The sequence below is a fragment of the Falco cherrug genome, chromosome 3 (genome assembly GCF_023634085.1).
Source record: "Falco cherrug isolate bFalChe1 chromosome 3, bFalChe1.pri, whole genome shotgun sequence".
NCBI lineage: Eukaryota > Metazoa > Chordata > Aves > Falconiformes > Falconidae > Falco > Falco cherrug.
Window position 1 is genome coordinate 12,062,567 of NC_073699.1, and position 288,358 is coordinate 12,350,924.

At 40.8% G+C, this 288,358-nt stretch overlaps 1 protein-coding gene across 1 annotated transcript; it reads right to left on the bottom strand.

The window, feature by feature from the left end:
• Window positions 1-5,097: 5,097 nt before the first annotated feature.
• FBXL7 (F-box and leucine rich repeat protein 7) lies at window positions 5,098-201,580 on the bottom strand. Its single transcript, XM_055705667.1, has 4 exons — window positions 200,964-201,580; window positions 155,323-155,412; window positions 13,028-13,639; window positions 5,098-8,179 (listed from the first exon to the last, which is right to left on the bottom strand). Exons 1-4 carry the CDS (start codon window positions 200,998-201,000, stop codon window positions 7,443-7,445), a joined length of 1,476 nt encoding a protein of 491 aa, XP_055561642.1. The 5' UTR covers window positions 201,001-201,580; the 3' UTR covers window positions 5,098-7,442.
• Window positions 201,581-288,358: the final 86,778 nt, after the last annotated feature.

The following is a 288,358-nucleotide window of genomic DNA, read 5'->3' on the forward strand; positions in this document are numbered from 1 at the left end:
GAGCTCCTTGCTTTAAGACTTCAGGTGTCCTATGCACACACAACCATGCAAATGCTGTGATGCCACAGCAGCAAGAACATACTCTTGCAAAACCCTTCGCAGGTTTTCTATTGCATCCCAGGCTGTTTCAGGCAGCTGCATTTCCAGGACATCCCTTTCTGTCCTGACAGATGAAGTGCCTCCTCGCTCCTTCCCTTCCCCAGCTGCACAGCTCTGCCGTTACAGTCATATGCCAGGCATTTCCTTGCTTGCTTGAGCTTTCCCTTCCTTCTGTGCTCTGGAAAACGCAGTGGGTCCCACCACAGTGGCACCACTGCTCCCCTGCCATTGCAAAAGGGAATTTTTTGTGGTGAGCAAGGAAAGGGAAAGGGAGACACAATCATATTTCAGAGGGAACATCAGCAAGTATTCAGGTTTCGGCAGTGAGAGTGGGGAGGTGGCAGGAGCGGAGGTGATACCTCCTGGCCAGATCCCGCTGTGAGAAGGCCCTTGGGATGGCTTCGGCTCCCCAGTGAGATGGGAGCATGCTGAGGAGTTCATGGGAGATTAAAAAGCAAACCCAAAACTTACCTGTCACCTGGGGACAGATACAGAGAGAGAAAGTTTGGGTCGTTTCTCTGCTGTGCAGGTACAGGAATACAATGCCAGGGAGAGAAAAAACCCAAGCCAGTGAGCTGGTCCTGTCCCAGCAGTGTCACTGTGATGACCTGCTATGTTATGAAAACTCACCAGCAGCTCAGCCTTATGCTGGCAATCAGTAAAAGCCATTGAGGGTCATGATAGACATATGCCTGATTTTCCACTACACTACTTTAACAATGAGGATCTTAAGTTTGATTATGTGGAAACTCCCCACCCCCCACCCCCTGCTGCCAGCTGATTCATCTCGTAGTTCTACATATCACTGTAAGAACAAGCATCAGAAAACATATTTACTGACGTTCACGCATGGACTTCCACCTCCACTGAGAAACGTGAGCAAGATTTGGCCAATGAATGGTCACTGACTTGCAACCTCCTCAGTCGATCACCTGGACTGCCTGCCAAGCAAATGGCCTTACTCATCCTATCAATACTGAGCCATTCATCGTTTGTATTATCCGCGACTACGTAGGCAGAATACCTCAGACTCTCACAGGAGCTTGGGTAACTCCAAGAAGAGTTACCCAAGAGGAGAAAAGGCTGCAGCTCTCCTACCTTCTCCAAAGCAGGTGCTGAAGTTAGTTTGCTCCTGTAATTGATGCCAAATAAAACAGAAGATGCTTCATTCAGTTAAGGAATGAATCACTACAAAAGTACTGACACTGCTGTGGAGGGCTTTTTTCAGACCCCCAGCAGCCAGTCACACATGAGATCTGAGCTCTGACAACTGTTATGTGTCACATGTGTCACGTGTTAGGCAATTCTATTTCCAGGCTGAAATGCAGGTAGCCACTCTGCAGTGCCATGTCACAAAAGACACATTGACAACCGTAATACCACATGAGGTACGTAACCATAAAGTAATCAAATACAGTGTAATTCAAATCCAGAAATAAGCTCTATTCTTCAAAGTATTTTCACAGCATACAATAGACCAGGAACAGACTAGAACAAAATTTGGGTGTCAAAAATATAACTTGCTATGAATAAACATAGAAATATTTTTTCAGTTGTCCTGATAAAGGTTTAGGATATATCCTTTATATGACAAGTGATAAAGATGTGAAAACACTTGATAAGGCAAATTATAAACAATAAATTAGCTAGACTTAAGATTACTAGCTAGAAAAAATACTTTTTTCTGAAGTTCTGATGCCTATCTGCTGAGACAATTGTGTGGATGGAGGGTATTCAAGAAGTAATGGAAACTTCTCAAGAATGGCCATTTACATGATTGAAAAAATATTTTAGGAGCCATCAAAGACATGCAACATGAAACTGTTAAAAATATTCAATTTTTTTGGCACAAATCCCTCTTTGCATTCTCTCTCATCTTTTTAAGATTACTTTTTCCATCTCTACCATTTATGTGAGCTTGAGTCTACGGCATGTAATGTTTCTTTAAAAAATAAAGGAAGACTATTCTAAACCAAAGAGCCCAAAGTATCTTTAGTGCTAGAAGGAACAGTTAAGATTTCTGTTCTGCATTAAAAGTATCAGGGTCGTTTATAAAAGCGTCAGGGTTTTTTTATTTTTTTAAAAGATCCCTCTTTCTGGTCCCTCTGGTTCCCTCTCTGGTGCCCATTTAGTAACTTTTATATTTATAATGGCTTAATTTGATATATCTATGGCCAATTGGATTGCTGCACTCATATTTTTAAAATTTGTATTAGTAGAGCCTACTTGGAAAAGATTTCCATTAACTAGTTTAAATCGCAGACACGCCTCTGTGATCATCCAGAAGACAAGGGAAAAATGACCTGACATTTCTGTCCAGATTTCACAGAAGACAAAACAGAGGAAAAACCTGCTCTGAAGCATGCAGCTGTACAGCAGGGGTGCATGAAAATAAACATCCCTTAAGCTATTTTATGGAGAAAACTGATTTAATCTGTTTAATAGCATGCAGTAATGCTGTTCAGTTACATGTATTTTTGTTAGGCTAAGTTTGGAATCTGATGTATTTGGCTCCACAGTGATGCCTGCACCTTAGCAAAGCCAAAGAGCTGGTGCTGCTGAAATACAATACCAAAGGAAGAGTAGATGTTACAAACCTGCCTCAGCCTGATCTTCTCAGTAGAACACCTCCCACAGTGGTGTACAGGCAGGACCAAGGCGCAGAGGTTGACAAATGTCTCAGGTGTCCGTATACATTTGCCGGTAAATGCAGAAGTTTTGCCTGTAAAGATTTTCTGGCTTCACAAAACATAAAAAAAGGGTAGATCGTGGACTCAATAAATGCATTTTTGCAAAACAAATACTATAGAATTTTTGAAAGGCTGCTTCAAATTTGAGGCATCCTCACCGAAAGAGTTTGTCAGCCTTTCTCAGAGCCTTCGCCGAAGGAGTGTACTGTATTTAAGTGATGTTCAGTTAATTTTCTTCATTTCTGCTGCTGCCCCAGACTTCATTCTTCAGTATTACAGTTCCTCTGGCCCAACTGTCCCTGCTTGCCTCTCTTAAGCCCAGCCCATTTCTTTGCTGAAAATCATTCGCTGTCTTTTCATCTCAGTCCCAGACCCCCTTACCCAGGAAGTTTCCTTCATCCTTCTTGTCCCAGTTCTCAGAACCCTATCTTTCAACCCTGCCCTGCCTTTCCAGGCAGCTTCCATATAATTCAGGTCATTTTGTTCTTCACACTACCAGAATAAATGCCTGGCCAGATCTCAGCCTTGCCAGACTACAAGCTCCGAAAGATCTGAATGTGCCCCTTTTCTTCTGGCGATGGAGTTGGAGAGGTTCAAAGACATGTAATGTAGCTAAATTTGATTGAATTTTAATTGGGAGATCAGTAAGACACATCCTTGTCCCAAAGCTGAACTCCTGGCAAGGCTCACACTTTCACCCTGAAGGCCTTAGAGGAGATGGAGAGCAATGGACCATTTTCAAAGGAAAGGTCAGCAGGAGTTTAACATGAACAAAATGACATTTCCTGCTAGCTTTATTTACAGAACCAGATGAACCATTTCAACTAACATTTTCAAAGCCCAGCATGGGAATTTTCATCACAAACAGCTAAATTGACAAAATTATAAAAAAACGAGGGCAGGTTACTTTCCTGGGGAACGCTGTGGGAAGAGGAGCCATGCATCGACTCTATCGGAGAACTTTTCCCCTTTAAACTAACACTGGCAGCTGTGGGGCAGCCAGCCTGCAGCACAAATGGTCACTGTAATTCTTTTTAATGAGAATTTGGACCTCCTTCAAGCCTAATGCTAAAATTAGGTCTTTCACTAGCTTTTTAATTTTCCAGTTCAAAGGCTAGAAGTTTTCAGAAACCACGTAAGCCACTACTGAAGGTTACAGTCTGGACCATGGTTCTGAGTCCAAGACATCCAACAGAAGCTGTTTTCCATTTTGTAGGAAGCCAGATAAACATAGCTCAAAAAGGCAAAAGCAACACTTCGCATCAATCTCGTGTTGCTAACGGGGAAAAAACAGATCCACTTTTTTACAAAAAGCCACGGGAATGGGAAGGATGAAGGCCTAGGTACACAGCTTTGGCTGTAATCACAGTGCATGGTAATTCAGATGTGTCTTTGCTAACAGACCTCTTTATAGGACACAGTTATTCCAAAGACATAAACAACATGCCAGCTTGACTGATGTGATTCATCACTGCTTGCTTTGATGAGATCAGCACATGCTATTGCAGAGCAGAAGAAGCCTCAGTGCCTGAGCCTGAATTTTATGGTTCAAGAATCAACAATGTTTTTGCTCAGGAAATTTATAGTCTTTGCCAGCCCCAAACTGGAACGAAGACACATCAGTCACAAGTTGCAACCTTTCCAGCAAACTCAGCTCCACATGCACTATTTCAGTTTCTTTTCTGGTTGTGTCATTTTGCTAGTAGACATAGGGAAAAGGGTAAAAGTCAAAACAGGCAAGTTGCATCAATACGTTGAAGTCAATGTTTCTTGTGGCAGTCTCAGAGTGCCAGCTCAGATCATGTAAGTCTATATACTTAAAAATGTTCGACTTAGAAAAATTACCTTTATTAATTTTCCACGAGTGCCCCCCAGAGTGGGTTCTTTAGAGCATTCAAAAGGCAACACTGCTGTAGTAAGTGCTCTACCATATCAGTCGTTCCATTTTGCTTTTCACATCCGATATGTTAACTTGCCTTTAAATCAGTACAGAGGCTCTCCTGAAGTTTTTATGCATGGGCTTTTTATATACTGTTTTATCTTTTCCTTAAACTCCCAGTTACTGATTTTGTTTCAGGGTGAAGAAGAACCACATGAGGCAAAATCAAATTTTAAAGAGACAAATAATCAAGGTCATAATCCGTGACGATTTTTCCCCCCCTTTTTTAATAGAGTCACCCACCTACCTGATAGGCTGATGTGCTCGTTTACCTACCTACCTTTCAAGAAAAGTTTTACACATAATTAATATTTTCCTTTTTTGCCAGAAGTTAATCAATTAGTGCAAATGATGATGCACGCTCGTCAGTTACCAATATATTGCTTTATTTCTTGGTAGCAAATTAAGGCTTTATAGTGAGATTTGTACAGTACAGGCCAATTTAAACATTAGAAACCTTAAAAACCACGTAGCACTATTCACTCAATTTAGCATAGCCAGAAAAGTAGCTTTTTTTTTTTTTTTAATAAACAGTTAAATGTTACTAATGAGGCCTTATATTTCATGAGTGCAAATGGCTCAAAATCCCACCATCCTCAGGAATGGGCTTAACATTTAATTATCCTTGGGGCCATTTTGAGATAAAAGATAAACAGAGAGTATAGCTGGCTCGGATAAAATATACTGTACTACTTTCTGGAGGAAAATCTCTAATTTTAAAAATACGGAAAGGAAAATCAAAGTGATATTAACTGGCCAAGGGTGGTATCACCCCCTATTAGTCACTGACCAGTAATAGTAGCAATGACAAATTCATTTTCTAAGGTCCTCTGCTTTAGTACAATCTGATTTATAATTCAGAGCTGATGACATCCTGTATGTTAAGAAACTGAAAATTGGAGGCACATACATAAGTTACAAAAATTTTTGCAGCAGCAGGACAAGTTCCCTCTGCAGGGACATGTCCAAACCATTACTTTTTTGTAATTTGAGAGAGCATTGCTACAAGTATTTCCTCAGCAGTTATGTATTTTTCTCGAGCATATGGATTTTCACTTCATATCAATGTTTTATTGGTGTTGTCTGGAGATGATGGAACTACTGCTTATGAAAACCAGACATGGTGCTTCCCTTCTCATGTTCTCTACTGAGACGTTTATAGTGTTTGAGCTGAACGTATGAATTCACCTGTCAGTCAGGCGCAGGGGGCCTGCCTGAAAATATCATCACCCCTAACGTGTCTGGCTTTCAGATCTGAGCATTACATGAGAAAATGCAGAGAAATGGCTGCCAGAAAATTGTGAAGAAAGTAACCATGAAATGACCAAATGCTCAGGGGAAGGAGGCAATGAGATGGGGAAACCTCCAAACCACTCTTGCTCTTGCACGAGCAAGAGTGACCACGAAAGTACCAGGGGCTCCCAGTGTCACAGGGCAATGCTGGGGTTTCAATTCCTTCTTGAACAGCAGCTGTTCCTCCAGCCTAAGGGAACACACACAGACATGGTTTCACAAAATCTAAATCTAATGTGAATAACACTCTAAGCCCCTCTGTCCTCAGGGGTGTTATCTAACATCAGGCTAATGTCTTTGAAGTCATGAGATCAGCCGTCTGTCCTTTGAACTGGAAGGCCACAGAGAAGGGTTGGGTTTCTACGTGTATTAAGGCACACACTGAATTTCCCTCAACACACACGCCTGGTTTGCTCAGGGAATGTCAGCTGCAGTGGTGCCGTGGCTGCTGAAGAGGTACAGTGGAGGGACAGAGACAGACTTGCTGGTGACAGCTGCACAGCACCGCAATCGGGACTGCCCTGTGCAAGCTGCTCCACAATGCCTCAGAGAGTACCTGGCGTACCACGGTGCTACCTCAGCTTGTTGCGGAACTACAGCAGCTTCTCAGGCCCATTTGCTGGGTTTTCCCTTTGCCAGACCACCGACATCTCATCTGGTTCCCTTCACTCAGGTGAATATGTCACTGCTTATCAGACCCAGGAGTCCCTATCTGCTACCGGAGGGTGGTACGACACATGCAGGAGAGGGTGGATTTAGAAATGAAGGCAAGTAGTGATAATGCTTGAGTGACCCAGAGGTGGGCTTTCCAAGAGAATCCATGCATGGGCACAGTCTCCAGAGCCACTCAGCGGAGGGCTCAGCAATGGCCAGCAGGTTTTATTCTGCCTCAATCAAGTACGTTTAAGAACATTACCCAGTATTTCCTGAGGGATTACAATGGATGACTACCAAGATACTACTTGGAAACAAGATGCTTTATCAGCCATGTTGGAAGAAGTTGGGGAACACAGACACATATTGCATAGTCAGCTTCATGAGCACAGCTGGAATTCAGATGTATTTGACACAGCTTAGTAGCATTTCCAAAGGAGGGATTATGTGCTATTTCCTTTGGAGGTAGCTACTGCAGCCTGGGACAAGATCACGGCTGTTATGGAAATGGCACCCCACTGGGGACGCTGAGTGCTCATTGCTTTTGCATTAAGGCAGCTTCTCCATGGAGACCCACTGCACCTTAACAAGTGATCATACAAAAAGCAAACAAAATAGTCCTCTAGAACCCCCCCCCCCACCCACAACATACAAGAAAAGCCGACTCCCATGAGCTATAGAAAAGACAGCATTACTGAATATGGGAGTGTGTGTTTATACATCAGTGTTTTTAATACTGCATTGTAATGACAGGTGTGGGTGTCCTTTCAGAAGAAGGCGGGGTTGGTGTGCTCTATAATACAGCGCTTGCAATGTCGTTTAACAAATCGCAGAGCATCCACAGACACATCGCAGTCCTGCACATTCAACATCTGCAGGTCAAAACAGTTGGCAGCTACAATCTGCAAGCCCTGCCCAGTGATGCTCTCACATGATTTCAGGCTCAGGCGCTTCAGGTTGAAGCAGTTGAGGGCTAGAAACTCCAGGCCGGTGTCTGAGACCAGAGGGCACTTGCCGATATCTAGTGATTTGAGTTTTGTGCAATTTTTGGCGAGGTACTCCACACCGTGGTCCGTGATGCCCTCGCAGCCCCGCGCATTGAGGTAGCGCAGCTTGCTGCAGTATTTGGCTATGTAACGGATGCCCACGTCTGTGATCCGACCACAGTGAGCGATGCTAAGGTATCGGAGGCGCGACTCCAGCTTGGCAATCTCCCGCATGCCGAAGTCACTGACAAAGCGACAGTCACTCACGCTCAGTTCCTTAATGGACGTGCAGTAAATCATCAGGTAGCGGAGACCCTCGTCGGTGATGCGGACACAGCGGCGCAGGTACAGGTGGGTCAGTTGAGTGCAGTGAGCGGCGATGGTGTGCAGTCCTTCGTCCTCTAGGACGAAGCAGTCTGTCATGTCCAAGTAGCGAATGGAGATTTGTTTCCCATGTAAGGGAGACAGCTTGATGGAGGCTTCGCGAGTCAAACTGATGCACGTTACTTTGGAGCATCCTAAGTGGAAAAACAGTGAATTTAAGCAAGCAGTAAAATCAAATCACACAGCAAGACCACAAAGATGAGCATGAAATTGCACGATGAAGATATCTTCCTGTTGTAAAAGCAGAACCATCCTGATTGACTAGTCTGGATTTGCTGTCCTGTGTCTGTACCCCAGAGGAAATAACAAACTCCACTGGAGTCAGTGAGGTTGCTTTGGGATTTCGAGCATCAGCCAAGTGACAGACCAGTTTTGTCTGTATCCTAAATGTAAAATGATGGTCCTAGGTTTATCTAGGGACAGTCTGTGATCTGTTACTGCAATATAAACCCAGTGACAATCTGAGAAAATGGCAGCTTTTTGATCAGAGGCAGTCTCATTGCTGACTGGCTGAGCTTGCAAACCAACATCAGAGGCTCTTTCCGCATCCAACTCATTACAAAAAAGACAAAACCCACCCACCCTCCAGAAAGCATTTGGAGAGCAGATGTGAATCCAGCCCCAAGCCTGCAATGTGGGAAGGATGCAATACTATGGCAAGACTATGTGCTTGCAGAGGGTGGAGATTCGGATAACCTAAGGAGAATGGGGAGAATCAGCAGGAGCCAAGAACTGGAAGGGCATGGGAGGACATGGGCAGATGCAGAAAAGGACTGTTTCAAGTGCAGATGTCTGGCATGAATGAGGTAACTAGACTAGAGAAGAAACACCAGATCTTGCACGGAAAGGTAAAAGAGCTAAGTTAAAGGGAAAAACATGCTCACAGACTTCCACCATTTTTAACCTCCACTCTGTGCACGGTGGTGAAGGAAAGGGTTTTTTCGGAAATTGCTATTTCTGCTGCACTGCAAACTGGCAGTCTCAGGTTCCTGAAGGGAAATTCTTATCTGTGCCAGGTTCAGCTGGGCACATTGCATTAGCATAGCTACAAACAGCTGCAAGGCAGAAGGGAAGGTCTACCTGTTAGTGATCAAGACCCAACAGTTTCAGCTGTAAATGCCACTCAGACAAATTCTGCAGCTTATGCCTGAAGACATGGCCTCAGGTAGGGATAAAAAGAGCTTTCTGTTTTGCTGAAACACTGGCCAACAGGGATGAAGTGACCCATGAAAAGCCAGAAAAGTTAGGATAATGACCTTAGAGCTCCATGTATCAGAAATGCTGCAGAAATCCTGTAGTCTGGAAGTAAGGAGCATGACAACATATGGAGACCACCTCAAAAGCTTGAATGACCCAAACCCGTACCACTTGGTATAACAGGTTCTCATTCAGAGTTGTAATGGAAGGTATGATTATGCTTCCATTCTTAAGAACAAGGAAAAAAAACCCTTGACATAATCCAGTGAGCTCACACAAATGCTGTAAGAAGCATGGGATATGGACTTGAACCATTTTGCCACTTGCAATTTGATTTCTACATTTATCATTCGAATTTCCAGCTGGATCTTTAATTTAGGCTTCACATTTATTTGAAGAGTTGTACTTTTTACCTTAGGCCTCACACAGTGGAATAGACAAATCGTCCACAGGTCATGCAGAAGCTCTGGGACCTTCAAGCAAAGCACTTTGTTCAACGAACAACATCTGCTTAAAACTGAATGCTACTATTTCCTCTTCAGACTGTGCTGTAGATCTGTCTATGTGACGGTACAATCTTTGGAAATATGTTTGCCTTTGAATAAGTACTACATACACGCTTAATAAGTGATTTTTTTTCTAAAGAGAAGCAGTACAATACTAATGGTGTCAAAATTTCACTTCCCATATATTCTTTGGAGTAGGCAATACAAAATGCACCGTAGGACTCCCCATTCCTCGAGCTGGGTTTGCACAGAAGAATCTGGCACCTAGGCAGAGGTCTGCTGGACCTGACATAGCTGTCGCTATTGCATTTGCCTGAGGAGGTTGCTGGGTTAAGGAGTCGGTTTGGATATTTTACATGCTGACCAGAATTCAATTTCAAAATCTGGCTAAGTGAGAAGGAAGGGTTCATGAGGCCAAGGAGAATGTTCTGTCTGCTGAGGATCCAAGAAGGGAGAACACTTTAATGATCACAGTTGTAAAATGAGTGGGTCAGAAGGCTCACAGCAGGGTTGGAGTCACGTAGATCAGCGTGTGATCCCTGTTTTGACAAGCTCAGCATCGCCTTTTCTAGTTACTTTGGCTACACTGTAAAATATTTAATGGGAAGGATATTCAAAATGGTTTCACCAGACAAAAAAGTCCATGTTGATATAGCGCTGCCTGATTTTTAGGCAAAATGACAGGTTCCTGGGTCTGCAACAATTTTTTTTTGTCCTAAATAATAAAAAAATGTAAAAACAACTATCTTGTAAAAGGATTTTCCATAAGTAAGTATAACTGATATTTAAAAGGGAGGAGAAACTTCCAAACAAATTGAAAAAAATGTTGGCTAACGTGTTAGATAACAACTTGCAGTCAACCTCAACCAAATTCTAGAGATATCTCAGACCTGCCCACAAAGCGGATGCTCGCAGTGACAGAACTTACATTGTGGAAAACGCTTAAAGTTAATATCAACATCTGGTTTTGACATTAAAGATTTTGGTACGTTATTGCTGCCAAGTAACCATCCAAGAGGGAGAGGGATTCAAATAAATATACAACTGTGAAGTGGGTTTTAATTAACTAGCTACAAGCATAGTGTCATCCCCCAGCACTTCTACCCAACTTCTCTTGCTCGGTATGAAACCAAACCAGTGAACCACTTCATTCCTGAGAACTGCTTGAGTGTGTACGTGCAAGCCTTGTCCTTCTTACTCCAGAAGGAAGAAGAGGAAAATGGAACCCTACTTCCAAAACATCCTCCAAAATTAACCACACCAGAATGAAAAAATTGGATTAAAAGCAAGACCTCGGAGATTAATTATCCTTATTTCATATGCAGGCACATGCAGCAAAAACCATGTTTGAACGCAAAAACCCCAACTTCTGAGCATGTTCAAAACCAGGATTTTCCCCTTGCCAGCTCCAAATGAAAGGACAACTTAGAAAAATGTGAGATTAATATTACTTTCCTGTCCTGCTGCTAGGACAAATTCAAGGACGATGGCTATTTTCCTTGCCCTCTACACACTTTGGACCAAACTGATGAGCTCTTAGGGACAGACACCATCTTCTAGGTCTGAAAGTAACAGGCTTGGGGAAACCACAAATGAAGAACCTATTTCCAGACTTGGTATCATCTATTCATTTTCCCTGTTTTTGAAAACGTCACCTTTGGTCTATAGCATATCTGTCAGTAGGAGCTGTGGACCAAAGTATTTTCAACCACCTACAAGCCCCCAGGTGCACTCAGGGTGTCAGCTAACAGACTGGCATGCCAAGGCAGTTCACCCTCTGCTCAGCAATTCTGTTTGTCCTGTGTCTCCAGGACCAGGATACTTGAGCCACTTAACTCTCCCTACAGTCCTAGAGGGTGTAATAAGAAAAGCATAAATATGCCAGGGATACAGCCAGCCTTCAAAGTGGTACGTAGCTCTAGGTCTGAACCACACAGGCATATACATTTTCTCCTGGTGTTGCAGATGCTTCAACCTGAATGTGTGGTTAGCAATCTCAAACTAACGTCAGTGTGTACTGACAATAAGTAATTCATATGCAAGGTCATTGCGAATAAGACTCCATGGGATAGGACTCCCATGGAGTCCTGCAGAGACTCCTTATCACCTGGCGGTTTCAGAGAGCAATCACAAAAAGTGAGTAATTCCGATTTGTGGCTATTTGCTTTGATGCCTTTCATGACGTTCTGCCATGCTAGGAATATTAGGTAAAAGAGTTGGATAAATCAGTAAAAAAAAAAAAAAAAAAAAAAAAAAAAAATGCGTAGAAAAATGAAAGCAAATCAGTGTGCACCAGATAGGCAGACTTGGAAAAATTGCTTTATGTGGGTACCAGTGACTTGAAAGTATTGCTTCCTATCCCCTCTTCATCTTGCTTGTTGCCATTAGTACCTCTGCAATGGCAAATCTGGTCCAGCTGATTAATAACAACATTAGACTGATAACAAATGAGATCACAAACTAAGTATCGAACATCAAATTTACTTCAGTGCTTTGCTTGGCTATATCCTTTCCATTAAGTGCCAACTTATTTGCAGTGAGGAAATTCTTCGTGGCTGACCTTGGGGAAAAAATACCTTGTTTCCCCAGTGCAACGGAGGAAAATTGTCTAAAACATTTCTGCTGATCTAAACAGCTGCAGTGATACATTGTAACTGGGTGAAAGGAAAAGCAGAAAGCCACTAAGCAAATATATACACTATTAAAAAAAAATAAAAAAAGTCCAAGCTAGCTAAGTCTCATTAAAATAGCAATGGAAACAAGGGGACCTTGAAGTTTAGCTAGGGATGAAAATTGATCTTTATAACCCAGCCTGAAGCCTAGCACTGACTCTGAGCTCCTCCTCAAGTCAGTTATCATATTACAGTTATGTAAATTATATACATAATGTCCATATAACTTACATACTTATATACATGAAAAAGATAAAAAAAAATTTGCTGAAGTAACTAGCCTTCACCACAGCATTGATTGCAACATGGGCCCTTATAAGGGTGCTTTGTGCAAAAATCTATGAAAAGTACTGGTGCTATCTGAACGGGCCACCCCTGGTAGCTCGTCTCCATTGGAAGAGGACTGGCCACTCCAGACGTGCTGCTGGCATTTGGGGCGTTGAGATTCTAGCAGTGCCTGTCTCACCAGCACTGCGTTATAGGATACTGGCATTCCCACTTGGAAAGACAACACAGAAAGGGAAAGCGTGCAGTTGTGGGGTGAGGGGGTTGACAGGCATGAGGCTTTTAGGATCAGAGGCATCCGTATTGAAATATTTCCTGTTACCTGACACATCCAGGTGTTCCAGGTTTGGGCACAGTGACACAACATCAAAGACCGCCTCATTGGAGATGTTGTAACAGCCAGACACCTCCAGCCTCCTCAGTTCTGGACAGCACTGGGCAATGGTGTAGAGTCCTCTGTCTGTGAGCCGCCTGCAGCCACTAACAATTACCGTCTCCAACATGAGACATACGTTGGGTGTATCCTGACAAAGCCTCCGGGTCAGCACTTTAAGAGCCCTGTCTACGTTGATTGTCTCGCCGGTCAGGCGAATAGTCCTCCAAAGTCGGGGGTCCCAGGCAAGATTATACCAGCGGCGGCACACACGGGCACAGCGGCACAGCTGGTTGGTGGGCAGGAAGGAGAATATCTGGATCATGGAGTGGTCGGGCAACCGGTCGATGTTGGCTTGTTCCTTCTGGTGCTTGGACGCCAGCCGGATGAGAGGATGAGTGAGACGGGTTGGAGGCGGCGAGTGGACCATGGCAACAGTCTCCCCAGTGACTGAGGACGAAGATGTTGATGACCCTCTGCCATTCTGGAAGCCAGGGGAATTTGGTGGAAATATTAATGCTGGACTGGGTGTGCTGAGCGTCCGCATGCTCAGGTCGGAGTCTGGAAGACAAAACACATGATTTCAGTAAGCGGTGCGCAGATGCAGAGCCCTCTGCACAGCACAGCACCCTGCTAGCCCATTTGTTAATGGAGCATGATGGGCTTCAGGGTTTGTTGGGGCTTAAGCGGTCATTTTTTACCAGTTGAGTGAGGAAACACATATTTCAAAATCCATCGTAGCGCATACTTTGAAAACACTGTTCACCTTAGCATTGGGTACATGACAGAGATGTGCCCCTAGCCGCACTGTCAAAGCCAAACTAGCAAAGGAGGGGCTGCAGCTCTGAGCCCTGTAATGAAAAGGAGACAGCAGTGGAAGTCAAGGGATTTTAATTCTTTACACTCTCAACTAAACACTGCAAAAAACCAAGTACATTTGAATCACAGGCTTTTTTTTTGACAGAGTAACTGCCCATAACCTTGGCACCACCTAGGGAGCTGTGAGCTGTTAGGGGAGGAATACCGTGGTCTTTTGCATCTCAGCTCCTTCAGCCATTCAGCAGGAGGCCAAAGAAGAGCTCACAAGGCAAATGCTGCCTCCTTCACCAGACCTGGGCAGATGGGAAAAGCGCAACCCTGTACACTTACTTTCATTGTGCTACTAAAGAAGTTCATTTTTCATTCATGCAAATGGGGGCTCAGCACTTCAACCGAGAGCCCAGTGACTAGCTCTCAAAGGGGGGTTGGCTGTGCCTCTTCACGTGCATGCAGAAAGCACTTCGTTCCAACAGACCAAAGTGAACTCCAGTTTTGAAAAAACAAGCCCAGGAAAGTAAGTGGCAAAGAAAGAGCATGCCTGGAAACTTGTTACAGAGCTATTGCACAGCACTTACTGCTCTTTTTGCTAGGGCTAACGGTCACACTGGAAGCAGTCAACCCAAAAATACCTCTCCCCTACAATTTGCTACTTCTGTACCTTCCTTATTTCACTTCACTGGCAAAAAGCAGGCACAAAAATAAAGGGCCTCTGCTACTAAGAGAGGTTGCCTTTGCTGTAAGATTATTTCAACTCTTTTCCCTCTGTGCTGACATCATTGCCTACAAGTAATTTCTACTGTTCCCATCTCTTCAAGCAAAGCAAGCAGAAGACTGGAAGAAAACTAGAATATAATTCTGATAGTCAAGCAGTTGCCATGGGCTATAAACTTAGAGACTCTGAGATATTTCAGCAGTATGCTACACAAGATGCAACCAGTGTATGAGAGATGAATGCTGCTGCTGAGCTCACTCCTTCCACCTCTGACAGCTCAGTACTGATCTCAACAGAAATTCTTTATGGAGGAAAGCACCATCCACAGATGAATACAGGAACCACAATTTAGTTCCCTGTGGAATAACAAATATCATGAATGGAGTAAGAAAAATAGTTTTAGAGCACCAAACTTTCCTCCACATCACATTATCTGCTATCACTTCAGTGTTCAGACATTTCAGGAAAGTGTGCAAAGCTGCCTCCTTAAGTAACACTGACTCCGCAACTGTGTGACTGTGAGAATATAGACATGCGCTAAGCAGGGTAGAGCCAGAAATGCGTTAAACAAACCAGCCCAAATCTGCATTTAGGCAGAGTTTTTATATTAAGTACATTTTAGATGAATTTGATCAGTGTATTACACATTAATCTCCCCATCAAACTTTTACTTGGCCCAACACAGGCATGCTCTGATCTCACTACCTACAACAGTAGCAGCCATGAGCCTGCATTTTCACCATGTGAAATGTCATGAGCCTGCATTTTCACCTGCAAGGGAGAGACGCACAACTATTCAGCTGAAGAACCCAAAACACAAAGTCCAGCAGCTTGCCCAAGATCCCCTAGTTCAGTTGCAGAGAGATCAAAATCATCACCTCACACTGTGAAGGAAAAACGTACACTGCCCAGCTCCTTCCCCCTTCTTCTTCTGTATCTTGTTTTACTTAGGCAGAAACTCAGTATTTCAGCAAGTGACAGCAAAACACTTTCTTCAAGGCTTCTGAGTCTATGCTATGGCTATGTGGACCTAACCCAGGGATTTGTGTATTTTTGAGCAAGAACTGTATCTTAATGCAGAGTGGGTTTTGCAGACACTCTGCTCTCCTTTGAGACCTCCTAATACCTGCGCTGGCAGCTATTGCAAATAATTGCATCGAGCAGTGTTATTTGGAAAGAGTCTGGTATACTCTGGTATCTTAAAAATGAGATTTACAGCTGAGGAGAAAAAAGCCAAAACACCACCAGCAACCAGGCTTCTGCAGACCAGCACTGTCTCCACAGACCACTTAGGCAACAGTCCTCTAGATTAATTTCTGTAAAGACTTACTGTGTGTTTGACCTCCCTCGCATTGCTGCCAAAAGCAATGACAGTGCCCGAAGCTATGTGCAGAAGATGTGCCAGACTTGAAGCCTTTACTTTTCGCTCTTTTCTTGAGATTTTAGGACAAGGATGCTTCTAATAGGAGAGAATACACATTTTTTTCAAATGCTGGATACACCTTCCACTACCACATGTATTTGGTATTGTGAGTTTCTCTCCTTCTACATTTTAATTTGCTTTGGGCTTTTTGTTTGGTTGGGTTTTGTTTGGTTTTTTACATGAACCAGCACAAAAAGTGAAAACAAAATTATATAAATAAACCCCACAGAACAAACACTTGTTTCTACACTGCAAAATAGATGGAACTAAAAAGCAAAAAAGTTTGATTTTTTAACATCTGCTACAAACAATTTTTAGTACTGTGGGAATGATTACCTCCTGTAAGACAATGTCCCAGCATAGTTTGAAAATGTACATTTTTAGTCAGCTATTGTTGAAAACACCTAAAAATCTCTGCAGGGTTACATTCTTCCCTACTTTTCATTCCTGCTTAAGTATAAAAAAGCATGTAGTACTCCATGATTCTCCTCCCTTTCCCTGGTGATCAAAACACCCAGCTAATATGGCTGATCTCCAATCCTTTTGGTTCAAAAGTGGCATTCCTTCTTCACTCCTGGGCACTGTGTGAATGATCAATTCATTAGACATTCTGGGTGCATAATGAATTACCAAAATGTGGTTTTTAACTTCGAACCAAAGCTAAAAAAGCTTTGACCTTCTGTTTTATGGGTATGTTCCGTGCTTGTTTCTTGCTGTCTTAATTCTGTCATTACTATAGCAGTTCCAGATGTGCATCCTGTATTTCCTTTACCTTCAGTCCTGAAGGTGCATCATGTGAAGCTTGTTCCCTCCACCTTCGGGGCATAGACTTCCAGACAGACACATACATACACACATGCAGGCACCCTGTCTCCCCACCCCAAAGTATTTTGGAAAAAGACTGTAGTGTTGTCATTATGTTTAAACAAGAGAGTCGAGAGAGCATTACTGGTCTGCTGAGCCTGTAATGCAATATGCTCTCAGTCAGGAATTCTGCTGGTAGCTCAGCTGAACTCTGTACAGAGGTATTCCTGCTTACTGTTCGTTGTACACCCCTAAGGGGAAAGGAAAAAAAAAAAAAAAAAAAAAGCAGGTGAGTCCAGGAGCTTTTTGCCAGTAAAAACTTGGAAAGCTTTTTGCTAGCATTTAAAGCTTCAGCAAAACGCTTGGTCTACTGTACATTTTCCAGGCTTTTCAAGCATTGTTGGGAGGGGTTTCCTATAGCACTATCTGAAGCTCTAAGGGTTCTCTTCAAATTTTGTTCTTCACCATTCACTGAGCACTAGCTAACAGGCTGTCAGTCTGAGACAGGGCAACTTAATGACAGCATGACATTAATAAACGCAACCCTGCAAGTGCAAACTAAGTTACTGCTCACAGTTCTCAATACACCTCTTTACACGCACATGCCCTATACAAGCATTTCTTTTCCTGAAAAAAACTCCAATTGTTTACGAGCTTGAAATGCAGCTTTGCATTTTGGTGATCTCAGAAAGCAAAAACCAAATTACAAAGTAGCCCTGTGCTTCCCTCCCTACAACCTTTTTTTGCCCCTTTGCCTCCCTGGTTACTAATCTTCTGTGCAAGATGCTTTTTGTTAAAGCTTTGCTTAGGCTCTGAAAATTGTTTGTTGATGTAAGAGAAAATTTCTTAACAATCTTTAAAGAAATCTCAAAAGATGCGTGCCAGAAACAGAACTATAAAAGCTGACACAGAGGGAGAAAATGCACTGCAAGGAGTTTTATTCCATTAGGAATCTGGTTTATTTCAACGGATTCCCTCCACCTCCCCAGTTTGTTTCCCAATACGTACATACATACATCTAGGGGAAAAGAGCCTCTAAATATATATGACTTAAACCAAGACCTAGTCTCTGCTCCTTCTAACATTGAAAACAAAATGCAGTCTCTGATTTCAGAACTAGAGAGAGAAAACAATGCTGTATTTTTGTTAGTCCAGTGACGCACGCTGACATGGGACACTTGATGTCTGGACCCCAGCGTGTACTTTTTAAGACTGAACCATTTTTCATGCTTAAAGCATAACTCCACTCAACTGCACCTTTCACTATGGTATTGCAGGTGTGCCTTTTTTAAAGTGATTCCTATACCGAGCTCCTCAAGTTAACAAAATTAAAATTAAAATTTTGGTAAATATCAATCAAACTTCAGATTCTTATCTGACAACTAAAAAGGATTCTTTGTGTTCATCTGCTGTCATCACTAAGCTTTTTAGCAAAACTAAGACAAGAATTAAACCAAACTATGTCCAGGATCTGAAAAGTCAGTATAGCTGAGAAAAATAAAAAGCTATTGTTATTTTTGTCAAAAAGTTAGATGCAAAATGATGTGTGCAAAAGCATTTATGCATAGTAGAGAAACGACATGTACTTAGCATCTCTTCAGTAAGTGTTGTGTAGATATTACATATTTTACTGAGTGCAATGTGGGTATAGACTTCACATTTTTACTAAGATAACATCAGCTTTGCGTATGCCAAGGAAGTACTTCTTTTACAGAGACCAGGGAAAGCGGGAGCTTTATGGTTGTAGCAGCTACAGTCTGTGGTGCAAAGGGGAATAGAAACAGCTGACCGGCTCCTGCAAGGGGCACGTTGCAGGCCGATTCAAGGAGAGACCTGTGAATTTGACAGACGTGTCAAATATGGCTGTGTGCCTTTAGAGGAGATTGGGAAAAAGAGTTAGCTAGGACAGCAGGCTACAACAGGGCCATTTGCTTTCTAAGCCCCTGGGCACAGACCAAGTCCCAGAAAAAGTAACACCTACAAAAGAGTGTGTCTTCCACATTGCAAACATCCTCAGTCACTTCTCTCAGGCTAAGTTACACTATGGACCTTGGTTCCTTCCAGCTCCAGGAGGTTGGGAGGAATCAGAAAGCCTGTGACAGTGAAGAGGCAGCTGAAACGAAGCTCACTGTGCAAATGTCCGCGGGGTTGCAGCAGTCAAGTATACCATAGGGAAAGGGTTGCTCAGTGGAGATACCTACGTGATTTTGCATCCTATTACAGTCAAGAACCTACAGAATGAGAAACAGAGTTAGAGGAGCTCTCTTGTCTCTCTCCAAGTACACCAAGTACACTTAAACCATCTCCGATGTGCACGTCTGCCCTGTTCTTAATTTCCAGGGACAGCTATTACTCAGCTCACTGAGGTGCCTGTTCCAGTGCTGTCACCATATCGAGTTTCCAAGTTTTTCCTCCTGCCCATCTCATACAAGAAGCCGTTTCTTACCCTTCTCCTAGTGGTTGCAAAGAACAAGAGGTTTCCACCTTTCCTCCAAGGATTTCTCACATGCAGTTGCTCAAACCTCAGCCCTATCTTCCTAGTCACAGTATTAATATTCACAGTTGCTCCTAGTTTTTCCTTTAAATTTTCTCCAGTCTCTGTGTGTTTCTCTTAAAACACAATGCTCTGGACTGAGCACCACACACAACTGCACCTCACCCGCAGCAGCTGAGGTGGAGCTCTTCCCACCTGTATTTCACGAAAACCACTTGTCAACCTTCCAGATTTCAACAGTCTCAGAAGGATGATGCGCTCAGTATGTGATTCAACGTATTGCCCAGTTTCCCATATGCCATGCAGCTGCCTGACAATTTAGTTTCTCCATCCATGTTTATATAATCTATTCATCTTCCCCACACCTGTCTCCTTAGAGAGTAGTAGGTTTTCTCTCTCCTTAATCTTCTGTTTTTTCGAGAGCATTTTGAGTACTGAGCAACCTTCTCAAATTGTGCTCATTTTCGGTTTTCCAAATACACTGCAGGTTCAGTGTCATACATTTTAACCCATTCCCCTGTATATTGGTAGCTTTGTGTCTCAATTCAGTTCAAACAGATGGCTTCTGGAGAGGGATGGGAAGCCCAACATCCTATTAATGAATACGGTAAGGTATAGCAGGGCAGGTCGCTCAAGGGTCCTTCCTGAAACAGCAGCCCAGCTGGCAAATACTCAGTGATAACTACACAATATACTATTGCCCTTCAGCGGCCATCTTATGATGATCTCTTTTAGTCCATATTTCACTAGCTTGTTTTCAAAATAGACATGCAAAATTCTAAATAAACCTGAGACAGATTACAGCTGTATTTCCCTCTCCCAGACAATTAATTCTTACCAGCACAGAAGATTGGATTGAAAAGTAAGGCCAAAGGCACAAAAAAAATCTGTCAGACATGAAAACTTATTTCTTATCCTGTGAGATCTTGCAGGTTGTGCAATTCTCTTTTTGAGAGCAAAGACCTGCAACAAAGCTCTATTTTTCAGTATAAGAATGAGCGGCCTTGGAGCTCATGAAGTAATCGCATCCACATGCTCCTGAAAGGAACAGTTCCACAGAACTTAAAATAAACTTTTATAGTTTTTAAAAAACCTCCCATAGAATGTAATAAAAGATTGCACCTATTGTACAAGACTAGAGGCACTGTTACAAGGCCATGTGGAAGAGGGATATGTTAACTTAAATTTGAAGCCATTTCATACTAGTTTCTGTGTGACATTTTACACCTTAGATTATACTGGTGTAACTTCCCTGTGATGCTGAGCTCCAGTTTTCTCGAGTCTATAAACTCCTCCACGTACATTTGGAGACCTGATCTTGCATTCTTGGCATATTCACACTAGATGCTTAAAGTCAAACAGCACTGCAAGGGAAGTAATTGTTACATTTTTATTAAGCAAATAATTCTTCCTTACGATGTATTTGTCAAAAGCTGGAACTAATTTCCCCCCTACTGTCTTCGTCCCCTGCCACTTTGCAAGAATTTTATCCCCGTATTTTTGAACGGAGCTAAAAATATGAAGACTTAGCGGAAAAGAAGAAAAAACTAATCCACCTATTAGTTTATGAAGTCAAAGCATCTTAATTTTGGCTTCGGTACTGCTGATGATACTAGCACATCAGTTCTGAGAAAATGGTTTGTCAGTGCATCATTGCTGGGAAATTACATAGAGATAGATGGGATGGTGCGTTCTTTCCACATTCAGTAAATATCTAACCCCAAAATTAATTCCATACATGCTTAAGTACAAGCCTTTCTTAAACTCCTTCAGGTCAGATACTCTCCCAACTCCTTGGCTTACACCAGGGAGCTCCTCCATCTGAGCTAGTTTATCTCTGCGTTAGCAAGGACCGCAGCCCAGACAGAGGAGCTCTGTGGAGCAAAGCTGTTACTGCTGAGAACCCAACATCCTCAGGCCTGGGAACAGGGTGTTAGTTTTTGGACAATGTCTAATTTTAATCCCCAAACCTGAATGCTCAGTAGGGATTGCCTTTGGTGCTTTGAGTTTCCCGCAGAACATATTTTCTTCCTTAGTTTCACCTGAAAGTGACTGGGTTCATATACGTTGTGGTGGTAGCTAAAACACAGTAAGCAGGGACTAGGGAGAGTAATTTCAAAAGTGAGCTTTGATTTGAACAAAAATGCTAGTGTAGATGAATCCACTGGTCAGTGAAGAACCCCCTGTCCCCCTCCTCCAGATTCTGAGTTACCACCTGCCAACCTCACCTGTACCACCTAGAGGAGAGGCATCCTGTGCCTTGCTGGGTTCTCAGGACTGGATTACCAGTGGACTGGATGAGTTGCACTTCATTTTTATTGCATTTCCATTTTCAGATTTACCACACCTATGGGGATCCAGTTCTTTGCTGTTCAATGCATTGCTTTGAAATGTGCAAACCGATTGTGGTTAAAATGATAATAAGCATTTACAAAATGTTTATATATAAGCATCTTCTACATACTTCTGTATAAAAGTTTAAGATAACAAACAGATAGCAAGTTTACTTAATTTCGAAGTCATACTAAAAAGCCTGCCATCCTCTCTGTAGCTGACAAGCTGTTAGAAAGTCTTAATTAACCCAGGAACCCTATTCTGGTGAATACAAAAAACCTTCCCAACTCATCCAGAGAACCACTTGGTTCAGGCTTACAGCCATAGTCTGCCTTTTCATTTGAGTTACTCTGACATATCCCAAGGTCAAAATTTTGTCAGGGAAAACACTTTCCTGCCCGACTAGGCAACATTTACATTTACATTTCCATGTTCTACTTTTTTATGTATTGATCTTCATTTTCCATTTGAAACCCACTGTACATAAATACAGGTAAAATCAATGCACATTGCTCAATGCTGGCTCTCAAGCTATACATATGTGGCCAGAACAAGTCACTTAGAGTGACACTGAGCTGGGGCAAACAGATCCTACTCTGTCTTTGAATGATATGCTGACATGGAGTTCATGTTGATGCAAATGTATGTTTGCAATTTATACGGAAAATTGGAACATACGCTTAATGGCTCCCAACTTCAAAATGCAGAAATCCAATCAGCTGCTCCAGTCAGGTGTAGCTGTTCCACTATTTCACCTTTCAAAAATGAAATAATTTGGAATAAAAGATGTATCATTTCAAATTATTCTAGAACTTCAAGATAAGTTGATGGACATAAATTTATGGGAGGGAAACATTTTCAAAATCCCCAGTTGTTCACGTGGATCAAAACCAAAAGGACCTGCAGAACCCTGAAATGTAGGTCTGGTAGATGTGCATTACTCTAAACGGAAAATAATTTACAAAGCAGAGGAATGCTTGCCTCTGGGAAAAGCTGACAATATAATCATTTTGTTGTGTAATTAAGATGACTTGCATCCAGTTGGCAGCAAACTTCATCAGACAAGTAATTCCCCCAAGAATGGCTGTTTCCAGCACATTCACCAAAAGTGAATTATTCATGTAAAAGAACATTGGTTTTCGTATTCAAATACTGGCATTTTAACAGCGCACAACTCTCAGAAATGCTTGACTTTCCGATTAACAGGGGATCGAGGATTTGACCTCCAAAACTGGAGAAATAAATGGTAAGCAGTAGGCTAAACAGAAGAAGGAACAGTAGCAAGAGGTTTAAAGCCACAAAGCTGTGCTCCTCTCTTAACAGTCAAGTTTAGATGCTAAATATTCATTAAATCAATGTAATTTAGAATAGTCCAAATATCCTTCCTCAAATAAATTCAGGCTTTGTAAACATAGCCTTTGCTGATAATCTGGGAAGAGGCAACCCTCCAAATTATGGGACAGAGTTGTACAAAGCACAAGAACCGGCCTCTAGACTTGAAAAAAGCAAACCCCACCCCAAAACAAACCAGAAGGTAAAACAATCCTAACTCAGCTTGTTTCGGCCCAGCTCCTTCTGGATTGTCTGTGAGATACCTGCAAGTGCCCACCCGGTGTCCCAGCTGAGGAGTCGTACATCAAAGCAGATGATGCATCCCTCTACCAGCTAAGTGATGGGTAACAGGGTGGTAGTAACAACAAAAAATGCTGCCAACAGAAAAGAGAGACAACTGTCTTTGCAAAAAACTGCTCAATTAGGCACCATGCCATCGCTTACTCCAGGGTGAGCAAGGTGAGTTCTTTACAATCCTGTAGGAAAATTACACCAAGGTGGTAAGAGCTTCCCAGGCTTTACAAATCACTTTACAAAGTGTTTACTCTCAGACTAATGCTTTTGCAGACTAGGGGGCACTTCATCAAGAGCTCTGCCTGGATCTGTAGGATGGCCACAGATAACAGAAAATCAGCAGAGCTGTGCAAAGCATAACTGAAGGCCAACCTGCAACACCTGCTCCCTGTCAGCTCAGAACCATTTACACTTTCCTCAATTTATTTTCTTTCCCAGGGATGAGATTCCTTCAAAAGCACCTGCTAGCATCCCGGCAAGCATTCTCTTGTTTTGCAGGCAAATACCTCATTTCTACAGTTGCATGCCTCCTCCCTTTTGACATGTGGCCAAACCGAGAAAGCAAAGCTGGTCTCCAGGGCTTACTGAAGGAGTGGTAGAAAAACACTTAATCCACAGTTTTACATTTCTTACAAATCCACAATGCTGCCACTATGCTTACAGACAAAGGAACAAATTCAGAAAGAGCTGGCAAAAGCCAGTTCCCCAACAAACCGTCTTTGGGACCCGGGTGAGAGGAATGCTTTGGAGGGATGAAAGAAAAGAAACGTAGGTCTCCAAAGCAGAAACCAAGGACACCAGTGCAATCTAACTTACCAACACCTCGCTAATAAAGACACATAAGCAGATGATTTTTCATAATAAACACTCCATGTTATAAAAGCCCTGCAGTGACAGTCAGCAGTCCCCTCTTCTGTTACAAACGAGCACAATATTCATACAATGATGCACTGAGCAAGCACATAGTGCTTTTTCGGAGCCACAAGGATTAAAGTTTTGATTACGGGAAATTTGGGAGTTAAGCTGGGAAAGAGACATAGCCACTGGCAGCTTTCCTCCGCTACAAAATGAATCTGGCTCAAGCCCATGTGCACTACATTACGTGGATTCCTGACCACCAGCGTGAAGCAGTCCCGGACTGTGTCAAAACAGATGGTACTTACAACTGCAAAAGCAGTGCGTTATCCATCCTCCAGAACCCAGCCCTGCCGTCCGAGGTCCCACTTGCTGTGTCTCTGACTTGTGAGGTATAAATTGCAGATTGCTATTTATATGCAATAGCATATGGCACTCTGACATTTGAGGAGTATCAGATGTACATCCATGCAAGTAAATCAAGAATTCAGCACTCTGTATTTATGGCAACTTAAATAACTTCCCAGTCTACTGAAAGCCATGATAAATAATTGTCTCATTGTGCATAAGATATTAACTGACTGTAATTATTCCTTTTCAATTTATTGTGATTTCAGTTTACTGAAATGAGATACACAAAATTATTCACTGATCGTTTTCATGTCATTTTGATTTCACTAAATCGAAATAAATATGTCAAAAAATAAAACGTGATGTTTATGTCTACACAATCTCTGAAAGAGTTATTACTCAAAGCAAGACTCTGGCATTGTCTAGATCCTTCAGCCTCTTCCATATTAACTTAATCTAATTATATTAAACACCACCGCTGATTTCTAGCTCTATAAGGAATTTCACATTTATCCTCAGGGTTTAGTATCACCAGTTTATGCGATATATTAGGGAACAGACTTAAAGGCAGAACAGCAGCAACAGCAGCATTTGGAATCAAGAAATATTTGGCATCTTGACATAAGAAAAAGGCCCTTTTCTTTACAAAGCCCAAGAAAAAAGTGAACCTGCCAGGGCAATCTCATCAAGATGTATAAATACCTGATGGGAGGGTGTACAGGAGGTGGAGCCAGGCTCTTTTCAGTGGTGCCCAGTGACAGGACCAGAAGCAATAGGCACAAACTGAGACACAGGAGGTTCCCTCTGAACATCATCAAGACACACTTCTTACTGTGAGGGTGACTTTCCACTGGCACAGGTGTCCCAGAGAGGTTGTGGAGTCTCCGCGCTTGGAGATATTCAAAAGCTGTCTGGACATGGCCCCAGACAACTGGCTTTAAGTGGCCTTGCTTGAGCAGGAGGTTTGGATCAGATGACTTCCAGATGTCCCTGCCAACCTCAAGCATTCTGTGATTCTGTGAACTAATTCTAATACACCTCTGACAAAGAGCACATGACGTTTAAGACACACTTCCAAACACGCATTGTATGAATCTTTGCATTATGGTTTCCAGGCATCTTCAAATCTGATCTCCCATCATGGGGCTCTCGCAAGGTTTGTTTTTTCATTACACCAACTCAAGCTCCATCTCAACTGGTTCCTGATCCTTCTGTCCAAAACACCTTTTGTGACGGAGATGATAAATGATCACCATCACTATTAAATGTTACAGCTCAAGCAGGCAAATATTATCAGCTGGTAACAGCCATTAGTGAGAACCGGCTTAAGGGATACTTGTTCTGTGGTGTTTGCCCCCAGTCCAGATAATTCCCTGAAGCTCAGCACTGACTTTTAGTCTGGAGAGAAGGAGACTCAGGGGGCACCTTATTGCTCTTTACAACTACCTGAAAGGAGGTTGTAGGCAGGTGGGTGTCAGTCTCTTCTCCCAAGTAACAAGTGACAGGACAAGAGGAAACAGCCTCAAGTTGCACCAGGGGAGGTTTAGATTGGATATTAGGAAAAATTCCTTCATGGAAAGGGTTGTCAAACACTGGAAGAGGCTGCCCAGGGAAGTGGTGGAATCACCATCCCTGGAGTTATTTAAAAGACATGTAGATGTGGTACTTAGGGACATGGTTTAATGGTGGACTTGGCAGTCCTGGGTTAATGGTTGGACTTGATGATCTTAAAGGTCTTTTCCAACCTAAATGACTCTATGACTCTTGGTATCTGTAGAAAGGATGGGCACTTTTTGCCAGAATTCACTGAGAAACTAGTCTGACTCTAAACTCCCAATTGTACCTTCATGTCATGTGACAGATAATAAATATCACATTCGCCTGAACATAAAGTTAGTGATCTATGGGTAGAAAAATCCTCTCAAGGTATTATATAGGCACTGTCTTCCATAACTTCCTTATCAACAAACTGGTGAAGTACAGACTAGGTAAGTGGACAGTGAGGTAGATCAAAAACTGACTGAACTGCTGGGCTCACAGTGTTGTCATCAATGACACAAAGTCCAGCTGGAAGCCAGTCACCACTGATGTGCTGGGGCTAATACCAGTTAACCTCCTCATTAATGACCTGGATAATGGGACAGAGTGTAGCCTAAGCAGGCTTGCAGATGGCACAGAACTGGAAGGAGTGGCTGATACATCAGGGGGTCCTGCTGCCATCCAGAGGGACCTTGACAAGCTGGGGAAAAATGGGCTGACAGGAACACCACAAAGTTCAACAAAGCAAAATGGAAAGTCCTGTACGTGGAGAGGAATAACCCTATGTTCCAGCAGGGCCTGGGGGCCAATGAGCTGGAATGGAGCTTGGCAGAAAAGGTCCTTGTAGACACCAAGTTGAACATGAGCCAGTGATGCGCCCTCAGAAGGCCAAGAGCATCCTAGTGTGCATTAGGAGGAATGTTGTCAGCAAGTCAAAGGAGGTGATGCTTCCCCTCTGCTCAAAACTGGTGAGGCCACACCTGAAGTGCTGTGTCCAGTTCTGGGCTCACCGGTACGAGAAAGACATGGACATACTAGAGAGAAACGCCACAGAGATGATCAAGGGATTGGAGCGTATGACACGTGGTAAGAGGCTGAGAGAGCTGGGACTGGTTACCCTGGAGAAGACTCGAGGGGGATCTTATCAGTATGTGTAAATACCTGAAGGGCAGGTGTAAAGAAGGTGGAGCCAGGCTCTCCTCAGTGGTACCTACTGAATGGACAAGAGACGGTAGGTACAAACTGAATACAGGGAACTCCTATTTAAACAAAGCCTTTCATGGTGAGAGCGGTTAGGCATGGGATCAGGTTGCCCAGAGAGGTATGGAGTCTCCATCCTTGAAGATAGTGTCCTGGGCAGCATACTGTATTCAGCCCTGCTTTGAGCTGAAGGTTCAACAGTCGCCAGAGGTCCCTTCTAAACTCATCTATGCTGCAATTACCAATTCAATACAGCTCATCAAGTCTCTTCTCCTTGAAGCCTCACACAGAAGAACAAACTATGCCTAATCAAAGCAACCCAAACCCTTATGAAAACGTCATAATAAATGTGTTAATTCACAGACTTTGAGTGAAGAAGTTACATAATTTTGACCTGCGTAGCTGAAGATCAAGAACGATGCTAGTATGTACGATTACCTCCAATGTAAGTTGGTAGAAGACAGAGGTGATGGAGAGGTTACTGTACTTGAGAAAGTATGTAAGACGAAGCAATAGCAAAGTTTGAGAGTAAGAGAAAACATTAGTTGAAGGTTAAAAATTATCACGCAGGACACAATTAGGTCAAGGCATAGGCTGCTGAGAGTGTGAGTTGGGATTGACATCTAGAGCTTTCTAGGAAGCAGTGAGATAAAAAAACCAAACACCGAAACACAGCAATAGAGGAATTAACCTATGAAGAATATTCTGTATTAAGCTGCTGCTTAGACAAGATGACCCAAGAACTTTCCCACCCTTTATCATCAGCCAGCCCTCATCTGTCAGCAATCCTTGCCTTTTTAAAACATAGAAGTAAGACTCTTACTGAAGGAATTTGTCAGGGTGCATGAAAAATGAAGGACAGAGTAACAGTGAGTAATCAATGCTTATTTTCATCAGTGAAGCTGTGCCACTCTTTTTCATCAGGTTGGCACAGATACACACTTTGTGCTGAGAAGCAATGCTCTTGCTGCAACTTTTTCAAGGTTGTTCCAGTACACACTTTTACAGATTATGTACTCCTGATTTGTAACAGCAGACCATTCTCCATTTTGGGAGAAAAGAGGATGAAGTTGCCTGCAATGTACATGATGACCCACAGGACCATATTCATTAATCCTGTGGGTTGATAAGGCTTCTGTACTTCAGTGAAAATTCCCCAAGGTGCTCTCTTTTTTTTTTTTTTTTCCCCAGTAATACAATGAATATACTGAAGATCTTCGTAACTTATGAGTTTGAAAGAAAGCATTTGCTGGCCTGAGTTCTGGGACCCCTGAGCAGCATACTCCATTGCTAGTCTTCCTCTTTGGTGCAGAAAAATTAGCATGTGTTCTCCTCTGCAGAGCTGAGGCTACAGATTTCCTGGTGAGATGCACTATGTTAAGCTTGCGGACAAGGACTACCTGAACTACTAAACTGGCACTGAAGTCCTAGTGAATGCAGTTCAGCTGACACTTTTCCTTAGAAGACCAACTTCAGGAGTTAGACTGATTGACACAAAGCACAGGTGAAAGTTATGCTCTCTTAAGCTGCAGAGAGAGCAAAGCAGTGTCCAACTGCTGTACTACTGTTATATTTAAGCAGCAAAGTTGACAACAAGGTTGTGTTTACAGAATGTGTGTTGCAAATTAAGGTACATGTAATGAGCTTTGGGTTCTGAATAAGGCATTTAACACTGCTACAGTTCTGCTAGGTACTGAAGTTTCGGGTTAAATTATACTGATGACTGCATCTTCTTAAATTGCACAAGACCTCAAGCAAAAGATTAACACAAAAAAGACATTTATAAAAATGTATTTTTAGCATTTTTCAGTATAATTTGGAAACATGGAGCACAGCCAATAGAGATCACAAAGTCACATTTTAAAACTTCTAATGTGGAGGTAAAAAAGAATTTATATTAGGAAATGTTTTAGAAATGTGCAGTGACTTCACATTTTCCAGCTCACTCGGATTACAAGTGAAGAGGCTGATGCTGCAATATCTGGATGCCGTGTGCTTCCTGGGATATGTGGAGTACCAGTGGCTACTGTAAGTTCAGAGCAGCCAGCATCTCACAGGATCACAACTCCCCTTGACCCACGCTAAAACTGAAACACTGCCCAGTTGGTTCATTCTTTCGGTTCTACTTGTGGCAAAGAGACTTTTCTAACATCAATTAATTGTCTGGAAAGTATTCCCCACATTTCATTACACTGAGCTACACTCCACTTGTTGCAGCACAAACAAACTAGTAGGCTGCAACAATGGGTGCCCCGTGTGAGGCTGAGTTGGACTCTGACTACAACTGGCGCCCAACGTAGCTGAGACAAGCAGGAGAACCTGCGACCCATGTCAGACACCATGAGAGGTGAGCCGTTGGCAACTAATCGATATGGGTGTATTGCAATATTTGTTGTCCATCTTAACTCAAATTGCAACTTCCACTCATGCTGGATTCGTGACTCTTTATAGCATGTGCCACATATAGTAACATGACACTGTGGAAGAGTCAGTGTGAGACGTGCTGAATTAAGACGCGAGATGCAATTGCAAACATTGGGACACTAAGGTACCATAAAGCAGCTATAGTGACATTTACATGCTGCTTCATCTTAATTCTATTTACAGAACACCTAAAGGCATATGCAAGGCAGTGATAATACTGGATTACAGACAATTTGGGAAAATACTTTTGTAGCTCTGAGCGTGATTTAGGAACTAGTACAAAATGCTGAAGCTTTCACTAATATCTTACCCAGTTTGGAAGGCAGTGAATTATGTGGCCAATTCCGGATCACCCTTTAGTTTGTGGGAATAGGTGGAATAGGTGTCTGCACGACAAGGCATCCCTCTTGTTCAGTTTGGACTGACTGTTTAGACATAGGACAAGAAAGGAAGCAGAGAGACAAAAGCGTTGCTCCTTCTGAAGCACGACATTTTTAATAACAGGAGTGCACATGGCAGCTTGTGTCTTACAGAGGTGTCTCTAGTACTAGAGCACTGAAATTCTTCCATTTAAACCTCAGGAGTTAAATTCTCCCTAGGAGCATCCCTATACCACATGAAATGGGCCTTTTGTTCACTACCTGCTGAAATGGCATGTCTGCACATCAAGCTGGAGGTGGAAAACAAGCTATCAATGATCTGGCTCTCCACCAAGCTTCTCTGCCTGTGGCTTTTGCAGTATTTGATTTCTGCCACTACAGCATCAGGCTGTGATTTAACTGCATAAACCCCTAGCATAAAAGCAGCTCATACCTTCCAGAAAGGTGTCTGTTCCTAGGATGTGCGTTAACAGAGTGTGAGGTTGATGGACAGGCTGCAGAGTTCACATGGAGCGTTACCCCTTACTGAATGAATCTTGGTCTTGCCCACCCTGCCTTTTTAAGGAAAACACTTTATAAGGCTTTGAGTTTACTGAAATGAAGTAACAAACACATACATTGCTGAAGTGATATTTGACTCACAAGGCTTTTATGTTGAATGGCACCTGTTGATTTAGAAATCTCTGTTTCACAGACTCTGGAAGGAGAGAAGCCTATATGCCCAAGTGATCGGCTGTGTTATAAAACAGCCAGAAGCCATGTGTAAACCACACAATAAGAAAAAGCTTCAGAGAGGTGTGCAGTGCCTCCACCCACGAGGACTGATCATCAGGCATAGACATCAGCTTTTCCTTCTTCTGAAACAACGGTGGGATGCCTGCCTTGGGACTGAGCCGTGGTTCCTGCACACCCCAGCTGATCGGTCACTTCTCTTCATTACTTTTTACATTTACAGCACTCGCCAGTGATGCTACTGTGTCTTCTTTACTGAGTGTAATGAGTTTCATGCAAATGCAGCCATATCTGGGGAACAATTCAGGCAGAGTAAGATATTTTAGCTAAGACTACAGCTGACAGAGCCCACTCTTTGGCAAATTGCTTAAGTCCTTGTAATACAACAAAACCTCATCTGCCTGCAGTACATTGCAGCAAGTTCACCAGCCTTTCCATGAACAGAAAGGAATTTAGATTTTTGTTTACAGGAAAACTCCAAAATGTCAAGAACACTAATCAACCTCATCACACTTGAATTGCATTTAGCAGCCTTGCAGTACGCGAAGATATGGATGGAGGCTGTGCTTCTACACCCTGCCCGTGCAGCATAAGACTACTGCTGATATCAAAATGAGATCTAGGAACACATGATGATGGCATGTCGCAACCTTGGCAAATGGTCTAGGTGACACCACCTTTTAAGATAGGAATGTGAGTGAACCATAGGTAGTGTGCATGTGTAAACACTGCATAAAACCAGAGGGTGCTTCCCCAAACTGATCATGTCAAAAGGGAAGAAGATCACTGACATCTAACCAGTCACCTTAAAGAAGAAAAAAAACCATCAGCCAGATAGAGCAGCCTCCCAGTCAGGGTCCATGCACTGCCTGCTATCACACCTCACAGGGTGCACGTGAGCTCGGGGGTGCTCCTCACCAGCTGCAAGGAGCAGCACAGGGCCCCCCACAAGGTGAGAGCCCCCACGTCTCCTCTAGAACATGGGTGCACCCCAGATGGGCAGCGGGGGATTGCAGCCTACTTGTGCTGGTAGAGTGTGTGCATATGTGTGTGTACTTGTGAAAAAGAGACTAGAATTTTGGAGAATTAAAGCTGTTTACCTGTAGGTGTTTATTAACATTTAATCAGTTTTCAGTTTTGTGATTTATCTGTGAAATTACTGGTACTGATCCCAAATGTGCAGTTCATTGATTACTGATTAATTTCAAGTCATTATTAACTGCTTTGATCCTACTTATGGTTTAAACTACATGAACTGAATAGTGCTGCACTGCAGCACATGGATGTGATTCATCACTCACTGCTGTTTGTTTCTGTTATATTCTTAAGGATGAGAAAAGTGATTTATAGCAGGTGTCGATGAGAGTTTGAAAATAAAGCTAGGGATTAAAGAGTGCTGTTTAACCAGCTGCAACAAGCCATTGCTTAGAAAAGATGTGGGTAAACTCCAAAAGCAACCTAGATCTCACTGCGGATTTGTGGGGCGCTTGTAGCGGTGCTTAGTGGAGCAACAGGGTGATGCAGAACACCTGCACTGAGTGATCATGTTCTGCCTTGGCAAGGATTGCAGCTAATTCAGGCTCTGGTTCTCCAGCAGGGAATCACAACTTTGGCATAATCTAATTATCTCTCCATACATACATAAAATATATGTAGAACAACGACAAATATAGAGCTGTATTTGTCTATATCTACAGGCAGATTACTATAATTACAAATGGCCAGACCAGAATGCAACAGTGGCTCTGAATTTTCTTACTAAGTATGAAGAGTACTGGAAACCACAGAAGCGCCATGACAGAATGAAAACCTTACCTTTCATTTACAAAAGTGTCTGTCAGGGAAAACTTAATACATACCTAACATCATTAGGAAACCAATCAGGAAAACAATTAGATTATTTAAAACATTTTTCTAGGGAAAGGTGTCAAAATCCTTATGAAAATATTCCAATCGCACAATTAAAACAGAAGGGTTTTACCCTATTAACTTTCGCTCTTCTCTCATTTTTTTGTCTTATAATACTTAAGATCAGGAATTGGCACACTACGACAGATGATTTTCTTTGCAGAATTAAGTCTGTGTGCAAAAAAATCCACAATGAAGCTGAGGCTATGGTTAGGTAATAACTATTTTTTAAGCTGAGTTAAATTTAGCTTATTATGCTAAAATTAATTAAAAATTAATTAGTTAAGCCACAGAATATTTTTCTGACAAGTATTTGATATACCTTTACAATGACTGTCACATACACAGGTTCCATCTGCTGTGCTTAAAACAGACACTTTGTGATAGCCCTGCCCAGAAAGCAGGTATGAGCTGTAAAACTTGAAGAGATTCCAAACTAAGGGAACATTGGAACTGTAAACTTACACGACAAGGAAAACAGCTTCCAGTGTGTGTCCAGTGCATCCTTGCAACTCAGCCAGCCAACGGCCCTTCTCACTTTCCTGGGAGTAATGCTACTTGGAGTTGTAATAACCTATGAGAGGCAGGACTACTGTATGAGAGGCAGCTGTAGTCTTTTCCAGGCTCCTACCCATGTTTATAACTGAATTCTCCCTTACTAAACATGTCTCCTCTTGCAGCAAAGTGGCACAACCACAGACACAATAAACCCTGAGAACGATTACCTGGTCCTCAAGTAAGCTGCAGTGCAGCCAGCAGGGCAATGCAGCCTGGGGACACACTAATGCAGGACCAGAACTCCCAGCTGTGGGAAATATGGAGCATGGCCCAGAGCCAGGGGCAGCCGCAGATGTGGGGCACATGCTGCAGAAACGTGACATGTTCCCAAATCATGGGAAGCACAGTGTTTTCAGAGGATACCATGTGCACTGAGTTGGCTTCAGTATGACGGTGTAAAAGAGCTGCCATTTCCCTTTTGCATGCCCTCTGCTAAAACCCACAACTCCACTACTACACAATACGATGTCAAAAATGTCATACAGATAATGACAAGTGGAGCCAGAGGATGAAGCCAGACATTTACTCTTATGTTTTAATCAATATAAACTGGATTAGGAAATTCAGTTTATACTCCATTGTGTATTTTAAAATAAGTCATTAGAACTACCGCACCAACCTAAAGGGAATTCAGATGTTGTTGGACATCTTGGCAACCTTGATGTAAATTCATATTCTGCTTCTTTCAAAAGGCTGTATCCAAACGAGACACTGCATCAAATGTATTGTTAAGACCTTCCCCAGCATGTGCTTTGACATCTAGGCAAATTTTAAGAGTCAGAGTGGTTGAGAAACTTAAGCAACAGACCTGACGCCGCTGCATCTGACACATTCACCATTTGGAGAAAATAAGTTGCCTGTCTTCTTTTGACAGCTGAAGAGGACATCTCAGCCGCTTGGCTTCATGCTCTCTATTGTACACTCACATCAGCGTTCTCCAGCTTCAGCAGGCAGCCAGCCATGGCACGCAGCAGGGCTGAGTGGCCTCCTCTGCAGCTGGCACTTACGTGTTGTTGGCAACACGGAAGGAACGAAGGAGACCCAGGGCACTTGGAGACACCCCTGCTGTCAAAGCAGCTAGCAGGCACCTGAATTTCATTGGTCATCTGCAAGCATGCCGCAGTATTAACTGCCCCCTGCATGCCCCACCACAGCATTGGCAGCTTACTTCTACCCCATCTAATTAGTCACCAATAATCATTTAGCAGCCTGAGAAGCAGCTCTCAAATTGCAAGCCCAGCCTGGTTGCAGAATAGGTCTGTTTCCTTGCAATTGCATGTTCTGGTACTGGAGTATTAAATGTAAATGAAGTCCTGAGAGCCTCAGAAAGATTTCTTTCCTCACAGGAATATTACAGGTTGGCATGAACACATGGTGTCACCAACCTGCCTGTGTTAAATACCCCATGAAGATGATGCAGGATATGACATACTGAAAACCACAGTAAGCAACACATCCAAGAATTGTGCTCACCCTGCCGTGCATCTTTGTCCTGAGGTCCCTCTACTACTCTGAGCATTCAGATACGGCTGCTGAAATGCAATTGTTGTTTCCCAGCACTAACAGTAAAAACCATGCATCCAGAGCCAGGCACAACTTGTCCACCATGACAGGCAGTTGTTGCAGCAGACAGAATCTGAATATGCAAATACAAAGTGTTCTAGATTAAAGAAAATAAAAAAAGGGAAAAAGAAAAAACAAACAGGTTGCAGGTGTTTGGGAAAGAAGCTAATGCCTAATACAACACAAACTTCTCGACCACCTCAACTTACAGATGCTAGCAGACTTAAAATACAGCTCTCTGGACAAACCACTGTACTACACAGTTTGGAATCACCAGCATCTTGCAAGCAAAGCTGGAAAACCTGGCAGCCCTAAGGTTCATTACTTGAAATAGTTTCAGTTTTCAGTCCAAGTTTTGTTTACCTGTATGACAGAACATATCCAGGCTGAGACACGCTATCAGGATTCTGCTAGTAAATCAATAATCACAACCAAGTCTGTTCAAGAGGAAGACTGTTTAACATTCACTCATTAACTGTTTTGAAAACTTATGAAGAAAGACTTGATATATTAATAATAATAATAATGATAATAAAAAAGATATATAAATCAAAACAGGTAAATTAACCAGCGTCCCTTAAAACATGGGGTTGCCTACTGTCAGAGACCTGTGGTGAGGGCGAAGTCAAAGCTTTTACCACTGCTTTCTGCAACCCCCCAAATATCATGTTGCATCCACAGGATGCTTGGTTTGTCCTTCTAACTTCTCTCAGCCACAGCACCCTCCAGCTCCTGTGACTCTGCAGAGAAACTCCCAGAGCTTGCTCCTTTGTGGCTCTGTCAGCACACACAGAACAGCACCGCTAGCAAGTAAACTTGGCAGAGGCTCACAAAATACACAACTTAACAATCAAGGACCTTGTTGAGTTGGACCTCTTTATTGAACACAACTCTGGCCCTTGTCTCCCCTCTCTGTTTATAAGGCTTACCAAGTATATAAACTATTGCTCTTCAATTATGAGGACCCACATTTATGAGAGCAATTATCCTTTGTTTGTTTAGAAAGGCTATTTGTCTTTCTCCTGTCTCCTAAATGCCTCCCCGCCTCCTTTGCCCAAAACAAAGAAAAATGTTTGGATTTTTATTTGAGGGTGGGCTCCGTCTGAAGTTCACTTAATGAGAGGAAATCTCTGCTATAACCATTGGATGGGGGGAGGAGCAGAAGGAAGAGATCAAGCCTTGCTCCAGTTCAAATGAAAGCTGGGCATGGGAATTGTTTGGAGGAACAGATACAGCTTTTGCTTTTATACCTCTATAAAAATAATTATAAAGTTGGGCTGGTCTTGCTTTAAAAGAAATCTAAAAAATCATAGTACACATCAGATAATAAGTACCTCACTGTCACTGTGCACTAGGGCAGGGCAGGGTTTGAACATTTGACTGGCCTTCTGCAATCTGTTCAGGGGAGATGGAAAGTTAAAACTCACTGCTAGAGGTGTAAAAAGACCATGCTATCCCTAGAGAACAGATTAAACTATAACTTCCAAAAGAATAAAATATATCTTTGCAACACTGCTCTATTCAGAATTAATACCCCCAACACAAAACACAGCTGAGGTCTGCAAGCAAGTGTACGTGGCTGTCTGACTGTGCTTCCCCATGACTTGTCAAGTACCAAGCATAGATGTATTTCCTTAAATGGTTTCAGAAAAATGATCCTACCTGTCAGCTCTGTCATTCCTGCAACTCCAACAAGACTTTAAGACCTGAACAGCCCTGTGGCCTGCAGCCAACCGGCTATTTACCCTGAGGACCGCTATGCTTCCTTCCTTCCTTTCCAGAATTTGCATCATGCGCCATCATCTGCTACACAAGGCAACACCCAGATGAGCCTTTGAAATCATCTACTTAATGAAAAGGAAAGCTTAGTTGCCTGGAAAACCAAAGGAGCGGTAGGGAAAGGAAACAGAAAGGTGATGTAGCTCCATCTTTTCTCAGCCACACACCTCCTCACCATCAGTAACAATTGAAGCTGCTTTAATATGAGATGCCCTGGGTAGGGGAAACCCACCATCATACTTTCAAGCACAAAACTCCATAGAGGTCCCTCTGAGAGAGGGGGATGGGACAGACCTAGAGCAGCTAAGCTTCATCTTGGGGGGAAAAAAATAGATTTTTAAAAAAAAAGTGCTGCAGAACTGTGTCAACAGAAGGGAACACAGGGCTGGTGGGTGCAAAGATAGCCGCTCAGTGCGCAGTCATTGCACAACCACCAGCCACTGGAGCACAGAACAGAGAATAGAAATGCAGCATGGAAAAAGCCTTCCAGGAAAGTGGCAGTTGTTTTGCTCAACAAAGCCTGATGAGAAGATACTTCAGAAGTGAAATGCATTTTCTGAATTAGAGGATTTTTCATTATGTGACAGGGGAAACTTATGCCTTTGAGTAAAGGCCAGTGATTGCTTTGCTCTCCATGTAGCAGTCACCCACCACCCAGGCAATTTTTATTCACTAAAATTCAGTGTTTCGATGGAGAAAGATGAAAGCACCAGTCACCTGCAGTCTGAAAGTACATATTGCTCTTTATAAACCAAAGTCACTGAAAACCCCTCACACAGTTTCCATGTCCAATTATGATTAGCAGAAATCTCATAATGGGTCTTCATGACACTTGTTAAGTTATAATAAAGGAACTTATCTTTCATGATGCAGGATGCATTACACTCTCAACAAGGCCACCTCTAAAATAAAGTTTCCCTTCCTGTAGAACCTGCTTTCAAAATAAAATGAATAGTCTATAATACGTATTTATATCAGAAAATGAATCATAGAATCATTTAGCTTGGAAAGGACCTTTAAGATCACCAAGTCCAACCGTTAACCCAGCACTGCCAAGTCCACCATTAAACCATGTCCCTAAGCACCACATCTACATGGTTTTCAAATACCTCCAGGGATGGTGATTCCACCACTTCCCTGGGCAGCCTGTTCCAATACTTGACAACCCTTTTGGTGATGGAATTTTTCCTAATATCCAATCTAAACCTCCCCTGGTGCAACTTGAGGCTGTTTCCTTTTGTCCTGTCACGTGTTACTTGGGAGAAAAGACTGACACTCACCTGCCTAAAACCTCCTTTCAGGTAGTTGTAGAGAACAATAGTCTCCCCTCAGCCTCCTTTTATACAGGCTAAAAAGCACCAGTTCCCTCAGCTGCTCCTCATAAGACTTGTTCTCTTAATTAATCATGAAAAGCATAAAGATGAGATCATACAAGAGCTAAATGCTGTTCTACCTTCCAGAAGCAGTCCTTTTACACCCCAATCCTCTTTTTTTTTAAAAAAAACCCCAACATCAACAACTGTTTTTACGGAGTGACTTTATGCCATGTCCTAAATACAAATTTTATAGAAGACTTTTGCTGTAAAAGAGTTGTCTGGTTTGATTAATAGTCATCTTGAACAGGAAATACTTGCATAATGTGAATACATCTTGGACACAGATCTGGCTCACAGTAGGTCTTTTGTGCTGCAGAGACTAACCTGGAACTGTTCCACTGATACTGCTTTAAACAATCCTGCTGGACTGCAGTGTGTGGATATTAGCATCTGCTTCTGCAGGTTTACAGCTATCCAGCTGGAGAGGGGAACTTACCCAGGTTCCACCAGCTATGGACAAAGAAGGGAAACTGCCAGGTTACTAAGCTGTACAAACTGGCCTTTCAGTCAGAAAGCCTCTCACCCCTATCGCACAGCTCAGCATCGAGTGCTTAGAGAGCTCTGAATACAGAGGGCCAAAATACAGAGAATCTAGGGTTACTCGTAAGCTGTCAAACAAAACCTCTGTAGGCAGCAGCCTCAATGAAATAAAAGTACCAAAGGACAGAGAAAGATCTGGTGAATATAGTCCACTTGAGTTTTCAGAAGATGCTCAGTTAATGTCTCTCTGGAAGATCCTGAAAGAAACGGGGCAGCCAAAAGGAGAAGTATGAAGCTCTCAAAGATGAAGTCTTCACTTATTTATGAGAACACGAAACAAAGTAAGAGTTATCAGTCACTTCTTGCCATTAAAGGAAGGATCTGGATAGTTCGGTATGCTCATAAGTAATCTAAAAAATGTGGTTAATAGGAAAAAATTAATTTGATTGTTGATACATTAAACTGTTCAAGGCTATAAAGATGAGGGCTTACCCTGAAAAACTGCAGAAGTCTTATTCACACTCTGTTATTGGACATTACATTGTCAAATAATGTAATGTAGATATGAATGAAACTAATTTGGATAAACTTTCAGGCATGCACACACAAATGTACAATTTTCCATACAAAGTGAAGGAGTTTGAGCTGACCGTTACTATTGAGGAGTAAGATCTTGGGACTGCAACAGACAGTTTCACACCATATTTCCAAATAAACAATCTCTAGCCAACAACAACAAGAAAAGGAAAAGCAAAACTCTCACAAAGAAATAAAGAACAGGAAAAAGCAATCATCACCACAGAGCAAAAATACAACTCAAGGACTGTATGTGCAGTTCTGATCCTCTCATTTCAAAGCATTTCAATATGAGCAGAAAAGGTCCAGAGGAGGACACTGAGGACTAGCAAAAATAAGGAACGGCTTCTGCATGAAAAAGAATTAAACATTCTTCAGTTGGAAAAAAAAAAATATGATGAAGACCTGTACGGCCACAAGTAGCACTAAAAAGCTATACCTCACTGATTCTCTTGCATGAGGGAACAGAGGAGACAAATCAAACTAACCATTGATCGGCTCAAAACCAATGGATGCAGGCTGCTAACGATCTCTCGCTGGAGGACGGCACCATTTGCAGAACAAGACCTCTCCTCCTAGCCCATTTGTAATGCTTATACTTCTCACTCAGCTTCACCCTGTTTTAAATCTCACTCCTTCCCTTCCCACGTGGTTTTTAAAATCCTGTAAGCGTGTCATATAAGCATTTCCAATAAATACAGGACTGAAAACACATTACACTGCAAAGTGTTAAGAGCTGCTCTTTCTTCTATATAGAGTATTGCAAACACGATTAAAACTGATGAGTGTTCTCAAGCTCTAAGGCTGACTGAAAGGTGGAGTTAAGTGTCTCTTTTTATACGAACAGCTGGAGCCAAATGGTGGTGAAAAACTGGTGGAGGCCATAAGTCAAGAAAGTAAGCTGTGAGCCGGGTCGAGAAAAGGTTAGGTTGTAAACAGGCAATCTGGCATTTAGGACTAAAAAAAAGTATTAATGTGCAGTCAATTGCTTAAGCGGGTAAATATTAGGAATGTTAGGCTTCCTGATAAACATGTCTGAAGGTAAGGGAAAGAAAAAACACAGCAGGAGATGAACACTTTCTGACATCAGCACAGAAGTCAGGTAGAGCTAGGTAACAGACATAGGAACCAGTGATTTAACTTGGAGGACTGGTGTGCGTAGTGTGTAAGCAAGCTCCTTAGCTTGCTAGCACCATAACTGCATGAGGGCCTTCCTGATGTTCAGAGAACTGGGAGAATAATTCTTAGACTGATTTTTGGAAACAACCTTCCCAGTACCTATATACTGGCCAGTGGCTCAAGCTAGCGTTACTTCACATAAATTTTCAGTTCCCCAAAGCTGACGGAGTTTTCTCATCAGATTTTTTAATTTTCAGCCAAAGACCATCTGTAAAAATGATGTGGGAGATTTGTGATCCATGTCTGACCACCTGCAGTGTTATACAAGAACTCTGGTGGAAACAAGGGAAATTTTATTTCCCCAGAAGGTCCTGCAAGACAAAAACATCCAGAAAATGGTTGGTATTTGACACTACTTTTATTAAAATCTAATCAAGGAAGAAAGGAGAATATTTTCCCATCTACCCAAATCTCAAGATGAGTAAACAGAACTGTAGTAGGTATACGGCAAGGAAAGGCAAGATTTAATACTAGCAGGACCTAAAATTTATTGCTGGTTATTGTCTGAGAAAAGAAATGTAATATAGAAGAAACAGCTCTCCTTTTCAGGGCATGAGAGGCGACAGAAGCGGAGTAACAGGCTCATACAAGCAGCTCACATACAGAAACCCCAACCTGGGAACGCCTGGTGTGGAAAAAGCAATTCGTTCCCAGTGAACGAAGAAGCGAAAAGTGCTGTTGTCACTTGAGAAAAGGGAAAAGGGCACTGGGGTGGGCAGAATGATGCTTTAGTTAAGTGTGTTGGGTCTGGCCAAGCCCCGCAGCAGCCCTCAGAGTGCTGTGCTTTGCGTGGGTACTAGAAAGGGGCTGGTAACACAGCAGTGCTTTGGCTGCTGCTGAGCGGTGCACCAGGGACACCAGGGCTGTCCCTCCAACATCCCTCACCTCACCAGCAGGCTGGGGGTGGGCAAGATCGTGGTAGGGCACAGAGCCAGGACAGTTGATCCAAACTGACCTAAGGGATATTCCATACCATAGGATGTCTGCTTAGATATAAATACTAAAAGAAAGGAGGCGGGGCGGGGGGGGCATTCATTATTTATGATGTTTGTCTTTGGGAGCAACCCCTACCCATACTGAAGCCCTGCCTCCTGGGAAGTGCCTGAAGATCACCTGCTGATGGGAAGCAGAGAATAACATCTTTTATCTTCCATTGCATCCCTGTGTGTGCGACATTTGCTATTGCTTTGTTAAACTGCCTTTATCTTACCCACAAGATTTTTTCCATCCTATTTTCTCCCCACCCTGTTCTGCTGAGGAGAGGAGTGATAGGGTGGCTTGTTGGGCAGCTGGTGTCCAGCCAAGGTCAACCCACCACATTAAGTTACCACAACTGCTCCAGGACTGCAGACAATTATCAGGCAGCATAAGCCACAGTTACTGTGTTTCTGCACAATTTACACTATGCAGTGGCATTTTCCCAGAATATATTTTTCCCCTCTCAGCATCTCTCCACTCATGCACATGCCTGAGCTTCTGCAATAATTAGGGACACGCCACCAGGACCAGAATACCACAGAAAGGCTCCCAGGTAGCATTGTGGCTCGCAGTTATCCATCCTGCACACACCGAATACTGCCCAATCAAAGGGTGACTAATCTTCCCTGAGTGTGCTTAAGTTACGGCGTCCTTTTATTCACATGTAGTTACAACATCAAGCAGCCCTAAGCGGTGTCCAAGTGCAGTAGCAAGCAGGCTTTGCTGCCTTACAGCTGTGAGTACTGCTTTGGAGCGATGCTGGATTGCTGCTGAAGGAGCGTAGGAGGCAGAGGGTGTGCCAAGAGCCAGGGGAATGCACGCCTGTCCAGCAGTTTAATCCCAGGAAGGAAGAAGTCAACTTGAAGTGAAGCTGCTTCAGTGAATTGTTCACGCTGACCTTCGAGACTGCCCTAATTTTACCAGTGCAGAAAGGTCACTTTTGCAATAATGAGCAACTCTATCAAAAACATTATTTTAACAGTGGTGCTGAGAACACAGCGGGTCTGTAATTGATAAAACAAGGAAACTCCACCAAGGTGTTTTTAAAGGGTTTGGTTAGAGGAAGAAGGTAAGAAAGCAACTTAATGAAAAAGCAGCAAAACAAAACACAAGACACATAGAGTTCACTGGAGTTCAGTTTTCATGTACTTTAGACATCTTTTTCAACACTAATTGCTGTTTCTGAAGTGGTTTGCTGTGCTCCAGGAACAATGAAGAGCCACCTAAATAAATAAATAAATGAGCTAAGAGCTAAGTCTCCTCTGGGCTACCTGAAAAGGAACAGGTATCGTCCAACAACTTTATTACAGATTTTTAAGTATACTAAACGCCTGTAGGGAACAGTAAGAACACTAAGAAAAAAGGAAGTGAGCAAAGCAGGAGCAAATAAATTAATGACTTCGCATCAGAAAAGGAATTAGAAGTATGTTTGACGCTCAGTCTGAATCACTAGAAATATCGTACCTGTGGTAAGGAGGCACATTGCTGTAACATGAAAATAACCACCCCCTTCAATGATTCACATGATACATTATCAGTGAGGTAAATCATCATGGTTGGGCCGACAACTGCAGCATTACCAACACACAAAAAACAGGTGTAAATTGAGAGAAAACCAATACTGCTGTGAGGAAAGGTGCATGGCACATCAAAATACTATTAACTGACTTTTCTGCAGAAAAAATAAAGGTAGCTTTCCTGTATCCTCACTTGTTCTCATTTAAGCCTTCAGGAGAAAAGCCTTACCACCATGTTTTCAGGAGCTGTGGTGGCCAGCCACCAAAGGCATTCAGCTGCCTAGTAAAGCAGGCAGAACCTGGCCAGCTCCATCCTAGGGGTTAATCCTGCTCACTTTACAAGGGTAGCTATAACCCATGCAGTCCCACACATGATATAGCTGAGATCACTGCCAACACACCAAAAGTACAAGCACAAAGGCATTACAGCATACCTCAGAGAAGAACTTCACCAGTTAATCTGTCATTACTTAACTACAGAAAAAATTTAAAAATCAATACTCATAAGTTCCCTCTCACCGCTTGCTTTGAGCCTCACCCCTGCAGTTTAAGACAATGGTCATCTTCATTCTGCGGTTATTTAAAAATAGTTTCCTGTCTAGTGTGTTTATGTCAGCCTGCTTCTGAGCATCATGGTTCTTCTTCCAGCATTTCTTTCTGAAAGACTGCTGTCATACTGTCCATTGTCCACTTGACCACCCAGCTTGCACGTTCATACAAGAGACTGCTCTAACGGTATGCTCACTAATAAAATTCTGCTCAGTGCCATCATTTGATTCCCATCCCCTCTTCTCTATGACCAGTACACGTTTTGAAAGATCTCACCTTAAGAAATTCTTGCCTATTGCCATAATCTTCTGCAGGTTTTTGCACGATATTCCTCATTTTTCATAGCACCACCTAAGACCTCTGCTTCAGAATATGTACGTGCATATGTTTATCATACCTTTAGTTCCCTGTTGTCAGTGGATTGTGGAATAGAACACAGCACTGTCAAATCTCTTAAGAGATGCAGATGCTAAATACCATTGCTACTGTGCTAGTCCTATCACTGATGCATCCCTGATTCTTTCCAAGTGCACCTCTTCCATCATGAATGTGCCTTTTCCTGGGACAGGATCCTGCCATTTGACTTTCTAGCCCAAGGCTTAGTTTACACAATGCAGGACAGCCTCCATGATCCTCAGCAGACCCAAATGGCTTTGGAGTAGAGTCAACAGCCAGTGACCTCCTCAAAAAAACCCACCCAAATGCATGTCTTCAAATAGTATGTCACCCAGAATGAGGGATAAAAAGCTGTATGTGTGTTACCTACTGCTCTGTGGTCCCTAAAGCCCACAGCCCTTTTGCAGTTGCTCTCCACCCCAGCTGACCTTCTAGCATGAAAAAGCAGCCATGTCTCACCCAGGGACTCTATCTCCTTGTTTGCAGGTTATCAAGTTTCTCTCATGCACTCCCTCAGTAGTTTCTCCTAACTCATGCAAAGATTCTGCCCCGTTTTCAGCATTTTTAATTTTATTTCCTCTCTGAACCCAGGTCTAGTTCATGGAGACTAACCAATTCACAGCTTAAGGGGAACTTGTTACTCGCCATCTCGGAAACCTCTCAGGTAACAAAGCTCCAGAGGAGATCTGTATTGCTGTTTTATATTCCCACTTCTTTACACTCTAACAGTCTTTTTATAGCCTCCATCACCTCTGCGTGTTCAGGAAGGAAACAGTACAGAACTGACTGCAGAAACAAAATTACTAAAGAAAGAAGCAGGTGCTATCCCAGCTTATGCAGTAAACATTGTTAAAAGCTCTACAAACCTTGGAACAGGTTGAGTCAAATTATAAATGAGTTTCTAAAGAAAAGGAAAATAAAAAACAAACGAAAAACAAAAGGTGAAAACATCCCCCCTGAAACTCTCTCAGCCTGGAAAACCTTTTCCTCGTCAGAAACAAAGAGAAAGAAAACAAAGCCAAAAGGTGTGTGGTCTAAAGTGCTGGATTCAAACAGCTGTATCTAACCGAAACGCTCCACCCAACGCCATGCAAGCTCTTGGCATTTGATTCTCTCATGTGCCCCTTAGAATGAAGAGATGGTGTTGCACAGCAGTTTTAGCCAGCACACTTTTTACTAAGATATGTCTTTAAAGAGACAGGCTTAGAGTTTTAGTTTTCAGCATCAAAAAGTTTCACTTTGCCTGCTGAAGTTAAGCATTTGTTGCATGCATGTCTATTCTGTGTAGCTGGAGCGAAAGCGCAATACAATGTCAAACAAACTGCATTTGATCCTGTCTAGTAGAAAAAAAAAAAATGTTTTATTTAACAAGTCATACTATACTAAAAACTGTAAATATAAAAGAATCAAGAGTTTAAGGCTGAGGAGAGCAAAGAATTTAAAATTTAATTTGTTCTTCTTTTTAAATACAAAAATCAGGGACTTAGAAGGTGAAGCTCACAAACCTATCAACAGCTAGAAATATTTAATAAGTGGATTTTTTATTTTTTATATTTGCACAAGACCCAGTCAATGCCAATGCAAAACATGATTTAATCTGGATCTCAATATTTATACTTGCAACTTCTTCCAAATTTCTGAAGTTTACATTCACACTGCAGAGCATTCTGAAAGCATCGCTTGTATTATAAAGCATGGCATAACAGTTCCATTTTCACTCTGATTTGATGTGACTACAAAGTTTTCCTGAACATAGGCCTTCACTCCAATACAGAAACTTTTGATCTTCATAAAAATGTAATAAGCAAAGGACAGGACTGTAACATATAACTGCCTTAACCCAGCCAGACCAGTATTTAACTTTTTATGTATTTTACTTAAACAAAATGTAAGTGACTCTAGGGAAAGCAATGTTAATAAACATGATCATATAAACTTTATGGTGAAAATTCAATTTTACCTTTAATAGCATCTCTCAAATAGTAAACTTTATTATAAGACCAATAACTCTTAATCAGATCCTAGCATCAAAATCAGGTGTTTCATTTTCAATTTTTAATCAGTTTGTCCAATTGCTTCTTGGAATATTTCATGCCCTAAATAAGACAAAAAATGCCAACGAAAGTGTCAGAGTCTGCTGGAAACTGGACTGATGCCTTCACTCTCCTTGCTTCCAGGAAAATTTTTCTTGACCAAGAAAAGCATTCCTCTTTGGTTACTGCAAGATTCCATATCTGAGAAGCAGAGATACTAATGTAGAGGACTAGAATTTGTCCACAAAGCCATTCTGAAACTTGGGTTAGTAGCAATTTCAGAGTCACACTACTCCAAGATGATAATTTGGCACAAATTCTAATGACAACAAGAAAATAACTGTGATACAAGCTGATCATAGGTCTCTATATTTGTTTGTTTGGTTTAAATCTCCATAATGCTCTACACTGTACTCCTACGCACTGTCATCCTCTGCACTTACTCTTAATCTTTCCATTTGAAGTTTCCAGAAATGCTCTAGGGTATTTTCACTCTGCCCTCATCACAGCATTTGCAGCACACAAATGTGTGCAGCCTGGATTTTCCCATAAGTCTAGTTGCTGTTTTAAGACACTATTGTTCTTTACATGCAAACATACAATTTGCCAGACACTAATTTCTTTCTCAAGCCGTAATGTCTTTAACATATTTAAAGGCAACTCCACAAACTTTATATGCTAGGTTAGCGCATCATTAACATTTTCAGGGATGCTATTTAAATTTCTTTCCCAAGAACACACGGAAGAGCTCTTGCCCATTTGGAAATTCCGTGTAGAGGCAAACTTTCCATACTCGGTGCAAGCACTTAGGTTTTTGAGAGCCACCAGTTCCGAATCCTCAGTTTGAATGACTACACCCAGACTTGCCGCAAACAGTTTCTTGACCTTCTGCAATGGGGCAAAAGGAAAAGAATAAGGATGCAAGATGCAAGCATAACCTGCTCTACCATTGTAACACTTCCACCAGACATGAAAAAAGTAATCTTGCCTTTCAACTGCAAGTTTGTGTGGCTGAAGAGTGTAAAGAAAAAGAGCAATTTGTGGCCCACAAATGCAGTTTGAAGTCAACTTTGCTCTACAAGCAAGAGCAACACCCCTACCCCTCCAGAGTCCAGGCTGAACATAAGCGCTGTACATACAGCACAGGAAAAGAGATGCTTGGGTTCTGCATGGTTAAGATTGTCAAAACACAGAAATATTTGAACGGAATTAAAAGTTGTCATATGCAAGGTTAATCTTTGCATTCCTGTGGATTCTTATGAAATAATGAAGGACAAGAAACTTCCTAGAACATAACTTTGTTATTACTAAATCTTTGGACTTTTGTCTCACCACCAGTTCTGATAATATTGAAAAAGAGTCCTACAGACTGACGTTAGTGCAGCAGCACCCAGTTTAGTACCTATCCTATGGAAAGTATAATTTAATTCATTTGCAAAGATGTATGGTGGCTAGAAAATATGTACAAGTTTCTAATGTCAAAATCATCCTGTCATGTACATTTCAGGCAGCTATAGCAGTTATTGAAAATTTTTAATTACTTGTAATGAATACTGTACCTGTAAAGGGGAAAAAATGCAGAACAACTGCATCCTCCTTCTCTACAAGCTACTGTAGTTCTAAAAGCAAACAAATCTTGCACAAGAAGTAGCGTATTGATGGGCTTATCTCTGAAGTATACTACATCATCCATGGGCACAAACCAATCCTTTCATGCTTTCTGGAAAGAAAAGCATGACCAGTTCTTGAGAAGTTCCTCCACTCCATTACCTGAGATTCTGGATGACTCAGATGTACGTTTCCAGCGCGTCCCATAATTTAACAGGTTTACAGGTTTCCTCATTCTCTTCAGATTACTCAGACTAGAGAAACTATATGCCAAGCTGAATCCAACAGCATTACTTTGGCACATGTGGGGACAGAAAGGCTCTCCAAAATCAGGAGCACCAAAGAACAGAAAGCAATTATTCTTACAGAATGCAACTCTGCAGAATTTAACACAAGCTCTGAGGGACAGACAAGGTGAAACGTTCCAGGGGATTTCTCACTACTCGCAGAACACTTTCTTAGTTCAAGGACCAAAATAGCAGCTGCCCTTGATTAACAGCTTGTTTCTGCTCTTCTGGATACTGAAAACCTGTCACGCCACAGGATGGAGTTACAAGATATATTTTCTTCAGTGCCAAGCCAGATGCAGGAGGTTCCACCCTGTCAACTGGGTTGATGTGACTCCACGTGGAGCCGCATCATTCACCAGATTGCCGAAATGCTCTAGTCATAACAGCATCCTATTGTGTCACAGCACTGCATAACTCGCACAGCTGAGTCCCACCGCTCAGAAATTTGGCTCCAGCTCACGTTTTGGGAAGGCAGCACCACAGTCTCTTCTCTCGCATGCCAGAAGAAATGGATCAGTGAACCCCAGGTGGGACGTGCTGTGCTGCAGCCAAAATGAGGCCAGTTTTAAGAGGCCAAAAGCAGCCCTTTGAAGTGTCAATTGATGCAATGCTCCACATCATCCCACATACTGGGGAGTTTTTCTGCCGGGGTCACAATGAAACCCAAGTTTCGCTGCAGAGCGATGTGATCTGTAACTCATGCTGTCACAGCCACTGTGCCTTCATCATTAGTGAGGCATCTTGCAGTTGGGATATATGCAGGGAGAATGAAAAAGGATACAAGACCAGCCCAACAAATCAACTAATTGGAGACCTATGTAAAGCTAACTTCATGACAATGAAACTGTAACATGAAGGTACTTACAGACATCTGGCAAAGGATTTCCAGTGCTTAACTTCTGCTTTCAAAAACAGAATATCCAGACACTGGGAAAGAGATGAAGGTATATATATCTGAACAACTCTCATCCTCTGCAGGCTTGTAAGATGTATGAAATAATATACTTTTGTTCCCAAGCAAATGTCTTTTAAATGAATAGCATAGGACCATTGCAAACTATCCACAGGGAGAAATGCCTAAGTACTCACGCTGTTGCTATATAACTACTCCAGACACTACTCACAGATGAATTCAATTGTTTAATGAGTTTAGACAACTGTTAAAAGCAACAATTTCTGCCGCTTTTTAAAAAAAAATCTTTATAAAGTCATCTGCCCTAATGCCTCCTCATTTTAGTACAAAAATATGCTCCCATGTTAGATGTGACTGCGAAGAAAATTCCATGGCTTACAACAGAATTCAAATTATATTAATAATTTTTAAATTTTGTTTCTTGAAACATGGTATATAAAATCCCAATTACTTGCTTCAGTAGAATTGAAAGAGAAAACACGCATAGAAAGCTAAACACAAAATGCTTAACTCCAGTCCTATTTAGCAAGCACGTGTTCTACACTGCTGGATGGGTTCCAGAATGAAGCTTCACATTATTTCCAAATAAACTTTACTACCATATAAATGAGTCCATTGTATGAACTTTTTGGACTGGAGATAACACAGACACATTTATTTAATGCTATAACTGAAGCCAGGCATATATTTAGCACAAAACTTACCCCAAGCTCAAGGATTGCCAAACACTTTAGTCAACGTAATAAGAAAATGGGGCAAAATGTTGGGAATCCCACAACACTAGACCTGAACTCTCCCAACCTGAAAGGCACAGGATGTACCAAACTACACCTTACTGCAAACTCTTCCAACTCTGAGGGGGGCTTTAGGGCATAAATCACATTTTTATCCTGCTACTGACTGGGCATCTCACCAGCCTTTCTTAAAGATCTTGTAGAATAAAGCAGCACCCATTGCAAGCAATTAAACTTTCTTGTCTGACGTGGTGAAGATGCATCTGTTGCATCCATACTCCTTGCAAAATTTCTCTTGGTCGATACAACCAACAGACTTGATGTACAGCATCATCAGGTCAAAAAGAAGGAGGCAAAAAGTGGATGTGCCACCCTCAAATCCATCGAAAAAGCAAACTTCTCATGTGCAAGTCTGGGGGCTACAACTCTTGTCATCCAAGTGCTCTATTATTCTTCTGCCTTGAGTAAAGCGCAAAGCACAACCCACCTGGGCCACAATAGCTCCTACTCTTTATAAAAGGCAAGACACATGCTTGATCACTGTCAGGGGATATCTGAAATGGTACTTCATAAAACAAAGTTCCTAGCTTGCCTATTTACCACAAAGAGTGATAATTTAACCTCCTGCTCCCCAGAAGAAGGAAGAAAAAGGACCGTGTACACTTGTTATTTTTTTTATGGTCTGCTTGATGTGGTTTGGGGGCTTTGGTCTGTGCCTCAGTCACACTCATACTTGTTAGGGGATGTCTGTAAGTACCTGATTCAGCAACATTTGTCTTGTGTATCACCTTCCCAAACACTTAAAACCAAAAGCCTTTTAATAAGTTGATGCATACTTATTTGCTTCTCACAGAGAAATACCTGAAGTGCAGCCTCTACAGTAGTTCTGTGGCAAAAGCAAATACTCAAGAAATAGTTAACGTTTTTCACACGGGTTGTCAGGGTACAGCCATTTGTGTAGCATTACCCAGAGGTACCACATGATTCTCACACCACTGACTTCTGCTCCTTGTGCATTTTACATTCACGCTTCTGTAGTCAGTTCACATTGCTGAAATGGCAATCAACTGCTAGATGAGTCAAAGCTATCACAGCAGGGAGCTCCTCAGCTGGCAGTGGCTGGATGAAGCCCCTCCATAATCTACCTACAGAGAACTGAATAGAACATGGGAGAAAATATAATTTGCTAAATAATATAATTTAATAATATGATTTGTAATATAGTAGTAATATTCTGTCTATAGCACAGAAGTGGGGATGTCAGATTTTTCAACTCTATAGCGTGATAACATTGTATTAGTCAAGTTAGTTCACAAGACATCCATTTATGTCTTAAGAAAATTAAGACTTAACTAATCAAGAGAGCTGGAAGACTTCGTTCTTAAATGTTTGGAGCTCACCTTACAAAAACATAGTAAAACACAGGGACAAGTTTCTGGTCATATTCACGTGAACATAACATGAGAGAATAAGGATAGAGTTTAAACGTTTTGCTCACCAAAGTGCAGGCACAGTCCCTGCACAGTCTCCTGCATATCTCAAAGGAGGTGATGGCCAAGAAGAAGCAGATTGAACATTTCAACCCTGACCAGCAAAGTGGTGATGTACCACCAGTTCACTTCAGCTAAACTGAACTGCAACCACAACCCATATGGGCCTCAAAGAAAGGTTTCCCTAGAAACCTTCCTCCATCTCTAATTACACTTTTCAACAAGCCTTCAATCTGCTAAATTCACACAATATTAGAAATGTATTAATGCTTTTAAATTATATGTGCCAAAAGGAACTAAACCATGCTTAGGCTAACATGTTTTTCCAACTCATTCCCACAACCGTGGTGGTAAATCCCCCTCACAACACAATCAGCAACATGACAGGAGCAGAGTCTTGTGCCTCCCAATAAGCAATACATGTCATCTAGTGGCCAAAATGCCCTCAGGCAAACTCTGCGGCTAAGAAACCACAGCCAGTAGATGCCTGAATGAACTCATAGTTGATATAGGCCAGAAATATCCAGTTACCAGAGGAAAGAAAAAAACAACCCTGTGTTTGTTCAGTTTGGATCCTCTAAAAAAACGTCTAAGATCCCTTTGGAAAAGTATCTGGAAACAAAAATTCATATAGGTTCTACTGGACACCAAAATGTAAAATAAACAAAATTACAGACTCGACAGGAATACTAGTTTTAAGGTACTTCCCGCTCCCCTCCCTCCTCCCAGACAGCCTCTTCATAATCCACAGGCAGTATAAGTTTCAGGTCATGCTGTTTTCCATAAAAGCCCAGCACTTGTCCACCTTTCCTCCTGCCTTATAGTCACCCATCACTTCTGCTGTCAGGTGGCTGGACCAACGCATCTATCTACACTCCAAACAGTTGTTAAACCGTTAACAAGCTGTGAAGACTGCTGCAGCTATTTTGGATCTACAGAACAGCTTGTGCGTCCAAAAACTTGTACTCCTCCCCACCCATTAATGTTATACTATTTGGTCCAAAAAATAAATTACGTCTCCTCAAAAATCCTGCCTGTGAAACTTGAAGCACACTGCCCACGGCAAAGTGAGGTGCTGCCAAAGCTGCATCAGGAAGACGCAGCTCAGTGTTGCCCTCCAAGCCAGCAGCATCCTTACCTTCATCTGCTAACAGTCAGATCTGTTGTATTTTCCATCCCTAACTACTTATTGCTGCCAGGCAGGCCCTCCTCAGCTCCACGGGATTTACTTGAGCAACGCTAATGATTCATCCTGCACAAGGTCTTTAAGGAATGTGGGTTATTTTCTGTGCTTGTATTTACACTAAAAACTTCACTGTTGTTTATATTTCCCTTCACAGCCCCCAGACTGCTTATTAAGGCATCAAATATCAACAGTGTCCTCCAGGCTGGTGATGCTCTTGGCTAACTATACTGATCAGACTGTGGCCAAACTGTGACTGAACTGTCAAGTAACTCTGTGGTCAAAAATTATTTTAAATCCCTTAGGGAGACATGGCATATCCAAAAAATGCAATAATTTTTTTTTTGTTTTGTTTAAAAAAGATGTATTATGTGGTTGCCTGATTTCATTTAACCTTTTATAAAACAATTTGGTGGTTTAAAGAAAGAAAAACTGACATATGCTGCCAATTCTTTCTCCCTCATTCATCTATTTCCTTGTACTGTTGTGCTCCAAGTGTCTATTCCACTTGTTAACAGTTAAGCCCAGAATTTCTACATTTTTGGATGCTTATGCACTGAGGGAGTACCCACATAACCCAGAAGAAAGTGAATTGTAGTGTGACAGCAAGAGAGGTAGCTCCCACCTGGCAAAGCTAATATAACCCATTTCTCAGGTGCTGCAGGTCCTTCTGGGCCCAAGTGAGACATTGCTGATGCGCTGCCACTGATCCAGCCCAGGCACCTTTGCTCTGCTGTTAGGTTCACCTCTGTTCTGGACTCCTTGCAGCACAGATACAAGTGAGAGCCAGGACACACTTTCAGTCAATCAAAACCTACTACGTTTCTAAAAGGCATAAGGGAAATTAAGCGCTGCCTGCAGTTGCCTTCAGATGTTCAGATGGGAAATGGAAGCATCGCACATACCAGCATACCCTCTGACATGCCAGATGGGATGCAATCAGTTTTCTTTGTCATATTGTGTGTGTGCATTTTCTTGTTTGTTTGTTCTAAACCCTCTGTATTTCCCCACCCTCCATCTCCACAGAGAAATTCTACAGCTCATCTCAGAGCCTGTCTCTTCAGTGCAAGAAAATTACTGATTTTAATTCTGAAAGTTCCCAGCCTCTGATATCAGGCAAGGTAGCAGCTGTTGCAAGCGATCCTCATAAGGATTCGAGCTACCTTGCCTTTCATATATCCCAATACCTTTCTTGGGTTGCCCATGGAATATAACCCAGTAAGGAAGCTCTACAGATACCCTTACAAAATACATAAAAGATAAGCAGCTTTTACAGACTCCAACTCAGGGGATCTGCTGTTCAACAAGAAGGCAGTTGCAAAGGCACTAGATTTTTATCCCCCTGTTCTGTGGAAAAAGTATTTAATCCAATAGCATCATCTTCCATGAGTAACCACAACAGAGTTGTGGTTTGGTATGCAGATAAGAAAATACCAAGCAGGAAGTTAACACAGTCTCTATTGGCACTAACGTAACTGCTGCTAACACGCCACACTCTTCTGCTGTCCACAACACACACAGTATGGAAAAACTGGAGACAGATCAATAAGAGCCACAAGAATGACTAAAACATACTTCATCAGACTAGAAATTCAAGCAGCTCAAGATATTTATCTTATAAAGAAGGTCCAGGATAACCATTTGCAAGTGCTAGTAGGAAAGGACAGACTTGATAGAGGACCACTCAAGCTTGGATATGAAACATATAATTATGTGTAACATTTGGAAATTGCAGTAGACATTCTTATTGGAAATAAGATTATTATTTTTTTTAAACATCAAGTCCGGTGAAACTCTGGAACAACTTACGAGATGGATTCCCTCTACCCATTTTTTAGCTGATTTTTAGAGTTCTAAAAAAGATATACTGTCATCTAAGGAAAGAAAGGTCTGCGGCTCCTGTCCATGCAGGAAGTAAAAGGCACTCATGACAGTCCATTCTGGTGTGAGAAATTACTAAATTCACAGAAACTTGAAAGACATTTTGCAATACCTTCAAAGAGATTATTCTTTTAGAATCACCACCAGTCAGGTCTGGAAACAATTACCATTATGCTGGAATTTGGGTTTAACTTTTTAAGAAAAATTATTCTGCCACCATCTTGCAACCCCTTGAGCAATATCTCTGAGTAACTACAAAGAATGGAAGAGGAATGATGGAGAGGAAAAAAAAAAAAGGTGATATATTACCTTAGCATTCAACTGCCTAACGCAAGAGGTAGTTTGCAAGGCGGGAATCTCCCATATCATTAAATCATTAAATTGGCTAACTTTTCCACAAAAGGAATGAGTACCATTTAATATACATTATAGTTCAGTAATAACTGGATCCTTTGGTTCCAGGAACCAAAACATCTCCAACACAGGTGCTCTGCAGCTGGTGTGCATCCTCTTGAAGAGCACTCTGTGATCCCTTCTGTGAGAGCAAACTGCTCACGTACCCTGCGCTCGCCCAGCGCCATGCAACATCACCGCTGAGAGACACATTCACAGAAGAGAAATCTGCCCTTCTGGTTTGATCGTCTCCTTCAGCCGTGCCACAGCCTGCCAGCGGGCCTCCCTCTGTGGCCTGAGATGCCATGACACGTGTGTGACACATTAGCCACCTTACCATGGCCTCTGGTGGGGGGAGGGAAACCATGCTGCTGCTCAAAGGCGTGCCTAGGGACTGGCCGGCTACAAGCCAGAGGCTCCCGAGATGCAGTTTGCTGCCACAGCCACAGTGCTGGCCTCCCTCAGCCCCCTGGCACACCACAAGAGCTCCCTGCTTCAAATATGTCCTCACTGGATGGGAAATCACTGAGCATTACACTCACAGGTATAATAGATGGCTCAGAGGCACTGTCAATTGCTGAAACCTGTTTCAAGCTCAAGGGGAAAATAAGTCTCAGAGCAAATGCAGAAACTCACACCCCTAAGGCTAGCAACTGCTGAAGTGAAGCTGCTGTCATCCAGTACCTCATCAGTCTCTTGTTAGATCTTAACAGAACATACTGGCAGAATCAGAGAGGCCGCCGACATGCTGGAGAGTTGTCTGTGTTCACCCACATGGAGTTCTGCAAATGTCCACGACATCTAATCAGTGGCCTTCCTTTACATCAAGAGATGCATTAATAACAGTACCCAAGACATCAAGCTAACCCAATGCAAATTTTGAAATCTATTTATAACAGAAAGAAGTATGGGGAAGAAAAGCAATGACAATGAAGACTCTGCTTGGCCGCGTACATGTTCCCAGACAGGCTGCAGGCACCCGCCACCTTCCCCCAGGACTTGGTGTCCACCCAGGGCAGGAACCACACCAGTGAGACTGAACAGATGTAGCTGCTCTCTGCATTCCTCCCAGCACCTGGGGAAAGCACCCGCCTGGCACCCCTTTCTAATCTGGGGAACTTTTTTTGCTCAAGTAGAAGAAAGGATATCATCACTTGCTGTCTTTGAGGACACGTACAGTTATAAAAGCCCAAAGGAGACTCCACCAGTGTCGTGCAAAGCCAGAATGAGCCCTGTGAAGCCAGCTCCCTGCCAGCACAACATGGAGCACAGCCTGACACCACTGACAGAGCAAAGCAGGAGGAGTCTGGAAGACGCCAGAGAGGCTGAGCATACTGTTGGCTAATTACTGGCTTACAGCTTCATTTGTTAATTTATTTGTAGGAATCCAGAAGGGAAGAGCAGGCCCATGTATGAAGGCATGAACCATCTGTATGTGGAAATTACTTCACCTATTCAGAATCCAATGGACAGTTCGAAGAATACAAACTAACAAAAAAAAAAAAAAGACTATGAAATAATCTGGCAACTTTCTGCTCAGGAAAGAGCTGGGGGAAACATACCCCTGCTGATTATATGTCTAATAGCTCCAAAAGCTGTGTTCTGTATCAAACAAATCTGTACAGCACAAGCCTGTTTGCAAAAGGGAGAATAGCTCTTTAATTGACCACTTTCAGAATGATGTAAGAGTTTTACAAAAGAGCAAGAAAAAAGAAAAAACAACACAGTCTGATTCATGAAATTAAGACATATGCATTGCAGCTCGTAATATAAAAATATACATGCTGTTAAAACTTAGACTGTTCCTTTACCACTGCACTCACATGTGCCAAAGTGTGAGACAGTATGTGATACTGTTGAGCCATGTGAGAAAAAACACATTGTGCCATGAAAACCAAAAATATGGAAAGCACAATAGATGTTTCCCTATTATTGCCCAACAGACTACTACATTAAGAACTTACTGACATAAGAAAATTATTAACCAAGCTCAAAGGCTTCAGAATTTGCTTTGATGGTATAATCAGCAAAAAGCCAGAAACATTCATTCTAATCACAGATCTGACAAAGCCCACTTTGTAACTTGGCTTGGCATTGAAATGGCTTGTCTAGCATTATATTATCAAAAGCCTGGGTGATGAGTCAGAATTTACTTTGTATATATGTATATCTAGATTTTCCTTAAAAGCCAGGCATAAACACCTATCCTTTGAAGATAAAATGGTGGTGATTTTTTAATCCCAGTGACTTTTTAAATACTGTAAAATACAGAAACGCCATGTCAATGAAAAATACATGGTAAAACAAAGACAATTTTTTAAGAGTTTAAACTTCAGCTCTGTTTCGTATTTTAACAAAATGCAAAAATATTCTCTAAAGGAAGGTGTCTGAAGAGGTTTTTTATAGGCTTAATTCTGATTTTGATGATGTATTAGAGCATAGAACAACAAAAGCCATAAAGATATTTCAAAACAAAACCTACTTTGTGGGTGGCAAATATGGTTAAAAATACATTTTCCGGTGGTGTTAAAAACTTATTTTCATTAGCTTCCCAAATCAAAGTGAGAGGAGGGGAAGCATCATCACCTGGTGCTGCACCTTGATTTCAAAGGGAGCAGCGTTCTCTGACAAAGAATGGGTGTATCAGTAGGCGCAGCACTTTATAGAGGAGCACATGGTTTGCTCCCTGCCAGGCTAAGGAGGCCTCATGGCTCATTAAGCAGCAGCAGTAAGTACTGCTACTCATTGCAGTGCGTCTCCTCACGCTTACACCGTATATCTGTGCGTTATCAGAAGCTGAAATATGTCTGAGTATGGGTTCTAGAGGTTAAATAACTGGGCCTTTTGCAAACCAAGGCACATCCAAAATCCTTTAAAATCATTAAGTAGTTATCTTCTACAGCCCCTTGAGAATCAATAGTTTCTGAAATCAGTCAATCAACAGACCTGCGGTTCTGCTCCAAGCGGATGCTGTCCAGCTGGAGCGAGATGGAAGATTTTCAGCTGGATCCCTAACTCAGCTGACAGGGAGGCAAAACCTGAAGCATTAAAGCAACTGTGGTAATGTTCTTTCCTTGGTGCTACTAGTGAGTTGCGGAAAAAAAATAAAAAAATAAAAATCAAAGTAAATTGTGATTAAAAGCTTTTACTGCATTTGAGTGCCCTGCTGATTGAGCTGTACGATTTTTGATGTTGGTATCTAGAAACACATCCCAGGGGCTGTCCATGCCATGTAGCGATATGGTATTTGATACAGAACGGCGGTATACCTGTGTATGTGAGAGGGGTAAATGCCTGCTCCTAGCTTCTCTCTCTCCTGTAGTTCCCACCAGTTTTGGATGTGTTTCAGGCCACCAGGTATTTCAAACAAGGTTCAGAACCAGCTAGATTAGTAGCAGTCACCAACCGGATCAAATGCAAGCAGCAACCTGCACGCAGTGCTGTGCTGAAGAGGTGCTGCAATGGAACAAAACAAGGGAACTTCAGCAGACAGGAACTCCAGGCTAAAACTAAAATAATGGGTGGCCCTAAGAAAGATCTGTATGTTTGCTGATCACCAGATCTTAGATGAATAAGGACCAGGACCTCCATATTTTCAATTCAGTATTTCCATGATCAAGCCTGCAGCTAAACTGTGCTAAACACAGTGACTCCAGTTAAGAGTTCTACTAAATATTTTGTATCTTCTGTATTTTAAACAAGTCCCCAAAACAACAGAAAAAAGCCCTGTTCTTTTCATACTTAACATTAAATACATCTTACACTGGCATGCAGGAAAAAGTTAAAAGCCCTGTAACAACCAATGTAACTTTTCATTTAAGAACTTCCTTTAAGCATACAAACGGTTTAGGCATGGGGACAACTGTTTCTAAAACCAGATGAACAAAGTGGGTTTAATCCTTCCTTTTAAGAACAAAGGCAGTGTAATCTATTCATTAAATATCTGATGATGTAGTTTAATGACACATGAAAAAAGTGCCTTGGAACAGCCTGGGGAACATGTGCTAGTAAGAGCAAAGATTCCCATGTTGCTGTGATAGAATAAAAAACATGCCAGGCCACTAAGAGGCACTTGAAAAAATTAAGCCTTTAAGAACAGACATCAGAGAGCAGAATATCCTAAATTGCAGAATCTACATTAGCAATAAAAATATTGATAAAAAATGAAAAGTTGCTAGAGAAAAAAAAAAAAGAAAAAAAAAGTCAAACAAGGCAAAGAGACATAAAAGCACAATAATCTCATAGACCTTTCCCTTCAATTTAGTGTTAACTGAAGTGCATGAAAACGGGGGATATCAGAAAAAAGTTATTCCCAGCCTCATATACAGAATGGTATCTACAGGTTCTGTTCTGCAACTCTGTATTACATACCACTTCAAATGTTAATATTTGGATAGTAAAAAAAAGTGAGCAAGAAAACAAAGAAAGTAGATATTGACCACTGAACTGTAGGTGAAGGTGCTATTTCATTAGAAAAATCTGAAGGTAATATTCTAATCGCTGAGCACGCAACTAGACTTTCTATTGCAGCTGCAGCTTCATCAGTTGAGTAATTGTGGAACTGAAAGTTACACACACACACTTATATATGGTAAGTGTGAAACACTGAAACACAGAAATATTTAGATGATAGAGCAGGGGTAAGGACTATTTGCTTGCAAAGACCCAGCATTCCCCAGATTAGTTCCCTGCATTGAAACCTGCCTAAACACAAATGACCAAATGTACCTACAATAAATTGTTACCACTTAATTGTAGCCTTTTAGTATAATCTGCCTCCAATCTCCATGTTAAACATCTAAAGGACATCCAGGGAAAGCATTTAGAAATGTTTTAGATACAGAAAAAAACCCCACAGTCTCTTATAGGCATTAAAACCTGCACAATAAAATTACAATACCAGAACTAAAATGGATGTATTATTATTTAATTATTTTTATTTTAAGTTAGCCACAAGATGGAGCCAACAGAACTTGAATGCCAACACCACCCCCTCCCCCATGAAAAACAAGAGACAGTGAAAAACAGCAGTTTAAATAAAACACATTCTTAAGCTCCCCGTGAGATTTTTTTATGTGCATTTCAGGAAAATTAGGATCACTAGCTAAAGTGTAAAGGGAAAGCTTTAGTTTCTTCATATGTGAATTCACATTCACTTCTCTATACGTGAATTTGAAGGTGAAAAGCATATTTACAATGCATAACATAATGATCCAGGCCGCACAGAAGGAACCTGCAGCAAAGTTTCATCCACTTCAGGGCACTGTCCCACCCTCCCAGCCTTCAGCAGTGGTACTACCAGCTTGTTTACTCTGAATTACTCAGCTTTCAGCCCACTCAGCCTCTTCCAGTGACTCAAGGTTTGTGCACACAACAGCCAGTCCCCTGTCTTGTGCCACGCTGTGTACGTGGTGCGGAAGTAACACACTTTTGCTCGCTCCCCAGCGATGTAAAAGCTGTGTCTCCTTGATGGGGCATGACCAGGCAAGCAGGCAGGCCCCAAAGAGGGGGTCAGCAGGCACACTTACCAGGCTTCTCTGACACAAGAGGCAATTCTGCTTTTTGGGTTTTGTGAAGGTCGAGGGGCCTCTGTAGGCAGGTTAGCTGGGACACCTCAGAAGAACTTGCAGTCCACTCGGTCTGCATGTTCACAGCCTGAGCAACCTGGAGGCTGACTACAAGCTATAGACCTGGCATCCACCTCTATAAAATAGAAATCTCATAGAAGAAAGAAAATAAAATTAATTGAAGGGTCTGAATGAAAATCAGCTCTGTTCCTTCTTCTGAGGGTAAGGTCAGGACAGGAGTACTTGGCTATTTAGCCTCTTTACCACCTCATTTTCTTGTATTTTTTTGCCTTATACATCAATCCTAGTCAGATGTAAATGGCCCTGTTAAAACACTCTGAATCCTTACTAAGCAGAATTGAATTCTGTGGATAGCTGCTTTAAGTTGGATATAGTACTCAAGCAAAGCAGATTATTCTTCTCTTCACAATTTGTCTACATAAGCAAATTTTTGTTCTGTCTATTCCTACAGTTACACAGGAGCTCCTAAAATACTGAGAACCAGATCAGAAACCTCTGTTTCAATGAATGACTGTTCATTTCTTACACTTTGCTTTTCTAATACTCTCTCTCCCCCACTATATTGGTGAGAAGGGTAAAACTACCATTCTCCTTATGAAGAATATTTATATTCATCTGATAAAACAAACTACTTTCCCAGGATGTTTGGTAATCACACTTCATCTTCACATTCTACATTTCTATCAGTTGTTCATTTTGTCCTATGAGTCTGCAAATGACTACTACCGACACAAGTGCTGAAGATGTGTTTGCTTCAAATGTACCAAAGAAATCCAAAGAAAGAAACTGAACACCCCCTCACACACACAAAACAAACAAAAAATCCTACCCTGCTGAGAGTTTCTGCTGGCTGAGGCAATAGAGCAATTTTAGTACTAATAATGTCACAGCACCCAAAATAATTCTGGACATAATTGGTACTTTGAATTGTCTACCAGCCTGGTGATTTATGATACGGGATGGTTTTAAGTCCAGATCCCACTGAAAGACTGTTTTCCTAATAATGATTTTTGTTGTTGTGAAACTTCCTAAGTTCCCCAAGCTACAGTGCAGCCACAATAGAAGCCATTTAAAAGTAAAGATTTATCAGTTGTTATTAAGAAATTGCCTCCAAAGATCTTCTTTCTGCACAGAGGGCCACATGACATAGCTCATAACGTGTCTAGAAGGCCAGTGAAGAGAACCGCAGGGTACCCACATAAGAGCATTTAGAAATTCTGCGATATCCTATTCACGCAGGAGAGGACCAAAAAGGTATGAGGCCAGCTGTGGGCAGCACCCTTTCCACCTACGTTTCCCACACGAGGCTTGTTTCAGTTTTGATTAGCCTTTGAACCAGCAACAGGCTGTCAGCACTGAAGGGGCCCTGTATCACCAGAGTTTAGTCCTTCTGGGAATGAACTTACCTACCCATTAATGCATTCCTTACGCTTAAAATGAAGTCTACAAGAAACATTACCAAATTTTACACTTGATGACATCACATGTTCCACTAGCTCAGCTAGGAACAGCCTTTTCCCCAGATCACAGCTAAGCGTACATACTGGGCACATTCTTTCCCTCTTCCTCAGACCCACCAGAAACACGCCAAAGCTGGGGATAAATGAGCAGTCTGTGCTACAGACAGAAAAACCTTTTTCTCACGTGCCTGGCTGGTGCACCCTGCTTATATAGCCAGAGTCACGGCTCCAAGAAGCGTTCCCCTCCCATGCCCTGTGACGCTGGAGGACACATAGTGCGACAGGCAGCACTGCCCGTGGGAGGGCCAACCCATCGTCCTCTCCTGGAAAAACTGCCCTTAGTTCTCTCTCCCATTTGCCCTGTGCTCTGAAATAATGCCGAAAAAGGACAAAGCAAGGCTACAGTTACAGATGTCTTTTGTGCCACATAGAAGATGAGCGATGAGCACTGTCCTCTTCTTCATGAGCCCAGCACAAGGCCCAGGAACCTGAACCAGCTCAGGCCGAGGGAGGACCGACCGTATAGGCACAACGCAGGAAGCAGCCACTCATTTTAGCTGTACTGCTCACTTGGAGCCTAGTGCAACTTTGAATTTTTGCCTGGCTAAAAAGCTAAAACCACGTAAAACCGTCAAGTTTTACATGTTTCCATCCACAAAGAATAAACTGACCTAGATTCTCTCATTCTTAGATTCCCTCACGGTTCTGGCCAGGTTTTCAGAGGGTTGCTAACCTTGGCTGAGTTACGGGTTTATAATGAAACACTAAAATCCAAGTACGTTTGAGCTGGTTTGGATTTTATTATGAATGTTTTGGATGGCTGTAATGTTAGAGTCAATTCAGACATTCTGGGTACTTTTCATCCAAAAATAATGCTGCTTGGAAAAAAAATCCCATGTTTACAATAAATTAAAATCAATCATTATTTTGGGCCTGATTCTCCACTGCACCGTTCCAACAGAGCATCTGTTTTAAGACTAGGCTTCTGCACTTGCAGTCAATGTACCTTGTTTTCGTATCCTCTTACTCCCCACAATAATGAAAATGAAACATTTGTGAAAAAATTTACTTGCAGCTTCAAAAGAATCAAAAGCATAAGTTGACAGACATAATGGTGATGAATAAAGAAATAAAATACTCAGAGAAAAGTCAGACAAAAATAACACCGGGAAGTCAAAGGATATCAGAAGTAGTGAAACAAGAGTCTACGGTTTAAAAGACACTATCTTCAAGCTTGTGAGATGATTCATCACCTTGACACATGTATGAAGATACCCCATTAAGTAAGGCTGAAGGTAACGGCTTCTCGTTTAACTGAGAACTTCATCCTCAAAAAGTTTAAGCAATGACATACCTCTACTGCCAATCCGTAGCTCTGGAGGAAGTTGAAAGAAACTTGTCTGAGGCACTGGTAATGCAAAACAGCACTTTTAACATGCTGTTAAAGCAGAAAGGGCCCAGCTCAGAGGGCTCACAGTAACCAGACGTTGAGAGTATGAAGGCAAATGAAAACTGTTGTGAAGATGCACTCAATGCCACAGGCTAAATAATAAAGCAAGTGTTTTCAACACCTGAAGTTTTTTCATACTTTTCTTGATAGGCTCTCAGGTTCTGTCGGTACGTAGTGTAGACTGATTTTTGCCCTTCAATCAGAATAGTGATTTCGGGTAAGGATGCGGTAGGATAGAGAGAGGAAAAAGTAGAAAAGGTGGCATAATGCTGATAGAACACTCTTTGGAGTTCTTCAGACATCAGACCATGTACATGCTACCTTCAAAGCCTTTTTTGCACTTACTTTGGTTATTCATTCTAAAGCAAAATTCTTTCTCCCACAGGAAAACCTAAACCTACTTCCTTCAACTTTTTCAACTCCCCAAAAATGAGGTTGCCAAAAGTAGATCCACAGCAGGAATAAAATATTCTATACTATACTAATACTGTGCATACCTTAACAATAGACAGAGCATTCAGAGATGCCTGTTTTCACTTACGAACAAGGACAGAGTAATTCTTAGTTAATTTTGTCTGCAATTTATTGAAATAGTTATGAAAGGAGGAAGAAAAAGCATGCTTCAGACTTTGCCAATATCCAAACAAAAACAAACAGCAGCAGGGTTTTGTTGTCACTTAAGTTTCATTATACTTCATATATAGAGAATTAGTGTAACTTCAAACTGTTTTGTATTTAAACCCATGTGTATGACAAGAGTAGCCAACATCTCATTTGCGAGTGGAAAAGTCTTATTCCTGCCATTATTTCCTAGTGTAATGTATTTTCATATGTTCTGGGAATCTTTTTCCTAAAACAAAAGTAAGCCTTAACAAATTAGCAGACCTGAACCAAAAGCCCAGTCAAGAAATCTGAACTTCAGGGAGTTTGCAACTGGCTTTACAATTCTATGGCTAATTTTCCTCTACTATGGTATCTCAACTTGGATAACCGTAGCAAGAGAACACCAGAGACACAATGTTGGTCTGGAACAGAACAAGGAAAACAACCTTGGCAAGGCTTTTGCAACACTCTGAAAACCAAACAGACAGCCAGGAGCAAGCTATGTTTTCCCCATGTTACCCCAAGTAGAGGTTACTCAACCAAAAGTTCTTTCTATTCCTTCATGCTGCTTGTGCATTTTGGCAGCTGAGTCATGTCCTCTTAATTTGTGTTATGGCCCTCTGTAGGCAAGCAATGTATGCAACCTTAACGACAATCAGCAAGGGAAAATAATTAATGCAAAATGCACCAGTTGTAGGTATCTCAGACAAAAACAACTCCCAGCCAAAATGTGACTGCTGTGTTGCATAGTGCATCTGTGAAGGCTTGGAAGTTATCTAGAAAACATACACACAGGGAGAGGGATTAACTTCACAAGTGTTAGTCCCCAAGTGGGAATTCAAGGCATCCAGTCATTTACGGGTGATGTTCAGAAATTCAAATAAGCAAGCTTAGAAAGAATTAGCATTACATGAAGCAAGCTTAGAAAGAATTAGCATTACATGAAGCACATTAAACTTCATTACGTTAATGCACATTAAACTTCAGACAATTCATGGCAGAAAATGTATGTTCTAACACTTTGTTTTACTTCTTTGTTACCTCCTCTAGTTGCATGCTCATTCCAGTTTTACACCATCCAGAGGAAGATGCTAAGCAGTAAGGTGAATGAAAGGGCAATTAGGTTTCCAATTAGCAAAGGAAGCGACGGCATTTTTTATTGAAGTGGAAAATACATGAGAGCTCTCCTGAGTCAGCTTTCTAAACTGTCTATATTAACAATGACTCAAGAACTTTTAAGAAGGAATCAGTCAAGAAGCCTCTGTAAAGCAACCATGACCTCAGGTAACCTGATTTAGCAAGGAATCAGAAGACAGCTTACAACAGTTTAACTTGAAATTCCTCAGTGGTATTTCTGCCATAAATCCATTGTTGAGTCGTCCAACAAATACTAGATCTCTGTTCCCATAGTTTTCATGCCAATTTGCCAAGCAAGCAAAATATTCCTCAGTCTTTCTCCATGCTCTGGTCATCTTTCCACCAGAAGGGACAGGAGAGAGCATAGCCAACAAATACGGTAGGCAACACATGAGACTAGTCACCACCCTCCGGTTGTAGCAAGCTGTGACTGTTGGTCTGTGACCTAAAGACAAAAGGCTCCATGTTTCATCAGCCCTCCTACAGCACCTGCTTCCTGTCTGATCGATTATCTTAAAAAAAGAGCAACAGCAATCTAGGAAGGACCTTCCCCAGGCAGCATGACCATGAAATGTGCACCACACATACTTCAAAACTCCCCTAGCTAAAAGAAAACTCTGGGGAGCATAACTTAATCTGGGAAATTATCCTTTCACCCCCAGGAGTCATATGGTGGGAACTCTAGACATGCTACAAAGTGGATGGATATCAGAACAGACATGAAAGGAGCAAAGTGTTAAGACAGAAGATCAATCCATCAAAAAAATTGTCAGAACTTTTACAAGGCTTTCCAGAGATGGGGATAAACTTGTGAGGATGAAGAAAGGAAGAGGAAAGAAAAAAAAAAAATAAAAGGATTAAAATCAGAAAAGGTCTTATAGGACTATTGAAAGCAGAATGCTGTTGAAAAATACTGCTTAAGCCTTGAAACTTAAACCAAGACATTCAAACCAAAAACAAAACCATCACTTTCAAGATACTGATAAACCCTTAGCAGAAAGCGAACTCCTGCTAAAGAAATGTCAGTGATGGTCTTTAGATGACAGCATGCACTACCTAAAAACATATGAAAAAAGCAGTTTGGTTTCATTTGTTCCAGTTCATTTAATCTCTAAAGAGAGAAGCTTATCTTCTCAAGCCAAGACTAATGAAGAAAGAATGTCTTCTGCCTAATAGGTCAAATGTAAACAGGTTTAAATTTAAACCATTTCCAATACATTAGAAACAACCCTACTCACACGATTGTTCACACTTATCTTCCTCATCTGGAAAAGGAAGTGCAGACCTGACTCCAAGTTTCGTGCTCTGAGTTTTGTTCCTACCTAAAGCAATTACTAACTGAGTACATGCAATCAATTTACTTGGCAGATTTAATAACGCTCAGTGGTATTACTGCGTCTGATAAAGAAGTTGATAGTTGTGTGTTACTTGGAGAGCCTTAGATAGGAAGATTCTCCTTGGGAACTGAATGATGAGTCTATTATTAATACTGTTTCCAGTCCTACATCTGCTGCTCCTTTACCATTTGATTCTTCTCTACAATTCTGTAGTTTTACCAATGGTTGGGTAAAAGCCATCTCGCTTGAAGGTCCTCCAAATATTTATGTTTAGATGTTGTTTCTTCCCCCAAATCTCCTTCATTCTTTTTTTCTTGCATAACTTTACAAGAGTAGCACATTGTTAGGACACAACCTAGAATTAAAGTTCTGGAATAAACCCCAGAAAATTCCCAACCCAGCCCCCTAGAAAACCCAAACCAGACAAATCACACACACACCCCTCACCCCTTGCCTGACAGTCCACTCAGTTACTACAATGAATAATGCATTGGAATCAAAGTGCATAAGCTGCCGGTGACAGGAACTCTTTGCCAAAACTCCAGAATGAATCCAAATAAGCACAAAAAAAAGTCAGCAATTATGACAGGTATTTCTAAAGGAAACTTACAGATCTGAACAGCAGCAGAAACGAGCTATTTTATGGATTAAATTTTCACCCAAACTTTTCTCTCTGTATTTTCTAATTTTGTAGAGCCTAATATACAAGTACTTGGGTCATACTATTGCTACCAGAGGTTCAAAGCCTGCAAATTTCATGGCCACTGAGCTCATTGAACAGCACAAGCAATGAGGTGCCAAATCCCTTCTGAGGAGTAATGAAGGATTTCAGATTTTTCCTGAATAGTCTCTGTATATTCAGTGTATTGCTGGATAAGGCATTCTATTCCCCCTTCATTAACAAAATCATATCACTTCACATCTCCGCAGATCTGCTGGCTTCAGCATGCTTAGCTACAAGAATGCAAGCTATATGCAAATAGCCTAATTACTTTTCTCTAGCCATTAAATCTAATCTAACCTGAATGAGGACTGATCAATTATAATTTATTTCAGTGTTTTCAGAGGACTTCTGTTTCTAAGTGAGATTTTACATTACAGCTATCCTTTCATGCCACAAATACACAAGTGTAATAGATTTTTTTCACTGAAGTTCAAAAAGTTTAAAGCTTCCTAGGAACTATGTAGACCATCAATGGAATCTGCAAAATACAATTTGAATAGCATGACAGTATCTGAAGATGTTATATAGCTGCTATTTTTATTACTATGCCACTGAATATACTTCTCAGTACAGCTCAAAGTAAGTACTTCTGGGGTAGTCAGTACTACACGAGTATTGGGAATAGTGATGGGAAGTTGAGCAGTAGGATTTAACTTCTGCTGCTGAGTAAAAAGCAGCAGAGCCAAGCATGATCATCTGACAGCCAGTGCCACAGCACAAACTCACCTTACTTAGCATGGCTAGAAGTCTGTTCTATCTCATCTTTGCTCTTCCATTAAGTAGTTGCAGGCAGCAACAAGATCTTCCCAAGACTTCCTGTTCTGCAAGCAAAAAAAGTCCTGTTCCCTCAGCCTTTGCTTACAGGTAAGTGCTCCAGCCCTTGACCGTCTTTGATGGTGCTTCAGTTAACTGACTCCATTAGGCCAATGTCTTTCCTGGAGTGGGGAGCTCAATCCAAACAGAGTATATAGCAGGTGTGGCTTCCCAGGTGCCAAATGAGGAGAGAAAACAAATTCCCTCAGTTTGTTGGCCACATTTTTGCTAACCCAGCCCAAGATGCTGTTGGGTTGCTTCAGTGCAAGGACACACTGCTGTCTCATGTTTAACTTGGTGTCTACGAGGTCCCCTCTGGTGTTTTTCTGCAAAGCTTCTTTTTAATCAACTGGCCTTTAGCCTGTACTGTTGCATGAGGTTATTTCTTTCCAGGTGCAGGAGTCAGCATTTGTCTTTGCTAAACATTGTGAGGTCCTGCTCAGGCCACTTTTCCAGCCGGTTGATGTTCTACCTGCCCTCAAGCATAACCATCACTTCACTTAGTCTGGTATTGTCTGAACTTTCTGAGGACAAGCTCTGTACCGTCATCTAGGTTATTAATTTGGATAGTAAACAGTAGCAGTCCCCAGTGGATACCACTGGTACCGGCTGCTATTTGAACTTTGTGCAGCTGGTCACCTGCTGATTCACATTGTAACTGATAACCTCACTTCTGAAATGCATTTTATAGTGTGGGGGAAAAAAAAAAAGAAAAAAAAAAAAAAAGAGTTCTTTAAAAACCTTCTTTATGAAAACACCTCCCGGTGTCTATTCTAACTGAGGCTTGTTTCCTTGAACAACAAGTCCATGTGGCGCAAGTTCAGGACTTTGTGTTGCTGTACACCAACCAGGAAGCTACCACACACTCTCAGCAATGCCACAGCTCAGGGAATGATTCGTACTGAGAACTGCTTAGAGCTGCTTTGTCAGAGATGTAAGCTCTAGGACAGTCTGCCAACTTTACCACAGAAAGATGGACAGCTTCACAGCCACCCCCCCAAAATCAGTGCAGTAGAGTACATCTGAAAGGGGTCCTGACTGCCCAGACCCACAAATTAAATCCCACAAGCAGGGTGCTGCACATGCAGAACTTCTGCTTTCAGTTCCATACCAACCCAGTCCCACTCAGTTCCATTTGCCATTGAACATTGCTTGGGAGACCTGTATTTAATGTAAAGTATGAGAGGTTCTTACTGAGAAGAAACTCATTTAATAACGCTTAAGGTTTTAATCTTCAAAAATTGAAAGACCATGCCTGCAGGGGGTAGAGGGAATTTATGAATTACCTGCTTAGAATGCAAAGCCATTCCACTTCAGAATTAAATTAAATTTTCTAAACCAGCCCCTCATATACTTATCCTGCTTGAGAGCTCCTCGATGGGATGAAAAGCTATTAACTTTGATTATTACCTGTAGTGGGTGTTTCTATAGAAATACACTTATACCATGTGCAAGTGACATTACTTTGAGAATCTGCGCTATTAGCAAACACTGCTTCACAGAAAGGCTTCAGAGGCTATGCCTCCAGCGGAAGCACATGGAACCTATTTTTGTCTTTGTGGTTCTGTGGGCTACGAAACAGCAGAAAGAAGCTGCAAGGAAGAGAGCTTTCACTGGGGAGTCACCTTTGAGCAGTCAGCAGCCACTCTTCTGATCTGCGAAATGGGTATGGGCATCTCTGCACCTCGTGGCAGCACGGAGGCAGACCACGGCCAAGCTTTACTGCGCAGGGCTGCGCCTCCCAGGCACTGCAGAGCGGGGTGGCTCGGCGCTGCGGTGGCCGCTCATCTGCAGCCTTGCTGAACACCTGCTGAACGTCACACACGCACAACATGCCTCTGCTGAGGCACTTAGCACTGTCTGTTTACCTGCAAGGTGCTCTTTCTGCCCTGGATACTGACGGACAGTCTTGGGATGATCTTATTGCTGCCTACAACTACTTAATGGAAGAGCAAAGACAAGATAGAACCAGTCACAGCAAATTATTTAGTCAACAGAATATTATTCTACTTCGCACTAGGATAAAACATGTCTCCTTAAAGATGTTTTCCCGAAAACTGGGATTTGCCTTACTCAAGGAGAGACCGGATTTGGGTGCATGTCTCCTATGTCTCAGACAAATACCCTTACTAACTGAACTTCTGGTCATTTAAAAAACAGATGGTTCCTCTGCTTCCCCAGACACATGCTTTCCTATTAAAAAGTTTTAATTCCAACAAGCCAGCATTTTCTAAAGGAAAAAAATTATCTTATCAGAAACATTCTCAGTGTTAATAGGCAGAGTAATGTCCTTGACATGCATCTCTGAAAATATTAGGCTACTTAAGTGCTCTATCTTCCCTTATTAAATTTCAAATGATTAAAGGGAATGGAAAAACAAGAGCCTGGTCCAGCAACACACAGACATGCTCTCTCTGAATCGAGATGCTCAGCTTTATCTGCAGCCATGCCTTCGAGTTAAGCCCTAGGATGGAGGACATAACTTTGCATCCAAATCTTGTATTAAGCCCATCCAGAAGGCAAGAGGTGTTTCAGCGTGAACCATCTGCTCTCTCTTATCTCCAGTTCCATAATATATTACTGACAAGTCCTACTGATGAATTTTGATAGCATAGGCAATTAAACATAGACAACATGTGTGCGTGTAGTTTTTATTTTAAATATTCACACATGTATATACAGAGTTTAAAAAAAAAAAAAACCTTGGAAAAACAAGAAGAGGTGACATTAAAATACACCATGTTTTTAAAGGGCACAGTTTCAAGCAGTGTGAAACTGGATTATACAGAAGACTGAATTCATTAGCTCTGTCAGTCTGTGCGATGGCAGATGTGGAGAGGGCAATGGAAGCACTATTTGGAAGCAGCTTAGCTTACCGCCTGCTAGAAACAGATGATCTGTGGCAACCACCTGACTTCCATTCAAGTACTAATTGACAGAAAAGTTTTCTTGCTCAGAACTTAGAAAAAAATGAAAATAAAAGTTAAAAATAAAAAAGCCCCACAGCTTTGCAACACTGTAGGAAGACCTGGGCCAAGCATCAGCACCAGCCCAAACTTCACAGAGAACTCAAGTTTTAAGCACACTGGAGAAGTCAGACTTGGGAGCTGATGCATTATACACTTTGTGAAGTCTGAGAGAAGCCTGAGCAATCACTGCAGACCTCACCATCAGTGCCCAAGGTCCTGGGAAATGAGTTAAGCATCAAATGATCAGTTTTAGATCTAGCTAGCCCTACTTTGTCTTCTCTCGGTGGCTATCTTAAAGGCAAACATTCCCACACTCACCTAACACTACATCAAGTTCATAAGCCTCACACAAACACATTTTATTTCTTCATTTATTTCCATCCTACCTGCTGGCAGCTGCCATATAAAATACACTAAGTTGATAAACTCATTTACTGTACACTTAGATAACAGAAGTTAGCAAGTTCTTTGTACAGCTCGGAAAGAGGTATGACCATATTTCTGTACTCACAGGAAAATACAGGATCTGTAATAAGCCCTAACTGTTTCTGTAGCCTCAGCTGTCACTTTTATGATCTGGGAGATTTAACTGCCAGGCTTCTATAGTAAGTTATGCAGCATATCTCACTGTTACTCAACAAAAGAACCCTTTTTCTCCCTCCCTCACATACCAGTTTTCTAATTAAGGAGAGATTAATCCATCACCTGCTTTGCTTAAAATATGCATTTAACACGCAACAGTGACTTGAACGTTGTTAACTACCTTAATAAATACACTAGTGTCTCCTTCCCTCATCTCTAGGACCCTTAATGCCTCCTGCAAGCAAGCAACACCTGCTGCAACTCCCCATGACTTCCATAGCCGCTCACAGCATCAGGCATCTCGCAGCCTCAAGCCTTTTAAAGAGCTTAACAAGTTTGCATATATAATGAAGGTAGTGAGGAATGCTCTTCCTGTGGAGCAAAGTTATTCCTCTTCTGAAAACTACTCAGTGCTGAATGTTTTCTTGCCTCTAAGGGTTATCTCACATCCATTTCTGTTCATTCACGCAATAAGGTAAGTAGCTGCAGTGGTACTGAAGGAAGTCAAGGTACTCAAGGAAGACAAGGTGGTGTCTCCAGCCATAAGAGGTGGGGAAAGGACCCTGTGAAGGTCTAGGAGTAGAAAGGGCACATCCAGCACCACTAGCAGAAAGATGTTGCAGTGACAAACTACACGTAGCTTTTCTACATAGGCATACACACTGGTGCAAATCATAGCTACATAAAATATGCACTTCTATTGCTACCTAAGATCAAATAATCATGAAATAAATTAGATAACTAAATCATATATGTACTCAGAGTGAGTCCGTCTCAGGGAATGCAGTGCTGGAATGAAGCACCATGCTCACACAGTTATGAGATGTGGCAGGCTAGGGGTCAGGGTGTTGTGGTTTTATTTTGGTTTGGGTTGTTGGGTTGGTTTTTTTTCTTTTTTTTTTGAGAAACGATTGACAGAAGTTGCAGAAGAGATCCTGTAACAGACTTTGGGGAAGATCAGAGGGAAAGAACAATAGTTCAGGGAGAACAGAAGAACTGTTTTGTCTGATGCTCTGCCAAGCTTGTGTTAAATAAAACAGTGTCCAAAAAGAATTTGTTAATATGGCAACAAGTCTCTCCTGGACTGATGAAAGATAAGGCTATATAAAGCATTGCTAACCTATTCAAGCACCAGTCTCTGCCACTCAAGTTAAAGCTGTAGGTCTTGGCTGTTGGAAGCCTGCTCTCCTGTCACGGTCTCCCTCTCCAGTGCCAACAAGCCTGCAGTAGTCCTTGACACGCTGTAAGTTCAGCCAAGCAATTTGCAAATCTTTTCAGAGGACCAACTCTTTCTAAAGTCACAAATGATTATCTGCAGCAGTTTCAGCCTCCCAGACAAAAACCTACTAGCTAACAAGAGAAATCAAGATACACCTTATTAAGAACAGCTTTTTTTTTTTTTTTCCCCCCAGAAAAAACTCCTAACTTGTTCTGATCCCACGAAAACAAAGCAAACAATTAAAAACATTTGTTTACTGAAAGTCTTCTTTGTCCTGTAAGCTATCCATCCATACCTTCCCTCCTTGTTCAGGTATTTAAGTTATTTTATGGCACCTCTTCTTAGTGTGGCAGATAAACACAGGCTGTGGCTCAGATAATTTATACTCTTATTTTAGTCAAGACACAGTGAGGCAAGATGGGGAAGAATAACTGGGAATGTGGCAATGAAGCTATATGTTTATGAGATGGTGTAAGGTTATGAATGGTGTAGGACTGGCAAAGAAGTTGTAGAAGAATGCTGCTTTACACAACATATTCTGGAACTCTAGATTGAAAAAATGAACATTGACAGTTTGGGTGTGCCATGGATATGAAACAGGCAATTTACATAGCTGGATTAGGATGATTTGACTTTATGGATCAAAACAAAGGCAAAATCTTAGCTTGAGCACAGCTACGCAGCTAAATCAGTGCCATGCAAAGCCGCACCCTAAGTTTCCATGAACTGTCAAGAAATGGATTAAACAGAACTTCTGAGCAGTGCCTAAGGGAGGATTTTTACATGCAATTGCTTTCCATGATCTTCAACATACGGTTACTGAAAATCAGATTGTTTTGCTCCCTTCTTATAACACAGGTTTCTGATTATGCTTGTTCTCCCTTCTCTTCTCGAGCAGAACTTTTAAGGCAAAAAGTCATGAAAAAAGAATCTTGCAGCTACATAGTGTACATGCTCAAAGCAGCAACTCCCTCCTCTCCTACGAGCATCCCAGGACAGCTTGTACTTATCTTGATCACCATCCTACATATGCAGCTCAAATCAAGGCTGTGAGGAACTTGGCTGCATTTATCTTTGCTTGCCACTCCCAGAATTTTGTTGCTTTCTGACCTGCGTTACAACACAAAAGAAGCAGCCAGGAATGCCTAGATTTGTTTGACTTAAGGGTCACAAAGATGTGAAAATGCACAAGCTTGTATGATTAAAGTGGAAACTGAACTAGTCACCTAATTCGCAGACCCTGACTGATGGCTAGATAGTGTAGATTCATTTTGGAGAAATGGGGATTTTGTGTTCCTAGGCCAAGTTTCAGGTTAGGATTGGAGATCACACTGATGTTTGTATTCATTCCCCTGTATGCAGTTCCTTTCATGCACAAGGAGAGACAAAAACACCCAGTACTACCACATTTAAGTAAGTTTAGCAGAATTTGGGTCTTTGATGTTTATAGCTTACAAAATAAAGCTACAAATTGAAAAGCTTCTTTTTTTTATTTTTTTAACCAGATTTTATTTTCTACCATCTAAGGATAAAGATAATAATAGGTTTTCAGATTAACACTTGTAAACTTTCATGTTTTCATGCTGTTGTGTGACCTTCAAGACTTCAATGACCTTTCAAATAAAAAAAAGAAAAAAAAATCTGGTCAGCATTTTACAGAACCACTGCTATCACAGGTCACTAATGGCTCTTAAAACCTTCCAAAAAAGCAGAGATGCTGGGAAAACATTTAAAAATAAGAAACCTGGCCCCAAAAGAAAAACAACAGTACTTGATTAAGACTAAAAGAATGCAGAGGTTTCAATGTCTGTTATCTGCACACAAAAGGCCAGGGAATTATAAACTGAGCTAGGAAAGGAATATGACAGAACAACAAGAAACATAAACCAAAGAGCTCTTAGCCTAAACTGTCCCTCTCTGAATAGAAAGAAAGTGCTTTAAGGCAGAAGTGTGTGTATGTGAATTCTGGCTACATCTACTGCTGTGTGCTGCAGCACACAGACACTTGGGGCTCTGCCATCACAAATAAAATGAGCAGTTTGCCAACAACATACCAAACATTAGTGGTCTCTAACATAACTACAGGTTTTGCTCGTGATAGCATTGCCAAATGACAGCAGGGTTTTTGTTCAACCGCTTGCTTCACTTTCTTACTGTGGAACAACTGCCTGCCTAGCTATTGAAAACTATATACTGATAAATATGTTTGTTATATGCATACAGAAAACCCACAAGGTTTCACTCATTAGTATTCAGCTCCCAGGTCTTTAATCACGCAATTATTTATCAAAACAGTTACTGTGTGAACAGTGGAAAGAAAATGCTAGGGTTTCTCACAACATAATACTCACCAACCCAAAACTGGAGACAGTATTTCCACAGCAATACTCAAAGCATGTTAAAAAGGAAGTTTCAAATCTAGCAACATTTCAAGTTCATTTGCTTGCTTTGATTATCATTTTATAAGCTATCAACTCTTAGTTTAAGTATGGTCTTTTTGTTTCCATGTGGATCAGGTACAGGATCATTTGAAAATACTCAAAGGTGATAAAAGGTAAAAATGGCTGGAGTTGCTGTTACCTTAAGAAGAACAAAATACCACCCCCACACCTGTCCATGACTGTATCAAAGTTCCAGTTTTCCATTAAGAAATACAGAGCAGAAAGATAGGTGCCTTCTCTAGTCAGCTATACCATGTTCAAACCTTACTGGCATAAGAGCACAATATGGGCAAACTGTCTTTTAGGGGCAGAAGAGCGGATCAGCATCTGTGTGCAGTCTGTTCAGTCACGAACCGTTAAGTGATGTCCTGAACACCACTATCAGAAACTAAAGGCCAGTTCAGCCTACAGACAAGATTTATTAGTCCACACCCAAACTGAGTGAACTAGGCAGGACAAAATATTAGCATCATGCCTTTGTCAGTTCTAACAGAGTTGGAAGTAAAATCTTTGCTGTAAAGCAGCATAAAATAATCCAAGGAACTATTCTTCCCAGCTACACTGCTCAGACTAGTCAGTTGACAAAAAAAAACCACCAACTAATCAAAACAAAAGCCCTACCAAAAAAACTCCCCCGTGAAACTCAGCTAAGGAGATAGTCTTTCAGAATTATTAGAAAGTCTTCGTCTGTGTTAAAACAACATTTTTATTTTCCCCAAAAAAGAATACAATTGCCTGTCACACCCGTGTTTCAGTAGGTGAGCTAACTTCTGCTGATGCACCAAACTTTGCTATCCTTGAAATGAAACTTAACAGTAGTGGAGCAATAAACAATCAAAAATTGAAAGTTAAAAGTAAAAACTTTGAGAACAAATAGCAGGAAAGGAAGTAACTGTTATTTGACAGCCACTATGCTGCTCCAAAACTGACTAGCTTGGGTTTTTTAGACTGTGTTCCATGTGGGCCATTCTCTTTCAACCTCTGTGCATCTCTTGCAGACATCTAGATATCTCACTAAAACTACAATGCTTGTCTACACTGAAGTTGTAGTCACATGTGCCTGTGACAGCCCTGTCAAGCCTCACACAGTCATTTCCCAGTCTTTCGCCAAAACAGCAGCCACTTGTGTACTGCTGCTGAGGGACCTGTGCTTTCCTTGTCCTACTGACCAACTCCGGAGGACATGTGCTGCATGACAGGCCTCACGTTCCCACTGCATAATCCAGCCTACCCCAAAGATGTTTGAGAACCAGGTTAAAAATTCACATTTCAAAACTTCCAAAGGCTACTGCAAACATATAAAAAGGATGATGCATTAAGTTAGAATAACCAGCTCAGGATCTCCCAGCTATGTTAATCATCAGCACACTCAAAGAAGCAAACAGAAAACCTGCTTAAACAGCAGTGAAGCCCAAACCTCTTTAAGTTTTCCTTCATGAAAAATGTTTCTATCCAAACCCACCACATCTGTTTTTCAAAACCCAACAGGCAATGCTAATGCAGTGCTTGCTGCAATGATAGGACTCCAATGCCAACTCAAAAGCACTTGCTTCCACACGTCATACCAGTGGGAGTTGGATGCTGGATCAAATGAAGTGCATCACCTAAATTGATAACAATGTTTGAATGATAACAGCATTGTGCAAGGAACTGCAGAAATAAGGGAAGATCATCAGTTCTGCCTGAAACACTATAGTCTAAACCAGGGGTCCTCAAACTTTTTAACCAGGGGGCCGGCGCGCGGATGAAGTGGCAGGCAGTCATCTGCGGCTGCTTGGTTCCCCCCCCCAACCCCCAGCAGGGTGTGTGTGTGTGTGTGTGGAATCTGTAAATACCGGGGGGCGGATTGAGGACCCTGGGGGGCTGTATCCGGCCCGCAGGCCGTATCTTGAGGACCCCTGGTATAAACCAAGTCCTGACAACTTAATTTAGAAAAAAAATGGATGAATTCACCCTGATATTTTAACATGCTGTATCAACTATTCTACTTCGGCCAGTCAAGCTATATCATACAAAGTAAAAGGAGCAAGTGAAACAAGTAATTTGATTAATAAGTGGGACATACTACTAGCATTTAATAAAAATCCAAAGTAAAATTGCTAGCATTCTCTAAACTTTTTGCTTGCTAAACCTGACGCATCCTTCACCCGTTTCTTCCCCAGCTAGCCCATCATACTTCCATTTTTACCCCTGTAAACATGCTGTAACAGCATTAGAGTCCCTGCCTGATTATTCAGTCCACTGTCCTGGGGTATACCACATTTCAATCAAAATACTTTCTCTCAGTAATCTGGTTGTGACAAAGGAAATTGAGCTCAGTTCTTACCTTTCCTTATTTCAAAAGGAAGCGGAACACTACCCATCAGGCATCAGAAGTAGCATCTTGCTTGTTGTGTGTTTGTTGATTTCCAGCAAAGTTTAAACAAAATTTCAGTTTCTGGGTTAACTCCATGCATAGAGGACAACTTAAATTCTTTACATTACCACCATTTTTTCAAATGGCACCGTTAGCAGATTTCTTAGCAGTCAAGAATCACTGAGTTAGATACATTATGCATCATCCCATATTACATCTGCTTCTTTGAAAGCATTTGTTGATACTGTCCTGCACAACATCCTTGTCTTTAAAATGAAGACAGGGATTTGATGGGTAGACCACTCAGCAGATAAGGAATTAGCCGGATGGTTGCACTCAAAGAGTTGCAGTCAACAGTCCAGGTGACGCGTGGCGACCCTCAGGGGTTCATACTAGCACCAGTATTACTTAACATCTTTGTCAGGGACATGGACAGAGGGATTGAGCATACTTTCAGCAAGTGTGTGAATAAAGCAAAGATGAGTGGTGTGGTTGATACTTTAGAAGGAAGGCACGCCATCCAGATGGACCTTGACAGGCCAGACAGGTGGGCCTGCATGAAACTCATGAAGTTCAACAAGGCCAAGTGCAAGGTCCTGCACCTGGGTCATGGCAGTCCCAAACATGGACACAGGTTAGGTGATGAGTGGATGGAGAGCAGCCCTGTGAAGTACTTGTGGGGTATTAGTGGATAAAAACCTGAATATGAGCTGGCAATGTGCGCTTGCAATCCTGAAAGCCAATTGCATCCTGGGCTGCATCAAAAGAAGTATGGCCAGCAAGCAGAGACGGGTGATTCTGCCCCTCTGCTCTTCTCTGGTGAGACTCCACCTGGGGCACTGCATTCAGCTCTGGGCCCCCAGCATAAGACAGACATGGACCTGCCTAAGCAGATCCAGACGAAGGCCACCGAGATGATCAGAGGGCTGGAGCACCTCCTGTATGAGGACAGGCTCAGAGAGTTGGGGTTGTTTAATCTACAGAAAAGGCAGCTCTGGGGAGACCTTACAGCAGCCTTCCAGTCCATAAAGGAGGCCTACAAGAAAGATGGGGAGGGACATTCTACAGAGGGCTGTAGCAATTGGACTAGGGGGTAACAGTTTTTTAACTGAAATATGGTAGATTTAGATTATATGTAAGTAATACATTCTTTACTGTGAGGGTGGCAAGACACCAGAACAGGTTGCCCAGAGCAGGTGTGGATCCCCCCATCCCTGGAAGCGTTCAGGCCAGGCTGGATGGGGCTTTGAGCAACATGGTCTAATGGAAGATGTCCCTGCCCACGGCAGGGGGTTGGAACTAGATGATCTTTAAGGTCCTTTCCAACCCAAACCATTCTGTGATTCTTTGGACAATACATCATGTGCCCAGTTTGCGCTGCTGTCCCTTTTTCAGTCTGATACATTTAATGGCTGTCAAAACCACAAGAAAAATAGAAAGATACAATTCCTCACTGGGAGAAGGTGAATAAGCAGACATTCCAGTGTTTTGCTGTCCATATGCAGCACTTCTTGTCTCTGTTTCAAATGGGAATTTAGCACTGCTGAAAGTTTGCCCAGTCTCACCCTACCGTAACGGAGCAGGACAAAGGGAAGGCTGACTTTTTGTCTCCCTCAGTCCATAGGGGAACTACCAGAAATTCTATCCATAAACTGATCCTGCCTCTCCTGAAGAGTCAGCAGGGCCAATGGCACAGACTAGTCAGTCTGCATGTAAGGGTGGAAGTGACGCCAGAACTTGCTATTCATCTTGGTGAACCTCTCCAGCAGTCCAATGAAGCAACAGCAGCCATATGAAGATAACAGACAACCTGACCACCTGCTTATTGAGGGAAGTAAATCAATACCTTATGACTTCTACTTCCAGTAAACAGCACCAACAGGTATCTGCCATCACTTGGCTTATCACATCCCAAGAGGGACAGACTAGGACTCTCTGGCAGCCCAGGCAGCAGCACACTGCAGTAAGGTAGCCACAGCATCCTCCATTTGTCTGTAGAGTGCTTGTTGCTGTCATGCTGGGCTGGAGTTCGCATTTCAGCCAGCTGAGGAGCAATCTCGGTTCCTTCCATAAGAAAAACTGTACTCTTCCTTCTGATACACTTTCTATTTCAGAAGACCTTTCCTTTTTTCATTTCACTATCTCAAGGGTAGATTTTTGAATCTCTACCTCAAACACCTTTTGCAAATGGTTTTCAGACTACTTCCTAGAATGGGCCCAACTTTTCTGTTTACAGTGTTTGAATACAAATTTCAGCATAAACTTTCTCCCTGTCTTGGCTGCTTTGTTTATTTCTCCTGGAGTGTGCCACCAATTACCTAAAAAAAAAACCCAGCTCTACTGCATTTGGCAGGAATACTCAGGTAAGCCAGCAGGCAGAGATTAGGGAGTCCAAACCCACCCCTCCAAACCCTAGGGAAAGCTTCATTACCTAAACTGATGGAGGGAAGAGAGAAAAAGGAAGTTGGGAGAATTGGAGCACTGAAAAAATTGCTCTGAAAGATTTCACTTTTAAAAAAGCTAACAGATTTTTAGTAGAGCAGGTATTTAAAAAAAATATTACTCTATTTCAGGGCATAGCATCGATCAGCTGCAGCTCTATTTCAGGGCATAGCATCGATCAGCTGCAGCTCTTATAAAACAGTGCTGCAAAAAGACAGTGTGTAGGTACTGTTTGAAGAGCCAAAGACTTTCTCTCTTTGCACTGGCAGGAACTGTTTGTGATACTTGAACAAAGTGTGTTACTGAAACTTTGTTACATACAATAGGCCAAGATCATATTGGGGGTCTTAATAAAGTGCTTCCAATGTAGTATTATCACCACCATCATTATGTATAATGGGGCATATCCATTTTCCAGGTTTTCCTCTAGAAATTAAAATTTCTTCATTATTGTGGCATTATAACATTGACCCCATTTAAGTAGCATTTCTGAGCCCTGTGGATATAATGCTCACTTACCTCACATCAAAATGAGTATTTTCTATTTCTCCATTAGAGAAATCAATAAAGGAAAAAAACTGACATCTTTCTAGCTTACTTGGAAAGGCAAGACCCTTGGCAATATTCAGTATGTGTGAGAGCATTTAAAAGAAAAACAAAGTCACTCTTATTTCCTAAACCTACCAAGCAATATTATCTATCTGATAATTAATTGTTCCTAATATTTCTCACTCTAGAAGTAGTGAAGTTCAGTTTCACTAACAATTCACTGATGACTGCAGACTCCCTATAAAGTTGTTATTACTCCCCATGAAGTACTATTTTTCTTATGCTTTCCATATTGTACGTATCTAGGAACAAGTCACCTCTTACCATGTTAGTGCAAACCATTCAATAAAATTTAGTTTGTGTCAGAAGGCACACTGTTAACAGCTGTTAAATATAGGCACTTCTGAAGATCATATTACCTGTTGGGCAGTTGATTAAAGCCACGAGTGATCTCATCTAGAAAGGGAAATGTCTACATGCAAACATAGAAGTGTTTATACAAGAAATCATAGAATAATTATTTCATTACCTATATTTTATATACGTCTATGTGTATATCTATCTATCAATATATATAAAGAATAACATAGATTTACATTTTTCTAATACAAGTACTGGCTCAACACCAGACAATGCTACTGACAGCAGAATAAAACATAGTAAGAGTCCAAACCGGCAATGGCAGGAGGCCAGGTTGTAGGAAAGTATTTTCTGCATCTGCTTCCTCCAACATGTGGATCAATAGTGAAGTCTCAGTCCCGCTGCCTGGAGGTGACCATACCACAAATTACATGTCTCCACATACAGCACTACTCAAGCGTGCCACATAGCCCCTTTGAACCAAGGTGGAGGTAGAAGAGGGTATGCTGTCTGACACTAAATGAAAAAAAACACGGAGTCCAGCCACACATTTCATAGTTGTGCTGGCCCATAAAAATTAGATTTGATATTTGATAGATTCTGTTCCCTCAGTACCTTTCAGGAGTGGATTTTCCTAGAAGAGGCTTCATATACCAGTTTACTTCAGCAGACCCTGTCTCCCAGAAAGGACTAACGTATGCTGTTTATTCTACTTTGGCAAGTCATTAAGTATTATCTACATGATATATGTTGCTCCTTAGAAGTGTCTAAAGCCCCCTCAATCTGACAGAGGAATGCATAAGCACAAAGGCATGGTTGCTGCTCCACTAGGATTTCATGATTCTAAAAACTGAACTGTAACAGCCTGAAAACTGCCCGTTTTTCAGTGCTAGACTAGTTGTATCATCAGCTTACAGTCAGAAATCTACTCTACCTGATTTTGCAGTTGTATTATTAAGTATCTTCTCCAGCCACCAGTAAAACAAGACGGAATGAAAATGCAAACTGGAGAAGCCATTTCCAGCAGATAATCTCCTTGCTAGCACTCTCCTGCCTGTTGCTAAGCCAGCCTTCTATCTAGAGGAAAGACCTTTGTGATTTTTTTCCTGCTTTATTATTAGGCTGGAAACAATAGCCTTTTTGTTCTACGGCAAGAATACAGGAGCCGAAGCTCCGTGCACAATTGTGTGATCATCGTGCAGCCCTGTGTCCCAACCTTGCCGAAACACAGCAGGCACAAAGCTATCCAGCTGACTAGTGAGAAGATAAAGGACAGTCCAAGGGAAACAATGAACAAAATTGTCACTTACAGCAATGCAGAAAGCCACTTCAGTATTCCCACAATCTCTTGCCAACTTTTCTTTGCTTGTGTGATTTCCTCCATCAAATAACTGCTGTCAGTTTTGACTGCTTAAATGATTAATTATGCTGACCATGATTATGCTTAGGAGAATTGAGAAGTCTGATGTAGCTGGAACATTTATTTGTAATAATAATCATAACTTTACATTCTTGAACATGAAGGAGGGTCTGAGACACTGAACACTTTACTCCCCAAGCTCCAAAATGCAGATACTGCCCTTTTTGGCACCTCTAAGGTAGGTCCAGCCTACACGAGCCAAGCTCCAGATCATGTAGTCCCTGTGGAGGACACCCATGTAACCAGACTACTCTTCGAGCCAGGGCAGAAGTCTCATTCCAGAAATGGAGAGACTTTTCTAGAAGTGTTTTTGGCTCGTTACAGTATAACTAGAGCCTTCTGGGTGTGCAGCAGCAGTATAGTCACTGTGCAGATTTTCAACTGGTTTACAGCTGTGCCTGTTCTCTGTAGCATCAAAGGATGTCACAAAGGATTTCAGTCAGCTGCTTCTCCCAGCCACACCAGCAGACACAGTGACAATATGCTGTGCTTGTGTTTTGTGATTTCAGTGGGTCAAAGTGCCACGAGCAAGTAGGAAACTTCTGTGGTGTTCATTCATAAAAGTAAATTGTCCCACTTTGAAAAAACATAAAGGGAGAATCAGATGATGTCCACCTTAGACAACTTTTCACTACCACCACTGTGCTGCAACTAGTTGACCAAATGTAGGAGCAGGGCTGCAAAGCGCTGCTAGAAGCCCTCCTTCACCTTGTGAAAGCAAACTACACACCAAGCTGAGTGGTGAAACTCTTCATCACAATTACAAGCCTTTGCCGAAAAGTGCATCTGTTACTTCTAGTTGAAGAGATGATCGGTTCGGCATGGTCTGTTTTGCACATGGTGACAAGTCATGCCAAGCACCATATATTCTGTTCAGCGAAGTCATACAGATTAAATGGCCAAATATACTATGAAAACATGAGGCTTGCTACAGTTCATGCTGCTTTAACTTGACAGCTCAGGTGCTTGCAAGCCAAAGTAATCTCTGACTCACACGTTAGGGAAGAGAAGATTGATCCTACATTCGGTACAGTCCTAAGACAGATATCACTCAACCTCAGTCTGACTGTCCTTTGAACTCCACACTGTATTCATCATATTTGTGGGGGTGATGGTGGTGTGGTGTGTCTCCCTTCTCCTTAAAAAAAAAAAAAAAAAAAAAGAAGAGGAGGAACAGGCTGGTACTTTCTTCATATTTCACTTTCCATTGCAGTACTCTTACCCTGCAAGACACTGGTGGAACAACCTCTTGTATCGTTGATGTTCAATTATTAAATTATATCTCATAGAAAATGTGCTACTGATCTGGTACAAAAAACATGTACCAGAAGCATAATTAAAGCAGGCCTAACATGCTTCTGTTCCTAAGACAAAAATCTCCTTCCAAGCACAGGAGTGAAAATAAACAGTTCATATTCAGGAGAAGCCCCTTGATTCGCTTCAGGTCATGATAAAATGATAGAAGTTTCCCTGCTATGCATTTACTTAACTAAAAGTAGACTTAACCCACCCTGCGAAACAGCAGCAGAAAAAACCCCAAATATTGTTAAAGAAAAATATTTCTATATAATAATGTATTTCAAATTATTATATAATACTGCATACCTATATTTAAATGGGTTACAATAATAGATAGGATGACAAAATAATGATATATCAGGATGATAATTAAGGAAATTTTAGAATACTTTGATTTTCAAATTTAACATCCAGTTATTTTCTAGGCAACATACAAGTGAATTCACAATATTATGGTAGACATTGGCTATCACACCTTAGACGCTAGCTACCCGATGCATGTGAAAGCATGTTAAGACTATACGAAAAATGATCAGTCCAAAGAGAATTTCAGGTTAATGAAGTGTTTGAAAATGGCACAGCTCACAAAATAGTGTAAAGTTATATTACAGTAAAATAATAAGTTAAAAATTATTTTACAGTATTTCAACAGAGATTAAAGAAAGCTTTGATCTGCCAAAGTTATGGAAGCTAAAAGTAGAAATAAGACACTTAAACCCCCCCCAGGACTGAACATGTCCCAGATTTGTAGACTGCATTTTTCACATGGAGGCCTGTGTTGTTCAGCATCCTCATGCCATCACATGCAAACCCATCCAAGATCTGGCAAATAAAGGCAGGCAGCAACAGGATTTGCTACAAGGAAATTGACAACTAGAAGGCAGTATCTTTACAGAAGCTGTGTTTATCATTAGAGAAAACTATATACAATGGAGGTTTAACTGTAGACATTTTAATTTCCCTGCCTCAGCTTTATCTCTTCCATATGAATTTAAAACTCTGTTTGGGGCAACACTCTCAACTGTATTACACAGCAGTTACCACAATAGAGACGCCAGTACACTTGCCACTTTCTGATCCGGTGACAGCAAGTCCTGCAGTAAGAAATGGGTGAGTGAAAGCATTGCCTTAGACAACTGAAAGCTAACCTGTGAACAATTAGATGTTCCTTACAGTGACACAGGACATTATTTACTACCTACAGTAACCGTTATAGGGATCTTATTTATCTCACCAGAAAATTATGTTCCAGTATTTTGAGTTCCTTATTCTCAAATACTATTAAAGTGCCTTTTTCCTTGGAGCGATGACTTTTGTAATGCAATCCTTGGCACAAAATATAACCAGAGAGCAAACAGCATCTTTACAAATGCTGGACAGATGACCTAGGAAATGTCTGCATAGCTTTCTCTGTCAGCCCAGTCTGAATGAACTGATATGGCAATGCAAATGTACACAGACTTTAGTTTTATGAGTTATCATATCTGTTATAAGTGCACCTGAAAGCTGTATGCGAAATAAAATCAATTAATAAAAAATCAAAGAATTTATGACCAAATGCATGCTGGTTCTCGGTCTCTAAACTACTTGCTGTCATAAAACGCATGCCAGTTATTGAATGAAAGGCTTTTTATTGCAGGACTGCCCTGTTAGAAGTCCAGAAGTGCACAAATGCTGGAAACACTCCCTCTAGTTTAATTTTAAATAATTCCAATATTTATGTTTCTACAGTTTGCATAAGCAACTGTTTTAGCAACAGGCCCCAAGTCTTAGCAGCTGCCTTTTGCACTCAGATAACGTTTTCTTGGTTCAGTTTTGCATGGGCATTGTCTCACTTCGGTGTGGTTGCAGTAACTCCACAGTGAAGTCAATAAACACCCCTGTCCTTAAAAGGCGGTGGGTCTTTATGGAAGATTTGACCTCATGGAATGGTACACTACACAGTGCTAAGATGTGCTGTTTATAACTTCCACGCAAACTTCCAAACAAAGCCCTAGTGAATCTTTCCTTGGGGCAGAACAGCATGCTGAATTTTGTCCGATGATTCTGTCAAGAAATCATTACCTACCCATGGCATAGGAAACGGGGACATTGTGGAAACAGATGAAAGGGAAGGGATCATAAGGACAAAAGCTGCAGATAGGAAAAAATTGTATTTGCTGACTGGTGCATAAAGCAGAGAATGGATTATTTTGGGATAAAGTCCTAACAAGACTGGCACAGAGAAACACACAGTGTAACAAACATGCTAGCTGTAACAACTTCTACAGCAATAACAGATGAAGGCAAGAAGATAAGTTCATTACCTAGGAAAAACAAGCATATTGTGATTCATCCCTTGACAGCAAAACTAGAGTTATCAGTACCTTGCTTACATGGACACTGGTGACAGTCAAAAAAGTTTAATAAAATTATGTTCTTTTTCCTCATCCTGTTCCTCCCTACTAAATTTTTACCCCACTATACAAGTGTAGCCTGATCCTCACCATCAATCTAACTAGGCAGGGGCGCACAAACTAGTGGAAACTGCTCCAGACACAGGTAAGGCACAGCACATCACAGGAAAATCTGCAGCTGAGGTGTTCAAAAGGGAAACACGGAAAAAAAAATATAGCTAAGTATGTATGTCACAGAGGCGTTGCAAGCCAGTGCAAAACTAAGCAAAGGTTTTACACTGCTTTACACTAGAGATCATAGAATAGTTTGGGTTGGAAGGGACCTTCAAATATCACCTAGTCCAACCCCCCTGCAGTAAGCAGGGTCATCTTCAACTAGACCAGGTTGCTTGGAGCCCTGCCCAGCCTGACCTTGAATGCTTCCAGGGATGGGGCATCTACCACCTCTCTGGGCAACCTGTTGCAGTGTTCCACCACCCCTGTTGTAAAGAGTGTCTATCTTAGATCTAAATCTACCCCTTTTAATTTAAAACCACTACCCCTTGTCCTATCACTACAGGCCTTGCTAAAAAGTCTGCCCCCATCACAGAGATGTAGATGTACATGTAAAAGTAGACATACGTGACAGGAAGCAGCAGAACGCAACATGCACTGAATCCTCAGTCTAGGGATACTAGTTTGCAGAGTCCTTCACCACAGAGATGTCAGACATCCTTATTCTAATATATTAATAATATAGTATATATAATATAAAAATAATACTTTAATGAAGTCTAAACACAACACATAATTGTATAAGCTGACAACGGAAGCTGCAGTCTCCTTTGTACAAGGATTATTAAGTCAGTTTAACCGCTGCCTGCTAAAGAAAAAAAAAATTAGATTCCTAGAAGTTTGATGATTCCCTAAATGCTACTGTGTAGTCAAATGTCAACCAGTCAAGAAAGCTAGGAAGGCTTCCCAGTTTCACTAAAATTCCATATTCCACATTCCCATGCAAGGACGATGAAAAGTTTTAGTAAAGAACAAAAGTTGAAGACTAAGAGAGAGAACAGATTAAATAATTGGAGTACACGAAATGTGTGATCTTTCACTTCAGGGTCTTCTTCCCATCTGATTACTCCTGGGTTACAAACAGTAGTTGTTTTATTAGGCTATGACTGCTAGAGATATACTGTGAAGTATTCGTGGTGCTTGTGATGTTAGCCTGTGCTGATACCAGGGGATATGCAGTCATCCTCAAAATAGCATAAAGTAATTCTGACAATTCATGACATACATTTAATTGTACTATCAAATTGCAAGGGTTTCTCCCAGGCTCATCAGCCTGAAATTTAGCGGTCTGACTGTTCTGCATTGGATCCCTCAGCACACCAGCTGTAGCACTTACCACTGCCGCCTAATAGACAAAGTAATAGAAGAGAGTTGGCAGGCAAAAACAAAAATGTGATTTTATGGGCTAGCATATACCCACAAAAACAGTGGTGGAATACAAGCCCAATCAATATAGGACCACGGGGACCCCTGTTTATGTAACATGAAGCCAGAACACATTAAAATCTCAAGTTCTTTCCAGTGTTAGGGGTTTGCAGCATGCGTTGTACAGACCTTGGAACGATATCTGGTTTACTTTGCCAGCAAAAACATTACAGATGGAACTGTCAAGTCTTCTTGTTTAGTGGCGCCTGCTTTTCTAACACGTGACTTTTTTAAATAACAACCGTCACTCATCGGATAAACTCAATGTCTTTTCCAGCACCTGCAAAAAATGCTTTGAGGACAAAGAATAGACTTCAAGAACCGGCAAGCTACAAAATTCCTTTCAAAATGCCATTCTAGGCTGTTTTAAACTCCATGCTTTTCACTGTTATAATTTTGGTTTATTGTTGGTGTGTAGAATGGTATCTGCCAATTACTTACAAACATATTTTGCTATTTCTTCATTTTTTCACAGTAAGCAAACAGTGGGCACATACTAGATAAGATCATCCTAGAGATAAATGGGTTTGTACATGGTGTAAAAATGACTGCAACAAGCTTAAGACTCCTATCATGCAAGTCTTGTTCATAATTTATTTCCTCATACCACTCAGGATTCAGAGACAGCTTAAGGGTATTCTCAGTCATGTCAATGGGAATAGAGGAAAATCAGCACAAGGTGTATTCAAAAGGCAGCCTTGGAAACAGGACATCATGAAATTTCACCGGGATCAAATCCTAAAACCAGATGCTGAAAATGAGTTCAAAGTTAGAACTAAGAGTCTGGCTTCTGCTGCTTTCCTCACTTGTCCTTAGAAGTGAGGACTAAAAAAAATCATTACTACAGGGTATTACATAAAGCAGCCTTTTTGTTTAAATACGATGTTATTACAAAACCCCCCAAACAAACCAATTTCATTACAAAGAACACTTTATTATTTCATAACAAAGAACCCATAAAAGAATGCTGCAGCCATACGAGCAGAGAAAGAGTTAATGAATACAGCACACTAAAGTTTTTTTGAGGCCTCCCAAAACTGCGTGGGAAGTTTGCAGAAAATCACTGCTACCAAATAAAATCATCTAACAATTAATTTTAGACCATAAACTTTCCATTATGAAAACATCAGTAATAAATGCTGTAAAAAAACAAAACAAAACAAAAACCAAAAAACCAGCAGAGCTGTAGTTAATCAGAATATCAGGAAGGCAAAAAGCAAACTTGGAAGACTGAGACTGGCAGAACCCTGGCTGATGAAAAGGAAGGAGCAGGAAGCAGGCAGCTCATGCAATGTGGCTCAAGCCACACATATGCAAAGACTTAAAAGATCTACAAGCAGAAAAATGAGGGCTTTCTATCAAGAAGATGCATCACACAAACAGAACAGTAGCATTTATGGAAAGGTCTGGTCATAACATACTTTACTTTTTATGATTTAATTGGTTGTTTCTGTGGAAGGCCTGTGTTTTTGCAGATTTTGGCTGCTTGAACTACAAGAAACTTTCACAGTTGCTGCTTTGCTACAGGTACAGCATCAAGAATGGAAACTATATGTTTCTTGTAAATGTAGAAGTACTTAAGGAGCATGACAAAAAAGCTGAGTACAACAAGGTAATTCCTTTAAGAAGCTTTTCTAAAGCTGAGCTACACTGATTGTCCATACTAAATGTAGGGATATTAAAAAGAAATTTTGTGAAAGGTGAAATTACTTGCTTAGGCTAGTAGCACTTCAGTCTCTCCATGTCCAGTCTAGATCTTGATCCATTAGGAAAATCATGGCTATTTGCCAAAACACCAGTGGCATTAGCTATAGTTATTATTGGAAGCAATTAAAACAACCTTTATACCATCAACTTCTCTCAGAACAGGTAGCATTTAGCAAAGTACACCTGAAATTTACCCAATAAATAGAGGTTTAATACATACATTCTAACTCTAGCATTGAAAGAAAACTGTAGCAACATGTTTCTGTAATAGAGATAAACATTTAATAGGAAGCAACTGTTGACAGGGGTTCATTAGATGCTTACATCTAATTAACTACACACACTAGTCAACACTTCACTCAATCGCTCAATATTAATCAGAGCTGTGGGCTAATAAGGGCCTATATGTATACATATCCACATTTATATAAACATGTGGTGTTAAGAGAAGATTTTAAGTTTGTCAGTTAACTCCATGTTTCCTGCAGATGTTTTTGGACGAGTGTTTTTTATAACTTCTTTTTCTTTGGGGGGTGGTGGGGGAGTGTGTTTCTTAGGAGATGGGGTTTTGCTTTGTTTTTTAAGACTGTTCATTCCACCAAAATAATGTTGAGAAACTCTGTTCCATGGAAAATTTGCATGACAACCTAAACAGAAAAAGACTGATCTCCCACCTTTTCTACAGCAAAAAGGCAGAAACCCCTTAATCACAAACCATCTGTTACTCAACCTGAATCATGGCTTTCTAATCTAATCTTCATTCAGCAACACAGAGTATTTGCTTTCTTGCAATACTACAGTGCATAAGTTCATAGAGCATCCTTGCTTCCCCAGAGGTTACACGTAGGTGGTTGGCAAAAAGGTAGTCACAGGAGGTTCCTGTAAGATTTCCATTTCAATTAACTGTATTACAGGTATAGCCCAACTCAATTTCAAACGTTAAACTATATTGCCTTTACTTTCCATAACAAAAGTGCCTGGAAAGTTTCAGTAACCCACAAAGCATTTCCTGATGACCAAAACGCTGCAGAGCTCAAATATTCACAAACACTGCAGTTTGACAGCATGGTGAAGTTCAGTGACAACATGCCTAAGAAGGCACTGCAGCAGTTGCTCTGCTAAGTCCTCAGGTCCTAAGTACGCCTCACGATGCCATGGGAAAGTGATGCTCCTGAGCAATCTAGTGCCCTTTTTGCTAAAAGGAAACAAACACAGGACAAAGCTGCTTTTCTACTGAGGTTTCTATATTCTTCTCTGCACCCTATTTTAACCCATAAACCATCCTGATCCCCCACCAGCTGAACAAAACAAATTGCAAATAAATTCTTTAATGCATACGAACTCATCAACAGTGTTAAGAAACATAAAACCACTGTCTCCTTCCCCAAGGCCTTTCTCCCTCATAAGTCTCAGAATTCTCTGAACAGTCAGAAACAGAATTCTACAGCTTTTAAGGTTTTAAAAATATTGTCCAGATCACCTCATTCTCAAAAAGGTTTAGCGGTAGGACGAGGGAAACATCTAAGAACACACAACTTGGTTGAAACACTCCAGGTCATGAAGCTCTTGCTTTCCTCCTTATGCATCTAAGGGTCTGTCGTTAATTGACTTCCAGCCTGCACGCTTCAAGTGCCACCCCAGGGAGCAAGAAGCCAGGCAGCATGGAGGGAATGCAAACCGCACCCTTTTAACCTGACCATACAATCCTTCATTAACAACTGGCAGCAAAACTTGTGGAATCAGTTGGTGGCATCTACACTGGATACCTGGGCTGGGATTCCCATGCCAAGTATTCCCAAACCCATTTCCACAGAAACAGCGATACATTAATCACTGTGCCAACTTTTGACAATCAAGCTGAACACAGCTTGTCAGATGCAACCAGAAGAGGAAGGAAAGCTACTAGACTGCGTGGACCTAATCCCTGAGCTGCCCAAAGGGCAGCAGAGCAGAGCAAATGGGAATATACCTGACGCTGCCTGCAGAGATGGCTGGAACTGTGCCAGCCAGGAGGCTTGGAGCATGTGTCCTGCTTACCTTGCTGAAGATCTGAGTAGGAAACAACCATCTACAACTGCCTGAAATGAGGCCGTAGTGAGGTGGGTGCTGGTCTCTTTTCCTAGTTACCATGTGATAGGACAAGAAGAAATGGCCTCAAGTTGCACCAGGGGAGGTTTAGATTAGATATTAGGAAAAAATTCTTCATCAAAAGGGTTGTCAAGCATTAGAACAGGCTGTCCAAGGAAGCATTTGAGTATTGCCCCTGGAGGTATTTAAAAGACGCATAGATGTTGTGCTTAGGGACATGGCTTAGTGGTGAACTTGGCAGTGCTAGGTTAATGGTTCAACTCTGTGATCTTAAAGGTCCCTCCCAACCTAAATGATTCTATGATGCTATGAATATTAGCTGGCTTTGCAACTGCTTTCCCTAAAGAGGGCCAGATTTCTCACGTTTCTGTGCCAAAGCATCTCTAATAGAAACGGGGGTGAGGGTGGGGTTTATGTGTTGGGTTTTTTTGTTTGTTTTTTTTTTGTTTGTTTGTTTTTTTCTTAATTTGTTTGTTGGGGTTTTTTGGGGGGTGTGGGCAGTTTTTTGTTTGTTTTGGGCTTGTTTCGTTGTTTTGTGGTTTTATTTTGTTGTGAGTCTTGGAAGGCAGACCTATAATCAGGAAGAAAAGCAAGTAGTCTTCTGGTCAGTATAGATGGTACTTAGTAAAGAAAATAGCGGAAGAGCTTCATCACAGTATGAGAAAACAGAAATTAGAGTGGTGTTTGCAAGCTGTGATCACAGTAAAGGGCAGATTTCTATGCATATGAGCAGAGCCTAACATCCCATAACAGATAAATTTTCATCCTCTTTCCTACGTGAAAGGCAGTAGCAAAGTTGCATTTTTAAACATGGAGATGATTCTTTGGGTAGAGGTATGTTTTTATATATGCAAACAATAGATCTTGCACCTACGGGAAAAGATGCACCTAATACTCTATTTTTGCTTCATTCATTTTGCTTTCCATCCTCCTTTTCTAGTAGAATTCAATTCCTGACTCCCTCCAGCTGGTCTAAAGATGACAGGCAGATCACGCAATCATTCAGCTACCAGAAAACTAACTCAGTGGCAAGTGTCTGGTTTATTTTTCCTTTATAAATGGTTCAAGATCCATTGAATCACAGGTACCTAGGTTACCCTGTTCTGTGTCAAAGCAAGGACAGAAAATTGTCCTTTTCCACAGTATATACATGAGGCATTGGTAAGAGAAAGAAGTCTCAATTGTTCTCCCCTCTCCTTTTGGTCTCAATGTCTTGGCCACTGCCTGATAAAAAACATGTGAAAGAAGCAATGCAACAACAAAAAATTCTCACATACCATACCAAGCATTAACATCACATATGCTGAGCACAAGACTCAATTAAAGTTTTAAAATGTATTACAGATACAGCTCAAACCAAATGGGTGCAAGATGTACAGTCAGATAAACAGAGTTTACAGACAAGCGTTAAGAAATAGCTGGCAGAAGACGGGCAACGTTGTTTGCATTTTGCCAGCCCAAATCTTCTCCCCTTTTCCCCACACCTCCTCCTCTCTCTTTAGGAGTTTTGGCAGTTGTGTCTCAGTCTCTTCAAATTACTCTTCTAATTGGGCGTTTCTATGGAAACAGAGTAGAAGACACAGTACCTCTCCATTAAAGAACTATAAAAACAAGAGCTACACCACGAGAAAACAAAAAGGAAGAAGAATACTATTACAATGGGAAAAGTTCTTACCAACAAAGAGAAACTGTACAGCCTTTAACAGTTTAACAGCACAGGACAAACCAGGACCATACTGACACTGCCAAGTTACCACACAACCAACCAAGCTATGATTCTGCAGGGATGGCCTTTAACTGAAACAGTGAGTGTCGTGCTATTTTTCCACAATCTCTGCAGGTCCCAAGTACCTGCACCAGTGGCCTGACATAGTCCATCTCCAATCATATTCTCTATAATACAAAATACAATTCTCTTGCAACTTCCCTCTCTGCAACCATTTCCTTTGACAGCCAGTGCATTTAGCATCATCTCAGATGGGAGGTTTCCTGGCATGGTGTAGCATTCAAAGTGGAGGAGCAGAGAATGCCAGCGCACCCGTACAGTACACCATCCCTTAATAAGGTTGCATAGATTAGCTCTTTGATTAGTATTTGTTTTGTATACTTAAGTGGGTTTTGCAAATTGTCAGGAAAGCTTACTACATTCAACCTTGCAACCGGAGCTGGTTGTGTATGCTTTAGTGATGACCACCCAGAAGCTGCAGCAGGACACTGAGAAAATACAAGGTGCCAATACCCCAACAAGGGAGTACAAGGTGGAGAGGGTGTGCTTCACACAGCGCCTGGGTCTTGCAGGGGAAAGCATTTACTTTGCCCGCTCTTTTAAGGAGTGTGATGGGTTGACCCTGGCTGGACGCCGGGTGCCTACCAAAGCTGCTCTATCACTGCCTTCCTCAGCTGGACAAGGGAGAGAAAATATAATGAAAGGCTCATGGTTCGAGCTAAGGACAGGGAGCAATCACTCACCAATCACTGTCATGGGCGAAACAGACTTGACTTAGGAAAATTAGTTTAATTTATTGCCAATCAAATCAGAGTAGGATAGTGAGAAATAAACCCTAATCTTAAAAACACCTTCCCCCCACCTTTTTCCTGGGCTCAGCTTCACTCCCAATTTTCTCCACCTCCTCCCCTCCAGCGGTACAGGGGATACGGGTTGCAGACAGTTCATCACACATTTCTGCTGCTCCTTCCTCCTCAGGAGGATGACTCCTCCATGAACTTCTCCAACGTGAGTCCTTCCCACAGACTACAGTTCATTAACTGCTCCAGTGTGGGTCCCTTCAGGAGCCGACTGCCCTAGTATGGGTCTCCCCTGGGGTCAAAAGCCCTGCCAGCAAACCTGCTCCAGCATGAGCTCCTCTCCTCTCTCCACGGGTCCTGCCAGGAGCCTGCCCCAGCACAGGCCTCCCATGAGGTTGCAGCCTCCTTTGGGCATCCGCCTACTCCAGCATGGGGTCGTCCATGGGCTGCAGGTGCATGCCTGCTCCACTGTCAATCTCCACGGGCTGCAGGGGCACAGCCTGCCTCTCCACGGGCTTCACCATGGGCTGCAGGGGAGTCTTCGCTCCACTGCCTGGAGCACCCTCTCCCCCTCCTTCTGCAGAGACCTGGGTGTCTGCAGAGTCATTCTCACATATTCGCACTCCTCTCTCCCAGCTACAATTGCTGTTGCACAGGGGTTTCCCCCCCTCTTCTTAAATATGTTATCCCAGTGGTGCTACTGCCGTCACTGCCAGGCTCTGCTTTGGCCAGCAGTAGATCCATCTGGGAGCCAGCTGGCACAGCAGTTCTTCACAGAAGCCACCCCTGTAGCCCCCCACTACCACAACCTTGCCATGCCAACCCAGTACAAGGAATCACCTCACAGAAGTTAGACTTAATTTAGCTACGTCCAGTCATTGATACTGGAAAAAATTTCAAATCTATGAATTAGTTAAAAACCTACATCCCAACAGTGTCAGGTCATCGGGTCTTTAGCACCCAGCCCATCTCTCTAGCCCATGATGAATGAGGCAATCAGCAACAGAATTTCCATCATTTCAGATCCTGAGCCTATTGTGAATCAATTAAAAGGCACTGCTTACTAGTGAAGGAGTATCACAGCGGCCTCAGCTGAAAAGAAAGTGCATTCAAGGATTAATTACAACATTCCCTTACCACGCAACCCATAACAGGAAGAGGGACCACATGAGAAAAAAAACCCAGTTCAGAAGTATAAAGCAAAATTAAAAATTAAAGAGGGGGAATAGGGGACAAGGGAAGAGGACTTACTGCTTCATTATTCAAGGAGTCTGTTTTGCTGAATTTTTTCGGGTGAGGCTAGGAGTGCTCAACAGTTTTGCCAGACCTAAGCTTACTGAAACACTGGAGTCTTAACAGCAGCATCATGGCGCTGACAGGCCTTTCGTGTTTTCAAGCCCTGGTCACAGAACATGATTTCTCCCCAAAAAATTCTTCCAAACTCTAAAATGTAGTTCTTATCAATACACACTTGTCTCTTATAACTAAGTTTACTAACTTCTTCCCCCCAGACTGTTGACTAACTTTTCAAAAATGTAATGTAAAAACAAATGCTGCTGGAAATCCAGGGAATTGCTGGTATCTGCTGCCATTCAGGTGCTGCTATCAGCTATGTCAAGGCAACGGAACCCTGTAACTGCACTGGAGTAACAAAGCAAAAATTGTCAATATATTTTGGGGGGTTAACAAAGATGAATTAAACCTTTATTAAGTGCAAGTTAATTTATGGTAAGATGAATAATATCTACACCATGCTTTTTAAAAAAGGAACAGTTAACTGGAAACTAATGACAGTATTTATTAAACCCTTGACATTAATAAGTGGTGCTTAGGAGAAATCAGGGGTTTTTTTGACCTTGAAGTATATATCTGAAATCCACTGAAAGTTTTAAGCTATTGTAGCAGTGAGGAGTAAAACAATGAAGTATTTTTGTTCAAGACCATCTGTCAGGTTGGTTTTTGGTTGAAAAACCTTGTTAGAAAGCTACACCAAAGACTCTTGTACTTATCAGTCCAGTGATTTTTTTAAACAATATAGTAGTTAACCTAATCTGATCTCTCTGTTGCCAGGGCCTAAGAGCTCAAACCAAGGTCAAGTCAGACAACAATAGGTCATGAGGGAAATAAAGCATTAAATAAGGTGGCCAACTGCCAACAGTTGCCTTGGCGTCAGGAGCTTATTCTTCACCCCTATCCTACTCCACCTTTCCCAAGTAATTCTCTCAAAGAGGACAGTGAAATGTGGCACGTGACCAGAGTTGATAAGCCACCCCAGAATTACAGTGCTCTTGGGCCAAGTTTTCCTATAAACTATTGATACCTCCTCCCGCCCTCGACAAAGTTTCTCCACTAAATTCAGAAATATAGCGACACAGATATTTGGTAGTTTTTCTGTGAACCTCCTACTTAGGCGAACACCAGTTTGTCTCCCTGAGTGACAGTTACTCCTGTCTGCCTAAGAGGTGTAAAAGACTGTAACAATTGCCCTAGCAGCAGAAAGCAGGATCTTCTGGATGCATCTAGCTAGCAGACGATTCACATGAAAAGAAAAACAACTTTTACAAAATCAACCTTTAGAGCACATATGAGCACAAACCCACACATAAACAAAGGTATTGATAAGAACATCTGCTACCTCAGCCCTTCAGCCAGTCTTAATTCGGAAGGGCTTACTCGCATGGCCTTTTGATGAAGAAACGCAGAATGTGGTTTTGGGGAACAAAAATTATTTAGGTGAACTTCTACAGAGGCCTGCATGCTCACCTCTCTTGTTAGGAAAAGGATTCACCGAATTTCAAGAAAGAGATTACTTCCAAAATTAGGAAAGGCTTCTTTTATTCACCAACTAAATACATTATGTGTGACCAGACAAGCGTTCACCTTTTATGATAGTGCTACAAAGTGCCCTTATTTTCATCAGTTTCTTGATCACTCATCCTAATTTCCCCAGTGTACTGGAGACTCAAGTTCTTAACATCTGGAGTTCATATCTTCATACTGCAAGCTATTTCATAAGAAAAAAGCTGAAAACAAAACCCCAAATAAGACACCTAATTATTCATTATTAAAACCCATTACAATAGTATCCCTTTCATTTTGAGAATATTCTCCTTCCAAGCTCAGGAAAATCAGTAGCAAAAAAATTGTGTCTCAAGGACAAATTTCCTAGTTCTCATTAACATGAGGAAAGCCTCCTGGAATTTCAATAGAATAAGAAAAATATCCATTTCCTTTAAATAGGTATGAAAAATGCATGACAACTGCAGAAGAACAGATTGATATACACTGATTCCTTACTTGAAATCATTTTTAACAGCCTGTAAGCTTGTTTCTGATTTCATGAAGCTTTGTGCAGCCTCACACAGGTGAGAGAAAGAATGGGAGCTTGTACTGCTCAGCACACACATAAATTGAAGTGTTCCAGGGCTCTGACAGGGCCAGAGTCATACCTAGATATAACCTGGAGTAGGCTACTGATTTACTGTGAAGTCAGCTGGGTTCACTGTCTAGAGAAATGAATGTTTGATGCACATGCCAGACAATGCAAGCTATTTCAAATACAGAAAGCAGTTCCCATATAACCCAAGTCCCATTTACACACAACATGACTAATCCTTGCTGTCACCATGCTGAACAGCTGTGGTATGTCATTGCCATTTTCCATCTCAACCTAGACAGAAAACAGAAATTTGCGGTGCACACTCTGCTACAATTATTTTAGAGAAGGAGAGAAAAGGAAATTACCTACTTAAAAAATTAATGCTGCTTATTACTCAGCAGTGCACTTGGAACAAAGGAGAGGAAATTGAAGAATCATGTTCCTCCCAACATCAATGCTATACACTACCTCTCATAATGCCTTGTTCCCTCTGTGTGCACCTTCTGCTGTACCTGCCCAAAACACTGAGCAAAGCAGGACAGGTTTCAGTTCCAGTATTTTGAGAGATATGTAATCACATATAAACTGACCCGGTTTCCCTGTTTGCATGATCTGCAGTAGTGCACTTTACATTTTTCTCATGACATCTCTGCGCACCTCCCCGCTTCCTTTGAAAAAATAAATGGGAAGCAAGCAACAGAAATGAAAAAAAAAATCAGTTTGTCCTGGTAGCTGCTTATTAAGCCAACAATAAGCTGCTCTTTGGCCAACACCAGCTCTGGAGTAGGTTTTGAGACTCCATGATGCATCTTCACAATCTTCTCAGACAAGTCCTTAATTCTGGTCTATTGTTTAATACATATTTAATATTCTTAAACACCTTGCAACAGGTAAATGAGACATTTTTAGCAAATATTTCATAAACAAGTTAACAGGAAAATTAAATCGATGCATGCAGATTTTAAACTTCACAGTTTATTGAATGTTGTTTCTAATTCATCGGGTCTACTAAATTATGAGGGCTGCTTTTAAGCTGCCATGAAGTTTGACAGCCTACACCTTTCTCAGTGATAAAAATCATTTGCTTCCAACTCTAGTGCACTGAGGTGTATGATCACTTGTACAAGACAAAGTTTACTGGAAGAGTGCTACATAAAATTTGTTTCTAAAATGCATCACTGACATACTCCACATATTCATAGCCCTATAAAATTGTCATTCAGAGCAGTGATGTAATCCGGCCTGACAAAAATTAGGACAATTCAGGCTTTCTAATAATGACAGCTATTGCTGAGAAAATGCACATAAAGAGAACCGAATACCACGTATTACTAATAAAAATTTCATTTCAGATACGTACCGTTGCATTTCTGTTACATCAACTGATGTAATTATGCAAGCACTGAAACTTTAAGTAAGCGCTTTTTTTTTTTTTTTTTTTTCTTTAATCACATGAAATTGTGGCTAAGGTAATATGAAAAAAAGAAAAAAAAAAAAAAAATCTCACTGTAATTGTTCCATAGGTGTATATTGCCTGAAAGTACTGTGGACATTTCAAACCAGACTGACAGCAGCTTGCACATAACTTTTTCTGTCAGTACAAGTACAGGCATATCCACAGTGAGATATGGCCACCTACCTACCACACATCTTACACTCAAATTACTGTCTTGAACCACACTCCTAAAGAGCTTTGCATATACGCAAGAAAAATCTGCCCACAGTTCTAGTCAGCATTTATGATTTCCCTCTCAACAAAAGAAACCTTTGCCCTCTATAACTGTATCCAGACTAGCTTTCATGGTTTGATAGTCTCAGAGCAGAATGTTTCAAATCCAAGTATCAGTGGAGAAAAAGCCATTATTAGGTACCTGCAACTGCAGGACCTTTGTCAATTTCTCTGCTTTTAATGATTTCCTTGCATTGCTGCCATTTTGATTCTTTCTTTTCTGGCCAGCCTATGGCAGTTTAAGCATCCCATACACTTATCCTAGTCTTCTACTAAGCTAAAAATTAGTGTTTGTTCACTACAATGGTAAGAAAAGAGAAGAAAACAAAAAACCCTGTACATCAGCAGGCTAAGGAAAATTTGTCATTTAAAAGTTATGTCTCAGTTTCAAGTACATTTACCCTGTTGGTGGCAAAACTTGCCCGCAAGCATAGGTGAACTCTTGCGTGGTTATTTTGCCTTGGGGTCCTGCAGGCACGACCAGTGGTGCTGGTGATGCTACAAAGTTTACGCAGCATTGGGTTGTATGGGGGAATATTGATTTGCTTTAAAAGAAGGAAAACAAAGCAAATGACCTGGAGACAGCACACCATAGCCTTAGACAGGCCACAAAAGATCACTGAACTCATCTAGTTTACCTCAAATCGCAACAAAATTGTCTAGGTTTCACTTAGATTTTTTTTTTACAAGAGGTATTGTTCATATGGGTGAAACTGGCACTGAGGTCTAAGCCTGGAGAGGGATAAACCAGCAGCATTCTCAGGAGCAAAAGCGAGAATGGTCACAGCTCCTTTTCTGTCCAAAGCTAAATATCAAGCTTAAAACTTGTATAAATAATTCATGGAAATGGGCAGAGGGATTTTCTATTAGAGAATTTAACAAGAATAAGAGTAGCTTACTTGCCTAAAACAATTGCCTTTTAAAAGATTGCAATATTTTTGTGTGTCTGTGTGTGTGCATGCAGAACAGTGCCACTTCAACCCTCTAAATGTCTTTGAACAACTCAGCCTGGCATCTTAGGCAACAAGTTGTTGCCCAACATTTGAAAGGACTGTATGTGTGCGTGCATCTGCGTTCTTTCCATAAGGAAGAAAAATGGCTGGGCAGGGTGGGGATGAACAGTTTCCTTCATTTCTCCAGAAGGCAGCGAAGAGTGAAGAACAACCTCAAGCACATGGTGCCCTATCAAATCCAATTTAATACTTTCCTAGTAAGCTACAAGGAAACGTCACAGTTCATCTGGTGGAACAGCAAATATAAAACAGCACTTGCCAAAGTTGAAGTGACTCCTCTAAGCGTTGCATAGGCAGGAAATACCTTTTGTTCACTCCTTATAAACACTTAATGGCTGCAGTGTCATTTAAAGTGATAATATTTTGGCAACCAGCTGGCTCTGACTGAAGGCATCATGCAGTTTAATCACTCAATTTATATTTATCTTATGGTTCACCTGTACTTACACGAACATATTGATTTCTCATCTTAAACCACATAAGTAATTTAAGATTAAAACTTTCAAGGGTCGATACTGAGATTAATACCGTTCAACATCTGCACTAAGCAACTGGGATGATGGGAGTGAGTGCACTTCCAGCAAGTGTCTGCACAGTACCAGTCCAGGCTGAGTAGTCCATGTGCTGAGGGTAGGACTGGTATGCAGAAGGGTCTTGACATGTTGGGAAACAAACCCCAAAAACAACAAAACAACAAACAACCAAATAAAAAGGCCAAGCCAAATCCCATTGAGTGCAAATGCCAGGTCCTGCCCCAGGGATGATATCACACATGGCCATGGCAGCAGCTTTGCAGAAGACCTAGACAGTCCAATGCACAACCAGCTCAACACCACTCAGAAGTACACCCTTTCAGCAAAGACAGTTACCCACAGATCATGCTATATGAGCCACAACTGAGTCGGCACAGTGTGAAAAACCACTTATCCCCTCTGCCCACCTCTTGTCACAGCCCACTGGGGGGGCTGGATCCACTTCTGGGCTCCCTATAACAAGGATATGACCAAGTTGCAATGAGCACCCAGGAGGACTCCCTCAGATGACAGGTGGATGGAGCACAGGACCTACAAGAGGCAGGTAAGAGAGGTGTCAGATGCAGATGGATCTCTTCAAAGGTGTACAGTGACAATAGGCCCAACCAGCAAAAGATTTCAAACATAAAAAAAAATATTTTTTTTTTCACCATGAGGCTGGTCAGACACTGGACTGGCTGTGAAATCTTCATCTTTGAAGCAAGCTGATCTAGTTGAACCTGCTTTGAGCAGGATGGAGGACTGCATGATCTGCAGGTCACTTGCAACTTAAATTATTGCTTGATTTTTGCTAAAATAGTGCATTCTGTCAAAAAAAGGACATAATATAATTCCATCACACACACACACACCAATCATACAATCACTGTCTTTAGCAGTTTGAACAACCTGGTCCTTTGAAACACGCCTCTTGTTCCTGACATTCATTTCAGAGGACACTAGAAGAACTACCTTTACATGAGAGTAGCTTTTATAGACTAGATAAAACTGGAAAGGTACAACTCCACAAAAGGGTATACAAGAAAAATCATTGATTGCACTTTAAAATTGTAAAAGGATAGCTAATGCAAGAAAGGAAAGAAATGCAAGGGATGCCATTTTGACATATGAATTATCAATTATAAACAATGCATTTGAGTAGTTGTTCTAGGGACCAACAGATACAGGCATAAAAATAAAATGCCCATTGTTTACTCACACTCGGATCACAGGATGATTGAGGTTGGAAGGAACCCCTGGAGATCATTTAGTCCAAGCTCAAAACATGGCTTTTACAAAAAGGTACTTTTAATAGGATTAACTTAGTGCTTTTGGCAGTACTCTAATAGTTAAGAGAATGGTAAAATTGTAAGCCTGACACCCTAAGACCTACAAAAACGATTCTTAGTTTGGCAAATATAAAACTGAAAAGAAAGGCCTTTTAAGATGGACTCTAATGAAAGTCAAACACTGCTCTTTAAAGACAGGCAACAGATTCATGTGAGTCCAAAGTAGTTAAAAGCTACCATATTTTAATATTTACGATAGATGTCATTCTGTCATGATTTTCTTGAGACACCTGAAATGACAAGACTAGGCTTGAACTCAGATCCTGAAGACTCAGAAATTGCTAGGAACGCAATAAACCCAGAACGAAATTCACAACTCCAGTTAGTCATTTCCCGCCCCCCTCCCCCCCCCCCCCAATTAACTCAGTATCATTGGAAATGAGCATTTGTTGAGCTCCAAGTCTGTTGTTTGAAACATCTGATGTCTTCAAATTTATGTCCAGTCTGTGGTAGAACTCTGCTGAAAATCCCATTGAATCTGCACCAGCTCCCAAAGCTCTCTGACACTATAGGTCCCTGGGAAAGTGATACTCCTTCTACCCTGGAGCCAACAAGCTCCTACAGGCACCTAAGAAAGAGTGACATGCCATGAGTCTACTTGGAAGGAGAGTACTCAGTTTGAAAAGACACCAACAACGACACAATACGAGAACTACTTAAACACAGCTAACAGGAGGGCTGGCTCAGATTCAGACGTGGTTGAACTCAGGAAGTTATCCCGCATGAGGAGTGCCCTGGAGAGAAGGAAGTATATAACAAGGGACCACTGATTTCCTTGAAAGATGATATCTAGGCATCTGCTTGGAATACAGGAGGGTGCTGTTAGGGAATAGGAAAACACCAAAGGAAGCACTGGTCACAGTCAACAAGCACCGGGATAAGGTAGGAACTGCCAGAAAATCAAGTTTAATTAGACCTTGAAAGACGAAAACATCTAGCAAGAAGTTCTTCAGTTATATTAAAATAAAATGGGTGTGCAGGTGGAGGGGAAGTAAAAATCAAAGGTAAGTAGTAGAGATACTATCCAGAAAGAACTGCAGGCAAAGATCGCTTAGGAGCAGCCCGATAACCCAGATACACCAGTAAGAGAAGAGCTGTTTTAATGAAACTGTGTTGCTTAAAAACAAATAGGCATTTTGGCCCTGACCCATTTTAGGCTTTGAATGAAAGAGACATTCTGGATCCTCAGAGGAATAAAGCTTTGAAATCTCCCACTGGAATGGAGAAGAGGGGACAGAGTGCTTTCAAGAAGGGCTCAACAAATTAATACGAGGGATTGCATGAGGTGGTTGCTCCAACAGCAGAGCAGCTAGTCTCAGTGTCCCAAGACATCCCTTCAAACTCTTTGTTCTCCTCCAGACGAAGCCAGTAAAATCCTTGCCCACCTTTATTCACAATAGTCAGTGTAACATTCACACACTGTAATGATTTGCAAACCTATTTTAACCTTATAAATGGTATTTTATCATTAAGTGCAAAAAAAAAATGTAAAAATATCCAGCTGAAGAAATAAAAAGTGCTAGTGCTAAACAACAAGAACCTTGAAGCACTATTCTACATAGCCTTTTCTCCTCCACGCACAGCTAATCCATCTCCAAAAATGGATTGATCTGTATGTGAGAAAATCAAGGTTGCTAAAATCTACAAGTAAAGAGACACTGAAAAGCATTTCCTCCATCCCTAATGACATTGGTCCCAGTTCCGAGACATGCTCAGGGCACAGTTTGTTAATATGTCAGTGTTGACTCAATTTTACAGAAAAATGGCTGGAAAAGCTTCAGTGGAAATACTTCGGCGAGATGTGCTTCTCTTGAAATGAGTGTCTTTCAAAAGACTGGTACAATGGCCAATCATTTGCCCAGTTTTAGGAAGAAGTTAGCACAATAGTTAATTTTCAGAAACACATGTCACTTTTTTCGTTGTGAAATGAATGCTTTCTCTTTCATCAAGTATTAGAAAAAACAGTAATAAAAAGTCAAAACAGAAATAAAGTTTCAGCTGACAGGAAGCAACTGAAAATTCTGACAATCAAATGGAATAGCGTTACGCTGTAAACTGTCTTTATAGCAAATTTTGACCTCTATCTATTCTGCTATCTATATTCCCAGACACTATAACCCCTCCGCATTTTTCTAAACTCATACTATCCCTGATTCCTTTATAAAAGAAAACTCTTAACTTTTTACAAAATTTTACTAGATGTATTAGAATGAGAATATAAACTGAACAGGGCAAAGACCTCTCCCCCCACAGTAAAGAAATTTGTCTTTCTCAATCAAACACAGGCTTAACTGAATAAAAAATTTAGAAGAAAACCAGAAACGGGGTAAGTCTTCAGGAATGTACCACATTTTCTATTGCAACAAATATGGTACAATGCATATGTAGTTATGATGCAAGTTTATGGGCAGGAAGAGCTGGGTCTAGGGATTTGCAGCATGTATGTAAAGGGCTTTTCAGTTGCTGGGGTGTCAAGTGAAAAGCGGAACAATGTAACTGAAGCCTCCATAAATTAAATACTCTTCTAAACTGCAACTAAGTTGTTCACTGCTACCAGTTTAATAGTCCCTGTTTGGTTTCATCTTCGGCTTTCTGTGGCTTACATTCCTTGCTGGGATACGTCAACCTGTATAAACCACAGCAAAAATTGTTAAACCTGTGGTGTCTAGGCAGCTGCATATACCCAGCCAACAGCAACTGAAAGCACTAAGAAAAAAAAAAAAAAAAAAGTCTTTTCTTGCTTGTATGTTAAAAAAAAAAACCAAACCAAAACCAGCAACAACAGGCTGCACAGGGCCTGTAGAGGAACCAAATTAAGCAAATCACTCATCTCTGCTGGAAATATTAAGTCCCACTTTGGGCACACAAGCACCACGGTGAAAACTGGCATCAGCCTTGGAGTCTTAATTGACAGAGCAGATGGAGAAGAGGCAGGAAAGCTGGTGTGGGCTTTGGGGGCATCGGTTTTGTGGGACAGCCTTGCTTGGAGGGCTGCCAGGTGCCAGAGCAGAATGAGGATGAAGCCCCCATGAGGGCACACAGTTGATACACAGGCAACTGGGGAGAGGGGCTGTGAGGAGGAAGCTTCTAAGCAGCCAAAAATCTATTGTTTCCGGGACTTTGTGCTGCATTTAAAACACAAAGATACCAAAAGAAGAGGAGGGTGAATACTGCCCCTTTCTAGGGCTGCTGGAATAAAGCCATAGGGGAGCATTGAGAGAGGTCTTGGCAGAAGCTGTGGCGAGCCTGGATGCCTTTGCAGGAAAGCAGCCCCCATGCAAGCAAGCGGTGGGTCTAGACCTGGAAGAGATGAAAAAAGATAACAAAGCCAAGCAATGACTGTAAGTAATAGCAATGGAGTGACTACTGAAGAAATTCTTCATGCCTCCTGGAAGGCAGTAGGACCATCTCTGCCAGATATATAACACCTACTTAGCAGTTAGGAAAACACCAGCTAATTCAATAATTGTTTTGAAAGTTCATCAAAAGATCATTTCTTGCACCACACAAAGCATCTTCTAATGTGACACTCCACTGAATGCTTCGGTCAGCCTAGGGTCTAGTATTGGAGTGATGCTTTGTGTCAAAACAATTTGCCTGTTCAGTATTCAATCCTACTGTGCTGTTGATCTCTCTTGGCTATGGGAAGCAGGAAAATCCATGGTGCTTTCAGCTCTGTCAATGCCATGTAAAGATTTTCATGTGCAAAGGCCTTGGTATGAGAAACTGCAGCAGAATAATTGTCCTGCAATTACTTCTTGAACCTGGCCCATCCAAATCCTATTCAAGTTACCTCTCCCATCTAAGAAGTGACCCCAATTTCAGAGTTCAAGTGGGTCCCCTCTTGGAACCCATTTCAGGGCACATGTAAGAAAGTGATTTGGAATAGTCAGCACAGCTTTACCAAGAGGAAATCATGTCTGACCCATGCAACTGCCTTCAGTGATTCAGTGACATCAGCATTTTTAAGCCTTTTATTGCCATCTTCTTAAATATTCTTGTATCCAAATTGGTACATCAAGGTCTGGATAGCTGGACAACCAAATAGGCAAAAAAATGGTTGGATGATTGGTCCCAGAGGACAATGATTACTTGGTTGTACTCAGGCTAGTAACGAGCACCAGAGGGTTAGTCCTGGGACCCCTCCTGTTTAACATCTTTATCAATGATCTGGAGGTGACAGAGTGCAGGCTCACCCAGTCTGCAGATCACACCAAACTAGGGAGAACTACCAGCACACTTAAGGGCAGGGCTGCCATCCCTAGGGACCTAGACAGACTGGAGGAATGAGCCAACAGGAACCTCATAACATTTATCAAGGATAAATGCAAAAATGCACCGAGTAAGATTAACACCAGACAATAGTACAGGCTGGAGAATGTCCAGTCAAGAACCCTTTACTCAGCGTCCTTGAGACCACACTTCCAATATGTCCAGTTTTGGACTCCTTGATACCAGGCCAATATCAAAAAACTGGAGCAAGTCCAGCAGGAGGTCCCCACAGTGGTCAGGTTACCTGGACCACTTACCCTGTGAGGACAGACCAAGGGACCTGGGCTTCAGCCTGGAAGAGGGACAGCTGGGGGAAGTGGGCTAACAGCAGTTTTCTATTCCTACAAGAAGGTTATCAAGAAGATAGAGATAGGCTCTTCGCAGCAGTGCACGGTGTGAAGACAAGGGGCAGCGAGCATGAGTTGAAATGATGAGTTCAGACACTATACAAGGAAAAGCCTTTTTTACCCTAAGGAAAGTCAAGCAGTGGAACAGGACGTTAGGGCTTGTGCAGCCACTGTCCTTGAAGGTTTACAAAACCCGACTGGAAAAAGACCTGGAAACCTGGTGTGACATAGCTGACACCCTGTTCTGAGCAGGCAGTTGGACTTGTCCACTGACAACCTGAACTATTCTATAATTTTGGAAAATACTATTTGATTTCTATAGGAAAACATCACTATAGGATGATATACTCAACGATACGACAAATCTGCTAGCACAGAACTACTATAGCTTTATGTACACAAACTTTTCCAAAGCAGCTCTTCCCAGCATGGACAACCTATATCCAATCCAGTAAAAGAAATACCACCTACATTTCCCAGAAGCATCTAGAACAAACTCAAAAGTGTCTCATGACATGAAATCATTCATACTATTGCCTCATATAAAAAGAGTTAATTATTTCATAGGAAAAGAATGAACCATCCCAATCACACTGTAGGTCAAAACCAAGGACTGAGGTGTGCTCCATCCAGCCCACTGGATTTCACTGTTTACACTGCATTACCGCCAGCCCTGTCGAAAGGCTTCCTATCAGTCAGAAGTATTAAGAGATCTCCCCCCTTCTGCTGTGATTAACAACAAGGCCAAGGCCAGGCAACTACTACCTCATGCATGCAGCACTGGACTGTACTTGGTACTTCGTTCTGCCAGCTATTGAATATTGAAGTCTGGTGCGAAAAGATACTCTCCTTAACAAACTTCATGCTACAAGCGTTACAACATCCATGAACTAAGGGTGCTTACAGCACACACGATTAAGAATGAAGTCCCTAAGGACAAGTCTACATTCTTGAAGTTAACTAGGAACACAGAAGAAGTAGACCAAAAGAGTCTGGAAGAGACTAAAACAGGCTATAGCATTTATTTTCAGATATCATCCTACTGTACTACTATATGCTTCTTTGATTCTTACACACTTTAGCAACAGACCTATACCATAGCTTTTGTTGATGCTATCCTAAAACAGAACATAAGTGTAGAAAAACATATTTTACTCTCACAATGAAAGTGATGCCTTTTGGGGACAGAACATTTTACTTTTACTGGAAACGGGGGAGGAAAGAAGACCCAGACCAAGGACTTCCACAAGATTCCTATATCCACAGATTTTTCACTTCCATCATTTGCAATCTTTGACCAACCACTACAGTTTGCAAGCTATCTAGATAAATTTTGCACTTTTGGAATATTCCAGCTGTCACTGATCTCTCAGAAAGATGTCTGAATAAATGAAAACACTTTAGCAAGAGCTTGATATCTGCAGCCAGAAAACCTCACACTAGTAACTCAGTTTTATTGCAAGTCTCAAGATACTGCTAATATAAATGTATTTTGTCCCTTGGCTCAAGGAGTCAGTATATCTCAATTTTTGAGAAGGCTTCTACTTACCATACCTGACAGTATGAATTTGTAGAAATTCAAACGGCTGACACTGCTCAGCATTACAGTGATCGCATCCCCACTGGTGGTTCCTAGAACCCCAACAGCACTTTTGGAATCAGGGGTTTGAAAGCCGGTTTCCAGACTTTTATTCTATGAAAGGCCTTGAATTGCACTTCTAAGTGCAGGTGTGAATGGCAAAACCTGTTTGGTTGGGTTTTTTTTGCCACGACTGCATTTAAGCTTAATATTGTGTAGCTGGAGTTCTGAAATAACATTTAGCTGTTCTGTAAGGTGACAAGGTGCCTTTAGTTCAGAGCTGCCTACTCTATGCATAAAGCCATTCAAAAGGCATTACTTCCATCACATGGGAGGGAGAGGGAAGCTTTCAATCATTTGCAGATTCAAGTTACTGCAGATAGTTGAACACCTGATTTATGGGTACAGGCGCTGTTTGCCTCTGCACATTATGGTAGGAAGACTTCTCATTTTGTTTTTTGTGGCTCCAGTTTTACTTCAACAAGTCAATTGTGGGTGGAAGTAACCAAATAGCATGTAAGATGCCAAGTAGAGGCCTCTGCAAACTTGGCCCACAGTGTGCATACTTGCTAGTCTTAAGTTTGCTGTTCTCGTTTTAATCCCCTGTGCTTCTAGCATCTGCAATTTGTTTAGAAAAATTTAAGTTCTTCATTTACCCACTTACAACCCAGTCTGCTTTCCTATAATATTTTATCATCAGATTTGTGGAGCTGCCATCATTGGCCTTGGATGTTAAATGAAGTTGGATAGTAAATGATGCTAAACTTTAAGCAATTGCCACCGAGAAGGTGTGAGTATCAGTAACAGCATGCTGCTTATTTAAAATATTGCTGCCACAAATGAAAGGGCAATAGGAAATACTAACAGCAAGTTTGAAAGGGAATTAAATACAGCAATGTATTTCAACTCCACCATACCTCCAATCATACTATCTTATTACTTTATCCCTGCAAGTTACGTGGTCATGATAGGAAAATATTATGTGCTAGTGAGATGTTAACTACCTTACAAGTGATGTAGGATTACTCAAATTATGTATCTTTGGGGTAATTTTCCTAACGCAAAAACAACTGGGAGAGATGTGCGTATCTTGGTACATTCTTGACCAAATTTCCAGTGACACACAAGGTATCTTTCTGGCATACATTCCTGTGTCCTTATGATCATTCAGTCTACCCTTCAGTTCACAGTGGTACATCAGTGGATGGAATTATTATTGGTGTTTCAATGTATTAAAATGCTAGGTTTTACCCTGTGGAAAGGGGCAAAGAATAACACGATAGTACTACAGTATAGACAATGGCATTTTTCTGGAAAAAAAATGACACAAAACTGTTTGGAGTAAAAAAACTCATACACTGAATAAACAAGAGTAAAGTTTAGAAGTAACTCCCCATTTTACCAAAAGCAGAAAAAAAAAAATTAAAAAAAGAAAGACCGAGAGAGAGAAATAAATACAAAAGGTCTGGCACACAGTGAAGCAAAAAGAATCTTTCCCTCATTTCAGATTCCAATGAGTTGCATATTTCCAGACAGCTGTTCTGTTTCAAACAAACAGGCAAAGTCTGCCTCAGGGTACTAAAGTTTTTTTATTAACATGTTTTTGGCTAGATAGGGGTAATCTGCCATGGAATACCTATATCTGTATAGCCTAATGAACTAGGATTATGTCTGCCATTACCCTAAAAAACCCAACACAACAAACAAAAACCCAACAAAACAGAAAGCCACAACATACCAACAACCACTAACCACATCCCCCCCAAAAAAAACCCCAACCAAAAACCTGAACCAAAACCAACAACAACCACCCCACATGAAGAAACCAACAAATTAAACCAAAACTAAACTGTTAGGAAACAAATTCATATTTTAAGTAAAAACTGCTATAGGTAGCTTTATTGCCATGGCATAGCTTTGCTCCTCAAGAGTCTTGTCTTGCAATGAAAGTTTCTCTTGCCTTGCAGATCTGATTTCCAGTTCCTAGATGAATTGCAAAAATGAGTCCCATGGAGTTCTGGGTAATTCACTTGGCTCCCACTGTTCTTCCAGTCCTTCCAAGACTCTGGCTGTTCCAAGGCAAGCACAAAAACCCAAGCATATTTGCCATTGGATGTACTATGTAAGCAAATAACATGCCTGTCTTCTGGAAAGAAATGCAAGTCTGACAACTGTGTAGGGGAGATTGGCCTTACTTCATGCTGCTTAATATTTTTCAGACGTGAACAGCTAAATGACTTAATTGGTCTCAGCAGCTGACCGCTATGATTTGATGACCACATATGGCCAAACCCCCTGGGAAAAAGAAGGCTGGAGTAAGCGTGGCAGCCAGAACTTTTAAATGCACAAACAACAGGTGAGAATGCAAAATCATCTGGTTACCCAAGACAGGCAGCTGCAGACAGAAAAAAATGAGACAGCTGCTTGCAGTTGGTAGTGTTGACTGTTAGAAAATGAGTTTTCCTTACAAACTTACATATTCGCAATAGATATCCCCAGGAAGACATCTGGAGAGGCACATAGGGATCTTAATTCCCTTTAAAAACAAAATTCCATCATAATTCAACTTATCTGTAACAGATGCTCATTTTTAGGAAAAAAAAAAAAACAAAAAAAAACCAAACACCAAGGAGTCCCCATCAAAATTCAACTAAAAGATCTGAATGGAAAATTGATAATTATGTGTAATTCACAGCATCTTGGGACTACAGATTGGCCACTCAAAACAGCACAGAAGAACATGCTGCTTGATACAGATACCAACAGATACCCACTGAATACTGACACCAGACAAGAAGCTTGGGAATTCAGATATAAATCTGTGCTTTAAGATTTGAAATCTGCATTTGTTTTAGACAACAAAGAACAACTCTCTTCTTTCCATGAAAGACGCATGCTACGAGACAGAAAACCTGTTCATATATAACAAAAGGAACAGTAGCTGACTAGTGGGAGAGTTACAGAGTTACTGATGTCTGAAAAAGAGAAAGCAGATCAGATATTGAAAACAAACAGCTGTAGAATTACTGTGAGACATCTTATTTTACATTTGCCGGAAGCAACTTTCCAGTATTGAATTACAGATCTACCATTTTTTCCTAAAGAGTGAAGGAAACACAGAAAGAGCAAAAGATTTTAAAAGATTCACCAAAGGGTTTTAAAACAACAAATAATAGCAGAGAGTGAACAAATGGCTTAAATATGGTAATATGCTGGAGAGAGAATTTTTTTGTCAGCCACGAAGTGTAATTTGACATGAATGTCACTTCTGGCAATGGGCATCCATAAATAGCATCCTCAAGAACAAGTGAGTGTTCCAGAAAAAGCCATTGCCAATTAGACAAATTCAGCCCTTTCTTCTTCCTCCTTTCCCTCACTGTATTGAACAACTCTGCAAAAGGAACACAGCACTGAATTTTAACTAGCAGCAACATACTTAGGATGCCTTCCTGAAACCTCCTGAAGCACAGAACAAGTAAAAGGGACAAAACTCACCCTTTGGGTGAGACAGACACATGGAATATATTTTGATTTCATCCATCCTGCCCCACAGCTCCATCCCTCATCATGTATAGCAACATTAATACAGAACTTGAAGATTCTGTTACTACAGTGCCATAAAAGCACAGTGTTTACCAGCTGCAGAAGCAGACCAGCTTCACCTGAACTAGATTTAAAATTACAGGAAACAGAACAGAACCAGAATACCTCACAGAAAAATCAAACACACTCCTTGAAGAGCATGTGGGCCAAAAATATGAGTAGGAATCCTTCCTTCCAGTTCGCCTTCCATATTTCTAGGATGCTCTGCCTACATGTACCAGATAAGGTTAGCTTTTGATGGGTTAAAACTCAGAAAAAAGTTTTTCTGGGGTAAATAAAACTGGGTGTGCTGGGGGTTGGAACAAACCATATTTCCATGTTTGAGAACAGTTGGTGCTTTTTAAAACATGAGTTAATTCTGCACAGGAGCAGCACAATTAGGCTAGAATTTTCAAAGCAATCTCAAGTCATTAAATAGCCAAATTCTATAATGAAACAAGCCCTGAGGTGAATTATTGTCATCATCAAATCTTGAAGCAGATTAATTGCAAGCTTAATGCTTGTAAAGATGTTTTTATAATATTTAACTAACAGGGGCAAAAAAAAAAATTAAGTGCTGCTTGGATGCTTGAGTTTACAAACATCTGTAAAGGACTTAACTTTTGGCATAGATAAATGAACCGACTACTTTGAAACTTAATGTCAAGAGTAACAGCTGACCGATCTAAATGCATTCAAGTCGAAATATACTGGCACTGTAAGAGTTCTTTATTTTTTGCTGCTTCTTCTACCAGAGTAGAAGAAAGGATCTGGACTTTGGACTTCATTCACCTGCACTTCTGGCAGAGTAGCCAATGCTGCAGAGAAATATTTCAGCATAAGGAAACCATTGATCATAACAATGTTTGTTAGGTCATAAAAATCTGATTATACTGCAACAAGCCTGTTCTAAATCAACTAAATGTTGGGTTTTAACACTGTGTATGCAGCAAACGTACTTGCTGAGAATTATGATCTGCTTTGTTTATGGTCATTTGGAATGCTTTTCTCCTGTTTACAGTTTTATTTTCCTTTTCAAGGCTCAGTTCCTAGAATTCCTAAACTGTTCCAACTCAACCGCTTCTAGATCATCCATTAGATGTTTCATTAATGTTGTGATCTTACAGTGCCCATTCAGCATTCCTACCACTGACTCATCTTCACATGGCAAATGAGTTTTGGCCAGTAAATATTTCATCCCCAAACTGAGGTGTATATTATCGTATAAGGCAACTTGCCAGTGTGTGTGCTGCCACCAATTGGGCATCTGGTTTTACAGTATCCTCCCAGCGACCATTTCAAGACTTGTTTGGAGATTTCAACCTTCAGTCATGAGTAGTCCTGTGGTCCTCAAGCATCCAGTCTCCTTGAAATACCAGATCAGTTGAACAATACCAGAAGTGCAGGTAACGCCTCTGTCTCCCCTTGTATATCCTCCTGACTTATGCAAAATATCTCCTGCCTTAAGGCAGCCTTGCAAAATCCACCCCTCCTAGAGTCAGGAAGAACTTGGAAACCAAATGCACACTCAACCTGTGAGAGACTAAGATTAGAAGATGTTATTTTCATCCATGTCAACACTGAAAACCCATCCATTCTTCCCAATGCAGAGGCAAGACATTTACAGAAAGATCTTAAGAAGCCCAAGTATTGCTCTCCAAGTCTGTGAGACCAGTCTCCATGAACCAGAAAGACTGCTCTCTGTAATATTTCTCAATAAATACAGCCAGAAATATTACCACCTTCAAATTAACACTGAAAGGTGATTCCATGGTTGCTGTGTTAACTGCTATCACAACTGACCGGTGTGAAGGAGGATCACTTAAATGTTTGCATGTACATTACAGGTTCTATAGGAAGACAAAGAAAAAACCTGCTAGAATCACAATTCTTTTTTTCCTCCAAACTTTTTTTACTGTTGCCTGTAGACAGTTATTCACAAATGCATCCAGAATACCTATCTAGCTATTGTTTTAAAATCAGGTGTAAGTTTGCAGCAGAGTTACTACCTTTTTGTTTGCTAAAAACATGCTGCAGTTACAACAGTTGCTTTTAAATTAACTTTTAAAAACTGCTATAATTTCTATTACTTGTTTTCTTGCAAGTTTCATATATATAGTGTAAGAGACAATTAAGACGTGTGTTATAAGTAATGTGTAGGCTTGCACATACTTTTAATCACTTAATAGGATAGATTGATTTTACCTACAGTTATAAAAATCCACTGATGCACCAGTAGTTCAAAAGGGTTAATGATCCCTTTTACATTTTACATAGCTGGAATTACCACACAATGTACACTAACACTTGGAAATACAAAAGTGTAGATCGCTGCCATTTTAGCACTCCTAGACACGGAAAAAGCTATAGTGTTAACATATCCATTCAATCTGCTTGAATGTATAAATCCCTACCCGATTATTTTTTTCTCCTCCTAAGCAAAGCGTGTGCTTAGACATCATATGGAGCAGTTTTTGCTTCTCACATATGTATCACTGTTCTGGTTTTGGCTGGGACAGAGTTAATTTTCTTCCTAGTAACTAGTAAAGTGATGTGTTTTGGATTTAGGATGAGAATAATGTTGATAACATGCTGATGGTTTAGTTGTTGTTAAGTAGTGCTTACCCTTCATCAAGGACTTGTCAAGTTTCCCAAGCTCTGCCAGGATGGGAGGGAGCAGAGCCAGGACAGCTGACCCAAACCAGCCAAAGGGATATTCCATACCATAGAACATCATGCTCAGTATATAAACTGGGGGGAGTTGGCTGGGAGGTGCCAATCGCTGCTGGGAGACTGGCTGGGCATTGGTCAGTGGGTGGTGAGCAACTGTATGGTACCTCACTTGTTTCTCTCGGGTTTTATTACTCTCTTTTTCCATTTCACTACGATTATTAATAATATATTTTACTTCATTCCAATTATTAAACTGTTCTTATCTCAACCCATGGTTTTTACCTTTTTTCAGCTCTCCTCCTCCCCATCCCACCATGCATGGTACATAATCGCTGGCTGGGGTTAAGCCATGACAATCACTTATCTGATCTGATCATACAGCAATGCAGCATAACACTTAAAAGTGAATTACACCATTCCCCCCACGGAACAATTCCCATAATATGCATGCCGTTCACATTACTGAACAGATGTACTTGTTTTACTCCTGTTTCTTGTTAGCATGGTTCTTTTTGAAGCCTCTTAGCTCCTAGAAAGCTAACCATAACAACAATCCTCTCTAAACTAATTCAAGTTCAGTGAATATTCAAGTCTCAAAAAAACCCCAATGCCAAGACACCCAACCAAAAGCAAAACCACCAAAAAAACACCACCCGCTCCGAATAGTAAACATATTTTCCCCCCATTATTCTGGTACCTCCACAAAGTGGCTAGAAACAAGTATCCTACATCATTATGCTATATCTACTTTCTATAAATGCAGATAACTCCATTAGATAAAAGGGGTGTGTGTGAGTGAAATCAGCCCCACCAGTCACTACAGCTACAGAGCTTACACGTACAGAAATATGCTAGCAATGCACTGCTCGGCCACTTCAAAACACAGTAAAACAAATTGCATCAGCTGATGAACACAGACTGCTATCACCATACATAGAAAGCAATGCTTGACTTGGAATATCAGGTCTAGTACTTTAAAAACAGCTAATGCTTATCAGTGTCCAAACCTGAAATGTACTTTATATTCTTTTAGGTATCAGATGGCTGTAAGAGATCAACAAACCAGTGTCTCATTGGGAAATTCCTGGATTACAAAGTAACGCACACAGACTCCTCCTTTGGTGGCCACCTGTTGACAGTAATGCTTCTGAGAATACCATTGTTAAGTAAATCACAGCTCATTACTGAGTCATATAATTCACCTTCATAAGAAACAAAAATGTCATGTACTAGAAAGAACAAATCTCTCTGCTTAACAGTACTTTCCTTCTGCACTACTGTATTCATCACTCATGGTTCCCATCTAATATTTGTTTCATACAGTTATGAAATTCATAGCCAATGTTTAGATACATCTTGATTCTTACAGAGTAAGCATCATCATCCTGAGGTTAAGGGTCAAATTTTGCTCTCACATCAAAACAATGCCTCAGAAGCCCAGAGTTAAACTGAGATAATATGAACAAAACTGAACCAAATAACTTCATATATTGGTGATCAGCCAATAGTCTGCCAGCTGTGCTACTGGAAGAAAGTAAGTTGTCTGCCAATTTTTGAGCAGGTACGCACTCTCAACATGAAGAATCATGACTCAAAGCCAGAGGATTATGTTTAGATAGCTTCTACACTACTTCCACTAAAGTACATTTTCTCAGGCAGACTATATATGGTCAGAGGGTATTATCTGGCTGACGCATGTTTAGTAACGTAGGTCTCCACATTAAGACAAAAAGAGTTTTTGTTAGAAGCAACACTGACTAAAACCAATGAATTTATAGGCGTACTTCATCCCCAGTAGGACTGAAACCTGCGTGACAGATCTTCATGAGGTTAGCATCTTGCACAGCAATTTCTATAAAACATCGAACAATCCTCTGCAAGCAGGGGGTGAGAAAGGAGTTCACAACTTCTAGATGATCTCAGAGAAAAACCAACAGCCACAGTCACTAAGTTTTTCTTTCATGTTTCCACAACAGATAATCCTGCCAAAATATTTCAAATCACTTCAGAATGTTTCCTTTTTTCTAAGCTGCCACATTTACAGTGAAGGATTACTTAAGATACTGCCTTTTGTGATAACAGACCTCCTCCCAAATCCACGGAACAATATTTTGAACACCTGCAGAACCAAATGTGTTACACCAATGCTAGAAATAAGGCAAGAAACATTTTTGACATAATATTGTGTCATGTTTGGCAGAAAACTTGTTTAAAGATAATATTGCGTTTAAATTGTTTAAATCTTTATCCAAAAGAAGAGTTTAACTTATTAATGCACACTATTTTCAACTATTTCTTCTGCTTAAAACACACACAGATTTCATTTCTTATCAAACTGATACTGCACTGGTGTCTGCTGTCACATTCAGAAAATCCATCCATTGTTCTGTGCACCACAGGACAAAAGCATCAATGATAAGAATCCAAATTGCATTTCTTCTACATTTGCAAGTTGCTGCTATGCTTTTAGAAAACACATAATGCTAACTTCACACCATAAAGAATAAAGATAGGTTCCAAGCTAAGCCACACACCAAACATTTTACATACACTATTTAATCTCTTAAAACAACATTGCTCATTTAAATCAAAACAATTTTCTAGCTGTACAACTAAGCCACGACTTCAATACTCGTATGTAAAGCCCTGTGTTTCAGTTGGGAGTCTTCTGTACAAGGCCTGTTTTGAAACCTAGCATGTAGGCGAGTGCTCATGAATAAAATTTGTCATGTAAGACATTTTTGCAAAGTAATTTTTTATCATTGAAATTTTTTGGGTTTTCACCCTGCACTCACTGACATTTGTATTCAAATCTGATACACATGAGCATTCCTGTTACACTTTATCACAATTTCTAGTGAAACATGCCAGTTTCCAGTGCTTCAAGAAGTAGACATCAACTATAATTATCATTTAAATCTGCACCCAAATAACGATATGTTTCTCTGGTATTTAAAAGATACCTTAAACCAAGACTCATTAAGCAGAAAAAAAAAATCCCCACTTTGCATGAGTAATGCCCATTAGAAATCCCTACTAATGAATAAGTGAGATATTTCAAAGAATTTAAAGGGGGGGAAAAAAAAAAGTCTCAAATTTCAGACTCCAAACTGAGCTAAAACCCCAGAAGCAAACTGTATGTTTTAGTTGATAACCCACCACAAGACAGTCTCATCATTTTCATTAAGAATATTATCTAGAGAAAGTTTTGAGAGAGAATTGATGGCTTCCAAACCACAAAGCACTTGACTTCCAAGAACCTACTGTCCTGTCAAATCTCTTGGTCTCCTCTAGGAAAGATGTAAGAGCAGAATAGCTTATTGTTCCATGTCAGAGCTGCTAAAAATTTTTACTTTTCCTGGCATGCATATTTCCTTCTTAGTTATACTCATGGATCTAATCTAATCTGAATAGGAAGCACAACTCAAGCTGACAATGTAATTGCTTAATTATTGCAGCCTGCTCACCTTCCAAAACAAACTAGTCCAAAAGAAATCAGACGAAAACAGAAAGCAACCGATTGTCTCTCAAAAGCCAGAGCACAGCAAAAAATGGAATTACATAAATAGGATAACGATCAAAAGATTATTTTTTTTTTTTTAGTAATACGAACTAGTCCCATAGAATTTGTCAAAAGTGAAAAGAAACTTTCAGATTAGCATTTGGTAGTTCGTGCTCATGTCTTTGTTCCCCCCCGCCTGCATCTTGCTCTGTGGCAACGTTTGTCTGGTAAAGCTTTAGCAGCCACAGATGTATACCCTTTAAAACTAATGGCATAAATAGAAAGTTTATTCCTAGGTAACCTAAGTATGTTAACAGTCACTACCTGTCTCCCACAAGTCTTTGATCACAGCAGAACCTTTAGTTCCATCCTGAAAGAGAAACTCCATCCAACCACCACTGCTCACTGAGGCTGAATGCAGGCCAAATGCAATTTTTGTGCTAGGTGCTTCAGGGAGAACACACTACGGCTACTCACCTTTTCTCAACAATTACAGTCTGGGTGAAGTTTGAACTGCTGTTTTAAAGAAAAGGCTTAAAAAAAAATGCAGTATTTTTCCCCATTTCTTCAATTCATGTTAAACAAGGAATATAAGCCCCCAAATTAAAACCTAGTCTTTATGCTTTAATGTGCAGGACCACACTGCACATGCGTCTTGCTTATTTCTCTCTCCTCCCAGGATATGGCAGGCGTTACTTGCAGTAATATTCTTTTGAAGTGCTACTGTTTACAGGACTATTCTCATTTAACATTTTATTCAAGTTTCTGAAAAGACAAACCATATTGAGTAATTCTCCATTCTCTTATCACACGCATAGGTTCAAGCTTCTGAAACCCACAACTCTGCAAACTAAACCATCTGAATACAAAACTGCATTTGTTTTTTGTCATATGTCAATTCAAGGAAGGCTGAGTAAGCTAACATTATGCTCCAAGCAGTACTTCTGCAACTCCCTTGAAAGTCATTGGCTACCTACTAAATACATTTCTGCCAAAAATTCTTCCTTTGACTAGTACAGTAAAAAACCCCAACCGGTAGCACACGCCTGATTAAAGCATCTTTCACACCATACTTTCACTAAGCCATACCTTGGTATGGGACTTAACTTTGGAAAACACACTGTCATCTGTCTTTAAAGCGAAGCCACTACCAACACCAGCCAGGAACAGGCACATGGCATCACACCTACCTGTTCTATTTCAAAGTAGTCCCTACGTCAAAACGTTTCCATCCTTGTTGCCTGAAATGATCGCAAAGCCAATCTAACACTGGACCTTGTCACTTGAAGCCCATCCTCCCATGTGGGACAGCAGTTTTCCACTGCAGTGGGAAGGACGAGCAAATATCATTGCTTTCAGAGCAGGGCACTTGGTGCACATCTCAGACTGAATTGGACACACTTCTGTGGGGAGGGTGGGGAAATTTGAAGAAACCAGGCAAATGGTACTCTGACCTTTGCTCTTGAAAAAAAAAACCACAGAGGCCTGAAACTCTCACTGGGTGGCACATACAGCCCCTCTACACAAAGCTTTGCTTCTCTCCTCCAGTAACACTTCAATGGTCTGAAAAAACGACATGCCACCAAGAAGCTTTATTGTCCAGCTATCCAATACCACGTGCTCACTGAAGGCTTCCACTCCGGTTACCATGTCACACTTTGTTGAGTCACAATACATTTCTGTAAAATATTTGACTATACTTGGGGAAAAAAGCCTGAACAGCAGTTGTTCTTTTCACAGAGAGAAGGTACTATGAATAAATGTACTAGCAGTAGATATGAAATGAACCTGACTGGCAGCATTTGTAAACATCCCATCTTCTGATGGACTGACGACTCTCACTCAGCCACAGCAAATCTCTCCGAGCACTCTGCAGTTAGCCAGCCCCGAGATAATTATCTCTGCTAGATTATGTCAGTGCAACCAATAAGATAACTTAACTTTATTTGGGGTTTCTGTTTACATACAGCCCCTAAGGTACTTTCTTTTTGAAGAGGTTGTTCAAAAAGGGTGTCAGCACAGCTTCAGCATTAACATTAAGAGCTCCATTTTCAAGCAGAGCTTCTCTGACCTGACCTAATAACTCATCCACAAACACAAGCAGTATTTATGAAATCCCTGTGCGATCTTAAAACAAAAGTCTATTTTCCCCTATTTGCAGAAGAGAATTGATATTTATTTTAAATACTTAAAATGCATCCTCCCCCTCTCCCAGTTCTTTTTCTTTGCAGGAAAAGCCTGCTATTTTCACAGCTGAAAGCAATAATTTCTAAGTGGGAAAACATTTCCAAACTAGAAACTTCTGATTATCACCAAGATGCTCAATTGTTATTTTGTTTGGGTTTTCTTGGTTCCCCTCCCCTACAACCAACCATCTGCAAAGAGCATGAAATTTAAGCGTGTATAAGGACACAAGTTTACAGCAAAGTAGCTCATCAAAGCATTTATGGTTTCTCCAAAAAGCATCATTAATACAGTTCATATTTAGCACTGCAAATGTGCTTTTCAGTGCTTTTCCTGTCCTAGGCACATTTCTCCTAGCACTTTGGAGAGGAACATGAACATCTTTCAAAGTCTTATCTATTGATAAATAGTGACGATCATACTGTTGTTAAAAGTCACAAATCAGAGGCTAGTTTCTGCAAGAATAATCTTTCCCCTAAATGTTCTTAAAGACTGAATTGTGCTAACTGAAAAGAGTAGTGTTGGTTTTATAGAGGCTTTTCTCCTCTGCTGGTCCCAAAGCTGTTCTTAAGCAACCACCAAGCAGTAATCACATAGTCAAAGATTACCTAGAATAAGACAAATCTCTGTTCACAAATCTTGTGCCTACACAGATGTAAATGCTCTGAACCCCATTCACATCAAAGCAAACGCAAAGGATTCTTCCACTAGTCTAATATTGAAAAGCTTGAATAACTTGGACAACAAGTATCAGAGGGAAAGTCTCGAAGGATGGAAACCTGTTTGGTTGAGCACAGAAGGTCATAAAATATAGATCAGTTAATATCATGGGAAAAGCAGAATACATGTGCCTGTCCAGACAATAACCAGGAGGTTGCATTAACTACAGCCACCTTCTCTGCTTGGCTTTTCACCACCATGCAATGACTACTTTTTCAACTGCTAATAGGACTTCAAATAGATTTTCCTAAATTGCACAGAATGATAGCAAACTGAATTCAGGTAACAGCCTACATAATCATAAAGTGTTGCCTTTCCACTAGATGTCAGGGAGGAACACAATCTCATTTTCAGAAAAGATGTTCCAGGCACAACCTCCCCAGGTGCAGCCAGCTAGAAAACCAGAATGGGCTGTCACTCCTTCCTTTCTAGGACCAATTGAGGGAAAGAGTTAAAAGATTCCCCCCATCACAAAACATCATGGCAAGCTGGTGGACTAAGTCCTTGTGTCTAAGTCCTAGAGATAATCTGAAAAGCAGAAGAACTGACCATAACTAAGAAAAATGCAGTAACAGGAATATGCATAACACTTTTTCCTGTCAGCTCAATTTTATGGGTAACACTACCATCTACAAGTCATGCCTGGTTGGAGTCTTTTGATTTTTATTTCCCTTTTTCCTGACTGCTATAACATGGTTACTGTACAAGAGTATGTATTATTTTAGGTTAACAGCAGGAAGAATAATGTCTCTGGACTAATAACTACAACATACCCCTTATCAGATCAGAATTCCTTTCCTACAAGTGCAGCCTTCAGAGAGAAAACTGTCAGAAAAGCAACATATATAACCAGAGTTGACAACAACTCAAGAATTGCTGTTCCCACCAAAGGCTCATTTCTTGGCTTTACCCAAAACAAATCTACCAAGAAGAAAATTTCACAAATTACATTCTTAAGACACTGACACACACTTCCAGGTCATTAACTAGTCTCATGGATGCAGTTCCACAGACAAAAGAGGGTATTTCAAAAGCTTAATCACAACCACTTCTTCTTAATATCCCTAACTATTACTAAGGAAAGCCTGGTGACCCTTCATTCTGAAGCGCACCCATTTCAAAACCATACTCATCACAAGTGGTCCCAAAGAAAAGGAATATATTCACATTGGATGTGAATTGTCTCCAAAGCTGGCACAAGTACACATCACTGCTGGAGGCAGAACAGCTACAGACATGCAATTTTTCGTTGTGGCCATGAAAGTATCATGCGTTTATGCAGAGTATCTTTAACTCTAGCAGGAAAACTAAGAGAAGAAATCAAAAGTCAAGTTATCCTGTAGAACCTGCACTACTGATTGAAGAATTTTACCCAGAGGTACCCCATACAATCCCACAGAACTGCCACCTCCAAAAGAAACCAAGTAGAATTATGGTGATGAGGTAACACTATGCTTGTCCTTTCACCAGGAAACCTGGTTTTATGCAGTTTCAAAAATTCCTGCACAAAAAGAGAATGGATGAAGAAAGAGAGGCAAGGAGCAGGAACTCCACAGAAGAAAGACTCTCTCTGCTCAAGCACCAGCAGTAACTAAACTTTGATTTTAAAAAGTTAAAAAACAATCTTTGACCTCGAACGTTAGATCACAACTAACTTTAAGTGTCTCTTAAAGAAGGGTTGGTTTGGGGAGGTAGAGGGGGCTGGGTGGTGGGGAGCAATAGTTACAGGGATTACGCCCCCTCTACTTAGTAAATTTTCTCAAAGCCTTACAGCAAAGGATAATGAGAAACAGCACAAAGTTGCAGATTGGGGGAAGGAAAAAAAAAAGGGGGGGGGGGTTAGGTACGCACAGGAAATTAAATTAATTTCTATGGGTATAAAACAGAATGCAGACAAGGATAAATAAAGTTTGGAGTTTTAAGGATCCAAAAGGGCACAACTATGTACAGTAAACAAATTTAAGGGAGAGAAAAATACCAGTAAAGACAAAGACAGAGAAAATAATGTTACATTCTGTTCCTCAATGTCCAACCTAAACACCTGAAGGCAGGGGTGTGCTTGCCAGAGAGAATGTTTGGTGGTCATGTGAATGACAAGGGGAAGGAAATTCAACATGTGGAACCACTCAGCAGTTTTTACACAGTTAGTAACGGTCTTCCCCACCTTAAGTACTCTATGCAGATTCCAGTGGAATTAATTCCAACATATTTACAAGCAGGTTACTAGCCAGAGGACACATCCTAACTGCATTAGGATAAAAGCTGGAGAATGACAAGCAAGTCTCCTCCACTCCATCCTATAACAAATTCTCTGTAAGGTTTCGGAGCTTAGCAGAAGCAAGTCCATTCTCTTCAGTTTCATAGTCCTGAGTCCTGAAGGTGATCATCACTCCTTTTCTTTCCCTGCATACTAAATGGGCAAACAGGTTTGCCAGTGGGTACATAGCCATACATTTTGTGGCACAATTACAGTGGTACACTTAAACACACCAGCAAAGAAACACCTTTCAGCACACAAGAGTGCTGATGGACTACGCCCCACCCTGACGCATAGCCATAAAATGGGATATTCCTACACAACAGTTGACCCTATATCACCGACTAGGTTTGATTAAACCTGTGACAGCAATTCCATACTTTACACTGACCCAAGAGTCCTGTACCTGCAAAGAAGTTGTTACCAGTGCCTTTTCCACTTCTTCATAAGCCGATGTAGGAAAGTAAAGAACACGTTCTTAAGAAGGGCAAGTTCTTTAGCTGTAAATGAGGCACTGACCCACTACTACTTACCCAGTACTATCAACAGGACCTCTTTCAGACTGGAAAATGTGTAGAGGGCCTGATTCCTTAAAAAAAACCACACACATACATATGTGTGTGCATGCATGCACACACACCCTTTCTCAAGTAAAAATCCATTTTCAGATGGTTTCTTCAGATCCTAATAGCATCAAAATATGAAAACATGGGAACTCCAAACTTATGATGCAAAATAGTACACAGATAACATTGGAAAAATGATGAAATTGGAGCAACACAGCTAAACATCTCCAGTCAGGTTTTATTACACTAATGAATAAAGTTCTGCTTTGGTCAATAGGTTTGTCTGTTCAAATAATGTATTGCAATTATTCAAGGTTCCACTGGTGAGAAGTCATCTTTGTCAGATAAGGAAAGGGAGCAAGGAGAGTGTCAAGCTCCCTCCCCTTCTCAGTGCAGGAGGAGATGCTCCCTTTTAATCCCCGAGAAAAAAATGAGAAGCGATGAGTTAGCACTACCCATGCTTTTCATGCAATTCACTAATTTATCTGAAATATCAAGCACGTGGTATTGCTCACAAATAATTTTAACTATTTTAGTATGTTGCACTGTGAAGCAGTATGAGATTTTTTGCTTTGAACATAGCAATCTGCAGCGCTAAATATGAGGCAAATGGTTCTGCTAGGAAGAAAAGAAAGGTGGTTGTCATCCGTGATTGCTCTCAGAGACGAACAGAGGGACAAAAATGCCAAGCAAACCCAACCCATAGGGGAGTCTGCTGCCTTCCTGGGGCCCAGGTAAGGGATGTTACTAGAAAACTCCCTTGTCTGGTACAGCCCCCTAATTACTACCCATTACTCGTCTTCCAAGTGGGTGATGGTGAAGTCCGAACAAGGAGAAGTGCCGGGTCCTGCCCTTGGGTCACAACAACCCCTCGCAGTGCTACAGACCTGGGGCAGAGCGGCTGGAAAGCTGCCTGGGGGAAAAGGCCCTGGGGGTGCTGGCTGGTGGCTGGGTGGACATGAGCCAGCAGTGTGCCCAGGTGGCCAAGAAGGCCAACAGCACCCTGGCTGGTATCCAAAACTGGCCAGCAGGACAAGGGGAATGATCGTCCCCCTGTACTCGGCCCTGGTGAGGCCACACCTTGAATACCGTGTTCAGTTTTGGGCCCCTTGCTACTTTCAGTATGGAATTGCTGTCACAGGCTTAATCAAACCTAGTCAGTGATATAGGGTCAACTGTTGTGTAGGAATATCCCATTTTATGGCTATGTGTCAGGGTGGGGTGTAGTCCATCAGCACTCTTGTGTACTGAAAGAGGGACACTGAGGTGCTGGAGCGTGTCTAAAGATGAGCAATGAAGCTGGTGAAGGGTCTGGAGAACAAGTCTTGTGAGCAGCAGCTGAGGGAACTGGGGTTGTTTAGTCTGGAGGAGACTTGTAGGGAGCAATAAGATGCCTCCCCTCAACTACCTGAAAGGAGGCTGTAGGCAAGCAGGGGTCGGTCTCTTCTCCCAGATAACAAGGGATAAGACAAGAGGAAATGGCCTCAAGTTACAGCAGGGGATGTTTAGGTTAGATATTAGGAAAAATTTCTTCACTGAAAGGGTGGTCAGCATTGGAAGAGGCTCTCTAGGGAGGCAGCTGATTCACCATCCCTGGAGGTGTTTAAAAAAAAAAAATAAATGTGTAAATGTGGTGCTTAGGGACATGGTTTAGTGATGGACTTGGCAGTGCTGGGTTGATGGTCTTAAAGGTCTTTTCCAATCAGAATGATTCTATGAAATTTATTAAAAGAGAAAAAAGAAAAAAAGAGGAGCACAAGACTAATTCCTAACAGTAGATGCTTATGCTGTGTTATCTTGGTGCGGCAACAGTATTCTCCAGTGTCCAAAAACCCTGTTACATTTAAGCCTTTATAATGAAAGCTTAGAAATATTTCTTTTCTCTTTTACATTAATTCACAGCTCTATTTGGCAGGTTAACATAAGCACAAAAATGTGGAGATTAATGCTGCTATGCCAAACAGACATTTCTGTGTATGCATGAAACGTCTGGTTTTGTCTACACATGTAATGAACATAGTCTAAGGGGAATCAGTATTGTCAAAAGCATCACCACAGTAGAGGAACTCTGAACTTGTGATTCTATGTACTGATACATTGACAAGGATTAGTCACAACAATGTATTTATAACATCAGTTTATAGCTGAAAAAGCAGCCCCAAAACATTTGACAGAACACTTGCAGAGGTGCAAAGCATACCAGTTCAGCTTACCATTAACGTTGGTGAATAGGGTAAATCATGTCTTACTCAGTGAGACAACAGCTAGTTGTAACATGCAGGGGTACCTTCTTTGCTACAAAACAGTACCCATCTTAACATTGACCAGGTAATTATTACAATCGCAACATTTCTTCTGCATTGACCATTACTGAGATTGAATCATACATTTACGGAAAGAAAACTCTGCACCAGTCTTGGTGCTGACATGGCTTTCAATATTAACTGTCCACACTGCTGCAAGATTCAGCTCTGATATTAACGACTGCATTTCCATTTCACATAAGTGAACATCAGGGGAAAACCACTTACTTACAGAGACACAGATATAACTGAGAAGACACAAAATCTTTTTATTCTACAGAGAGAAGTCATCTTTAGACCCCAGACCATGAATACTAGAGAAAAAAACCAGCTTTTACCACAGTATGACTGTATGTTTCTCAGCCAACCCTGGAGACCAAAATGCACAAAACTCACTCATAGCAGTAGTAAACCTGAAGTACGGGTGTCAAGCTTCAGAATTCTGGAATTGCATTTTCTGTTTTGTGCCTCTGTAAACCTCTATATTTGGATAAGGCCACATTTATCTTTTTTTTAGCAGCAACCTCCCTACCCTGAAGCCTGACCTGAAGCTACCGAAGTTTTGTAACTTGACAGAGGAGAGGAAGAAGTTGGTCCTAAGTAACTAAATAACCTTCATAACCTTGGGGAAGAGGTTTTCACATTCTAGCTAGGAAATGAGACACCATGCAAGACACCCACAAAACGGCAAGGAGTCACTTAGTGTAATGCACAGGTAAAGTACGACTATCCTTTCCAAGGTACTTCTCCATTTAAAGGCAAAAATGAAAAGTATAATTTTCCCACCACAGCTTAATGATCAGTAGGGGGAAAAAAAAAAAGCCAACAAAAAAAACCAAACCCAAAGACACAGCTGTGCATTCCCTTCCCCAGATACGTGACTAAACCAGTACATTGTTTGAAGTGGATGCACCCTCATTCAAGATCTTCAAGTAGAAGGCTCCATGCAGGGCATAGGTCATACACTGAGATTTCAGTTAATGTACAGCAACAGTGCATACAGAGATGCTGATAGGATTAGTCTCTCATTTTAAACAAGCCATAGGATCCTGGGTCTACTTGGATGTAATGATGCAGTTTTGCTTCCTTTTTCAGTTTCAAAAAAAAAAAAAAAATATCACATTCCTCATCGGGTAATTAGCTGATCATTTGAAATAACCAATCATTCACCTCAGTCATCAATAAGTTAAGTCTCCAGAGTTAGCAAAACTCCAGTTTTTTAACCTCTTTCTTCTGAACTAGCAAGAAACATCACTGACCTTGAAATTTGAACTGATTAAATACCTTCCTCTTTTGAGGATGAGTGCGCTTCAATCCCAACTTCTTTCCTCATTAAAAACAGAATTATATTCAGAGCCTATGCAAAAGGCTTTTTCCTATTTAAGAAATCATTACTGAGCAACCAGTTTTGCATCTTTGGGCCTCATTTTAACTTTTTAAACCTGTAATACTTGAAGAGTATGTAACACAGGGAGGAAAGCTACACCTACATTTTTGCCAAAGAAAAGGTATTCCAAATTCAACTCTGCATCCTGCATCTGTATCATAACCCTGATGTAAGCATACTTAGACAGCCATAAAATTATTACAGTGCAATAGTTTCTCAGTATATCATGATACTAATGAATAACACTATCTCTATTGGAAAAAAAAAAGTTGGTTTTTTTTTTTCTTTGAGAGTTTTTAGCAATCCTTTCTGCCAAAGTGATTGAACATTAATTACAATACTACAGAAAATCAAAATTTTGCTTGTATGGATCCTTTCAGCTACTCTTACAGTTAAGGAGACATGCTACTTTGTAGTTTGAAAGCATTGCTTATTTATCCTATAGCAAAAATATATTGAAAAGTTTTAAACCATTTTAGTTTTATTAAGAAGAAATATCCTTCAAGTCAAATTACTAGATGTTGTAATACCACATTCAGGATCTCTGCATTTATTTTTTGTGCATGCTAAAAAAAAAAATAAATATTTCTACTACTGGGCTTTTATCCCTGATCTCTTGAGGATTATGTCCTCCAGATAATTCTGAACACAGTTTTTACTGTGCAGAGTTTCAAAAACCTTTAAATGAAGAGCTTAGAATTTAAGTACTGGCAGTACCGTATCAGTAGTTGCACACATTGTATGTGCAAGTATAAATCAGTGTATTTATTAACTTTCACTTATACACACTTAAAAGGCATATTGCTATTCTGAATTTATGCAAGACAGCTTAAATCCAATAGTTTAGTTGTGTAATGTTGATACTTCCAAACACAAAAACGAAACTTCAAATTATGTCATTGAGTTTCCATAAAGACAGAACATTTACATCAATGTTGTTCAGATAAGCCATAAAAGAACTAAGATAAAAATGTCCTTTGCTCTTCCTTAAAGGTTAAGAAAGCTTCAATTTGAATCGAAAAGAAGCAAAAATCATATATTAAGATAGGCAACTATACATTCTATTACACTAGTGTCCCACAATCTTTGAGTTGCTTCCCAATTTGAAGACAATAATTCACATTAATAATTTAATCCTGCTTCTTGCACATATTCAGGGATGTGTTTATTCTTAAACCAGTCATTTCTGAACTATCTGAAATAGCAGTAATATTATGGAGATGCAATTAAAGCAAATGAAGAAGGCTTAACTTGGCTTAATTAAGTGTGACAGATAATCTCAGCATTCAGTTTCGGTTTAAGCCATAAAGTGGTATGCAACTGAGTCCCCCTTCTTCTGCCTTTGACTAAGAGCAAGTCCTTTAAAGGAAACATTTGGCCCCAGATTTTAACTGGGATAGCTAATTCTTCACAGTCAACGTGATGCTTCACTTTTCAGAAACAAATTCCCATTTCCTCTCTCCCTCCCCCCTCCAGTGGAGTCCTCACAAGGAATGACACTAGGCATCCACAAATGCTACTGTTCCCCATCCTCCACTTCCCAAACACTACTTGGAACATTTGTTCACAAGCTTTCCGTTAAGAAAATTTAAGTTCTGAGCTTCAATCACTCCAGAGCAGGAGACTGGGGAACTGCAAATTGGGGAAATTGTGAAGTTTTACTGGTAAACTGACCACATGAGCTTAAAGCTGACAAATTTACCTTCTTAAATAAATATGTAATATACAGATAGGGAGAGACTATACAGGCTATATAACAACAAGACAGAATACTAGAATTAGGGGAAAGCATCTCACACCTACCTGGATGTCCTTAGGCAGCTTACTACAAGCCTAGCTCCTGGGAAACAATTATCTGAAGAAATAATTACAAGAATAAATGTTGCTTAATTTTAGAAACCTCATGATGGATGGGCAAAGAACCAAAAAGTTTAACATGTTCAGGTAGTAAGTAAAAATAATCCACAGTGTCTCTTGGAAAACTTCATGTTTTCCAAACTAGCTTGTGTTTCCAGAACTCTAAAAGCAGGCATCCACATTCTGCATGAAACAGCGCTGTTGCCGATGCTTAAATTCTCTTGTTAAATCTCTCCCATTTTATAGCAAATCACATTTTTATAGCAGGCATGAAGCACTCTACAAGACCCTTGTTGAGCTGTTCCTGTAAATCAAAACCTTATTCCATCGTTCTGCTTGCTGGCAGCAGAGCAAGGTTACTTTTACCATTTATGGTTGTAAAACCCATCCAGCTTTTTCCCCTCTTCAGTTGCTGCCTTTTTTCCACTATTCTTTCCTTCTCTGTCTTGCTCCAGGAAAGATATTCCAAGTTCAGCTAAACAACTTCAGAACTCATCTTTAAGCTTCTTGTCTTCCAGTACATTTAAAGCCATATGAAAACATCTAACAAGACAAGTGAAGTATTAATACAGTATTTAGGTCAAGAGCATCCTTCCCACCTTAAGTTACATGAAACAAACCAAAGCCACACAAGAACAGCAGTAGCTCAAAAGCTCTTTACGCTGTTATCGCTATGTGGCCCATACATATACTAGCTCATAAAGTAAGTCCCAGATCAGACTGGAGGTGCTCAGAATCACAGTTTAACGGCGATATAAACACTCAGTCCACTGTATACGCAAGAAGAAAGAAGCACCACAGTTAAAACTTGCTATTAGACCACCTATAAGGAGCCACCATGTTCTAGAACAAAGCAAGCTTAAAAGGTGAGCAGAAAAAAAAAAAAAATCTCCTTTTTAGATATGCTGCCCAGTTGCATGAACCTTCCTGGTACATAGAGGCTGTTTCAGTTTAATACCCTATCTACATTGACCACAGACTGAAACACCAGATTCACTTTTTGTCAGGTATGGTTCTGTTATTCCCCTCTTCAACTCGAAGCCAGTGTCCTGCCACAGAAACAGAGGACTAAAAGGACTGTCTCTGCCCTCCTACATACCTGTGCAGGGCACATAACACAGCTCGCGTAAGAAGTTTCTATGTTGCATGAAAGAGCAATGATGTACACTGGAAACTCCTGAATTTTCAGCTAGAAAGGACTCTAGCCCACATTGTACATCGGAGTAGTCAGCACAAACACAAATGGTCACAGAGATGTTAATACAGAAGAACACATGTTCAGTTACAAAAGCAAAGCAATTTTGCTCCTTATAAATGAGGTTTAAGTGCTCTAGTGCTTTTTCCAACTGACCTGAAATCTACATTGCTTCAGAGATATGGATAGATTGTATGGACTAAATCTCATTTATCTGAACATCATTTTCAGTTTAAAATGGCCGTTTACAATTTCAAAAGAAATTTAAGCATAGCTCAACTCTCACATTTAATCCCTACATTCAGCTCAGCATGAGATTTGATGAAACTGAGAAATCAGCCCGGAAAAGTTACTGACCTTTAAGTACAATATCACCTGAACCTTACAGGTGAAATTAACAAGGTAGAGAGATCATGATACACACGTGAACAGAAAAAGACTTTCTAAGGAGACTGTTCTCATCTTAACTGGGTGGCTCAAGACAATAAACTGGTTTGTGAACCCACATTGCTCCAGCCTTTTCCTCAGCAGAAATCTGTAAGCAATCAGTAGAAATGATGTAACTACCTGCTTATCAAGTGGGTTTGGTTCTTCTCATTTCTGGAAGCATGCCCTAAATAATGCACTTAAAAGATGTTTGATTTTGTGCATAATTTATTGTACATATTCTATGCAGATGTGAGCATAACTAACTGTTGTTACTACTTTCCACCTGGAAAAGCACAGTGAGTGTACTGATTAATTGCTCCATGATGATTACATCATTCTTGACTTCACCCCTGGTAGTTAAGCATACTTCCTGAACAATGGAACAAAGGGTGATCAAAGGAAACCAATTTTCAAGGTCATAAGTTCTTGACACATAGACCACCAGCATCAGGTACTCAAAATACCTTTGCATCCTAAACTCTTGGGTGCGGGAAGAAGGAACTGAAGTGTCTGGAATAAGAGTTGGGTGCCGGGCAGTAGGAGGATGGTTGCATGTAATGAGAGAAAGTGAGGGAGAAAAGCCATGCAAAACCCTGCTCTCTCTGTGGAAGCTGCCTCTGACTCCCCCAGCCCAGCAGGACAAAGCACCAGGAGCAGAGTTTCCTTTCACCCAAGAGGGTGAGTCCCTGGAGAAGAGCTGCAAAAAAGAAAGACTATGTGAATATTTCCATGCTTGTATTCTCTTTATCATGATCTTCTTGCATACCTTACACTACTACTAAAAATGACTAAACCCACTTCAACCATCTCTTGTTCACTGGCTATCCAACACAGAGGTCCTCCAGGCTGCTACCTTTACGTTCTTGACAGAATATAGGAGAACATCCACTGAAGCACAAAAAGAACTTTAGAATGATGTTGCCTGCAAAAAGTTCTTTGCACTTTCTGGTAAGAAACTTCAACACAGCCTTCCTGTCTTATGCTTAACTTAATTAACTACAGATGAATGCCTCAGAGCTCATCAAAAGATGAGAAGGAACTTGCTATAACCTTTCAGCTCCACAGCCCTCCTATCCCAATGGCAAAGCAAATCAAACATGGGTTGTTTGTTCATCAAAAACAGAGGTCAAATTATGATCTAATGGTAAAATGAATAAATATCTGTAGTAACACTATTAAGCCAATGGAGCTACCCTGAATTTGCACACAAATCTGGCTTGTATTCCAAATTGCTAAAGATGTGGCTGATATCACAACGTTAGCACAGTAGCTGAAAGATTTGAAGAAAACTCCTCTTGGATGTGTCTTTTCTGAGCAAAAGGAGCAGAAGGTTAGATTCAAATCCTACTGTCAACATAGCATGGGTCAACATTAATATTTTCTTCTCTTATGTAATGAATTGCCAGATCTCAGCTACACTGCTGTCCTGTTATCTCCTGGGAGGAAGGATAAACTGGTTAATAAAGTTCTTTCCAAAAAAAGCCTTCAAAAGTAGAAACATCTGCTATGTTCATTAGTCACTATTTGGCCTGAGTTCAGTAGTAAGGCAAACTACAAACCCATTCCCTTTCTCTTACCTAGAGAGGTCACAGCAAATGAGATCCTAGGTTTATAGAAATCATAGCTAACTGGAAGAAAGATGGCTGTGAAGCTTACAGATACATTTTGTTTCCTGAGTGTTCACAATAGCGTAAGAATGCATTCACATACACCAATATCTGATGGTCATTGGAACACACATGATTTACAGTAGACACAGAGGTTCAGATAGCGAAAAAAAATTTAAAAAAACCAGAATATAGATATATTATTTTATTAAGTATTCTAAGAATTAGTTCAAAAATCTAAGCCTATAGGCGTGTGAAAACTGGGAAGGGTTGCAGAAAACAGGCAACATGAGTTAATCTGAAGCAAAGCTGGGAGGAGCTGAATTCAGATGCCAGAAGTTTGGGTTTAACTATTCCATTCAGTTGCCTGCACAACTGGACTGAGAAATAGTGGAGTCATACACTTTTTCTTTTCTGTATTTAAAAATACTAGTAATGCTGTGAAGTCAAGCACTCGAGAGCTGGAAAATAAACAGCAGAGCCCTATTAGTTTTTCTCCTTTTCTACTGTGTGGGATTATACTATACAGTAGTAACAAAACAAAATACAGGTTTTTCACTTTTCATTCACGAGTAAAGTCCACACAACATACACGATGCCCAAGAACTGTGTGATGATATTATTAACAGGCTAGTATATTCACAGAAAAATCCACAATAGGAGTTGCTTGCTGTTGTGATGCTCAATATTCCAATACCAGGAGTCTAGATAACCCCTAACATGTCCCTAAAGTTACGGGCCACAATTTTGCACACATAAAATGTGCTTTCACATATTCTTGCATGTAATGTAAAACATAAGGTTAAAATGTAGGACGCTGACAATGCCAAAATGACTTTGTTGTTAGACAGGTCACCACTGCCCCCCCCCCCCCCCCCCCCCCCCCCCCAAGAACCCTTAGGCAACTGAGTGCTTTACATTCAACCCACCACCAAGTTTCTTGATACATCAGAAAGATAAGCAAATACCACTCTATGCAAAATATGCTGTGGGAACTATACCTGAAATACTGGTGCCACAGAATGACCACAGGAAAAACCCAACCAAGGAGCTCCTTGAACAAGCATGGTCTGGTGTTATCAATTCAGGCAGAAAAGCTCTGAATGCAGATTTTTAGAATTCATATGCATGACAAAGGTAAGTTAAAGTTTTACAGAATTTCCTATTTTAAAAGTACTTGACATCAAAGCTGTCACTACTGTTTGAACTTCAGTCGCATACCACTTCTCAGTTTATTTTAAAAAATCCAACCTAAAATAAAATTCTACATTACAGTCAGGCATTGAAACCTGCTTGTCCCAACAACTGTTGATCACCTTCTGATCCACTACACAAGTTTCTGCTATTCAAGCAAGAAGAGAATTAAAAAATAGCAGTTGTCATACACCATGGTGGAGTGCAGCAAACTGGAATGAAACCCATTGGTCTTTACAAACAGAAGACACTAAGTAGCCATCTACTTTGAAGGTTTCCTACCCTGTCCCACTCTTCCTGACCAGGCAAGGACTCTTACCGTTCAGACTTTTATTCTTATCTTCCTTCCCCACTTCATATACCTGTTAAGCTTACTTTTCACAGATGGCTGTAAAGGCCACTTCCTCATCTAGTGTCTGTCTCAAATTTCTAGGATTTTGAGGTTTGGGGTATGAACATGGGGAGGGTGGGATTTTGGGTTGGGGGGTGTGTGTGTGCCCGTGGTGGTTTGGTTTTTTGGTTAGTTGTTTTGGGGGTTTTTTTTGCCTTCACAAGTTGCTCACCCTAGCTTAATTTCTTTCTCCACTTTCTCAGCCCAAACTGCAGCATCTGTGCAAGCAGTAGAGGGATGACACTGGAGAATCAGGAAGCAGTTTCTTGATCAGTTTTAGTACCTCTGCAAATAATCCTAGGTCATTTTCATGCCGACACCTAAGGTTTTAAAGGCTAAGCTACAACAAGTCTCATTAAACATAGCTAAATTGAACGTTCCAGGTTTTGTAAATCAACATCATTTGAATCGGGCACCCCAAGGATACATGCTTCTGACAAATACTACCCGAATTCAAACCAGGGACTCCATACTCCACAGCTAGGGAAATAAGCAATAAACCTCCAGTAAACAATATCATTACAATTTTTTTTCCCAATTAACCTTCACAGAAAGTTAATCTCATGCTATGAAAAAGGCTGAAAAAGTTAAAGATCAACAGACAACAGCATATACCACAGAAACATACAAAGAAGTGATATAATTTAACTTCTGTCATTCTTGCATGTAAGTTATCTTAATGGTTGAACAGCTTCAACACACACATTAAAAAGCACTACTTTGAACTGTAAGAAACTTACCTGTTCCTCTTAAAAGGTCCAAAATTATTTGCTAAATTGAATTATATTTTACCTTGCTATAAGATCACCCCATACTTAAAAATGGGGTTTTTGAACAGCACCATATAATTTCATAGCATAAAATTTCAAAACCACTTAGTGTTTTCCATAAGAAAATAAAGTTTAATTTCATTTATTATGTTACTTTTCCTTATCAGACCTCTTCTTGGTGTCTAGCAGGCTTAACAGTTTCAAAATTAGGCAACAGAGATATACTTTTTCAAGCAATATTCTTACTAAAATTGTTAAACATTTCTCTAGAATGAAAAGTGAAGGGACATCGCCACATGATTTTTGTTATCTCTTTTTCTCCTCAAAGCTTGTTCTGTTTACCTTCAGGATCTTCCATATTTACTATTCATACTCTGAAGTGCTGACTGATATCATTTTCAGGAAGGAAAATGTTCAGCTCTTCCTGGTAATCACGCTCACTGCCACTCGCATGGAGCATCAGTGTGAACCTGCACATAAACATGTTATATCAGAGCTGGAGAAGGGAGTAGGAGGGAGATTCCACATCTGGAAAATACTGTGAGCATACAGTCTTAGTTCACCAAGAAAGCTGAGATATTTTGAGAAAATCTAAAAGATAGCAATCATCACCAAAAAAAAAGCGCCAAAAGAATTGTACAGGAAACTACAGGCAACCTCCTGTTGTCCCTTCCTACATTGATTATCCTCTCATCCCAACGATTACGGAAGGACTTTATGTAAGAGATAAAGAAATTACGACATTCAATGCCTAGAATTTAGAAGAAAATTCTAACTCTATCAAACTTTTCATTTAGGTTCATGCACTGAGACATACTCTGTTTTAGTAGTGCCTACAAGCTTTGATACAACAACTAAGCACATTTTATTAACTGGAGACTGTAACAAGGTACCTCCTGACCTTCACATCTGTAGCAAACAGTGATCCCTTGTATGTATATGTATATGTTCTAGCAAAATAATTTATTCATTTACTATGTATCGTACTTTCAATGAACTCCCTAAACACATTTTTGTATACTTCACTCCTTCCCATGCACAGGAGAATGTCTAAGTTCTGTTTTATCTCACGTGTTTCTATGAAGAGAGAGGCCAAATAAAAGTTTTCCCCAAGTGCCCTTCTGCTAGATTTTACTATAGTTTTAATGCTTATAAAAGTTGATCCAACAGCCAAACAGGTAGATCAAAAGTACCAAAGGCTTCCTGGACACCCTTTTCAAAAGCTCTCACCCATTTCCAAGAAAACTACCTTGGCTGTTAACATTGTCAGTGATGCTTTTCCAGTTGTAAGGCAATTCAAATCCTTGTTTTATTTAGGCTAGTATTATCTAAAGAGAAAATCTAGAATTTTGTAGTAAAGCTGGAAGGACGTGATCTTTCACATAGGCAGGCAGAATCTGCCCACAGTGTGAATACACTCTTAATTCATAAATGACAATCCATTCCAATTTAAGGTTAAACTAGCACCATAAGGAAAATGGACCTTTGTGAAAAAGTCCAACGTGACAGCAGATAAGGGGTAGAGTCTGAGAGAGGTCAGCAACAGTCCCTTTCATCTTTAGTTCTTCTATTTCACAGCAGTGTTAGTTGTTAGTACCTGCAAATATTTAGGCCAATCTTTCTTTCCTTTACATCGCAGCAGAGACATCAGAACTTGCCCCAGTTTAGTTCAATGCATATTGGAAAGTTTGATCTAATATTAACGTCCAATTCTCTCATCCATAGCAAACATGGACAAGATTTCAATCCCTTCTCTTTTGCAGTAATTTTTCCTGTGTTAAAGACACACTTATTTCCTCTTCCCTTCACACACTTATCCTAGACTAAGCAAATGCAGATCTTCCAGTGATTTCCCTTATTATCTCCAGGTTTTCTGTTCATCCTTGTTTTCCCTTGAACCTACTCCTTACACTTCTAATGAAATGCACTCATAAACCCTCAAATCAGCTACGAAGATGCTTCTTAAAACGTAAACACACAGCTTAAAACGTGTAGTACTTCAAATTTAATCTAGAGAAGCTTGTATATTCTACTTCAGTGCCTTGCAAGCTGAAGGCAGGCATTTGAAATGCCAACATGAAAGAACTCAAAGAACTTCATTTACATTAGCTTGCTTTCTTAAGACCCTGTAGTAGTTGTTGCCACCTATATACATAATAGCAGTTTTTACTTTAATTTCCACAAGCTTCTATGGTGTCAAACAGTACAGCTGGACCTAGCTCAGTCCCTTCTTCCTTACCAAGATGACTGAAATCCCACCTAAGTGCTGCAGGACACCGACTTCATTCATTACAAAGGCGCTTGCCTCTTGTGACACCCAATGGACCACATATATCTGAGAACGGAAATACCTTTAAAAATCCCCGTGGCCTTAGAAAGTGCAGCACCGGACAAACTAAGCTATTTCGCTCAAGTTTGTTTTGGCAGATTTTCAACTCTAGTCTATCCTTGCCTTGTTTTCACACACAAGACTTGGAACAATTCCATTTATCAAGTCTACCTAGATGGAGCATTATGTTGACCTCTAAGAGGGAGAAAAAGAGGAGAAAATAATGCAACTCGACACTTTGTTAACAGTTTTCTCACTTTTATATATGCAGGACAAAAGTAGAAGGTAGACAGGTGAAAAAAACCAGTATTTGAAACCTGAAGACTCAAAAGACTACTTTTCAAGCCATGCTACTTAAAAGTTAGTTTCAATGACAATGTTAGCTAAAACATGAAAACCTATTTTTGTGGAAAAAGTCATCATACAAAAATAATATCTTTGAATAATTCTCAGTTAAGGTAGAAAAGGGAAATATGCTTGTTTTCCATAGTTTAAGGGCTTTACTACAATTGTCTAAAACACATAGTCGCTAGCATTTCTTGTAAGACTGAGGAGCTTCCAATCAGATACATTTTTATTTGCATATTAACAAAATGGATATAAATATATATGTGTGCTATAAATACATATATACAATATATACAGCATAAAACAGCTAAGGGGAATATAAAATTAATTTGTTTCAGGCAAAATTTACAGTGATTAAAAAGCTATGCTTCATTTTACACCATATTTCAAGGGAAGCTTCTTTTTTACTATATCAATGCTTTCTTTAGATAGTACCAGGAAACAATTACCAAATATGCACACTCAGGTATCTATATAAGAGCAGCTTTCTGATTGCAGAAGAACTCTTGTAACGGCTTAGAGAAAAAAGAAAAAAATCAAATACTAATTGGCTAACCACTCTCATTCATTGAACTTGGAAAAAAATCAGAAGAAAATCCTTATTCTATTTTAGCATTTAGCTTTGATGAAATTCAGCTTCCATTTTATTCTTAGACATTTCAGTAAACTGCAACCAAGTTATGATCATTTTTAAGTTAACCGAATATGAAAAAAACCTAAAATTACAAGATTCCTTTTTTACTAGGGCCTGCATTTGACTTCTACAAACCAGTCTAGTTTGGCAGACACTCGTATCTACAACATGACAAGAGCAAGAATACAGAAGAAATGAGAAAGCATTGTCCACTGGCATGACATTTTTAATCCTAAAAATTTTCTCCACTAATGAAGACATCTTGCAATAATTTTAATGGTATAGTTTACAAACCTTTAAGGAAGAAACTGTATTCTTATGATCATGCAATTCCCAAAGCACCTTTGCCAAATCTGTTGAATATTTTTAAATACTACTGCAAGATACATGCCATCCCTTTTTACTGTATTTTCTGCTGTGCTACACAGCTAACTTTCAAGTAGGACACATGCTCTAAGTCAGCCTTGTGCTCCAGGTTTTTGATATGTAGTTCAATGTGAGTCAGAACCTTAACTCGATTCCAAGTCATTGAGTATCAAACCAACAGATACTTAATACCTGTTTATTCAAATTAGAAACAAGTTTATTACATACAGGACAAAGTATAGTTAAACAAGTCACTAAGATTATAACTTAACATTCAACATTAAAAAAAAAAACAAAACCACCACACACACCCCAAACAAACAAAAAACCCCCACAAAAAACCCCCTACCTTTTCACATCTTGTTGAAGTTTGCCTTCAATGCCAGATAGCTGCCTGCTTCGTTTGTGGGTGAGGAAACAGACTGGTGATAAATGACAGTTTCAAAGGACAGGTTTTAAGACATGCAGGTTCCTTGATTCTCCCCAGAATAACTCCTTTTTCAGCAGAGATCTCATGAGATCAGAAGTTTTTGTCTGAGGGTTCAGAATTTTTACTATCAATGATACCAAAAATCCCAGGCCTATTGTCAGCAAGTTTAAAGTTCACAAGTGGATGCTCTACTCCATGGAAAAATTTTGATGTCGGCAGATCAACAAGTTGACATTCACAGTACGTTACTTCACCTCTGTTAACTCTTTTGGCAAGCAGTCAGACCTTGTACAGTCACCAAGAAGTACAGACAATAATTCTTACGCTCTCCCTCCTAGGCCTATACTATATGCTTGATTAATGACATCCAAGTTTCACCAGTAACCTAAACTGACATATTTAGCAGGGAAGCCATGGAAAATTGTTTTCCAGTCAGTAGATATTAATCATACAGAACTTGTACAAAGATTAAGCTTACAAAAGATGGGACAGATAATTTGCAGCAGGACAACACACTGGTAATTTCCCACTACAGGAGCTCTTCTGGGAAAGCTGTACTATTCTCTGCAAGTCTCATCTTGAACAACAGGGAGTAGTAGCAAAGTCTCAGTAACAGATAATATTGCAAGACTGCAAGCAGATGCTTTCCTCTGTATTAGCAGGATAAACAGGGCACATTTTCAGCCCCTGATCTCATCTATTTCAGGTGTGTTCCTGAAGGACAAACTTTGAAAATAAGCAACTCAAGACTAAGCTACACTATTACAACTTTACTTCTCAAAACAATTTAACCAGACATTTAAATTATCCAAGACAACAGTTTAAATGCTCCTAATAATTAAATAAACTTCAGAGCAAGCGGCAGGTACATCACGGTGATCACTGATGTCAGTCTACATTAGGTTTACAATCCTGAAGCTCTTTTAAACTTATAGAAAAAAACAGGCAAGATTTTTATTTCCTTCTTCCAGTGCACAATATTTGGTGAAGAAGTCATGAAGAAGCAATCAAGTCTATTTTTCTGCTTGTGTGAGTAGATTAATTACTTTATGACTGCCACTGCCTGTTAAGGCATTTTTGTCTGAGTAGCTATACAATATGAGATATCATTTCATTTAAGGTGAGATTATAAAAATCCAAATCTTATAACTCCAGAAAAACGAAAAATATTTTTCTAGATGAAAAAGCATTCAAATCTACTTTGCAATTACATGAAGTTTTGCCATGTAATTCCATTTAATTTTCAGCTCCTGCAGGCAGTACTCCTTTCATGCACATTTTCCACGTGAAAATGGACTAGGTATAGCCATTAGGTGTTTTAAGAACATCATCAGCTACTACTTCATGGCTCCACTCCTTATGCCAGCTGAGAGAGATCTGGCATCAAAGCCTTCAAGGGGCACATTTATCCTGCTGGCCAGCACCAAACCAGCCTTTGGGAAAGCAGCAGCACGACAGAACTAAGCACTGTCCTTAAACCAGTCCTCTCAACCAAGAATGACAGAAAGTAGGTCTCCAACCTAACATTCATACCATGTCCAAAAGTGAAGACTCCAGAGCTTTGTTCTGTCTCAGCTAAGATGCTTTGACTACATTACATGAACCAAATGAACAGCTCTGAGGCCTCCAGAGAAACTGGTGAGTCATTTGCCTTTAATCCAGTGAATGCGAACTGCCAAGAATGCCCTATGGCTCCATAGTTAGCCATGGTTTTGCAGAGTCATTTGCTAGTTATCATTAAAAAACCCTAAGGTCTTCATGCTAAGCATATCCAGCCCAGACAAGCAATGCAACAGGAAGGAGTTGTGCATACCAGTGGCTTCCAGCTCCCACGCAACCAATGGTACCTCTCACCCTCAACTTGTAAACCTCAGTGCAGCCATACTTTATACATCCTCGGAGAGGATTAATTTAATTTTGATTTCCTCTCTGTGTTTGCTTTGGAGGTTTGCAGCTTGAGCAATATATATGTGACTAAAATTTGGCAGCAAGCAGCCTGTAATATGATGTATATCATTTCAGCCTGGCCAGCATATTCAGGAAAACAACAAGCTGGCAGTGAGGACAGCTTCATCGCACATTTAGAAAGTGAAGGACTGGTGTAGGAATAAGGAACAGTGAGACACTTCAAGAGCTGAACATAAGAGGGATGGGGTCTGATAACATCCACGTGACCAAGGGAACACAGTGCCCAGCAAAACAAGCTTTGATCATGACCGAGGAGGCAGCTGCAGGCATACAAGTCCTTAAACCCGTGGCTTTTCCATCATCCAACAGGTTTCTAGTATATTGGTTACCGGTATCTTCCAAAGCTTGCCAGAACAATGGTAAAACCAGAGCCATGCAAAGAGGCATTGTTGCCACAGGAAAGCAAACAGAAATAAAAGGATTTTGCTGGTCTGACTTGCATGTTTGAGCATCACGCTACATTAAAAAAAAATAAAGTATTTTCTATAAGATTTTTCAACAAGAGAAGTAGGAATTAAACTCTAAACTGCACCATTTCCAACGTAAACTTTAGTTAAGCATCACAAATTTCAGTCTTAACTTTTATCCATCAGTTATCCTTTATGAAGAAGTTAGAATGGTGTGTTACACATGCTTTTATGTATATTGTAGTCTATTCATTGATTATAACATTGAACCAGTTCTATGCACAACAGAAAGCAGTTTCTACTACATTCCAAGTAAACATAAGGACTTTATTTTTTTGCTTATACACGCTGCTTTTCATAGTTGAAATGCATTCGCTCAGCTAAGTTCAGTGGTACTTACTTACAGCCATAAACTCCAACCAGTGCATGAAGATAGCCATTACTGTCTGGAGCAAAACAATTCAACAATCCTGATGCAGAGTGCATTTCAAGGATTCACCTGCCCATAAGGATTCTTCAGTGAGTAGAGTCTAAATTATCTGACATCACAAGCCATTACTATTTTTAATAGTGTACTAGTCTTCTAGCATTTCCAGATTTCCTTCCACCCACAACTGGCAAGGTTCCTTTTATTAGATCTCTATATTAGTTTATCTAGATTATGTTGTAGCTTCCACCAGAAGCTTTCTGGAAAGAGACACAAGTGCTGGAATGCAACGGCCTACATCTGCCTTAACGTCTGTTATCACTGCTTAGCAGTGTGTCACCCCTACATACAAAACTTGAAACTACAGCTACCTTTTCAGTATTATACAACACAGAAGCTTTATTTTCAACTTAAGGTTTACTACCTTTGCTATCGTTTGTCATCACTTCTTCCTTTTCCCAGTCTAAATTCAGTACCCTTAATTTGAATAGTCCCTTCCCTCCCCAAAATGAAAAATGAAGTTTGGTACTGCCACGATATGGAACCAAAAATCACTTGTGGCAAAAATAATCCTAGTCCATTCAGACTGGTCAATCACAAACTGAATACAAGAGCTAAGTATGACTGTTCAGTTCAAGTTCAAAAATTAGACACAAAAGAACAGGAGTTAACACATTCAACTTCACAGTCAAAAGTTCACTTTTTAAAAAACAGGGGGGGAGCAATAAAAAAATATTACAATTCAGCGTTTAAGTTTCCTACGCAGTATTTCACCCAGGCCCAAGATACAACACGCAATGTTCAAACACTGAGAATAAGACCATGTATTTCAACACCTATATATAAACTTCTTTTTTTCCTTTTAAACCTTTGCTATTAAGTGATTTGTGATTTGAATACTTGTATCTGAAGTCTATCATAGGCTGGATGCGTAAGACAACAGTGTTTACAAGACTGTGCAACAGTTAAACAAATGGCTTTCCCTGTCCTTGTTCTGTCAGCCTACAATTCTTCTCTTGGGGAAAAAAGAGAAAATGTTGATTTTTCTACTACTTCCAGATGTTAAATGGGAATGTCTCTGACCAAGATACCTGAAGCTTCAAAAGCTTCAGCTAATCTGTACATCCGCATTAACGTGAATCATCCTAAATAGATCTGACTGTGAGCAAAAGTGTCATGTTACACTTTCAGAGTTCTGTGTAGGATTCCCTGAGAAATCTGGGGCAGGAGTGTCCTTCATTTGAATCAAATTAACACAGACATGATGTACAAGTGAGGAAGTTAAGCTGGTATGTCAATAAAAGCACAGGAGCCTAAAAACTTCAGCACCCAGTGGAAGATCTAATTCTGAGCTGAGCACGTCATTTGCAGACCATGACAAGTGACCATAAAACTAGGCCAGAATTGAAAAGACTACTATTCAAGGAAAAGCAAATAAATACTTTCAGTTGATATTTGAACCACGTTAGTATTAAAACCATACTCAAAATCAGGACAGAATTGATGTTGTTTAATTTTCAAGAAGCAACTAAGGCAACAAAACCTTTCTAGCTTTTCTAATGAGTACACAGGCAGAGCGCAAACTACTGCAATAAAAATGTTTAAAGAGGTGAGGACTGGTGAAATGTTTTCAGTTGAGCATCCTCCCATGCCAAGTTTCTTGAAAATTCCAATACATGCACAGATGGGAAGAGTTGAAGCTCATCCAGATCTTGAATTTAGTTTCCTGGACACAAGCAAATGAATACAGACACAAATAAATTAAAAACTCCAACACACAAATAGCACCTTAGCACCTAAAATACACACATTTTTCTTGCTATAGAGAAACATGTCAGGACATAAATGGACACCAGTATCATTAGCAACAGTCCGTTTCAAAGATGACCTTGGTCCTGGGGTTCAAAGAAGCTAGCAAACACGCCTTAGATTTTCACTCAAGTTTCAGCTATTTTCTTTTTGTAGAGGTTTTGTGTAATGGTTTCTTACCAGCTCTAGGGATATTTTTCCACATCCCTCTAACAAAGGAATAACTTTTTGATGAGTTATTTCAGTCCAGTGACAACTTCTTAAGAAGACTGGTGCATTTTTATATCTGCAAGACCTCTATTCCAGTACAAATTAGTTCTTTCAAGAACAGCTCAAACAGTCAAATACTTCAGTTTTTAAGAAACTTCTTGATGGGATATATCTTTGACATTCCACAAACCCCTCAAATATTCACTGAATGTTTTCAAAGCTTTGAAGAAACGTGGCCTCTATTAGGACTTGAAATTAGTAAGTGACACCCTTGGATTTTGACAAGATTAAAAGATAATTTAATTGCAGGACAATAAGCACATTTTGGAATTTATATGTGAACTATTTTTAGAACCATAGTCAAATCCCAAGATAAATATCAATAAGTTTCAAATACAGTTTATAAATTATCTTTCGGATTAAGGAAGCCTATTTAGTTACCAAAGCAGCACTGATACATCAGTTTTCCCAGCAGCCACCAAATTCCAGAGATTCACTGTGATTACGTTTGCTGTTAACAAAATCACCTACTACAAAATGCTTGTTTCTCTGGCCTGAACTAGCTAATCATTCAGACAAAAAGACACAACTTCTATGAAGGGGCCCAAACAAAACACTTTATCCTTTCAGCAGTATCTGAGCCTGCTAAGTTTATAAGCATATCATATTGAGCAATAGACAGTAGGATACAAAGGTTGGTCACTTATACTTTTAACTACATTCTCATTTTTCTGACGTTGCAGGTAATATGATCTATTTTTCAGTTTCTTTCATGTAGTTTTACTGCTTGCCGTTGCCAACTACATTCCTTTTCCCCCTGCTTAGTCAGGCCAATATTTTAGTTACTGTTTAGTTATGGCTTCATTATTAATCTGTCCCAAGTAGTGCAGACTATTACATATTTAAACATGGTTGCTACAATTTAGAATGCACAAATGTCAAAAAGTAACAAGTTTATGGCATGTTGTCCTTCTATGCTCATCTTATTTCCAAGATACATGAGAAAAGATCTTTCTCCCAGGGATATAAGGAGTTGCACTAATATTATATGTTCCAATTTTTCCAGTGTTAGCAGGTGCAAAATTTAAGCAGTATAGAAACACTTAAAGTTCTAAATCAAAGCATGAATTAAGGATAATAATGTTACAGTAATAATTAGGTCATTAACTCATCACCAAATTCAAGAGGATATCCTTGGGCTTCCCCTTTAGGCATCTGCCAAAATCAGAACTAGAATAACCAATAACAGATCAGGACACGACAAAAGTTCTAAGCCTAGTTTTTTCAGTTCACATCAACATTTGCCTGTTGTCTAATTCAAAATGGATATCTATGGATAATCATGACAGATTCTCGTGACAAAATCTCATGTTTGCTTTTGAAGCCTTCCAGTCTTCTCTTTATGAACAATGTTTGAAAAGACTGGTACCATCACAAAACCACACAGGAAATACTAGGTGGGGGTGAGTATTTCCTGTGTGTTTTGGGTTAATTCATTTTTTGGCCACGTACAAAGGCATATTCTAGATAAAAATAATTTACAAAATTAAAAGTATTTGAAAGTGTTAACACATCAAGCCAAAGAGACCGATTCTCCTTCATCCCAAAGAACTATTTAATATGATTGGTAAAATCTGATCCAAATGACTGAATAGTAGCGCTGTTATTTCTATTTGGATAGAATTTCATTGTGGGTGACATACTTAACATAGTCCAGCAAAATATTCACATTTCATTAAATGCTATGGGAGCTTGTCTTTTATAGACACTGACAGAAGTGATCACAGAATCATAGAATCATTTAGGTTGGAAAAGACCTTTGAGATATCAAGTCCAACCATTAACCCAGCACTGCCAAGTCCATCACGAAACCATGTCCCTAAGCACCACATTTACACATTTTTTTAAACACCTCCAGGGATAGCAATTCCACCACCTCCCTGGGCAGCCTGTTCCAATGCCTGACCACCCTTTCAGTGAAGAAATTTTTCCTAATATCTAATCTAAACAACCCTGCCGTAACTTGAAGCCATTTCCTCTTGTCCTATCACTTGTTATCTGGGAGAAGAGACCGACCCCCGCTTGCCTACAGCCTCCTTTCAGGTAGTTGTAGGGAGCAACAAGATGCCTCCCCTCAAGTCTCCTCCAGACTAAACAACCCCAGTTGCCTCAGCTGCTCCTCACAAGACTTGTTCTCCAGACCCTTCACCAGCTTTATTGTCCCTCTCTGGACACACTCTCACACCTCTACATCCCTCTTGAAATGAGGGGTCCAAAACTGAACACAGTACTCTGTCAGAGTAACAGCACCAAGTAGCCAAAGCAGATTCAGAATATTGTGATTTTTAGCCAGATCCAGACTAATCTCCCATTAAAACCAGACACATCAGCTTCTTGATCAATTTTGTGTGATTAACATTGCAAAAGCCTTCCAAATACAAAAGGAAGTCTGGACAGAAAACGTGTGGTACACTTGGATCTGAGGTACAAGGGCACTAAAAGAAATTTGAGAAATTTAACTCTACTGAAACAGCAAAGAGAAAGTATACTCAGAGTTACAAATCAGGTTGGATTACAAATTTTGCCTCAGATTACAAAAAGTTACTAAAATCTTGTTTCAAAAGCAAAAGAAAGGCAAAAGGGTCAAAGTGCATGATGATTTCAGAAAGCAGACTTCAAGCTATTGTTTTATCACAGCCCACAATAAAGAAGGACTAAGTAAACTGTCTCCCAAGCTAGAGCCCACTGAAGACAGTCCAATTATGACTTTATCATTTACATAACATTTGTTTCAGATCTATAAGGAACACTACTATAAAAGTTCTTCCTTGTGTATGCTAAACAACTGAACATCTGCTCCGCACAGTGCAGAGTTTCTAAGGTTTCAGGTGCCACACAGATTTTATTGCCTAAATGGGAGCTGAAGGCCTACATGGCAAGGCTTACACATGCTTATCTTGCCAGGGGAATGTGATGGGGGTGTTTAAAAAAATATAATCTATGTTGGCATATGTCTACATGAACATATAAATATCTTCAGATTAAGCATATCACAAACTTCACAGCTAGAAATAAGAATTTGCTCTTACTACCTACATCCTTGAGATCTCTCAACAATAACATTTGTCTTTCAGAGATTCCCACTTAGCACTATTTACATGTAATGAACAAGCAAAAGACTACCTACAAACAATGAATACCTGATAGTACTGTAAAATTTCACTCTCGGGTACACTAGATGAAAATGGACTTCGCATTAGGGAAAAACAGAAGTACCGTAGATTAAATTAGGTACTGGTACAAAATGAAATTTCACTATTTGACTCATAATTTACAATTGAGATTTATGATATATCCAAGTCATTGCAAGTAGCATGACAATTTAGTCATCCAGTAAAGCCACCAAGCTTCCTCTCACTCACGCATTCATACCTGTAAGGTATCATAAACACATCACAGGTAGGCTACACGCCTGTGAGAACTCTCCATACTTCACTTTGTTGGAGGGTAGCTCAAACTAGCTAATCAAACTGATCTAAATTGACTACCAAATCTTACAAACAAGTATTTACAACGCATCTTTAAAGAAATCCTGCCCATCTTCTGACAACCCTATGTACACACAAGAGGCCAGAGTAGGCAAGTAGAAATCTACCTCAGCATAGCTGATAGGCTGCTATGGGCACTGGTATTCCTGTATCAGAAAAAAAAAATATATATTTTATTCAAACCATTAAAACAGCAATTATACTTTGAGATTCAAGAAATACAAACTCCCAGTCCATCGTCACAGTTCAAGATGAAAACTAGCCTTAAATATGAAGGGAAATATCACAATGGACCACAACTTTATGTTCAAATGTGGCTGATTAAGGCTAGAGGAATATGTGGATGGTTCATCCTCAGATTATACCCATGCTCATAATGTCCGCTTATACTTCCAGCCTAGTCTACTGTAACTGCTTAAACCAATGATGATCCAGCAGTCAGAATTAACAAAATAAGAATTACCATTATAAACTGCCATTTTTGTCAGCCAATCTCAGTACACACTTCTCATGGCAAATCTGAGGAACGCTGGCAGAAACAAGGAGATGCCAAACTTCAGTAAGTTGAGAGAAACACAGTAGCGGGCACTATGGTACAGCCATAAGAGAAGAACAGAAGGAGTCAGCAACTCTAAGTGGATATTTCTCAAGCATGCTGCTAGTTTTGGCACCGTTAGCAGTATCAGTCTTAAAAATTATAGTCATTTGACAAGCTGACATAAAAAGATAAGGTACAGGAAAATAAGGCGGGATAATTTGCGCAATAAATTTAAACTAGAGCATCTTAGCAGGGATTGTCAAGTTAAAGGTAAAAACTTGCTGTTCTATTTTTTCATTATTTTGGTCAAGTACTAGAATTAATCTGGAGGAACTTGCTAGTGTCAGTTCATAAATTCTGCAAAATGGATAAGCCCGACATATTTAAATATGCATTATCAGGTTGAGTATATTCTTCAAGCAGTCTTAGGAAACAGTCCAGTATTCAAGAAGGAGGCAATCATCAGATGCTTCAGGATGACTTCACTTTTCAGAGAAGGAAACTACTTCAAATAGGTAGCATAGGCAGTAAGAGACAAAGAGCAGTTCAGTGTCAGAACCTCCCTGTGATAACAGTATTAACTACTTAAGTACAGCATTTTACAGAAGGAATTACATTTGGGATCTTGGATTCCTTATAATCAGATTTACAGGTAATTGAATAAACCGTAATCACTCCTACCAAGCATCAGACCTTACTTTTGAAAAGCTAATGCCAGGTTTTTAAATTGGGATCATTTCTCTTTAACTGTACTATAAGTGCATTTACTCTGGTAGGTCTCACATTTCAGGCATCAGATCAAGTAAGACTGAAGTTTTATGTACCTTTCCAATTTGTTCCCAGTATTGTTTGGGCAAGTTTTAAACATTTGGCTATAGCATTTCAGTACAAATTAGCCAGAATAACGTAAGGTTTCAATTTGCAGCTTTAACCTTGCCAATGTCCCAATTCCTTTTGCCTTGTATTTGAACTCTGATTTAAATGCTGATTGCAATAGTGCTGTTATAATTAGCAGAACAGCTTTGCAGGAACACTGCCTATTAGATAGCAAAAGCATAACAAGATGTGGTTAAACACAAAAAATAGGGCCTAAGAACAACCACTATACTACTTAGTACCTTCACATACTGCTTGAGGTGATTATATTTACATATGCATTCAGATATGTTGGTTAAAGGAATTTAAATAGTGAGCTCTGTTTATTCTGCCAAAGTGTTTATAGTTTCGGATTTATTAACTGTCACGCCTCCCACCCCCCCTTTATCCTATCCTTCCCCTATTTTTTGGCTTCAAATGATTCTGTTTTGGCACATTCAGTAATACAGCATTTCACTTTTCTAGAGAAATCCACTGCTAGAAAAGCAACACAAAACCCTAGGAATCTTACCTGGTCTCCAGTTTCACTACCGACTCAAAACAGCTACAGTTCACTCAAAGCCAACTGAACCTCAGCCCAGTTCCAAGTAAGCAGGGGCAAATTCAGGCATTCATACCAAATTCAGACATGGTTTTGTGCACAGAAAGTCTGCTTAGACAGTAGAACTGCTTCAACGGTAGAACCAAGAGTCCATATTCCCAATAAGAGATGCTGCAAAGACATGAGGACAGAGATAAACAGGAAGAGAACTGCCATCAAAAGAATTAGGAATTACGCATATGCTTGCATGCATCTAGAAAGAACGTATGTGTGTTTTCATTTCTGATATTAGGCTAGTAAGCTTCTAATGTTAAAGAGGAAATGAAAGGAAAAATATTGAAGAACGGAAGTGAGAAAACATTTCTTAACAGGTATCAGATGCAGGAATGGATCAGAAGAGCTCTTTCTGCCAAAAGGATCATCAAGAAAAACTGAGTGGAAAACAGCATCTCTTTTCAGCAACAGTCTTTTGTCACAACACTTAGCTCAATATCCTGAGAGGATACACAAACCACTCAAAAGCTTCAACGGAACACTGTAAACACAGTTACCTACCTTATTATGTCAACCATAATACACAGAAAGGTTACCTATTTGCAAACTGGTTCTCTGAGATTTTTATCTCCTGAACTAGGATCAGGATTGCACTCACCTGAATCTCAGCCCAAGTTGATTCTCCATCAGGAACCATTTTAAATACCAAGAGTATTCAGTAGCACAGGACCCATTCCATCTTTCCAAATCTGTCAGTGTCCTCCATTGTGCACAACACAAGGGTTCCTTCTTTTAAATTCATTGAATAAATTAAGAATTACTTGGGGGATCCAAAAGCCTTTTGAAAGAATGTGATTATGAAGCCAAGAGAAATTAACAGAATGACATCCTTTCTGAAAACATCCTATAATGTGTACTTTGTTCCCTCGCTTGCAAGGTGAAATGGAAGGCACACAACCCAAATCAGTTTTTCTGTGTTCAAGAAATGTCACTTAATATATTCCCACGTAAAGCAGCGATAAACATTTTCTCATATAGAGCTCATTCTTTGACACAGAAGATAAGGGTGTAAACCAGCAGCTCTGGGAGATTTCACATATTGATTAAGCTCAATCTGTCTTTCCAGAGGTCAGAAAAAAAGTTTCAAAAGTAGCTGCTTGTTCCGTTATTCACTGTAGCCTCTTAAAATTATTTTAAGTGCAAAAGTAAGAGTGAATGGTATGGCTCAGTAGCTCTCTACTCCTACTTTCCTCAATTAGATATTAATTACACATTTGTAATTAAGTGTAACACTTACAATTTGTAAAATAAATTGATGTAGTAGTAGTATTCAAATTCCAGTGGTTTTGAAAGTAACTTGAAAGTTTTCTTAAGAAATCGTTAGAAGATTACAGCAAATACATGAAGGACTCCAGCTATAGAGGCTAACTTCTCTTAGAAAAGCTTATCCAACTAAGATTATTCATGTAAAATTAGACATAAATCCAGTTTCAGCTACTTGAGTAACTGATATTTCTATAATTAAAGGAAACTTGAGTGAACATCTACACTTCTATATCCAGAATAGCAGAAGTCCTATTGAGAGCTCTTAAATGCATAAAACTCGCCACCGGCTGTAACACTCAGCTACAGGTTTTGGGGTTGTTTGCTGGTTTGTGGGGCAGGGGATGGTACTTTTTGGTTGTTTGGGGAGGTGTGAGAGGTGGGAGTTTTGTTTTGTTTTATTTTTGGTGAAGGATGGGGGTTTGTGGGTTGGGGTTTTTTTTCCCCCCAAGGACTTAGCAGAACGAAAACCAGTACTGAAGGAAGGGTAGTTCCTCATTCACAGGCATCTTTTCCTCTGGAACTTATATGCCAGGGGAAGATGACAGACAGCAGAAATTCCATTGCATAGACCAGCACACACTAATATACCATCCACTTCAAGAAACTTCAGTGGCAGGGACCCACCATAAAAAGATGCTGAAGACCACAGCAACACAGCCTGATTAACTTTAGCTGGGTATCATCTTGTACAGGGTATAAAGTAACACTCTTACACCAATAATCAAAGCATTACATACTTGCAAAATGATACATTTTTACATAGTTTCCCCCAAACATGATTTAATGGATAGAATGGTTCCTAATGAACAGAAATATTCCAGCCAATCTATAAGGTATGCTTCTCCCAGAGTCATAGAATCATTTAGGTTGGAAATGACCCTCAAGATCATCGAATTCAATGGTGAACCTAACACTACCAAGTTCACCAAAAACACCAAAAAACTCAACTAAAACAGAGAGGAGGATGCAACTATAAGAATGGGGAACTTTTCTAGTACACACCTAAACTTCAGAAGAAATACCTCTTCTGTTGAGATGCATACAAACGGGTACTACCAAAATATGCCTTTGATCTCCACACTAAACATACATCACAGTGCTAATTGATGAAAATCTGTGTTCTCTTGGTTCATCTGTTTTCCAGACACGGCCTTTTTTAAGTGTATCTAAGGTACATTAACATCACGAGGGGAAGCCAGGCTCTAGAATTCTCAGAGTACTGCAGAAGGGAAAACAAACAAAACAGGAGTTAATACTTTCTTTTTGAAGGTCCCTAAACATCAGCATCACTATAAAAATATGTAATTTTAACTTCTGCAAAATACAGCTGATGGCTTCATTGTATTTCCACAAAATTTAAAATATAATCATTTAACAGGATATATTCAGAGGCACTTCAGCACTGAGCCTCTCTGCTAAAACAGTATTTTGCTTCAGGCATAATCCTTCAATTTGGTTTTATAGAAAGTGAGAAATAAATTAAAAACTCACACATGGAGTTCATACACAAGTTCTCAATTTAAAGTTGCCTCTGGATTACCACTTAACACCCATATACATAAAGTGCAAATAGTATTGATTTTTTATTTGAAAAACAGTCAAGTTAATATGAAGCATCCAGCCTGGACATAGCATTCCGTGCTCTGCAGGTAAGTGTTAGAAGAAAGCCCCCTGATCAAGGTAAGCCCATACAAAAACATGCAGTCTAATCTTCTAAATCAAGTTTTAGACAATAATATTCCAGCTGAGACTGTGTCTAGCAAATTGCATTTAAATGGCCCACAAAAATCCATTTAGTCTTTCACTTGCCAGAAGAGCAATGGGGGGTAGCAAAAACTCAGGCGTTCTCAAGTTTCTAACTGTAATTGATTGATAGAGTAAAGAATTGCAGACCATGTCTGAGATTGAAGAAGTAAAAGGCAGTGTATGTTTAAAGCTAAAGAAAACCGTATCCTCAGGAGACAGCGTGCATGCACACCCACAGTCTACCATGCTTCCTTCTGAGCCAAGCTGTAGACAAACAAACAGTCCCTACGGCATACTCTGATTTACAGAGGTCCAGACATCTATTTTTTGCCACCTGCCCTTAACTAAAGTAGAGAAAACGAAAGCCACAATGACAGCAACTGGACTCCGGCTTCTGTACCAGTACAGCCTCACCTTTGTAACCCTCAAGTGCATCACTCATACCTCAAGTTTGAATTTCAGAAGTTGTGTGGTCTGCTATTTACTGTCTGCATTCCTCTACACAACAGAAACAGGTTAGCAGTTACCTCTGCAGTGCATCACTGAGTGACGCCGGTTTGGCTAAGGATACTAACACAGACTGTCCGTTCTTTACTGGTAGAGGATGCACAGTTCATCCAGGCACATTTAATAGAATGACAAGCATTTTGTCTCTTTGAAACCTAAGATTTCCTTCTACAACTCTATAGATGCTCATAACCCAGAATGTGAGGGAAAGTAACATATTTTGGCTGCAACTGCATCTCCTCTTTCTATCAAGTGATTTAACTGATGTTGCCCTAACAGCATAACTAGGATTGGAACACCACATAAGCCATTTTACGCAGCTTGTTACCCATTTCTTGTACCCATCCTATAAAGAGCCATCACAGCACTGGAACTTGACAGATATAATGGTTGCAATAGACAAGATGAAGAGCATAGTTCATTTGATTGTTCAGACTGATGGCACGATAACACAGGCTGTCAGATACTTCCCAAGCTGGTTTGCTCTTTCAAGCAAGAGTCCTGCTTGACACCTTTTTGTAGTACTTGCCTAAGAAGTACTCTGCATAACTGCTTCTCTGCCGTAGAGTACCACAGAGCTCGTACAAATCAGTCCCACAGACTTCTTTTTTAGTTGCTTCAAGGCATTTCATAGATTCAGCTTCAACAAGTGCTGTGTCAACTGTCTTAAAGACAACATGCTGTGCAGAATGGGAAAGAATTAGGTCTGTTTGCAAGGCTGGAAAGTGGGAGCCATGAAAGGCCTCCAGCCTCAAACACAAATTCTATGTTCTCCACGGAGCTGGGCACTCAGGAATTCAGTTGCCATAAGAAATTCAAGGGATGCAAAGAAGCCGGCTGCAACTTGTTCAGTTAAGATTATTTCACATGCCAATGAAGGTAGAGTTCACCTGCAATGGTTCATAGTTCTTCCCACTCCATACCTAGGACGCATACGACTCACTGTACACAACACATGGCTCATCCATAGGACAGCGTACAGTGCTATGAATTTACAATCCAGGGCTAAAGCAAAGGGCTGAATTGGAGCATTCTGTCACTGCAATAAACCAGTCTCATGGTGAAAAGCAAGGTACATTTACCAATCTCTGGGGCGGGCAGGTGCTACTGTATCCTGGCAAGAAAGTATTAGATCATAGAGTACTATAAAGGTAAATCTATATAACAGTTATAAAATGTTATCAAAACACCCTAAATGAAAAGACTTAACTGCCACTGCTTGTACAGCATCTAACACAACCATGCTCCTGTTCTTAGGTGGTCCCTAGACACTACTGTATAACTGAACAGTATGAAAGCATTCAGTCCTGTAAGCACTGAAGTCTACTCATCTTGCAGAATGCATGAGTCTTTCTGTTCAGATGAATCCTCCTACAGCATAAGTCTGCTGCACATAGGGAAAAGAAGCATCATTAGTAAAAAATCCAGACGCACACCACTTGATAAACGTGCCTTCGGGTAACAGCACTGGTTTCAAAAGTCCTTATTTTTCCCCCAGCGTTACTTCCATGTCTCTGCTCTCACTTGCCTTCATGGAACTCTTCTGGTCCCTTGTTATGTCATTCAAAATATCTGTCAGGTCATACAGCAGTCCACATTATGGCAACTTATATTAAACCGATGCACATTAGTAACTACTCAACAGAAAAACTGTGTAAAAAAGTAGTAATAGCACAGGCTAAGAAAGAGACTACTCCTGCTGTTGTCAAAGTTTTTGTCAAATCCCACTCTTCTAGCGAACAGAAAAACTAGGCTCACATCTGAAACTGCTTCCAAGTATAGACTACACAACTCCACTTCTCTGAACTCTTTCTGAATCTGCACCAGAACTCATAAAAATATATCTTTAGGCCAACATCTGTTGGCCTGCATTTAAGCCTCCCTCACTAATGAATTAATTGGCTGCAAACCAGTGGTGAAGACTGACCCAGCCTTGGTATTCACTGGCTCTACAATAGGCTAGATTAAGAACATAAATCTTAGAGATTAGAAAAGGATTATTTTATATTATCTGATTTGAAAATAAGGGGGAAGTGTACTGACTTCAGAGTTTCCACTACTCCTTTGTGTGGTTTGTTTTGGGTTTTTGTTTGGTTGTCCTGTCCCCCCAGGCTGCCGTACCAAGAAGTTAAAATGCTTTTATACATTTCCTAAATTTATTGTGTGTCTTGGCAATTCACCTCCATCAGGTACCTCAAAACTTTTGAGTCTAAGGCTTAGAGAAACCTAAAGTCTAGTATTCAACTTCATTAACAATTCATTCATTTATTGTAAAATTTATTGCCTGGACTAAAAAGCAGAGATTCTAAACCAGTATCTCTCATGATTAACAGGTGCCAGGTCTTCATTCCTGATATTGGAGTATGCATGCCTAACAATGAACTCTTGATTTATATGGCTATTTATTACTCAACATGAATTGCTTTTGCTGTATAGATTCTACAGTCATAGTCAGACTTGCCAAACTAGAACTATTCAAAGTCTAGGATTTCCTTTAACCATAAGAAATAGAGCCAGACTGAGAGCAATCAGAACTTGCAACTTAATTTGTAATGACAGAAGTATAAGAAATCAGAATTACTATTCGATAATGACCAAGCACAACCAACTTATGACAGAGTTCAGGAGAATTAGTTAAGGCACAAATTTATCATTTAAAAAAAAAAAAAATCCTTTCAGCTTACATCATTAAACTACATATAGATTTAATGATTTCCTCTCAGCCTTCGAAGACACTCTTGTGAAAACTAGGACCAACATACCTTCATTTAACACAGCACACCAACTCACATATAAGGCAGCAGCAGGGAAGGATCAGCATTTCTCTGTTCATAGGCCAAGTAGTATTACATTGTGTTAATACTGACACATATGAAATCTCCTTCCCCTAGACAATAAAAATTAGTCCTGGATGATCACATACTCCAGTAACTGTAGGTGACTTGTGTTGGTCTAATTAAATTCTTGTCAGCTCTTCATGTCCATAGCTATACTCCTGAAACGTGGCACAAACAACTCACATTTTCGTGGTGTTCACAGTATGAAAATAAGAGGCTGAGATTTAACCTATAAAGTATGCCAAAAAGCTTCCATTAAGCATATTCTTCAAAAGTAAGTTCAAAATCAGACTGTATTAAATCTTAAGTACAAAAGCCTTTGCTAAAAAAAGGTAACATGTAATATTACTCAAAACCCTCTGCATTTTTGTTCTGCAGAAGTATCTTAAATCTTTTGTCACAAGCTTAAATCAGAAACTACAGCAGGTAGGAGTGAAAATTGGATACAGGAAGAACTGTTTTTTAATTTCTAGTATGCCAATTTTACTGTACACAGAAGGAACGAGGAGGAGGGGTTCCTTTTCTGAAAATCACTAGGATTATGTTGTGGGGCCTGACCTGGGTAATGAGTACCAGCTGCCTACCTTCACTGGTAGCCGCATTCTTCTGGGTTTTGGTGGGGGTGTGATCTGTGCTTGAACTCACGTCGGATGAGATGCTTGAGCTGCCTTTGCCTGCGAAGGGAGAAAGAGGTGGGAGGGAGAGAGAACAAACACAAGTATCAATAGCAAAGTAGAAGGACCTTCCATATCAGAATCTGGAACAATTCCAGGAAGCTTTAAACTAAGTTTAAAACAGCTGATGTTCATTTTGAACACACTGGGGTAGGAGTCAACTGCATCATAACTTATAGCATGTGCATCTTTACACATACTAAGGCTGCAAACAGCCTCCTATATCACAGGGAGTCTCATTTCATATTTGCTAAGCTCCATTGTAAATGAAAAGTTTGTGATTAACAACATTAGGAGAACATTCATGATCAGTTTTCTCATTCAAATATCTCTAACACAGATCAGGAAAAAAGGACACTGACCCTCATAAGCACAAAGGGTTAAATTCAAAATGCATTAAATGACTTAGATTTCTATTTTATGTGTTCATATTATGTATTCAAGTCACTTGGTTGCAATGAAGAAGAAAGCAAGGTTTTAGCTCTTTCCTCCTACACCATGCTGACCGACTGATGCAATACACCATGTTAAAACTAACTTTAACACTTGCTGTTCTTCACCTTTCATTCTTTAATTGTAAATCAAAACCAGTGGATGTTTCTTCTCTTATTTTCTTCATGACTTTTGTCTGCATTTCCTACATCAATGCCCTCAGACCTGTATGTGGGATGCCAAATCTGTTACAAGTTACTAACAGAAGCAGTAATAAGAAGAAAAAAGTTAACCAAGATAGATACCATAGTAGAGCAGAGGGGGCTAAAATTAAGTTGTCTTTTTGTTTACCTGTTGAGGATTAAGAAAAAGTCACTTCTACTTCCCTTCACTCACTCTACTGCATCCTAGTAACTACTAACTGGGACTACGTTCTGCTCTGCAGCAGTAGTCAGACCAACCACCCAATCAGCAATACATGAGATAGTTCTAGAAAGAGGAAAGGTAATGAATACCATTACACTTTAAGTTATCTATCCCCACAAACACTGCATCAGTGAAGCCTTTAAGAGCTATGTTAGGTTTTGGACCAAAGTTAGACTGTATGCAGAAAGGTAGCTGACACGATGTTTCTGTCACTTGAGCAAACTTATAATCATAGAAATGTTAGCAAGAGACTTTTCTGATCTGTTATTTCAATCAAGCATTCCTTAGGGTTCTGGGTTACAGTATGCCTGGTTTTCATAACATTTAGATGTAAGGAGGAGGTCTGCTTTTTAAAGGTGCCACAACAGAACAAGGATTTAAGTTTTAATGGGAAACGACTGGAGAATGTGCAAACGTAGGTTGCTTCACAACCAAGGTACTGCCACTTAATCCGTCAGCCAGCCCTAGAGAATCATTCTCCACAAAGTTGCTTAAGTAAACATGCTTAGATTTGAGAGATGATTGCGGAGTGAAAGGATATTAAAAGGGCAAGAGAAAAAGAAAAAAAATACATTTTCAGTGATTCACTAACTGCTTTTTAAATTCCTTTAAGTTAAGCAAACCCAAGAAACAGTGCCTCTAGAATATCACTTCAGTTGCTCTCAAGCCATGAGTTGGAGTAATGGACTGTGGTCTTTATAGAAGCATGCCCCAAAATAGCTCTCCAGCTAAGGCAACTAGGTGGTAGAAGAAAAGTAGACGAGAAAAAAGAAGGATAAATGTAAAATGCTCTTTCCCAGGAAAAGGCCAGAGAAATTTAAACACCTGCAAGAGCTGCTCATCGAATTATTAACAAGAAAGGTGTTTAGATAGTATTGCTGCTACCAGCAACTCCTCATGTACCAAGCACTGGAACTACAGAGGCAGAAAACAGACTTCCAAGGAGTATCAGCACTCCTTAACAGATTAATAGAAAGAAAAGAAAAGACCCACTAAAACAAATAAACAAAAAAGACCAACTGGAAAAAATTATTTCCTCAAAGCAAATAAACAGGATTTCCTTAAGAAAAAAAAAAAAAACTTTTGAGGAAAAGGAAGTAAGTGATGCCAAACAACATCAGAGTTGCTAGCTGGTCATCTGTGGCATAGGTTGTTTTCACAAAGTAAATGCTTTCTGCAGCTATATACCTCCCCCATTAACATCAATAATATTTTTATTTAAACCACGTGCAATCAAATCTCCAAGAGCACAACAGAAACATTTTACCCACTGGTAAAATGGGTTAGGGTGCTGATTGCCAGTACATCCAATAGCAACATATTATTTACAATTGCACACTTTTGTAGAAACTTTAAATGGTAAATACCTAGACTTACATATGGCATTTCACAATCTACTTGAACTTCAGAACATTTGAACACCTTGTGAGAATTTAAGAAATGAAGAATCCATAGTGGTTACTGCTTTGGTTGGATACCAGTTCTTCCTGCAATTATACTTCTAATATTTTATGATACTGCTAGAGTCTTCTCTTAGTATACAAGCCCCAAAACAAGCCTTCTTCCTCAGCGTCTACTCTAAAACTCTCTGTTCAGGGGAAGGGGGAAGCTGGAGATACTTTAGTAATTTTTCCAATGTGTTTTAAATAGACTATCAGATACTACATCTATTCTTTTAGTGCAAAACAAAGCCATTCACTTCCAATAGGCTAGATTTGGCTACTGCAGACTCATGTACACGTGCAAGAGCTAACACGTAAGAGTATCTAAGTATTCTCCAAACAACTTGGGTTTGATAATCAGAGAGAGTGCATCCCCAGCAAGTTCCCAGATGATACAAAACATGGAGGAAAGGCTGATACACCAAGAGATTGCTGCCATTCAGACGGACCTCATCAGGCTGAGAAAAATGGGCTGACAAGAATTTCAGTAAGTCAGTTCAACACAAGGAAATGCTAAGTCCTGCACCTGGGGAGGAATAACCCCATGCACACTGAGGGCTAACCACCTGAAAAGCATCTTGACAGAAAAACCTGGCAATCCAGGTGGACAGCAAGTTTAACATGAGCCAGTGATAGGCCCTCATGGCAAAGACTGCTAGTAGCACCGTGGGCTGCATTAGGAGGAATACAGCCAGCAGACTGAGGGAAGTGATCCTTCCTCTCCTCTGCTCAGCACTGGCAAGACATATCTGGAGTGCTAGGCCCAGTTTTGGTCTGACCAGTACAGGCTAGGTAAGGACACACTGAAGAGGTTCCAGAGAATGTCCATGAAGATGAAGGCACAGGAGCATCCCTCCTAAGAAAGGCTGAGAGCACTGAGACCGTTCATCAGCCTGGAGAAGAGAAGGCTTAGAGGGATCTTGTCAGTGTATATAAATACCTGAAGGAAGGGCGTGAAGAAGAAGGAGCCAGGCTCTTTTCAGTGGTGCTCCATGACAGGACAAGAGGCAAAGGGCACAAATTAAAATATAAGAAGTTACAGTTAAACATAAGATTTATGTATTTATTTTACTGTGATGATGGTCAAACATTGGAACAGGTTGCACAGAGAGGCTGCAGAGTCACCATCCCTGGAGATACTCAAACCCCAAACAGACATGGCCATGACCAGCCTGTTTCAGTTGACCCTACTTTGAGCACTGAGGCTGAGCCGTATGATCCAGAGGTCCCTTCCCACTTTAACAATGCTGTAATTTTATAATTCAGGTACTTCTGATTTTTTGTAGATCAGTAAACTGTGTTAATCATCCTGTGATTTCAGTGTTTCTATTAAAATTATACAAATGTCTTTCTGACTGCCTATACCAGTTTTTACCACAACTTCATTTTTTCCTTCATTTCTTACTTTTATATAGTAGCAACTTAATATAAAGTCCTAGATCTTACTATGCAACTCACCACAAACTTATATATCCAACAAATATATACTCAAAACGGATGCAAAAACAGCTCCCAAAACTGCTGCCTTTTTTTCCTTAGACAGCTTATCTTAATCAAGCTCTTTGAGATAGATCTGTAGGCAGCTGCACTAGTAACAACAGCGCAAGTAGTAGCTACTTTCTACGATCCTTAACATACACTAAATTAAACACCCAAAACTAAACAGACATGAAAAAAAGTAGACCTATCATCCAGGGCTCATTCTCTGAAAAGCACGTCAAAAAGGGTCTGTAAATATCAGGAACTTTCAATATAAAGATTTTAAGCAGAAGTTCTGTGTTAGAGGACCAACCACCTAGCCCTCAACAGAAAAAAACCTGAGTTGATAAGTATTTTGCCATGCCATATTTTAAGCCCACATACTACTTTCGAAAGCGTGTAGCAAGGCAAAGGCAAGAGGCAAATTATAACATAGTACATGGGACTGGTGCTGTCAAACGTTCACAAGTAGCATGAATTCCCAGGCCTCACACTCACCTGAGCTCATCTGAGGCAGGGATCTTCTGTAGTGCTTTTCTCAGGGCATTATCTGCCTTTGAGGTGCTGGAGCACGTCCAGGGAAGGGCAATGAAGCTGGTGAAGGGTCTAGAGAACAAGTCTTATGAGGAGCAGCTGAGGGAACTGGGGTTGTTCAGTCTGAAGAAAAGGATGCTCAGGGAAGACCTTATTACCCTTTACAACTAACTTGTTGTTGGGAGGCGAGTGTCAGTCTCTTCTCCCAAGTAAGAAGCGACAGGCAGGACCAGAGGAAATGGCCTCAAGTTGTGCCAGGGAAGGTTTAGATTGGATATAGGAAAAAAAACATCTTCATCCAAAGTGTTGTCAGGCACTGGAACAGGCTGCCCAGGGAAGCAGTTTAGTCACCATCCCTGGAGGTATTTAAAACACACGTAGATGTGGCATTTGAGGACATGGTTTAGTGGTGGACTTGTCAGTGCTAGGTTAATGGTTGGACTCAATCTTAAAGGTCTTTTCCAACCTAACTAATTCTACGATTCTAATACGCCATGTAAATTCAAAGACTGTTTGTTTCCCTAATGCCATAGAAAACTTAAGGTGTAGCATAACATCGGTCTTTAGAGACCAGCTCATCTCCTCAATTTAAGAAGTGCACTGAGAAAGTCATAGCAAATAAATATAGCCTGACAGGGGTTCTAATGCAATGACAACTAGAAGAACAGAAACAGAAAATAATATTGCAAGGGCTACAGAAGTAATGAATGTATCTGATCCTCTGCTTAAGCAAAATAAAGGCCATCCCAATGCTTCCCTAGCATGACCTGTTATTTTCTAGAATTTCCTTCATGTGTTCAACAGTGTTTTATTTTGCAGCCAGAAGCTGCAATCCAAAAGAAAGCAAACTGCACTATGGCAGAAAGCAGGTAAAGTACAAGAAAGCAATTTTCCTACAAGACAACATAATTCACACCAGGAGTGAAGGTAGCATGACCTTCACCACACCTGCAAAGAATCACACAGCTACACAGTTGCAATTCAAATTATGTCTCTGACCTGCTTCTGAAGAAACAAGAGTATGGATTTTTTTCCCATCCACTAGTGCCAAAGTCCTACAATAGTCATAGGAACTAGATTCCAGCCATCTAAACTAGTATGCTATTTCCTACGCATTTTATTTTGATCCTGCTGGAAATAAAACTAGAATAAGATAAGCTTAAGACAGTCATAGGTGTCTTTGTACTCAATAACCCTATAATCTTATTAAATCTACCTGGTCTCTTTTTGAGTCATGACTATTAAAATTATGTGCCCATTGTCTTATCATCACAGATAGCTATGCCAACTAAAATATTAGGCTTGTTTTATAAAAGTGTTTGCATGTTCAGTTTTGCTATCAGAATGGAATAAATGCCTATATTAACAACAGAGATGCTGGGGACTGTTCAATGAAACACTGCTAGAAGGTTGTGCATGGAACTGGGTGGTCTTACTCTGTATTTCAATAGCGCTGCAAAAAAGCAATAGCTTTTTCCTGCTGCTTGTGTAGCTAGTTTTAAATATTTTTTTTCTTTCTTCCCCCCTGGAAGTATAGCTATTAGAGCTCCAAACACCTCTATCAAGGTCTATTTCAGGCTGTCAAAATCTTGCAGGACAGAAGCAAGACTAAACACACACAAGGCATCTTCTTCAGCACATGAAAGCATTTGATAAACACTGGAAAGGAAACAGCATGAACCAGTGAAAAGCAAGCTTTGGATTCTGCCAGACACGCTGCTGAAAAGTGCCAAAAACATCACAAGTCAGGACAGAAGCAATACAATTTAAACTTACCCAGTAAAGTACAGTCTGTAACTGTCCAAGATCAAACAACCATTTTCAGAAACATATATGCAAAACCTATCCTATTACAGACAGTGTTTCTGACTGTACAACTGTCACCTCTTCTGTTGAATTTTGTTTTTTTCATCCTTGTTGCTGCACATCTAGCCAGGATAAACCGAAGCTGCTTGAATTATGTGATATGTAAGTCATAAGATACACAAGGTACACTGACCTATGTGACAGATGAGGGTATGTCCTGTCAGCGAGTCCCTTTCACTCTGCTCTGGAATAGTTTGGGGGGGGGGGGGGGGGGGGGCTGTTTGCAGCACATTTGCTCTTGGATACTTGATGGATGAGCATTTTTGTGCTCTATTTTACACACCCTTCTAAGGTCTCATAGAAACAGGCTGGCTTCTCATACACCACCTTGGAAAATAACTGTAGTATTACTCTTGACATAGCTTAATCCAATGACAGACAGTGACAGTTACCTTGAGTTAAATGGACAGCAGGGCCAAATCCACAGAATGGATGTGAAACAGACAAAATGCCAAAACAGAAAACTAAAACATAATAATTCAGGGGAAAAAAAAAAAAAAAGAGCAAAAAGCAGTAAAGTCCAGAATAGTAAGTGTCATTAATCTTTTTAATTGTCCAAAAGCATTATATTGCTGTGATTGATGTAAAGAAGTCTGAAAAATTTTTACTTAAGCCATCAATTCTTACACAAATTACATTAGTCAAATTCAGCTTCTCAACATGAAAGGGTACATGCATATGGCTTTTCTGCCAGATCATCGTTACTTTCTCTTTTATATCTTCAGACAAGATCTTTTAAAATCAAACATATGCCAACTACATCAAGAAGAGATCCAGAAAAAAAAGTAAATCCAAACCTCAAAGCATCAGAGAACATGCAAGAAGAAAGAAAGAGCTCTTTTCCTTCTCTTGTTTCCACAAGAGACATCACGCTGATCCAAGTCTCAAAAACCTCAAATGTATCTCTCTACAATCTGCACCTCCAGAGACCACAGGCCTCTAGCATGTTTCTAAGTATCCCCATGGAAATCAGCAGCCCACTGTGGTACTTAGGCTTTGAGAATATATGGCATCCTTTATAGATGCAATATATCAATTCATTTATCCGAAATAAAAGCAAAGCTGGACTACACACTTTGGACAATCATTTTCCTTGGACTTTGCATTTCTACTAATGGAAAACTTATGTCATAAAACTGGTTTCAATTTATTAACTCTTAACTGCTGAGCAAACTACCAGTGATTTAACAGCGAGTTACCTAAAACGTTGTCATTCATTGAGCTGATTTCAGGATGGGTTATATATACATTAGCGTACAGATCCACGTTGTCCTTCTGCCCTAGAATCTTAGGAGTGTGTGCCAACATAACACACACACGGGCTCCAAATTCCATTCCACCCAACATTTGTCAGGATATGATAAAACAAACAGTAGTCTGCACAAACTCTACCCCCAAGTTAAGGAAACAAGCTGAATGTTTCACAGGAAGCGTACTGAAGACTGAAGAGTTTGCAGATATCTGGTAGCACCAGTACTTCTGGATAATATTTCTTAAATCTTCCAAGAGTACAATCTGTACAAGCATTTTCACATTATTTTTTTCTTTTCAAATCGTAACTCCAGTTTCCAGGGTCGCTTTATTTGGCATAGCTATGAAATAGTATACTTAGTTCTGCAGAATTTCTGCAAGTTTTAAGCTCCATTTCAACAGAGGTCACATAGGCCAATTTGACCTCCGTTGTTGTCCTTCCAGTCTCTGCCTTCCTCACCTTGTCAAACATCGCGGCATGCTACACCATCTCCCACAGACACCAACAGAAAATAACTAGGTCACCTTACTAATTTTTAATATCTCTTAGGAATTTGCACGGAGTGCAGGTGCACAGGCGCTGGCAGCAGTGACAGCCCCGTGAGACGGTGGCGGGGCTGCTCCACCGGCCCCAGCGCAGGGCACAGCTGAGCCCCACAGCCAAAGGCGGGCGCCTCGGGGTGGCACAGAGCATCTTAGCGTCACCTTTTCCAGTCAGTGCTACAAGACTCAACAATTGTCACTTGCAAGGTGGAGCTGTAGCACTGAGGGCCATAAGGATGATTTAATTCTGCTGTAAATATGACTGTATAAGCAAGACACAATGGTTTATCCACTATACTGTGGAATGCTTGAAAAAAAAAAAAACTTACAGAAAAATGTGTGTGTGGGATTGAGTTTTCCAGAACCATTTAGCTGTTGTTATTGTGTTAAAGACTGATGGTTATTGCTAGCAAGGCAAGCCTATTCAGAAAAGCTGGATTAAAGATGTAAAGTTAATTAAGATTGTTCATATAGTCAGATTCTGCTTGCTGTGCCACGCTGGAAGCCTGCTGGGCTTGCAGGTGTGACATCCCTTAACTTATGTCTCTGTGCCAAATAACTCACTGATTTCAAGGTATCTCAAGACGGTATTTAATAAAGTCTTCAAGCGGACTCATCCAAGCTAAGGACTAAAAAGAGGCTGGGCACATATTTCAGTTTTCTCAAGTAACCCATCTCACTCCTTTACCTTTGCCTTCCCCATGCGGCAGCTGAGGATGTTGATCCCTGCAACACTCACTGATGAGGCTTGTAATCAAGAAGCGCTACATGGGGCTACGGAAGTCACCATCATTTTTGAAGGCAGTACTTCTCTTTGTTCAAGCCTTTCACCATACAGAGGGATGAGCAGCACATGCCACTGCCAGGTTTACAAAGGCGCAATGATGTGCCATACGGCACGCGGGTACCAGGCCTCTCCTGGAAGCCGGCTGAGCAGCCTGCGCGCCAGAAGGCAATGCCGATCTGCAGCCAGGCTGGGCACCCGCTCCAAGTGTTAAGCTCTACATTTCAAACACTGCTAAAAGTCCATGAATAATTTAGTCTAGGAGGTAAACATTACTCAAGTATTTCCTTCTTGGGCAGTAATAATGTGCATACATTTCTTGCTTGAGTTCAAAGCGAGAAATCCGTAACATCCTATTTTAGTATTTAACAGGACTAACATGTCTCATGACTGAGTCTTAAAATACTACCTTCCACTGAAACGGCTTAACCTGTACTCCAGCAGTGGTGCCTACTCTGTAGCCTTCTACTTTGCCATAGAAAGAGGGAAATAAAACTTTGGCCTTCCTACCAATCACAGAATTTTCTTTAACTGCTACATTCATTCAATACTGGGCTTTCCATTACAAATTGCCTTCCAATTTCTAACGTGCTTTAAGAGGGGTGTTTACTCAAGATACACTGTTCTAAAGTTTAGTTAGAAACAATGCTTCCTTAGTACATACTACCTAACCTTAACTTCGCTATTTTAACCCAACAGCTGAAAATAATTAAGCCAACACAAGAAACGAATAAACACAACTGAGTCAGAACCTTTTCTTGGTTTTATACTATCTCTGAGAATGTCACTTCATTGCCAAGTTCTCCACTAATGGCTGCTTCAGTTTTGTTTTTCCCCAACTCCCCAGTAATTTTAACAAAACTCTAATCCTTTATATTCAGAAGAGGCAATGGCTATCCGGTTCAATACCAAACAAATTTGTAGAGACTTCATTTGCACACTACCACATGAGACGTGCCAGTGGGTGGAGGTAGCCTGAGAAGAAACTCCAGTATAGGTTCTGAAGTTGCAGAGCCTGCTATGGCAGTGGAACGCCTCAGGCATTTGATATAGGTCTGAATCTCATTAGGTAGTAATATATGGTTCAGAAGTCCAAAATCAAAACCATCAACTGTATGTGTGTCTTCCATAATAACACTACTGACACTTAAAACCTGTGTTTACATTTTCACAAACAGCTAGTCCCAGCATTTGAACACAAAAGGTTCACGTTAAACTTGCACTGTCAATTTTACTGCTCATTTCACTTAAAGTACAAAAGTTATGATATATTCTCAATGATAATTTTTATGCATTTATCAGAACCACATCCAATACATGCGACATAATGCAAAGTGCCTGTTACTGCTCTATGAGCAGACACCCCATGTTCACAGTCAAAAGCAGTTGTGAACGTTCTGATACTGAGGCCCAGCCATCATAAGCTTACAGCTTATGAGACATCATCAATCCCACAGATGGAGTTTTAATCAGCACTTAAAGATGTAACTACAGGGCATGCAGAACCTTTTCTTGAACACAGTGTTTAGTCCCCAGTCACGCCTCATCTCTCCATCCACAAGGAAGCCTAAAACCAAAAAGTTACCCGGTCAGTCTGGCTGCACTACTCCACTTGCTCATCCATGAGGAGGATCCAAAGCAAGCCTTGGTCCCAATCCACTGCCCAGCTCTCAACCATTTTCAATAGCTGGCTTTCACCTCTAAGTAAAACCGTACTGTACACTACTTTCAACTTCCCCAGACCTTTCTCTGGCTAGCTAAGATTTCACTGGTCCCTGCTCTTAGCCTCCCTTGTGGACTTGGTTCTTAGCGTGACTAGTTTGCAGAACACCACTTGTGAAAGGTTGACGAGCAAAGGTAAATTCTCCAATTTACCAAAACGAGGACAGCAGCAGCACAGAGCGTGAAGGCAATTGGTATGACATCTGTCTAGCTTGACTGAATCTAGATTTTTATAAAAGTCTTTCCACCCAAAGAGGAGCTTCTGCCTGTGCTCAAGTCAGGTAGTAAATCTCCAAAATCTCTTGCATGGTATAAGTATTCCCACTGCCTACTTTTGATGCTATTAATCTGAAATCTAACAAAGTTGGGGACCATGCTGAAACACAGAAGTTTCACTAAATGTCTACTTTCCTGGTCTAATACAGAATTGGCAAAATGAGATAGAGGTAGAAGGGATTACTTTCTTTAATCAGATCTGCAGTCTATGCTCTGTCTTAGGGCTGAGCTGGATCAGCAAACTAAACGCGTTCTTATAACTGCATGACTGCTAAATCAGGTACAGTGGAAGCAGAAGAAACCCACAGCTGGAGGTGGCTGCTGCAGCAGTGTTCAGGGAAGCAGTTCTTTTAGCACAATAAACAGTAACACCACAATAACCAACTTCACAATAGCCCCCAAATTTTCCGTTCAAATGTTCACAGCTGGCTAAGTCAGAACTAACACTAAAGAGGTGAGGAAGTGAAATACCTTTATCAAGACAGCATATAGAGTACTCTAGTATCAATGTACACTGAAAAGCGATGCAAAAATCTTTCACATGGCAACATGGATCTGAAAGCCTAAGACTGCTTTAAGTAAAGACGAACAAAGGAATCTGACAGCTAAGGAAAAACAGACAAGGATCACTTTACTCCTTTAGATAAGCACAGTCACTTCCAGCATTTCTTCACCGATAGATACAGGGAGGGGGAGAGGGGGAAAGGGAAGTGGCTGACTCAAGGACGCAAGTAAGACTTTGAAAAATTGCAAGATCATGAAAACTAAATAAAACAGATTTGTGAAAAAGGCATACAGCTATACAAAGTGGTATCTTAAAAGGCAATTAAAAAGAGATAATCTGCACACTTGAGAAATGTGTCTATTTTTTCTGTTGTCCATCAATTTTGACAAAGTTACAAGCCACATACTCAGAAACCAAACTCATCAGCACACATAACTGAATTAAAACCAAATAAGAGTATCAAAGAAGCCATGTTTACAAAGGAAAACTATATCAAACTAAGGCTTCACACTGTACGTTTGACAACCAACTTTGAATTTCACAGTACTCAGAAAATAAGGAGGAAAAATAAAAAGAAGCTCTTAACGCTGCACTAACCACAGATGTCTGGCAATGTTAGCAAGCAAAATTAAAAAACCCGAGCCCAAAAAACCCGGTACTTGCCTGATTTTTTTTTTTTTTTAAACACAGTTTTAACATATAATTTTATTATAATAAAAACAATTCCATTATACCTATTGAAAACTCTCTGTAGTTTCAATTGCATAACTTAATCATCCTCTGGTCTTAGCTCTGTACAAAGACCACGCACAGTACAATCTGCTGGTGCAGTCACTGTCTGAACACTGGGAATAGATGCTTATCCAAAACAACTCAGAGGCTCATCTATCCCCAGAATATGAACGGGATAGTAATTCTCCATAGAAATAACGTGACTTTCAGTGCCAATTCAGTATTTTTGTTTCTTCTGCAGCATTACCTTTATTACAGCATATTTCAGCCGTCTTCCACATAAACCTTCCTTTCAGAGAACATGGAAACATGGCACAGAAAACTCTCAGAAGAGTTAAATATAAATGCATCAGCCACAAGACATTAGAATTTCCTCATTTATTTTAAGCATAGCATACTCCAAGGTATCGCAACAGACTAGCAACAAAAAGACAAAGGACACTTTTTAGTCTGCCCTACGACCTTCACCAGGGCCCCGTTATTTATAACCCATACTGGTATTCAGTGGGGGAAGGACACATTGAAGGCAAAAGTAAAGGTAGCCAATATTTAACCCTGTTGATTAATCATCAATTAATGTTGAAAATGTTTTTCATTCTTACTATTTATTAGTATGTGTGCCATTGGCATAAAGATTGTTTAGTTACAGTTTAAGCATAAAAGAAAAAAACTGAAGTTTATCTGTGAAGCTCAGATTGAACTGAGTAATTCGGAAGGAATTTCAGAATGGCACTGTTTTCAGGAGGTGTTCTATCCAATATCTTTGTGAAAAGACATGCTTCGATCCTCTTTCCTGCAGTACAGACAAGAAATAATTCTGTTCTTAGGTATGATAAATCATACTTGTCTTGATTATTAGCATCTTATTAGAGGCAAAGTATACTGAAACTCGGGTACATCTGCAGCAGAAGAGAGCAGAAACAGCAGGACAGCCATGAACAGGCAGAGCCAAGGTAAGCAGCTGGAAGAAGGGTAAGGACAGCAACTGCTTAACCTTAGCTTGGTGCAGCCAGAGCAGCTCACATAGTTAAGTTCAACCAGTGTAGACTTCTTTCATTTAAGAAAAAAGCCAAAAAAAAAAAGATAATAAGAAGATTAGGTCTGTAAAAATTGCAAAAGCCTTTGACAAAAGGTGTAGGATGAATTGGTCAGGGACACTGGAAGCCAAAGGGGTGAGACACATTAGGCGTGTTGGTGACCATTACACATGACAGTCCGAGCAGTCTATTGCTCAGGATGTTCTTGACTGAATGGGTTCTGGGAACCAAAAAGCATACCAGGGAAATCACTACCATTACAGCCTGGAGGGCACTGTTATCCCGGTCTGTCTGTGCCTGTTCCCCCTCCCCTTGGGCATCCCCCCACATGCCCATAGCCCAGGACCCCATTTCAGCTCTCCCAGGGCCTCAGCAATGCTGCAGCAGGGCTGGTCTCCAGCTCCCCATGATCCTGCCCCGCACCACACTGATTCTTGCAATGTTCATTTATTAATGCCAAGTTTCTTCCTCTGACTCAATTCATCACCTGTACAGAAGGAAGGACAGAGGAGGGCACTATGCTTGCATTAATATTCTGGCATATGACACCAGATCTTCACCACACTTACTACAATGTCACGTGAGCACCATGAAACACTCAGTGTAACCTCGGTAAAGCATCTCTGCTTCTTAATCCCAATTTAATGCATACGTTAATTAAGCAGCACTGGTGGGAACTAACAGAAGCCACACCAAAGTAATATGAAAAATAATTTATCTAAAACGATGCAACAAAAAATATTGTTAAGCTTTGTAATAACTGAGAGAGTTGTTAAAAGTTCAGAGATGGCATATAAGGTGGTACAATTGCCTATGGTAACATAACTGCAGAGATTACAGAAGAATCAGCTCATTACCTTAAAAAATGCAGTCAAGAATTGGGTTGGTAACATGGGGATGAAACTAGAAATCCAAATGGGGCTGTCAACTGGTCTGAGGGTAATGGAAAACACACACCAGGCTCTGTAGTCAACAGGCTAAGGTCCAAGCATACTATCTAAAAGCTCCTTCTGGTTCTCTCCTTGCACAAACTTTCACTCAATTATTCATTTTAATGGTTTTTGCATCATCCTGAAGTCAACTACACCAACAATGCAGTGCAATGAAAATAGATGGCCCAATTGGCTACACTTAAGGGTTAGCACCTTACTTCTAGTGAGTTTGAAAGACGTGACCCATTTAACCAAATGAAATTAAGCAGAGATCCGAACAGCAGCCTTTATGGCAGACCTGTTAGGCCAGAGCGTCCAAACAGAAGTGAATACTTTTGTCATTGAACGAAATACAACTCAACTTTTTCCAGTTCTTTCAGGTTCTCTGGTTTGCTTCATTTTGCTGAAAGCAGTCATCACTGCTAACTTGTTTCTGTGAGAACTACTCCAATTTCTTGACCACAATCTGTATGACAAGAAACATTCTCAAGGCAACTTTCAAGTGTGGAGAGATGTCTGACAGTTTAGCCATTTGGGACTTACTTTGCATCTTCCTGCATATGCTCCAACCTGTCTGATGATTTCTAGCAACTAAGTTTAATGAAATTTACAATCACGTTACTTAGGTTTTTGCTAGCAGACAGAGCAAGTCTGGACTTTTGTATGCAAAAGTAGGGCACAGAGCAGAGAAGTTCTGTCTCGAGAATTGACAAGAGTTGTGCATTTCCTCCCACTCCCTTCTTTTTGAGAAAATCTTATCTAGTGCTATTTAGCATCTTTCATGCCTAAGTGCTTCCTTAACTAGTGAGCATCTACTTTTGTAGTTGCAGGCAATAGCAAGCTGCGTTTAGTTTCCAGGGAAGCGTATAGTTTACATGAGCCAGAGGGAAACACCTGCATCTCTCTGGTCTTAGTATGCCCATGACTGCGTATCAGATCAAAACATAGCTGATGTCAAAGACACACAGGTGCAGGAAGCTTGCTGCAGTGTTCATTTCCACAATATCCTTTTAAGAGGAGAGCTTATCCTTTGCTAGCTACACTTAGAAGACCTGCTAACAGCTCATATGATTTTTTTTTTCAAACATATGTTTTAACTAAATGCCACTCTAAAATTACTGTTTGATAAATACTGTATGCTATGCCAAGAACCTGACTTACTCCTCTTAAGATTTAGTCTTCAGAAACCATCTGTACCGTGACAACAAGGAGCACTACTGCTGTCCAACCCAGTTAGAAGTTTTGCTGACTTACCTCATTCTTCAGTATGCTAGTCAGTGCTACGTTTGGGGAAAAGTCCATGAACTAAACCACTGCTCTAACACAGAAAGGGCCTTCAAAATCTTTCAAGATACTCTTTCTACCAGTTCCTGTATGAACTCTTGTACTAGTATGTAGTGCAAATCAGAATTAAATTGAAATACAAAAGTAATTCTGTGTTTCAGGGACTAATTGCCAATGGGATATGTATTAATACTGAAACACAAGCACTCATTTACTAAAGCCAGTTTCTCCAAAACTACACAACATATTGAAACTAATACCAAAGCAGCAGCGTCTCAAACGTTAGCAGAGTATTTCCTTAGGTACTCTTTACCTTCATTAAAGGAAATATAAGGCTAACATTTTTCTAAACATAGGTACAAGCCCTACAGCAGCAGGAAGATCATCACAGTCCTACACCAGCCTGGAACAACCAAGCCCACTCACTCTGTCCAGGGTGTACACCAAGTACCCAGACCAGGTCCCAGCACAGCAGCAGTCCATGTAACAGTTACCCTCCCTGCACCGGTGGCGAGCAATACTTGCGGCACAAGTGGAGAAGATCACATTCTTGCACAGTATGTGCCTCGGCACAAAATCTGCTATAATAGCTCATGCCAGCTCCAGAAGCATTTTAAACCAGACAGGCCAATTTTTCTACTTGTGTCAATAATTGCACATTTATCTTAAATGAGCTACCAGAGGACCTGACTGAAGGCAAGAACACTTAAAAATCACCACAGCTGTTTTTCTGCTGTCTACCATAACCTTTGTCAAAAAAAGTAGTAAACTTTATTAGACATTACTTGCTCAAAACATAAGCAGTAACTGTTGGAGGAGAAAGGAAAAAAGGAAGGAAGGAAGGAAGGAAGGAAGGAGTGAAGATTAAAAGAAAAAAACCTTACCCTATGCCTATGTAAAATTTTGGGTAGCAGAGGTGAGGTTATATAAAAAAAAGTACTTTCAAAAAGGTCTCCTATGCTTCCAACAGAGTGGAACAGACGTTTGTACTAATGGAATGATCATACTACACCTCTGAAAAAAATCAAAATCTACCAAAAGGAAGTTGCCATAGGAAAATAACTAAGAGTTTTAGACGTTAAGACACCACTGTTTCTTTTCAACAAAGATTCCTGCTGCAACTTATCAGCATGGCACAACTAGCAATTCATAGTTAAACCAAAGAAAAAATGCTATTTGAACATCCATGCTGACTTGAAAAACTCAGTGAGGGACTTCATTCCTGCATATAAATGCACACACACAGATGCATACAGTCAAGAAAAAAAAAAATGTAATAGTGTTCCCATTCTTAAGATCACTTCAGAAATGGAAGCTGTACAATACAACAAATGCATCAGTATTACTACTTTGAAATTCATTATTTGTATTTCAGATGTCAGTGAACACCTCTGAGCAAGCTGTCTCACTGGTTACTTCCTAAGATGCAATGCTCCTTGACATTTTCCTTTGCAATACAGCACACTTTGCTGAAGTAAAAGTCTGATTTGACCTACAATAATAAAATCCAAATTCAGAAAGCATCACCGTAAAAATCTAAAGCTGTATACAGAGGCTTCTATTAATGACTAACATCTTTAGAAAATATGACCAAATGACCAAATACATTTTGAACCTGATACTAAAGCACTTGAAATTATACATAACTATTGAAGATCCTTTGCCAAAGTGTTTTTGGCACACAAAGGCAGAGTTTGATACTGAGCATGTGTCCACTGGACTGGGTCAGACAGAAAGGTTGATCTGTCTCCAAGCACTGGCTGACAGTGCCAGACAGCAGACACCTCTTTGGCACATTTGTAGTATCTGACTCTGAAGAAAAGCACACCTCTCTGAGAGGACTACTATCGTGCCCTTGTCATTTTCTCTTACCTTAAAACCATGCAACAACCATTAGTAAATACCTGTTTGAAGGGGAACCTTTAAGGAATCCATTACATAAAGCTCGCTAGGATGACCTCTCACTATGTAAAACTAATCCCTATTTCAGAGGGATAAACCTTCAGCCTCAGTTTTCATTCTCCTGCTCCACTGGCTTACAACAGTGCAGACTAACCTTTCTTAAGCATTTTATCAGTTGTGCCTATTTTGGAAAGGGAGACTGCTAAAACATATCTTACAGCAAGAACTAGCATTGCATGCACTGTTCACTGTAAAAATCAACATAATAAAAACCATCCCCAGGCACTACCTCACACAAGGGAGGTACGACTGGTTGAATCAGACTTACGGTTTACTGTTCCCACCCTGCCAGTTGGTCAACTGAAACAAACCAGCCAAACAGCTCTTCCTTCACAGACTTCAATTCCATCTATGCCCTCGTGACATCCATAGGCACTTTCCCAAGTGCCTGGCTCATGAAATCTCTAAAGCTACCTCTCCCTTTGCCTCTCTTAGCTGAAGTCTAAGAGACTCGCATTTTGCCAAGTAGATAGGCAAACATCTGTCAAGCCATTAGTACTAAATACTACCTGTTCACTGTCTTCAGATATCCATCTGACTCATTCAAGACACAAGACAACAAGCTCTGGAGGACTGGAATTTCATTCTGTTGCATTCCAGCACCAAGAACAACCAGCATTTTAATTCTGGAAGAGTCCAAGGAAAGCTTTTTTCTCCTATTGCTGGCAAGGGCAAGCAGTTAATCTTCTAGTTTGCACTGAAGAGTAGAGAATAAAATCTTCTCTGCAAGTTGATCAAGTACCCACCACAGTGGGTAAAACAAACTGCCAAGTGACATATAACAGGATCCCTGCAAAGGAATGCAAGGTCATGACACACACCATCTTCCATAATGATTTATTCCTTTAAAAAAGTTGTAAAAATCAGGGGATAAAGTAGGTGGTCGTGTCACTCTCTTCACCTAACAAGTCTGCACCAATACAGTGCACTAAACTAGATGGATTTTCATGACAGAACTGTCAAAATGCACAAGAGTATCAGTAACTGATGGATGACTGAGCTGCGTGCTTGCGAATGGCTACTTACTACTTCTGCACAGGCAGGAGGAAGAGATTCAGCTCACCGAAAATTTTACAGTACTGCAGATAAGCTTCTTTGTTCCCCATCTGTTCATACCCTCTTCAGTCTTTGTTCAAACTGGAAGAACACCCTCCAGAGAGCACAATCTCCAGGGTGCATCAGGTTTCTGATCAACACTGGCTGCTTGGTCAGACTTTGCCTGTAGAGAATATTTTAATTACATCATGCTGGAATTAGTAAGAGTTCTGGCATTTAATTAAAACAGCTGTTTTTTGAAGCAAAGCTCACAGCAGGGCAGACCAAGAGACACAGAGACCTTATGACGTGCCTCATAGCAGCTCTTTCCCTATGGCCCAGTACCGCCTTTGTTCTACCAGGAATGCAACATTTCAGATCACTGGGTGCCTAAAATCAGGATAAACTGGGTAGTCTACACCCAGAAGTACCAAGAGCCACTCATTTTCCAAAAAGAATGAAAACCATAGTTGAATGACTTCAAGCAAGTGAAAGCTGTACAGCCAGTACTAGGAAAAGATGGTCTGGTCCTTCCAAATTGACTTCTCCTATAAGAAAAGGTCTACAGAGTAGCCATGCCAGCACATTTCCCTCAACACTTACAAAAGTAAGGGCCAACAGGAAGATAACAAAATAGCAAGCATGACAGTCAGGATTTTGCAGGTACTTTTACCTACAAAGTTACTTTTTCCTCTATGAAAGGCCCCACCACTGTAACAGTTTAAAGACCTCTTGCTTTAACTCAGAATCCTTACCCCTGCTGCCAGGTCTGAAAGCTAATTGTAAAACTTCATTCCCGTGATGAAGCAATACAACAACGTCTAGTTTCAGCCTTTTACTTTTTTCCCCCCATGACAGACTTTTATCCCACTGAACGTTCGTAGAGGGACCAAGGATGACTCCCCAGAAGCACATAGAGAGTAAGCACATCTGCCCTGAACATCTGTTTTACCTCTGGGAGACAAGACAGGTTTCTAGTTTCACAGTCCTGAACGTAAGAGTCTTAAAAGGAAGTCTACATGGAAAGCAGAGTTCCCACTTTCTCCAGGCACTCTAATAGCCATTTCCTACAGATGTTCTGGCTTAAATAAATACTGCCATCCTGGCCTTCTAAATAGGATCTTTTACTCGGGTTCTAGTATTCTTTTATTAAAAATACTTTCCCTGATGTACAGTAGCCTTTCCCTGCCTCCAGCTATATGCTATGCCATGCCACACGGACAATCCACAATCAGTTTAGACTCAAGAAATACACTCCTGATCCCTCTCCTCAGCTGCCTCCGATCAATGAGATTCCTACTAAAAGTTTTACTGTAATGGTCTCTCCCTGCTCTACTCAGCATTTTGCATCACTGAGATGGAGCAATTTCTACTTTTGCCGCTTCACAGCGTTCTGTCACTGTAGTATGTTATAGTCCTTTTGCAGTAGGGGTGTTTCCCATCATTACTCACAGATTGCTGGAGCTCATCTAGTTCAAAGTCAATAACGAAACTGCTAGTCTAGACAGGCCTCTGAGGGAACAGCACCAGTAATACCCTCCTGAAAACAAATGGTTATACTCTTCACATCAGCCAGGCTTTTGTTCCTTCAAAGACAACCTCATTTCAGTCCCCACTTTTCCCCCCAACAGGCAGCTGTACCAGAGGATTTAATTAAACCTACACAGCCAAGGCTAATGCACTCGATGTAATCAGTTATCTTATATTTCAACTAGAAACAACCCTCCTTTGCCAAGATAGCATCTCTCGTCTGAGTTCACATTTAACTTTTCTACTTGATCTCTCGCTTTTAGAAATGCACAGAACTGAAGAAGCTGAAAATCAAGCCAACTACCCGAATCAATTGTTTCCCAACGAGTACTTAAATTTCTCCTTCTCTGCTTAAACCATCACCATCTGCTTCCCAACCTGAAAGGCTACCAGAGAAGTGCAGCTGTAAGTTTTGGGTTTCTTTGCAGTTGTTACCCTGTAGTAAAGGGATCTTTGGCCCTCAACAACAGCAGATCAGCACCCCAGGCACCAAGGGGATTCTGAAAGAGGGCTGAAGGGTTACACAGACAAACCGCATGTGACTCTTGTTTCCTTAAGCCTTTGAAATGCCTGTGACAGGCAGGATCTGCACAGGCTGGCCTCGCTGCTTGAGAAGATTTGGACTACAATGGCAGTAGCACTTGCACACTCAGAGGCTAATGCCTCATCCCAGGAGACAGGTCTGCAGGGGCTACTGGTGGTAGGGGAAAAGGAGATAAGGCAGCAAAGAGCTGCAATGACCCTGCAGGTACTGGCCAGTAGGAAAGACACTGTCCTTTGAAGATGCACTCCCTTGCTGAAGCAAGCATTGAACATAAAAAAACCCTAAGGCAGAGCTTCCCTTCATTAAGGAACCAAAACTGATGGTAGGTTTGGCTTTGATAAAATTTTACACTAAAATTCAACTAGACAAAAAGAAAACATAACCCAGTAGCATCATGTTCCACATAACAACAACCATTACCATGAGCATTACAAAACCTTACAGCTTCCTACCTATGAACTATCAACCATTAAACTTTCTTTGGTGGGATTTGGAGAGAAAAGGAGGAGTAAGACACCAAGTATGTGACAGATCCATTCAAAGGTCTCCTCTCCCTTTACCAATCTTCTTACCATCCAATTAAAAATAGTGTAACAGTTGCCAAGTAAAGATTTATAGGGCTGATTTATGGTCAAACCCCATAAAAAAAATGAACTTGAACTTTTAAGTTAGTCAACTAAGACTCCTACTGGCACATCTAAAAATGGAAAGCTAAGCACCCTCAAAAAAACAAACTCCATCAACAAAATTAAAAAAATACAGACAAACTGGTAACAGCAATAATACCTCCAGCTAAAATAACTGAAATGCTATGAAGGTCAAGCTACTTTTTAAAGTCTAACCACATTCTCAAGAATACCTGACCTTGGTATACAAACACTGTAGTGCTCCAAATGTACAAAAAACTTTGTAGGTTTGGCCACGAGAACACATTAAATAGAGCAGTTTCCAGACAAGGTACCTTACAGGGAAGATATGGGGAAGATATGAGGTTGGACTGTCTTTACAAGCACACTGCATATTCAAATGAAACTTTATGGGAATTGGGAAGCTTTTAAAAGTTTCTCTGCTGTATACAATAGCTACAGCATGGTATTATAAATTGTTCGCATGACAAGACTGGATTTCTATAGGACACAGTAGCAAACAATTTCAAATTTAATCCCATATGAAATATTAGATTTTAAGTTCTTTTATATAGTAATTTTGAACTCTGAAGAGACAGGCTTAAAAAAAAAAGGGGGGGGGGGGGAAGGGGAAGACAAAAATCCAGCTACCTCAAGGCTGTCAACATTCATACAACTATAAAGATTTCAAAGCACAGTTAAAGACACCTTTGCAAGCTGGTATGCATTGCAAACACAATTTCTACTGTCAAGATTAATAACAGCAGATTATTTTTCTCCATCTGTTAGAAAAAATACTAACTGTATTTCCTGGGTCATGGCTAGGACTACGCCAGTAATTTCCATTATAAGTATGCAAGAGGCAACGGGAGTACTTATGACCCTTAAACACGTTTCTGTACACCTGCGTTTTAGATGAGGCTTCTGGAATGTGTTTCCATCAGAGACCACTACTAACTTGCTGTGTCCAGAGTAAAGAGAAGTACTGTGGAAGGCAGGCAAGACAGAGCACAGCTGAATTAAAACAAAGAAACACTTTTGCCTACACAAAAATTTACACCACTTGGGGCCAGCAAGGTAGAGGTGTCAGATCTCACCTCAGAAAGTTCCTCCTATCTCCCTTCATCAAAAATGTGTGTAACTACATATGTACTGGTAAGTGATATACATTGTTTGGGTACCTCACAATATACCTATATTCTTTCAATTAGTACTTACATCTCGTCCAGGATTCTTAAAGAAACATTTAAGTTTCTAGCTATGACGAGTCACAGTAGAAGCTTCACGTCACTCATTCCCTACCAGGTTTCCAAACTCACTCAGAAGTGGTAACGATGGCCCTTCGCGTTCATTGTCAAGTTTTATTTTGAACATAAAGAATCTATATGCTTATTTTTCTTTCATGTCAGAGGTAGTTTCATTTCTGGTAGTTTCATTAAAGGATAGCAATTTTTAGGCAGACCTTTCTAAACCATAACCAGGCTACTACTATTTGCCAACTACTGAGAGTATTACGATGACTTCACAGTCTACATATCCTTTAGGAGCTCTGCAACACCACTCGCATTAAAAGCTACCCAAGGATACCTGTATGGAAGTGAAAACTGTTGCAATGACTGCTAAATGTTCCCTGTAACTATTCTGACTGCCTAGCAGACCTGCTTCAGAAAAACATACTAAGACAGACTAAGACTCTGACACGTTTGTGAATACTGGAGTCCATGTAGTTACCCATATCAACATCCTGATGTGCAAGCAAAACCATATTAAAAAAAAAAAAAAAGAGAGGCAACCATGATTACTAGACGGTATTTGATGCATCGCTCCATTGTGAGACTGAAAAAGCAAACCCCTGGGAATAACAGCAGCTTGTTATCAGGGCTTAACACAGACAACTGTTAGCTCAAATAGCAGAGGTCTTAACCAGCCTAGGCAGACTGCTAAATCTTCCGGGTCCTGTACCTGCTGCACATGATTTGTACAAAAATATGAACAGAAACAGAAAAGTTATGACAAAAACAAGCCTCAATGCATGGACCCTCTAACAGAAGGCACAACTAAGCAGAAAAGAAAAGAATTTATACAATTTGCTGTTAAAAACAAGCAAAGTATTTACCTTGATTTTCTCATGACAGGAAGTCTCAATGCCTGCTTGGAACAATTTCTGAAGACCTAGCCACACTGGGAGCACACTGTTCTATCTACTGAGGCTGTCATTTTCCATGTGTTTCTTAACAATTTTGGACTTGTGTATGAAGTAAGAGCCACATCCTACTATTAAATTTTTGGAACTTAGCTTGACAATTCCCATAGTGGTTTTTATTAAAACATCTATTTTATTTTTTTCATATGAATCAATGACTGGTGAATCATGCAAGTACTTTGGCTTTTAATAAAGACCTGATATTTAACTAATAATTAGTTGGATTGCCTCTGTATTTCCAGAATTGCGTAATCAGCAGTATACCTAAACTTCAACACATGTTGATCAAAAAATTCCTCAGCCTTAACTTTCCTCTCTGCTTAAACTTCTGCAGAACAGGTTTTCCTGAAGTGGGTTCCCCTCAACTTTAATCACCTTGTAGAGCTGCTTGCTAATCTAGGATGGGGAGGCCCATGGCATACCGGACAGTTGGTGTTTCCAGGACATGGCTGCTCTGTTTAAGCCAGAGCATTAACACAGATTCCCCAACATGGGAAGCAGAGCCATGTTGACATGCCTGCGGGTATCTGACATCCAGCTACCAGGAGCTGTTACTGCCAGAAGACACAAAAAATGAACAACCAGGCCAATAACAAGAATACTCCATGGAGAACAGCAGCAGATGCAGACAGAATTCATCGTTTATTAAAGTACCCAAGTATTTAGAGCGCTTGGCATTCTCCTTTGAAGAGTATAGTCCAGGAGAGAGCAACTGTGCTCATTCGGTCTAAAGAGAAATATGACCTACAGAATAAGTCAGAAAAAATTAAGCCATTATTACCAGACATTTGTTCAGATATGGAGCATTCTACCTTGCGATGGGAAAGAACCTCAGTCCTATATTAGTCCTGTATTGCAGGAAATGCTCACCATACAAAAAAACAGGGTTCAGGATAAGCAAGCCTAAGCAGGATTAGATAATTACAAACAGAGAGACATGCAAGTTATGCAGCTTTCAGTCAGAGCTGTTATCAAGCTACAAGATCTGCTTTTTGCAGGATTCAGCCAATAATCACAGATAGTAAATGTGTCCATTTGCCAGTGTTCTATCCTTACCAAGAAGGAAACATAGGCTTCACAATCCTGTTCTTAAATCCCTGGAATGGCTTCAAGTCCATAAAGGAATTCTGCGCAAGTGATTTGAAATTCACAGGCCAGATCAACCTTCAAAACTTTTGCTGAAGTTATGCCCAATAGCAACAGCATTTCTTCTGATGCAAAGCTTCTACATGGATGAGAATCTCAGTTTAGACTGTTATAGCAGCAATAAATGGATTCTCCAATGGTACTTTATCTGACTTGATGAAACCATTACAGACTATGTTTGAAAATGTCTTTTTCCCCCACATAAACCAAACTAAAATTAAGAGGGCTTATAGCTATACAGAGCTGGTAGATTAGCTCTCACAATGTGCTCACCCTCAGTATTAAAGGTAGTCTCAGTGTTCTGAAGTAGAGACTTCCAGAAGAACAAGCATGCCTTCTGCATGCAAACAGAGGCTTAGACTTGTAGACAAAGTCACTCTCAGTGAAAGCTGCCCCAGTCAGACCCATCAAGTCCAAGCCAGGGCTTGGAGCTACAGCAGTCCCATGTGATACGGCAAAGTATTTGAGAAAAAGCTATTTCAGGGTAAGATGAACTCAAGCAACGATATGCTTCAAAGCTTTTACTGTAAAAATGTTTTGTAAAACCCATCCCTTATTGAGAGCTATTGAAAACAGATGAACAATAAAAATGCTTATGCAGGAAAAATAAAAAAGCTTGGAAAAAGGCAGCTTTAGTTCTTATGGTCCATAAATCCAATACTTAGGCATGTACTATACACGTGACAAAATTGAAATTCCAGAACCCTAGAACGGTCCTTCATAGTTCAACACAAATTCATGGAGCTTCAATTAATTTTATCATCTTGAAAGGAGGAATTCACTCAACTAGGTTAATACATTTTCACACAACAAGGTTGCGCTTTTGGAGTAAAGCTAGAAAAGCAGCATTATACAGCAAGGGAAAAAACAGGCTCACCCTAACGAAATTTCTCACATTGCTGCTGCTCTGTGGGGCTCAACCACAAGGTGTCAGAAACAAACATTTTCAGGTAAGCATAGGCATGCGCAATCACAGTTTGCAGGCTTGCGATCACAGTTTGCAGGCTTTCATTTTTGAACACAAAATATGACCACAGCTTTTTACTTCTCCTGACTACTGCAGTCAGTAGAACTGTAACATTTCAAATAAGCAGCAGTGAAGACCTAACAAGAAAAGTGCACCTACATATCTCATTTCTGCTTCAGATATCAGTCCCACTCCTAAAGAAAAGAATTCTAGCTTTCAGGTTCTGTCAAATAACTTTTCGTGTGATTTCATATAAACTATTCTTACTTTGGGATTCGCTAAGGGTTGCTGTGGAGGATAGGAACCAGGCCAGAGGGATCTCTTGTTTCAGCCAGTACACCTATTTCAGCCTCTGGGCAAAGGTACTTCCAACGCCTTGAGAGAGAAACCTTGTGCATACAGCCTTTTTCTTCCAGTTCCTACTTCTGCCACTGTTTATAACTGCCATTAAGATTTTAATTTAAAACATGAAATCGCTGGACACACACATAGTCACTATACAAACCCTGAGTGCTCCGTCTTGAGAGATGAGCATCAGCTCCACAAAGTGCAGTATTTCTTAAGATAAGAGCAAAAAATAGTGTTAAACTCCATGACAGAAACGTAACAGCACAACACACAGAGTCTCTCCCTGATGGAAAGCCATGCAAAAAAGTACTGCTCTGAAGGACAATCTCAGATGCCCACGTGTCACGGGGAAGGCAAGCAGTCCCACAGCAGCACACTCTCACAGGTCAAGTACATGTTTGGGGTTAGCAGGAAGCACACCAATTAATCCCAAGGAATCAGTCACTGTTTGAGGTTAGTATCAACCAAAAGTAAAGTCTAAATAGCATTTTTCCACCACACATGTGGCAACAACATTTTAAGAGAAAAGTGTTACTTTGTTACAAATGAGGCATAAAGTACTTTATAATAATTTATTTTATTGTCATTAAACATTCAAAGAAGCAGAAACTCTAGTGTGTATACTATGGCCACTTGCCCAGGTTTAAGTTTTACATTTATTTTTTTGTTTATGCATCTGTTTAACCTAAAAATCGAACAGTTCAAGGCTACAAAAAACCAGAAGGCCAAAAAACTTTGCCTTGAACTTGCAGACCTGGTAGGTCATTTATCTTTAGAGCCACAGAGATAGAGTTTTCCCAAGATTGGAGATTCCCAATTAGTCAAGGCAGTACAGGATCATCCAGTATTTTACATCAGTTTCCTCACACTTAGGCAGAACATCTGTCCTTAGCATCTTCCACTACCATCTGCAGCTCCTAACTAGCAAAAGGAAAATCAAAGCCATTTATTCTACTAAGTGAAAATGGAAGAAAATCCTGCCTACAGACTTGTCTGCAGCTCTGGTGCCTACTTGAGAGCTCACCTACAGAGTCAGGAGGTTTTGCAAAACAGAGGTTTCTCCCTTTTCTACTCAGTAATCTGGCTCTGAATCTCTGGCTTCATTTCCCCCTCTGCTTTTCTGGAATGAAGGAGCCTTGATCCAGTTCTGTCACTAGATTTATGAGAAATGTGCAACAGAGACCAAGTGGGCAGCAAAGCCCAGTTCTGTCGCTCCTAAATTTTCCTTTGCTTCAGAGGAGTTTGCTGGCTGCTATAATTTTGTTGGCCTTTCTTATTTCCTGTGCCTCTCACAGACAATAAACAGAAATATTCCAGACATTACTTTTTGTCTGGATCCCAAAAAGCATTTTCAAAACAACACAAGCCCTTGCAGTGCCCACTCTCCCACACTCCTCCTTAAACTACACAGCAGAGGACAAATACTTACTATCATCTAAGGAGATAACTGTGCCACTAAACAAGGTAAGAATAGCTTCTAAGCCACGTCACAATTTATTCAAATGGGATTAGGAGGCGCAAGAAAAAAAATTTTCAGGATGTTAAACGCTTCTGGACAGTCAGAACTACACCAGTGCAGAATAAAACACTACCTGAGCTGCAGAGTCAAGCAGCAGTTGCAGTCAGCGAACCATCTCCACATGGGAGCATACCCAAGGTTTCATTTACTTTGAAGACAGCCGTTGAACTATGAGGAACTGTTGTTGGACAAGAGAGCAGCAGGCAACAGGATTAGTGGTGAACCCAAGGATCAGAGTACTAGGAAACAATCAGTGATGTTTGTGTCTCAGAATGCAATAATGTGAATCCAGACCAATCTTAGATTGAGGTTTGCTTTCAGCTGCAGAGAGAATTTGAAAGGCAGCTCTTGAAGGAGCGATACCAGATTTGACCCAAAATTACAAACTTAAATTCCTTTGGCAGCTTCTGGATGGATTCATTACCTGTTCTTTTTTTAACCTCATTCAAACGTTCAAAGCCCTACCTGGAAAAATGAGAAAATCTTTCTTACCTAATCTTAACTGTTCCAGCATTGCTGCAGAGCTCTGTAGCAGTTCACACTGCAAGACAGCGCAGGAAGTAATTCAAGTGGCAAGCTTTCTTTAAAAAGAATTCTGAAAGCCTTTGTGTCACTTCTCTAAACGGTGTTATCTATCCGTACAACTTTATTAAACCAGAAATCCATTACATGAAGATTTATTCTGAAGTGTAAGTGGCAAAGCAACTACAAAATATGAGGAGTTGTCCATCTACCACTCACAATTGACGTGATCTCTTCAGAGAAGTTTTCTTACTTCTCCTGCAAAGAGTCAACCTCCAAGAAAAAAAAGAAACCAGCGGTACTCTTCCCAACTTAGAAAGCACTGAAGGGCTGCCTGATATGCCAGATATTTGAGGTGGTTTGGACTATAACCAAAGAGGAAAGATGACATTAAGCTACTCTAGCTCTTTTTACCTACTGGGAAAGAGAAAGATAAGTCAGTCCTTTAGTAAATGGAAGACAGCAATACATTTTTTTAAGTTCACAAAAGTTATGATAGCACAGCTCCACTTTAAAGGTGTTGCTCTGCCACTGATCAGATGCAGCATCGCTGTATCCTCCACCACAGAACACCCCACCAAAAAATCCCAAGGGAATACCCAGTTTACTGCATCTGGTGTCTCGTCTGAGCAGCAAACTAAGAATACATAACATCAATAAAATAATTTTCATATTTTAGTTCTCCAACTTTCCAAAGGGAATAGCCCTACAAAAAAAAAAAACCACCACACCAAAAAACCCACACACACACGGGCTGTCACATTTCACAGTCTCAATTCAATGTACTACATTAAGAGAGATTAACACAAAGCATTAGCATTGTTTGTATATATTGAATACATTCAAAAAAAAAAATCACATTCTGCTTTTAATGAAGGTACTACTAAAGATTTTCATACTAAGAAAGTGTATATGTGTGGATATAAACTTCCTTTAAAAAAACAGACAACACTGGTGAAAAGAAGAACACCTACATAAAACCCATCAGAGTTGAAAATGAGCATATCTGATGAAGAGTACAGATTTTGCCAGTTTCTTTGTTTCTCAGTCTCACATAAAAGGAAGTCAGAGGGCATTTCTTTTCCTTCTCTGCCAAAGTTTGAAAACCATCACAGAAAACTGTTTATGAAAAATGCATAGCATTGGTTTCTGATCTGCTGGCAACTAAAGTTATCAAGGCTCCACTGATACACTTCAGAAGACAGCCAGTCCTGAATGACTTTCCTGTGTAACTGATGTGGGCTGGACAGTCTCAAGGAAGGGACGGTGAGTCTGCCTTCCAGTCTTCTCACGCATTTAATTCTCGCATAATTTGTGCTGGGTTGTTTGAGCTTTTTCTTAGGTACAACTTAGTACATTTGACTGTTGCTATCGGAATATTGCAGAATACAGAATATTCAATAAAAAATTAACAACATATTTCCACTACTCAGATAAAGTATTTCAGAAATAAGCCACCATTTTAAATCACAAAGGTCGATGTTGATCACAGAACACCGCAAATTGTATTTTCAGCCTTAACTCTTCAAAGCCATTTTACTAGAACCAGATTGAAAACTACTTTGAGGATTCTTCCCAGAATTCTGGAGCTTAAAGTTTTAGAAATTCCATTACTTAGCACGTATACTAAGAAAAAAATAGGGGCTTAAAAGTTTAGTTATGAATGCAATTTTTTTCTTTTAAAATGCACTACTTTGTAAAACTAAAAGGCCAGAATATCAACAGCACTGCATAGTATGAACACACATCAGCTCCATTATATGCATTGACCTTCTAAAACTCTTCCTAAAGAATTTTACTGTCCAGGTATTTCTATTCTTATCACACAGCTTCACAGAAGTCCAAAATGTATTACTCACGTTGCAGTCCTGGTATTACCAACACAGGACTTCAGCTCTTCTGCAGGCAAATGCAAAACCTAAATACAATATCAAGGTGGTGTTGTTTGTTTTTTAACTTTTCCATGGTTCCATCATGAAGGATGATTAAAAAAGAAAAAAGATATTTAGTCCTTTTTTAAAAAGTACCCATTTAAAAAAAGCAGTAGACTCTTGTTCCAAAGTCAATAGGCTCAGCCATACCATGAGATAAGGTTCCTTTCTCAAAACTGAAGCAAACTCAATTTTGATATTGCTATAGAAGAGAATAGCACCGAATACTACATGTAATCGGCTAATCTTCCACCATTTTCTACCACCCAAACACACGCATGTTAAAATCAGAAACATATCAGTTCACTAGATGATTCACTAGTGAAACAGACTGACCTGCTATCTGTAAGGCATTCACTCAAAGGATGTTTTTATTAATTGAAGAGAAGCTTCTACTGGGTACCAGTAAACCTCTCTTGAATGGTCCAGGAAAGATTTTTCGCTTGATCTTCTAAATACACACACACCTTTCCACTGCAACTCCACCTCTGTGCTTTCAGCTGTAAGACTCAAGGGTCTAGAAAATATAGTTGAGATTATGTTTAATTTTTTTTCTGAAACCTCCTATTGTCAAGTCTACAAAGAAAGTTTTGCAGAAAACTCCTCACATTGGAACAGCATATGTTGTTACAATGCAATAAATGCGGGGTGGGGGGGGTGGGGGGTGGCAATCTTCATCTTCAAATCAACTTAGAGTAGAAACCATTTCTAAAGCAGGGAAGAGATGGAAAGTTTTGTTAGTCTTAGTTCTGACATCGACTACTACCAGCTAAACAGCAGGCCCAATTCTCCTACAACACTACTTGATTTAGGTAGCAATAATCTGTATTGACAACACGCATCCAAACCTATGAGTATGAAAGAGGGACAGTAGCAGTTCTTGCTCTTAACAAGAGATTTTTCATTGGACACTATGGAACCTCAGATCAAATCCCATCCAGGTGACGTATAGCACATGCAAGACCTATGAAGAAGTTATGTATACTTTTTCCTCCTGGAGAAAGGTTCTAGAGAGAGGTAAGGAACTGCAGAGGATTTGAGGGACAGTTGGGAAAAGCTGAGTGCAAAGGTATCACAGAGTAGAATTGCATGATTATCATAGAATTTCTGGAGAGTATGCTAAATCAAAGCAGATTAGAAATCAATGAAAACCCTGAGAATTCTTTGCAATTACCATTGAGCTCTCACATTGCTCATCCTGCACCTCCAACACTGCTGCAGGTTACAAAAACAAAGACCAAAAGCAGCTATCATGTAAAACTGAAAATAAAACAGAGCACACTTGTTTAAGTGCAGCCACGCTGCCTACTAGTTAAGGATTCGTGTGAAAGCCTGAGGAACTCTGGAGACATCACCCCCTTCCCCATCCTGCCCTTCCTTACCCGGGTAGATAAACCAGGCTTCCCCACCAGCCGTCTAGGGCTACAGGGCTAGGTTACTACGTACCAATAGGTGAGCCTGATGTATCCATTACAGAGTTTTTGTACTAGACTGCGCTCATTATTTCTGGAGAATGCTACCTACTGGAAAAATTCACCATGCGAGATAAAGGGCATATCTTGTACAAAATGGTTGCTTTTGGGTATAAGCCAGCAGACTTGATGGCTCTCTGCATAGGGCTGCCCCATGGCCAAGCACTACCATTTTCAGCGCTTGGTAAATACATGATTTACTCAACTAATAAAGAAAAAGAAGAATTAGTGGTTCTGATTATATAGGGAATTTGTCCACACTCCGCTTGCTATCCATAATCTGGCATCTACAGGGTTAAAGCAAGACTGTGTGAGGATTCTTCTCTCAAGTGTATAGTTAGAGACATGGCCTTGGCTCAAAAATACCTCCTAAATTTTCAGAATCCTTTGCAATTTGTCTTACATTTCCTCAAAACCATGGATGGCTAGCATTAGGAACAAGGCAGTTGTCAGTATGACTCAATTCATGAAAAGACTAGGCTCTGTGTCCTACCTACCACACTCCTTTCAGCCAAGTGTCGATACCTCAATTAGGAGGAAAATCGAGGAAAACACGGGTAGGATTAATTGGCGCTTAAAAGGCACAAACAGACAAACCACACAACCACTAACAGCCAACTCTGCTGCGTGAAAGGCTCCTGTGTCTGACCAGGCTTGTTCTGGTTTAGATTCTAATCCTGTGGAAGCCAAACTTCACTTTCTAGGAATGTTTTTGCTCATGTAGGGACTTAATGAAGAAACCCTACACTTCAGAGAAGGGCACAGCAGGGGGAAGGGCAGGACGAGATCTTATCTACAGAATGGCATAAATTTATTTTCTATAGAAACTGAGGCCTGGCAAACTGAAAGCAGGAAACCCAGAAAGGAATGGGTCTGCAGCATTCTCTTGTGTCCAGCTTCCGCTGCCAACATTTCTTCCTGTGCTCAAACACGGTAAGCAATAAGGTGGTTCAATTCCACTTTGTTAGCCAACCCACAACTGAAGAAATACGTACCATTTTTAAGATGCTGGGCAGTTATTCCAGTTCAGGTCTCAGAGACAGAAATACAACTTGACATACTACGTACTTTCATGGTGAGAAGCAAATTACATCGTTACCAAAGCCCTAAACACGCACACAATATTTCAATGAATAAGCTCTTGGACAACCAAACAGATACTAATGCTTCCCCTTACTCACAATTCTGATGCTACCTCTTGATAAACTGTAAGCCCATTCACAGTTGGATAATTTCTCAGATATGAGCAAAGCGCTCTCTCATAGAACCTCCCGGAACCAGAGTCAAAGCTGGAAAAAAACAGTAATTGTTTGAGGGAGAGGAAATCTCACATTCACCTTTGTTCCAGCAGTTCCTGGCAAGAGAAATAAATACCCACAACAAGTATTCATGTTTCTTCATAAAGACAACCACACAGTGCAACAAAAGGTACACCCATGGGGGAATAAAGAGCAGTAATTTCCCAAGAGAAATGAAGGCATAAGCAAAATATTCGGCTCGTGCCTAATGAATGCCAAAAAAAACTTCATACTGGACTATGCTGCATACTCTATACATACAAATGGAAAGAAAAACCATTTTAAAAATGTCACCTCTAAAATCTTTTATGTTTGAACAGTTTAATTCAGGCCCTGTGGACACAGTTCTGCTCCCACTATCTTTCATAAGTCTGATTATGTCACAGGCCATTTAGCCTTTCATCTTTCCAGAAAGTTACCCCCTCTCCCACACAGAACATTACTCCTTGAGCATTTATTAGCAGGTGAATTAACCTAAAGGTAGCTTTTCAGTACTAATACCAACACGTAAATTCCATTGCCAAGTATCATGCTTTGGGTATTGCTACATCTAATGCTGTGTTGTACATGGCTTCAGTTTTAAACAGAAGATTCTAAACTGGGAATTATCTACTAGCATTTTAGAGCATTAAAAATTAACTGTGTCATCTGGTAATGATCGTTCTTTGTTTTAAGAAGAAAATTTCAGACAGTCATTTTTCATAAGTGAATGAAATACAAACAGTTTCTTCTAAGCTTGAATATGACCATATCCCTTACACCATATTTTAAATAGGGGATTTAAATCCTTTTTGATGCAATTCTGGAATATGTGGAAAGAAGCAGATCTTTACATCAGCAGAATATGGATTACTGTTAAGTATTTTTAGCAGTCATAGCTACATCAACTTGAAAACTACAGAAATTATTTCCTACCATAATTAACACAAATATAACTTCTTCATTAGTTGAAGTCACAATCTGCATTTGCAAGGGAAGAAAAAAAAAAAAGTGATCCTGGGCCAGCTGTTCCTTCTGAAACAAGCAAAACTCCATAGGAGAAGCTTTTCATAAAAGCACAGACCATTTATGCTGCCAGAAACAGCAACAAAAAACCCAGAGCCAGATTTGACCACCACAACTCTTAGGAGGATTCTTGTATTTTATCTGTTCTTTGCCAAGAGAAAGCATAGTCATTGAGAAAAAGTGAGTTTCTTTATACAGTGGAAATGAAGAAGACTTTTTTTTTTAAAAAAATGTTAATAAGGTAAAAATAAATCATAGCTGAAAAACTCCAAACCAGCTGTAGACACAAGTTTACAGAGCAGTGTTTAGAGACACTTAACTACTGTAAGACAGCCTCGACACTTGCCAGAACTTGCTACACTTGAACTCTATTGCTTCTGAAAGCCTGGTAGTACCTTTTGTAAGCAGAAGTAACCAATAGAAGTACAGGAGGATGAAGTTAGGAAACACCTAAGCAAACTGGACAGACATAAATCCATGAGACCTGATGGGATGCACTTCTGTGGGCTGACTGATCTGGCCAGCGCCATGGCAAGGTCACTCTCAATTATCTTAGAAAGGTCATGGCAATCAGGAGAGGTTCTTGAGGACTAGACAGAAGCAAAAATCACGCTGATCTTCAAGAAGGGCAGGGAGGGCAATCTAGGCAGTCAAAGGCTAGTCAGCCTCACCTCAGTCCTGGAAAAGTGACAGAAAAATTTCCAAAAGGGTGATAGGGAATCACTAGTGTGGATTTATAACTGGAAATCATGCCTGACCAATCTGTCAGACATCGATAATGAAACAACTGGCTCAGTGGATGAGAGGAGTACAGCAGATGTGGTTTATCCTGACCTCAGTAAGACTTTCCAACTCTGTTTCCTACAGCACCTTCACAGACAAACCGATGAAGCACAGACTAGCTAAATGGACAGTGAGAACTGACTGATGTGCCAAGGTCAAACTGTTGTGATCAGCAGCATGAAGTGCAGCTGGAGCTCCAGCACTAGTGGTGACCTGAATGATGGGACAGAGTGCACCCTCAACAAGTTCACAGATGACACAAAACTAGGAGTGACTGATGCACCAAAGCATTGCTACTATTCAGACAGACCTCAACAAGATGACAAATGGGCCAACAAGAGCCTCAGGAAGGTAGTTCAACAAAAGGAAGTGCAGAATCCTGCACCTGGGGAGGTATCACCAGCTGGAATGCAGCTTGGCAGAAAAGGATCTGGGGATTCTGGTGGACACCAAGCTGAACATGAGCCAACAGTGTGGCCTTGCAGCAAAGGAGGCCAACTGTATTCCCAGCCTGCATCGTCGGCAGGAAGCATTGCTCACAGATTGAGAGAGTTGGTCCTTCCTCACTGCTCAGCATTGGTGAGGCTATGTATGGAGTGCTGGGCCCAGTTCTGGGCTCACTAGTACAAGAGAGACATAGACACACTGGAGAGCGCCCAGCAAAGAGCCACAAATATGATTAAAGGATTGGAGTGTCTGACACACAAGGACAGACTTGGAGAGCCAGGACAATTTACCCTGGAGAAGAGAAGGGTCAGGGAAAATCTTATCGATGTGTATAAGTACCTAGAGAGGAGAGAAAGTAGAGTAAGGACAGAGCCTGGCTCTTCTCACTGACAGCCAGTGAACAGACAATAGGGAACAGGCACCAACTGAAATATAAGCACTTCCATTTAAACATAATAAATTTTTTTGTTGGGGTTTTGTGGGTTGTTTTTTTTTAATCTACAGGTGACTGAGTACAGTCTCCATCTTTGGAGGTGCTCAAAAATCTGACTGCACATGGTTCTGGGCAACTTGCTCTAAGTGACTCTCTTTTGAGCAGTGGGTTGGATTAGAGATCTCCAGAGATGTCATTTCCAGTCTGTGAGTTTGCATACTTCGGGCTCTAAAGATGACATTGAGTTATGGCCAGGAGTTCATTGAAAATGGTCTAATGTAAATTTTACTGCCTGTACTGATCTCCACTGGCAGTCTACTATGCCAGAACAAGAGAGCAATTCCTCAGCAAGAAGCTCTGCCATAAGAGCACCTATGTTCTCAAACCCTGCTGAAGACAGATGGGGATTTTCAAGCTTGTTGGCTACAAAAAGAGTACAATCAAACATCAGCTCAGGGAGGAAGGTCAGCTACTAGATCTTCTTGACATAAGAGAGCATACTGTTACTTTCAACTTAATGCTAGCATGGCTAACTGGAATTGAAATCCTTCTACTAAAAGGCTTTTATTTATATCTATTTTAGTAAATCCTAAAGTTCCAAAAATTCTGAAAGGATGAGTCATAGTAGTATAATATAAACAAATTTCACCACATATTTCAGCAATAGCTTATTGTTTCCATCATCTTAGTTTAAAAGAAATGATGTGAGACCCCACCTGGAGTACCGTGTCCAGCTCTGGAGCCCTCAGCACAGGAGACACGTGGACCTGTTGAAGCAAGTCCAGAGGAGGGACACAAAAACAGAGGGATGGAGCACGTCCCCACTGAAGAAAGGCTGAAAGAGTTGGGGTTGTTGAGCCTGAACAAAAGGCAGCTCCAGGGAGACCATATTGCAGTTTTTCAATACTTGAAGGGGGTTTATAAGAAAGATGGGACAAACTTTTTAGCAAGGCCTGTAGTATATAGGACAAGGGGTAATGGTTTTAGACTAGAAGAGGGTAGATTCAAACTAGATAGAAGGAAGAAATTTTTTACAGTGAGGGTGGTGAAACACTGGAACAGGTTGCCCAGAGAGGTGGTAGATGCCCCATCCCTGGAAACATTCAGGGTCAGGCTGGGCAGGGCTCCAAGCAACCTGGTCTGGTTGAAGATGCCCCTGCTCATTGCAGGGGGGTTGGACTAAGTCACCTTTAAAGGTCCCTTCCAACCCAAACTATTCTATGTTGATGCCACAAGCAACTTCCTTACAAACTGTCAGAGAAAAGGCAAATGGAATATGGAGAATAGAAATATGCTTTACTAGGTACTACAGAAGAGGTGATCTGTTCAGTACTTCTGTTGTTGACTAGCTGTTGCTTTTTGTCTTACACTCCAGCGGTGAGCTAGGTCAAGTACTACCATTATTGTGCCAGTGACAAAACGACATGTTTCATAAGAACCACAAGCACTCTAAGGAGCTCTCCAATATACATGTACTTTCTGCTCATCAGTCCCCACAACAGCTGTACTTTCTCTCAAGGACAGGATTTAAATTAAATACTAGTTAAGCAATTATTACACCATTTAAGCAAAAAAACTCCAAGTTCTTCTATACCATGCAGTCACACACAGAAAGAGGGTTGTGGGCAATCTGGGAACAAATTAACATCAGAGCTTTAGAAAGATGGCCTGCTTCTACACAATGCACGCAGTCATACAGGCAATAAAAGCCTGGGATGCCCATGAACTGACAAGATTACACTTGTAACGAGACAACTACTTGATCCAAATTCTCCTTTCAATGTCAAACAGGCCTGTGTGACTCTTGATTAAAGGAGTTCTTCCTAGTTAACATCCACTGATATTATGCCAGTGTTTCTGGCTTCTCCTTTTTTCTTTCTTAAGAAAGCAAACAAACAAATCTGACCACATAACCGGTCCTTTTATAATATCATCTGAAAATTTCATTAGTGTTTTTACAGGAACAGAGAAGAAAATTTGTTAATGAAAATGATCTTCCTCAAGATTAAAACACCTTCCTCCAAGTTAGTATGCTAATTGAGAAGACTTCAGTATAGTATTCCTACATTTATTACACACGTTTGTACACATATCACCAAGAAAGAAAAGCATCCCATGATTTAAGATGCTCATTTGACAAATTTATGTATTTCAGAGAGAGGTATTTCCTGATTCAAAACAGGGGCATGAAAGAGGGCTTCCTGTTTCTTTCTTTACTCCAAGAAGGGTCTTGGGAATAGTTTACCAGCACAGCCTGCCTGGAACACAGAGCTCCAAGTTTAGTACTGTACAACCACACACACTATTAAGGCAAGGATATGATGGCAACGCAAGTCTAACTACATGACTCAGCTCAAGAGTCACTATGCCACCTGTTTCTGAACTCGAGTTGCTGTGTCATGCATTTTCCTATTTCAATTCTGCAAACAGATATGTTAGAAAAAAACCCATTCCTGCTGAACAAAGATCCACTAAAATCAGACCGATAACTGATACACTGCTCTAGATTTGTCTAAAAAGTCACGCACATAAACAAAACCTGGCATTGCATTTGCAGCAAACAGTACTGTTGAGCACAGGAAGGAAAAAAAAATTCCCAATGCCATGCAGTTCCCTACAGTAATTACCCAATTCAAACAAACATAGATGTGTGTTAAATACCCATTTGCGTGGACAACATGGTCCATCTTCCAACATGGGTTTCAACTTGGTGGGGTGTAAGAAATGCATATAGGAAAAAGAGAGAGAGAAGAAAAAATGACCCAACAATTTTTCCCCCGTTTACTTAAGGTAGAGGTCACAGAAGTATATAGGGTGAAGAGATCTACTTTGCCAAGAATTTACTTTTGTTGAATTTGGATACTGGCATGGAGTTGGAAACTTTTCCTTAAATATTTGTTCAAACACAGCCAACTCAAGCCTTTCCTTTAAGGCAATATTTGAAACTGTTCCTATTCCAAGCTTTCCTGCAGGTTTAGTCTATATAACACAATCACAACAGCGCTTCTTCACACCTCCGTGTAGAATATATATGAGAGCATTTCTCTGATCAGCACAATTTACTCCTATTTGTTTCTGCTCTAGAGCTTCTTGGAGTAAAGACCCTTGCTTTGGTCAATACACAGACTAACAATTACTTGAGAAAAATGCCCATGCTCCCTGCTGAATTCTCCTTCTGTATGAACAGACAGGTACCACAGGAGCAAACATGTAAGAGGCGTGATCTAGGGTAACGGGGACTCTTCTTTAATGACCTACAGCCTAACACTGAGCTGACAGCAGCTCCTCTATGCTTCTATTCCTCCAAAGAGGTCTTCCAAAAAACCTGTTCTTAATGTGGTGTCTGTGCTAGAAGGCACACAGGCAGACTTGGAACTGAAGTGAGGGTTATGATCCAACAGAACTAATAGCTTTTCCCCAAGGTCAGATACAGCAACACTACTAGTACTCAATTTAAATGCTACTTGAGTAACAAAGTCCTGCAGAATATCTATCCAATCACAAGTTGTACATCTGTACACCTGGACAATGCAGCATATTTCTTTTCCTTATGAAGAAGGAACAGATTCTATAGGCAGCCCACCAACTGTTTTTCAAGTCTTGAAGGATTTTACTCCTTAATGAAATAGTTGTCCTAATTTAGCAAAGCACATGCCCTGTATTAAAGAATACAGACATAGCTGACTACAAGCAGAAATAAGCCACTTGTGTATTCAGCCTTCAAATATCATGCACTGCCTCCTGCCCATTGCTTTCCTAACACAAACAAGACCCACAAAGAAGCAAACCAGTTCCTAGTCAGGAATTGTTCACAGAAGCGAGAAATCCAGAAGTAGCCAGAGGACCGAAAACTCCAGAAAGTGCCGAGACTTTGGGGGTTAGTGCTTTAGACTTAAACCCATGTACCCAGTTCTGAATACACATTGGTACTTTTCCACAAGGAATCACATAGTATCAACTTCAGCTTTGATTTTATGAAGTCCAGTTTGGTAGAAGGACTTTCTTTCAAAAGAACAGAAATAGCCTTATTTTAGGAAAGTTACCAAAACAATCTCATTTCCTTCCCTGCCTGTGGGGAGCGGGTAAAAGGACTAGGACGTGCAAGTCCTAGGCTCCTACTATGTTAGATGGGAGGGGTCTGATGGAAGCTTTCCATGTCATGCATCACCAGCATCAAAGTTTATTCAGGCCTCTGACTGGCACTCAGTTAACCATTTTTTTTTTTTTTTTAACGTACAAAAGAAAGACCATCCAGTTAATCTTGCACCAGGTTGAAGCAACCATCCAAGTCAAACTCCCTAGAGTACAGTTAGTTAGCTTATACCTATTAACAAAGTAATAATGATAAAACAAGGGACCCTACCTTCCCCCATAAGCATTTTATGGGAGAGTAACATTTTATGAAACAACATGCGTGTGAGCCACTAAGTTCTGCTTTCTATGAAACTACAGGTAACATTAGCAACTTTTTAAAGCCTAAATCCCCCACAAATCTCTTACTCTATGTGTGTGTGTCTATATATATACACACATGTCTGCATACACACATACACAGTTCATTTTTGAAGAAAGAAAATTCTGGATTACGAGAAACTGAAAGCAGCACAGCAGCTCAGTTAAGTGCTGCGTTCAACCCTTCTTCTGCCCCACCATGTGATCTGGACAACAAGCAGCAACATAAGCACTGAGCTTCGAGTAAATTTACTTTGTGGAGCCAAACCGAGTAAACATACACACACACACAATCCTTTTGCGTTGCTCAGTTGAAAGTTACATTAAAAAGAATATCATAAGCAGCATTTATGAAGGTTACTTTTGGTTAGCAGCAGTTGGCCACTGTCAGAGTGCAAATTCACTTTTAAAAATCAACATTGCTTGAAGGATTGGCATTTTGAATGCCACTGTATTTCCTGTCCTAGCTTTGCTGTTACGAGGCAAGTCTCAACTCCCTCAATGCAGCAAAGTGGAATCCAGCTAAAGATAAAATGCAGGAATCAACTATGGCCGAGCACCAGAAAGCAGAACACAATCACATAAATAAGTGCAACACAAAAAGTGTCATTGAGCAGCACTGTAATATTTACAGTAGTGCTATGGAGAGCGTTATGGTTCAGTTGCAGCTATTATGCACCGGGGAGGTGTATGAGAGAAGACTAGCCAAACTAGAACACACACACAAAGAATTCTACAAGAGCAGCAAGATATATTATCTCCTTAGAACACCTGGGAATGGGCAGAACAGCAAGGAAGATAGTGGTAAGCGCTATACACTAAACTTCACATTTAACACATCAGATAGTAATGTGTAAATGCAACCCAGACATCAAAACAAAATAGGGAAAAAACTGCACAGCCTAGGAGCCGTTTAGCACCTAACTTGATGAGACACTTCACTTGACTACAGGAATCTCATGGAGTGGAAAAAGATAAATACCAGAATCAAAAACTGCCCTTGCCAGTGAAAACGCGATGCACAGAGATGACACCTTGAGGGGTGGAGGAGCTCACAATTTTGTAATTAAATTATTCACTAAAAGCTAATTTACTGTCTTTCACATTCCCTTACCCTCATTAAAATATCCTGTCGGGCTCCACAGGTTCTAGTGGTTAGCATAAACCATTGGTAAACAATTATCATTCAACTCTAAACAAAATAGCTCACCCATTACTAACACCATTTCTCTAGTGCAAGACCACCACATTACACTGCTCTTCACACCTGACATAAGCACTGCATGTGAAATTAACCTACCAACACCTTGTGGGGAAACAAAACCTACACTTACACAAAAGTCTATAGATTCTGAATAACAGAACTTTTGGATTTAAAAAGATTTCCATACACAACATCTGGTGTCTTAAAACACTTGCCATCACTGAATTAGGAGAGACCTAGTCTGAAATCAAAGGTAGCATTCACAAGGAGTTACTGTGTTCAACAGCATCCTCAAGAAAGAGGACACAAGTATGAAACAGTAGGTCCACAAAGGAGATCTTAACCATTTCTCCCTGCTGAAGGGAGGGATTTAAGAGTAACCTAATCCAGAGTAAACACAGACTGACCCATTTCACCACAGTGCTACATGCTGGCAATCCCTAGAAAGCTTCAGCTACTGTACACCAGCTCACACAACATCATAGTTAAAGCCACCTTTGTGAATCGTGTTGCCTGTGCTTTGTGGCAACTATATCCCATAACGTAGGCAGGTTTCTGCACTGGCACTTATATTAGGCGGACACTGGGATCTACACAGGAATTCTCCCTCCAAGTGGTATGTGACTAGAAAATGCCACAAGTTTGGAGAAAGGATGTTTTCAAAACCAGGACTGAGTTAAAGTTATCCCCAAAGAGTTTCCATTTAAATCTTCCCAAATTAAACATTTGGATTCAAAAAGAAAGAAAAAAAAAAAAAAGAAGTTTGTCAGCAAGGCTTGTGATTCGGGAAGGATGTTGATTTCCTTGCCTAAGCTACCATTTCATCTATCTTTCCCTTGCCATCCTCTGACCAGGCTCCTGTGTTATATCAAGTCTTTCATGATACATTTTAGCTGCTGCAGGCTGTCACCAACCCTCTCTAGACCAGCTTCTGGAAGGAGATAGCGCAGGAGATACTCAAAGGAAGTTTTATCAACCACTGCAGCAATCTGGACAGTTGACTCATTAAAAAGACACCCCTTCATGAGGTCTGAACATAGGTATCGTCAAAATGTTGTACCATTATTTAGCTGCTTTCAAATTTGACTGCTTCTCAGGTTTCGCAATTTAATGAAGTAGTCACTTGGGAAGAAGACAAGCGTTGAAAAGTTATGGTTAATTTGTAAAGCAGCCATCCCACCTCAGTGCCACAGCTTCCTTTCATATGCAAGAACACCAACTGCTCCTCCAACTCATGCCACAAAGCCAATTTCGTTATGAAACAGAAGCTTGCAATTTTAAAGCCCTCGTGTTGTGGATGCCAAACTGTCTTGGGTGCTAAGAGGGACAGCGTTCAGTCACATTTTCCCAAAGAAAGCAGGTAAATGCCAGCTGCTACCCACTCCAACACAGGCTCTACAGCCAGCACGCAACTGGCCTCACACCCAGCACACGCAAGGCTATCCTGCGCAGAACTGTTACAGACACCATGAGCAGCAAAGTACGAACAGCAGCTGCCTAGGTGTCTGATAACTCAGCAATAGTGCAATCCACTTCAGTTCGGCCTCCTCATCAGTGATGATGAATACTGCCTTCTTTGCTCAGCTTCAGTTCTCTTTAGCAATACATTTTAACAAAGGTCCTTGAACAAAACCCCCTGATTTCTCATAGCTTCTACAACAGGCTGCTCTTTCTGCTATCAGACATGAGGTATGCATGTCTCCTCTTATTTAAAAATCAAGCAAAGAACTAAATCAATGACAGAAAACAAATTATGTATCCCTGAGGCAAGAAAGTGAAGGACAAAGATAAGCACTCTTGCTAAGGTAACTGATGATACATTTCTACCGCAGAAGCAAAAGTCTTACAAGAACTGCTCCATGATCAAATGGATTTCTTGCTCCAGTGATCTATTAGCTTCAGCCGTGCTGTTCAAATATGACTGCTAGAACATATTCAGAAAGACTAATTTCAAGCTTTAACACTTCAGTTGGAATCTACTGCACACTATGTTAAGCCTGAAACCTCAGGCTCCATATTTCTCTAGGTAAACAAGCTTTCAGAAATAGTCTGACTAAGGCCAAATGAAAACTAGGAAAATAAACTTGTATGGAATAATTTACTTTTAAAAAGAGGTAAACTCCTGTAGACAAAGTTTAGTGTACTTTTTTTTTACATGGGTGTTGTGATCATAATCCATCTGCATGACATTTTTTCAGAAAAGCAATTTTATTCACATTTAAGATTCATTCACAGCAAGTTTTAGCCTCTTTTAGAAAATTAAATTTATGGAAAACAGATATACTCAAAGGTGCCAGGAACTATTCAGCAAACTCTGTAAACAATCCAATTTAGACTCTTCAAGCATCCAACTCTCCATCTTAGCATGACAATTGTAGCTTCTGATAAAATTCTATTCCATAAAGTCTTGGACAAGCAAATAAATAAAGGCAGTACCGTGTAGTTTACCTGATCAGTCACAAACACTCAGACAGCTGCTTGATACTGACATACACCGTGTCTATGTGAATTTCAAAGCATTGCCTAATACCTGCAAGTGTAACAATGTAACAATCTGTGCAAAACCTAATTTCCCAGTAATTAACATTATCGAATGTTTCCAAAGTGGCATTTTGAATAGGAGTTATCCTTGCCCTAATGTATCTCTTCAGCTTTGAGATGAGAACAACAATTAAGGCAAATTCATGGCATTCCACAGTTCCACAGCAGATGGGAAGGCTGCGTGAAAAACAGCCATTTTAAAAATAATATGCAGTTGTCGTTCCAAAATCTCACCCAAAATATTAGCAAGCAGCAAATGAGAAAACAGCATTGAAGAAGTTCAGCTAACAAAGGTACTTTTCTCCACCCCTAAAACGGCATGCCACAGTACAGTGTTAACCTACAAAGCCCACTATGCTGAGAAGTATGTGCCACATAGCTAACCACAGATGCCACTTTGTGAACTTCAACCCAGACATTTCGGTTGCTTTTAAAGCACACAGCGATCGGGTGTTTCCTCAGAGTGCTACCCTTCCACCTGGGGTCATAATCACTTCCCATTAAGAAGCACCTTTGTATGGCAATTAAGCAGTTCAGTTGTCAAAGGCACCAAAAGCCCCAGCAGCTTATGAAAAAAAGGCCTCGCTTTATCAGATTTAGATTTGTTCTCCTCTGCATCACCCAGAAAGAAAGGAGCAAACAAAAGCTTCTAAGTTTCACAGTAATTGATGCTGCATAGAAGCTGCCAGGAAACCCAGATCTGTAAGCACACTAATGGTTCATGGGACACGTTACCTAAACATAAACGTTTCGGCCATGGGGTTTGGAGATTTTTTTTTAATTTATTTGAACTGTCTTTTATTTTTAAACTAGTACTCTACCTATTTCTTAACCCAGGTAACAGTCTGTACTGCAAAGATTAATTTGCCACATGTGGTCTGCATTCCCAGGATCCAACCTCCACTCTGACTGGAGGAAAGAGGTGAACTAATTAAGAATACCCTAATTGCACCAATCCTCCTCTTCCTCACTGTTCCTGACAGGTAGTTCTGGAAGAGTAAAGCTCTCCTCTACTTCACCGATGGCTGCAGAAGACTCAGTGTCCATCACATTCCTCCCCCAAAATTGTGCATTAATTGAAGCAAGCATTCCTCTGATCTCACGGGAAAGCTCAGGGATGCAGCCATGCCTTCCTATCATCAAGCTAAACACCCCTCGGCAATGTGATTTTTTGCAAGTGACCAGAACTATAAACACTGAACCTTTCAACTCTGGGGACAAACTCAGATTTCTCTTTTTAGGAGGAATCAAAGAGGCTTTGATTGCAACTGCCAGGTTCACCCTGTTTATGCAGAATAGCAATGGTATTGAGCGAGTGAGACCTTACAACAATGAGAGTATCTTTAGCTTAAAGCTTCTGACTTCAACTCTTCCGAAAGCAGAGCTCATTTGGCAGTAAATGAAAGGAACCGCAGAATCTGTTCGAAAAGCGGTGGTTTTCCCCTTTCCTTTTCACAATCTCCATGCATATTTTGGATGTGAGAGAGGTGTATTCTTTGGCAGTTGCCTTCTGGACTCCCAAGAAACCGAGAAAAACCATCTCCCTCGCTCCACCCACAAACCCTCAACAACAACAAAAAAAAAAGGGGGGGGGGGATGATGTGATCCTATATTGTTGCCCACTACTATGAGAAGAGACATATATCCTATACGGTTGCCTAAATAGTATCAGGGCAACACATATACAAGACAGCTAGAAGTTAAAGAAAGCCTAAAACTAGCTGGCAGGAAGACAAACTTTCTGTACTTGCCATTGGCTTCCCTGACACCAGCTGAGGGTTCCAGTAGTCCTTCACACCAGCAAAGCAGCTGAAATTCATCCCTGATGCAACTCCAGCGAGACTAATAGGTTTCCACAAGAATGAATCAGGCCCTGTATATCTAAAACCAAGCCCACTAAAGTTTCACTGAAGCGAAATTGCAGGAGTATAATCTATGGATAACAGCTGGAGAACATTAACTCTCCCCCCCTCCTCTTCCCGGGGTTAATTTTTTTTCTTTCTGTTCAGACAGGAAGCAGTCATATACCATACTGCATAATATAAGGATCCTGGGATATAAAAGACAAGTAGAAAAGGATTACAAAGAGCGCTCTAGAAGTTTTGAGCGGAGTTAGGCTGCTATAACCCCTGAGCTGCCTCTACGTTTTAAGCCCCACCGCTGCCCCTGCATCACGAATTGAGGCAGCAGTTACCTCCCATCCATTTAAAAAAAAAAAAAAACCCACAAAACAAAAAACAAACAAACAAAAAAAAAAAACACCACACAAAAACCAGCAAATATAGTTAAGGGTATTTAAGGGTCTGGGCGCCGCGGTTCCCGGCCCCCCGCCGCTCACCCTCGCTGCCGCACTGCTTGCCATTGTTCGCGCCCATCCTGCCCGCCTCATGCCCGCCGCCTCCCCACGCCGCCGCGCAGCATCTCCACCGCGGGGCGCCGAGCGGCCGCGGCTGATGGATCGGGGCCGGGGGGTGGGGGGGAGCCCCCAGGAGTTTTCACAGCGACATGTCCAAAGCAGCCGGACTACTTCCTCCGCGTCTTCTCGGGTGGCCGACACCCACCCTTTCCCCCTCAAAAAAAAAAAAAAAAAAAAAAAAAAAGCGGGGGGGGGGGGGGGGAGGGGGGAGGGCGTAAGAAAAGCGATGTATCGGCACGCCTTCCCCGCCCCGGTTCGCAGCCGGGGTGCCCGGGCAGGGGAGGCGGCTCCAGTTATAATCCACAAGCAGGACGGGCGGGACGGCCCCCGGGCGCAGGCTCCACCGCCCCGCGGCCGGCGCGGGGGCTCCCCCGATGCTCCAGCGCCGCTCCGCCGCCGCCGCCTCCCCCGGGAAGCCGCCGCCAGCCACTTGTTGCCCGGGGAGGGAGGAAGGGGAAAGCCGCCGCCGCAGACTTTTGTTAGCGGCAGGCGCCTCCTCCCGGCGCCCAGCGCCGCCGGGCCGGGGGGAGGGAGGGAGGCCGGAGCCCAGAGCCAGCCCCAGCCTTTAAAGGCACAGCGCCCGCCCGGGGGCTCCCCCGCCGGCCGTGCCCCAGCCCAGCGCCCCGGGGGCCGCCGGCCCGGCCTTCCTGCCCTTCCCCTGGCAGCGCCTGCCCCAGCCCCTCGGCCCGGCCCTCCTCAGCTCGCCTCCGGCCGTGCCCCGACGGGGGGCTGCCGGGCGCTCCCCGCGGGGGCCGAGCCCCGGGGGCCGCTGCGGCGGGGGCTGCGCAGGGAGCCGGCCGGGGCGGCACCGCAGGCGGCTCGCCCGCACCCCCGGGGGTCGGGCGCTGCGGGCCGGGCACCCGCCTGGCGCCCCCCGCCCGGCGCCGCTCGGAGCTGTCGGAAAGGCGCCGGGGTACGGGGCAGCCGCTGAGGAGGGTGTCTGCCTGCCCCTCCCCGGCTTTCCGGGCTGCGTCCTCCTTGGCAAACAGGCTTCCCGCAGGCACTCAACAACTGTGCATCGCTCCTGGCCTTTGCCACCGCATCGAAGAAAAAACCCAGCTGTTTAACATCCCTAAATTAGTTAATCAAGCATCCTATAGGGTTGGTGCTTTGAGGTGGAATGTTCCTATTTAATTCAGCTTTTTTAAACAGTTGCTTCTTCTTTCACCCCAAAAGACAAGCTTTTCAACTCTGAAGACCTGTGGGGATTGTCACGAAACCAGAGGCAATATAGGACCATTCCGTTCCAGTGTTGGGGCCATTACTACAAACCCTGATAGGGACTCACCTACCATTACCAATGCCATCTGTCGGGACTTTACATACCTGAAATGGTGGAGCATGCTCGAGCGGCGTGGAGACACCGCTAATGCAGTGAGGGCCTTTCCCGAGGGCAGCCCGCCCTAGCAGCAGAATTGGGAATCGAGGTTTTTGTGACCGGGGAGTCCACACTGCTTCTGCCTGGCAAAAGGGGCTGGGATACAAGAGCTGGTGCCAAATGGGAGTGAGGGGAAACTGCGTGTGAACAGGTTGATACTGAAACTGCCAGTCTTGAGAGGATGCTTGCCCCCAAAGGGTCAACAATAAAGTAACAAAAAGGGCAGTGAAGCTTGCTCTATCTAGACAGCTGTTACCCAGATCAAGTGGTAATTGGGGGTTGCCAAAGGATTTTTGGAAAAGAGTCAGATTGAAAAGAAGTGAAAAAGAAGGATGAATGTTTGCAATAGATGGAGGGACACCTCGGAGCAAACATGGAGCAGCAGTCCAACCTGCTTTGACACTGTCAAAAGCCACCCCACTGGCACCTTGCCTCTGCCTGACGGCCCTGGCTCTCTGTCTGGTGGCCGGCCAGGGTGAGACAAGCAGGGATCCACACCCCAGGTGTGTGAGGGAACTTGTGGCACAGAGAGCAGCACAGGTACAGGTAACTGCATCTAAACCTGCAGGAGGTGTGTGCAAATCAGGGGGCCCACAGCCCTGGGACTGAGGTGTGCACTTGCATCTCACAGTCTGGGGAGCAGCGTGCCAACAGCCATGCGTGTGTGAGGCTAGGGCTCTTTAGGATTATTTATAGAAGGGTCTCGAGAAGTTACTAGCTGTTTACTAACTTTCTGCAAGTATCTACCATTGTGGTTTATGTGTGGTGTTGCTGACACTGATCAGCATACGGCTCACTGATTGCCAGGTCATTACATGTCCTTATTAAAAAGACAAAACTGCTTTAATCCTGATTTGATTTAAACAATGAGTTGAGCAGTTTTCCCTGTGCCACACTATGATGTTATGTATGAAAAAGCCTGTCTTCCTAAATATATCACAACACTCACAAGACAATTACTTCATGTACAGATAATTCTGAGCAAATTACATCTTTGTCAACATATGCAAATGACATATGAAAATGCAGAGGCAAAAGCATCAACACTGAAGCACTACAGAGGAAGTTTCTAAAGCCTGAAGTTTTGGTGATGGGAGATTAACTTAAAAAGAAAAAAAATTTGCATTTTCTTTAAGAAGTGGGGGAATTACCTGAAGCTAAAAAGAGTACCAGCAGCACAGATGACGGACTAGTAAGTGGGCAATGTTCATTAGGCTTTAATCCCAGGAGATACTGGTCATTAATGCTTCTTGTGGAAGTTTTGGTCATGATTCAAGATGACTACACACACCCTTTATTTCTCAAAAAAAAGTGAAGGTCTAAGAAAATATTGCCTTCTTGGGTCAGACTCATCAAATGACCATCCTAGGTTTTTTGAACAAAATGCTAATTAGTCTAAAAATATAGTTTTCTCTAATCAAAGGTTGATTTCTAACCCCTGACGCTAAACAAAATCTGTGCTGCACCAAAGCAGGCAGGCACAGAGACAAGTGTTTGGTTTTAATATCCTCTATTTTCTTTTTGAGAGTTACCTGTTGGGGGTGGGGTGTTGAGAAGCAATCTGCCTTCTGTAAAACAGCAAAAGGTTATGGTGCCATGTTAATGTTTGCCTCAAATGTGGGCCCACACATTGCCAACAAAGACATACAACCAAATACTATTTTTCCTGCTGTGAGGCTTGTAGGGTTTGAAAAACCCATCGCAAACACTTGCTAGGAACTCACCTGGGGAGAGTAGGATGTTAAAAAATCTTGGGCTTTCTATGCCACAGCAGTCTACCTTTGTCACCCAAGCCCTCACCTCCAGCTCAGCGATGGGCAGCTGTGGCTGGCATGCCCAGCCATACCATTCTCCCCGCAGCAGGTACTGCCAGGCAGTGCTGGTCCCCAGCTGTGGGAAAGCACATGCAGGCTGAAACCAGCACACGTCCCTGCTCCATGCGCAGCCCAGCTGTGCCTAATCTTAGCCTGAAATACAGTGATGGGAGTAGCCACTGCAAATGATGCCCTAGCAACCTCTCAGCTCCTCATGTCACATTGTGTGCTGTGCATCCCATGGCAGTCAACCACCAGAAAGTTTTCCTGTGTGGGCTGTAGGGCCCAGAAAGACCAGTGATCCCACTTCTAACTCCAAGAAGGCTGTGCATTTCTTGCAGCAAACCTTCTTGCATATAAAAGAGAAGTTGCTTAGACCAGTTGGAAACATAATCTCACATAGACCCAAGCGCATAGCTGTACGTAAATAATTTTATGGGATCCAGGAAGAACAGAGCCTCCATGAGAAGGAATATAGCAGTTCTCCTCCAAACTCAAAATTTGGTGCATGACAACTGAAATGAATCCCTTTGCCAAGGGGTATTTTTGCTCATCAAGAATAGCATAAGCTGATGCTTTGTAAGACAGCAAGTCCAGCTGTCAAAGGACTCCTGTAAAGAACAAAGACATTAGGGAAACAGGTTACCACTCTGTCAAGTTTATGGCATAAATCCCAGAAATATTCTGACATGACCAGAACTAAAAGGAAAGGGGAAAAAAAAACCCCAAACCCAAAAAACCCCCCACCAACCAACCAACCAACCAAAGAGAAAGCCTAGACAGGAAAGGACATCTTGGTTTAGGAAACCTGAATTCAGCTTTCACATGAAGGACTGATTATTTCTGCTGCACATCCCATTACATGCTTTCTAAAGGAGAATGAGATGGAAGGCACATGGAGAAGCAGTAAAGTACCAAACTCATCTTGGTACAAACACATAAAACTCTCAGCAGAAATTTATTTGTCACAGGTGATACCTCTGACAATGGCTAACTGTTTTGTGCAAGGCATTTAGGCCAGTCAAACTTGGAGCTTCATAAGCCCAAAAGCATCAATAGGAACAGAGCAGCTGGGAAATGCTACTTCAGAGAGGACCTACAAGTTTCAACTAGGACTGAGTCATCTTATAGCCCTTCAGTATTTACCAAACAGTTGGTTCATTGTGGGATTTGCTGTGGGAGTCTGGGAGGCCTATTATGTCTAGCCATATGGTTTGAGACTTAGTACCATTACAGTGCCTGTGGATGAGACCTAAGGAGATATTTTCTATTAACAGTTTCGAGATGATGTTTCACTCACTCTTGGCAAAATTTTGTAGTAGTCTTTTTTTTTTTTTTTTTTTTTTCTTTTCTCCTTGTCTTCCACTTGGTCAGTACCTTACACATTGAGACTATTCAGCTTGAACTGCAAACATAGTGTTTATGCGTAAATGCAAAGGACTGGTAGGAGTCTTTTGGCTGTGACTGAGTTAAGCTGCCTAAACCACATAATATAATTCCTTTGTGAAACTGTTTACCCTTCATGATACCCTAGCCTTCAAAACGGTACAAAGAATCTGAAAGCACATGAGTTCTCCATCTTTTCAACAATCCAAAGGAGATGAAGTGGTTTCTGTAAGGACAAGAATAGTTTTTGGGTTTGTTGCCTCTTAATCTCATCAATATGAGCCCACCTAAGAGGGGAGAAGATGGAGTGATATCAACCACTGTTTTTGCAAGACTGGTGAAGTTCCATCATTATATAAGATCTGCCTTCCTATATTGCTATTTTCTTTCCTCACAAGGAGACATCAATGCATTTTTCCTAGACCTGTACCCTGTCGCAATGAGAGGAACTTAGAAATTATTAGGGCTGAGGAAGAACAAGGAAGTTATGGGCCAAAATGTTTCTATCTGGACATGTTGCTACAATTATTCCTGGGAGTGTTTGTATTACATCTCCATTCATTATGGGCCTCCTTCTGTAGTGCATTACGTGTCTCATGATGCATCATTTTTCTATTCCATGAATAAAACCACAGTGATTTTGGAAAAAGTAACCAAACTAAGGGTTCTGGATAAAGAAAATAAAAAAATTGAAAGCAACTGAACTATTTCCATAAGACATCATCACAGCAATTCCAAGACTAAATATTTTGGCTCTGGAATTTTTGCTACAGTTGGTTTTGGTGGTTTTTTTCTTCAGTTTCTGTCTAAGCTTTCCTCTTTGAAATAATAATAAACAAAAATAAAAAACTTCCAGCTACTCCCAAATAGCTTTATATTGAACTTAAGTTTAAAAGTCATTTGTATCCCAGGCCAGCAACAAAACTAAGACAAGTTTCCTGTTTGGTGTCGGAAGCTTTGATTTTTCATACTTGAGACATTTTAAGCATTTGTTTTCACGCTTTGTATTTAAATAAAATGATGAAAAAAAATAGTATCCTTTTAAAGACAGCAAAGGCCAAGTAATATTTTTCTAATTAATTATACTTTTACATCACCATGTTCATATGGCTGCATATATTTTGTGAACACTCCATGATAATATCTGTGTTGACTGCTTTTGGGCATTCTAAAGTGAAAAAGAATCCAAAAAAAAAAAAAAATGACTAATATGTTGCTGGCAACTTCAAGGAATTATCAAAAGCATATTTTTTCATTAACCACAAAACGATACACTAATACTACCTATCTCCTAAAGGAAAAAATAAAAACTAGATTATTTTCATCATTATAGGTAAAAGTTATGGCCTCATTGCCATATGATCTGAGAGTATGTGCTATTTTATCATCAGTAGCCTTAACACAATTATGAGTGACTTGACTTACATGGCTAAAAAGCTGCAGGATCTAAGGATAGCTTGGATTGTATTTTAAGGGGTAGCTTTTAGTAGAGTCTGTTCTGCTGGCTGAGAAGTCTCACAGCATCCCCTCACATGAGGTCAGGCTGCTTCAGCCAAGCAAAGGCTCTGCTCCCACAATGACTTTGATAGGTCTAGTTAAAATGCATTAAATCAAGGTGGTGTTCAAGTTCTAGGTCACTTTGGACCTTTAATGAGTTTGTCTCATTGATAGGCACTGATGCAATTGCAGAATGGATGAAGCGCAGGCAGTTCTAGCAAATAAAGATCCAGTTTTACTTTAAACTTTCAGAAGTTCAACTAATTCAAATCTTAAACAAGAAGGTTTAAACCATCCTGAGATTTTAAGGTATTTTTGCTGAATTTTTTTCAGTTTTACAGGAGAAAATCCTCACTTGGACCTGATTTTTCCCGTGTTCCAACAACAAAAACAATAAAAATGTTCAGGCTGTGTTGAAACATGTTTTACATTACACGTAAAATCTGCCGAAAAGAACAGTGAGTTTGCAAAGTCAAGCTCCTAAGTCTCAACTGTTGGAAAGCACAGGAATGAAGACTGCGTGCAACTCCAGAACCACCATCCTGAATTCCCCTGCCTTGTCCCCAGTACACCCTCCACTACAGGCAAGGCTGGGGCCTACAGCCAACACTGCAAAACCACTTCACTCCCAGAAGCAGTCTGTGATTATGTAAATCATGGCATTATAATGTATAAGCGCAATGGAGACATAGTAGGGCTGTAGGGGCAAAATTAATTCTGGCATTCCATAGTTTATGACTGACCTTGCAGTTCTATTGTAGGATTTTTTTGTTTGATTTAAAGCAGGGTTGGCTGGTGCATTCTCCAGGAACTAAGCAAAGAATGAACTTAAGAAGATACATTTCCTCATCTCATTGACATCCGTAGCAATCATTTGCAGGGCTGGAAGCCTACTCTGCTAAACAGACTGCAGTTTAGTTGGACATAGAGAGGCACTGATAGAAATGGAAGATTTTCCAAGCACTGTGGTTGTGTCTATACTGTCCCTCTCAGGACCCTGGCTGCAGCACACAGCACACTGTGCAGCTGGTGTGGCCAGGTTTCCTTTCTGTGAAAAACAGAGCAGGGTGAGAAGATTTCTGCTTGGGTTGTGCACAGTGGACACTCACACTGTGGACGCTCACCAGACAGGGATGTGGACAAACTCTGGAAACACGTCTAGAAACAGCCTGCAGGAATTAACACTGAGGAAAGATAAAGCATCTTTTTTCAGCAATGTGTATCTTCTTCCAAGAAACAGCAGGTGCTGTAGGATCACAGGGTGCTGGACAAAGGCCATTGCATTGAACTAAGCTTCTTCTGACCGTTGTATCTCTATAAGCATTGTTCCTTCTGCTCTGACCTTGGCCCACTACCCATACAGTGCCACACCACACGCCTCATTTCACATCCTTTCTTCGCATCTGGCTAACTGTCATCTCAGCTGCTCAGGCCCCATTTATGCCAGACACCTCACTCAACAAAGCTCCCTTCCACCCTTCTGGTCTTCCCTTCCTATTTCCTTCCTCTACTGACTTCCCTCCCAAGACAGCAACCAGTAACGTCTCTCATTTCCACAGACTTTTTCTTCTCATCACTAATCTCCAATAAATTCCCTCTGTATTCAGTCTTCATCAGTGTTCCTTGAGCCAACTTTCTTCTGGTCTCTTGCTGCTGCCACCACCGGTTCCATTATTTTGCCTCAGACTGATGTTAATGCAAAACAGCCTAAGAAAATGCATAGGCAGAGGCTCTTGAATTGTTCAGCCCCGATGGGCTCCCTCCCAATTTTTCTTCCTTTCATAAGGAAAGGCAACACAATTTAGCCACATAAAGGGGAGTTTCACCATGTTTCTGTCAGAAAGTCTGGTTGTATTTCAGAGCATTCTGAGACATCACACCTGGGTTGTCCAGCCTGCAGCCAAAATGCCTCATTTTCCCTTGGTGGTGTCACTCCCTGCACAGTCAGCCTGGAATTCCTTCAGATCCTGGCTTGACTTTTCCTGGTTTTCAGTGAAGAATTCATAGCTAGCTCTGCGTGAGGCTTCCTGGAGGGAAAATAAAGTTTCTTTGATGCCCCCAGATTTCCTCGCAGGCCTGGCAGAACCATATCTTGCCCAGTCATTGGGTCGCCTGACTCACAGGTGGAGCTGAACCAGGTTTCCTCTGAGGCAGCTTGCACCCACTGAGGGCAAGTTATGTGCCTTCTCCCAAAGGCAAAGCCAACAAATGCTGCCTGTGTTGTCAGTAACACTAATGCCACTCTATAACCATGTCCTGCACTCTTAACCAAGAAACAGAACTTGGTTTGTGAACAGCAGTGTGGTACTCTGAGAAAAATGGGTTCCTGAAGAAGCATGCACAAGAAGCTCTTTCAATACTGTGAGGTGGACTGGTGTGCTACAGTTCAGGGAAAGCACGTCTATGTAAACATCAGCATTTACCTGTTGAAACAAAGCTAAGGTGTGAACACCAGGCATGAACCCACAGAGGACACTGATGGCAGCTATCTCGATGCAAAGGAACGGTTCAAGCATCAGATACTTCCCCTTCCACAAAAGGACGACTGTGTTTGTGTTCTTTGCTAGGTTTTCCACGTTATAACAGAGCAAGTTTTCTCCACCTATGACGAATGTTCCAGCAGAGTGATTCTAGCACGCAGTACATCAGGTTCAGTGGAAAGGCCCCCTGCCTCCTCCAGTTTTCATCCCCCCACAGGCAGCTTGCCTTGTCCCATATGTCCATGACTAATTTGGAAATTTGCCATAAGGACAGTATCCACGTGTAAAGCCAGCACAATTATCATGCATTTGATATTTCCAGAAATTTTATGAGCCATCTAACAGGCCAGTATCTAGCTTAATTAAATCAGTCAATCACTTCTAGGAAACAAAGTGTCATTGCTTCATTTCTAACATTCAGATCTATTATTCTAAATATTTTTGCTCATACATATTAAATCACTTGCACATGTCCTTCATAGTTAAGAGAAATATTATAGGGATCTTATTACAAAGCGGGCCAACAGCTGAAGCATTACTTTTTCAATTTGATTTTCATTGATACTTCTGTTTTGTGAGAGACTGCCCTTCACCACACAAAGTGCCCCTCACTGATGGCTCCAGGAGGAGTCTGCCTGTTTCATTACCAAAAAACTTGGCTCAGAGACACCTGATGACAGTGCAAAGATTGCAACAGACAAAAGTAGATCCTTTTCCATCAGGATCTGATGGAAAGAAATGAAGAGGAGGCCTTAATATCAACTGTCAGATTACAGGAGCTAGGATCAAGCACCTAACTCATTTCTTTCCCTTGAACAGAAGATCAAATAGATCAAGGAGATGGTCACAGCAATCAGTACAGGAGTGGGTGACATAAAAGTTTAGCTCCCATAGTGAAATATTGTCTATTACTAAGGCTCCAGACATATTATCTTTAGATTTTTTTTTCCACCCCGTTGACTTATCTTTACACGTCAAAATCTAATTTATAGTGCTTAAAGGAATATTAAAATTAATAGCTTAAATTAAGACTGCTTTCAAAGCTGGCATCTTCCAACAACCATAGAAACTGTCATGAGCAGTTTAAAAACCTTTATGAGATTTCTTCCGCTAGATTTTGCTCTGCCAGTACTCAATTTTTACCATCTCAGGTTGTGTGTCCTCCCATGTCAGAAGCCACTGCTTCACAGCCAAAATGCCTTAAAACCTGAGTGCTACTCCTCAGCCATGTCTGGTCAAGGTGCCAGGTATACATTTAAACTATCAATAAATACGGGTTTACTAGCACACCGGAATGACAGGCAAAAAACTCCTGCTTCACACCAGGTTTATGGGCAATGGACGGACATTACAAATAGGGGAAGGACAGTGGGACATTTAACTCCCACAGTGCTTTGTTGGAGGAACATCAGCCAGAGTTCTTAATGTAAAGCAGTTTCTAGGAGGAACAGTGAACTTCAGCTTTCTCCTTCAACTTATAATACTGCAAGATACTTGAGATATACATCACAAGAACAAGTCCAAAAATACAAGCTATTGGTGCTTTTAAAGTAACTGTTCTCACCGGAACTGGTGGACCATCAAGGCATTAGCAGCTAAATTTGGCCTACTCCAACAGGGAGCACTTGGGACTAAGCCAAATCTGGTTTTACCCCAAGTGGATCAATGGTTGACAATATATCCTTGCCACATTTTTCTTCCTAGACTATGATTCCTGTTCAAAATGTCCAGCAGTCTTCAACACAAAGACAGCCTTGTATCTATACTCATGTCATTTTCTGCATGGTAAACTTTTGGTTTAGGACAGGGATTTTTCAACTTTTCGTTGTATGGATGATCTCTCAATATGGGTTGATTGGCATGTCCCACTCCTTCGCAGCAGCTAAACCAACTGCTTAATCAAAGGTAAACAGTTCACAATGATAGCTTTTCGCAGGGATGCTTTCCCTCTAACTATAGTAAAACCTGGTAACAAGCACGCATTGTGTGTGGTACAAGCCTGTTCGCTAGGCCATGGCCTGACCTTCGTCTGTGAAGGTCTCAGTAGTCTATACAGCTCTCCCTGTAATAGCTTCACACTTCATTATTTGCCCAGCAGGGCATATTTAGGCTGATGGCCAGAATTCAACTTGGTAGGGCAAGTGTGCAGTGCGCTGACCTTACTCGAATTCCAGTGAATGCACTGGATCAACAAACACCATCACCTTTAAGACATATTTTTTTCTGAAAGTTTTCTACCATCAACAAAGCTAAACAGTATCCAAAGTTGCATTTCTTAAAATAGAGGCTTCTGTGACTGTTGTCCTCTAACTGCCCCTTTCATTGACAGGGATCACATTAGAGTCTGAGGAACTTAAGGCATTTCTAAATCCATTTCTTGGGATTTATGAACTTTGGTGACCAGGCTCAGAATGGTTCATGATAATGAATAAATTAATGAATAATTCAGAACCACTTATGGAAGTCACCCTCAGCAATTTTCCTTCACATCCCACATACTAAACAGCGAAGACAGCTACAATGGTTGGCTTTATCAGGATATTAAAGCTGTTACAAGGGTTTAAAAGATAAGAATAGCAGCACACGCAATTTCAAGCAGAAGTTACGTTATACATGGTGATATCAAGCCAATGCTCTCATGAAAGCATTCATTTAGTGAGTTTAATGAGGGCAATTTGTCAACAATTTCACACACCATTTGCCTAGAATTCTCCAATGCAGCATTTCACTGTGTGCTCCTCCCCCACAAATAAACTGCATGTTGTATACAGTTTTGCCTACCATTAATCATCTTTTCAGCACTGCAAGTTCAATGCTGCTTTCCCAGTAGGAGACTGAGGGAGCAACCTAGCCAAAAGAGGGAAAAGTCATGGGAAAAGAAGAATATAAACGTTCACTTAAGCAAAAAAAAAACCCCAAAAAAACCAAAAAACAAAACAAAAAAAAACCCCAAGAGCAAAACCCCCAAACTGTAGTAGGACTATCCCCTTTTGCCCATAGTAACTGCTTCTGACAGCGACCTCTGGACCTCTACTTTTTCTATGAGTTGAGCATACAACTACAGAATCCAAATGGTGCTCCTTACAGCTTAAAAGTTCAAAGCAGAGGCTAAGACCATCAGTCCGTTTAAAATAAAATAAAAAATAAAAAAAAAGCAAGCCACTCCCCCTTCCCATACTGTCCCCAGCTTCTGGAATTGTTGCATTTTTCTTTTTCGACTGGGTCCAATTCAGAGATGACTCTTTCTAAAAAAAAAAAAACAATCCATGTATTTATTGAAACTGTATCTGCAAAAGGCTAGACTTAAGGAATAACTAACTTAAGAAGCCATTACTGTTGATTGTCAGCATTTTTCTGCTAACCAAGATGCCTGAGGGAAAAGCAGATGGAAAGTAATTAATAAGACCAAGAGTGAGGTTTGCTGAATGTAACTGATACTGTTGGTAAATCTGGGTCTCATAAATGATTCTTCTCAATGAAGGGAGAGAGACAGATGTTTCTGCTATTTCAGCAAGGAGCTAGGAGAGAGCAAGTAAGAATTAAAATAAAATCTAAAAAAACCCCAGTGAGCCCATAAATAAGCAGTGCAATTGATATCACACACTTCCTTCTTTTCTCTGACACTCCTGATAAATTTGAAGAAATTGAGAAGTGGAGAGAAGGGATCCTTTTAAATTATCTTATTAAAATAATTCAATATGCTAACAACTATAACTTACAGCATCCTATGTGGACTTGTGCAGTAGGAATATGGGCAAAAGAAAGCATTAAGTTTGTTTCTGAATATCTTAACTTTTAAAGAAGTGTTGGATTAATTGCCATTTCTGCAACGTGTTGTATCTTATGCTTAAACAATATTGAAAACCTGAAATGAACTAAAACAAAGAGGGAAATAGGTGGAGTTCTGTGTTTACCCTCAGCTTGGGAACCCTCTGTGTTGAGGGAAAGGCATTTTAGGAAGGCTGTGCAAAGGAGGTGGGGGATGGGGGGAGCTGTACCGAGCATGTCTGAAGGGGGCATGACTCAAGCTACAAAGCATTTCCACCGAGACAAAGTGCTGCTGTCATCTGTATTGGCAGCGTTTTCAACCCAGCAGCGCTCTGTGTCACTGGCCGCTCTCTCCTGCCACAGGCATCCGAAAGGAGGAGGTCGCTTTCCCAGGTGCAGCAAAGCAGGATTTTACTCTTTTGGCCTTCAGCAATTATCAACAAGAAGGTTAAATGAAATGTGGGTTTCTGTGTATGCATAAGTGTATTTGCATGTATTTGACAAACACAACGCTCCTTTAAGAATTTTAATGTATATTTTAAGAATTTCTCTGTTTAAAGGTATGTCTTCCTCTGAATACTTGCCCCCCCCCCCCCCAACTTTCAAATCTTTAAAAAATATTTAAAACATTTTTCCCCGAGTATATGATTCTGCATCTGAAGAAATTAAGATGTTCAGCCTCAGCTCCTGTTACCTTCCAGGCTTCTGAGAGATTTCCATCTATAGGGAAAAGAGATAAATCCATATCAAAAGATCAGGCATACTTTTTCTTTTTTAAATTAAAAGTCTAACCATTCTAATATTTTTTTCTTTTATTGACTACTTCATGAAAACTGCTAAAGAGCTGCCAACAATTGGGGGTGGGGGGAATATCTCGCTTCCCTGCCCTCATGTATGAACCTGTTCAGGTTAGTCAAATATGGGCTATGACAAAAAATACAATAATGTTGAGGTTTTTTCTATTTCCACCTGGATTTAACCTCCTTTCTTGCTGTAATAGTACCTGGTGAGCTACCATCACTACTTTCAAATTCAATAAAGAATTGTTCGGTAATTGTTTGTGAATGCACCTCTGGCCATAGTTTACAGTATGGTTACAGTTGGAAAGGTACTGTAAAACCAAGATGATAATATTGCCAGCCACAGAAAATTCAATTTCTCAATTAACAAGGCTTTTTCTTTTTCTTTTTCTTCCTCTCACATGCCACAAAATTCAGCAAGGCTGAAGGGCTGCAGAATGTATTTCTGTGTCAACAGGCACTACAGGGGATGAAAGACTGACAGCATTTTGCACGTAAAGTTATCTTGTGACCATTCAAGAGCCACATGGTAAACTCTGGAAGCCTTGGGCTGTACTGGCCTTTTATCAGCAGAAACCTGTGTGCACTCACATCCTTCTGAAAGGAGGATCAGGGAGAGCCATGGGAAGCTCCAGTGGCTGCTCCACCATCAGCTTCTTCTGCCACAGATTAAGGACACTCAGGGCAGTGGCAGTCTTCGTGGGACTGACTTCACCCACAGGAGAGAGACCAAGGATATACCTGCATGGAGGATGATAATCCTCAACGCATATTGTGAACACTGTATCAAACACTTTCCCTTCGAAAATTATAGATATACCGAGAGGAGTATTCTGCACAGTTAACTTTCTCATTAATGAAGACGTTACCTAGTTTAAGATCCCAGTGCAAGATTTCCTGTTCATGAAGAATACTTTAGCCCTGGCACAATTTGCCTGAGGTAGTATCATACTTCTGGTTCTGTCAATGCCTTCCTTGCTTTCAAGATGTGAGCCACTGACCTTCTACTGCACTACTCCAGAAGAATAAAAATATTCTCTCTGTCTTCAAAGTAATGGTAAAACTATTATATATAATATAATATATATTATATTATATTATATTATATCATATATATACACACACATACATACTATATTATATACATACATATATATATATATATACACACACCCCTATTATATAGCTACTCTTACACCTCCCATCTTCCTGAGGAAGGATGTGATCCTGACCTGCATTACCTATAGGCACACATAACACTTGTTGCTTAAATACTAAACCCCCCAACACTTAAAGAGATTAAGATGGAAATGCATCAGTTTTAGTTAATACTTTGAATAGTTTTGTTACTGCATTGAGAAATATGGACACCATCTTAAGGATACATCACATGGAAGAAAGTGGATAAGAGGCTATAAGGATGCTTTTACCTCCATGTCGTCCCACTGGTAGCCAGCAGAAATTCTACAGACAGGTACAAATGGAGGGGCAGAAGGAAAACTCCACACCCACCTCCACACACTTATTTTGAAGTGACCAAAGTACAGGAACCAAAACTTTCTAGAAAGAAAATCAGAAAGGCAGGCTCAGGCATCCCTCTCATAAAAAAATCACACTAAAACTCAAGTCAGCACTGTGGAAATTGCTGCCACAGGAGATCATGGAGACAGCATCAGCAGATTCAAATAGGATCACACAAATTTGTGGACAATAGGTCCATAGAGAGGACAGGAAGGTACGCACCCTGTAACATCCCTAATCCAACACTGGTGGATCTGGTGCAATGCAATGGGAATGGACCAGAGGAAATGACTAAGCTTGCACAGCCTCATTAAATAGCAACTATAGTTATCCGTGCTGCTGAAGAGAAAGTGTACTGGGCAAGACTGCTGGTTTGATTTTGTAGAACATTTAGAGAATTTATGTCCTTCACAGGCAGTTAAAATCTGTCCTGTTTGCAACTGCACCATCATGAATCTATATGACATTCAGCAGACACACCTCAAAACTACTGAAGTATGTGACCATGTTTTCTATACTGGACAGAGCTGAGCTAATATTGATATATCATGGGCAGCCCTACAGTTATTTCAATGTTTTAAAAGTCTGATGAAAAACAGCATTGTAGTTTTGTGTTCTTTTATCCACGCTCCTGTCTGCAATGACGGTGGTATCAGGCACCAGTCTCCTGCTAAATCTAACGTCTCAGCCCTGTCCACCCCCACATTGCTGTTCCCTAATGCATATTTGTGACAAACTTGGAACAACATCTGACCTTCGAGTCCTCTATCCACTTCCCTGCTGCCTGCCAACAAATTCTGGCTAACACTTAAAGACGATATCTCACCACTGACCTGGCACCCTGAGTTATCAGCCCACACTGAGGTCCCTGCAGCTTAGTAAAACAGGGCCCCAAATACCCCAGGATTCCTAACCCTGCATGCTCGCACCCCATGTTTGTCAGAAAAGTGCAACTCAACTTTATTATTGCATCATTTTTAATTTGAAGTATCTGTGCTCTTTTGCCTTGAAAAATAAAAGAACAAGTCTGAATTCAAACAGTTATAAAAGTGCAAGGGAATATAAAAACTCAGGCTTAACAGTCAAGAGCTCTATGTTATTTTGTTATTTCCTTGGTGGAGGCAAAGTGACGGGCCTCACAAGCTGTCTCAGGATTGGCACACTCTGAAAAACTACACCTACACCCAGAGACATATTTCTGCTTATTCAGGATAGTTGTTCCTGCTCCAAGCCTTTCTGAAGATGTTCCTAAGAGTTTGGTAAATGCATGTCTTTAGATAAGACGTCTATAAAATTCTTGTAAAAATTTAGAAGTCTCACCAAAAAAACCCACCAAAAACCAAAACCAAAAACCCATGCTAGTAGGATGGAATGTTTAAGCAGTTACCATTGATTTTAGGATATGTCACCGCAAGGTTTGGGGGAAAAAAGAAATAAAATGAAACATACAGTATTATTCAGGTACAGGAAAGGAGAAATTTAGGTCATCTTCCAACAGAAATCCTGAGGCTGGTAAGGGTCTCAGAAGGTCACTTGGGAAGTGCAGGGGTTGCATAAACTGTTCCTGCCCCATGCTTATCTAATCCAGTTGCAAAGACTTTCAGTGATGAAGGCAGCTTCTCCAGTACTTCCATATGCTTGCCGTGAGAAACTTTTTCCTAATATCAAACTTGAATCTTCCTTGCTGCACCCCACCAGATTTTGTTCCACCCACCATGGACATGAAGTACTCACATATGTGAACACAGTTATCATACCTCCCCCTCAGTCTTTCCATATCTGAGATGAAAAACCCCCACTTCATTCTTTGAGAGAAATTCTGTTAAGAGCCCTGGTCACCCTCATGAGTCTTAGGTGTTCTCCCCTTAGTCTGTAAGCATCTCTAAGCACAGCACCCACAACTAGGCACAACAGCCAAGGTAAAACCTTACCAGAACCTGACCCTGCCATGCAGTGCTGGGGGCTATTTGCACGCAGCCATCGCTTCATTTCTCCCTTAGACTGTGCACGTCACCTTTTATGCAGCGGCTTGATACTGTTGATGTATGTTCAGCTTTTGACCCGTCTATAGGTGCTGTGTACAGGCACAGGCAGCTGTATTCTCTTGCCTGTTTAAATTGCCGTAGCCTTGGTGGGAGCGATAAATACACGGCTGTAGATTTATAGTCAGTTAGCAGATGACTGAAAATTGCACGCACTTCAGTTTTATTTCTTCTTTATCAACAGACTTGAATAACAGCTTTACCACAGGGTGTGTAAATTCCGCAAACTTTTCTTTTTTTTTTGGACTGCAGTAAAAGTGCAGGTCAGGCAGTAGGGGACCTTCGTACAGGACAACACTTACCCCTGCATGTGCTCATACTCAAAAAAAACCAGTTTGCATGGCCTCAAGAGTATACAGTTCATATGTAACTACCTCTTTCCTATTTGGAAATACTCAGCAGTCTTCAATTTCATGAGGAGTTCAGCTACTCAAGACCAAACGGTGGTCCCAGTTACGTAAGCAAACTGGCCACATCAAGCAACATGCAGTAGAAGGAGGCTCAGGACTGGAAAGAAAAGTTGGTCTATCTCATACTAAGTGACTTTAGGTTAGCATACTTGAAGTTTAAATCCCCAAACCCAGCAATTAGTACAACAAAGGCACTGGGGCAACAATGTTTTTAGGAAACTATTGACAATTGTTTGGCAGGAAGGAACAAGCATGGAAGAAATGGTTTTATGAAGCTCAGAAAACACTCTCAGTCAAAATCTACTAAAAAAGAAAAGACTAATCCAAATAAGGCTATCCGAAAAAAGTGATACTATAAAAAACGAGGCCCATTTTTTCTTTGAAATATTAAGATAATATTTCTTGTAATATATAAATAGAAAAAAATGAACTGTTCACAATATTCTAAACTTTTAAAATAGGAAAAGGAAAAAGTAAAAATATTCTTTAACTTGAAGAGGAAAGCTGCAACAATTATATCAAAATACAGAATAGCTACTTTAAAATTACAGTGGTTGTTCACTGCCAATTTTAAAGTTACAGAGAAAAGAATTCTTACATATTTTTGGATTAAACTTTTCCACTATGGTAAATCTGTAAAACTGAGGTATTAATAGGATTCCTTATAAGGAAAAAAAGTTACATGTTAATTGTTAGAAGGCTTTTTTTTCCCCCAAAATATGTAAAACACAAACTTGCTTAGAGTCAATTTTAGGAAGTAAAAAATCCTTAAGAAGCTGAGTTCTACCCACTCTCCAATTTCTTATTGATGAGTACTAGAGTAACACCACTAGCTAAAAAGTACCTCTAAAAAAGCCAAATAAAATTATTATTTGTTCTAACCAAAGTTAGTGTCATTTTGAGTCACTTCCATTAGCCAGAAGACCCATAAGGTTTTTGGCTTGCAAGCAAGCACGGCTTAGGCTAGCCCTGCAAGGGCAGTTGCGGCCATCCACCATCCATACAGGCTGAATAACTTATGAGGTCATTCTCACACCACTAAAATATTACTCTACTATGACCTGTGGCAATGAAGGAGCTGCTTTACAAAACTATAAAACATTCATACAGTGGAGTTAGGCAGACAACAGAGCAGGAACAGCATCAGACTTCAGCTGAGATCACCCCTGTTCATGAGTTGGTGCCTCTAACCAAAGCCTGTAGGGAGCCCATTGTGCCCAGGAAACAGCAGACTGTGGTGCAGCAAAATGAGAGAAGGAGTTGCAGCGAGGTCATGGCTACAGGGAAGACCCACAGGCCATCAGTGAGGCAGAGAAAGCAGACCACGGTGAGTCACAGTAACTCAGCAAATCTGAGGAAGAATAACCATGTGCTGCAACATCTACAGGGCTGAGAACAGTCAGAAAGCAAAAAGTACTTGGTCTTGTGAAGGAGATGCAATTCCATAGCACTGCAGGAAGGATGGGCAGTTTATTTGCATTTTGGTGAAGCTAAACTTCCCCCTGCAGTGATGACCTTAAGAATTATTTTAGACCTAGCTGCCTGCTCACCATTTTCAGCCTTCTCTTACCATTCATCTTTTTTTCAGAGGAGTAAATGGTGGAGTCCACATGAACAGAGGAGAAAGAAAAGGCAGAACCAAGGATGCACTGGTGACTAACGAAGCAGTACATGTTTGCTTTTATTATTTTAAAGAAACTTGTTAAAAAATACATACCCCCAAAATGCCCATATTAATATAAATGATTCACAGGAAGCCTCTAACTACTGGACGAACAGCATACAAAAATAAATAGTCATTACAAAAAAATAGTTCCAGTTTTCCTTGCACAGCTATTACTATTCTTATATCAGGGAAGAAAGGCATTCACTCTTTTGTTCAAGGACATTGCCTCTTAGTATTTCCCCACCCACCCACCCCCCACCCCACTCCTGAGAAAACTGTTTTGCTGGAGATATTGAATCTTTTGCTTGATTAGAAATTACCTCAGTATTGCTTTTCCTGAGAGCTTATGTTTGAAGCCATTCTGGACAACTGGCCTAGTGGAAGGCAATGCTGGTTCTTGACATCCAGTTCAACAGAGCTTCTGCAATTATGAAAAACATGTTTAATAGACAAAGTCAAGTTGTGTGAATAAGTGTTCTCGGAGTGTTAGGTGAAGAGGATCTTAGGGTAGAACTGTCTCAGCCAAACTTTAATCATCATCCATCTTTTTGCCACAGAATTCAATGCGACCACATATATCATCAGAAACCTTTCCCTCTATTAAAAACTAGACATCAGACTTTGATTCATTGGGCTATACTGACTCAGTGATGGAAGTGTCAGCAATATGTCTCAGAAAGGGAGCCAAAAGCATGAGGAATAGTTCGACTTATGGGGTGCTGCTGTTAGAAATCTAACAATTTATGTAAATCAACCCCAGACTTCACTGTGCGAGGAGGGGAACTTGAACACCACCATGCAAAATGATGTGGTCCTACTGCATACTCGAGCTTGTTTAGTTTACTGTAATACCCAATCTGCCAATATTAATTTCTTAATGAAAAACTTACATCTGGAAAACTACATCACCATCAAAGTGACAAAACCCACATCCTGCTTAAATTTCATTTACTTGAATGACATTTCCATGGAAAATCACTGCAAAAAGAATGAGAGTTACAACAGAAGCAGACAAGGAGAAAGCACTATGTTTATTAAAACTAAAAGCTTGTCTGTCTTCAAAGAAGCCAGAGCAACATCTTCACTAGGATCTCCTAATTTAAAAAAAAAACAACCCAAAAAAACCCAAACCAAAACCCAACACACATACACTCCCAAACCCCACACAACAGAATCACACAGAATCACTGAGGTTTTCTGTTGAAAATAGAAACCACATTTCTATTGAATACCTCTGATAAAGAAACAGGTCTCTCTGGGGTAGAAGTGAAACAGTTAATTTCTAGATACCCTAAATACTCCCACCTTTCCCTGCAGCTGAAGCTGTCTGCACATAATTTGAGAAAGTTCAATTAAAGGAAAAGATTACTGTATACATAGCACATTAAACTATGAGTATGAAAAGAATGTATGTGAAAATCCTGCATATTTTCTGTTTGCCTTTAATTAGAGATGGATTCCTGATCTTGATTATCCTAAGCAGAAAATCAAGACCAGTCCCTGAAACCACACAGTCTTCCCTTTGTGGGCCTCTTCTTGATTTATGTAGGGCTTTAAACAACACACAAAAAAAAAAAAAAAAAACAAAACCACACCAACCCAGAGCTGGGGTTACTGTTATTTCACATTACTTGCTTTTTCTGAGGCTGCAGATGGGCCTGTGTTTTGGGATATTTATTTCTTATTATGACTTAACAGTACAAGAAAACAGATAACTCGGGGAAAAAAAACACTACTGAAAGTGATACACTTTCAAAATCATATTCTGCTAATCATTTTAATTATCTTCTGATTAGTGGTCCACCCATTTTAAGATGCCCCTCACAGAAACCCCTGTAATTGGTTTGGATACTACTGTTTGGATAGTACTGTCACTTCTAAGCAAATCAAATCTGATGCAGAATATTTTGTGATAACTGGTCTTGGCCCATTCAAAGCTAAAAATAGCACCCAGATACCTTGAATGAATCATTTGACCTAATAAGGCTTCAGTCACTTTGCCACAGGAACTAAGGCAATGATATTTTGGGAGAAGCTGCATTTTCAGCTGTGGCACAAATAATATGACAAAGATTTCTGAAGAAGGTTGCCTGTGGGGTTCACAGCTGGCAGGGGGAGGGATAGGAAGAAGGTAAAATGAAAAAGAGAAAATTACAATGTGAGGAATAAATGACATTAACATGGTGAATTAAGGGGTTTACCATCACACATTTTAGCTGTGTGTTCTCTTCTTGCATGCACAGGGAAATATTTGAGGCCTACAGCTCCCCCATAAAAATTTGAGAGATTTAGATTCCTCTTTCTGCCCTGTGGGTACATAGGGGAAAACAGGGAGGCTGAAGCCACCTCCATTCCTATCACCCTCTTAGGCTGATAAAAGCAGACGTTGTCCCTACCCTTAGGAGGAGGGAGAGACTGGCTGATCTCCGACGAGTTGCAGTGCAGAATTACACTGTCATCCAGCCGACTGGGGGTAATGCTGCACGGAAAATGTTGACCCAGGGGTAGAAGGAACGGGATGCGGCCAAAGCAGGAAACTCAGACCAAGTCAAGACAGAGCAGGGGCCTGCATTGCCATGAGGAACGCAGTGATCCAGCAAGTTGCTAAACTGGATGTATAGTTTGGGTTACAAAGGCCATACAAAATAAGCAAGTCTCAATTGTTTTCCAAAATGAGTAAAAATAGCAGGTCAGTATAAGAAGAAATGCCTATACCCTGGTCAAATTCTCATTAGCTGAACAGAGAAAAAGAGAAAACCTGTTTTGCATTTATGTTTTCTGCTAAAGCCATAGACTAGCACATCACTTTACGGCACTGAAAATTTCTGAAGTTATCATGAGATCAGCCATTACATCTCATCTTTGTTTTACAACTTTTTCATCTGTTTCACATTTCTCTGCTATTTTACACAGTACTTTAAACAGAAACCTGACCACCATAACTATCGTACTATACCATACAACTAGCTTGAGGATATTTACAGCTCATCAGCAACAACATATGGAGAAACACAAGTCTTAGCAGACTGATAGAGTCTTCGTCATGGCAGATTTCACTCTGCACAGCAAAAGCATGTGCACAGGCGTGCTACTTGAGAGGTCTGTACCGATGCCAGCAGAGCACAGCATGCAGCTCTTCTTGGCTCAGTGGGCCATATGTCCCACATTTGCCATTCTGAGAGGTCAGTATGGGCAGTTGAGCCCAGCACTCGAATGTAGTTACTGCACTCCTAAAACTTTTGTGGAGTTGTTCCCTCAATTTCATTTTCAAAGACCTGCAGGATGGATCCCTTAGCCAGTAAAGAAACTTCACCAAATAATTCTGCATACAGATAACCTTTCATATTTTTTTTTTATTTGAGTTGCTTGCAGTTGCAATTGTTTTTTATTAAAAGTGTATTTTTATAGATCTTTAGCACTGAAACACCAGCTTCTCATTCAATTACCTTTAATGAGGTAACTAGTACCATTAATCACATCTAGGTTAATTCAAACCCCTGTATAAACAAGTAACTGAGTGCTTATACTGTCTGTCGCTTCCTGACACGCATACTACTTAGTCACTTTATAATATGGCTGTGTGAAATAGTTTGTAAATTATTAACATTGGCGCATGTGTCGTCAGGAATGGAAGAACAATGTTTTACATCATGATTAATGAAAAGAAAGGGAAAAGATTTATTTGGCAAGTAGTTCTGGGCAAGGGGATAATTAAAAAAGCACATTGGAAAAGGGAAGGCACCAGTCATAATCCTCTTTCAAACTGAAGTTACTGTAATCATTAGGAAATTTAAATGTGAAAGCTGTAGACTATGCTTGACTGCTCTCATGGGCTTACAAATGCACACCACACAGCAGAAGGCACAGGAGAGTGAAGAGGCACTGCAGAACTGCATCACAACTTGTATCACTCTGGAAATGTTCAAGGTCAGCTTGGATGGGTCTTTGAGCAACCTGATCTAGTTGAAGATGTCCCTGCTTACTGCAGGGGGTTTGGACTAGATGACCTCTAAAGGTCCCTTCCAACCCAAAACAATCTGTGATTCTATGATTCTATCGCAGGTCTCAAGGACACAGCGTGGTCTCAGTAATGGTCTCAGATCTGAGTCTTCTAATTGTATTGTATTTCTCTTCCATAAAAAAAAAAATCATCTCTTAGAAATGCCAATGTCACAGATCCTTATGAAGGCAAAGATTAAATTACCAAGTGGTATTCTGCACTCTCAAAGCATTGTTGAGCTAAATGGTCTCAAAATTTAACCATCTTTTTTGAGTGATTCCTGTAATGCATATACTTGCTTATCTGCTTTTCAAATCACATCTAAATGAACTGTATTCACTTTGGTATAACAAATGCCTGAAAAAGCTAGATCGTCTAAATTGTATAGCTTCATTCTTAGGGACATGTTGCTATTTAACAACCTGTATTGCCTTACCCAAAATTAAACTCTCAAAGTCATTTCACTACTAACAATCTCCATAGCAAAATAGTACTGGCATTTTAAAGCAGATGATCTCAAGAGGCAACGCACAGATATGTCCTTTGATGCACAGTGGAACTTGGCAGAGAGGTCCCCCAAAGAAAGGGATGGTGGACACCTAACAACTTTATACCAAACTCAGAACAGGTCCAAGGTGTTCAGCTGTTCTGATTTCAGCTGGGATGGAGTTAATTTTCTTCTTAGCAGCTAGTACAGTGCTGTGTTTTGGCTCTGATGTGCGAACAATGTTGACAACGCACTGATATTTGTAGTTGTTGCTGGGTGATGTTCATACTAAGTTGAGAAGTTTTCAGTTCCTTGGGCCTTGCCAGCCAGAGGGCTTGGAGGGGCACAAGAGACTGAGAGGGGACACAGCCAGGTCAGCTGACCTGAACCAGCCAAAGGGATATTCCATACCGTGGGATGTCATGCTTTGTATATAGACTTGGAGGGTTAGCTGGGAGTGGAGGGATTGTTGCTCGGGGACTGGCTGGGCATTGGCCAGCAGGTGGTGAGCAGTTGTACTGTGCATCACTTGGTTTCTTTCCTCCCTTTTCCTTTGGATTTTATCGTTTTCACCACCTTTCCGTTATAACCATTGTTGTTGTTCTTATTATTCTTATTGTTGTTGTTCTTACCTTTTTCTTCTGTTTAAATTATTAAATTGTTCTTATCTCAACCCTTGAGTTTTACATTCCTTTCTGTTTCTTCTCCCCACCCCTCCAGGTGAGTGAGCAAGCAGCTGCGTGGTGCTTGGTTGCTGGCTGGGGTTAAACCACACCAACTTAATCTTTGCATCACCCAGTGCAGGCAGACTTTATGTGCCTTTTGTTGGCAGCTCAGAAAGGCAGGATAGGAGAGAAAGGAGAAAAGAAGTATGAAGCCACATTGTTGCTGTGGAACCTTACCTTCATTTTTTCAAAATCCAAAATTGGGTTTTTATCTTGATGCAGTGTTCCAGAGACAACTAGGTATTACTTAGAAACCCTATCTCAGTATGGTCAGTGGCAAAGTCCTTTTTAATGATGACACAAGATGTTTAAAATTTGTCTAGAAAAGAAACACTTTACTATGAAACAATTAATAGGATTTTATTTTTACCTAGGTGCTTTGGAGCAGGAGCACTAGAGATCAAAAGAATCATTAAGAAAAATTCTCATCAGAGACAGCGATCATCTAACTTCTCCTTTGCCTCTAATAACTGAGAAAAAATAGATTCTTTCAGTAAGAATTTTGTCATGCTGTTTGAAGTAACAGCATGTCGTTAAGGACCCTAACAGTGCAGCAGAGTACACCAAAATCAATACCACACTTTCATGCAGGGGAATCTGGTGTGTATTTACAATGATGTGGATCTAGATGCTGTAAAAGCCTGCTTACCATAGTAACAGTGGAGTTAGCACACTGATACGGATCTTGGCATTTCACCATTGGGCCCTCAAATATATTCACTGTTCTTGTATAAAATTCCTTTGCATGAAGTTTGTCTCTTTTTCATTACCATGTTGACAGGATCACCTTTCCCTGCGAACAGGAAAGAGAAGGACAGCTAAAAGACGTGTCTGTTGGTGAGGTTCTTGTAGCCTCCTCACTGACTCTAATCAATTGCAAAATATTTGTAACTTGGAAACAGGAAAAAAACCCTTCTTTGTTCCCGGGATGATAGGTCTGAGGTAAGTTAGTCAGCTGCTGTACCACTGTTTTCCAGCTTGAAGAAATTTTCATCCAATCACAGTGAGATCAGTAAAGTCTAACGTATGTTTCAAAAACAAGTTACCATCTTTCCTCATTATATTTTTTTCATTTAAGCAGCTCTTCTTTGGTGAATTCTAAACACACATGCCACATAGCAAGCACACTGCAAAATATCTATCAGATCTTGTTACAGATACGTATGCTTTCACATATTTCAATAACCATGACAAAATTTGTACAGAAAATTTGTATACATGTAAGGTTTTTTAATCATTGAAAGAAGTAAACCTACATTAAGTCTGTTGAAATTATGAGAATGGCATTCATGAAAAGCAAAAGAGAAAAGCACCCCCTTCTTCACTTATTCATATTTCTTCTTCATACCCTATTGATCATTTAAGTAAAATTATTTATTGTGGCAAAACTATTTTGGTGCATCTAGGATATAAAGAACATTTGTGTGGTTGTCAACTGCGGGAAAGCCAAAGTCTGAGCAACAGGAGACAGGGGTCATTAAAATGTTCAGGTTAAACAACACATACTTGGGGGATTCATTAATGTACAAGATTCTTCTTTGGTCAAAACAGCAGAGACAGGCCACATTTGTTTCATCTCTCTCTGCAGTCTGTGGTGATCAATTAGGAATATATGATTAAGTTCATTATTATTAACAGTAAGCTCTGGGAGCAGGTATTTTTGCTGTAAGTTATCTGACCACCACGGAGTTAGTGCACATTCATAGTAGGAGACATCCTTTTATGCTCCCAGGGCCTCCAGTCTTTCAAAGAGTACTGGTGATGGGAAGGGCAGGTTGTTAAATTTATGTCCTGGAATCAGTGCACCTGCTTTCAGCACAGGCTCTTTCTTCTATAGGACAGCCCAGCATTCAAGACTATCTGCAAGTCTTTACAGGAATAGGCATGAAAGTGAAGCCCAACACCATGTAAGTGCCACTGAGTAGACCGTGACAGTCCCTAACTTGTGGGTGGCTGGTTTCCAAGGAGGGATCCAAAAATCTAACTCGGATATTAAGGCTTCTTTTACAGCACACTGCAAGAGTCAAAGATCTGACAAAGGAATCCATATTAGTCGGCCTGTAAGTCAGAAGCTGCCTGATATCAGACATTGAGATGAGGTCACTCAAAAATACCTGATAAAAGGAGTACTCACAAAAGGAACAAATTGAGAGGAGGAGGGGGAGGAGGTTAAATCAGCTGCTATCTGCTGCTCATGTAGCTTGGCATTAGAAGCAGGTGGCTGCCTATTCCCAAGCATGACCACAGATCTCTCCTGAGGGAGGTGTCTAGCACGAGCAGAATGGCAGAGACGGCACACTAAACAAAATACCAAGTGGTTCTAGGAGTAGGAAGTGGAACACACAACTCCCCTCACCTAGGTGAATGTCCACCTCCTCCAAAGCCAGCCATGCCTACCTCTTACACTGCAGCCCAGATTATTTGGTGTTCTTCAGTACCGACTGAGGACTTCAGAAGTCTCACTCTGCAGCACACCTGACTTCTAAAACATTTGGCAGAATACTTGGGAAACACAGGTTTCAGCCCCTCCCAAGCCAAGAATTGTTGAATCAGAGTTTTCCACTCCATGAGAGGAGAAATACTGTAGTCATTATCTTGCCCCCCTTTCTGGCTCAGCACAGAGAGAACAGCAACCACTGCTGCATTTGTAGGCTCTCGTGGGTTAGGTCTGTTCTGAGAAATCTATAAAATCAGGGAGGCAGGCAAAGAAGGAATAATTTTTTGATGTTACATAGCGACCTTAATGTAGGAGTTGGCCTGGCACTTAGACTTACATGGACTGAGGTGCTTCTGGTCAGTGTCAAAACCAAAACAAAGGGTGAAATACAGCCCTTAAGCATAGAGGCTAGGGACATGCTGAGCTCAGTCTCCATGGATTGATTACCTTTTTTCAACTTAAGTAGAGTGTAAGGGCACATTTTATTGGAGGTGTTGGTGGGGTAACACTGTAGAAGAATTGAATGTCAGTTACACCTACAAAAGCAACCAGAACATCAGAGTAGAGAATTACAAGTCCACGTAATTCACTGGGAACATATACAGTTGAATAGCTGCTTGAGATGACCTCCCAACCATCCCACTGAAGAAAAAAGCTTACCTCAAACCCTAAAGAGGTTTCCAAATGCATTTGAGTTTTCTTTAGGTCAGGGAAAAATCTTTTTATTTCATATTGCTCAGCAGCTATTTACAATTAAGCATCTGAGTCTATATAAAATATACTAGTTGATAATTACTTAAGACCAATGAGCACTCTTGTGAAGATCTTCTCAGATATGAGAAAAATAATGCTAGATATATTAGTAATGCTAGATATTTTAACAGTCCCCCAAATGAGACAATCTAGCAGACCTGAGGAGAGAAAATAAAGGTCAGGAACCCGACTCAAACAAGCACTGATGACCTGCTGGCAATATACAGAACATGCTGTTTTAATGAATTCCACTGCCGAAAGAAAAACTTGGTACAACTAAACAACCATGTTTGTTTAGCACAGTTGTGGGCTTTCTTGTAGTCTATTTGATGGTGCAAAAGAAAAAGAGGTCAAAGCATATTGTATACAGAAATGTAATTTTCATCGGACAAACCCATGCAAATAACTTTTGCCAGATTAATCTAGTCCTGAATGTGTGAAGACATTACTTAAGTTGATTTTCTATGGGTTTCTTTACATTTTAATTGGCCCTGGAACTAAGCTTTTTGCAGGATAAGGTTTTGAATATGTTGTCGTATTTTCCTTTGCATAAAAATCCTTAAACTTCAGGAAAACCTTCCAATAGCCTCGTTTAACTCACCAGCGATGCAAGAGTTATGCAGAGACTTAGCATATCAGTGTTTAAAAACTGACCGTGTGTTGTGCACTTCAACACAGCCTGAGGTTCTGGACATGTCATAAACCTGCCTCAGTGATACTCAGAAACTGTTGTCAATTGGGTCATGCAGATCTAAATTTGCAATGCACACAATGGCCAGGGTTTTGTCACGGTGCAATGATAAACCCCAGACACACAAGGCATCTGGCACGCTTGTGTTCAGTGGCCTGATTAGCTAAGGTTTCCCACTGTTGCTACCACTACCCAAAATTAAACATGAAAACTATGGAAACAGTTCCATATACATACAAACAGTCATGACCAAACTACTGCACAAAGCAAAAGACTGAAGTGAACTGGGACTGTCGTAGGGATTGGTAGTAGCTAGCCAGAGCAAATCTAGTAGACACGGAAACCTGAATTCTCTTTGTGGCATGACTGACTTGTCATTAAAAAAGCTGACCTTGCAAGTAAAAAGTAAAGAACCTGGGTTGGTTTCACAATCCCTTTGAATACTGGGAATGTATTTCTGAAATAGGACATCTCACATCGTCAATGTTCAAACCAGCCAAATTAAGATAAGGCCATGATGGTCATAATCATCTGATGGTTTTGGATAGCCAAAATTTTCATCTTATTAAATGAGAACCTGTTTCAGGCATTCTCAGTTCTTGAAATACAGACACAGCCATACCGATCTTCAGGTCTTACAGCTATTTTTCATTATAAGAATGTTAGAAGTTAATTTCAGCTAATTCAGCAGTTAGTGATCTGCCTTTCATGAGCTAGAAATCCAAACTAGCACAACACAGATTATATTCCATAAAAAGGACCAGAGCAACACTGTGCTCTAGAAAACATGATGAACTTCCTGCTTTGCTTCCTAGTTTAATTGTTAAGAACTACTGATGTTACAGGGTCAAGGAGTCTAGGGAAATTGGTAGAAGCAGCTGCAGTGCCGATTTGCTGGAAATAATGCAAACTTCCAATGGTTTATTAACCTAAAATAATAGTACTGGTACACATAGACAGCTGTTAGCAGCAATTGAAGGTGGCAATTGTTATCTACTGGCTGGTGTAGGATAGGGCTGTCATTATGACCCAACAGCCTTGGCTCATCTCTCTATTTCAGAATTTTCCCACCTCCTATGCTTTCCAGTAATTTTTTTTCCTAGTAACAATAACTAAAGCTACATTTATCGCATGCAGCTTGCCACTGTTTTCCAGTTGCTTCTTATATGGTTATGTTATGCTATTTATCTAAGTATTTAACGCTAAAGGCGATTCTCAGGCCTATTAAAAGAGTCAAGAATTAATAGGTCCGTACAGCCACATGGGAATTTTGATCTTGGGTGCTGAGTGAGTGTCAAGGTAGATGGAAGAGGTAAAGAAAGGAGGAGAGTGCAAAAAGACGGCAGAAAGACAAGGGAGGAAGCAACTGGGCAGGAAGAAAAGGTAAAAATCAGACAAGAAAGCAGAAAAAAAAAAAGATTAAAAATTACTGGAAGGGCTTAATTGCCTCTCATACATAAGTTTCCTCAGATTCTGAAGAAAATATGAATTTTGTCTGCAGTTACACAGGGAAGCTGGGATCCTTGCTACAGACAGCTTTCCGCAGTCCTGTGCCCTGGGGAGAGCCAGGAGCTGCTGATCTTTCTCAGAAGCAGGGGGAAGCAGTGTCTACCCTGAAAAAAGGGGTGACATAAAACATTGCAGAAGGGACCAAAAGCAAGGAATGTGTCCCGAGATCACCTCAGGAAAACCTTATAGTAAAGCATCAATTAGGAAAGGTATGACAGTGCTTGAGATGGAGCTCTGAGAGGGTCAGAGTTCACTAATGGGACCAGACACCTATCACTGGCTGATGGCTACTGCACTCATCTCAAAACCTGAAGACTTCCGTGAGCATGAGGAGATACTCCCTCTTCAGCAGCCAGTTAAATGTGTGCACAATTACTGCCAACATCCAATGCTCCATCATATTCCCCATCTCCAAGCAAACAACTGGATGAACGCGCTAAGCAAAAGGAGGAAGGCGGCTGATGGGCAGGGGACCCCAGTGCCTATGGTCAGAAGGTGGACCCATTGGTTAGCATCCCAATGGACTCAGCACCAGCTATGTGTGCAGGAGAGAACTGGGATCCACTGGGGCAAGCTGGTTTCTCCAGAGCTGCCTTCCCCTTAGGGTAGACAGCACAGGTACTTATTAATGGAAAGGCCAATCCTATGGCAAAACTGAAGATGCAGCTGCATATTGCACTTTTCAGGTAGAGAAAGGATTAACACAAATGAGTTAACAAAAGTCTGTTTTTTAACCGGGGAAAAGAATAAATATATTTTTCTACCCTTTTATAACTGCGAGGACAACCAGAAAATGCTTCCAAAATTGATACCATACGTGCAGATTAAAAACAGGCTGCAAGCCAAATCCTCCTCTTCAGTTTCACTGGCGGAGCTCAGCAGACTGCCACAGAGCTACGCTCAAGCAGCAGGGGAAAGAATTTGACCCTTTGGCTGCTGCATCAAAAGCAGCTAACTTCCCACTGTATTTGGCGGCCTTAATATTAAAAGTTACAAGTTGTTTTGTGCTCAGAAACATATTGATTTTCTGCTAGGGTAGTTACCTGCTGATGTCCTCCTGCCCTGCTCTCTCTGAAATTGCATTCCCTCTTCCCTGAGGCAGCATAACTGGCATCCCTGGTATTGCCCCTGTCTAGCTGTGGACACATTGGTCTCTACTGGTCACTGATGAAAGTCCCTCCGTCTCATTAATACATGAATACATAGAACACTCTTATGTAAAAGGTAGGAAAACTAAGAACACTGGGATAAATTACTTTTGATCTTCACCGTCTTCTTTTCCCACCATTCACTACTAATTCTCCCAACAGAGATAATCTGTCAAAATAACTGATGACAATCTTTCTGTTGGGCTATATTTTAACATCTTCATTATTCCAAATGGTCCAGTTTCATACCTATGTACTCCAGTATAAAATGTGCTACCAGTCATTTTCAAAGTCAGGCGATTCAAATGTTAGGGTTTATCTCATGAACACAACTGGTTAAGATTTGTTTGTAAGGAACAGAGACTATGTATTGTATATATGAACAAGAATGTAGATTCCCAAAAGGAGAATATACAGTACTTTGTGGTAAAGCTGAACCTTGAAATGCAAACCTTAAGTCAGTGATGCCTATTTATGCCATGAAATATTGGACTCTCAGTAAGGACAGAAGACTAGAGTATCTTACCCAAATAATAGATATAAAATGCATCCCCAGTGAAAAAAATGAGTACTCACAGCATGAAAATAACTATTTTTCTACCAGATGTAGTATACTGTGCACTCAAATACCTTATAAATGCTAAATCCGCTAAAGCCAAGAAATGAAAAGTTTTGCTGCTCTTTATAAAGAAGCTCACACTATGTGCAACCCACAGATATAATCTTGATTTGTCCCTTAATGCAGTAGAATACAAACTTAGTTAAGGGCTCCTTCCCAAGCAGTTTATGGAAAGGCGGGGATGCCACTTATCCAGGCCTCACACCAGCTGATGCTGAATTCAGTTTTCAGGAGATGAATTCAAGAAAATGGGAAAGGGAGGGAGAAGAGCAGGAAAGAGCACCTTGGCACCCTGTTTTCTAGTGCTATGTCCCTGCTGCAGCCATGAATCCTTCTTCAGTTCCTCTCCCTCCTCAGAGCTCCCTGCCCTCCAGCCCTTATCACTTTCTTCACCAGCTCCCATCCTGTCCCCACAGACCAGCTATAGCCCGTGTTTCTACCAGACCCCTCCACAGGCCTGGCTCCCCACCTGCTTCTTGAATACATAGAGTTTGTGTGGCAAAGTTGAGGTAGCAGGGGGCCTACGGGGGTGGATTCAGTGAGAAGATGCTAGAAGCTTCCCCGGTGTCCAATAGAGCCAATGCCAGCCAGCTGCAAGATAGACCTACCACTGGCCAAGGCCGAGCCTATCAGTGGTGACGGCAGCACCTCTGCAATAATGTATTTAAGAACAGGGAGAAAAACCTGCACAATAGCAACGGCAGATGGAAAGAGGAATGAGAATATGTGAGAACAACTACTCTGCAGACACCAAGGTCAGTGAAGGAGGAGGGGGAGGAGGTACTCTAGGCACCAGAGCAGAGGTTCTCCTGCAGACTGTGTGAAGCCCATGGCAAAGAAGCTGTCCCCCTGCAGCCCACAGAGGTCCACAGCGGAGCAGATATCCACCTGCAGCCCGTGGAAGTCCACAGTGGAGCAGACATGTGAAGGACCACATACCGGAGCAGGTGGGTGCCTAAAGAAGGCTGTGACCTGTGGGAAGCCCGCACTGGAGCGGGCTCCTTGCAGGAGCTGTGGACCCATGGAGAGAGGAGCCCACACTGGAGCAAGTTTGCCGGCAGGACTTGTGACCCAATGGGGGACCCACGCTGGAGCAGGCTGTTCGTGAGGAACTGCACTCCATGGAAGGGATCCACGCTGAAGCAGTTTATGAAAAACTGCAGCCCATGGGAGAGGCTCCATGCTGGAGCTGAAGAGAGTGAGAAGTCTTTCCTCCTGAGGAGGAAGGAGTGGCAGAGACAACTTGTGATGAACTGACCACAACCCTATTCCCTGTACTCCTGCACTGCTGGAGGGGAGGATTTAAAGAAAATCGAGAGTAAAGTTAAGCCTGGGAAGAAGGGAGAGTTAAAGAAAGGTGTTTTTAAGGTTTGGGGTTTTTTTCTCATTATTCAACTCTGATTTGATTTGTAATAAATTAAATTAATTTCTCCAAGTTCAGTCTCTTTTGCCCATGATGACAATTGGTGAATGATCTCTCCCTGTCCTTATCTTGAACCACAAGCCTTTTGTTATACTTTTCTCTCTCTTGTCCAGCTGAGGAGGGGAGTCATAGAGGAGCTTTGGTAGGCACTTAGCATCCAACCAGAGTCAACCCACTCCACTGCGAGACCTGCTCCCTTCTTCAGCAGCAGGAACTTCTTTCTAGTCCCCATATTTCCTCACTGGCATGTTCTAGGCAATACTGCTTGGATGCTTACTAAAAGCAGAGGAAATGGTTGTCATTCGCCACCCAGCTTCCCAGATTCATCCAGTCCAAAAAGGCAGCACAGAACAACTCCAGCCTCCACCAAGAGCAAGCAGGGAATTTTCTCCAAGGCTCAAGCCTGGTATGTACTTTTCCAGAGATGGCAGATCTCACAAAACAAACCTCATAGTAATTTTGATGTACTGCAATGTTTATTCTTCATAACTTGTTTATTCTTCATAAGTTCTATTCTTAGAAATTATTAAAGTTTTTGGAGAGTGCTGAAACAAGCAGCACAAAGCACCAAGATAGAATATTTCAGATCAACCTTTTTGTTTGTTTGTTTTTGAGGGGGCAAAACTAACATCTCAAAGATGAAACTCAAGAAAACACCAATGACTGTAACGCCTGACCTGCTTAATGTGGTACAGGACATACAAGAAATTGGAGAATCTGGTAAAAGAGAGTCATCAATCACTTTTAGAATGAATAGTGATACTCATAGTGTTGAGGGAAACATATGCATGAGCCATCTTAAGCAGCCAAGCACTGTTATGGGCCCTGGTATCTGTTCCCTTACAGTTCCAGGAGCCTCATATCACTTGGGAGGCCCTACAAGTCCATTTCTGGACTATTTCTGCACAAGATAAGGCAATACAATCTCATTAGATCCTAATATAGCCAAAAGAGTTTCACACATTTAGTTTCTGCATGTGTTTCCAAAAAAAGTCATGTATAGAATGTCACATGAAGATGACAGCGAGGCAAAAGGAAGCTTATGAACAGTGCTTGTAGCTATGCAAATAGGGCTCGAATGAGGTGACAACAACGCTTACAAGTGATGATTTGACATTAGCATCTGGTGGCAAAGACTCATAGGAGGAACTGAAAACAGCCAGGTCTTAGAGTACCTTCATACAGTCTCTCCTTTTTCTTGGTCAATGCACTTCAACATCCTTAAAAGCTACTCTTCCCTTTTCAGAGGGAGAAGAAGGCCTGAGCTGGAGTAATGTACCCAGTTATAGCCACTGCAGTTACAGATTTTTATGGATTGGTTGGAGGAGTCCAGAGAAGGGCAATAAGGATGATCAGTTAGAAAACAGGACCTATGAGGAAAGATCAAAAGCATGAGACTGTTTAGACAGGGAAGAAATAGAGATGACCACCTTCAAAATGTAAAGGGTAAGTTTAACCAAGACAGGCAGCAATCTTGGATGCTTACACATGATTAAAATGAGGAGGAGGGATTGAAACAGCAAGGGGTTGATTTGTCCAAAGAGCTCAGAAAGTCAAGAATAAAATTCGAGCCTTTTCATGACTGGTCCCATGCTCACCTGTAGCCGTTATTTCCTCTATACTGTCTAGGTGACAAGCTCTTTCTGAATTGAAGATAATGAATGACTGTCATTTTATACAGAAAGCAAAGTTTCTCCTGTGGAAGTCTTACCTGAGACTGTTTTATCTTTATACTCATTGGTTGTTTTCTTTCCAACTATACCTATTCTCATTCAGATTATAGGCATCCAGCTATCTATATAGTCTCATTTCTTTCCTAGTAAAACAGTATGAAGAACAACCAGAAAGCCTACTTGTGAAAAGTGAGGTAAGAAAGGAATAAATAGAACAACCTAGCAGTCAGATTTTCTGTAATCTGGTGTCAATCATCCTTCCAAATTTCATTTCCTAGGACAACATGAACAATGCTCATAAACCATAGTTGTGTATTTCATGCAAGCGGCACTTTGCTCACTGTATTTTTGCTGTTAGGTCTGAGTTGACAGTATTACAATTTGAAACTATAAAATGTGTTTATGGGGATCTTCACAATACTGATGGCTGCTCCATGCTTTTTGAAAGGAAGTTGTCCCTAGCCTTGAGGAAGAAAGTCTGCTCCCCAGGTACAAATCTATACCTGCAAGTTTGAGGCTGGGCAGGGAGGCTGCCTTCAAGCCTGTTCAATTTGCTACTGGCCTGGAACTTTCTACAGCTTAAGTGAATCCCAGTAACAGTATGTTTGAGGAATCACCTCAAATTCTAGAGCCATGAGATGATAGATGCCCTGTCAAAGCACAATCCCACTCTTAGGCACATCACAGATGCGGCACTTCATTTTCTTCTCTCACTACTCTAGAAGTACTGACGGCACTGTTTGCAGGAATGGCCCTTTGAGCAGTTCAGCCAGCAGAGTGATACGATGCGGAAAACACTGCTGTTCAGCTACATCTGGCTGCTACAATGGGTAGTGTATTTTTTAAATGAAAGCAGCATGCTGAGGATGTGCCAGCTGGACACAGTAAAACAGGGATAGCACTCTGCGAAGCAAAGAAAGAAAATATAGATAGCAAGATAGATATTCAGTGAAGTACTTTTGACCCTCAGTTTTAAAATCCAAAAATGAAAGTAGCCATTTACAAGAACATCTCAGAAAGAGAATCTCAAAGGACCTGAAAGTCCAAATTTTCCAGTTGCCCACAAAAGCAACTACCAATCTCAACATGTGGCAGATAATTTGACTGTAGGTAATGCATTCTAAATTAAGTTGGCTATCCAGTGAGCAAGTTGCTTTTAGTTAGGTGTCAAATAACTTCAAATCCATAGGGAGTTAGGATGCTCAAGCATTTTGAGAACATATTTAGAAAGGAGAACGGTGTTACAGAGTAGGCAGGACTCCCCATTGTCCTATTTTTTCATTTTAGGAATCAAAGTCTTACATGACATATGAAGCAAAAGACCCTGATTTACTAATGGTGTTAATCAGAAGATCATTTCTCCAAGTGATCTGTTGTTAGAGCCTATGTGCAACAGACTGAAATGCAAATCAGTGCACTAAGTCATGGATCATCATAACCACATTTTTTGTTGGCTTTCTGGAAATTATCTTAGACTGCATGTGATTAGTGTAAATTAATTATATATGCAGTCACTTTTTTAGGATAAACAAGCACCACTGTAGAGGAAACATTTTTTAACAGATGGAATGACCAATCAGCAGTTTCTTAATTTTTCTTTTGGTAGAGAATAACCTCCTCTTTGGTAGTGGGAGCAGCATGTAAATGAAAATCATAATTTCCTGTCTTAAAATTTTGCACCTGTCTCTGACAAAAACTGTATTCTTTTGCTCTGCATGCAAAACCATTAACAGTTTGACATTTGATGTTTTTCAACAAATAGGCAATTGTAGGGAAAGGTGAAATCTAGAATGGTTTTTGGTTTTTAAGGTAAGTGAATTCTTAATATTTTAGTGGTTTCATGGTGTTCACTAAAATAGAGAGGTCATCCTTGTTCCAGTAGATTTTTGACACAAGGCTTGAATTCTCAAACTTTGTGCACTAGGGTGAGAGCTCACTCCTTTCATAGGATGCTTGTGGGATCAAACTCCGACACGTGTGAGAGACTACTTCAGATATAGAGACTTTAAAGGAAGGCATCTTTAAGGTCAAACCTAATAATCAGACAGAACTTGCCTACAGCAGCACGTGACTGTGAGATGTGCATGAAACTCAAGTGGGGAAACAAAAATGGAACACGAGAATATCTGAGAATTTTCTCAAAGATACCGTACCCTCTGGCAAGCCTGCCAGATATCTGCTGCCAGTGTGTGCACAGAATGCCACATCCTACTGAGATTACTGCACTGTCAAAGGTATAAGAAAAGAATGAATAGAAAAAACAGACCAGAACAATTTACATTATTTTTTCCTAATGAGTCACATATTAGGCAATGTAAATATCTCAAAGTTCAAGTTCTGTAGAAACAAAACAAAATAACTCCCCCCACCCCATAACATCACAGTTTGTTGCTTTCCAAAAATCTTGATATAAACACTTTTTTCAGCAAGCAAGCAACAAGCCAAACAAGAACTGGAAGAGTTTCGATCCATGACAGGGTAGTTTGATGTCAGCCAGAAAACAGAATTCATCATGAATTAATAAAAAATGGAGAGAGGAGATACTGTCAGTAGGTTTTAATCATTTACAATGAAGTAATAGAAAAAAACCCCACAACAGCAAAAGAATAGGAACTCTGGATTTTTTCATTTGATACTGCAAATAATGTAAACGTACTCTACTCTATGGGTCTGATGTTCAGGAAGCTTAAGCATCCAAAATTCAAGTGTACCAAGAATTCTTTGGGAAACTTAGCGCTTCTAAAACCAGGCTGTTTCTCTCCTTTTACTGTGCAAATACACTGGCCTCCTGTAATATCCTAAAAATGAATAGCTGAGATTGACATATCCCATGCTTTGGCTGCTTTAATTATTTTCTTCTGTTTTTTGGAAGCCACTGTTGAGTGACAGAAAGTTAAATTTGGGTCCAGATTAAATTTAATCAATCTTAGTGTTAATCTCAAATTTAACACAATCACTTTCCAGGAAAAAAATAATTTTATCTCTAATACTCAGACCCAATTAAAATAACCTCTCTGGCTTGAACACCAACATTAGAGATGAGAGACCAAACTAATATGCTTTGCTTGGCTGGTTATCTAAGTCTTTCCACTGGCACTTTCTCAAACTGACAGCAGTGGAGGAAGGCAGGGGCAGCAACAATATTCTGGAGTTTGCTGTCAATGGGAGACAGAAGAAAGCAGCACATGGTGCTATGTAAAAGGTTGAATGTGGTTGGGAATCACTGGCGTATAACTGGTCCTGACTGAAACGTTTCATAAACATACTAAACTCAAGAAGTATTTTGCAATTTCCTCAAATGCGCCCCCCACTCTGCACACACACTTCTCTCATTATGGACTTAATGTGCAGTGCAAGTGTCTCCCTTTCAGTTGCGCAGCAAGAGGGTTTTGACATGTGAAATCTTTGGACGTTATCGCAGAGTTCCATGTGTGTGTGACCCTCCTGACAGGATGCAACTGGCAGCAACAAGGACATGGTTTACATTTGAAGGAGTTTTTAAAAGAATGCTGTCTTGACCCTCCTCTGGGGAAGGGAGAAAGTGCCTGAACTATAACTGCAAGTACAATTTACATATTTTTTTTTGCTGAAGAGGAATGTTAAAGCCACCCAGTTGCCATCCTGGATGAGTAGCAAGGTTCAGTGTCAGCTCAGAGGATCAGCAGCCAGTTTCCTGTAGTGGGTCCTGCTACCTGCCATGAACTGCTCCTCCCTCTGCCAGTCATGCATCAATCCACCCTTCTTTCTAACAACAGTGATAACTTCCCTGCTGCTCTGCTCACCGTTTGTTATTTCAGCTCTTTAGAAAATGTGGATAACATGGAGAGCTAAATACATTCCACCAGAAGTCTCCCTTAAAGGTGATTTTTCAGCAGCTGCTTTTGTTTCTCGGCTCCCGGGAAACTCATAAGAAGCCTTTTCTGTGCCAGAGCTTGCCAAACACTTGCAGAAAAACATCTCCTCTCTTCTCTTTCCACTTTAACCTTTGCTGTCCAACACTGGAAGCAACTCCTGCACACCAGGAGATGCATTCATCTCAGGCATGATTGGGGTTAGTTGGCCTGGACTTCTGCATATTACTACAGTATTTCTCTGCTCCCTTTTCACCAGAAACTCCTCTCAGACTTACTAATGCATGCAATCCCAATGCATTTTAGGCTTGCCCATTGGTCCCCCTTCTCTCCCACTCACTCCTTGAAGTGGAAACAGACTGCTCCTCCTTTTTTAGGTTTCTCTGCCCTCTGGTATTTGGGCAAAGTGGGTAAGTGCAATGTGAGGCATTAATTTTCACTTTGGGCCTCAGCCAACAGGCTTATATATATATTATACAATTTGCAGGTTTCCCCAGTGAGAATAACCTGATGTAAATGACATTTTCTGCAGCCATCCAGGTCCTCTACAGCAGTGCTCTTGACTGCTCGGCCCAAAAACCTGAGAAAATGATGGAAAATGGCCCCACAGCAGAGGAGTATGGACAGATCTGGGTCTTCAACCAGAGCTACCAGACAACATAGAAGAAAAGGTGGGAAGGTGACATACTTGATACGCATGACTTCAGGGCAGTAGAAAGAGTGAGAGGGGAATGTGGACATTGGTACTGGGAAAAGTAAGTAATGACCAGTCAAGCAAAGTGCTGAGAAAGCCCAATTACAACACAGTAGCAAGGAGGACAGAAGAAATTCGGGTAACAGGGTGGAAGGAGTCAAAGCTATACTGAGGACTGGGAAGAGCTGAGCGCTTGGCTGTTTCTCCCAGAAAAGTAATGCATTCATATTGCACATGATTCTTGCACAACTGCCCTCAACATGGACATCAAAGAGCATGGTACCTCCTTGGGGAAACCATCCAGAAACAGCTCTCTGTCAGGAGCTGAAAAGTCACGATCCCAGCCCCAGCCCAACCCAACACACAGGGCATGAGCTCCTGCCATCCCTCCTCCACTTCTCTTGCCTAGACCTCTTCACCATTCCTTCCCCCAGTGCCTCTCCCTCCAGCTTGTAATGACATCTTCTCAACCCCTCTTACAAAGGCTAATAAAGGAGGTGAGGCTGAACAGATCCATGGCTTCTCATTTGGAAGGAAAAGCACTGCAAGCACAAAAATCTCAGGGAAGAGGTGAGGGTGGGGGGCAGGTGGTACCAGGTCTGTTGATCTCAGCTCTATTTGCTTAGCTCCTGATGACCCGAGGAGACAGCAGTCATCAACTGAAGCAATAGGATGGGGCTACACAGGTGTGCACAGACACAAAAGCTCTCACTCTTTGTGCGTTAAAAAAGGAAAAGGAGAGAAGCTACTAAACTCCATATTTTCTCTGGCACTTTATGAATCCCAGGGCTGGCAAAGCCAAGTGTTAAGTGCTTTTGGCTTATAAGCAGGAAAAAATAAAACAGCATCCCAATGAGTAATGTATGCATACTGATTACTGCTAAGAGGGAGAGGGGGAGGAAGAAGGGAAAAGGAGTGAGATAAGGGGAGAGAGTAAAAGGGTACATAACAACAGCATTCTTTCTCTCCCTGGATAAATTTATGCAAAATCAGAATACTTTCTGCATCTCCAGAGCTTCTGAGGTGGTCAGCTACAGGAGTTGTTTTCTTCTTAAAAGGCCTGTACACAATGTATGCTAGAGGTTATGTTTTAGAGTGTTCTTACTGAAGATAGCACTGAAGTTTTCTAGCTTTATTCACTTATTTATTTAACCACATAGGAGAGTCATGTGCTCTGTCTTCAAATTGCAACCTGAAACTTCCTAAGTGGATCTACAGTTTCAAGTGAAGTGACACACTGCTCTGTGTCTCACCTTCGGCCAGCCTGCAGGGGCAATCAACAAGTCTGTGCCACAGAAAAGTTCAGAAATCAGGACTATTTGTCCTCATCCAACATCTTCTGCGGTGCTTTATTTAAAGACTTTTAAAATTAGTTTTTTCCATCTCTTTGGAGAAGCTATTCCCAGATGGGTAATAGAAAATAGTTTTCCTCCGCCATCTCTTCTGCTTCCCTACATGACTTTCATCCCTTAAAAAAGAACATCAGACCCTGCCTAATTTCTGAGAAGATATTATGTATCCTCTCCATGTAGCTAGAAACTGATGCTTTGAAGCCCAGGTTAAAGACCTGGCAGAAGGTCATGTATTGCCAGACAAGTAAACTGAATCGGTCACCTCAGAAAATCTACTCAGTTTGTGGCACGTCTAACTCACTACAGTATCTGAATCCAAACAAGAAACCTGAATCCACATCACTCACAAGCTGAGAATGAGAAAAAAACATATAGAAGTTGATGCATATCGGGATTATTTCTTCCAGGTCTGATTAAACAAATATAAACCAAACTGAGTCTGCTTTCAGGTCCAGCTGACATCCAAGGGAAGATTTTGGCAGGAGAGCCTGTCATGAGATCCTGGTAACCCCAGCTCCAACTCCCAGCACTGCCTGGGCTAGTTTTCTGGGATTCATTTTGTTCCTTAAAAAGTTATCTTGTTCTTGCATTGAGACTCCCACTTTAGAGGTCAGTGTGATCCCTCCCCACCCCCATCCTTTACTGGGACTAGGAAGAGAGGAAGCAATGATGTGACAGTGTAGGGAATCAATGTGGCTGCAATCTCAACTCCACGCAGCTCAAAAAGGGGACAGGTAAATGCTGCTGGCTGCTTTGGCCTCTCTCAGGGATCAGAGGAAGGGGGAGGAGGGCAGCTCTGAGGAGGAAGGTTCCAGTGCCAGCAGGAGAGAGAGTGCGCAGGGACAGAAGGGTCTTGGGAATGGTATATGCTTGCTCAGCACATGGCAGCAGCTGTGCTGCTCAAACTCTGGGATGACAATTCTCCCCCTCTTCCCACTGCAAAATAAAATTACTGTCTGCTTCCTCTTCTGCCTAACAGACTTATACATGTGTAACCTTAGAGCTGTCTGACTGCATTGCAAATAATGAAATCCTGACAGATGAGAAAGTCCTCCCGTGTCCCTTTTTGAGGGCACAGCTGCCAGTCAGTGGAACTCCAAACTTGCCAACCTTGTCATTAGTAATACTGGAAGCGCTACCAAAATCTTGATATGTTTTGGCTAAGTTTCGACTCTCTCTGCTGCTGACTCCGTGAGTATTTCTCCACTTCTACCATGGTTTCTCACCCACACACTTCTACACACAGAACCCTGACACAGGGCCTGAATTATACCTTCCCTTCAATGCAGGATCTAAATCATCTCACCTGCCCGGAGGCCTGTCATGGATCAGCCACCAGAATGAATCACCTGCTGGCTACTAAAGGAGAGCACACCTGAGCATGCCAGCCTATGCCATAGGGGTGGCAGGGCCAAGCAGACTCAACAGCTGCCTCCCTGTGGTAAGCACAAAAGGAACACAGCAGTTAAATGACACCTTTATCCACTGCTTCAACAGATTCAGCTTGCTCGGGAGAGACACTTAGCTTTGTTCACCTCACCTTTTACGTTTCTTTTTGAGTTCAAAAGCCTTTTGGAAGATTGGCTACCAAAACAAAGTAGTGACCAAGCTGCTCCTTTGACAGGTGGATGGCACAGCTGGTTAGTCTTGAAAAATGAACAGGATAAAGAGGAAGTGAACAGTTATTTAGGTTTATAAACGTCAGTGATTCCTAAGGGTACTGCATGAATACATGTCTCAAATGCTTTTGAAGATTCTCAGCCTGTACTATTACAGTCACCTCTTGGGTACACTCATTCCTTTTCCTCTCTTTTCCCTCCTTTCACTTATCTCTTCTCTGGGAAAAGAGGCAGAAAAGAGCAGTTTGCAAGCACCAAATTACAGATCTGGGACCTAAGAACACCACCAGTACAGGAACAAAAAAGACATTTTGTTCAGTGAATATAGACAAAATTCTGTGGCTTTTCATTGAATGATATGACACTGTTCACCTTTGTACAAACACATTGTAGAAGCACAAATAAGGATTGCCTTCAACCATTTGTGGGCTTCCATTCATTAGTGTGGGATACCAAACACATATGTGTTCTTTAACATTCCTGAGAGATAAACCAAAAAGAAGACAGGGTGCCAAATTCAGTGAAATGGTTTAGAAGTAAATTAAGGTTAAAATATCTCAGTGCTGTTGCTTGGCTTGTATGAGAGTTCCTTAGGCATTTAAATAATCACATATACCACAAATCTTACTAGATAACTGAAAGCACAGGTCCAGTTGCTCATTCCAGTGTTGTACGCAGCGATCATGGTGGACACTCACAAAGGCAACACTGACATTTCCCTTCTCAGCACAGCCAGCATGGTAGCAACAGCGCAACAGATGCTGAACACAACTGACGAATAAACACGACACTCAAAGGAAACACTGCCTAAGTTATCAACTGCCTCAGTAGAAATTCATAAAGTATTCCAGTCTTGGATTTTTTTTCCTTATGTAGGAAACAAGAACTGTCATAGGATGGTTGGGACTCCTCAGAAATAGTTCAGTTGGGCTTGGCTATTAGACAGAAGCATCCTGCGGGAAGTCTCAGAGCGGAGCTCAGATTGTCACTGCTGCTGGCTCAACAATATATTTGACAGTAGAAATGGATTCTAGGAGCTAGTGGCTCCCAATAGTGGCATAATCTCCGGCAGGCAGCCATCTGCTTTTTCCTGATTTCCTCTTGGAGGTCACAAACTCCAGGCAGAGTAACTGCTGTGGATGAGATCGCCTTCATCTGACATTTAACGGGGTTAGTTCTTGAGAGTAGGTCCCAGCATGAGACCTACTATCAAAAAATCTGGCAGTCTCCAGAAATACTCCAGAATTGCAGAGATTTAAACGGAGGAGGAAGTCCATCCTACATTCAGCAAAAATAATGAAAATTAGTTCAAGTGATTTCTTCTGTCCTACTCAGTTTCTGTGCCCATGGCTCAGGGGGGCAACCAGAGCGATCACAAGTATAGGCATGAACTAGAAGAGCATCCCTCTAGAAAGTCACTCTTGGGCACAGGGAATAATTGCTTAAAGGTGGCAAAGTCTGGTTCCCTGTCTCAGTCATAGGTATTTGGGAGATGCACTGAGTCTTATGGAAAGCAATATATTGACCAGGAAAATGAGGGGATTGCCAGCTTTACCAGTGGCCCTAAGACTGCAGATTTGGTTTACTTGCAAATGGTGCTTTATGTCACCAGGCTTCCTGTAAAAATTGTGGATGTAATACAGCCCAGAGTCTACACTGAGGCTCTGAGATTTGCTACACCCAGTCTCAGATTCAAGCATCTATTTATAAATCCTGTAATGTTTGTGGCTAGTATTATTTCAGCAGCCACTTAATTAAGCACATTCAGTCTTTTATAGAGCTTAGAGGCTGGGATCCAGGCTCCTAAGAGCACTTTTGAGAAGGCTGGAATAGTCTCGTGCATGAGAAGATAAGGAGATAGCAGTCCAACCAAGTGACTCAAATACTATGTAAACAGCTGACTGTTTGGACTCATTTTCAAGAGTCTGGCCCTTATCATTAGCGATATTCAAATTAAGTCACAACATTTATAATGCTTTTGCATTTCTCTCAGACTAAATAGATTTCAGTCACTGCTCTACTGGGAATGAAGCTAAACGTTAAACAAGTTAATCTTCATCTAAATGGGTTGTAAAGCAGCTTTCCTCCATAAAAATTTAAGCTACTTACGAAATAAAGTGTTCGGGTTAATACCATGTCTGCATGTCCACATACTTCTCCTGCCACAATCTATTTGTTTGTGGCTTTATAAGAATCAATGACACGTTAAACATGTAGTAAGATCAAAACATCATCTCATGTCATCACTTCTCCAGTGCAAATTCTTATGCATCACAACAGTTTGATGTGATGCTTACAGTTTGAGGGTACCAGCTAGGTCCACAATTTTCACTGAAGTGTTCTCTCTGAATCACAACCATCTTCTCTGACCTTGAAAAACTGTTTGATTGACTGTGCTAATAGCATTTAGCAAAGATAGAATTTCATGACAAGGGGTGACAGCCAGACAGATGTGATATAAAAATACCTATTTTATGCTCTTGGGGAATAAACCAAGCATCTAAGACAGCTCAGCTCAACTAGACTCTATCAGCTCCTCTGGATGCAAAAGACATGTCTGGGAGGGACTCGACAAAAGGGATGCTCTTGTGTTTGTGATCTCTACCTGTCCTGCATTAAGTCACCACAGTAACTCAAGTTCTTTTGCTCCAGGGATTGCCTACAAAAAAACAGAAGGAAACCCTGGCCTAAAGACTGTACTGCCATCTGGGAGCATGCTGCAGGGCAGCAGCCTGCTACTTTAATTACATCTATTTGTTTAAAAAAGATGCTGCTGCTCATTAAACAGATCAAATCCCTTCAGTTTATCCATCATCTAGGCTACTTACATGGCTAAGACTGGCCCAGACCTGGACTGTAAATCAATGCCTCCCTAATTTTCCAGTCTTAGGTCTGTCTTGCCTCCCACTACTCTGAGAAAGCCTATATTTCTTACTGTCCTCAGTCTCTCAGCAGCACAGCTCTGAACTGTAAACAGGCTGTAAGAGCCCAGCTGGCTCAGCAGAACTGGGATCCAGGAATTGTTATCTACTGTGCAAAACCCAAAAATAGCGTTGGGGAACATAGCAGAGGTGACCAGAGCTGTTCTCAGACTGTACAACTAGTCTGTTGTACTATTGAAATCCAGAGATACCAGTAAGGAAACACTTCTAAAAAAGTTAAGGTGGAAAATTTAAATCTCATGTTTGCAGACACACATACTTTCTTTTCAGGCCTCAGAGAAAATCTGCTCATTTGATTTCTGCATGTCAGGTACTGAAGTAACAACAGAGTACTCCAGTGCAGCACAGTGCTCCTTTCATGCACTTACTAGCAGAACCTTTCCATGCCGCTTCGTTTTTTATGTAACCTGTGCAACAGTTATCATTCAAATACACCGAGGAAAAGCACAATATCAGATGAGGCACGGTTGTAATCTTTTAGGGACATCTAAAGGCCATAAGCACTAATAATTCAGTAGACAACTAAAGTTTTCTTTCCGGACAAGGTAGTGCCATTGATCATCCCGCACAAAGCCCGTTTTGCCTTTAAACTGTATGACCTGCTTCATAGCTTTTTTCTTTTGGTATAGGTTTTACAGGCAAATAAAACCTCACCAAATCATTCCTGCCCATTCTTAAAAAAAACACAAACAAACAAACAAACAAAAAACCCCCAAACAACCCCACACCAAACCAGCCAACCAAAAAACCAAGACCCACCACTTCTTTAAGGCTGTCGGCAATCGCCCCAGAGGCAGAATTTCACTGTGCTGCTGCCGCTGCCTAAGGCAGTGTTTGCCTCTGCCCTGGGAAGTAGTTTAAGACACAACAGCACCATCTACCGAGACTAACCCCACTGGATCCCGGTATGTTCAGCTGGTATAAGTACCAAGTTATTAGTAACAACGTGCTGAGTAAAAAAGAGAAGGAAGCTTACTTCATTTTGCCATGCAAACTGTTACAATTCACCTATGATTGTTGCTTTTCTCAAAGCTGAGGAAAACACTACTTCCATCTCAGCACTCTAGGTGAAGAACAAAATCAGTTATTCATGATATAAATGATATTTTGTGGGTGAGATGCTTAATTTTTACTGCTGTACACACATATTAAAACAAAGGGAGCAATCAACATAGCTATTCCATCCTAGTAATATAAAGCAATCTCCTACTAAGATACACAATCGTTTAAACAAGTTTTTCACACGTAATTAATTAAGGAACTACACTCTTTCTGGGAAGGCGATAGTTTGAATCAGCTTTTTTTCAGACTAGATTCAGGCAATGCATGATAGTGAAGTGTCTGAGAAGTAGCAATCAGATGGCGTTCAGTCCTGGATGGAATCATAGAATCATTTAGCTTAATATTTCAAAGCATTTTTCATCACCCTTTCACGGCTTACAATACAATTTCTCTTTGTCCTGTATCAAATAGCCACAGCTGTGGCAAGATGATCTTGTAGTATTTTTTTTTTTTTTAATCTCATATATATTATTTCTAGGCACCCAGCTTAATATGTCTTGACACTGGCTTTGAGTCAGTGCCTAAAAATGCACACTCTGCCTGGCTGACTGCCTGGATGATTTGCTTAAATCTGCTTTTGAGAAACACTGAAGACATTGAGATTCTGTCTCACTTAAACAAATATATACAGTCTGCTTTGTAGAAAGCAGATCCCATGTACTTCCTCTTCCCCTTTTTGTTCCTGTTTAATAGAATCTGGAGACTGATTAAAGATTTTTTTTTAAAAAAAAAAGGCCTGTCAGAGGTTTTGAAGGAGATAAACTTAGACTCATATCTGTAGCAGGTTTTATGGAATGTCATCATCTCTGCTTATTGCTTTTCTGTGGCTTGACACACCTTAGGCTATCATTTTAAGGATTGGTTAATGTTAATTAAGTATTACAACATAGCTAGCATGACACTGTAAAATCTCTGTAGCTTCATAAATAGCATTTTAATACACATAAGAGTCATGATGATTTGATTAGCAAACATTACAGGAATGATACAGCAACGGCATGCAAATTGCACTAAGAGACTATTCAAATTTGACTGCTCTGTTAGGTTACTAAAACAAGGACAGATACCAAGTGCTGCCCCTGCTCAGGAAGCTCTGGCGCAAGGACACCGGGACCTGGGGGCCTTGGCAGGCACAAGCTGGGCACGAGCCAGCAGTGTCCCTGGCTGCAGGGATGGCCAACAGCACCCTGGGCTGTGTTAGCAAGGGCACTGCCAGGACACCAAGGGGAAGGATTCTCTCCCTCTGACACTCACGAGATTTCCTTTTCAATCAGCTATGTCTGATTTGGGGCACCTGATGCAGGATGGACATCAATAAACTGAAGCAAGTTCAGCGTTTGGGGCTGGAGTACTCTGAGGAGGGCTGAAGGACCAGGGCTTTTTCAGCCTGGAGAACAGAAGCTGTTGGAGGGACCTAGTAGCAGTTTTACAATATGTACAAGGGGGTCATCAAGAAGATGGAGTTAGGCTTTTCATAGTGGTGTAGGAGGGTGGGAAGCAACAAGTGTAAACTGAAGCAAGAGAACTGTGAAATGCATACGACAACAGTGAAGGAGTGGAACAGATTGCCCATAGAGGTTGTGAAGTCACTAACGTCACCACTTTAGAGCACTAAGTTACTGTCCCTGTGTGCGCCTTCCTTCTTTCCTTAACTCAAGTACTCCACAGATTGTCATTAGTGCCTCTTCACTCTCCATTTTTACTGTATAGTAAACATGAGCACTGACACCTTTTAGCTATCCATATGCTCACCTGTGACAGTTTTAAACTTCATGAACACACCAGGTTAAACTCTAACAATCTAATCACAAAAGGAAAACAAACTCACTCCATGCTTCGTTCAGCAACACCACTTAACCATTTTATGTATGTGAAATTTCCCTGCAAATCTTCTTGATGATGGAGATTAAAATATTATGAAAGACTTTTATTACTATGATCAAGGTTTGGGTTTACAATATGAAAAGCTTCTTAACCACTGTATTGTCATCAATGTAAAATGAAAGCATTATATATTTAGCTGATGGTTGAGAAAAAATGTCCCAAGTCTGAAGTGCAGCTGAGAAAAAAAAAAAAAAAATTCTATCAGGCATCCAACTAGGTTGTGGAGGGTTGCTTTTGGGAGCAGGGAACATCTACTTGTCTTCCATTTGTGCAGAGCCTGACACAACAGGCTCCTCATCCATGACAAGGGCTCTCAAGAACTGCAGCAATATAAATCCAAAGATATACATAGTAGACTTATACTAGTGTGTGTTATGAATAATGGAATGTGTCCCTTGGCAATAAAACCTGTGTCAGATAACCATCAGGCCATGCATGCATATAATTATGCATACAAAACTGGATCCAAGTTGAATAGCTGCTTTAAAAATATCCTTCAAGGCCACATTTTTTAAGTTCTTCAGTTTCACATGAGCTAAGACACATAAGAAAGAACAATCTTTGCAGCTGTATGGTTATCCAAGTCATTTATATGTACAACTGTTTTTTATCCTAGCAGCATCTTGTCTGCACTGTGGGCTCATTAAAACACTTAGAGATAAACATCAGGAAGGTGAACATGTACGTTGCATGCATGCAAGAGTTTAAGGTTCTTTCAAAGTTTGGCTCTAGTATTACTAACAGAAATTTTGAGAAATCCCTTCATGTATGCTGGTTAATGTTAAGGTATGTTTTCCATTCCTGAAGGATCCTGCCAAATCTTATGGAAAGGAGAAGGGGGAGAAGATATAAAGTACTCATTGCTCCTGCTAAGTTTCCTTCTTGGGTTCTTTCATTTTATCATTTACAAAGAGTATTGTGTTACTTCAAAAAGTATTATACAATAGGGAAGAGAACTCAGACCCTTAATTCAGCAAGTGAACTTTATCCAAGTATGCACATAAACTGTTCCTGTAACTTTAGTGTAACTTATTACAGGTTTAAGTTGAGACATGACAAGACATTTTGGTAACTCAGATCTCTGTGTGACTTAACTCTCAGATTTTTTTTTCAAACCTTCTGCAAAGCATTTGCCCTACTCATTCAAGCATACTGGAAGGGAGGTACCAGCATTACTTAGAAATTTCTTCCGTTTGGATCCTAGCTGATGCTATTACTATTTCTCCCTCTTCTTCCTTCCTGTGTGCTTGGCATCCTGCACAGGAAAGGGGGATGCGGGGTGGGGGAGAAAAAAGTAAACCCAGCCATATCTTTGCAGTAAGTAAGCAATGGAAATAATGGAAACATCAACAGAAAAAAGTAGTCTGGGCTGAGAACAGGCGGTTTTCTGCCCCACCTTATTTTTTTGTTTTTGTTATTTTAATAAAAAAGAAGTATGCCTTCATTTTTTCTAAGAAGGATGAGACTTAATCCATTTCACATATGTGAGGCTCATGGTTAGGAGTCGAAAGGGACCTGGAGAGAGTTCTGGCATCAGAGTTTGGGCTACAGAGAAGGACAATACTCGAGTCCGAACAATGGGACAACAGGACCAAAAGGAAGTAGCAGGACAAAATAAGCAAGAAGGTAGAAGCACAGGTAAAAACATCAAAGTTATAACGCAGTGAAGGAAAGGTCAAAAGAAAAACTTCCCTGATACAAAGGATTCAGCAGAGCCACAAAGTCAGGTGATATAGTTATAAAATACTGCTGTCAGAGCAGCAGGATCAGTGCCCTGTCCCCACAACACCAGGAGTAAGTCATCTGAGTTGAAAGCAGAACCACTTACACATGCAGGTCACTAGATTTCACAAGACTGAGAGCAGGTACTGGAAATAAATTATCTTGCTTGTAATCACACACTAGTACATTTGAATAAACATAACTGTCAACAAAAATTAGTGACAGTGAGGCAAGTATAGAACTGCAGCTTTTGTGCAACCAAGATCACAAAACAGAAGATGATAAAGGCAATCTACAAAGAGATTTCCTAGGGGAAAATATATAATATATCCTTCAGTAGCAGAGAAAACAAACAATTGTAGTGAGGAACTCCTCATTTAATCTTCTCTGACTTTCACTAAGGAAGACATTTACCTTTACCCAGAGATACTGATAGTTTTTGACTGTAGCAGCTGGATTGGACTTTGACACATATCAGCTGGAGGACTGCAAAGGTTCCTTGGCTTGAGCAACAAACAATGCAGGACATAAATTTTAGCTCACGAGTGGACATACGGGTTTTCTTGGACCTCCAGTCAGGGGCATGAGTGTGTGTGGAGCAAAACCAACCTCTACTACTAGATTACACCTACCTTACTGCTTGAGTAAGGCTATCAAGTTATGTGAGACATGACAGATAAATATACCAGCCCTGTGCTAAGAGCTTCACGTGTCCACTTCACCCCAAGCAAAGGAGGTTGGAAATATATCTTGTTTTGAAAGTTTTTATTGCATTCAGTATTGTATGCAGATTAATATTTTTTAAACTAAGCATTTTCTGTCAGCTACACATCCAAGTTCACTAACTCTGTGTGGGTGGGGAGCAGGTGATGGCAATTACAGTTCAGGGTGCAGGGTAGAAGCCTTGCTGCATTTAGATTGACTTCTGGTCATAAATCTTGCACTGACGCACAGGAAGAGCTGGGTGAACCTCTAGGAACTATCCAAAGCTGATCTCGAGCTAGGAGAGGTTTGTTTGTTCAAATAGATGCATATTGTGCTGGGACTGAGGTGACTAGGACCCCAACCACCTGATGCAAAAGCCACATAGTATTCCTTGTGCTGTAAGCAAATACCCCAAACCAGAAGAACTAAAAACCCATACACACACATATGACAGCATGATTGATAGCTTCACAAAATATTATGTTGTCACAATAACAGATGTAAAAATATTGATGATTCTTTACCTGCTATTTTTCAACACATAAAATATGGTGCATACATTCTCTTCAGCTCCTCAAAGACCCAGGCTGGATGCAGCTGATCAGTCCACCAGCCAACTGCATCTGTGAGCCTTGAAGCAGAAGAAAAGATTCCACATCGCCCAGGAGCCAACGAGGGCATGCTTCTTCTGATCGAAGCTCCATACCACAGACAGCTGGAGAAAGGGAGCTGCTCCCACATCACAGGACGCAACCATGTCTGCATAGCTGGGCAGCCTCATCTCGGTTTGCATGGGGCTTTCAGTTGTTCAGAGTTCAGATGATGAGACGGTGAGGAAAACATAATTGTCACAAAGACATAAGTGTAAAATGCCAACTGAAATCATGGAAATACAGCCCTGTGAAACCGGTGATTCTCCTTACAGAACTTTGGCAGTAACCAGCTGTCTTCTTTCTTAAACCTCCAACAGTCAAAGCTGACATGGGAGTGACACAGATACAGGACATATTGAAAAAAAAACAACCTAAAAATTCATGTTTGTGTCTCTTTTCCCTGTGCAGAACCAGAATACAATTTATACTGGTGATTTCTTCACAATAGTGCCTGCTCCAGAGTTGGCCCAAAATATTTTCTAAAATTAACACTGTTATTCCAAAAAGTAAAATCTTTGAAGTATTTCCATGTTTATTAGGCTTCTTCCAGATATTGTTTGACAGTATGAAGGATGGGATTAAGATGTCTAGGTACTCCTACTAAAGAAGAATAAAACAGCATTTGAGCTAAGCTACTTTGCCAGAAACATACCTTAGAGTCAAAATTAGCGTTTGCATTCTCTGTTTATAAACAGAAAGCCCTTTCTCCTCCATGGGATACCTGTTACCATTGTTTTCAGCTTCCCACTAATTTCTCAGAAAAGGCAAAAAAACTAGACAGCATGATATAAATGTAAACAGCCGTCATTTGAAAAGACAGTGAGGAAAGGTGCGGGTGGCCTGATCAGTTACCGCGCAGAACAACAAGCACTGAAGCCGGTACCTCTGCGGTCCTGCACAGGAACGCAGGGTGCAAAGTAAGATTTGGAATTGCTGTCCACAGCTGTTCAGGGGGCATAGCTTGCTCCTGAGCTGTTAGATTTAGGCCAAATACTTGGAATTCTAGACAGGATATCCACTGAAGAGAGAAAATAAGGATCTGTGGAGTTCATGTCTAAGGAGAACCCAGGCCTTATACACACCTGAAAAAAAATAATTAATACTTTCACTATATTCTACCAAATATATATAGTAACATGTGTTGGGGAGTGGAAATTTCTCCAGAGGCCACGGGGACATCTGTGCGGGGGCGCCCGGAGCCCCCTGCCCCCTCCCGCTCCCCCCTCGGGGCTGGCCGGGCTGTTTCTCACCCCGTTGCCCTCAGCCCTGGCTGCCGGGCACCGTTTTGCCCTTTCTCAGCCCGGCTTTCCCCGAGGCGCCCGCCCGTGGCTGCGGGGCTCAGCTGTGCCCTGCGCTGGGGCCGGTGGAGCCGCCTGGAACCGGCTGGGACCGGCTGGAGCCGGCTGTGCCCGGCACGGGTCAGCCCCAGCACCACCTCTCTGGGCCGCCACTGCTGCTCCCCCATCTGCTGCTCCTCCCTGCCCCCCCATGAACCCAGAACACTCGCTCATACGAGGTCACTTTGTTGCAGGATCCGCAGGATCCTTGGAGATACTCAAGTGTCACCTGGGCATGGCCCGGCCTGGCTTTGCTCTGGGCAGGACGGGTGGGCTAGCTGGTGTGGCTGGTCCCTCCCAACCTCACTATTCTGTCATTTTATGGCAAATGCTTTAAAATGGTTCTCTTTCAAATTAGCGCTCCTCCATCACCACTGTTAAAATTTGCAATAAAACTGTAACAAGGCAAAGCCATGCCTTCTGAACTGGGCTGAAGTACCAAACTGGGAGCTGTGTGTCTATCAGCTGAGCACCGGCATTGCAGGGCTTCAGATCTGGAAGCTATTTGCTTAATCTTGATGCGTATGGATACAGAGATGCCTTTCCTCTCTGCCCAGTGGTCTAGGGCATTTTGGATGGGAGGGAGGAGGGAGAGGAATGGGGTGTTAGGAGAACACCGACAAGTTTTAAGTGGGAAAGTGTCCAGACACTTACTAGAAAATAATGTATTAACCTTGCAAAGTTATTTATGCATACAAGTCAAATGTAATTAAGCAATAAAAGGCCTCAATTGAAAAAATGAGCAACAGAAAAATCATCATCTTTTTTTTTTTTTTTTTTTTTTTTAGTCAATGACATTAATGTAACTCGACTCCCAGGTTCAAAATATACTATTATTTTGGGTTGGTAGCTCACATTTCATTGACAGTTTTTCCCCAAAAGGATACCAGCAGGGTTTTAAACTTAATCATTATAGTTTTGAAAGATGTCAAAAGCTTGGCAACAGCAGCACAGCCCTCATTCAGCATTTAGGATAGCCTGGAAAAGGCAGTCCTTTTCCACTGTTTGTCTTCAGAGCTATGGCTCTGACCAGCCTTACCTCATTAGTTTAAATGATTTTTTTTTTTTCTCCTTTCTCTGAACACTCTTGCAAAATTATTTGTACAAGCAAACATCCTACATGCGAAGCAATTCACCGGCAGAAGACGGACAAATCAAGCACGGTGCAGAAATGTAGCATCTGAAGTGACTTGTCTCCAGTTTGCCAGGAGCACCAGAGAGGCCAGGGCGAGGGGGAGGCAGGAGGGGGATGGGGCAGGGAGCGCAGCTCGCAGCCTGCACCAGCTTCAGGGTACGGACGAGGCATGAGCACTCCTGAAAACACCCTCAGGAAATTATCTTAAGTGATTTCAAATTCAAGCAGGATGAACAGAAATAGGTAAATATTTTAAAAGAGGAAAAGCCTCTTAAAATCTCCATTTTGATGGTCTTAAACTGCTGCAGATTATGGGGAAGTTTGGAAAGCTTCAAAGCTAAAGGACCAGGGTTTTTACATTGAACAGCATTGTATAACTTTTCAATGTGAAAAAAAAATCACTTAATGTCTGGAAAATATCAGAAAATAATAGTTTTTTTTAAAGCCACCAAAAAACCCAACAACCCAACCCACGACCAAAAAAAAAAAAAGTGGTTATGGTCCATTTACTTCTAAAATGTTCATTTGAAGACATACCTATACCATGGAGATAATAATGAAAATTACATATAATTTTAAAATAGACATCACCTGGAAAAATTACTTACAGATTGCAGGACATTCATGAAAATATCTGATGCCAAATGGAGACTATTTACAGACTATATTCAGAGTAATGGTAGTGTATGAGAGCATTATGTGAATTATTTCCCCTTTCACAGGTATAGATAATATAATAATGGAGTTTGATTTCATTTACAGACCAACAAGTGTTAACCTTTATGAGATGCTGTTGTTTCCACTGTTAAAGGAAACTGAAAGTTCACGTTGAACAGAAATGTAGTTTTAAAAATAAAATGCAAAAAGCAAGTCATTTCAGCATCTTAGTTGTAAGGTGCAAGCTGGCTTTCTGAAAAAGACTTTATAAAGCAAAATAAATTATACTTTGATGATATGACTAATTGTGGTTCAGCTTTGAGAAGTAATGAACTAAATTAAAGGAATAACATGAATCTCACTGATAGAATTATCTAAGTAGTGTTTTCTTCTCAAACACCAGCAGTGCAAACCCATCTCAGGACCACAGGACCATAACTGGTGCCTTTCAGACCTCATAATTGCATCACCAAACCCGGAACTGTTTCCTGAATTCTGAACTACCGTATAAAGCAGTATGTGTTTACATAAGTGTACACAAGTGTACCTATGTACCAAAAGCTTACAATGAAACTTTTAAATGTAGATGTACGCTTTAGCGCAGTCTGTATATCCCATTATTTTGCTCAGTTTTCGGTTGCCAGAGGTTGTAGAGATTGAAGGAAAGAAGTGAAAGGGCTTACTGCAAACATACAGAGAGAAAGCATTGCCCAAGCATATGATTATTCGCAAGGAAATCTTGTTCTAATTCTTGACAGTATGTACACTTATATTGTAGTAACACTCAGCATCTTTTGAGAATAAATACCTTTCCAAAACAATATCAGGAGTCACATTGTCATCTAAACTAGAAATTTCCTGGGCTGAATAGGTAAAGCTGGAGCCCATTCATTCCAGGTCTTGCTGGCAGGACTGACATCAGAGAGGAAAAGAAAAGGTGAAGAGGCTAAAGTCATCACAAGTGGTGAGATTAAAGAAATGCCTTTGAAGAAAGGTGGAGACAACTTGGAAGGATATTTGAAACAGTAAACAGTGAAAATTGTCAAGAACAGTCCCAACTCATTTACCTTTACCTAAAGGTCAAGCACATACAACAAGAGACACAGAGAGCACACACTGCCAATTTATGGCAATATAGGCATTTGGACATAGGGAGGACATATTTCATAAGTGGAAGACCTTTCTCAAAATGGATTTAAATCTTCCTAGTGATTAGAAGTGAAATTAAAATTCTTTTCAAGCCCAATAGGGCTCAAGATTTCCTGCAGAAAATATACTCAGCAGCAGACATGACTGAAAAGGCCTCTGAAATGCTGGCGGGAGATGGCTCTGAATCACCCGTGTGAAGCATTGGCTTTACAGGCCACATTGGCAGTCACAAGCCACCTGCTGATGGGGGTTGACAAGACACAGATTGTCGGTAGGCAAGCAAAGAAACAGATTTGAACTGATTGAGGGTATGAGGAAGTGCAGCCTCATACTCACATGCTGAATCAACTAAAGTGTTAGGGTACATCACAGCGTTTGCTAAGAAAACAAATGAGGCCAGGCTGAAAATGTATGCTCTCCTGCATGAATTTTCAGGGCCTGTGGTACCCAAGCAAACCAGGCTGGCAGTTCCTAGGCGTAAATCAAAAATCTGTAATCATCTTTGGGAATAAAAGTAGTAGGTGCTCAACATTGCAAAATGCTCCTGACTTTCCCATAGTTAGAAACCCCTCGTCTCTATTGCAAGTACTAGCAAAACAAGACAAGGGCCCAGAACAAGCACAAGTTCTCTTTTCTTCAGGTTCTCCTTTAAAGGCAGTGTCAAAATACTGACCTTTTTATATTACAAATGTACCAACAACACAGTAACACAACAGGATATCAATGTTAGCTGTCTGCAGTAGATTTATCAAATACAGTTTGTAGCTCCAGTTACATCAAAATGCTTATGCCAAAAATTCCACAAGAATCCAGAGGAAGTAAACAAAGGCACATATCAGCTTTTTCAGACTTCCTACTATATTGCTATACATGTCTGGCACTGGCTGTTTACCTTATCTCACGCTACATATTCTAGTCATACAATTCAATCAGCAAATCACAATTCAAGAAAGCTATCTGCTTCATAACAAATATTTAAAGCAGCTAGCTTCCATACATATAAACATCAAAACCTATGTAAATATCTGGGGAATGTAAGGCATATGAAAAGTTGCAGACAAAGCAATAGGCTTATTTATTAAAAAAAGCCCTTTGTATATTTGAAAGTATCTTCAAGCTGTAACTCTTATAAAAGGGTATCTTGAAGACTCTTCTCGTAATTCCACCCCATACCTCCTTCTTTCCTTCCCCAAAACAGCAGGGAAGATGGGAGAAATGACATCATAGGTTTTCCTTGTTGAAGAGTCCCATAAGCGGCTAAAACATTACACGGTAGTTTTACTTAACTATTCCTAAAGCCACAACAACACATTCCAAAATAGTCCCAAGCACTTTTCCAGCTGGAACAGATTTTTCTTGCTCTGAGCTCATTTAAAAAGGATTTTGGTCTTCTTTTAGCACTATGCAATCAAGCCAACATAAGAAGCCCAAACAGTAAGTTTTCATCTACCAGTATGGGGGCATGAGAGAAAGTGGACATTTAACACTAATACCAGATAATAAGGCTGTTACATAACATTCAGTAAGCTCAGTGGGGAGCTTTTCATGTACGGTTCCTTCAAACCACTAATTAGCAGAAGAACCACACAGAATGTGCATGCCCCCTACGTTCTTCCTTTTATTGGAAGGAGGCAGCAGGCTTCATTCATTTTTTAATAGACTGAGATCAGCATCATTTAAGACAAGTATCGACACTCATTTCTTGACAACCCTCTGAACCCTTGTGCTGATTCTTGTGCCCATCTTTGACTTTGTGGGGAACTGCAGAACACAGAATAAAGAAAATTATAATGGTCTGGCTAGTGTTTGAGTACCTCTGAATAACTTTCTCCTTTTTATGGGTTTTCAGAAGACATACAAGTGGGGAACATGTACTTTAAATCCCCTTCCACAAGCCAGTCAATCCAGATGGATGAGGGGCTGCGTGGAGCACAGCTGAAGTCAGTAAGCCCTGCCAGGAGTCGGTAGCTGCCTTTTTGGGCAGCAGTACTGGGGCCACATTATTCATTTTACAGCTATGTTGTGAAATGCAAGATGTCATTCAATAGTGCTGTAGAAATGTAATAAAATTCCATCTTGGATATGTTAAGCATTTATCTCCTCCAAAGTTACTGCTGGCATGCTGCTAATCCCTCCAACTGCAGCTTGGACAGGCTCATCAGAGGTGACCATCAACCTTCTCTTGGCTTCCACCAACTTTATAAACCTGTCCAGCCACCAGGTTTACTGCTTCTCAGAATAGCACAGGTGGATACTAGGAAAAAATGCTTCTATTTCTTTTAAAATGTGAAAGTTCAGCCATCACATGACATCAAATTGCATAGTATGCACTAAGATATTTCACTGACCCACTCTTTCCAAACAACAGCAACTAAATTCTATGTGTGCTTTCACTAGGGTACCATCTCTCCACCCCCACCCCTAGCAGTTTCTTTCCTTGTATAAAAACATGTTATTATTGTGGGAAAAATAAAAGAAGAGAATTTATAAATTAATACTATTAAACATCTGATTCCTTGGAAGCTCTCAAATTCATTTAGGGCTGTCCCCTCTTCCCAAATTTTCACTTTTCCAAATATCACTGTGAATATTTATGATTCAATAAGTTATTCTTTTTTTATTTTGATTGAGTTTATCAGCCAAAAGTGACTATCTTGGTCTATCAGCCTACTGCAAATGCTGCTCAAGGGACTAGAGAGTAAATAGTAAGCAGATAGACCCTTTCACTCTCATTACCTATGTTTAAGAGAGACAAAAAGCCAACATATATGTTCAACAGACGTCATTTTAAGTTGGAGAGTATTTCCCCTAAAGAAGTATGCACTAGGTTCTTAAACCATACCTGCTGTTTTCAGAATCACCTGTCCTTTCCTCCATCCCTTTAGACAGTGTGAGACAGGTATGTGTAATACACACACATTCACTGTGTGTTTTGCTACACACAAGGGACTAACACTTGGTCTAAATACAGTAGGTTTAATTCAATCATAACTGATCTCAGAAGAAAAAAAAAACCAACACATTTTCAACAAAAGCATGAAACCCATCATCAAAGTCAAGCATTTACTATGTCCTCAGACCATAGCTGATTTTTCGTTCTTTATTGCGTGTTATATTCAGTCTAGCATTTCACTTTTGAATCTCAAATTATTTATTACAGAGCAGTGATGGAAAACTTTATGCAAGGCGGATAATAGTCTCCTACTTGAAACTTGTCTCAATCCTCCCTTTTTCATGCAGACACCAACCACATTCCCAGAAGACACCAAACTATATTCATCTCTCGTCGCTGTTTATAAGGTTTGTAAGAAGTTTTGAAAGAGATCTGTCAGAGCATATTAAAACTACAACATTCCCCAAAAAAACCCAACTGAGTAACAGGAAGTTAGGCATTAACGACATACTGAACTTTACACTTTTAACATGTCATTTTTCCTGGACTGTTAGACTTCAAAAAATCAGGAGCAAAAAGATGGGATTAGGCAAAACTGTAAGTGTAATGCAGACTTATATCTGTGATGTACAGCTTTATAACTTGACCTACTCTTTTGTGAACTTTCAGTGCAGTGAAGGTCTACAGACATCCTGAACCAGAAACTACTCCTTTGCAGAATTTCATGACAGGGTTACAGCACAGTGTGGAACATCAGATCCTCAGCTAGCCAAGAAATAAACACACCCCAATTCCAGCCAGCTGCTGTGGAGTATAAAACACCCTGTTCGTGATTACAGGGTCCATAACTACATGGTTACAACTGACTAGCTGTCAGGGAACTACACCAAACAGACATCAGAGGCAGCAGCACTGAAGTAGAAAATAGCATAGATAAGGAACATCCCAACAAACTGGGAGGAGATGAAGGGACATCAGTCTAATAGCAGAAAAACATATAGGCATAATATCAGGGATATGCAACGAGGGCATTGGCCTCCACCGATGGCACCGGAGGTCAAACACCAGCTTCATTCAAAGACCTGATCTCTCCTGCTGAAAAGAAGGACTATTGAGTAAAGAGGGACTGCCGTCTTGAAGGACTATTGAGTAAAGCTAAAACAAGAAAAGCCTCTTTTTTAATGTGTTGTTCTAATTACTCTCTACATTTCTATGCTACGGACATCCTAACGCCAGCTGTGAGTGCCCACATACCAATTACACATCATTCTCACTGACAATTGACAATTTGAGTTTTATCTGATCATCACTGCCTAAAGTAAGGTCCTGCATGTTCCCTTTAACCAATCCCATGTGGCTCTTGCCAGAATCTTGGAGATGCCTTTCCTCAAATCTGCCTTTTCCAGCCAACCCTAGTGAGTCCCAACAAGCATTAACCTAATGTAAGATTCCATGTTCTTCTTACCCAGTTATTTGGCAGTGTTCAGTTATTCTTGAAATACTCCACTTTTCAAACTGGCCTGTGACACCTGTCTCCCAAGGTATCTGCGCTACTGCTCTTGATGGCAGTTCTTCATTAGTTTTGGACACACCACATCCTGGTGCCTTCAAAGGTAAATCCATTTAATACCGGGAGTTCCACCTAAAACTGAATTCAGAAACCAGGAAATTCCAACAGAAACTTAATTCTGAGCAGGAGCTGCAGAACAGTCCAAGGTAGCATCCATTTTGTTTGTATTGATAGGATAGGGTTAGACAAGCTATTTTTGCCACGTCTTTACAAAAAAAAGCACTGGCTGTTCAAACTATAAACCAGAAAGCACACTTAGTGTCCTTCCATTTCACCATACAAATCAAAGTAGACTAGGGATTTACTGACAAGAATTACAGATTTAAGCAAGCCATAAAATTCCTGTTTCCTCACTCATCACAGGCCCTGAAAAGGACTACTGCTTTGTGTTTCATGAAACTGTATTTACTTCGGCCAAGAAAAGCACCAGAGCAATACCTTACTGTGCATATCAAGAGTCATCTGAGTAAGAGCTGCAGAAGATAATCTGGCTGGAAAACTGGTGCTCTCTGTAAGGTACACACAGTTGCATAACAGCAGTTATTCACATCTATTGTAGATTTATATGTGTAATTCCTTCACTTGGTAAGAAATAAATAGACCTTATAGGTTCACTACATAAATGTTCACTTTTCGTTTCTTATTGAAAAGACTATATAAGCACATTCTGCATGAGAGAAAGAGAGGTCATGAAGAGTTAAGCAAGGGGCTATGACAACTGGAGGTGAAGCAAGAGAACAAAACTAGTGAAAGAGGGAGAGTAAGGAGGTAAAGATAAACAGAAAACAGATATTAGAAGAGCAGTTTGTGGAGGAAAAATATATGCAATTTGAACTGGGGAAAAAAAAAACAAACCCAAAAGACCACTAGTAAAAGAAATATTTTGAACCTAAGTAATGCAAATCCTGTCTCTCACTCTGTAAGGGGGTTTACACTCCTTTCACAGGTTATTCCAGAGCCATAAGTAGGTAAAAGAACTAGTAGCTGCAGCCACAATAGGAAAGGTTTGTCTGAGATTTTTGGTATCTCTATTTCTTATTCTTCTCTAGCAAAGCTAGGTTCACATGACTTGTCTGGAGTGCAATTATTCTATAAAATACTTTGATATGGGCAAAAATCTATAATGGAACTGTTTTACTATCTTCTTAGTTTCCAGGTTGCAGCATAGTTCCTTCTTCTATTCTTCAGCTCTTGTTTATGTAGAAAATGTAAAACCTTGACACTTCCTTATCAGACATGCAGGTGCTTCAAATATGCCCACGTGGGAGACAAGGTACATTAAATTCAATATGCTATCTAGGTTTTGGTTGCAAAGTCTGATTTGCAAAGCAGAGAAGCATTTAAACATTTTTGAAGAGTCTTCTCTGACCTGGTGACACAACTAGGAACCCAAATTGTTATTTTTTCCACTACAGCAAAGGTTGATATAGTGAGATGTACAGTTTCTCTTTGTCCTAGACTTAGATCCCCACCAGTACATTCCATGCCTTATCATGTGCTACCAGGACTATTGGGCAGCCTATTGAGAACTCCAATTTTCAAGTCTGTACAAAAACATAAATAGAAGTTTTGCTATATTTAACATGTATACTTGGGTAAGTAAACAATAAAATAAGTATATTAGAGCTTTTATCAGTCCTGTTCCAGCTGTGTCTGCTGTTATACTGTATTACGGAAACACTGAATGTTGAGCAATGTTACAAGGCACCGAAAATGCTAAAGAAAATAAATACTCATTAAAAGAACATGCACTGTTGCATCTAAGATAACATTTCAGGATTTCTTTTACTTGCTAAAAATAACTCCTCCAAAAGATCAAAGTAACACTAATAAATGTTTATTGATTTAACCTGAAACTAAAAGATAAACCTAAAATTTCTAGCTGGGTTATTAGCAGTGGAAATGAAAAACTTTTTGATCTAAAAATATTTCTCTCTCAAAAACTGAAAAGACTCAGGTGTTCCCAAACCTTACCAATTTATGAACTCTATGTTCCAGACACAAAAGGAAAACAAAGACCAGTAATGCATAAATCAGAGTAACAGCAGCTTGCTTCCAGCACAAACATTGTCAAAACTCCAGCTCTAAAATCAGACACATTCTTGGTTACTGTTATCAGTTTGGATGTTACACTAAAATGAATTTTCACAAAACAGAAATGTTAAATTTAGGCTTAAAATAAAACTTGAGCAGTAGAGAAATTCCAGAAATATCAGCTCAGATCTCTTAGAGCCAAGGCAAAACCCTGCTTATAACCCAGATTGCTAATGAATGTTAATGGTCAGCATGTATGCATGACAACATAAAGCAGTGGCAATATTTTGAACACTGCTTGTCTACTGAGGGCACAAATGTGTGTTTTAATTAATGGAGCACTCACTTTGTCATTATTAGAAGAATCTGTCTAGGATCATTTGGCAATTGATGGAAATTCAGACCCTACCAGCAGTTACAGAGTTGGTTCATGTTTTATTTCCACAAGAAAATAAACCTGCAGTTGAAATTCGTTCCAAATTTAAAACAGTTAGCAATGCTACAGTCAAATTTAAACAGCATTAACATGGCTTTAAAAAAATATATTCTACTTTCTCTTTCACAGAATTAGAGAATGGTCAGGGTTGGAAGGGACCTTTGGAGGTCATCTAGTCCAACCCCCTGCGAAAGCAGGTTCTCCTAGAGAAGGGTGCACAGTCGTGCCTGGGTGGGGTTTGAATATCTCCAGAGAAGGAGACTCCACAGCCCCTCTGGGCAGCCTGTTCCAGTGCTCTGTCACTCTCAACATAAAGAAATCCTTCCTCATATTCAGCTGGAATTTCTTGTGTTTCAGTTGGTGCCTGTTGCCCCTTGTTCTGTCACTGGGCACTACTGAACTTTGGAATTTTTATCTTTGAAACAGTATGTGTCTACATTTCTGCAGTATGTATATGTATATGCGTATGCAAAAAGCATTTTAATTTGGCAATGTGGTTGCAAAGTTATCTTAGGTTTTTTTCCTATGTCTTCTTACATATATATGCATGTATGTATATACGGTACTGTATTGCACTACATCCACTGACTTTTCCACAGGATGCTCACTGGACCAGCCATAGGTGAGCAGTATTCCTTTACAGAGAAGTTGTTCAACATTTTGCCTTTTTCTTGCTGCCCAACACACTGCCTTGGGCTGTATTTACTGTGGGGTATGATTTTTTTGAATTATTTTTTTAAATACAGAATAGAACACTATTACTAGGATACAACTGGCTCATGAAAATTTGTTGTAGTCCATAGCCTGTAGTTGAATTATCCCCACCTTCTGGAGGAAAAGACAAGGTACAACCATATTAATACCATAAGCACCAGTTAACTCCAGTGCTCATATCCTCATTTTATTTCATACAGTGTAGCAATTCAGAGTTTAATGAACTATGTTACGGGCATATGAAACATTATCACTTAACTTTTGCAAGTCTCTGCTCTGAATTCAGTTGCAACTTTAATAGTACTTTTACGGTCTTATATCTTAACCATGGTAGGATTATTTTACCCCCCTAGATGAGCAGAAGAATACCCGATATGAAATTAGCCTCCTATTAAATATCAAGTCATTTCTTCAAAGTATAAAGCTGCTAAACTTTAAGAAAGGGAAGATATCGTCTCCTTTGTTCTTTGACATTGTTTAGTCTTCATCAAAGAAGTTTTAGCTCATTTCTCCACCCCCAGGTCCACTTGATACATATATCCAAAATGGAAAATTTCAGTTCAAACTGTTAAAGTTTAGAAAAAAGTCACAGAAAATCGAGAGAAAAATTTTACAATGGGAAATACTGAGCAGTATGGATTATGTTATCACCTAGGCTAATAGCATGTCTATAACATTACTTTTCAAATACTCCAAGTTACACATGTAAACAATTTAACAAGCTTGCCAATGAATTACAGGTCTTTTTCATGGGTTTGGATGAAGAGAGCGCACAGCTGCCAGAAGACCTGAAAGTGGCCTGAAAGCAGGAGTTTGCTGCTGAATTGTTTCAGCAGTACTGATGAGATCCATTTTTGGGGATGGGTCGGGAATTCTTACCATCTTCATCTGAGGCCATTTGAGTCCAACACCACAACCTTTTTAGATTGTTGCAAATTTGTGACACCTTTTTTTACTATCATACAACAGTATTTGTTTGAATTAATTCAGTAACTATAAACTCCAAATTTATCTGCCTATAGCCAAGCCTGAAAAATTTGCCCATTCTGATGGGTATGATACATACTCATATGAAACAGAAAGCTACATAATTTAAACCACATTTTAAACTGTTAAGCGTTTCTTCACCAAGTTATTCATTATTCTCTGTGTCTGTGTGTGTGCATATGTGCATATGAAACAAAACAGGCATTAGCCCAGATCCTGCAGCTGAGCTCCCCAAATGCAGATATGGATGTGTGGGTGGGCACTGCAGAGCAGGAGGAAGTTTTGCAGGGAAAGGTAAAAGAATTAGTTCCATGGCTTAGAGACAATTTATAATAACTGTAGCTATTAACTAGGGTTTACCTGTAACCAAGGGCTGGCGCTACACATCTATGTGAAAGGGAGTAAGTTTAAATGTTTTATAGCAGCAGTAAATTAATTGTTAGCAAAATAATTTTTATGAGATGTACATAAAATAACAGGTGTTTTCCAGACAAAAAGAAATTGCCCAAGTTTAGTGAGTTTCCAGCTGAGTGATACTTGCTTTAGTCTGTCATGGAATAATTGGGAATATATACACAGAAAATCTCCTAGAAGAATAATACATATTTCTGTGAGAGAGGAAAATATTTTCTGGATATGAGGAAAGGTATGCTTTAGAAAAGTTTGTCAGTATTGCCAGTTCTAAGATATAAAATAGAGAAAGATGAGGGACTTATCATCAGCTATACTATCATCATGCCTTTGAAGCAATTGAATCCCAGAGCAGAAAAACAGCCAGGCCTCAGGTGCCTTGGAAAGAAATTGACAGCAAAAAGCACATGGCAAGGGAAGTCAGGGGATTGCTCAGCCTGCTTCACATTTTTAATTGGCTGCTTTACATGCAAAATCTCTTGTAACTGCAAGTCATGTGCTCACATACGACACATATATTCACACATCCAAAACCCTTTCTGTGACCAAGACCTGCAGCAACAGGTACTGCAGCAAGTACTCCCTTCCCTTGCAATATGGCCCCAAAGGCAGGCGCTTCTTTTAAGATTTGCAAAAATGACATGGGGCATAGGGCACCCGTGAGCAGATGGAGGATTTGAGCTCAGTTTCCTCAAAATAGGGAAATTCAACACCCATGTTGGCAAAAAGAAGGCTCAGACCACCAGGTCACAGATAAAACTTCATATATGCTCTTGTGACTGTGCCACCATACGTTAGAAAATGCAAGACACTCGGAATCAGGGGGACTGCAAGCAAGAGGGAGCCTGAAACTGAAAGCTCAGTGTTGGGTATAGGTTGAGGACATCGCTGGCAGGAGGCACAATCTAGGCCTCCCCGTAGAGTGAACATCCCTGCTGCCTTATGCTTACCCAGAGGAGCTGGCACCCTGTCTGTATCCTATCTTCTTTTGGGATGTAGGTGGTTTTAAGGGTTGAGACAAAAGCTGTCACTGGTCTTGGGTAAGACTTGTGTTGCATACACCCCTTTGTGTTGAGCTGGGAATGCAACACAGCCTACCTGTCAAGAAGTGAAGGCTCGACACACTGGCCTTTTGCCAAGGATGGGTTGTCACAGAATCACAAGACAGCTTTAAAACAGGAATAAAATAATAGCAGTAAAAAGAAGACAGGCAGAAATTTAATCTATCTGATCTTTAAACTGTTGGTGTAATATCATCTCAAAACACAGATACAACCAGGCATGCAGCTCACAATCTCAGTTTTCTTTTGTAGGTAGCTAGATTTAGTGAGACCTGCTGCAGGCTAGAAAGACTCTTCTCATCCTGGCTGTGCTTTATGCAGCTACTGGAATAATCAGGATGCAGTTCATCAGGCAAGTTTATTTTTAAAAGCATACTAGTATTTCAGGGCAGGAGCACAAAGCAATGAAAGGGAACTTTATAATGAACAAAAGCAATTTGCAACTTTAGATCTTGACTGGCTAACAATCTCCACAATATCATGTACTCCAAAATCATTAAAAACCATTGCAATGCATTAAATCTTGCATTTGAGAGGTGACAAGCCATTGCATGTCACGTGCCAAACTCTGTTGAAGGAAAGTCCATTATTTCACATTTTTGCTAGGGAAAACTGTTTTGGGCATAGTAGAAGGCAACAGAACCCCCATTTCAGGCCCATGGGAGAAGTATGAAACCCTAACTTTAGACTTCATTGCCAATGAATTATATTCCCAGTAATCTGCAGTACAATGGAGGGAGATATAGATCTGTCACCAGTATCAGACTTAATATTCAAAACCTATAGAGTGAACACAAAGTTTGGTATTAGTGACATAGGCCCCACCCTTAGAGTCACACCTAATGAGGTGTCACCACAGAGCAGTGAGGAGTCCTCTAACCGCCCATATTGCGACTGCATCAGGATGTAGGCATCTTAACTTGCTGGCATGCTGTAACTATCAGCAAACTTTAAAAAATACTAAAGATGCCTTCTGTCAACAGCCATTAAATCAACTGTGGGGCCTTCCTCACGAGCATACTGCTCCCCAGTAACTGCCAAGTAGGTAGCTTTTCGCAGTGTGTCACACTGAGGGTATCTAATGCAAAAGGGTGGAATTGTTGAACTGAATCATTTACAAGGGCTCAGCTGAGCTTTTTTATGGAGTAGGGGATGTAAGCACACATGAAACAAAGACCATATGCTTAAACTAAAAAATCCTTTCCATTCTTTATTTTACAATCAGGTTGTATTTTACAGCCTTATTTAGATTTATGAACAGTCAATTCTATATTTATAACTATCATAAAAACGGAGCAGCTTATTGTTTTTGTAAACCTAACCTCAAATCTAAGCCAAGAAAAATAAAACTGAAAGTTTCTAAAAAAGTAACATTTTTCTTACACCGACAGTACAGATAAAAAAAATAAAATACCTAAAATGAAATGGACTTTCCTGGTCAAGGGGAAGCAGTGTCATGCAAAAAGAAAACATGGTTCATAGTCGAGTTTGCCACCTGGCCTTCTGTGAGGCTTCTAAGCCCTCAGGTCCTCCCTTTAGCTTAGCACGCTCTAAGGATACTAACCATGGGACACAAGTAATTATACTGATCTCCTTCCCTCTATGTCTTTATAGGAAAGATAATTTATCACTAGTAGCTACGACAAAACCAAGAACACCCTTGGAAAACAGTCTGTTCTGTGGTTGAGCTGCAAGTCTTGGGAAAAGGGAAAGTGGATACTCTTGGTAACACAAGTGCTAGGCTGGACAGGAGGCTTGGTTGAAAGATAACAAACTACTCAGTACATACACAGGTTATTCAGTAGGTCGCGTACCTCATCTTCAGGACAGAAAGAAAATTCTCTTCCTTTTCCACTAGGTAGTGCGGTGAAGCCATCCCAATAAACACTTCCTGTGTTTAAACTGACAAAAGCTACATCAGCTATGCTTTCTAGTATTTAAAAGGTTAAGAAGAAACCAGGAGTGTTAAAGGTATGCCAGTCCTACAATTAAAGTAGGATCCTGTTACGCTGGAAACAGAACTAATAGCTTCTCCCATAGATCATGAAGCTACTGCATTGAAGCCTACTCAGAATCCTTTGAAAGCCATGAGAAAACCCAGCAGAGAAGTCTGGTACAGACAGCAATTATTTACTGCTGAAAAATCACCACAGCAGATTTCTCAGTAAAACACAGCTACCAAAACTTAATGTATACTATGCAAATTGTAACTAAAGTGTTTAATCTCTGAATTTTAAGGAAGGCATTTATGAACTTTTTTAAACCCCTGAAATTCAAAACTTAGCTTGAAAGGTTTCCAAGAATTCTTTCCGTTTAGGCTATCTCTCTCTACTAAAACCATACATCTTCTATTCTAAACACTGCTATTGCGTTGCAATGAAGCTGCTGCATGCTAGTGGCTTGGAAGGATGTCACCACATCTGTCATTCTGCTTTTCCCAGGAGAGATGGGGCTCATTTACCTCTATTATGGTCACATCACTTCATAGATCCCAGAGCTAACAACACCTGGACTCATCATCTAACAGTATCCGGAAGGCTGACAGGAGGGAGAACTGCCAGGACACAGGCAGTGCTAAAACCATGAGAGGCTGGAATTCAAAAATGAAAGTTAAATGTTTAGGCAGGGCAGGGGACTAAGCAAGCATTTAAGGAAAGAAGGCAGGAAAAAAAGCCAGTCAAAGCAGTGGGTACACGCAAAAGAAAAGGGAAGAGCAAGGAAGATATGAAAACACTGGAACATTTGAACTACTGGTGACCATATTAGTGCGGGAGGGCAATAATTTGTCATCTCTTTCTTCTCAAGTTCAGATTCTATTTACAGGTTCTTCTCTGTGTGTAAGATGAAGAACATAGTTAGGAAAACACAAAGAAGGTTGCAGTGTACATGCCACTCCCAAGAACTTTTAAAAACCACACCTAACCAAAATTGGAACTGCAGGTCATCAGTCTAGACCTTTCCAAGACTCAAAAGTCACTTAAGCTTTTTGTTTAAAATTATACTAGTTTTCTTAACAGCAACAGAGAAGCATTTACAACATGAAGTAACAGCAGAGGCCTCGTAACTACACTAGCCAGACAACTCACCAGGATGTTTCCATCTCCCACTACAGTTCATGTCAGAACCCTGCAATATCCCCAGCTGCAAACTGTAATAGTGATGGATGAGTTATGCAGCTGATACAGAAAATCAGAGTGCACAGCTTGCCTTACTTCATCATTCCTCAGATACTTAGCATAGCTTTCCCCTCCTTCCCTTACAACTCACAGAAAGGCAGATGGCTACATTTTTCCACGCTTTGATAGAAGAAGAGGACTGTCAGCTCTTTGCCTTTATTTAATAGTTGTTGCAAGCACTTTCCAGTGAAGGGGGGGGGGGGGGGGGGGCGAGACAAAAAAACAAAAGGAAAAAATCTCCACAGAAAGCAAACCACTGCAATTTTTCCAAGCCAGAAGGCACAATCTGATTAGGCCACTTAAATGATGGAATAGATTTCACTCTTACCAGTGGGTCCTTTCAAATATAAAGCTAGGTCAATCTTTCAGTAATGAGGTGACTGGTAATAGTGTTTATGTATCAAAATTTGGATGCTAACCTCTCAACATTAGTTGGTTTTCTTGTGTTTTTGCTGTGTAAGGAAGATCACTTCATTGCTTCTTTTGGCATTACTAAGCGTGGTTTTGGATGAGGAATGCAAAATGGACATTTTTTTAATCAGAAACATACTGCAGTAACTACATTACTATTTGGTATTTTTAAGCAGTCTACTTAGTGACAAAGCAATCGCCCATCAGTTGCCCATCTGCCCTGGAGCTCAGTGAAGCTCTGGTGTGAGTGTCATCCCATATTCCAGAAAGCTACACGCAGCAGAAGCAGAATGGCCAGAGGATTCACATCTCTAGTAAGACAAGCCCCCAGTGGATTAAGACCTATTCTTCTCCTTAAAGGATGAATGTACATATAAATCCCAGTGTTTCCATAAAATATTTATAGTTTTAGAACAGCAGAACAAACATGGGCCAATTGCAGGGATTTTATTGTGTTTCCCTTCTGCAGAAATGTGAAATCCAAATCATTCTTCTTTTACAAGAGCTTTTGCAACATGCACATGTGCCTTGCTGAATTAACAGTGGTACTGTCTGGAAAACATATGTAATTTAAATTGATGCAGGGAAAGAAAAAGGCAGCTCATTGTCTATTGTTCCTAAAAAAACAGCTCATGTATCTGAGAAATAGGAGCCCGTGGATGCAGCTCTTATTAAACGGAAGATGGAAAAAATAAAGCCAACCATAGGTTTGCACTGAGTTTTCTGCCTTCCTAGGCAAAAATACGGAGGGATTGTAAAGGCTTATAACGTTATAACCCTTCCTGCTTTACGGTTAACCATCACTTCAAAGCAGTGTGAAAATGCACTGGGTTGCTTTATTTAACTTTTCTTCATGGTTTTAAACTCCAAGACTAAAAGAATTGATGAGGCAAAACCAAAACAATTGTTCAATTAGTCACGTAAATTAGCCAACAAGATTTGTCTCTCAGGTCCCTTCATAATTAATGAAGCAACAGCCTAGGCATGGGAACTTCAGATAATATAAATCAACAATCATAGTCCCACTGCAGTCAGAGCTATGCCAGTGTCCTATGTCAGCTGGCTTAGGAGGACAAAACTAAGTCTGTGCATTAACTTGCTTGCAATTATTTGCTTATTGCACCTTTCCCAGAATTCTAGCTCATAGAAAACATGCTCCTTAACAAGGACTAAACAAAACAAACATGTACATTTACTGGTATTTTAGAAGCATTTTGCCAACATAGTTAAGACATTAGAATGGATGTTGCATCTGAATGGAATCTGAACAGTTTGATTGGACACACCAAACAGATAAACAATAATTTTCTTAGATTTAAAACATTAAAGAAATAGGATGCTTAAGAAAGGAGAACATCCCCAAAGCTTCACACACAGACCAATTTCCTCTCTGTACGGTGTACAGTGTATAAGTACAACCTAAAATGTAACAACCACCTTCTGCTACTGCCTCTCAGGAAGGTGGAGTTCTGTAAAATGTTTCAGGTTTTGCTAAAAGACATTTTGTGGCATATTTTGATGATAAGATTATTTTGTAGCTTCAAGAATTGAACACAGGCATCTCTGTCATGACTGGCACACTTTGGAGGACTAATTCAAGAACTGTAACTTAATTTATGCCACCTAAATTTCTACTGTTAGAAAAATTTTGTTTCAATACAGACAACAATGTGTATTCAAAGGAGTAAAATCGAGCATTCCTTTACCTCTAAGCATGACAATTCCATCTCCAAAGTATATTGGTCCTTACACAAAACCTGTGCTTCTTACATAGCCTTGCGTAAAAGTTCCCAATGAAGTGAAACTCTGAAGAGGAGTACTTTAAAGGTGAACCTTAGGAAGAGAAGAGTGCACAAGCAAGAGGCTTAGCATGTCTCAGCACTGGCTTAAGGATCAAGATAATTTTTTTCTTGCAAGAAATAGGATAACTAGCCAGAGGATATGTACTTAGAATCCCATGTTCTTCATGGTAAAAATGTGAAAGAAAAAGTCTTCTCCTCTTCAAGTTTCAATTTCACAGTAAGATAATTCCTCTTCAAAGAAACTGTTGTCATTGAACAACATGGCATTGTGTCTAATGAATGTTTTGATAGGATCATATAGAAAGCTTAGTGGTCTAAAGTCTGGATCAGTAGATTTGATGGGGAGGGGGGAAGTCTCCTTCAGCCATATTAACTCTTTCTGCAGGTTTGATTTTGTATTTAAAATTCTCCTAACTCTGTATCTGCAGTAGTTCTCTAAGCAGAATAACGGAATGCTGAGGCTTGAAAAGTCCAGAAAAGAAGAAAAATGTTTGGTAGACAAACATTTTTTTCTCCCTCCCAGTAGGACTGTTATTATGACATACCTCTTGCCACTTGCTACTCTGAAGCAATCAACACATCAGGGGCTGAAATGGTACTTGTGAGGAAGAAAGGAGGAGTGGGGTCCATTCTATAAACAAACCCATATTCTCTAGTATATATGTTTCACAGGTTCATGTTATCTTGGAATTAATACAATTTATCAACATCCCTGTTCACCTAGTTTGTTTAAAAATATTTTCTCCAAAATATGCAGCCCATTTCATTTCCTTAAGCTTAAAAGAACAAAATATTTAGCATTTAAGTGTAAACAAAGCTAAGTGTTTCTACTGAGATGCAATACAAATTAGTGGTAATTTCTGGAAGGGACAGTGCTTTAAACCAAAAGGAGGAAGAGTTACTCAAATCTCTAAAAGAAAACAAGACATTTCAGCTGACTGCAGTGTAAATTTAAACTAACTCCACAAGAAGCCTGTTTTATTTGACAGCACAGGTGAAACAAAACCTAGACCATCTGTGCTACGCATGAACAACAGGATTGAAAGCTGTGCTGGTTGAACTTTCAATTACTACAGATTGGCCAATAAAACAACGGTTACATACAGTAGTTCCACAGAAACATGGAAAAGGACAACTTAATGAAAAAAAAAAATCAACAAAAAAAATCTTCCCTTCCTTCATATTTTCTTTGCTTCACTGGAGGCCAGTGAATGGCCTTCTCTGAGCACTGAGATGTGTATTTCTAGCAATTTCAAAGCCAGAATTGGTGTCGTTTTCATATTGTCAGTCAGCACCCAAGGTACATTGGGCTGTTTTCTATGTGGAGATTTTCCTCTCCCCTCTGCTTTTTTGTGTGTACTTCACTGCTCTTCCACCTGCTCACTGCAGCTTTCGTCATACCTTCTCTGCAAGTCCAGGACCCCGCACCCACAAGAATAGTGTACCCACCCACCGACAGGTACTGTGGATTCCCCGAAGGAGCTACAAGGAACGGAAAGAGAGCATCATTTTGCTTTCATTTCCTCTGCAGTGGAGCAGGAGCCCCTGACCCAGCTGTCCTTTTTCACCACAGGCAAATCTAGTACCACGACGGTACATTTCTTTAGGCCAAACGCCATAATCAGGGAATCACCAGATGTCAGTGCCCAATCACATATTTTGTCTTTTATTTCCATTTCCCACTACTGGCCACTGCTGAAGCTTTTACTGGTGGTCAGATATTGGACATGACAGCTGTGCATCACTCCTTTACCAGCCTTGCTGGCTGTTGGTGTGGGCTGACTGCTAGGACATCCATCACATGCAGAGTAGAGAGTCACCGTGAGAGGGAATTTCACTTGCAATCTGTGAGGTGCTAAAAAAATAAAAAGAGAACTAGAAACTGCCTTATTCTCAGAAAAGGCAACAAATTGGCCTGCAGATATAATATCTACTTAAGAAAAAAAAATTAATTAAAAAAAGGAAAAAAGAAAAGAAAAATAAAAAAAAAACACAAACAAATGAAATGGGAAGATCTTAGTGTGATATGTCAGGGCTGCATTTGCATCCCAGGCATCACTTTGTGAAACTGATACATTATATTTCAGCCTCCATTTTGCATACCATTGTAACTGTTCATCTCACTATAATTTAAGGTTATAATTAAATTATAACTTAAAAAAAATGCTTAAGAGATGTACTTTTTTCCCCCCACTTGCTCAAGCAACAAACAGCCATACTTTGAGTGACAGTACTGGCTATGCATACAGTGATACAGTGCATGGATCTTTTATGACTGCCAGTGCATCACAGCCTGCTGAAGGTAGGGAACGGCTCCCTTTCAGCCATTTCCCTCTTAGTAAGCAGAAACACTGCACGGTCCAGTGACAACCCACTCATCCTCTCACCTTCTTACCTCTTTTACCACAGCAAACAGCTGACTTTGCAATGGTAAACCTATTGTCCTGTAGGGAGAAAAAAAAAACAAACCAAAAAAAAACCAAACAAAAAAACCAACCACAAAAAACCACCACCTTTTCCTCTCACATCACTGCAAGATTTGAAAAATAACCATCTCCTTTCTTCCCTCCAGAAGAAGATCAGACAGTTCAAGAGAAAAACCATATGTTTCTGCATGGAGCCACTCTCAGCCCAGTCCTCCTGTTCCTCTGCAGAGTGACTCCAACCTTCTCCCTTTGCTCTCAGCTATGCCACTGCTAGCCCTGCCCCATACCAAGTGTTTCCTATCCCTCCTTTTCACATGGTCCACCTCACCAGGCAGCTGTGGGCAACAGCTGTTCGAGTGCTGCAAAGGTGGTTCCCAGCTGTGCCATATGTATGCATGTATTTCCCACTAAAAGACCGTAGTGGGTTTGTGTGGCAAAATTTTGGTAGGGGAGGGGGACACAGACACTACATGGGTGGATTCTGTGAGAAGATGCCAGAGGCTTCCCCTGTGTCCAACAAAGCCAATGCCAGCCGGCTGCAAGATGGACCCACCACTGGCCAAGGCCAAGCCCATCAGCAACAGTGGTAGTGCCTCTGGGATAGTGTATTTAAGAAGGGGAAGAAAAACAATCTGTGCAGCTCAAATTGAAGCAGAAGAAAGGAGCGAGAATATGTCAGAGCGACAACTCTACAGACACCCAGGTCAGTGAAGGAGGAGGGGGAGGGGCTGCTCCAGGTGCCAGAGCAGAAATTCCCCTGCAGGACATGCTGAAGCCCATGGTGAGGCAGGCTGTGCTCCTGCAGCCCATGGAGGTCCACGATGGAGCAGATATCCACCTGCAGCCCATGGAGGACCCCATGCCACAGCAGATGGATGCCCAAAGGAGGCTGTGACCCATGGGAAGCCCACACTGGAGCAGGTTTGCCAGCAGGACTTGTGACCCAATGGGGGACCCACGCTGGAGCAAGCTGTTCCTGAAGGACTGCACTCCATGGAAGGGACCCATGCTGGAGCAGTTTATGAAGAACTGCAGCCCATGGGAAGGACTCAGGCTGGAGAAGTTAATGGAGAACTGTAGCCATGGGAGGGACCCCATGTGGGAGCAAGTGAACAGAGTGAGGAGGAAAGAGTGGCAGAAACAATGTGCGGTGAACTGATCATAGCCCCCATTCCCTGTTCCCCCGCACCACTCGAGGGGAGGAAGGAGGGAAATCCAGAGTGAAGTTGAGCCCAAGAAGAATGGAGGGGTGGGGCGAAGATGTTTTTAAGTTTTGGGTTTATTTCTCATTACGCTACTTTGCTTTGATTGGTAAGAAATTAAACTAATTCCCCCAAGTCAAGCGTCTGTTTTGCCCATGACAGTAATTGCTGAGTGATGTCCCTGTCCTTACCTGGACCCACAAGCTTTTCATTATATTTTCTCTCCACTATCTGGTTGATGAAGGGAGTGACAGAGCAGTTTTGGTGGGCACCTGGCAGCCAGCCAGGGTCAACCCACCACACAGACCTTCACCCTGATCTGCCAAACAAGGGAGCAGGATGAGGACGTTGGTGCTGTTTGTGTTTTCGTGTGTGCTAAGTGCGTCTGTCTCTGATGACCTGAGCACCCAGCCACGTGCATGTGGATGTATGTGGCATATGGGTGTTTGTGTGTAGGTATCTATTGGGAATACATGCTCAGCATCACTACTGATTGGACCTGGGGACCTGGAGCTGCAGCAGCCTCCCCTCTACCAAGCTGCTACATTCAGGCTCCCCATACCAGTCACTTCCCATCCGCTTCTCAGAAAGTGTCAAAAGCCTTTCCTGGGTTTCTTCTTTGGGGGAATTTGTATATGTCCAATAGCAACAGTGCTCTGGAAAGCAGCCCCCATCGACTTGTCTTGACAGGTTTCACGACAGGACACTGGGGCTGACACTCTCCTGTGACAGCCCTAAGAGTGGCCTCGACAGAGTGTCACCTTCCTGGGAGTCCATAACACAGGTTCCTGCCTGCCTTTGGCCCCTATACTCCTTTAAGCTCATGGTGATGGGCTTTTGATGGGCTAATGGCTCCTAGGATGGGTGTGGGAGGAGCTGGGGCACAATATTATTTGGGGTCCCCCACTGCCATTCTCTCTGTGCTCCTCTGTGAGCATGCAGATGAGCTTTGTGTCACACGAGGCCTAACAATGATACCTATGGGTTCCAGTCCTTGAAGATGGTGGACAAAAAATGTCTTCAAAACTTTCGAAAGTGTGGCACAACTTCTCTATCTCTCTGATGCTTACAGGGTCATATATGGAAGTCTTTGTATCCTGGAATTCAAAAGAATAAATTTGACCCTTTATTATCCATGCAAAATTTTCATCATTCCTTTTGTTACTGTCTGGTTTTTGACTGATGACAGAAGTTTTTAGCTAAGGTGGTACTCAGCACCGCCTGATGCTGAACAGCAATGTCTACTCAAAGCCTCAGGCCCCTGAAGAAATGCTTGCAAAGAGAAAAATGCCATGTAGAGAGTCTAGCAGAGCCTTTAGTTTCTGTGAGGTAGCTGTAGGGACCTGGGGCATATTTTAAAGGTTTCTACTTTTGGGGACTTTTAGCAGAGATGGATGGATTAGCTCTTGGCTGCTCCTTCAGAAAAGTAATTTCTTGCCTACTGCCAGACAAGAACAGAATTATTTGAACTGTTCAAAATAGGAAAAAAAAAATACACCAAGAACTAAAAGACTGCATTTTGTTTAAAGCCATATTTCTTTCTGATGTTGTTTTGTCTACATCTTAAGTGACAGTGAAAAAAAAATGTTAAACAAGAATTTCTATTCTCCAGTTAATTCTGTGCACTTTGTAGATTTTTAAATGCTCTGCTTCCTAAAGTATTTCCATAAATAAATAAATAAATGACACACAGTAAGGAAAACTAAATTTTTTACATAAAACTTCTTTTGAAAGCAAATGTGTAAAAATACCATAAATTTTTGATATATTCATTGGTTAGAATATTATTCTTACCCCACATTCATGAAGGTTAGTAAGCAATTTCAATTCTGAATGTTTTCAAAAAATCATTATATTCTTTTACAAAAGAACTTATGCTTCCGAACATCAGGGACATTGCAACAATAACAACAAAAAACAGGGTGGTATTTCTGCAGGGCTTTCACCCTTTCCCTTCTCAGGACTTCCTTTGTACAAGCTCCAGGAGGTCAGAGTGTCTCCAGATCCAGAGAGCTCTTTTTCTGCATTTGGCTCCAGCTTTTGTCTGGGCTGCAGAGATCCATCTTTCTCGCTCCTTTTTTCTGTACATTTCAATTCTTACTCCCATTTTTGGTTTTCTTGCAAAACATGAGAAAAAATTTGCCTACCTGCTTTGTTTTGCTCTTTAGCTCTTCCCTGAGACAGGAACTGAAGGTTGTACAAAATATTCCAGTGACTGTGTCTCAAGCAGAAGTGAGGGATCCCAGGGTGTCATGAAAGGATGTCATGGTGATGAACCTCTCCTGCTTCACAGCATGATCTGCTCAGGTTCCCTGTATCACATGTGGAAAAGCTGATGCCCATCAAACCCTGTCTCCAGAGCCCTCCTGTTGCTTTGCCCCCAGCAGGACTCTGCCTGTACCACTCCTGGCTCCTGCAAACTCTGGGCTCAACCTCTTACTGTGAGCAAGAGACAGTCACCACAGCCCAGGTGGTGAGAACTTGTGACTCCTACCGCCAGGGCTGCAGTCAAGAACAAGGTGGAAACACATCGGGAGGCTGCCTGCAGCCCCACCAACTCTTAGCTGGCCATGAACCTTGGCAGCCACCCCTCCCAGCAGGAGAAGGCCCTTACAACCCCTCACAGTGAGTGAGTTATAACGAGCACTCCCAGAAGCCAGAATACCTGGCTAATGAACAGGACAATGTTTTTAGTCTCTGAGTATGAGCCATCCAATTACTTCAACCTCCAAATCCCTGCCAACATTCTGTGATCTAAAGACAGGCAGCTAAGCAGCAGAGTAATCTTAATCAATGTTAGGCTAGCACCTGACAAGCTTCTTTTTATAACCCTTCCTTTAAAATACAACAAACGGACCCTGCTGTTAAAGAACCTCTCACTCCTTCTACAACAGAAGGATCTTTACAGAAAACTTATTTGTTCATTTCTCCATATCAGCTAATAAAACTTCAAAGAAGTGATTTTCCTCTCCCATAGTACTAAAACCAGCTACTTCCAGTTTAATGTTATCTCTAAGGCACGCTTAAAGGGAAAAGCTGTTACTTTTTCTAGGAACAAAGTAAAAGCACAGCAAGGCTGAGGCTGAATAATTAAGTCACCATCGTTTCCATTTAATCCATTGATCACCTACCCAGAAGCTGCTTCTCTGAAATGTAACAATTTTTCATGCTAGCTCCAGCACATGAGATAGCATGTTGGACTGACATGAAACAGAGAAAGCATACTTTCCCACTCAAGTGTTTCAATATGGCAATTAGGTTTGCCAAATTCAGTGTGTCTTTGTTGAATGAACATATAGCATGAGATGAACAGTGGTGCGCTCCTTTGATTACTCTGCACATTCATCTTTGTGGCAATAGTGACCAAGTTGGCAATTTCATCATTGCTGAGCCTTCACCAGAACAAGGCATCTCTCTCAAAAAAAAAAAACCAAACCAAAACAACAAATAATTCAAACCCTCATTTAAGCCTCTGATAGCCACTAGAGGATTAGAAGCATCTCCTTGATAAATATCTTAACATTATTAGCCCAGTAAATAAATCTATCTCCCCACCGTGTCTTCAAGTATGAATTGCTAGACATAAGGACAAAAGCCATTGTCTTCAAATACAGAAGTCTTACACATCCTGGAATCCTGTCCACAAGTACAAAATTCTTAAAATTGCCACAGATGTTACTGGTTTCTTCGGTCAATATCATGATTTGCAGTCCTGAGTTAGCAAAGAAAATTTCCTTCTGCAAGCTATTTTAAAGTAGCAAAGACCAGCAGTAGAACAGATGAAAGACAGTTTGGAAAAGGCCAACTGCAAAGCTGATGTTGTGTCCTTTGCAAAGTATGCTGCTATGGATGATTCTAAAATCTAAGGTACTTTAATACAGGTCAAATATAAACAAACAACTCTTCTTCATTCGGCCTCTCAAGAAAGTAAAATGTATGTTTCGTTCTAGCACTTTACCCACCCTTTATCCCAGTTTAGAAAACAAGTAATAAAATGCTTCTGACGGAATGGAGCAGCCACTGCAATATTAATCACAAAAATAACCTTTCCCCCAGCGGTCTCTGCAGAGCAATACTGGCATCCAGTGGCCAGTGAAGTAAATCCTTAGTGGCTGCATTCTGCAGAGATGGCTTTTCTTTATACATGGCGTGAGAAGATGCATCTACAATCTCAAATCATATACAGTAGGACCATTTTCTCATAACTGCCTGTTGGCTCCATTCTTTGATGACCAAAGCCAGCTATCAACAAGTTTTAAGAAAATCATTACACTGAGCCATACACTTCGTGCATGTTGTACAATCACAAGAGAAGATTTCCAGTCTTTTGAACAGCAGTTAGTTTGTGCATTTGGGTTTTTTTGGTTTTACCTCTTCACCTTTATCACTCCATCCAGCAGTGACTCTTTCAACAATTGTGATGACTAGCGTTACACTTTCAACTCTTTTTGCACCTTTCAGTTGAAATAAAACTGAGATGTATCCAAACAGCATTGTATGGTATGACACCTACATCACCTCCATTTTCATTGGCAATCATGAGACTGAAAGAAGCAAGAGAATGTTCTAGTTGCATGATGTAAGTACTCAAAAATTAGAAACTATGTTAGCCAAGCATCAACTGCTCCCTGAGGGAACACCATGGAAACAGCAAAGTTCAGTGATCTGTTTCCTTGTCAACTCTGTAAGCTGCCCAGTCAAAACCAGCACTCTGCAAAGCCGAAGCTGAGCACCTACAGACTCATTAGCTGAATAATAGTACTGTATGTGAGCAACGACCCATATCCAAAGCTCAGCTCATAACTGATTTCTATAGCTGAGACAATACAACTGATTTTGGTAGCTGAGGTCTCACTAGATTTGAGGTGGCTTTCTAGGATGACAACTTTAACTTCCCTGCCATGGGAGCATGAAGGAGCGCAACACAAGGATAATCTTAGTGGAGCTGGGCCTTAGCTAAAGCTGATGATCCCAGATGGCCCAGCCCCTCCAAAAACAGGCAGGTGAGTTTATCCCATTCTGGTGGTCTGGGGGCACTCATTGTATGGGGTGCCATTCAGTATCGGTACCCACAGCGACCTTCTAGCTAACACTGCCTTCAACATGTGAGACAAACAGGCCAGTATCCCCAGGACTGAGAAATTGTCACCTTCAGCTTGTTCTGCAGATCTCAGAATGGACGCGCCCAGGTCCACCAGTCTGCTGACAACATGTACACTTTTGTACCACACCACCTGTGTTACCTGGGCTTTCCCTCGCTGGGGGATTTTTCAGCATCACACAATCTTCAGCAACCAAGAGTCAACTATAAGAAAAAAAAAAAACAACTAACAACTTGACCGCATGAAAGCAGTACCAAATTAAGAACTAAACACAGGCTAAGCATTACGGGGCTGTATCAGGAGTCAAACACAGGGGAAAAATCTTGCCACACTCCAGGCTAGGGCATACTCAGTGAACACAAACATCTGGATTTTGCCAAGGTGGCAAGATGCCCAGAGAACATAGGGGTGGCAAGCCACATCTCCATCACTGGGACAGCCTCCCTTGGTAGCTCCCATCTGTCAGCTCTATAGAAGCCTTTTGAAACAAAACCTTTCAAAAGATGAACAAACAAGCAAGTATTCATTTTTCTGGTTTTTTTTTTTTAACACTTGCAGAGTTTCATTTTCACACTCCTCCCCCACACCCCATCAAAATTTGAAGACAGACACCCAAAACAGAAGGAGTCCTAAAATATGTTAAGGGAAAAAATATTACAAGAAGGTAGGCGATGCTTTTTCACACACATTTGCTATATAAAGCACAGTGCATTTAAGGATATATGTACTTTTCTGACCCAGAAACCAGAGTTATGTATATCTCTAGAAAAGACGCAAGCACAAAAATACTGGTGACAACAAAACTAAGTATCTTTGGTGATTTCAATAGAATCATAGAATATCTCAAGCTGGAAGGGACCCCTAAGGATCATCGAGTCCCACTCCCTGCTCTTCACAAAACTATCTGAAACGAAACCATGTGACTAAAAAGTGTTGTCCATTTTATTTGATGATATCAATGCAAGTCAAGACGACTCACAACAGAAGTCATGCTTTCTCAAACCGGAGTGAGAGCTCAGCCAACAAGGCTGAGCAGTTTCCCAAAGAGTGCAGAACGTGTAAGTCTCAGGAGTAAAAGAGCACAGTAACTGAAGCATTCCTGACATATCTGAAAGCGAGATACCGTAAACCTTCCCTAGGAAGGCAAATAAAAATGTTAGAAAATATATGCTATACCTAATGGTTAGACAAATGGCGTCTGACTATTAGAGTCCTATATTGGCTCCTCTTGGGGTCACTACTTAAGATAGCTCTGTTACTTGTATTGACTGCCTGACATACAACTGCTGCTGTTAACTAAGCCCAGGAAACACACCACCATAGGAACAACAAACAGAGGCAGAAGATTGTATGTGTTGCTGTTACCTGTGTTAAAGAGGAACAGAGGCACAGGCTCAGGTAGTTTTTCTAATGTCAGTGACAAGTACCAGGTTAAATTGCACTATAAATGTGCAGCCAGTTGGCTCCATTTAAGATGCCATTTTACAAGGGCAGGTAGTGATAGGACAAGGGGTAATGACTATAAACTGAAAGAGGGTAGATTTAGATTAGGTAGTCAGAAGAAATTCTTTACTGTGAGGGCGGTGAGGCACTGGAGCAAGTTGCCTGCAGAACCTGTGGATGCCCCATCCCTGGAAGTGTTCAAGGTCAGGTTGGATGGGGTTTTGAGCAACCTGGTCTAGCAGAAGGTGTCCCTGCCTATTCCAGAGAGGTTGAACTACATTATCTTTAAGGTCCCTTCCAACCCAAACCATTCTATGATTCTTAACATAAGTAAAACTCCTGCATTTTTTCCCCCTAGCTTTGAAGAGTACAAGCGCATCATTACACACTTAATGCTTACAAAAAGCCTTCTCAGCATGTGCTTTGGGAGCAGTAGTTTTGCAGATTTGCTTCCTTATAAATTCTAATTTTGGTGCAGGATACCTAAATCCCATGCTGTAATATAATATACAACTTGGCTAAATTATCTTATTATTTGTCGATGAACCATGCACAGCTCCTGCTGGCCTGAATTTACAAGCAGGCTGACTTCACATTTTCAACTCATTATAATGTCATGGTATGTTGATTCAATCTGCTCCATGACACAGCTTTAGTTTATCTTTGTTCACAAAAGTTAGAAATTGAAGAGATGGACTTGATCACTTGTTGCAGTTCAGGGCAGAATTACTCCCCACATTCACATATTTAAGAACAGGTTATTTTGGTTGTTCTTTAGAGGAAAAAAAACCCCAAACAAAACCCAAACAAAAAACACCAGCCACCACAGAACATTTTAAGCTGATTGGAAAAGTGTCTATAAACTTGCTATTTTTCCTAAATCAATGCATCTTCTTGGCACGGTCATAAGGCTGACAAATGCCAGTATAATAGTTAACTAGAGTGGTTCAGCTGCTTCCTTTCTGAGGAGGGACTTCAGTAAGCCGCAGTGACATAGCCTACAACCACAAGTTGCTTGTGTTTTTCTTTGAAGGGTTGGACCCCCCACATTTTCCTAGTATCTTGCAGAAGCAAAACTGTCTGGAAGCTTTTCCAGTTCTCAAACTGTAATGCAAACATTATATGGCAGCCTCTATTAAAGTCAACTAGAGTAAAATGCAATTAGCCATCAAGAATGACTGGTTCAGTCCTCATGACCTCTCTATAGCATGCTTCAAGCATCATTTCCAAATTAACAGCTTTGAAACTTAATATTACAACTACAGAGTTAAGTCTCTTTGACCCTGTTCTGAATCCAAAGGCAGAGATAAATACAACTAGTATATGCTACTGAAATTTTATGGAATATCAGTTTGCTCAGGCACCTTTCAGAGCTAAACCAAGCTAAGCTACACCCTAACGTTTTGGGACTGTGCTACTCCTACCGCAGTTAAAAAACTCCCCACATGCTCTTATTCCAGAAATTTCCCTAAGGCACATTCTCCAAAAACCACCCAGAATACCTTTGCTTTGACACTCAAGCCATACTGTGCAGGGGAACAGAAAATGTGATACACATTCTTTGTTGCTTCACACTTGCAATTGCAAAAGATTGAAACAGCTTTTAAATACTTGGTCAGTTATTTCAATACCCTGTGCAACTACCGAGCAGTTTAAAAACAAACCAACCAAACAAAAAAACAAAAAACAAAAACAAACAAACCAAAAAAAAAAAACCACCACAAAAAACCAACAAAAAAATTCATCAGTGTGCAATTTTTTCTTGTCTCTGTTTACAGGTATACACACAAAGTATTTCTAACTACTTATGGCACCAGAGCTATGCATTTCTGCTTTAATATTTTCACTCAGAAAGCCCTTCAGAGTTCTCTTTTTCTACTCCTGCCAGCCATCACTTCCTAATAGAAGTGGAAACCCAGAAATAGTTGCTCCATCTGTTGCTGTCCTTCAGCAGTGTAATCTGGCAGAAGCTGACATAAATTTGTGCTGATAAGGAGGATTTTAAAACTCGTGAAGTGATGCAATCATTCTTTGTAGCGACTCAAAAGGTTATGGTGATTGGAGGATGTCCCCAATACTGTAAAATGCCAAATGTCGTACCCATCTTAAAGAAGGGTATCAAAGGACTACTGGGAGCCACAGGCCAGTCAGTCAAGCTTCCGTTCAGTCAATCACTGAGAGGGATATTGAACAAATCTTCCTGGAAACCATTTCTAAGGATAAGGAGGATAAGATGATGGTGAGGAAAAGCCAGTATAGATCTGATAAGGGTAAATCATGCCTGAACAATTTTTTTACCTTCCTGGAGGCAGAGACTGACTTGTGGACAAGGGGAGAGCAGCGAATGTTGCATACTTTGACTTCAGTATGGTCTTTAGCATGGTCTGCCACAGCGACTCTGCAGCTAGTTTGGGGAGATACGGACTCCATCAACTAGCAACAGGGTGGTGGCTGAAAAACTGAGTGGACCACACAGCTCAAAGGGTGCAAACTGACAGCGCAAAATCCAACTAGCAGCCATTAGCAAGGACACCCCTTGAAGAATGATGACATGGCCAGTGGTACCTGATGTCATTATGAATGTCCTGGATGGAGGCAGAGTGCAATTCCAGCAAATAGGTATAAGATACCAAATTGGGAGCAATCAATACACTTGGAGGAGGCTGCTACTCAGAGGAACTTGTACAAGCTTGACATGTTCAATAAATGCAAGTTTCAAGCCCTGCACATGGTATGGAATATCCACACACAACAGTACAGGCCAGGGGCTGATGAGCTGGAAAGTATGTATGCAAATAAAATCTGGGTGTGCTGATTGACAGCAAGTTAAAGAAAAGAGTCACTAGCATGCCCTTGCAGCAGAGATAACCAACTGCACACCATCGTGTATGACAGAAGGCTAATAGAATTGGTTATTCCATTCTGTTCACTATTTTTAAGACCACATCTATAGTAGTGTGTCAAGTTTTCTTAAAAAAAAAAAAACCAACAAAAAAAACCCCAAACCAACAAAAAAACCCAAACAAAACAAAAAAACCCAAAGAAGCAAACAAGAAAACCCCTACAAACCAAAATACGATAGAACTTGTGCATCCAGTTATGAAGAATTTATACTGATGCTCTGTTCATTTCTTAACAGACTTCATTTTCTTTATCATACTTGAAGAGATAGATTAATCAAAGGCAAAGGAAACATTTTCTGTTCCCTAGAGTATACAAAAAGTGAAGGGGAAAAAAATATCTTTATTTTCCTGGAATCTCATACCTACCATGGTAGTTGAGGATCTCTCAAACAACCGTTATGAAATAGGAGCTTCCATTCCCCAGATACATCAGCACAAACTTGTCACAAGTGTAGATAACATAAAATATACTTTTAAAACCTGACAAATTTATGAAGTGAAAAATAAATCTTTCTAGTCCACCTGGATAATGGTCCATATATATTACCCCCTGATTTCCAGCTGTGCTTCCACAGTTGCATTTTGCCACAGAAAAATCATTCCTTATACAGCAACATCAAAATAAGATAGTTTGAAATCTTACTTCATACAAGAGTTGGTATCTTCAAGGGTTGTTTCTTAAGTCACTGCTTTTACTTAGCCTAACGTTTTCCTTTTATTAAAATACGTTTTTCAGCAATTGTTAACAGTCTTCTATGCAAGAACATTATCCAATAGATATTCAGCAAATACAGCTTTCTATGGCTTTCTGCCCTGCCTCCTAGTAACAGATTGCGTGAAACAAATACTATGGAGTTGAATCAGGTTGGTTTTATGTTCAGCCTCCTCCAGTCACATGAGGTGGTTCAGTAATACAGATGTTAAAACTCTGGGAATAATTTAATCAGTTCTACACTGAAACATCAAACTTCTTTAACAGAGAAGGACAAAATGCAGAGAGGAAAATGCTCCTGTATTGGCCTTCACCCCCTCCTTTCTCCTCAACAAGCTCTATCTCAGCAGATGAATGGATTACCAAGTGCACGAAGTATTCTTTCCAGACCTTATCAGTAGCAATTTTGGCTTCTTGTACTCTTCCAAAAAACACAAATTAACATTTGAATTTCATGCAAGTCAGCTGATGGAATATGATCTCATTCCTAAAAGGTTTTTACTGATAGATCGACTAATTTCTGTCATTGCGCCATCACAAAACACTGTGAACAAATTGCTACCAAAACAAATATACCTTTGAGCTGCTGAGAAGTCAGAACCTCCTCATATATTGTCCAAAATGGCACAACAGATAAAAATTGAAATTTATTACTGTGAGCAACTTCCCTATATCAAAATTCACCTTGTGGAATAAGAGATGAGGAAAAGCCTGAAATACATAGCCACCTCACCTCACATCCCTAAATGCTTATTTAAGGTCTACCATTTAAACCATATCCAGTTTTGCAGGATCCTTCTTTCCTTTTTCATCTTCGGTAAAGATTTTATGATAGCCATATACACTAGCCCTGTACAAAGCCACAAACATCTGTTCTCAACTGTGAGCTCATTCACAGCTGACGGGAAGCGGTGGACAGAATAGTCCTGCCCTGTTCTTGGTATCTTTCCATGGACTTGCCCTCCAGTCCTACCAGTTCTGTGGCTCCAGCAGCTGAGATCACAGTGATGAAAGAGCCATGTGCTATGTGCTGTTGCTCATGCACTACTGTCTCATTCTTTTTCTTTTCTTTTTTTTTGTTGGTTAAAAAAATTAAATTATTTTGCTATATTGCTTAATACAAGATATTTAGTCATCCAGATGCTTCTGTACTCATACTTTTTTAGCTACATTCCTCACACCTGTAATACCCATACAGCAGAGTTCACAGTAATGAGGATGTAACTGGGAATCTCAGTCCAAACGGATCATATAGTTCTAAACATCTGCCCTGGTATCAAAAAGAATGTCCTGGTTTCAGCTGGGACAGAGTTAATTTTCTTCTTAGTAACTGTTGCAGGGCTCTGGTTTGGATTTGGTGTGAGAACAATGTTGACAGCACACTGATGGTTTTGGTTGTTGCTGGGTGATGTTTATATTGTCAAGGACTTTTCAGTTGCTTGGGCCCTGCCAGCGAGAGGGCTGGAGGGGCACGGGAAATTGGGAGGGGACACAGCCAGGGCAGGTGACCCCAACTGGCCAAAGGGATGTTCCATACCATATGATGTCATGCTCAGTATATAAGCTGGGGACATCCAATATTATGGAGTTTGTCTTGCCGAGCAACCCTTACGTGTGACAGAGCCCTGCTGTCCTGGGGATGGCCAAGCACCTGCCGGCCCATGGGAAGTGGTGAATGAATTCCTTGCTTTGCTTTGCTTGCGTGCGTGGCTTTTGCTTTACCTATTATACTGCCTTTATCCCAACCCATGAGTTTTCTCACTTTCACTCTTCTGATTGTCTCCCCCATCCCACTGGAGCGGGAGTGAGAGAGCGGCTGCGTGGGGCTCAGTTGCCAGCTGGGGTTAAACCATGACAAAGAGCTAGATAAAGAATGTAAGAACAGATTTCCTACAGACACTGCTACCTGTCACCAACAAGACAGCTGGTGCTTTCTTGCAGCACTTTACTTGTGTATTTCCTCTGTAGACTTCCCAGCTTCCTGCTATGCTTATTCATATATTCAGTCAATACATAGTTCCATATCACTTGATTATACGCCACATGGAAATCAGACTCTCAAAGGTTTTGTCTGTAATTCCATGTCTTCAGGGGGCAGATTTTTCAGATGAACTTTCCCTTTCTTGGCATTTTAAAAAGTTTTGATTCCTTGTTTATATGCATTATAACAGCATCTTATTATGACATTCCAGCCTGACTGCCTTTTGAGACAGCTCAGGCTTATGTAAAGATTTTCATAATGTTTCAATCTTCACAGAAGTTAAAAGTTTTGTAACAAAAGAGACAAGACACTGCAGAAAACCAGAATATCTGAAAAACCCAGGCACCTTGAATTCTGTCCCAGGCTCTGGGGTGCTGGGCTCTGGGGTACAGAATGCTTTACCTGTTGCAGCTCTGTGTCTGTTGTCATAAATTGTTAATCCTAGCTCAGTTTTCCCCTCTTAATCTGTGCCAGTCCACAAATGTACAGACTTCTGCTCATGGTTCTTAGGTACGTGCAGATGCTCAGAAACCATTAGGTTGCATTCCTGATATTAATGTTATCCTCTACCTAGCCTGGAAAAACTGCTTCAAAGCAGAGAAATGCTTAATCTTTCATGAATAGGTAAACTGGACTTAGATGGACTTAAAAGCCCAAGAGAACCGTCATTCCCTAGCATCCTCTTCAAGATGGGAAACTATTTGCTTCTACTCATAAGGCAAATATTTCAACCTATTTTGAAACTGGTAAAGTTATAAAAGTTCAATAAGGGTCTTAGAAATGACACATAGCAAACACAGTCTATTCTGTAATCAAGAATGAAAACAGCCCTTCCTACTTGCTGAAATTTCAGATTTTATTTAGATGGGATACTTTCCATGCTGTTGATTCCTAAATAGCAACTTATCACTGCAATCAAATTAAAAGAGAATTTGTAAAATAACATCTTTTTTAAAGTATTGCCCATGCCTCCTTGAAAATCATCAGCAGATGCTCACTCCTAGGTGAAATCAAGTGGAAGTGGAGAGGGAGGTACTGATCTTTTCTATGTGGTATCCAGTGAC

Bases quoted from the DNA above. Each gene is read 5' to 3' on its own strand.
- FBXL7 (XM_055705667.1), bottom strand. From the start codon at position 201,000: ATGGGCGCGAACAATGGCAAGCAGTGCGGCAGCGAGG. The intron at 155,413-200,963 runs GTGAGCGGCGGG...CTCCCTTCGCAG, and splicing joins CAAGCAGTGCGGCAGCGAGG to GCAAAGGCAGCTCAAGCATC. The intron at 13,640-155,322 runs GTAGGCAGCTGG...TTTGTCTTCCAG, and splicing joins GAATGCGGCTACCAGTGAAG to ACTCCGACCTGAGCATGCGG.